The sequence below is a fragment of the Phascolarctos cinereus genome, unplaced genomic scaffold (genome assembly GCF_003287225.1).
Source record: "Phascolarctos cinereus isolate Bilbo 61053 unplaced genomic scaffold, phaCin_HiC Scaffold_5;HRSCAF=322, whole genome shotgun sequence".
Lineage (NCBI taxonomy): Eukaryota > Metazoa > Chordata > Mammalia > Diprotodontia > Phascolarctidae > Phascolarctos > Phascolarctos cinereus.
The window spans coordinates 445,390,548-445,637,254 of NW_027555958.1; the positions used below are offsets into that span (position 1 = coordinate 445,390,548).

The window sequence follows — 246,707 nt, forward strand, 5'->3', positions numbered from 1 at the left end:
GTCTTCGCATCTTCTCACTCTCCAGGCGGTACTCCCAGGCGTGATATGAGCTATTGCGCTGTTAAGTTGGTCTGGCTCTTTGCAGGGCACAGCCTCTCCACTGGACTGGTGGCTCAGCTGGGCCTTCTCCTCCTAGTGCGTAACGTCTGAGCTGTTGGAGCCAGTCTGTTGATGGACTGAGCTGGGCAGTCACTAGGCGGTGGCTGCCAGGCAAGGATGTGCAGGCTGCAGGATGAGAGGACAGGGCAGGCTGTTTCTGCCACTGGGCTCTTTTCAGAGTGTGGGGTATCTGTTGGATGGGTTGATAATAATAATAATAATAGCCAACATTTCCAGAAATATTTAAGGGTTACAAGGCACTTGGAGGATAGCGCTGTTGTCTCTTTTGATAATGAAGTGAGTTACCCAGGGTCACACAGCTATTAAGTATCTGAAGCTGGATTTGAGCTGAGGTCTTCCTGACTCTAGGTCCAGAGCTCTCTTTTCAATGGGCAATTACCATCTTTTCCCACTGGGGGTACTGCACTCTCTTATCCTTCTCTGGTCATTGACAAGCCTCTGGGACTGACGCTGTCGGGGTGGCAGTATTGGGGGGGGGAGGGATACGATAGGGGAATGGTGAGAATGGAGTGGTGTGTGGAGGTGGTTAGGCTAAGAGAGGGACGGTAGGGACATGTGGTATGATGGCAGAGGCGTGTGAGGTGTTGGGGGGGAGGGATGGGAAGGGGGTGGATTTAGACTCAAGAGGATGGCAATACCCCCCTCAGGGGTGTTCTACGGAAGCTGACTGCTTTGCTTTCTTTGTTTTGAATCTGCCTTTGCCCAACCTTAGGTGAGTTCTCCCCGGCTCTGGCAGATCATCTAGAAAGTGTTCATCTGGGGAAAAGGAGCCCAGGCAGATGGGTCCTGGGCTTTCTAAGAAAGAAAGGGCCCAGGGGCAGCTAGGGGCCACAGTGGATAGAGCACCAGCCCTGGAGTCAGGGGGACTGAGTTCAAATCTGCCCTAAGACACATAACACTTACTAGCTGTGTGACTCTGGGCAAGTCACTTAACCCCAATTGCCTCACCAAAAAAGAAAGAAAGAAACAAAGAAATGGCCCACCTTGAGTGAATCAGCTGCTGAGGTAGGGCACTGACCCCTCCCCCCCATTCTGAGAAAAGAGGAATGTGCAGAGGCAAGGAGAGGGGAGGTGAAGGAAAGAGACTTTGAACTGGCAGCCCTGCAGCAGTAGAAGGGAAGGGGTTTAGGCCTGTGGGGGGAAATCTTTGAACCCAAGGAGCTAAATCAGCCTGGGGTCTAAGAAAAAGGCAGGGCTTTGATTTCAGTCTGGGTCCTTGATGCCACCTGCGAGCCCTGGCTGAAGGGGAGGTCCCCAGGACTCCCTGCTAACAGAGGCAGCTCTGTTACAGGTGTTCTGTGAGGCCTGAGACCCAGGGCAATCAAGCAAGCAGGACTTTGGAGGGTGATGCCTGAAAATGGAAATCCCAGAAAGTGAAGTTATCAGGAAAGCAGCTGCTTCTAAGCAGTGCCCTCAACATCACTAAATCCTGGACCCCTACCTGAAATAGAAGTCCCTCCACAGCATCCCTGATAAGTGGGTATCCAGTCGCGGCTTAAAGACCTCCGAGGATGGGGAAATCACCACCTCCTGAGGCAGTTTGTCCCACTCTGTGACAGCTCCAGGTGTCAGGAAGCTTTTCCTGCTCTTTCTCCTGATTCAGCTCTTTGGGAATAACCAGAATAAGCCTAGTATTTCCTTCAATTACTTGAAGGAACAGCTACAATGTTCCCTCTGAGCCTTCTCTTCAGAGTTCCTGGATCAGACCCTATTTCAGAGAATGGATTTTGTTCTCCGTGAAGGGTCAGTGGCCAATAGCCTACAGAAGACTTGGAGAAACCAACCAATGGCATGATCAATTTGGGCATAGGAAGAGACTGGCACCAGGAGGATGCGGGTAGCAAACCTGGTTATTCCTTGCCAGGGAAGTGCCTTTTTGGTCTCCTTTGCTGCTGCAGCAGCCTTGACCTACACTTTGTGTAGGTGCTATCCCAGTTCCTCTTCCCCAGATGGCCCCTTCTGGACTCCTCTCCTTCATACTAGCTTGCACAGTAGCTCCTACACAGATGGTAGAACTTCTGCTAAATCTTTAAAAGGTTTTGACACATTGGGCAATGACAGTTTAACTGTTATTCATGAGAAATGAGAGAAATGAGGAGTCTGAGAGGAGATGGAAAGGTTTTGGTTTTGTTGGGTTTTTTTGCTGAGGCATTAGGGTAAAGTGACTTGCCCAGGCCCACAGCTAGTAAGTGTCAAGTGTCTGAGGACAGATTTGAACTCAGGTCTTCCTGAATCCAGGGCTGGTGCTCTATCCACTGTATCATCTAGCTGCCCTGGTTGTTTTTTTTTTTTAAATTATTATTTATTCTTCCCCATTACATGTAAAAACAATTTTAAAAATTCATTTTAAAAAATACCAAGTTCCAAATTCTCTCCTTCCCTCCCTTCCTTCCCCCCTCATTGAGAAGGCAAGCAATTTGACATCTACATGTGCAGTCATGCAAAATATATTTCCATATTAGTCATGTTAGGAAAGAAAATAGGTTTAAAAAAAGAAAAATAAACTTTAAAAAGCATGCTTTGATCTGCATTCAGACTCCATCAGTTCTTTCTCCGGAGGTGGATAGTATTTTTCATCATAAGTTCTTTGGAATTGTCTTGGATCTTGGATTGCTGAGAGTAGCCAAGTCATTCACAGTTGATTATTGTACAATATTGCTGTTACTGTGTACAATGTTCTCCTGGTTCTGCTCATTTCACTTCACATAAGTTCATGTAAGTCTTTCCAGGTTTTCCTGAGAGCATCCTGCTCATCATTTCTTAAAGCACAATAGTATTCCATCACAATCATATACCACAACTTTAGCCATTCCCCAACTGTTGGCATCCCTTCAATTCTGAATTCTTTGCCACCACTAAAAGAGCTTTTATAAATATTTTTATACATATAGGTTCTTTTCCTTTTTAAAAAATCTCTTTGGGATACTGACCTAGCTGTGGTATTGCTGAGCCAAACAGTGTGCATGGTTTTATAGCCGTTTGGATATAGTTCCAAATTGCTCTCCAGAATAGTCGAATCAGTTCACAACTCCATGAACAATGCATCAGTGTCTCAATTTTCCCACATCCTCTCCAACATTTGTCATTTTCCTTTTCTGCCATATTAGCAAATCTGATAAGTGAGGGGGAGTCCTCAGAGTTGTTTTAATTTGCATTTCTCTCATCAATAGTGATTTAGAGCATTTTTATACAATTATAGGTAGCTTTGATTACTTTGTCTGAAAAATGCCTGTTCATATCCTTTGATCATTTATCAATTAGAGAATGGCTCTTATTTTTATAAATTTGACTCAGTTCTCTATATATTTGAGAAATGATTATCAGAGACACTTGCTGTAAAATTTTTTTCACAGTTATGATTACTAACTGTATTTTCCTCCACCCTACTCCTCCCATTTATTCTACTCTCTCCTTTCATCCTATCTTCAAAAGTGTTTTGCTTCTGACCACCACCTCCCCAAATCTGTCCTCCCTTCTTGTCAGCTTCCCCCCACTTCTCTTATCCTCTTTCCCTCCTACTTTCCTGTAGAGTAACATACATTTCTATACCCAACTGAGTGTGTATATTATTCCCTCTTTGAGCCAATTCCAATCAAAGTAAGGTTCAAGTACTATCCCTTCCCCACATCTCCCATCTTCCCCTCTATTGTAAAAGCTCTTTCACACATCATATTAAACTTACACTCATGCTGTCTGTGTAAACTTCTTCTAACCACATTAATAATGAGAAAATTCTTAGGAGTTACAAGTATCGTCTTCTCACGTAGGAATATAATCAGTTTAACCTTATTAAGTCCTTTATGACTTCTCTTTCCAGTGTACCTTTTTGTGCTTCTCTTGAGTCTTATATATGAAAGTCAAATTTTCTATTCAGCTCCGGTTCTTTCATCAGGAATGCTTGTCAGTCCTCTGTTTCACTGAATGTTCATTTTTTCCCCCTGAAGGATTATACTCAGTTTTGCTGGGTAGGTGATTCTTGGTTGTAATCCTAACTCCTTTGCACTCAAGAATATTATATTCCAAGCCCACTGATCTTTTAATGTAGAAGTGGCTAAATCTTGTGTTATCCTGACTGTGACCCCATGATTTTTGAATTGTTTCTTTCTGGCTGCTTGCAATATTTTCTCCTTGACCTAGGACTCTGGAATTTGGTTGTAATTTTCCTGGCAGTTTTTATTTTGGGTTCTCTTTCAGGTGCTTGGTGGATTCTTTCCATTTCTGTTTTACTCTCTGGTTTTAGAAGATCAGGGCAGTTTTCCATGATAATTTCTTGAAAGATGATTCCTAGGCTCTTTTTTTGATCATGACTTTCAGGTAGTCCAGTAATTCTTAAATGATCTCTCTTGATCTATTTTCCAGGTCAGCTATTTTTCCAATGAGATATTTCACATTTTCTTCTATTTTTTCATTCTCTTGATTTTGTTTTATTGCTTCTTGCTGTCTCATGGAGTCATTAGCTTTTACTTGCCCAATTCTAATTTTTAAGGAATTCTTTTCTTTTTTTTTCTTTTCTTTTCTTTTTTGTAGGAATTATTTTTTTCAGTGAGCTTTTATACCTCCTTTTTCCATTTGGCTGGGTCTGCTTTTTAAAGTGTTCTTCCCGCCAGTGGATTTTTGTGCCTCTTTTACCATTGGGCCTAGTCTGTTTTTTAAGATGTTATTTTCTTCAGTATTTTTGGTGCCTCCTTTACCAAGCTGTTGACTCCTTTTTTCATAATTTTCTTGCATCATGTTCTTTCTTTTTCAATTTCTTTTCTCTACCTCTCTTATTTGATTTTCAAAATCCTTTTGGAGCGCTTCCAGGAATTCTTTTTGGGCCTGAGACCAATTCACATATTTCTTTGAGACTTTGGATGTAGCAGTTTTCATTTTGTTGTCTTCTGAGTTCGTTTTGGTCTTCCCTGTCACCATAGTAACTTTTTATGGTCTGGATCTTTTTTGTTGTTGTTGTTTCCTCATTTTTCCTGCCCTTTTCTTGACTTTTAACTTTATATTAAAGTTTATATTAAAGCTCTGCTACTGGGGTGGGGGGGCACTATCCCAAGCTTCAAGTTTTTTGTGCAGCTAGTTTTGGGGTCTGTAAATTTTCAGTTCTTCCAAGATGGTATGATCTAAGGAGAAGTGTGTTTACTACTCTCTTTGCCTGTGCTCTAGTCTGTGAGTGACTACAAGCACTATTTTCTGCTCAGGAACTGTGTCCCCCATTCTTCTGCAGCCTCAAGCTTTGGTGTGTTAATGTTCCTTCGCACCCTGGGACCACAACTCAGGACTGTAAACCAGATCCATAGATAGGCAATATAACAGAGTCCTGCATCCAGTGCCAGCAAAGGGACCCCTGTGATCTCCTTATGACCAGTTGTCTGATCCCCTTACCATCTGCGGGCTGAGAGCTCTGGAAACCATCACTGCTATCATTGATTCAGTTGCTCCCAAGGCATACTACTGGTTTGCTGGGGTGTGGCCTGCCAGCATTCCACTCTCATCCTGGTGCTATAGACTTTTTCTGTTGACCTTCCAAGTTGTCTTGGACTAGAAAATTATTTCACCTCATCCAGAATTTGTTGTAAGGCATTATTAAAGTTATTTGGAGGGGAATTTGGGAGAGCTCAGGTGAATTACTGCCTTTTCTCCACCATCTCAGCTCCAGCCGAGATGGAAGGTTTTGACTGCTATTTGTAAAGAGACTGAGTTGTAACTACTGGGAGAAATGTGAGAAGACAGAGGGAAAGGAGATGAAGAGAACTGTTTTCGCTCTTAATCTCATAGCAGTGCATGCTCGGAGGCAGCTCTCCCAAGTCCCACTCCCACTGATGAGTCCAATCCCCTGAGCATGGCTATTTCCTATCCCTCAGAGTCTAGAGTTATCCCTGAGGCATTGGTAGTGTCTTTCTTTCTAATGCTTTTGCCTCAAGCTTCCATGTCAGTGTGTTCTCCTCAATATCAATCACCAATGATTAGCACTCCTGTGTCTTCAACCAAAGGGGCAGCTAGGTGGTATAGTGGATAGAGTACCAGGCCTGGAGTCAAGAAGACTCCTTTTCTTGAGTTCAAAGTCAGTCTCAGACACTTCCTAGCTGTGTAACCCTCTGCAAGTCACTTGTCCTTGTTTGCCTCAGTTTCCTCATCTGTAAAATGAGCTAGAGAAGGAAATGACAAACGATTCAACCCTGGGCAAGTCACTTGATCCTGTTTGCCTCAGTTTCCTCATCTGTAAAATGAGCTGGAGAAGGAAATGGTAAACCAGTTCAGTATCATTGCCAAGAAAACCCCAAATGGGGTCACAAAAAGTCAGACGTGACTGAAAATGACTGAACAACAACAACAAAGTTTTCAACCAATTTGCATCAACTGACTTTTACAAAAGGATATTACTGAGAAGCGAGAGCAAGAAGAGAAGTACGCAGCAAGTCCCCTGGACTGGCGGGCCCTCTCCTCTGGGCCATTCTGGTCCCTGGAAAGAATGGGCCCAACCTTAAAGTAAGTTGCTATAATGCATTTATAGCCATCAAGCTCATTTCCAAAGCCAGTGGAGAATTGTTCCCTCACTTGTAGGACCTAGTGTTGAGCCACTGCTAGGCTGTGTCCTGGAGATCACTTGGGCCTCCAAATCGTTGGGTTTGGCTGCTCTGGTATGGAGTCCCATCACTGGACATCTGATCCCTTGCTCTTTTGACATTTCAAAACTCACAAGGTCACAGCTGGATCTATTCTATCCCCAGTGTTTCTTCATCGAAGACAGGAGAGAATACATAGAAGAGGGATAGAAGCAACAGCAGGGCCATGTAGTTATGGTTTCATGTCACACTGGGTGAAGAGCTCAGCTGGCACTGAGCTCTCTCTCTCTCTCTCTCTCGCTCTCTCTCTCTCTCTCTCTCTCTCTCTCTCTCTCTCTCTCTCTCTCTCCCTCTCCCCCTCTTCCTCTTCCTCTCCCTCTCTCTCTCCTTCTCCTTCTCCCTGGCCCTCTCCCTCTCTTCATCTTTCCCTTCCTGGAAGCTTGCAGCAGTTCCTGCCTCCCCATTTGAATGCAGCCAGACAGGAAGGACAGAGACCTCACTTTGGCTGGTTAGTGCCTTTGGAAATGCACACCCAGGTCCAACTGCCACCAATTAAAAGTCCTTTGCTTCACCACAAAGTACACGGACAGGAAACAGTTACCAAGTATCTGTACACACTCCAAACTCCAGGAAGAAGACTGCACCAGGCAACTGTGCTTCATGTGGTCGGAAAAAAAAAAGGATTCTTATTGGATCGTCCTCCATTGCATTGTGAAGAAACATTATAAAGAGAATTCTTGAGAGGTCTCAGCTGCACTTTTGAGGTGGTACTTTGTTTTCAGACTGAGAAGTCAGCAGTTAAAGGAATAGTTAGAGGTAACTTTGGCTGTGATCTTTCTCAGTTGAAACATTATAAATAATGATGTCTTTGTTTTATTATTTGTTACACTGTTAATAAATTATAGAGCCAGTAACTTTGATATTTAAGCCTGGAAGACTGGGCGTTTCGATGTGTTGTGACGGCTGAGCAACTGCTTATGGGAAAAGAGATTTCTCCAGCTCACTAAATAAATAATATTTATTAACCTGGGTTGGAGGCTTAGAGATAATCTTTAATTAACGAGAAAGCTGTAGCAACTTTAGTAATTAATAAGTGAATAACCAAACATACTCCTGAATGACTTTAGATCTCAAGATGACAACGATGAATGTGGTTACAAGAAAAGCAGCAGACAGGAATGATGGCTCTCCTACTGTTTCCTCAACTATAAAATGAAGAGTATAATAGCATCACAGGGTTATTGTGAGGTTCACATGAAATACTAATTGTAAAGTGCTTATCACAGTGCCTGGCACATAGTAGGTGCTTCATACATGCATGTTCCCTTCCTCTTCCCTTTCCTATGGTGTTAGGGGCTTTACAGATATCTCGTTTGAACCTCATAACAACCACGTCGAGTAGGTGTTATTGTGATCCCCATTCCACAGTTGAGTGAACTGAGACATATGGAGTTTACCTAGGGTCACACAGCTAGTACGTATCTGAGACTGAATTTGAACTCAGGTCTTCCTTCCTGACAACCCAATGCTCCATCCACCACATCACTTAGCTGCCTATAAAAATCTAACTACTTCTTATCAGGGAAGTACCTTCTCTGTCTCTGGCAGGATCATCATCATCCTACCCACTTTGGATGGGGGTCCCCCAAGGTTCTGCCATGGCCTCTTCTCTCTCTGTCTCTCTGTCTCTCTCTCACTGATTAGCCATGCGTCTGATTCCCAGACCTAAACGGTGAGTCATTATTTCTCTATTAAGCTCTAGTCTTACATCTCCAGCTGAATGTCCTACAGATGTCTTGCATTCAACTCAACCAAAATGGAAAGCATTAACTTCTCCTGAAACGTGTGGCCTTCCTAACTTGTTGTATCAGAGGCACCATAAGCCATTCTCTCAGTGGTTCAGGCCCACTACTTGTAAGCCATCCCAGCTCTCCTTTTCCCTGGCTCTAGCCCCTCAGTTGCCAGTTTTGTAATCTCTGCCTTTACAACATCTCTGGCATTAGACCCCTTCTCTCCAGTCACACTGCTACCACCCTAGTCCAGACCCACATCTCCTCTCCCCCAGACTATTCTGACAGCTTCCTAATTAGTGTCTCTGCCTCCAGCTTCTCCCCTCTCTAACCCATCCTCCAAACAGCTGTCAACATGATTTCTCTGCAAAGCTCACATCTGACTATGTCACTCCTTCGCTCAAGAAGATTCAGTGGTTCCCCATTGCCTCCAATACAAATGCCTTTCTTTGGCATTTAAAACCCTTCACAACCTGGCTCCAGCTGACCTTCTAGGGTTTACTGCATATTACTACACGTTACTATTTTTTTTTATGCACTCTTGGCCAAACTGGCCTGTTTGCTCTTGAATTCTGTCTATTGCCTCTGTTTCTTTGCATAGACTAACCCCCATGCCTGGAGTGCTCTTCCTCCTCACTTCTGCCTCCAAGGCTCAGCTCAGACACCTGTACCTTCAAAAGGCCTTTACTGACTCCTCCAGCTGTTACTGCTCCCCCCCACCCCCAATCACAGGCATCCAGACGGCTCAACGATTAGAGCACTGGACCGGGAGTCAGGAAGTCCTGAGTTTGAATCCTGCCTCAGACATTTAGTTAGTTGTGTAACCATGGACAAATTACTCAATCTGCCTGCCTCCGGTTCCTCACTTATAAAATGGGGAGCACAATAGCATCTACTTCCCAGGGTGGTTGTGAGGAATCTTTATAAAGTGCTTTGCAAACTTTCAAGTGCTAGCTATTATTATTCAATATATTATATATTCAAATGCTAGCTATTATTATTATTAATCTATATGTATCCCATATGTACTGTTGTTGTTCAGTCACTTTGTCAGTCATGTTTGACTCTTCTCAACCCTATTTGGGGTTTTCTTGCCAGAGATACTGGAGTGGTTTACCGTTTCCTTCTCTAGCTCATTTGACAGATGAGGAAACTGAGGCAAACAGGGATAAGTGACTTGCCCGGGGTCATATAGCTACTAAGCGTCTGAGGCCAGATTTGAACTCAGAAAGATGAGTCTTCCTGACTCCAGGTCCAGGGCTCTATCCACTGGGTCAGCTAGCTGCCCATCTCATATATACTGTCTGTAAACATATTATATCCTTCCAGCAGAATGGAAACTTGAAGACAAAACCTCTCTCACTTTTTTATTCCCCAACATTTTTTTTTTGGTGAGGCAATTAGGGTTAAGTGACTTGCCCAGAGTCACACAGCTAGTGAGTGTTATATATGTCTGAGGCTGGATTTGAGCTCAGCTCCTCCAAACTCTATCCACTATCCACTGCACCACCTAGCTGCCCCTATCTCTTTCACTTTTGTCTTTGTATCTCCAGGACCTAGAAAGGTGGCTGGCACACAATAGGTGCTTAATAAGTGCTTATTGATTGGCTGATTGGGATAAGGGCAGTTCCACATGCCATACAGAGCAGCGCACATTTCACAATGATGGTGTGTACTGTGTGTGCTTTGTCCTTCTGCACGGTCAAGTAGCTCCTCTCAACTTTCCAAGTGCAGGCTGAATTTCCTGAAAGATTAGCTCAATAGACTTGAGTAAAGCCTCTCAGCACTCCAGGTGATGAGGGACAAGGAAGCGTTCCTGAAAAAAATGCCACAGAAGTGGGGCTTCAGTGGAGAAGGGGAGGATCTAGGTGGACAAGGGTAAACTTGACCCTAGTCAGAAACTGGAAAGTAGAGGACTGTAACACAGAGGTGCAAGGGGAAGAAAGAAAGAGGGTAGAGTCATACTCAAGATGGGTTGGGGGTTCTTCTGTGCAGATGCAGAAAAACACTGGCTGAATTTTCTAGGGCTCTGACTTTTAAACTACAAGCAGTTGTAGTTTAAGGTTAATAGACTTTTGGGCTAATGTTAATGGAGGCTACAAATAGAATCTAAGTTTCCAAGCCTAGAGCCTTTTGTTGGCCATTAAAAATGCAGAAGGAGATACCAAACTGGTAGAAAGAATGCTGATGGAATGGTGTGGGCCAGCATTAGGGGTGGAGTTAGTACCAGAACTACTTCAGGGAGATGTTTCATACTCAGATGAAGCTGCAGACATATAGGGGAAGCTAGCTCCTTGATATGTCCCTGATTCCCAGCTCACCTCCCTGGAGTGTTTGGAGACTTTGCCTTTGGGTGGTACTGATGCGGTTTAGGAGTTCAGGGGTCCTGGGACCCCAAAATCACAACACGCGGGTCCTGTCTGCAGGAATTCGACCCAAGCCTTCTTTCAGCCAAAGACAAGGTTTATTAGAACATTGTCATATTGGGCAGACTCTTAAGGAGTCTGAACGTGGGTAAGCAGTGGCTAGATTATAAGAATCTGACCAGTGGCTAAATTACAAGAATCTAAGCAGTGGCTAGATTTTAGGAATTTGAGCTGTGGCTAGATTATAAGAATCTAAGCATCTTAATGGTGACAAAATGGACCTTATATACAGAAAGCCTGTGGGAGGGATCTAGGAGTGGCCAAGCAGTCTATGAGGTACTGGAGCCTAGATGGGACCAAGGGTGGGAAGTGGCCTGGGGCCTTAGAGAGGCAAGACAATGGAGGGGAGATTGGGTGTAGCCACCATGAAAGGCCAGTTGATGGGATTATAGCCTCAGGCCAATGCCAGAGATTTGGCCCTGTGGGAAAGTCGAGGGTTTTTCCTTTCTGGGGCTCAGATCCTAACCCCAGCAGTACAGGGGCCTATCTCTTACTTTGAATTGAGATATCTCTTTTTTGGAGGGGGTAGGGTGGGGCTAGGCAATGGGGTTAAGTGACTTGCCCAGGGTCACACAGCTAGTAAGTGTCAAGTGTCTGAGTTCAGATTTGAACTCAGGTCCTCTTGACTCCAGGGCCAGTGCTCGACCCATTGTGCCACCTAGCTGCCCCTGTTTGTCATTTCTTATAGCATAACAGTATTCCATCAGAATCATATACCACAACTTGTTCATTCCCCAGTTGATGGGAATCCTCTCAGTTTCCAATTCTTTGCCACCACAAAAAGAGCTGCTATAAATGTTTTTGTACATATAGGTCCTTTCTCATTTTCTTTGACCTCTTTGAAATACAGACCTCATAGTGGTATTGCTGGGTCTAGAACAAGGGTTCTTAACCTGGATCCTATCATCTGGGTTTCTTTTTTAATAATTATATTTCAATATAATTGGTTTCCTTTGCCATATTTTGTACTTTATTTTATGCATTTGCAAACCTAGTTTTGAGAAGGGGTCTATGAACGTCACTAGTAGCCAAAGGGACACAAGAAAGGTTAAGCAGCCCTTGAAAGCTGCTGGATGAATTGAAATATTGTTACATAGTATTTGTCACATCGTGTAAGTCGTCTAAGAAAATAGCCAATTAATTCAGAACCCAGAGGTCCAAGCGTCTAGTAGTGTAGGACAGAAGTTTTCCAGTCAAGCCCCTGAAAAGGAATCATTTGGTGGGAGGAGGAGAAGAACCCTGGCCCTGGCCATAGCCCTAGCCTACCGTGGCCTCAGTTTTCCTCCCTCTCCGTTCACTCTGAGCAAGCGAGAGGAGGACCTCTGGAGCTTTGTAAGAACGGGAGATTTGGAATTTCTCATCAGCATTTTAACAGTGACTCTAGGACAGCAATGGCTGCATCGGGAGCCAAGGACAGGTTAAACCCAGTAAGAAAAGCCACTTCCAAGCTCTTCAAAGAGCTTGTCAAAAAAGCTCCCTAAGGGGACATCTTGAGGACTCCCTCGAAAGGACTTCTGGGAGCCACATGACCTCTCGAACTTGGAACCCACTTTCCCCTGGATTTTGTATGTATTGGTGGGCAAGGATGTCACAGATCTCTGGGAGAAGGATGTTTTGCCCTAATTGCTCTTACTCTACTACCTTTTAAAAAGTTAACTTAAGTCTAGCTCACTAATTGCTAGAAACTGATGATAATAGAGGAAAGCACGCGAATGGGGCTCATGAGATAGAGCATTAGAAAAACAAAATCCTCCCCTCCAATCCTTCAGGACTAACCCTCTGAGGAGGGGAAGTGTGAGCAATAAGAGTTAAGTTTCCACATAAGTAGATAGATAGAAATCAGCAAACCACTTAAAAGAAATCACCAACAGGGACACCAGCATCATCTTTATAACAGGAGGAAATAAGGATTTATGTAGGGCCTGCTAGGTTCTAGGCACTAAGCGCTTTTACAAATATTTCATTTGATCCTCAGAATAATCCTGGGAGGTAGGTGCTCTTATTATACCCATTTTATAGTTGAGGCAGCTGGGACAAACAGGGGTTAAGTGACTTGCCCAAAGCATTTGAACTAACTTCTTTCCGACTCCAAGACCGGTGCTCTGTTGATTGAACTCAACCACCAGCTGCCTCTAAGGAGGATCTGACTTCTCAGTGTGCAGGTGAGTTGGGATGGTAACTCTAGAGCCAATGCTGCATGAAAAAGTGTTGACAAATGACCAGGTACAAAGAGACAGGCCTGTTGTCATCATTTACTGTCTTTTATGATTTGCTATTGCTAATTGAAGCTATATACTACTGACTGTCATGATCTAACCTAACAAATGCATTTTAAAACTATTTTTATTTATTTTTATATTCATTTTTTTAAATTTTGGATTCTAAATTTTCTCTTTCCTTTCAGCCCCTCTCCCACCCACTAAGAAGGCAAGCAATATAATATCAATTATGCATGAAATCATGCAAAGCATATTTCCATATGGTTTTTGTTTAGTTGTTTTCAGTCATGTCTGACTTTTTATGGCCCCATTTGGGGTTTTCTTGGCAAAGATAATGGAGTAGTTTGCCCCTTCCTTCTCCAGCTCATTTGATAGATGAGGAAACTGAAGCAAACAGGGTTAGGTGACTTGTCCAGCTTTACACAGCTAGTGTCTAAGGCCAGATTTTAACTCGGGTCTTCCTGACTCCAGGCCTGGCCTTGTATCCACTGTACCACCTAGTGGATCTATTTTCATATTGGCCATGTTGAAAAAAAAAAGGCATGAAAAATAAAGAAAGTGAAAAAATATGCTTCAATCTGTACTCAGAATTCATCAGTTTTCTCTCTGGAGATAGACAGCATTTTTCATCATGAGTCCTTTGGAAGTGTCTTGGATTATCATATTGATCAGAGTAGCTAAGTCTTTCACAGTTGATCATCATTATAATATTGCTATTACCGTGTACAATGATCTCCTGGCTCTGCTCACTTCACTTTGCATCAGTTCATGTAAGTCTTCCCAGGTTTTTCTGAGAGCATCCTGCTTATCATTTCTTATCACACAATAGTATTCCATCACAATCATATACAAGAACTTCTTCAGCCATTTCCTTTTTTTAATTAATTTATTTTGATTTATCAACAATCACTTCCATGTGCTTTTGAGTTTAAAATTTTTCTCCCCATCCCTCCCCACCACTCTCCCCAAGATGGAACACAATCTGATACAGGCTATACACATACATTCCTATTAAACCTATTTTCACATTAGTGATGTTAGAAGTAAGAATTAGAACCAATAGAAGGAACCACCAGAAAGAGGAAAGAAAACTCAACAGAAGAAAAAAAAACAACAGCAAATAGTATGCTTCAATCTGCATTCAAACCCCATAGTTCTTTCTTTGGATGTGGATAGGATTTTCTATCACGAGGCCTTTGGAGATGTCTTAGATCCTTTTATTGCTAGGAAGGGTTAAGTTGATCAATATTAGTCATTGCATAACGTGGCTGTTATTGTATACAGAGTCCTCTTGGTTCTGCTCACTTCTCTCAGCATCAAACCATACAAGTCTTTCCAGGTTTTTCTGAAGTCAGCTTGTTCATCATTTCTTACAGCACAATAGTATTCCATTACATTCATATACCACAGATTGTTCAGCCACTTCCCAGTGAGCATTGGGAACCCAACCCTCAATTTCCAATTCTTTACCACCAGAAAAGTATCTGTTATAAATATTTTTGTACATGCAAATCCCTTTCCTTTTTTGATCTGTTTGGGACATAGACCTAGTCATAGTATTTCTGGGTCAAAGGGTATAGAAAGTTTTATAGCTCTTTGGGCATAGTTCCAAATTGTTTTCTGGAATGGTTAGACTAGTTTACAACTCCACCAATAGTGCATTAGTGTCCCTACTTTTCCACATTCCCTTGGCATTTGTCATTTTCCTCTTCTGTCATGTTAGCCAATCTGATAGGTATGAGGTGATGCTTTAAAGTTGTTTTAATTTGCATTTCCCTAATCTATAGTGATTTAGAGCATTTTAAAAATATGACTATAGATAACTTTGATTTATTCTTCTCAAAATTGCCTCTGTTACCCTTTGATCATTTCTTATTTGGGGAATTTCTCTCTCTCTCTCTCTTTTTTTTTTTATAAATTTGACTAGTTCCTTATACATTTTAGAAATGAGACCTTTATTAGAGAAATTTATAGTAAAATTTCCCCCCAATTTCCTGTGGCTTCAAAAGCCAAGATCAATGGCCGCAGTTCAGGCAATAAGAAAAAGGAAATAAGGGTCCTGATGACCGGGGCTGGGGGAGAAGGGGGACTGGACCAGCTTGGTGGAATGAAACTCATGGCTGGACCACAGCTCTTGGCAGGTAGACTTCATTGAAAAGAAATAGGGGATGGTAAAGGGCAGTACTTATCAAGAAGATGTGCTCATCTGCAATAAAAATAAGAATGACAGAAAGGGATATATACACTTGAAACAATTCAATCCTGAACGACCTTAACAAATAATTAGCAACAAAACATGAGAAATAGAAGAAAAGACACCAATACTGACTCTAACAATTTTATAGAGAAGTTTAAATGATGTAGATCAATTATGACAACAGGGAGATCAAAAAGGTCTCAAAAGGCCTTCGGCAACAAACATCTGACTCGCCCAACAGAGAAAGCTGCCAAAGGTAACACCAGATTAGACTGTAAACTCGTCTATACAATCTTACAAAGAAGAATCATGGACGATTAGGAGAAGTATCATTTTGTACCATGGAGAGAAGCAGCATAGGGCAAAATCAGTTTAAAGAAAGCTTGGTAAGAGATCCAACCTTGAGTAATGTCATCACAAGGGCATTCAAAGATGAAAATGGTAAAAGGCCTCAAACAGAAAAACATGGAAAAGATCTGTAAAAATCTATTTAAAAAGGCAGGAGAACCACTACTCTTGGGTCCTCTGACCCCATAGTTCTACATATGCTTTTAGAAGAGGTGGAAATGACAGTAAATACAACAAAGGTGGGAAAAGTAGCTGGATTGGGCCAAGTATATACAGAGGCGATCCATGTTGGAGGTGACACAATTGTGAAAGCCTTGAGGGATTAATATAGAAGGAAGTGAAAATGACAAAAGCGTGGAAGGAAATCTCAAACCATGTAATTCATGATGAAATAAGATGGCTTAGAGAACAACAACAATTACTGACCTCTATGAGCTACTGACTTACTTTCCCATCTGTACAAAACATTTAGGAGAGCCAGCTGTACATGATTCATCCTTGGTATGGAGAGCAAGAGCGAACAAGCAGATCTCCTTAGATTGTGAGCTCCCCAAGGCCAGGGACTATCCCTTACCTTTCTTTATAGCCTCAGTGCTTAGCACAGGGCCTGTGTAGGTAGTAAGTAGTAGGCACTTAATAAATATTTATTGACTGATGGATATTCAGCAATGTATAGTGTGTAACTACATGTTCAAGTCACTCTTTAATGAGAAACATCAGGTGGGACATCAAATAGGGAGATATGTGTTCACTGGCAGCTAGAGGTCTCCAGTGGTGTGCCTTAGAGACCTTTGCTTGGTTCTGTGCTACTCGGAACATTTTTATCGTAGGTATGGAGGCTTATCAGATTTGTTGATGACACCTAGTTGGGAGAGAAGCCAATTAGCTAACAAGCACAGATGACAAGTAATAGGGTCAGGATCCAAAAGAGTCATGAGAAGCTAGAGAGAGCATTGGACTGAATCTAGTAAAAGGAAATTCATTAGGAATAGGTGTCATCTTATACTTGAGGTCAAAAAAATCCAGGATGGGGGAAGGAGAATGGTGGTGCTTGTTTTTCAGTCCCGTCCGACTCTTTGTAACCCCATTTGGGGTTTTCTTGACAAAGACACTGGAGTTGTTTCTCCTTTCCTTCTCCAGCTCATTTTACAGATAGGCAAACAGGGTTCGGTGACTTGCCCAAGGTCACACAGCTAGTAAGTGTCAAGTGTCTGAGACCAAATTTGAACTCAGGTCCTCCTGACTCCAAGACTGGAGCTCTATCCACTGTGTCACCTAGCTGCCCCAGGAAAGGAGATTCTTAAAGTGGGGGCAATACTTGTAGTTTCAGTGTATAATAGGGAGCATAAAAACAATAATCCTGGGGCAATTCATCCCTTTGATTCCCATCAGCACATTATACCTTACACAATGAGAGGGTCACAGCAGTCCAAATGAGATGCTGGCTAATAAAGGAGCCCACCTGGACACATACTGCCCCATTTCATTGCTGTGCTATACATTACAATGATTCTCTTGGGAACAGGAAAAAAAGGAGTCCTGGGTAGAGTACAGGGACTTCAGGTCCTCCAAACTGGTTCTTAGACCAAGGCTGCTGTGTTCCATTTGTGGGTTAGCCCTATCAATCAATCAACAAACATTAAGTGGCTACTATTTGCCAGGTACTGTGCGTGATGCTAGGGATACCAAGATGAAATCTGGGACAACCCCTGCACTTAGGAAGCTCACACACTAGCCAGAGTGGCCTCGTACTTAGAGGCATATATACAATACTACAAGGTGATAGGGGTAGGGATGGGGGTGGAGAAGGCATTAGCACCTGGAGGGATCAGGAAAGGCTTCAAGTAGAAGTGTGACACTTCTGTTGAGTCCCATAGGAAGTCAAGGAGTCAGAGAGACCAAGTTGGGGCAGGGACAGCCAGTGCAAAGGCTTGGAGATGGGATATGTAGGATCATGCATGAGGAAGAGTAAGTGGCTGGTTTGACTGCACCACATATCAGAAAGATAGGCAGAAGCCAGTTTGGGAAGGCCTTTAGATGCCTGACAGAGGGTTTTTTGTTTTGTTTTGTTTTTTGGGTTGGTTTTTTTTTTTTGCTTTTTAGCAAAGGTCACATAGCTAGTAAGTGTCATGTGTCTAAGGCTGGATTTGAACTCAGGTCCTTCTTTTTGAACTCAGGTCCTCCTGACTCCAAGGCTGGAGCTCTATCCGCTGCGCCACCTAGCTGCCCCCAGACAGAGGGGTTTTTATTTGATCCTAGAGGTACTTGCGGGGGGGAGCCGTTGGATAGGAGGGTGACACAGTGGACTTGAGAAAAATCCTTTTGTATGCAGAGTTTAGATAGGTGTGAGCATAACCATGACCCAAGAAGCTTGCTTAGGACACTGCTGCAATAGTCTAGGTGAGAGGTGTTGAGGGCTTGAAATGGGAGTGGTGGCTGTGTGGGTAGACAGAAGAGAACAGGTGTAAGAAATGTTGTGGAGGTGGAAATCACAAGATTTTGAAACTGTCTGTGCCCAAGAGCACCTGGTGCCAAGTATGTGTCCCCACTCCCTCTGTGAGTTTGTACATACTTCTTGTCCCTCGAGATTTCCACTCTCCCTCTATCTGGATGGAGAGAAGAAGAGATTGTGCCTTTCTTCAGGTTCAGACAGGGGTTCCCATAGATGCCAGGGACCTGCTCTTAGAGTGAGGGTCCAGGGACCCACAGGAGTTTGCTTGGACAGGCATCAGGAGCTTTCATGCTTCATTCTAGAAGCTGACTTTGCACACACCTCATCTCTTGAGAGATTCCTGCTCTTTGTTCGTTCCTCCCAGGATGGAGAGAAGAAACTGTCCTTTTTTTTTTTTTCAGTTCCAGACAGGGACTTCAACATTTCCAGGGGTTTGTAGGCACAAAGGATTTTCCAGCTGCTAGAATATGCTGATCTGTAGGGCTTCTGTACAGAGATGGGTACATGCAAAGTCAACACAAGGTGCCAGGGAAAAGGTGCTAATAGATGCCTAACAGACATGGGCACAGCCATTGTAAAGGTTTGGGGGTAGGAGGTGGAGTCTCATGTATGAAGAAGAATAAGGCCAGTCTGGCTAATGCATAATAGGGTATGTGTAATATGGTTGAAAAGAATGAAACCTGAGGGCAGATAGGTCACCCAGGAATGCCCTGGTATATCTGGCCACAAAAGTGGAGGGGGGTTCCTGTAGAGGGGTAAATGCCTCAGACATCCATGCTAATGCTACATTCTGGCATGAGGTTGAGGGTCAAGGAGCCTTTCCAGAGTTGGAACAAAGCTGTTCTCTCAGAGGCGGTCTTATATCCATAGCCATACAGAGTTAGGGTCACTTCTGGCCCAATAGACATGGGGTTAGGGTTAACCTCAACAAGTCCTGTCACCAGGGTGCTTCTCCAACTGTCTAGTGGACATCCCAGCTGGATGGCTTACAGACATCTTGAGCTTAACACATCCAAAACTTGAAGTCATTCTCTTTCTCCTCAAATCCTCTCTTTTTTGGGGGCTAGGCAATAGGGTTAAATGATTTGCCCAGGGTCACACAGCTAGTAAGTGTCAAGTGTCTGAGACCAAATTGGAACTCAGGTCCTCCTGACTCCAGAGCCAGTGCTCTATCCACTGTGCCACCTAACTGCAAATCCTCCCTTTTTCTTCTCTTTCCCATTACTGTGGAAGGCACCACCATCCTCCTAGCTGCTGAGGCTGTCGACCCAGGTGTCATGCTTGAGTCCTCGAATCCTTACTTGAACTCAGCCCACAGATCCAATCAGATACATAAAGTATTAATTTATGTATTTATTAAGCACTTACTATGTGCTGGGCACTATTACCCAATCTTGTCTTTTCCTAGTCCACAATATGTCTCATGTGTGTTCTCAGTTCTCATCATTGTCACCACTTTAGTCCTCATCACCTTTCACTCAGAACATTCCAGTAGCCTGCTGGGTTGGTCTCCGGGTCTCAAAACTCCTTCCCCAGGCCAGCCTTCACTCTGCTTCAAATCACCTTCCTACTCAAGCAAGCATTGCCTTAATGATCAGATACAAATGTCTCTTAATAGCCTGGCCTCTTCCTACCTTTTCTGTGTTCTTACATACCTTCCTCTCCTCCATGAACCACTCTGCTCTTCCTCAAGCTCAGCACTCCATCCCCTGGCTCCAGACTGCGAACTGGCAGCAGCCTATGCCTGGAATGTTCCTCCTTGCTTCATCTCTGCCTCATAGTCTACGTCTATTTTTTCACAACTCAGCTTAAGTGCCACCTTCGGCAGGCAGCCTTCTTTTGTGACCCTCCCTATTCCCAAAGCTGTTAGGGCTTTGCCTTCCAAGTCTCCTACTATGAGATCAGGAGTTGAAATGGAGAGAGAGACAGCCACTGAGAAAAAAGAGAATGTTCTGAGAACAACATTCAGTAGCAAACAACCACCAGGAATTGGATTGGGTCATAAATATGGATTGAATGAACCTCAAAGGAGTAAAGGTTAACTTCAGAGGGATAGTGGGAGAGAGAGTGGTGGACATGACGGTGGAGAGTGGATAGTACTCTGACTCTTCCGCCATGCCCGGGGAGTGGGAGGCATGAAAGAAGCTGTAACCAGTGCTAGAAAGGATGGCTAAGTATGCATTGTTATCTGAGGAGCCTGAAGACGGAAAGAGCAAGAGGTCTGAGGCAGCCAGGTGACACAGTGGAGTCAGGAGGATCTGAGTTCAAACGTGAAGTCACTTAACCCCAACTACCTAAAAAAATAAAATAAAATAAAAGGGAGGAGCAAGAAATCTAAAGGGAAGTGTGTGAAGCTAAATGTGAGAATCCCAAAGCCCACAGTGGAAGGGTAGAATTAATTTCATTTTTTCTGTGTGTGATTAATTTCAATACTTGGCCAAGTCCACCACTTCCTGGCTCTTTTGTCAAAGTATTTGTAATGTATTAACATGAGGCTCCTGTCATTGCCCAAAGCCTTCAGCCTCTCATCTCTTACTCTTGAACCAGTCAGTCAATGAACATTTTTTAAAAAAAATTTAAGATCTCATTTTATTGGTTTTTTAAAAATCATTTATTTTTAGTTTTCAACATTCACTTTTATAAGATTTTGAGTTCTAATTTTCTTCCCTTCCTTCCCCTTCCCCAAGGTACGCAAGCAGTCTGATATAGGCTATACATGTATAAGCACATTAAACATATTTCCGCATTAGTTATATTGTAAAAGAAGAATCAGAACAAAAGGGAAAAAACATGAAAAAGAAAAAAACAAACAAAAAAAGAGATAATAGTATGCTTGGATCTGCATTCAGACTCCATAGTTCTTTCTCTAGATGTGGATAGCATTTTCCATCACGAGACTTTTGGAGATGTCTTAGATCCTTGCATTGCTGAGAAGGGCAAAGTCTATCAAAGTTGGTCATTGCACAATGTTGCTGTTACTATGTACAACGTTCTCCTGGTTGATGAACATGTGTTAAATGGCTATTATGTGCTAAGCACTGGGGATACAAAGAAAGGCAGTCCTTGTCTTCACAGAGCTCAGTCTACAACTATATACAAAAGAGATAGACGGGATAAACTCTGACGGCAGGTATTAGCATTAAGGGGGACTGGGAAAGGCTCCCTGCAGAAAGCGGGATTCTAGCTGAGACTTGAAGGAAGTCAGGAGGCAGAGATGAGGAAGGAGAATGTTCCAGCAGTGAAAATGTCACGATGTGGGAGGTGCAGTGTCTTGTTGGAAGAACGGCCAGGAGGCCAGAGTCCCTTGATCGCAGAGCACGTTAGTGGCATGTGAGGAGTAAGAAGACTGGAAGGGTGCTGGTAGCGGGGTCAGGGGGGCTTGGTCATGAAGGACTTTGAATACCAAACTGAAGATTTTATCTTTGATCCTGGGGGTGATAGGGTGCCACTGGAGTTTACTGAGTAGAGGGAATGACATGATTATGCTTGTACTTTAAGGAAGATCACAAGGACACATTTTGACTGTTTTCTCACAGGATTTTCTCATCCTTCCCCTTTCATTAGCTTTGCCTCAAAACAGCCATTGATTGATTTTGGAGGCCTTCTTGAGGCAATCATTAAATTTTAATTCAACTGAATTGAATTCATTGGAATTTCATTGAACAATAATAATGACAGTTAATGTTTACATAGAGCCTACTATGTACCAGATCTCATTTTACCTTCACAACAACCCTGGGAGGTGGTGCTAGTATTATCTCCATTTTACAGTTGAGGAAACTGAGGCAGACAGAAGATAAGTGAATTACCTTAGACAGCTAGTGTCTAAAGCCAAAATTGAACTCAGGTCTTCCCGATTCCAGGTCCAGCATTTCTTTATTTGCACATTTAGCTGCCTCAAGAAAGAAAAGTAATTCTATTCCCTCCTCATTCTCTGCAACAGAAGTGGCACTCCAGCTACCATTCTTTTCATGGTGGACTTTTTGTTGAAGGGGGCCATGATTCACCCGCATCCACTTGAAGACCTCCAGTGATGAGGAGCTCACTACCTTTCAAAGAATCCTAGGGCAGCTCTCACGGCTCTAAGAAGTTTTTCCTAACCTAACTGCCTACCCTTGCCTCTTGTTAACTTTCTCCTGCTACTCCTGTTCTGTCTTCTGGGAACAAGCAGAACAAGTGTGATCCCTCCTCTACAAAGCAGCCCTTTAAATACCTGGAGCCAGCACCTGGGTCCCCCCCCCCCCAGCCTTCTCCAGGCTGACTGCATCCCATTCCTTCAAGCTGTCCTCACGTGGCTGGATTCCAAGCCCTTCAGCAGGCCCTTACCAAATGGTTGTTGAATTTGAATCCAGCTCCAAAGGGGTGGACATGGTGCTCTTGTGACTGTCCCCTACCAAAGGAGTGTCTCTCCACCGCCTCCTGACAGCTTGGGCTTGAGCGGCTGGGTGTTTTCACCTGAGCCTGGCAGGTCACCTGAGGAGGTCTCTGGACTCAAGTGCCCACTAACACTAGACCAAATGAACTCTTGGGATAAAGTAGAAGGGGACCATCTCTCAGAGGCCACGAGCAACCCCCCATACAGGGCAGGCCTTGGCCTCTGACACTTGCCGAATCTGGAGCAGCCAGGTCCATGCTGGGCACTTGCCCCATGATGCTGCTGTCCAGGAGACCTGCTGGAGCCCAGCCTCAGGCTTAGCTGACGGGTAGCAGGCACTGAGCCCAAATGAGCTTGGGGACTGGGATGCTGTAGAGAGAAGGAAACATCCTGAACTGGTTTCCTCAGTGGTTGGGGTGGGTGTTTGGAAGCCTTGACTCCCACAGGTCCTGACTGCCTCCAAGGCACAGAGAGGTCACTGTCCATGGAGGATTGTTCTCGGCCAGGCTGCTTCACAATGGGGGGTTGTTCCCAGCTGCTGGGGTTAGTGGGGGTGGCAGGCAAAGGGCCTGGCTGGAGCTGGTGCGGAGTATTTCAGAGGCGGGGTGGTGGCCTCATATGTGACCAAGACCTGGCATCCTCCCTGTCAGGCTGAGGGATGAGGGCGGTGAGCCAGCTGAGTAAAGGCAGCATCTACGGCTTGAGACAGGAGGAGGAAGCTGGAACAAAGGTCAATCCTGGGAAAGCTAGAAAGGTTGGGTAATGGGAGCGGTGCAGGCCAGAGGTAGGTGGGTGAAAGGCAGACATCTTGTCAAAGCTCAGGCCTAAGGAAGACACATAACCTGCAACCATGAGCTTCTTACCTGAAGGCCCAAATATGCTAGGCTGGGCAAACCTAATCTCTGCCCTGGGACTGCTCTGTTCCTATTCTCTTGCCCCCTCCGGGAAAGGAAAAAAGGGCCCTCACCTGCTACAAAACATCCCCTTGAAGGGCCAGGGGCCATGGCACCTCCCTGGTTCCTATTCATACAGTGTTTCCTCTAAAGGCAGCACAGCCCCAGGGAGTACCCAGGGAGCTGGACGCAAGCTTTTCGTTAGCAGATGCCTTTCCAAGTGGGTGTTTTCTTGAAGATAGCGGATTGCATGTCCAGCAGCACATGCCCTCAGAGTCCACCTAACCTAGGCCATCTCATAAGGAGTTTGCCACCCTGAGGCTGGTTTCCAGGTGCCAGGATCCTTACTTTACAGAAGAGCAAACCAAGCCTAGGAGAGGTGAAGGGCCTTGCCCAGGGCCTCATGGTAGCATCGCAGGTGAACTCTGAACCCAGGTGCTCCCGAATACTGGAGGTTCCCCAATCCTGATAGGAGAGCTCAGAGGTGGTTGGTGCATGGACACGTGGCCCCTGAATGTCTGACATTTAGCAGCATTCCTGGGAGTCCTGGAGGGGCCAGGAGTGCTTGGGGTCCCCAGGCCTCATGCATATTTCTCCAGTCTCAACAACGAAACGTGGGTTGGATGGGCAAGGCTCCAAGGCTGCCAGCCATTGAGAAATGCTTCTCTAGTCAAGTAGGAGAGAGGTCAGGCAGTGGCTAAACTGTTTGGAATGGGTGGCTGAGTATTTGAGGTGTTGGAGTCTCACAAATTCCACCACTGGAGAGGGGCACAGGAGCTTGGCTGGGCCAAGAGGTCACTCAGGCCATGGTTACCCCAGAGGCCTGCTGACAGGCCCATGCCAAGGCAGAAGAGGCAGAGGGCAGGAGAAAGCTGCAGGCCTCTCCAAAGAAAGCTGAGCGAGTACCATTGACAGAATCCAAGGGGGAAAACCTACCAGTGGCCCTGTGGCCTGTCCCCAGGCTGCAAGGTTCTGTACTAGACAGAGCTTAGCACCTGGAATCAAGGCCAGCATTCTAAACTAGCCTCAGACCCTTATTAGCTTTGTGACCCTGGGAAGGTCACTTTACCAATGTATTGGCAATTGGCAATGTCTGCCAATGTCATCTGAAAAACAGGGATAACACATACCTCCCAGGTCTGTGAAGATCAAGTGAAATAATGTTTGTAAAGAACTCTGCATACCAGAAAGTGCTATGGAAATGTTAGCTATTATAATTATTATTATCCGAAGCTCTGTTGAGATCTATGGAGACCAGGCTGCTCACAGTAAAACACTGACTCACGAATCACTTTAAAGCCTTTTTTATTGAGGATACATGAGGGATCCCTAAGAAATTCCTGTGGTATCAGCAACCAGATGCCTGCCCAAAGGGGCTGCCAAAGGAGGCGGAGGGAAGACCTGGAGAGCAGACAGTTGGAACTGTGGCCTCCCCCTGGAGCAGGCCTAGCATGGTGTGCAGGATGCCAGGCAGCTGGCGTAGCACACTCCTGGGCCCTCCTGCTGTCACTGCCCAAGAGTAGGCAGAGGTGGGGGGAGAACCTACAGCCCTCTCCCTCCCTGGGCACAGTTCTCATGGCAAAGGTGGAGCTGTTTGCCAAAGGCCCCAAGGCTGTCCCCTCCCTGGATGCTTGCTCAGGAAGCCCCTTTCCCAGAAAGCAGGAAAGCAAGCTTTTCTCTATTTAATGATGGGACAGCGCTGTTCTTCACACTGGCCTGTTCCATCAGCTCCCAGACTAAGATTGGGACCCACCCTCCCAACTTCCCTTAGCAGCTAAAATAACTGACTCTGTCCAAGGAGGCCTTCACAGGGTTCCAGGGCCTTAAGGGAAGGGAAGTGCTCCAAAGACCAGTGACTGGACAGGCCTTGAGGTTCACCGAGCCCAGCTTGTAGGGCCAAGGCTGCCTTCTAGGCAGAACAGGCTACCCAGATGCTCCCCAGAGCCACAGTGAGGCCTGAGCAGTCAGGAGTCCTGGGGGACCTGAAAGAGAGAGAAGGCCCAGGAAAGAGGTCTGATCTCTGAGATGGGGTGTGCCGGTGAGGTGCTCTGCTCACGGACCTCTGTCACTTCAAAAGCAGACCCAGGCGGAGGAGAGGGCGGTCCAAGCTGCTAAGGAGGCAGAGGAGTAGTGTCTGCGGTCGGTGGGCAGCTTACCGCTGGTAAGGGTGCATTGAAGCTGACTTGATGTTAGTTTTGATGCCACTTGGCATCTTACCTAAAGAGAGAAGTAGCAGTATGGAGTTGAGCAGGCCCCTGTCAGGCTCTGCCTAGAGAAGACTCTTTCTACCCCCATGGTTACCTCCAAGCTCTTCTGACCCTTGTCCCTGGGCTGGGGTGCAGGTGTTTCCCTTTCGTTACATGTCACACAGTGCCAGGACCACCAAGAATCCAGGTGCCAGGCCTTAAGATAAGCTCAGCATAGAGAAGCAGGGAGGGTGGAAGATTTGTGCATTCACACACACAGGGACACATACGTACCCTCAGACAGGTCCAGAAAGGTCTGCTAGGTCATCTTTCCTGACAGAAATTGTATCAGGCTTGTCAAGGGAAGGGCTGGCCCTGGCTGCCGGCCACAACCTGCAGCAGTGGGGCTCACTCACAGCCAATCACAGAGGCTTGTGACCCAGCCACCAGGAGGAGGGTCACAAGTAAACTATGAAATGAGCAGACTCTAGGTACTCCTGGGGCACGCTCTGGCCTCAAAGGAGCTCCAACACCCTTAACGCGTGGTTCCAATCTCCTATGGCCCTGGAGGTGACCCTCCTGAATCCGCCCAGCCACACATCATCAGGTTGGATTAGTGAACTCTTGAGATGAAGTGAAATGAGTGAAGAGGAAAGGGAGGAAGGGAAAACAGTGGAGAACGACAAGACATACCCTTCTCTGCTGCCAGAAAAAAATGCCATAGCTGGTGCCATGCCATCATGGGGCAGAGAGAAAACATGCTTTATCTCCTGGGCTGGATAACCTTGCCCAGGGGTGTGCCTTACACAAAATGCCTGCAGGAAAGAAGAGGGTGGTGGACTATGGAGGTGACCTAAAAATGCAGGGACCACTCCACTCAGTCCATAGCAGTCTGTCATAGGGAAGGAGGGGGCCCCATTGGGCACATGCTCGGTCTGAGATGACCAGGTTCCAGAAGGGTCAGACAAGGGGCTGGCACTGTTGCTTGGAGGAGATGGGAGCCTGCCAGCAGGAAGGGTCGTTGCGGTAAATGTATTTGAAACAGGGAGTCTGCACCATCTATAACCAAAAAAACCATTCCATAGCAACCAAGTGGTCAAAGGACATGGGCATCAGTGATCAAAGGAAGAAATTCAGCAGGCAACAGCCAGAGAGAGGATGGCTCTATTACTTGCCCACTAGACCTGCAAATATGACCTGAATGGTAAACGTGGGAGGGGCTGGAGGTAGGCGGGCAGACGATGGTACCAAGGAGAACACAAGAATGTGGCACAGCTCCGCAAGAACGGGGTCAGGAACGCCCAAACCCTGGCAGCTGAGGTGCGAGGGAAGAGAATGTGAGAAAAGGGGTTCTTTCAAGTCATACGAGCGCATGCTGGGGGAGCTGTGAAGTCCACCCAGGCTGGATTCAGTGATCCTCCTTCCAAGCCCATACCTAAGGACACCAAAGACCGTGGGGAAGAAGCCAATGCACACAAACATTCACAGTAGCTGTTTGTGGCAGCAAAGAGCTAGAAACAAGGGGGTGCCCACTGACTGAGAATGGTATAGGAATGTAATAGAATATAACTGTGCCATAAGATAGGATAAAGAGATGGATCCAAGAGGAAACTCTGAGCACCTCCAGTATTCTTATACTTTATCATCTACGATCCAGCTAGAATGGCCTCCTGGCTGGTTCTCAGATATAATACTCCACCTCCATCTCCAGGCCTTTGCCCTGGCTGTGCTCCATGCCTGGAATGCTCTTCCTTCTCATCTCCACCTCCAGGCCTCCTTCTCCTTCAAGACTCAGATCACTCTCAACTTTAATAAGAGGCTGTTCCTAGTCCCCTAGCTGCTAGTGTCCTCCCTCAAATGACCTTCATTCCATTTTCCCTGGGTATAGCTGGTATGTACACAGTCATTTCTATGTTATCTCCTCCATCAGACCATGAGCTTCTCGAGGGCAGGGATTGTGTTTTTGCCTTTCTCTGTACCTCCAGAGCTTAGCACAGTGCCTGGCACACTTAAATGCATGTTGACTGACTGTTGGAACTGACACAGAGTGAAGCGAGCAGAACTGGGAGAACGATGTACAACATTTCAAAGAAAAAATACTTTGAAAGACTGAAAAACTCTGATCGATGCAAATGACCAGCCACACTTCCAGAGGACTGCTGAGGAAGCCTGCTGCCCCCCTACTGACTCAAGAGAAGGACACAATGGTTTTCAGACAACAGCCAGTGGCTGGATTTGCTCTGCTTGACTCAGTCTGTTACAAGGGGAGGAAGCTTTTGGGGGTGGATTTGGGGTAGTAATAATGATGCCCCCCTGAAAAAGAAGAAAAGGGCGTCAATGAACTATTTAAAAACGAACAGATGAGAACAGATAATGAGGGCAGCTTGGAACAAAATGGCGAATTTGTTACATACTTAAAAAAACACAAGCCAGACATAACAGATCCTCAATTTCATAGACAATACCTTTTCTGTTCTTCATACATGGAAATGTCCATGTCCTCTGGAGTTTGTCAAATTCATAATAACAAAAAATCAAAATTAAAATCCTGAAAAAAGTTGGAGGGAGACGGAACGTCTAAGAAGGGATCGGACTGCTACTTTAGGTGGGCAGGACAAGGCTAACAAAACAAAATGACTAAACAGGAAACTAAGGCCCAAAAGAAGGAGACAGAAGGAGGGTCCTGAGTGGCCTTGGTTGAATTCAAGTCACCAAGCTTACCTGAACCACATTGCTGGGTCCTAACAAACCAGGAAGATGTGACTGCTGAGTGACTGGCAGTGACACCTGAAAGACTGGAGAGTGATACTGAAGGAATGGGAAAAAGGCAAATGTCCTGATGTTCAAAAAAGAGAACAGAGCAGTGAGGCCAGTGAGCTGCATAGATTCCTGGGAAAATTCCAGAAGGGTGCATTTAAGTAGACAGTGAGCATCTAAACAAGGATTTGGGGATTAGAAGAGCCAGGCTGGGGAAATTGAGAACAGGTTGTGCCAGATGAACCTCATTTCCTTCTTACAGAGGATTATTTAAGTGGTAGAGCAGGGAAGGCTGTAGACATAGTTACCCAGATTTTGGCAACGCGTTTGACTAAGTGTCTCATTACCCTAGAGAAAACAGGTGAGATGTGGCCTAGACCACAACAGGATCCTCAATTTAGAGTTGGGAGGAACCTGACAGTGCAATGGGCTGGTCTGCTTTGCCCAGGGACCTGAAGGATCACAGCACCTTTCTGTATGACTTGCAGTGGAACCCTGCTCTATGCACCGTCTCCCCAGGAGAGCGTGAACTCCCAGACAGCTGAGATGTTCCTTCCCTCAGTGTCTCCCTGGCCCTTGGCAGAGGGTGCTACTCATGGTTAGCTGAGGACACGGAGGCCCAGCGAGGGGATGGTGCCCTACCCAGGGTCACACGGCTAGGAAGATCTGGGAGGGGGTCAGTGCTCCGGTCCTCCTGGCTCCTTGGGGCCTCCCACTGATCTAATACCAGACTGATTCAGAACGAGCGGAAGGGATGCAGGTCGGCCCAGCAGGTCTCCAGTGGCGTGCCTGGGGATCTGGGCTCTGTCATGGGCTGTTTCCTTGTTTGATCAATGATTCACATGAAGGCAGCAAAACATTATGACCTGAGAGCTACACTTGACAGTCATCAAAGACACAGGCTCAAAGTTCTACCTCCAACTACAATTATATTTTAAAAAAAAAAGCTACAATTGTCCAGAATTTTTGTTCCCATTGGTGGTTCCTGTGGGGAGAGGTCCTGACCCCTGACCCCAGAGGTCTCCTTGCCTCCAGCCAGAAAGAATCACATTTTGGGTGTCCTGGATGGCTGGACGGCGTACTGAGGTTCTTCCCCAGGACAGAATACCCAGGCGGGATGAGAAGGAACGCTAATGGGGATGATACGCTTTCCAGACAACAGAATTTCAGAGCTGGAAGATCCATCTAGTCTGAGCCCACACCCAGAAGGAATCCCCCACTGTAACATCTCCCCTAAAGGGGCTGTGTGGTCTGCGCGAGAAGGGCTCCAAGAATGGAGAGCTGCCCCACCCCCAGTCACTGTGGGAGTTTTCATTATAAATCTGCAAGATTTTCCTGACATCAAAACCAAATCTCTCCCACTGCTCCTGGTCCTGCCCCCTAGGATCAAAGACAAGAAATCTAACCTGTCCTTCACAAGATAACCTTTCAGACACTTCCCCCATCCCGCTCTCCTGTACCATGACTGGAGGCCCCTCCCACCCTGGCTACCCTCCTCTGGAGGGGCTTAGACTTCCTGATACATCCTTCCTAAAATAAACTGCCCACACAAATTCAATGTTGATGAAGCTGTGAATTGGTCCAGCCATTTCTGAAAATAATTTGGAATTACTTGAGAAAGAACATCTAGAGCAGCAGCTCCCACTCGGGCAGGGAGGCACTTCCCCTATATCTGTAACCTCTTCAGATGCTTCCAGCAACTCGGGATCTTACAGGGGACTGGCCCATGGTCCCATGGCTTCTAAGGCAAGCTGTGACCCCAAGCTTTCCAGACTCCGAGTCCAAGCCTCACTCCACAACACTCATGAGAAAAGGCCCCAACCTGCTCATCCCTTCTGTCCCAAATACATTCCTACTGAGGACAAGGACAGAAAAAGGTCCCCTGAATAGCCCCGTGTCCACCTCCAGGCTCTCGGCAACAGGACACAGGCGCCCGTCAGCTCTGGAGCCCTGAGTAAGCCCTGGTGTATGACCGTATCAAATTCTTGTTCCGTAAGAACGAGAAAATATAAGAGAATCAGAGAACGTTAAAGACCCGGGGGGCCGACGCTGAACCAGGACCAGGTGGCAGAGCCATGGACAGAGATGACAAGAGAAAGCTGTGCTCTCAGCTTGACAGCAATGACCGCTCTCAGGCCCAGAGGGCAGATGATAAGGCACACTGTCCTTCTTCTTCCTTGTGACGTGGGGGACTCTGGCTACAGAATATGACACAAGCCATCCTACGGTCTTGGGTGATCTTGTCTTTGTTAGAAGGGAGGACTCAGTGGTGAGGCAGCATGCTGGGAGATGAATGAGGAAGAGAACAGCCAAAGCATCAACAACAAATAAAATGAGCTCAAGCTGTCCTCCTTGCCTTTTGGGCCTTCCCCTTCCTAAGCTGGGACCCAGACTGAGCACAGCGCTCCCAACCTTGAGCCCTGGATGCGAAAACTCAGCTTTCCCAGCAGCCTCCAAACAGCCTGGGCTCCTCTGGGAAAGGCCTTCTGTAGGCACTGCACTTGCCGGCCTCCGTGCGTTTGCTCGCTGCTCCCCTTACCTGGCTGGCCAGCTTGGGCCATCTGTACTCCACTGAGCAGAGGGCTCTGTTGCTGACTGGACGTGCCTGTCATCTGAACTTGCTGCACGCTCGATGCTCCAGCCAGGAGGGCCCCTGCTCCAGGCTGGCCTGGCTGGCCGGGGCCACTGGTGCCAGGAGGTCTCCAGTTGGACAGACCCTTACCAAAGGCAACTGCAGCCACCAGGGCATTGGTGTCTGTGGGGTTGAAGGTCTGCTTGTTCTGACGGAGACCTAGAAAGGAAGGCCGGGGCACTGAGCGGTGGGCCTCAGCAGGACCTGAGGAGGTTTGTGACCACTCCAGTACCCTAAGACACCCTGCAGCTCAGGCATGGGAGCAGCAGGCTCCTGTGGTTGCCTCAGACCAACACAAATGGGCTCCCGCGAAAGTCATTCGACAAACCTCCTCCCCTGTGGCTTTGCCATCAATCCACGGCCATTCTCCACATCTGCTTTCCTCCGTCCCTGTCTTTTCCTCTCCAGGATTTGCCGTCATGACCCCACTGTGCCCCCTATCCCTCCACTTTCCATGTTTATACCCCCTTCCCGATCTCTCCTCCCTGTGATGGCCACTTCCCATCTTGCTGGACATGTTCACCTCCACTTTCTGTGCCTACGCCCCCTCCCCTCCTTCCCGATCTCTCCTCCCCTGTGATGACCGGTTGCCACCCTGCTGGACACGCTCACCTCCACTTTCTGATTCTCGCTCCTCTTTGCTGATTTTCTCCAGCAGGTTCGAGCACATTTTATTCAAGGTCTGAATTTGCTTCTGTAAAACATCCAGGCACTGAGGTGAGCAGGGTCAGCCCTGAAGAGCAGACAGCACCCGTGCCTCCCGTGGGCCCCCAGGGCGGCACCCTGGTCTCCATTACCTGGGCAGCATCAGTGCCGACTCGAGCCGCATCTGTGGTCAGCTGCTTTTCCTGCTCCTCGACCTCTGGGTCTGGTTTGGTTCTCAGGTGGTCAGGGACCACTTCATGACTGAAGACAGGAACCCGGCCCTCTGTCTGCCGCTATCATAAGGACAAAAGGCATGCTGCATCACCAGAAGAAAGCGCCTTGGCCTATGGTCCATCTGTGCCCCAGAGCAAAGGGCCCCAGTGGCTGGCAGCAGGCAGAGGGTGAGCCTGGACAGAAGCGGGAGGGGATGTGTGCTCAGGGTGAGAGCGGCCCCGCTGCGGCCTCCCACCCGCCTCTCACCGTGAGCTCCTCGTCTCGGTCTGGGGATAGCACCAGAGGAATGATGACCTGGTTCCGGAGCAATGGGGTCTTCTCATGCTTGAGGACCTTGTTCAGGGTGTTCAGCTGTCCGGAAAGCAGAGCGAAGCTGTCCAGGACTGAAGGCCTAGTTGAGGTGGAGGAGATGGGAGTGAGGCCTGGCTGAAAATGTGGCTGGCCTCCAACCCGTAGGACCCCTCAGGGAAGCAGCAGACAGAAATGCAGATGGAGCCTTAGGATTCAGAGCCACAAGGACCCTTTACATGCAGGCCCACCCAGAACAGATGCACAATCTGGGACTGAGGCAGGGGTTTCCCAACATAGCTGTAGGAAAAGACAAGGCCCTTAAAGAAGGTAGCAGGGCCTGGCCCACAGCCAGGCTATACTAGGCCTCCTCAGGAGAGAAGCCCTATGGGTAGAAGACCTCTCTAGGCCAGGCCATCTCCAAAAGACCTCCTTCAATGTCTGGGCTAGCCTCTGCTTGCCAATGGAAACAGTGGGACTTCCCATGGACCGGTTTTCCCACAGCATCCAAAGTACGGAAGGCTCGGGAGAGGAGAACAGACGGCAAAGGAACAAGACGCATCCTCCTCGCCGTCTTGGTGACTCCCTTACCCTCCAATGCCGGCAGATTGACAGCTTCTGAGGACGTGGGGAGTTTGTGCTGCCCGGCCTCCCCCACCCCTTGTCTCAACCCTTCTGCAGCCCTGACCTGCACTAGATGGACAAGGAGCTCCAGCCCCACCGCAGCCCCTTCAGCAGCCCCGGCCCAGGAGCTGGAGGGAGAAGGAGAGTCACTCACTTCCCTTACAGGCCTCAGGGCCCAGAAGCTGGGAGGCTAAATTATGCGGCTGAGGAGGCTTCCAGCCTATGCTCAGCAGCGGCATGCCAGTCTCCTGCTGGGCGTCAGGCCCACTCCACCCGCCCGCCCTTCTGCCCTTACCAGGTAAGCCGGTCGTACTCGTTCTCCAGCTTGCAAATAAAACTTCCCAAGGAACTTTTCAGATCCGCCACTTGATTCAGCAGCGCATCTACTGACGTCTCCAGCTGCTTCTCTTCCCTCTGCACAGACAGGGGCCAGCTGGTCTGTCCGAGGTGGTCGGGGCCCAGGGTGTCAGACACAGCTCAGGACTTAGAGCCCACGGGGCCCCTGGCATTTGACAAGATGACTGAGACGCCCCAGGGAGGGGAGAGGAGGAGGGGCTGGCTGGCAGGGGCACAGTTCTCATCCCCATTGCACCAGGCTGCCTTTTCCTTCCAAGTCCTATTGAGGTCCTAATGGGCAAATCCTAGGGCAGAGCCCAGGGCCCTTGGCCCAGAGAGGACCTGCTGTAGAAAAGCCAGGAGGGAAGTGAAGGGGTGTCTGCCCCCCTCCCCCAAGGTTTCTGTGAGCCACCCTGGCTGCCCTAACTTGTACATGCTGCCTCTGGGCCATGCAGTAGGGCTTTTGGCACAAGAGGGTCCCCTGAGGGCCCTCAGGCAGGAACAAGTCTATGGCCAGAGGCTGTGTGGGCACCACACCCTGAGTCTCTGGTGACCAAGGGGAACTCAGGTGCTCTGACACAGAGACGGGTGAAGGCGGCCCATCCTCTACAGGGCAGGATGGTGGGATCACCCAGAGGTGTGGGTTAGGGGCCACCCTGGTGACTGGAAAGCTATACACTTCAGCCTGCTCCCCCGCCTGCATTCCTCCTGCCCCATTAGCTTATCAGAAGCACCTCATTCTTTCCAAGGCTTGACTCACGCATCCTTATCTCCCCTGTGGCATCTGCACCTACAAACTGTCTCTAGGCCCTGACCATGGGGGCTCCTCCCCCAACGGCTCCTGAGGCAGCCCATCAGGCCAGCCTGGATGCTCCTGCTCAATGACACAACCCAGGGACAACCTGCCCCCACTCTGGCCCCCACCCCCATTGCCTATCAGTTCCTGACCACTCCTTGATACCTCAATGTCCCTAACAATGAGAGTCTCCATCCCCTCCCACACCCAGGTTTGCTTTCTCTGTTTCTGCTTGTTTGTAGGTCACCTCTTTCTTTCTGTGCTTATAAACACACACACACACACGCAGCTGGGCCCCCTTCCCAGGCTCCCCACCTCAGAGGATCTTCATTCCTGCCATCCCCCACCTGCTTCTTGCTATTTCCACCTTCACGACGCCCTCACCCCCTCCTCTCCTCTTACTTGGGTCCTTATCACCTCCTGCCCGCACCACTGCAGCCTGCTGGGGAGCTCCTGCCGGCCCCTGTCAGCCCTGCTGCCAGCCCAGCCATCGTCACTGGCCCCTCAGGACCAGGGGACCCTCCCCCATCAGACTGGGAGCTCCTGGAGAGCAGGGACGTCTAGCCTGGTGCGTCCACAGGCCTTTGCACGCAGAAAACATTTAATAAATGCTCCACTCATTCATTCCATTTCTCTTCTGCTTAGCTTTCCATGGAACCCTCGTAAGCAGTTCTCACCCCCACTGCCTCAATGACCAAAGAGAAAATTCTCCGGACATATCTGCTGACCCGGTGCCTGACCTCAAGGGGGGCCCTTTGTGCTCGTCTGTCTTCCCCACAATGGTCTACACCTATTGCCATCACTCGGTGGGGGCCTCCCTCCACCCCCCCCCCCAAGATGACCCCGGGTATAGACACTCCTGGGGCTGGCGCTTAAAGCCCTTCCTGGCTGGGCTCCAACCTACTTTTCGAGGCTCATTATGGGTGATTTTACCCAGAGGCAGACGGTCCAGCCAGGCCAGCCTCAACAACGCATCTCCTGCCTCCACGCCTTTGCTTTGGGGGATCCTCCTGCCAGGAATGCCCTTCCCGCTGCAGGCTTCGGTAAACTCTTCTCCCCTCCCCCCCACTTACCCCAGAACACCCCCCCACCCCCACCCCGGTGCCCCCTCCTTCTCCACTTCCCGGGGCAAAGGCAGGCAGCGGTGAGACTCGCTGTCTTGTGGTGGGCCCTGGTTCACCGAGTGACCCTTCCTGGGCCTCAGTTTCTTTATACGCAAATTGGGGGCACGGTAGGGAATGTCGGGGCCCAAACCAGGGCGGCGGCTCCGCCCATATCGCAGGCGACTCTCATGTGTACGCGCTACTACGCCCCGGAGGTTCCCCCCAGTTCCGCGAGTTTCTGGGCCTGGCCTTCAAGGCCTCCTCCGCAGAGCTTCTTCCCTGCATCCTCGCTCCTGAGGCCGCCTCGCTCCCCCCACGACCCCCAGCCCAGCCCTTACCTGCATCTTGTAAGCAGTAGGAATTTCGCGTCCCCAGGGTGCCGCCCCCTAGCTTCCGCTTCCGGAAGCAACGTCTTCCAACCCCGCGACTTCGCAGGGAGCTTCCGGCGCTACGGCCGAGCGCTTCCGGGTCACGGCGGGTCAGAGGTCACCCCGGGATCTGACAGCCATGGCAGCGGAGCCGGCCGAGGTAAGGACGGGGTGGGTGGTCCGGGGAGGGGGCCTGGAATGCCGAGCTCAGGGAGCGGGGTGCGGGGCTCGGCCCAAGCCTGGGCTCGGCGCTCCAGGCCCCGGGGTCCTCGCTCGGGGAGCTGGACCCCGCGCTGCCGCCTTCGTCCGTCCGGCAGTCAGTCCGCAAACCTTGCCCTCCCCTGCCACGCCGTGAGACCCCCGGGGCGGCGGGTCTCTGAGCGCTGAGCTCCCTGTGCAGGTGGAGGAGGCCGCGCAGGTCTTCCTGCTCATGCGCAAAGGCCACCGCATCTCCCGCAACGTGCGCCTGGCCTGGTTCCTGAACCACCTCCGCCAGCCGGTCCGGGCGGCTTCCCCGGAGGAGCTGGTGAGTGCGGGCGGGGGGCGGGGCGGGGGGCCCGGGGCAGCTCCCCCCGCGGCGCCCTGACCCCCCCGCCCCGCCCCCCCCCCCCGCAGCTGCGCTTCGAGCCCGAGCTGGCCGTGCTCAGCGTCCTGCCGCCGGGCTGGCAGCCGGACGAGCCGCTGGGGCCGCCGGGCCGGGCCCTGCTGCTGGTGCCGTCCACGCGCGTCACCTTCCTGGCGTGGCGCTACCGCTTCGTCATCGAGCTGGACCTGAGCCCGTCCACGGGCATCGTGGTGAGGCGCCCCGGGCCCCGCCAGCCCCCCTTCCCCGCTCTCCGGGGAGGGGTACGCTGACATCCCACCTCCCCATGGGGTCTGCCAGCCCCCCTTCCCTGCCCTCCCGGAGGGGGTGGCGCTGACAACCCCTCTGCCCTCCCTCCCCATGGGGTCTGGCCAGCCCTTTTCTCTGATCTCTCCCCTACCCCCCAGGATGACTCCACAGGAGAGATTCTCTTTGATGAGGTGTTCAGGGCCCTTTCCCGATGCCTGGAGGGGCTGCTTCGGCCTTTCCGAGTCCCGGGCTCCTCCATCACCTTCCAGCCAGAGATCTATGTGACCATCCAGGCCTATTCTTCCATCATTGGCCTGCAGTCCCACCAGGTAGGGAAGGGCAGCCACATTACACTCCCCCTCAGCCTGACCATTAGTGCACAAGGCTCTTTTGTCAGCCCCGAAAGTCTGAGGTGGGATTTAAACTTAGAGTTTCCTGACTCCAGAGTCCATCATGTATCTAGGCATAGGGGTCGTAGTGCTGTCTTCACTATTGCCCCCCGCCCCCAGTCAAGCCCAGGGGACTGATGAGCTTGGAGTCAGGAGACTCTGAGTTCAAATCCCACCTCAGACACTTCTTAGCCCTGTGACCCTGGCAAGTAACTCACCCTCTCAGTCTCCTCGGCCTCACTGTTAGAAAGACCTTGGATAATAATGCCAGCTTCACAAGGTGGTTTTGAGGATCAAACGAGATAATATGTTTAAAGCGCCTTTAAGCACCATGTTCTAAATTCTTTGTTTTATTTATTTATTTTTAAAGTTTAAAAGCATTCTCAATCTGCATCAGGACTCCGTGAGTCCATAAGTTCTCTTGGGGTAGATACCATTTTTCATCATGAGTCGATCAGAATGGTCTTGGATTGTTCTGTTGTTGAGGATAGCTAAATCATGCGAAGTCGGTCATCCTAGGATATGGCTGTTACTGTGTGCAATGTTCTGGTTTTGTTCATTCCACCTTGCATCCGTTCATGTAAGTCTGTCTAGGTTTTTTCTGAAAGTATGCTGCCCATCATTTCTTATAGCACCCTAGTATTCCATCACGATCACATACCACAAACTGTTTAGTCATTCCTCAGTTGATGGATATCTTCTCAATTTCTAATTCTTTCCCACTACAAAATGAGTTGTTATAAATACTTTTGTAAATATAGGTCCTTTTTCTTTTAAAAAAATCTATTTGGGATACAGACCTAATAGTGATATTGCTGGGTCTGAATTCTATGTTCTAAAAACTAGCTATTGTGACATCTTGCTTTTGGCCTGGGCTTGTATATGTTATGGTCCACTGACTATAGCCAGAGGCCCTGGCATTCCCCTGCCCACGTGACCCCCTTCTTCGCACCCACTCTGTTCTGGCAAGCCCACTGTCCTTACCGCATGGTGGGACCCCATGCCCTGACTCATCCAGAATCAGGCACTCTGAAGCATCTGATCCAACCAAATCCGAACAAGACTTCCCTCAGCCTCCCAGATAAGTTACCATCCAGTGAAGGGGTGAGCACCTCCCCCCCCAGCAGGGGATCCAGCCAAGGGAGTCAGGAAAAGCTCCCTAAAAGAGATGGGATTTGAGCTGAGTCTTGAAGACAGGCAGGGTTCCAGAAGGCCCAGGTCAGAAATGAGAGCATGCTTCGGATGAGTCACAGCCTGTACAGAGGCATGGAGGTGGGACACAGAAGGTGAGTGGTTGTGTGTGGGTAACAGCAAGGAGGCCAGATGGGAAGTGATGTGAAATCAGTCCTGAAGCTGGGCTGTGAAGGGCTCTAAATGGCAAACGGGAGTTTGAGTTTTGTCATGAGGATCAGGAAGCTCCGGCAGGGGAGGTTAAGAGTGACTACTGAGGAGGATACCTTTGGCTGCAGTGACAGAAGTGGATGGAAACAGGCAAGGCTGGCGATGGAGCCCAAAGAGGAGGCTGCTGGGACGGGAGGTTTGCTCAGCTGGCTCTTGCAGTGCCTGTGACAAGGGGCCAGCGAGGGTGATGGCTGTGTGAGGGGAGACAAGGGGAACGGATGTGGGCAATGTGAAGGGTGAATTGACACAACCTGGCTGGCTTGGGGGAGTTGGCGAGGATGGCTGAGGACGTGAACCTGATCATCTGGGGAGAGGCTGGTGACCTGGGCAGGTCAGGAAGGATGGCTGGCAGCACAGATTGTGCTCAAGAGGCCTGCAGAAGGTCCAGACAGGGGTCTGGTGCTGGCGCTCCAAAGAGATGGAACCTGGGGGGTCATCAGTGTAGAAACAGTGAAATCGAGGGGCCTAGTGAGGCCAAGAAGGGCAGTGTAGGGAGCGAAGAGAAGAAGAGGATGCCTTGGGTCAAGCCGTGCTTTCCAGGTGAAGCAGAGCCTGAGAAGATGTGGTCAGACCCTCAACAAAGAGCCCTGAGAGCAGTGCCAGGACCCTGGGGAGGCAGAGGACTCAGCCAGTGTGTGAGGTGGCCAGGAACTGGGATTTGGCAGTTAGGAGATCAGCATGGCCCTTGGAAAGCCACATCATCTGAGGAGTGTGGATGAGAGCCAAGTGTTAGGAAGTTCTTCTTGACATCAAGCTAAATTCTGCTTCCTGCAAGTTTTGCTTCTCTCTTTGCTCTTGGGGGCTAACCAGAGCCAGTCTCCACTCTCCTGTGCCCACCCCCCTCTTCCCACCCCAGTGGCTTCAGGCTAAATGTGGCCCCTGGCTCCTTCCTGGGCCGAGGAGAGCATGTCTGCAGTCCAGTCCCTGCCTCGGTCCTGCTCTTCCTGCCACGGCCTTTCTCAGATACAGTGCCAGTCCTGAGTGCTGGCTGTGGCCACCTATCCTCTTAACTCAGACCAGCTTTGAGTTCGCTTTGGGTGCTTCTGTGGCAGACTGCTGACGGCCCACCAGGACCCCCCATGCTGTTCTGCTGCTTCTTTCTTCTCTTCTGCGATTGTGTTTTGAAAAGATAAGTAAGATTCTGGCCATGCTGATGCTGTGTGTGCCCCATTATTTGAGGGATCACTATCCTGCCTGTGGATGAGGGAGCAACTCTCACTGTTTGGCCTTTAAGGACAGAGCCAGGAACTTGGTGTTGTACAGACTCCCTCCCTGTGATTACTGTCCCACAGTGCACAAGGGTGAGCTCCCTGTCCTTGGAGGGCTGCAAGCAGAGGCGGGATGGCTGCTGGTCTGGGGCCATCGGGGCTGCTCTGGCTTTGTTGGTATCCTTTGTCCCATCCTCCTGTCTTTGCTGTGTCGTGCTGAACTTGTTTGGGGAAGCAGCTGCCTGTGGCCATGGAGCTGCAGCGAGCTCTTCGCGCTCTCCTCTGTTCATCCACATTGCGTTTTTTCTCTTTGTGTCTTGGAATTTCGTTCCTGAGATTCTCATCCCTCAGACTGGCTTTCTCTGTGGAATTTTCTCTTTGAAAGGGGTTCCCCTAAAATCTAGGGAGACGTCTGACTATTCCCGGGTGTCCATCCCTTCCTTTTCTTGCACAGATCCGAGTGGCCATTTGCTACAACTGCTTGTCATTCTGGATCTAGCTGGGAAGGACCTCAGAACTGAGGCCCGGATTGGGGCAGTGACTTGCCCCAGGTCACACAGGTGCATTTGTATTCAGGTCCTCTGACCCCAAACCCAGCTGTCAGGTGCGAATCAGACCCAGGATCTGATTCTCCCAGGTAGCAACTCCTCTACCTTCTGGGCAGGGTTTGCAGTTGTTTCCTTCTTCTGTCCCGGCGGTCTGTGGTCCCCTTCTGTGACCAGATCACTGCTCTCTCTGCCTGTGGTCTTTGCTGAAATATTCTCCTCTGGCTCCGAGCTCTCCTCACAGAAGTTTGCTTTCTTAGCATCTAATGCTCACTGATGCTCTTGCTCCCTCTCCTGCCCCTCCCCCAGCTACACTGCAGTCATGGACCTCCACTCCCAGGTCATGGCTGCTGCCCATCGTGGGGCACCCCAGGGCCCTCCGAGGCCATGTGTGCCAGGATCGGGGCTGGATCATCTCTCCTCATTGCCTTCATCATTGCTACTGTGGTTGGTGGATAAACAGAGCTTACCTGTTTCCTCCCTCTACTTTCCTTTTCACTTAAAAATGCTTTTGGCTGGATTTGTGAGGACCGGCCTTTTTGGGGCTCTCTCCCCCAGCAGGGAGGTATGCTTGTGAATTGAAGTCCCCACCTTAATCAGTTGCTCACTTCCCAAACCTGAATGCTTTGCCTCTTTGGGCTGCAATCACTCCACAGGTGTTTACGAAGGACCTTCTGGGTGCTAGGCACTGGGGAGACCAAGACCTGGTCCCATGGTCCTCATCCTTCGGGAGCTCCCCACTTGAAGGTGGATGCAGAATGTATCCCGGGCTCATTAGAGAATCACAGTTTCATGGACAACCCTCTTTCCCTTCTCCTTTGTGTATCTAAAGGCTCGCTGTATTTGGGGCCACATTCAGAATAAAAGACGATTTATTTTATACCTGTTAAATTGTGTGATAAACTTGGCTTTTATTGTGTCTGTGCCCAACATGAGGTAGTGGATGAGGAAGGAGGGGAAGGGTTGATGTCTCAGCCCCAGGGACCCTGAGCACACATACTGCCAGAGTGACTCTGATAACTGGCTAGGATTGAGTGATTTAGTGTGTATGGGTGATCTCCTGAGACTCACTGCCACCTTGTGAGGGAGGGACTCTAGGCATTATTGCCCCCTTTTTACCCTTGGGGAAACAGAGGCTTACAGAGGTGAAGACACTTGCCTGTGGTCCCCTCGGGGCCATCTGATGCTAGGAGATGTCCAGTCCAGGTCTCTGAGCATTCCCTCTACTCATCTCCTCTCCTCCCAGAGAGAATAAGAGGAATGAGCATTTATGTAGCACCTGCTGTGTGCCGGGCACTGTGTGTGCTGCTTTACAAATATCTTCTTTGATTCTTACAACCACCCTGGGAGGAGGCAGGGGCTGTTATGATTCCCATTTTATGGATGAGGAAACTGAGGAAAACAGATTAAGTGATTTGCCCAGGGTCACAAGTATCTGAGGCCAGATTTGAACTCGGGTCATCCTCACTCGACGTTCAACGCTCAATCCACTGCTGCCACTTTGTGGCCCTGGAGGCTAGTCTGACCTCATTTGGGTTCCATTTTAGTAAGGGTGTGAATGAGCTGGAGAGGGTCCAGAGGAAGGCGGCCAGCGTGGGGAAAGAAGGGACTGGAGTTCCTCATCATAGAAGGAGTGGTGGCCATAGCTGGGCATGTTTAGTGACGGTTTCTTGGGGACATCGCAGCTGTTCTCAAGGGGAGGGTTGCTCGGTGGAGAAAGCATCATCCCAAAGTCCTTCTGAGCCCCCTGCCTCCCTGCCAGGTGTTGGTTCAGGGCTATCTCTTGGAGCCTTCTCAGCGAGAGGCCTTCCTGCAGCAGGTTTATGCCCAGCTCTGTGTCTTCGAGAACAAGGTAGCTGCCACACTGCAGCAGCAGTATGAGCCCCGGAGGCAGGTACGTGGGTGGAAGCTGGCTACTTCTGTTGCTGCTCGGGCATAGACTGGGCTTCTGTGTCCCCAGGGTACAATTCAAACACATGGTCACAGACTGGGCACCTCCGCACCCCTGGGGTATGGTGTAGACATACTGGTGGTGGGGGTGGCATTCTGGGCTGTGGGCTTGATCAGGCAGGACTGAGCTGTCAGGTTGGGCTGCTGTGCATAGGCAAGGAGCAGTAATAGTGACTCTCGTTGGCTTGGGCTCAGGTGGACACGGCCCATTTGAGCCAGAACCGGCCCTCTGGCTCAGCAGGGGTCTCCATGGTGACAGCTGACGTCGGCCTCGTCAGTATGATCCGCCAAGGCGTTCTGGCTCTGCAGCTTCTGCCGTCTAACTCCAGTGCTGGTCAGCGGACCCCGGGGCGGGGATGGGAGCCCTGGGCTCTCAGGGACTTGGGGTGTGGGCACAGCCTGGGTACCTGTGGATCACTGGAGTGCTCTGAGGCTCTCTGGCTCTGGTGATGAGGGGTTCTCAGAGCCGAGCTTGACTTGGAGCCTCGGCCTAGCCACTCACAGGGGCTGACTCTACTGCCCCATCCCCAGGTATCATTGTGATCACTGATGGGGTGACCAGCGTCCCCGATGTCGCGGTCTGTGAGACGCTGCTCAATCAGCTACGAAGTGGCACTGTGGCATGTTCCTTTGTGCAGGTACATTGTGCAGGGGCACTGGAAGTGGCTTGGCCGGGGTGCCTTCTTAGGGCCCTCCTCCACCCTCCTGACCTGCCATCACTCTCTTGGGGCTCCCCTCTCTTATCCAGTCCCTTACCTGGGCCATCAATTCAATCCATGATATCCTGGCAGGTGGCCTCCAACCTCAAAATTGTTGCTTCCCAAAGCATCCTATTTCATCTGTGGAGGCTTGGGGTGGGCCTTGTGGCCCCTGCTCTCAGGCTCCTGCCCCCTCCAGCCTGACCCCTGCCTCTCCCCAGGTGGGGGGCGTGTACTCCTATGACTGCAGCTTTGGTCACGTGCCTAACGTGGAGCTGATGAAGTTCATGGCCATGGCAACCTTTGGGTCCTACCTCTCCACATGTCCCGAACCTGAGCCTGGCAACCTCGGATTGACTGTCTACCACCGGGCATTTCTGCTCTATTCTTTCCTGCACAGTGGAGAGGCCTTGAATCCTGAATATTATTGTGGTGAGGAGGAGACAGGCAGGGCTGAGGGGGGCCAGCCCAGGGGAAGCCCCAGCCCTGACTCCCTACCCTGCTCCTTTCCCAGGCTCCCAACACCGACTGTTTAATGAACATCTGGTGTCAGCAAGCAGCAACCCTGCCCTGGCGCTGCGGCGGAAGAAGCACGCGGAGAAGGAGGTGCCCGCTGACCTGGTCAGCACTGTTTCTGTGCGACTGAGGGAGGGCTACAGTGTCCGTGAGGTCACCCTGGCCAAAGGTGGGCATCCTGCCAGCTCTCCTGGCCAGGGGAGGTGTGGGTTGGTGAAGGGCTCCAGGCTGGGCTTGGGGCAGGGAGGGACTGAGCCCTCCCTTCCAGCTGACTCTGCTCCCCTCCCCCAAAGGGGGCTCCCACTTGGAAGTGAAGCTGGTGCTGCTGTGGAAGCACAACATGAGGATTGAGTATGTGGCCCTGGCCCCCTGGCCCCTGGAGTGTGCAGGTCCTCGGGGCACGTGGGTGGAGGTGACCATGGAGGGAGGCTATGACATCCTGCACGATGTGTCCTGTGCCCTGCGGCAGCCCATCCGCTCCCTCTACCGGACCCACGTCATCCGCCGCTTCTGGAACACACTACAGAGGTGAGCCCCCTGGGCTGCTGGGAAGCCCCTCCCAGGTCACGCCTCTCAGCCATCTGTCTGACCCGCCCCCCCAAGCAGCCTTATCTCATCCTGGCCTCTACCATCCAGCAGTCAGGAAACCGTTTTTAAGTGCCTGCTGTGTGCCAGGTACTGCACTGAGTGATTCAAAGACAGAGAGGCAGGAAGGCTCACAGTCTGACGGGGCAGACAGTATGCAGATAGCCATGGACAAACAGGGTCTCTACAGGATATGTAGACAGAAGGTGCTAGAATTAAGGGGGGGGCGGGGAAGGCTGCCTGAGCTGGGACTCAGAGGAAGCCTGGGAACCAGGAGGCAGAGGTCAGGAGGAAGGGCATTCCTGGCAGGGGGCACAGCCAGTGACAATGCCTGGTGTTGGAAGATGGAGGAGCAACAAGGAGGCCAGAGGAGTAAAGTGTAAGAAAACTGGAAAAGTGGGAAGCGGCCAGCTTGTGAAGGGCTTGGAATGCTACGTGTCCGATCTTATATTTGGTCCTGGAGTTGATAGGGAGCTGTTGGAATTTATGGAGGCATGTGGGAGGGCGACACATTAGGAAAGTGAATTTAGCAGTGGAGAGGGAGATGGACTGCACTGAGGGGGACCTTGAGGCAGGCGACCTTCCCCCCCCCCAGTCTATTGCGATAGTTCACGTGTGTGAGAGGTGAGGAGGGTCAGAGGAGAGAAGGGGCCAGGATGAGTGGGGTGGTGGGCTGGAGCATTAAGAGGATGGTTCTGGCTCTCTGGTAAGAGGGAAGCATGGCAGGGAGAAGATGAGGAGTTCTGTTTGGGACACAGTGAGCTTTGGTGTCTACTGGACATCCAGTTCGAGATGGCTGAAAGGCAGTTGGAGATGACAGACTGGAGGTCAGCAGAGAGGCCGAGGCAGGAGGGGTAGCTCTGAGAATCCTCAGCATGGAGGTGGCCATTAAATCTGTGGGAGCTGCTGAGATCACCCAGTGAAGTGGTGTCAAGGGAGCAGAGAAGGGGGCCCAGGCCAGAGCCCTGGGGGGCACTCAGAGTGAGAGGGCAGGGTGTGGAGGAGGAGACAGAGAAGGAGTGGTCAGAGAGGGAGGAGGAGAACCAGGGCTGGCGCGAGGGGGGGTGTCCGGAAAGAGTGACCCAGTGTCAGAGGCCGCAGAGAGGTCAAGGAGGATGAGGATGGAGAGACGGTCACTTCGGTTAAGGCATCATTGGTATCTTCACAGGGAGCTGTTTCAGTCAAGCAGAGTAATCTTGGGGTCTGCCTGGGCTCAGCTCGATTTTCTAGGGGAGAGACAAGGGATGTGAGGGTGAGATCAGGGTGGCACTTGGGAACTATCCCCCCCCTCTCCCCTCCCCCTGGGGCCGCATCTAGCCAGCCACCGCATCTGCTGTGCTGATGCCTTGGGTGGGGCCTGTTGTGTTTGGGGGAGAAACGGCCTCATTCTGTTGCCCCTTCTGTTGCAGCATTAACCAGACAGACCAGATGCTGGCGCACCTGCAGGCTTTCTCCTCTGTCCCGGAGCATTTCACACTTCCTGACAGCACCAAGAGTGGAGTTCCCCTCTTCTATATCCCACCTGGCTCCACCACTCCAGTAAGTTACCCGAGCCCTCAGTGCTGCCTCTAAGCCCGTCAGGCCCTTCCCCAAGGCTAACGTGTGACCCCCACTAGCCCCGGACCTAAGGGAAGGAAGCTCCTTGTTCTGAGCTGGGTGCCTTTGAAAACTGAGGAGAAACTGACCGAAGGACCCACCAGAGAGCGTGGCCAGCTCGGAATTGTTAGGGGCTCAGCTGGATCCCTCTAAAATCTAGGCCTGGGATTTGGTTTGCATCCCAGGGAGGGAGGCTCGAGCAGCCCCCTCCAGCCTTCCCATTGTGGTTTTCAAGCCCAGGTCAGCTTGGAGCCTGCTTTTCTCCTCAATCTGCAGAAACTGCCTGGGAAAACCCTTTTTCCCATCAGGGCAGTCTAGACAAGATGGGCACTTCTGGTAAAGAAAGCAGTTTTGCTGAGAAACTTGAGAACTAACCCACAGGCCTCCAAAGGAGGGTGTTACCCCAGCCTGGGCCTCGGATCTATACTTGACTCTCAGGTGACTGTAGTAGGCACTCCCGAAGCAGTTCAGTTCAATTCAGTTCAGTAAATGCTTATTAGCAGTCTGCTGTGGACCAGCCCTGTGCTGGCTTCTAGAGACCCCAAGGCTAGACAGACTGTCTCTTCTGCCAAGGAGCTGGTATTCTGCTGGGGCTTATCCAGTACTGCTCCCTGGAGGAAGAGGATGGCACCAATAGCTTAGGTCAGGACAGGGTCTGAGTAGGAGATGGCTGCTGTGAGGACTTTTGGGGGCTGCTTAGGACTGCCAGGCAGGACAGGGGCCATCTGGTACTGCCTGGATGGAGGTGAAGAGCAAGAAGGGGGGTGGGAGAGGGCAGCTAGTCTGGACTCCGGCTGGGGAAGGCTTTCAGAACCGAGAAGAGAAAGGCTTGTCCAGGGTGCTTTCTTGCCAGCTTAGATTTTTAAAACCTCTCTAGCAGGTGGAAGCAAGAGCCAGCCAGCACCAGGAGGAAGATGAGAGAGGAAGCCAGTCCTTCCAGGATGGAATCTGAATTTAGGACAGCCCGTAGGGCTCTTGGGAGGGGCTGGATGCTGCTCAGGCAGACAGGACAGAGAGAGGGCCAAGCCTCTCCTTACTGCCTGGGTGCTGACAGGGACTAGGGAGCCGAGTGGAGAGCCCCCTCTGCCCTGGCCCCGAAAGGCAGAGAACAGCTTCTCAGGACTAGAGAAAGGCGAGTGAGTGTCCCTGTTTTCCACAAAAAAGGAAAAGAAGGGATTTTGTCACCTGTAGACAGTGAGGTGGGTTCAGGTTGTGAAACTCTAGATAGCATCATTGGAGGGAGCCTATGCACATGGCAAAGGAGCCAGCCTGGCTTCACCAGGCAGGAATTGGCCGAGCAGATGGCGCTGGGCACAAAGCTTACTTGGGGCTTATGTCATTGTCCTGAGGAATGATTTTACTGAGTGAACGTTGTGGAAAGGCCCTTGGCCCCAAGTCAGCAGACGTGGACCGTGAGCTCTGAGCTTTGACCCTTCACCCTTGTGTCTGGGGCTGGGAGGGGCCGCAGCTCTTAGAAGTTACCGGGCATCTGAGGTCAGGCATGAAGGGATGGGCCCGAGGCCCAGTGTGAACAGAGGGCAGACGTTTAATATGTGGTTCACATTTTTGTCAGTGACACAGAGGGTAAAGGCGTAGATGTAGAGCAGCTCATCCCATCTGCAAGCAACCCCTCATGGGGAGGGGGAGCTATTGCAGTGGGGACAGAGTCAGGGTCCCAAAGGACTGTGACAGTGTGGACCATTGACTGGAACCTTGGAAGATGAGTTCAGTATTAGGTAAAGTTTTGCACTTGTGGACAAAAAGTCATCTTTACAAGTAGAGGATGGGAGAGGCATGGATAAAGAGCAGTTGCTTTGAAAAGAATCTGAGGGTTTGAGTGGACTGCAAGCTGAGCATGAGTTAGTAGCAGGGTGTTGCAGCCAAGAAAGTGCAGTCAGTCTGGGCCTGCACCAAGAGAGGCCAGGCCTCCAGGAGCGTGGAGGCGTGGTTGCTTGTGCAGCCCTGGGCCACGCGGTGATACAGTGTCCAGAGGGGGCAGTCAGTGTGGGTAAGGGCCTGGAGGGGAGAGGATTCTGGGAATGAGGGCTCAGCCTTGTTCTGCATGGTCCCAGGGAACAAATCAAGAGCCATAAGAGGAGAGCACAAATTGTCTGATTGTGACTCAGCACCAGGAGAAACTTCCTAACGATGAGTGCTGGAAATGAGCCTGGTCAGTGTCTGGAGGGAGTGAGCTCCCCATCCTGGGTGATGTTTTAGAGGGGATTCCTTTCTACAGTGGGTTGGACTAGGTGATGGCTAAGGGAAGCCTCTTCTAACTCAAAAATTTTCTGGTCGTGAATCTCCTCCCACTCCAGTCTACCCTCCACTCAGTGTCAAAGACATTTTCCTAAAATGCAGGGCTGACCTTGCTCACTGAACTTAGTGGCTCCCTACTACCTCTGTGGCCATGGCCTGACCCGAGGCTGCCTTTCCAGCTTTATAATGCATGACTCCCCTTCCTGCCTGTACAGTCCAGGCCACCTGGCCATCTCACAGCTGCTGCTTTGGCTGCTCAGAGCCCTCCTTCCTGGAGCATTCTTTTCCTCACCTTGCTTCTCTGCTTCCTAGAATCCCAGGTTTCTTCCTCGTCCTCCAACTGCCAGGAACTGTCCCCAGCAAGTTGCCGTGTGTACATTTTGCGTCTTCTCATACCCACGTGTTACAGTAGAGTGTAAAGTTTTTGAAGACTAGACCCGAGCAGGGCCTGCGTGGGCCGGGGTGTCGGAGTTTATGGGTTAGAAGGTTAATCACCTGAGCCCATGGTGACTTCTCCTTTGTAGAGAGGATTCTTGTTCATGTTTGGGCTGGGCCGAGGCCTCTGAGATTCTGGGGCTGCCAGCTGTATTTGTGCTCCAGACAAGAGAGAGACAAAGATGAATTTTGAGGTGGGGGGTGGTGTGAGATCTGTGTCTCAGGAATCTTAGTGAAGGATGGATTGGAGCGGGGAGAGCTATGGCCGTAGTCCGGGGAGAAGTGATGGGGACCTGGCCTTCTGAGTGGAGGGAAGGGGTTTCCGGCCCCACTGTTGTCACTTCTGATCACAGGCGGACTTGGCATAGCTGCCACCGCTCCCGTTCTTTCAGTGCGTGCTCTCTATGCCTGGGCTGAGACCTGCTTCTGCTCTGAAGCCCCTTATCCCTCCCACACCTTGCTGTGGCTCCCTGTCCTGGGCTGGGGCTGTAGTTCTGGAGATCCTGGGAGGTTGTCACAATTACGAAGGGCAGCCATGGGTAGAACAACAAGGAGGCACAGGGACACTGTGAGTTCAAGGGCGGGATGTCCCCCACCTTACAGAGACTGGGAGCTCCCTGTCTCCCTGGAGGGCCCCGGATCCTTGGCCAGAGCAGGGATGGGAGCAATTGAGGCCCCTTCGGGGAGACCACAGCAAGTTTTCTCACAAGCTCCTACCTTTCCTTCTTGGATGCAGGGGCCTTCATCATCTTGTCAGTGGTGAGGCCTTCATTGTTTGCCCTTCTTAGATGTCACAGCAGAGAGGAGAGCTAGGGTGGGACTTGGCCTCCCAGGACAGGGGCCTGAACCTGGCCTGGACCGGTGTCCAGAGGAGGCTGCACCCTCCAAACAGGATTACGGTTGCTGTCCTAGCAGGTCTTCCTCAATCATGGCACTAATTTCACGTTTAAAATGCTTCAAGAACACGTTGAGTAGTGACATGCCCCTCAGTAGGCCTAGAAGTTGTCCCTACATGAGGAGCTTCAGCTGCAAACAGGTCTGAAGCATTGGGTAATCTGCCAGCTCCCTGCCAGGGAAGGAAGTGTTGGAAACTTGGCCCTGGGAACCCTGTTGCTTGTGAATTGGCTTCCAGAGCCAGCACAAAAGTATGTCTCCCAGCCCCAGCTTACTGGGCAGCTCTGCCCTCAGCAAAGGCCACAAGGGCCTTTTCCCCATCATTCCCCACCCCCAATGGTGGGGTCACTTTGCCTTGGCCCTTGAAGGGCTGTGGGTGTATTTCTCAGCAGCATTGATGGGGCATGTCTGCAGGCCCTTTTGTGGCCCCAATTGGTCTTTGCCCCAGACCCTATCAGAGATCCTGTGACTTCAAGGCCAGTCCTGCAACTCAGCCATGGTGTGACTTATGGCAGGAACTTGCCCTGCCCAGGGCCTGGCTTCAGACACCTCAGATAAAAGATGGTGTTCCCCGCTGTGGAAGACCACAGCCTGCAAGTGTTGATGCCTGCTGCCTGCCAGGCACCGCTAAACATGGGGCATGCCATCTAGCAAAACACCACACACACGTACATATACCAAATATACATGTGCACGTGCGTGTAGGAAGTATGTACAGGCATAGAGGCGGGGACTGATGTCATTGGCATCTGGAGCTCCCAGGTGAGAAAACAGTCTCCACTCTTGCAAGTTGTTACCCTCTTAGTCTCAGAAAATCACAGGGTCACCCAGCCAGCAGGCCAGAGGTGGCACTTGAACCCAGGTGCTCCTGGCTCTGAGGCTGCCTCTCAGTAGCAGAGTTGAGTTTTTTCCCTGGCTTCTGGGGGATCCGGAAGGGCTTCCTGTAAGAAGGGCTTCATGCCTGGTCTGAGCTTTGAGCGGGGTGGGAGCAGGAGTGCAGGGGGATCACACAGACGCAGTAGACGTGGGCTACAGGACTTCTCCTCTTCCTTTTTTTTAATTTTAAAATGTTTTTATTGATGTCTTTTGTTTTTTGCATCAGTATTTTTCCCCTTCCAGAGAACCCTCCAATATAACAAATAATATTTTTTAATGACAAAAAGAAAAAAATGAGCACACCTATGCAGTATATCTTTTTTTTTAATTTTAATTTTTTTTTTAATTTTTAGGCAATTGGGGTTAAGTGACTTGCCCAGAGTCACACAGCTAGTAAGTGTCAAGTGTTTGATCTGAGGCCGGATTTGAACTTGGGTCCTTCTGACTTCAGGGCTGGTGCTCCGTCCACTGGGCCGCTTAGCTGCCCCTGACCTAGGCAGTATATCAACAGTTTTGGGGCTGTGTGGAATGCCACAGTGGGGCGGGGGTCTTCTCTTCTCTGTCAGGCCGTGCTTGATCTCTGTCGTTTGTCACACTCGCTTTCAATAGGATGACGGAGGTTATTGTTCTCATCACGGTGTCCATTGTCTTCTTGGCTCAGCTCTGTTCATCAGGCCACGCTTCCTGCCCTTCTCTGTGTGCGCCACTATGGAGTCAGCTGTTCCCCAGTGGATGAGCATCTGCTTTCTTCACAATTCTTTGCTGTCACAGAAAGTGCTGCCATAAAGACTTTGACATCTGTGAGAATTGTCTGTTTGTCCTTGGGACATAAGCCCAGTAGTGGAATTTCTGGATTGTTTTGTTTGTATGGTTCCAGATTGCTTTCCAGAATGGCTGTACTGAGTTGCAGCTCCACCAACAATGCACTGGGTGCCTCAGTTCCCACAACCCTTCCAGCATTGACTCTTCCCATCTTGTGTCATCTTTGCCAGTTTGCTGGGCGTGAGCTAAAACCTCAGGGTTGTTTTGATTTGCATTCCTCTTCTCATTAGTGATTTGGAGCATCCTTTTATGTGATTGTGAATAGTTTGCAGTTCTTTAGGGGTCTTGTTCATATCCTTTGACCACTTACTGTTGGGGAGCGGCTTTTGGTCCTATGTGTCCCATCTGTAGTTGTTGACATTGATGTCCTGTCCTGTTCCCCAGAAGCAGTTTCAAACCTTCTCTTCTCTTCTCCCCTTCACCCTTTCTCCCCGTTCTGATGCTGAAGACATCGGTCTGTTCCATCCATGACATTCCATCTCTGGTCTTCGTCCTTTGTCCCTCTGCCTTAAGCACAACCTTCTACCCAGAGCCTCCCCAGCTCTCCTCAACTCCATCTCTTATGCCTGTTCTGTATTGGCTTGTCTCTGTGGTATTTCACCTGATAGAACGGAGCCTCTTAGCCTCCCTGTTGCCGAGCCTGGTGCCGGGCACGCAGCAGGCACTTATTAATTAGATGCATGGATGACTTGCCTCAGTGATTTCCTCTTTCAAAAGTTAAAAAAACTAACAACAATCAGGAATTTTGTTTTGGATCTAGTGGCTGATAATAACAGCAAACATTTACATAGTACTTTAAGGTTTGCAAAGTGTGTTACAGGTGTTACCTCATGAGATCTTCACGACCACCCTGGGAGGCAGGTGCTGTTATTATTCCCATGTTACAGATAAGGAAACTGAGGCTGATGCAGGTGAATTGAGTTGCTCAGGGTCTCACAGTCAGTCAGTCAGCCTGATGCAGGCTTCACATTTAGGTGTGGCCTACTCCGAGGCCAGTGCTCAGCTGATCTGACTCATTACCAGGGACTGAAATGATGAGGACCTTGTGCATAAGTAACCACCCTTTCTCAGAGTTTGTGATATAGGAGAGGAAATCTGGGCATGGTGTGACCGGCACCTTAGATTTGGGGAGAGCAGATTTCTAAGGGTCCAGGGGAATTGATAGGCAGGACCCCATGGAGCAGAATGCTTCAGGGGCAGTCAGCCCAGGAGCAAGAAAAATGCCTCCGGAGCAGAGTCTGAAGACACAAAGTGAAACAGTTCTACAGGGAGGATCTGATGTGGGTGCCTAGGGAACACTCCCACCAACCTACAGAAAATGGAAAGAAGGGCAGGAAACAGGATGACAATGACAATGGATGAATGAATGAATGCATTGTGCTCACTGTGTGCAAAGTACCCTGATAACATGAGAGGAAGGCTAAAGCTCAGAAAGAGCTGAGGCTGGTGAGGGAAACAAAGCAGGACAAAAAAGATGCAGTCAGCTCCCATGGGCGTGGACGGGTGTTAGGGCAGATGCGACAGTGACTGATGGAGAGGGTGCTCAGAACATCAGGATCTGAACTCAGAGCTGCCGTGGAGGAATTCAGGTCGCCTGGCCCAGGGGAAAGACAATGTGGGGGGTGATGGCTGCATCCCATCATGGGAATCAGGAAAAGGGCAGCAGAAGGGAGGAGACACATCAGGAAAGAGAAGAGAGTTTGGAAACTGAGGCAGTGACTCAGCCTTTGATTCCTGGCAAAATTCCGGGATATAACGGGAGCTTAGGGGTTAATGCTGGTGTTGGGACAAGTCTCCCTCCCAGTGCACTGTCCACAGGCTGCATCAGCCAGCCTCGTTTCCTTCTGTGATGGGGTTACTGAGGGGAGAGCAGGGCAAGGCCAGGGGTAGAGCTTCCTGGGGCTCTAGCAAGTTCTCCCTTAACTATTCTTATAGAGATAGTGGGACAATGTGGACTCAGGACAGCGTGATGGGACGGGTTTACAGCTGGCTCAGTGGCCAGACTTTGAGTAGTCATTCATGAGTCAGTGGCAGAGATTCAAGCATTGCTTAAGCACCTGCTGTGTGCCAGGCCCTGTGCTCAGTGCTAGCGATACAAAAGCAAAAAGGTAAGGAGTCCAGAGCTTACACTGTTGAGGGAGACAGTGTGAACATGTACAGGGAAAGAGAAAATAGATACTCGGTTTTTGCCAAGACATTGGCAGGTTGAGTATATCAGGAAAGGAAAGAAAGACCTCATGTAGGGTCACTGAGCTCTCCTGAGCATTGAAGGAGGTCTCCAGTGGGATGTGTCCCAGATCTGTGTTTGACTCCCTGTTCTGTCACACATTGCTCAGTGACTTGGAAAAAGCTCTAGATGACATGCTTATCAAATTTACATGATGCTCATACAGAGCGAGACTCACAAAGATCCTGACGGGCATGAATCTAATAAGCTGAAAAATCAGTAGAGATAAATGTATCTTACCTCTGGGTTCAAAAAATCATCTTCCTAAAGGCCAGTGGCCTGGCTTCCAGAAATAAGGAGAATTGTACTCTGTCCTGGGCAGCTGGCTGGGATGGCAAAAGACTGCATCTCTGACACATGTGGATCATTTGAAGGAAAAATTGGGAGATTCCGTTGTTTTCCCACTATGTGCAGCTGTCCCGTGGAGGAAGGATCAGACTTTGTCTGCTTGGTCCCAGAGGTCAGAACCAGGAGAGATGGGGGAAATTGAAGCAGATTTAGGCTGAAGATAGGGAAAAACTCCATAAATATTGGTGCTATCTAAAGTAGAAGGGCAGCCTCACATCTAGTTTTTTATATGATACTCATTTCTCCTTGGGCTCCACCCTCACCATCTTGTACCCTTTCTTGTAATGAAGCAAAGCTGTTACACAAAACGAGCAGGTGAAGCGTTGACAACTGAGCACGCACCACATTGCACGTTCAGCGTCCCTCCTCGTTCTCCGGAGTGGGAGGTGTGTTTCACCATGGCTCTTGGGACCAAGGTGGTAGTTACAATTAATTAATTAGAGTACAATTGCTTTTATTACTTTCATTTGCTTTGGTCTGTGGCTGCTTTCCTTGCCTCGGCCAGGCTAATACAGGGAGACTTATCATCAGCAAGCCAGCCACCTGGAGGTGAATCATTTGGACCCATGAAACTAAGTAATGACAGTGTATTCAGACCACTTCTGAACTGTAATGTAGCCCTCAGTGTGAGGTAGGCTCTTGTTCAAGGCCAGCAAGGAGGCGGTACTGGAAGAACTGAATGCTCTCAATCTTGACCGTAATTGAAGTCAGAAGAAAATGGCAGCTCGTAAAGCCAAATACCACTTGGTTTTATTGTGCCTCCAGAGGCGAGAAGCATCGTTTCAGGGGGTGCTTACTCATCCCCCGTTGCGTTGCTCATGATAATTATTGGGAAATGGCCACCAGGAAGATCGTTTTAGTTTATGTGCCAACATCTGTTGCAGAGCATGAAGAGGTAGAGAATGATTGAGAAGAATTAAATGTTCTTTGATAACTTTGGTAACTTCAGTGCAAAGGTCAGCACAGGTGAGAACCACAGCAAATGACAGAAAATGGGGTTCAGGAACAAAGAACGAGAGGGGTTGGAGACTTGTCTACCCCACAGAAGCTTCCCGTCCTGTGGCTTGAGCAAAGGAGAGGTGAGCACACTATGTGACGAGCGCCAAGTTTGTTATTCTTTGCTTCAGCCTGTGAGAATAATACCAAATAGCACCATAAAAATGAAATTTATTGTATTTTACCACATATTCCTGACATGGAAGTCATTGCTGAGTCAGCTTTTTTATGTAGCTAGATAACTGACTTGTTAGAGCAGAGTTAAAAATTAATTGTTCAGTCATTTTAGACACATCCAACTCTTTGTGACTCCATTTGGGGTTTTCTTGGCAAAGATACTGGAGTGGCTTGCCATTTCTTCCTCCAGCTTTTTTTATAGATGAGAAAACTGAGGCAAACAGGGGTAAGTGACTTGCCCAGGGTCACACAGCTAGTAAATCTGAATCCAGGTTTGAACTCAGGTCTTCCTGACTCCAGGCCCAGCACTCTAGGTACTATAGTGCCACCTAGCTGCCCTTAAAAATTAGTGTGAAACTAGAGTAAGAAAAATGAAAAGTAAGGGAACAAAACAACTGTAATCTGACCTATAGGAATGAGGTTATTATCACTAAAAAATGGACTGAAGAAAGGACATTCCCCTAAGCTTAACAATGTTATGTGGTGTTTCACCCAATATGAAGCAGTGGCTATGACAGAAGACCAAAGGTGAGGGAGGATGGTGGCAGCAGGCTATCCCGACTCAGAATCTTATGGGAAGGATGTTGGTGAGTGATAATCAGTGGTGCTTCATAAGACACCACGAAGGCCGGGAAAAAACCAGTTTAAAGAAAGCTTGGCACAAGGCACAATTAAGCACACTCATCCTGAGGTCATTTCAGGGTGAGACCAAAGAAGAAAATCTGCAAAGATTTTCATAACAGATAGTACCAAGGAGCTGCCACATTGGGACTCAGGCTTATTGAGCAAGTAGAAATGGTCGTGAAAAATTAATCAGCCTTTACGAAGTACCCATTTTGTACCAGGCACCGTTTTAGGTGCTGAGGGCACAAAGGTAGTGAATAAAACAATCCCTGTTTGTGTGGCCACTATGAAGATACACATAGATATATACAGCATAAATATAGAGTGAATTAATACCAAGTTAAACACAAGCTAGTCTGGAAAAGAGGGCACCAGTGATGGAGACGATCAGGAAATGATTTCACATAGAAGGGGATACTTCAGGTAGGTGGGGCTAGAAGGAAGAGAGGGATTCGGTGAAGCAGCAACGAGGAGGGAGTGCATTCCAGGAATGGGGGTTCTCCGGGGCAAAGGAAGAGAGAGGAAGTAGAGTGTTGTTGGTGAGGAATATGGAGAAAGCCAGTTTGACTAGATCACTGAGGCCATGACAAGCAGTCAGTCAGGTGCAGCAGGGCTGGAAAGACAAGTCAGGGCAAGGTTCTGAAGGGATTTAAAAGCTAACCTAAACGTTCATATGTGATTCAAGAGGCTGTAGGGAGCCACTGGAGTGTGTTAAGTAGGAGAGTGACATAGTCAGATCTGTGCTTCTTTGGAAGCAACGTGGAGGAGTGGGGAAGATGAGTCAAGGAGACTAGTTAGGAGGCCATTGCAAAAATCTAGGCAAGAAATGAGGAGGGTCTGAACAAAGGTGGTAGTTAGCTCTGGGGCTGGAGAAAGGATTAAGAAAGAGGTGGTGGGAGAAAGATGATTTTTGGCAACTGAGTGGATCTGAGTGGTAAAAGAGTCCAAGATAAATGCCAAGAGATTTCCTAAGGATGGTAGTAATTTTTTCCCTCTATTTAGTGTTTTGTTATTTTTCTTAAGTACATGTAAAAACAGTCGTTAATAATCATTTTTTTAAATTTTGAGTTCCAAATTCTCTTCCTCCCTTTCCCCTTCATTGAGAAGGTAATTAATTTGATATAAATTATACACATGTAGTCATGCAAAACACGTTTCCATATTATGTTTTGAAAGAAAACAGACCAAACCACACTCCTCCCCCTCCCCCCAAGAAAAATAAAGAAAGTAGGCTTCAATCTGCATTCAGACTCCATCAGTTCTTTCTCTGGAAGGGGATAATATTTTTCGTCATGTCCTTCAGAATTGTCTTAGATCATTGTATTGTTGAGAATAATTAAGTTATTCACAGTTGATCCTCATATAATAATGGCTGTTACTATGCACAGTGTTCTGGTTCTGCTCACTTCATTTTGCATCAGTTCATGTAAATCTTTCCAAATTCTGAGACATCTTGCTCAATAGTATTCTGTAACATCCCCCAATTGATGGGCATCCCCTCAATTTCCTTTTTTTTTTTTTTGCTTCCATGGAAAGAGCTACTATAAATTTCCTATATATTTGCTATACATTTTTGTACATATATGTCTCTTTCCTTTTTGTTTTTTAATCTCTTTGGGATACAGACTTAGTAGTGTTCTTGCTAGGTCAAAAGGTATACATGGTTTTGTTTCTTTTTCTTTTTTTTTGGCTAGGCAACGGGGTTAAGTGACTTGCCCAGGGTCACACAGCTAGTGAGTGTTATGTGTCTGAGGCCAGATTTGAACTCAGGTCCTCCTGACTTCAGGGCCAGTGCTCTGTCCACTGCGGCATCTAGTTGCCTCTTACATGGTTTTGTAATAGCCCTTTGGGCATAGTTCCCAAATTGCTCTCCAGAATGTTTGAATCAGTTCCAACAGTGCATCAGTGATTCAGTTTTCCTAAATCTCCAACATTTGTCCTTTTCCTTTTTTGTCATATTAGCCACTCTGATAGGTGTGGGGTGGGACCTCAAAGTTGTTTTAATTTGCATTTCTCTAATCAATAGTGTTTTAGTACATTTTTCGTATGACTATAGATAGCTTTGATTATTTCATCTGAAAACTGCCTCTTCATATCTTTTGACCATTTGTTGATGGGGTAATTGGGTTTTTCTATAGTTGACTCAGTTTACTATATATGTTTGAGAAATGAGGCCTTTATCAGAGAAACTTGAAGCACAATTTTTTCACAGTTATGATTGCTATTTCCCTCCATCCTATTTTCCCTATTTATCCTGTTCTCTCTCTCCTTTCACCCTGTTCATCCTTGAAAGTGTTCTGCTTCTGACTGCCACCTCCCCTAATTGCCCTCTCTCCCTCCATCCCATTCCCCTCCTACTTTCCTGTAGGGTAAGATTGATTTCTATACCCAACTGAGTGTGTATGTTATCCCCTCTCTGAGCCAGTTCCAATAAGAGTAATATTCAAGTGCTCTCCACACCTCCCCCAACTTCCCCTCCACTGTAAAAGCTCTTTCACGCCTCTTCTTATGTGAAATAGTTTACCCTGTTCTATCTCTTCCTTTTTCCTTCTCCCAGTACATTCCTCTTTCTCATACCTTAATTTTATTTTTGTAGATAACATTCCATTATACTCAATTCATACCCATTCCCTTTGTTTATGTATACTCCTTCTAAGAACTTTATCATTATCAGGATAGTTAGGATTTAAAAGTTTCCCATGTAGGAATGTAAAAAATTTAACCTTATTGAATCCCTTATTTCTCTTTCATGTTTATGTTTCTATGCTGCTCTTGAGTCTCGTATTTGAAAGTTAAATTTTCTATTCAGCTCTGATCTTTTCATAAGAAATGCGTAAAAGTCTCCTATTTCACCGAATTGCCATTTTTCTCCCTGAAGGATTATACTTAGCTTTGCTGTGTAGGTGGTTCTTGGTTATAATTTTAGCTCCTTTGCCTTCTGGAATATCTTATTCCAAGCCCTCTGCTCCTTTAATGTAGAATATGCTAAATCTTGTGTTATCCTATGGCTCCATGGTAGTTGAACTGTTTCTTTCTGATTGCATGCAATATTTTCTTCTGGATCTGGGAGCTCTGGGAGCTCTGGAATTTGTCTATAGTATTCCAGGGAATTTTCATTTTTGAGAGCTCTTTCGGGAGGTGATCAGTGTATTCTTTCAATTTCTGTTTTACCCTCTGGTTCTAGAATATCAGGGCAGTTTTTTCATGACAATTTCAGGCTCTTTTTTTTTTTATCATGGCTTTCAGGTAGTCCAGTAATTCTTTTTGTATTGTTTTGTTTTGTTTGTTTTGTTTGTTTTTTGGTGAGGCAGTCAGGGTTAAGTGACTTGCCCAGGGTCACACAGCTAGTGTCAAGTGTCCGAGGCCAGACTTAAACTCGGGTCCTCCTGACTCCAGGGCTGGTGCTCTATCCACTGCACCACCTAGCTTCTCCATAGTCCAGTAATTCTTAAATTATCTCTACTAGATCTGTTTTCCAGGTCAGTTGTTTTTACAATGAGATATTTCACATTTTCTTCTACTTTTTTCACTATTTTGACTTTGTTTTATTGCTTATTGATGTCCCATGGAGTCACTAGCTTCCACTTGCCCAATTCTAATATTTAAGGAATTATTTTCTTCAGTGAACTTTTGTACCTCCTTTTCCGTTTGGCCAGTTCTCCTTTCTAAGGTGTTCTTTTCTTTCAGCGAATTCTGTACACATTTTTCCATTTGGCCAGTTCGGCTTATTAAGGCGTTCTTCTCTTAAGTGGATTTTTGTGCCTCTTTTACCATTTGGCCTATTCTGTTTTTTAAGGTGTTTTTTTGTTTTCTTTTTTTCAGTATTTATATTCAGTGTTTTTTGGTACCTCGTTTTACCAAGCTGTTGACTCTTTTTTCATGATTTTTTTCTTGCATCACTGTCCTTTCTTTTCCCAATTTTTCCTGTACCTCTCTTGTTTGATTTTTAAAAATCCTTTTGGAGCTTTTCCTGAACTTCTTTTTGAGCTTGAGACAGCTCCTTTTTTCTTTGAGGATTTGTGTGTAGGAGTTTTGACTTTGTTATCTTCTGAGTTTGCATTTTGATCTTCCCTGTCACCAACTTTCTGGAGTCAGGTTCTTTTTTGTTGTTTGCTCATTTTTCTAGCCTATTTCTTGGCTTTTAACCTGTGTTAAAGTTGGGTTCTACCCCCAGGGTGGAAGGGCCACTGTCCCAAGCTTCAGGTTTTTTGTGTAGCTGCTGTCAGTGCTAGTTCTAGGCGTCTGTAAATTCTCCAGGATGGTAGGATCTAAGGAGAGGTGTGTTTATTACTCTCCTGCCCTTTGCTCTCATCGGGTGTTTTCTGCCCTGGCACTGTGACCAGGGTCCCCTGTTCTCCTGCAGCCTCAAGGAGTGTGTGTGTGCTAGTGCTTCTTCTCACCCTGGGACTGCAACCCAGCACTGATCCAGATCAACCTATGGGGAAACCTGTCAACAGAGCCCTGCGCCCAGTGTCTGTGAAGGGACCCCTGTGATCTTCTTCTCACCAGTGCTGTGATCCTCTACCATATGTGGGCCAAGGGCTCCGGAAGCCACCATGCCGATTCGCTGGCCCCCGAGGTCTGGCTCGCCAGCTGTTGCCTGTGCTGGACTGTGCTCCACTCTCACCTCGGTGCCACAGACCTTTCCTGCTGACCTTCTACATTCTTTTGGGCTGGAAAATTGTTTCACTCCATCTTTTTGTGGGTTCTGCCACTCCAAAATTTGTTTTGAGGCATTATTGAAAGTTGTTTGGAGGGGAATTTGGGAGAGCTTAGGCAAGTCCCTCCCTTTTCTCCACCACTTTTGCTCCACCCCCCTCTTGTTTGGAGGAGGAGAGGGTTTTGGGGAAAAAATAGCTAGTTCTACCTCAGACATGTTGAATTGGAGATGTCTCCAGGAGACACTGGGACTCTGTGGCTCTTTCCCTCTGAGGTTGCCTTGTATTTCATTTGTACATACTGAGGGAATAGACGCCCTGCCTCCACTTGGAGAGAGCGGCCTGTGTCCCAGCCTCTGGCACGGCGCTTGGCATTGACTTGGTGTCAGCTGGTGGATGTGTCTCTGAATTCCTCACGTTGACCATTTCTTACGGCAGGTTCGCTTCCTGTGACGGTCTCGTGCTGCGCTTGGTCCAGTCATTCCCCTGTGCTGGGCACTTCTATCAGAAGGAGTTGCTTTTCGTATTTTCGGCATATGTAGGCTCAGGAGTGGGTTCCCTTGGTCAAGGGCTACGCCCAGTTTATTAGCTTTGGGGGCCAGGTGTGATCCACCAGCGCTCCTCTGTAAGTGTCTGTTGACTCTGTGGCTGTATGGAATATATTTATCCATAAATAAGTAGGTAGTGTCTTGTCATTCCCATGATGTGGGTGGAGGAGGTGAAATTTCAGAGTTGTTTTCATTTTGTTTTCTCCCAGTAATTTGGAGAGGGATCTAAGCCAGTCTAAAAAGAAAGCCTGTTGCTTCTCCTGGGGAAGTATCCTCTGTCTAGCATGGGCCCTGGGGGCCTGTAGAGTGGGGGTAATGGGAGGGGATCAGAAGTGAATTGAGGCCTATGTGAAGGCAGTTGGTGGTACAGTGGGTAGAGATCTGGTCCTGGAGCCAGTAGAGCTGCAGTTAACTCCTGCCTTGGTCCTGGGCAAGTCACTTTACCTTCGTTTGCCTCAACTTACCTTATCTGTAAAATGGGGTTAATAATGACCTCCCTTCCAGGGTTGTTGCGAGTATTCAGTGAGATAGTAATGATAAAGCTCTTTGCAAACCTTGAAGCTGTGTAAATGCTCATGCTTGTTCTGTCTTTGTGTGCAGCTGCCCTTCTGTTCCTGCAGATAGCTCTCAGGTCTGTCCTGGGCCTTCCTTGTATCTCTGAGCTCTCCTCATCCTGGTCATCCTCCAAGACGATTGCTCTCTGGCTCATGCCCATTTCTGTCCGGCAGGTGCTCTCCCTTCAGCACAGTGGCTCCGACTCCTCTCACTCTCAGTTTGCTGCCTACTGGAAGCCAGTCCTCTCCATGGATGCCAACTCCTGGCAGCGCTGGCTGCACATGCACCGGCTGGTGCTGGTCCTTGAGCATGACACGTAAGGGCGTGGGCCCACGAGCAGCTCAGTATTGGGGGAGGCCTGGGACAGGGCGTGAGATACAGAGGGCCACATCTGGGAGACACTGTTTCTTCTCACATCCAGGCATTCAGCAAGCAGGCCAGAAAGATAGGCTGGAGCCAGGTTGTGCAAAGCTTTCAGTGTTGAGAGGTGGACTTCATATTTTAACCTCAGTGTAGTGAGGAGCCCTGGAGTTTCTTGAACTGAGGAGTGACTTGGTCACACCTGAGGTTTAGGAAATCACATTGGCAGCTGGGTGGAGAGAAGAGTGGAGGTGTGGTGGAGGCTAGAGGGGATGAGGGACTACCCCAGAACAGATGGGAGAGATGGGGAGGAGGTAAAATCAGCAGATTTGGTGACTGATGGGATGTGGGAGGTGAGGGAGTCCTGAGGGAAGGAGGAGGGGAGTCCGACAGAAATGGGGAAGTTTGGAAGTGGGGTAGGCGTTGGGGGAGGACAGCTGATAGGTTGTGTTTTGCGCAGGGTGAGTCTGAGATGTCTCTAGGACATCCAGTTTGAAATGTCCAAGAGGCACTTAGAGATACAGGACTAGCCCTTGGGAGAGATGAGTTAGGTCCCTAATCTGGGACCAGTCTCTCAAGTCTATCCTAGGATGCCAAGGCTTTGGGTCTCTTCCTAGGCCAGTCCCCAAACACCTGCACACACCAGGGAGTAATGGCCGCTACAGCACCATCCAGTGCCGCATTTCCCACTCAGCACTGACTTCTCTTCTCCGGGACTGGAGTAGTTTCGTGCTCGTGGAGGGTTACTCGTATGTCAAACTGCTGCACAGGTATGTTGAGGACAAGGTACAGTGTGTGTGTGTGTGTGTGTGTGTGTGTGTGTGTGTGTGTGTGTGTGTGTGTGTGTGTGTGTGTGTGTGCATGTGTGTGTGTATGCATGTGTGTCCAAGGCAGTAGAGGCTGGAGTAAAGGACATAAAGTTGGGTAGCTGTCTTGGGAAAGGAGGCTGATATCGGGAGGCTAGGACAATATCTGGATCTTCTGAATCCACATTTTGGGGTCTAAATCTGGTTTTTGTCAAAAGAATAATAGGAGCTGACCAGGAGATCGAAAGGAGGTCATCCTGTAGGAGACTAGAGGGGTCTGGACTAGTGAAGCAGGACAGGGTTTGAATCTGGGAGGAGAAACTGATTGAAATCTTAAGGGGAACTGTCTCCAGGTCCAGACTTGACCTTTTGAAAGAGGACTAAGGTTAAGGACCACTAAGGAGGACATAGAATGTGGAGCCTGGAGAAGACGACTCGAGGGTGAAAAGGAGAAGGGAGCAGGTGACTCAAGGTATGGTGAGAAAGAAAAGTGAAGTAGGACCATTAGCAGGCACGGCACGTTGACAGCAGTTTGCTGGGTGAGGCCAATCGTAAAAAACAGCAAAGTAGCTGGGCCTGGAGGAAGTCTGATGTCCTAGAAAAGTTAGGGGGAGGCTGTCAAGTTTTAACCAGGTACTCAGGATCGAGTTGTAAACACCCACAGGTGATTCAGAGGAACAGGACTGGAAATAATAGGCAGCTCTGATGGAGTGTGTTAAGGTTTGTAAAGTGCTTCCCTATGTTATCTTATTAATCCTCACAACAACCCTAGAAAGTAGGTGCTCTTATTATCCCCACTTTACAGGGGAGGAAACTGAGGCAGGCAAAGGGAAAGTAACTTGCCCACAATCATATAGCTAGTAAGTGTCTGAGGCCAAATTTGAATTCAGATCTTCCTGACACCAAGTCCACCCGCTTCTCTATCCACTTGCCTCCTAGCTACCTGCAAATTTTCAGCCATCATAGGCAGTAGGTGAAGTAGTGCAGTGAGTTGTATCAGACATGTGGTGTTTGTATTTCTTCCTTAGTCGGGGGACTAAGAGACTTGGGCTCTAGGTAGATTGATCTCCCTCCTGGAGGAGAGGGTCACGAATCTCGGAGAAGCCTCTCCGTATTCCAGGTTGGTGAGGAGAATGAAGTGTTCCTAAAGAAAACTGAAGTGAGGCTTTGATGGGAAACAGAGTTGGGCATATGTGACTGTGGTCAGGATGTTGGGGAGTGGAGGAATATTACCTGGAGGAGGAAAGGAAGACAATTAGACTGTTTCTGAAGGGGAAAGAGCTGGCTGTTCTGAGGAGGAAGTAGCTGCTGGTTCGCCAGGCGTATACAGGAATGTAGCCTATCACCAGACATTCCCAGGTGAGAGCTCATCCATTAAAGGGGAGGCAGAGGCAGAAGAGACAGGCAGTGATAGTTAGTGACTCTCTTCCCAGGGTCACAAATAGGCAACTATTTGCTGACCTAGTCACAGCTTTCCCTCGGTTCAGGACTGAGACCCTCCAAGACTTATCCAAATGGATGACAAGCACCCAAGCCAGGTAGTTCACTTGGACACAGGTGACAATTCCAGGAGAAACTTACAAGCTGCTGCCAATGATTACGAGTCTTAGGCAAGAAAGCGAAGACTGTGGGGCCACAGATTGGGTTACCATCGCTGTTACTCATTGAAGGCATGGGATGAAAAAGGGAAAAAGTAATTTAGAAGGTGATCAGTTGGCTGAGAAGATGCTCTTCGTCAATGGGAACAGGCTGAACCACGGTTTAAAATGTGATGATGACAGACTCCTGGCCAGAAATACAGTGCATTTAACAAAGGCTAGTCAGAGTGCATTTGCCAGAGATCTGGCAAATCAAAAGGGATTTAAACCAAAAAGATGGGGAAGGAAAAGGCTGCCTGTGTATAAATCCCTCCCCCCTCAAGTTAAAGAATAACTGCAGTGAAAGAAGAAAGCAACTGAGAAGCCCAGAAATGCACAAGAGGACTTAGAGACCCTAACACAAGGAGAGGGATCAGACCTTGTTGGTATCATTGGAACCCATGCCTGGACTGTGTTTCTGGATGGGGTATTCCTTATTCAGACACTATTTGAGAAGAGAATTGTATATTAAGATGGTGCAAGAACTAGAGAAGAGAAGCATGATGGAAAAGAGTGTTTGAGGAAAGGCTAAAGGAGGGAGGAGCAGAAGTGACCTTGTCATTAGGGTAGATTACAGATCACCTGGCAGAACGGACATGGGAGTCTGGGGAACTTCCGGTCACAAGCCCGCCATCAGGGCATGATTGAGTCACAGTGGGAGATTTGCCACCTAGCCGTCTTCTACAGCTCTCTTCCTGACAGAAGCAGTTCAGCCAATCCGAAACAAGAAAGGAGAAAGTGGATTCTGGATCCGAGTCTCACTGAAAAGGAAGAATGGGCTGTGGGGGCAGAAGTGATGGGAACTTCTGGGAACTGACCACTCTTTCATAGGGTTTGTGATAGAGAAGGGGAGGAAAGCTGGGCTTCTTCTGACCCAGTCACCCTGTATTGAGGGCAAGGCAGATGTCAGGGGTTCTGAAGAAAGATAGTAGGGTCTCCTAAAGTAATATGCTTCAGGGAAGTCAGCCTAGGAAGGATAGGAAATGCTCAAGGAGGAAAGCCTGAAGACTCCAAGGGAAACCTTTCCAAAGAGGAAGAAAAGTGAGATTTGCCCCTGGACACCGATAGGTATGCCTGAGGACTCACCAACTCAGCTTTAATCTTTAAAAGAAGTGTGCAGAAGGTGCAAGCGAACCAGGGAACAGAAGATGAATCTGGGAATGTGGCGCGGTCCTGTGACAGTCGTGTCAGGAGAGCTGAGGACAGGAAGAAAGGTTCAAAGGAGTCTGGGAGAAAGAAGAGGGAAGGCCTTTCCTTGGGGTGGACGGGACAAGTTAACTGACAGCAGAGAGAAAAGCATCCCCACTCATTTCTTACATTGCTTCTTTTTTTTCTTCTTCTGTAAAGAAGGATCTTTTCGCTGGAAATGAAAAAACAGAGTTGGCCAACGGAGTTGCTACTCAAGATAAATAAGAGCATGTTAAGAGAATACCTCACTGCCCCAGATGAATTCAAATCATGGGCCCAATTAGCTGCATCTTTGATCCTGAAAGAACTGCTAGATGATGTTGATGAGCTTGCTGTCAGTAATACTTAAAAGACAGTGGAAAATTGGAGAGGCCTTCCAAGACTGGAAACGAGCAGATGTCCTGAGTTTTACAAAAGGGAAGAAGATGAGTGTGTGAACTATAGGTCAGTGAGTTTGATTCTTGGGAAGATTTTAGAATAGATCATGAAAGAGGTGAATGGTGAGGATCTAGAGAGGAAGGCTGTGATTACAAAAAGCCAGCAGGTTATCATCAAAAAGAGATCATGCCAGCCTAGCCTCATTTCATTTCTTAACTGAAATGATAGACTAATAGATGAAGAGGGTGCTGTGGTACCTGGATTTTAGCAAAGGTTTTGGTGAATTTTCTCATACTGTTCTTGTGGAGAAGATGATAATATAATCAGTGGTTTCAGAATTGGTTGGATGACCAGACTCAGATTGGTTTTAATGGTTCCTTGTGCACGTGGCCGAAGGTCTTCAGTGGAGCATCCCAGTGATCTTGTTTGACCCTTTCCTGCTTAACATTGTTATCAGAGCGTGGATGGCATGCTTATCAAATCTGTAGGTGACGCAAAGGGATCATTAACACATCGGAAGACAGAGTCAGGCTACTGACAGAGTAGACCAGTGGTTTGAATCTAATAAGGTGAATTTCAGTAGGGACAAATGTAAAGCCTCACACTCAGGTACAAAAGGAAATCAGCTTCACAGGGACAGGATGGGGAAGGCAGAGAGCACTTGTGACCAAATCCCCATGGAGATTCCAGTAGACTGCACTCTCAAGAGTGAGACATGTGATACAGCAGCCAAAAAAGATGTTGTGCTAGATCAGGAGAGACAGTGCTTCTGGGAACGGGGAGGCGGTGGTGCTGCAGTGCTCTCTCCTTCCAGGTTTTATCAGAAATATTGTGTCCAGGATTGGAGACCATAGTTTAAGAAGGATGTGATAAGCGAGAAGGTCCAGAGGTGGGTGACCAGGATAGCAGTGGGTCGTGAATAATTGATGTGTGAGGATCAGCTAAAAGACCTGGGCATGTTTAACCTGGAGAAGAGGAGGTTTTGGGGAGTTAAAATGGCCCAGTTATTGGAAGGGCTGTCATGGGAGGAGAGTTTAGACTTGTTATATTTGGCTCTTGGAGCAGAAGCATGAGCAGGGGGAGAAAGTAGCAAAGAGGCAAATTGAGGCTTCGTGTCAGGACAGACTTCTAGCAATAGGAACTGGACTGGGGACTGAGTTGGCTTCAGGGAGGGATGGCTCCTTCTCCTCAAGATTCTTCACAAACGAGCTGAAGGACAGTTCCTTTATTGTATGGGTTGGACTGTGTACATCATAAAATGTGACATCAATGATACGTTAGGTGTAAAAGACTTTTATTGTTGCAGGAGTTAGTTATCCCTGAGTCACCCAAGTGACTGCCATACTGAGTAAAGTATAAAAAGAAAGATAATAACAAGAACAAGGGACTATGTATAGCTGAAGCAGCCGAGCCATTGAAACGAGTAATTGAACATCAAAAATGAGAAATGGACAATAGAAATGATGCCAGCCACAGTACTTTCTTCCAGGAAGTAAACCGTTTAAAATCACCACAACAGGGCGGCCACAAAGGCCTCAGCCTGCAAGTATCCAACTTACTTGCCAAAAGGAAAGCTGGTTGCCAAGGGCAGCACTGTGTTTAGATGTAAACTCATTTTTAGACTCTTACAAGAAAGAGCGATGGATGATTACAAGCGGTGTCATCTCATAAAACATGGAGAGGCAGCGGAGGATAAAACCAGTCTAAAGAAAACCCGACAAGCTGTGTCCAACTAAGCAAAGTCAGTCCAAGGGCATTCAAAAATGAAAATGGAAGAAAGAATACAGAGAGAAGAAAAAATGGAAAAGATCTGCAAAAACATTTTAACCAGCCTCTTCTCCATGGAGGACGGTAGAGCCGCCACAGTTGGACCCGAGGCCTTTTAGAGAAGGCAGAGATGGCATTAGGGAAGAAAAGACAGGAAAAGCAGTTAAATTGGGCCAAGCGTATACACCGGGGAAATCTCTGTTGGAGATGGTTAATATACAAGGTATCTGAAGGAGGGGAAGGAAGTAAAGCCCTCAGATTTTTTTAGTATCATGTAAGTGACCAAGAGAACAAACAGATGTTCATATGGGTGGGTGGTAGGGGGAGGTTGGTGTGAAGAGGGTGAGGACAGTATGCCTTTGTGTGTATGTGTATGTGAGAGAGAAGTAGACTGAGTGCCGTTTGACACAGCATCGAGTTGTCTTGCTGTGTTGAGGGTGGGACCTAGCTACGTGACGGCTGCATGTCGCCCACTACCCTGCCCTTCTGCTGTTGAGGGCCTTCAAGTCTCTTATCCACAGCCTGAGTCTTCCATTTCCCTAAGCTTTCTTTCTCATGTGGGTTTTGGGTTTCTCCCACCTGCCCTACTGACTGACCCCCTATTTACCCCACCCCTGCTAACCTCCCATGTCTCCGCAGTGCCCCAGACCTGCCCCCTTCCTCCTTCTACATGGTCCGAATTATCTCCAAAGCTCCGTGCATGGTGCTCAGACTTGGCTTCCCCATTGGCACACCAGCCCAATTACGCAACAAGGTGAGGTCAGGAGGCCTGGGGGGTAGTTTGGGTTTGGAATGGAGTTAATCTGAATTCTTCCCTGGGAAGGCAGTGGCCTCGGGGGCCCAGGGAGGTAGGCAGGCATCGGACATAGAACACTTGTTCCTGTCTCCCTAACATTGCTTCCCCTCCACCCCACTCCACCTTAGGGTCTGGGTGAATTTACTCCCCCTCCCTCAGCTCCATGTGTCCAAGGTGGGTGGGACCTGCCACAGGATTTGGAGATAACAGAGCTGGGTTGGAATCCTGAATCTGTCACTTACTGCTCTTATTGCCTTATAGTAAGTCCTTTCTTCTTTCTGGCCTCAGTTTGTTTATCTGTAAAATGAAGGGCTTGGACTCTGACTTTCAGCCAGCTGTGGAACTGGAATTCCCTGATCCTTTGACCATCATTGAGGGAAAAGGGTATGACCTTTTGTTCCTGGGTTTGGGCCACCAGATTGTGGATGAGCTGCGAGAGGAGATCTTGAAGCTGCGTTTCCCCCACCGGGTGCAGAGCAAGGAGGCCACCCCCAAGGTGAAGCGGAAAGGGCTGGGGGCAGGCAGCTCCCCCTCCAAGTCTCCTCCACTCCTTGTGCCTCAGCCCACCCTGTCTGATCGACCCTGCCTGATAGTCCTGCAGAAGCCCCTGGACAAGCTGCTGATCAGGTCAGACAGGTCTGAGGGAGGTGTCTAGAGGAGACAGGGTGCTGAGGGGGTCTGGGGGTCATGATAGGCATCAGAAGGAGAGACTGAGGGGTCTGGAGGAGACAGGACTTTGAGTTGAGACTTGGAAATGTGAAGGAAGGTTTCAGGGGGCCGATGGGACTGAGTGGGAACTGAGGGGTTCTGGGGAGACAGGGGGGGTTGAAGGGAGGGATCTTACTGATGTCAGTCTCCAGTCTCTCAGGACCTTTGTACAGAGAATTGCAGTTAGATGGTGCTGCCTCCCCACCCCATGACTAGCAACCCACCTCTCCTTCCTTCTTTTTTTTTAAAATTATTTCTTGTTTTAATTTCCTTTTCAGTTTTTTCCTTTTTTTTTTTTTTTAAAAAAATTTTATTAATTTATTTTGATATATCAACGATCACTTCCATATGCTTTTGAGTTGAAAATTTTTCTCCCCCTTCCTACCCCCCACCCTCCCCAAGATGGCACACAATCTGATATAGGCTTTACATTTACATACCCATGAAACATATTTTCACATTAGTGAAGTTGTAAGTAAAAATTAAAACCAATAGGAGAGGAACCATCATAAAGATGAAACAAAACTCAACAGAAGGTAAAAATAAGTGAGAACGATTCGACTTCCATAGTTCTTTCTTTGGATGTGGACAGCATTTTCCATCCCGAGGCCTCTGGAGATGTCTTAGATCCTTGTATTGCTGAGAAGGGTTAGGTTTATCAATATTAGTCATCGCACAACATGGCTGTTATTGTGTACAGAGTCCTCTTGGTTCTGCTCACTTCACTCAGCATCAGACCATATAAGTCTTCCCAGGTTTTTCTGAAGTCAGCCTGTTCATCATTTCTTATAGCACAATAGTATTCCATTCCATTCATATACCCAGCTTGCTCACCCATTCCCCAATTGATGGGCATCCTCTCAATTTCCAATTCTTTGCCACCACAAAAAGAGCTGCTATGAATATTTTTGTACATGTGGGTCCTTTTCCCATTTGTTTGATCTCTTTCAGATATAGCCCTAGAAGTGCTATTGCTGGATCAAAGGGTATGCACATTTTTGTAGCCCTTTGGGCATAGTTCCATATTGTTCTCCAAAATGGTTGGATCATTTCACAACTCCACCAACAATGTATTAGCGTTCCAATTTTCCCACATCCTCTCCAACATTTATCATTTTCCTGTTTTGTCATGTTGGCCAATCTGATAGGTGTGGTGTGGTACCTCAGAGTTGCTTTGATTTGCATTTCTCTAATCAATAATGATTTCCTCTCCTTCCTTCTTAAAACACCTCTGACCCTGCCCTTCTCTCCCACCCCCTTCCATGAACCTTCCCACTTTCTCCTGAACAAAAGTTCCGTTCACATTAGAGCTCCTCCTGCCTCTCTCCTGGTAGCTGGCAGCTGAGGAGACCTGTTTGTCCCTAGAGGACTCTGGGGCTCTGGCCTCTCGATGCTGCATGTGCTGGGCCTTTGTTTCCCACTGTCTCTTCCTGCTGCCGCCATTGCTGGGCAGCCCTGCTCCTTCGTGTTTCTGCTGCCCTCTCCAAATGCTGGCTGTCCCCAGCTTCTAGGTTGTCTAGGTCATTTGTCCTCATGGAGATCTCTAGACATTCCTGTCTTGTCTTCCAGCCCACTGCCACTGCTTGGACCTCCCTGTTTTTCCTTTGGAGTCTTGACCCTGTACCCTGTACACTTCCCCTCTGTGCTTAAACACTGACCCCTGACTTTGTCCTGTTGCTTTTTTCTTGCCTTGCCAAACTGCAGCTTGGACAGCCTCTTCCTCGAACAATGCTGAAGGCTGCTGGAAGGAGGTCCCATTAGGGAGACTCTCGCTATTCACAGCAGCCCCATTGGCTCTCCTGGCCTCAGCAGAGCTTACGTTTCCTCAAGTCTCTCACCTCCACGTGTGCACGTGGTCTCCGCTAGTCGAATATGAGCTTGAGGGGGACACACTTTGTATCCCCCTGTGCTAGACATGGATCCTGACATAGTAGGTAGGGACTGATTAAACGCTTGCTGATTGATGAACTCTCCGATTCCTGCTGCTCTAAGTCCTTCCACTTCCTCTTCCTTGTGCTCCTCCTTAGCACCTGCCTTGGAAGAGGAGGAGGCCCTTGCCTTTGGCCAGGCCCACCCTCTACCCATGGACCTCCTCCAGGAAATGCCCTGGTGATCACTGATTCTCTTGATCGATGGGCTTCTGTGCTGCCTGTGATCATGCCCAGGTCTCATCTGTTCTCAAGAATGTCTTTACTTGTCCCTGCTATCCTCTCAGATCATCATCTTATATCTCTCTTCCCCTTCTTGGGTGACTTCCTGGGGAAAAAACCCCAGAAACAAAAACTGCCTGTGCTCCTGGCTTCTGCTGCCTTTCCTCTTCCTCGTTTTTCTAGTCCTTACAGTCTGGCCTCTTACCTCCTCACTAAGCAGCTACTGCTCTCTTCAGAGTTGCCAAAGATCTCATAGGGGCCAGATCTGTTCATCAGTCAGTCAACATTTGTTACTATGTACCAGGCTCTGTGTTACGCACTGGGGCTTCAAAGAAAGGTACAAGACAGTGCCTCCTCCCAAAGAGCTCAGCGTAATGGGCGTGATGACCTGAATACGCCCACATGAACACAGACAAGCTAGAGACAGGAGAACTGGAGACAGTTAGTAGAGGGAAGGCTTCCTGTAGCTGGAGCATGAAGGAAGCCAGGCAGCGGTGATGAGAAGGGGGAGCCATCCCTGCAAGGAGCCGGGCAGCGGTGGTGGACGGCCAGGAAACCAGGCTCCTCCTCCTCGACCTCTGGGCAGCTTTTGCTGTCGCTCCTCCCAATCTCTCTGTCTTGATCCCCTCACCCTCCTACTTGTTCAACTACTCCTTTACGCAGCCATCTTCCGTCCTGCCCACTGAGCAGGACTGAGAGAGCCCCAGGGCTCTCTCCAGGACCGTCTTCCCTTCTCTCTGTCAACTCTTCAGGTGATGTCATCACTTCCCATGAGTCGGTTCAGTCACTCGACAAACATTTATTATACACCTGTTGTGTGCCAGGCACTATACTGGGTGCTGGGGATATAAGACAGAAAAGAAACAGTCCCTGTCCTCAGGGAGTTTACGAGAGGACCAGTCTATATAAACAGAAATAAAAGACAAGGGAAATACAAAGTCGTTTGGGGACAGGGCTCTGGTAGCTGAGGGGATCAGGAAAGCCCTCACGTAGGCACTGGCATTTGACCTGAGCTTTGAAGGGAGCTAGGGATTCCAAGAGGCTGAAGTAATGAGGGAGGGCATTCCAGGCATCAGGGACAGCCTGGACAAAGGCCCAGAGGCAAGACCAAGAAAGTCATCTAGTAGGAATAGCAAGGCCAGTTGACTGTCCTATACAGCGTGCAAGTGAGAGTAACGTGTAATGAGTTGGAGAAGATAGAAAGGGGTTAGGTTGTGAAGAGCCTTAAATGCTCAACAGGGGTTTGAATTTTATTTTAGTGATATTAGGGAGCCTCTGGAGCTTTCTGATCTCTGGTAGAGTGACATGGTCAGATCTGTAATTGAGTAAATCCCTTTGGAAGTTGTGTGGAGGATCTCCAGAATGGGCAGAGATTGGAGGCGGAGGGAGCAGTTGGGAGACGGTTGCATCATTTAGGTGAAAGGTGCCGAGGTGGAGAACTAGAGTGAAGATGTTGGCCAGGTGAGTGGAGAGAAGGAACATATGTGAAAGGTGTTAGGAAGGTAGAATAAACAAGATTTGCTAACAGATTAGATATGGGGGATGAGTGGGAGGGAGGACGGCCCTGACAACAAGAGGAAGTCGTGGGATGGGGAGGTGGTGGGGGTAGAGAATGGGTTCAGTTGTGGACACATTGAAGATGAAATGTCCAGTAAGCAGGAGCGAGCTTTAGGATGGATTTCCAGATCTAGGAGTCATCTTTCTAGAGATAATAATTGAACCCATGGAAACGGATGAGAATTGAGAAAAGGCCATGAGATTATGCAATCTAGAGATCCCTGGTGACCTTGGAGAGCTGTGTCATTGAGTGGTGAGGCAGGGAGTGGATTGAGAGGCAGCCAGTGTGGACTTTTTCTAGGAGTTGACCTGTGAAAGAGAAGAGCAGATGCAGAACCATAGACTGAGAGGGTGGAGAGGCCCAGGGGGAGTTTTTTGGGATTGGGACGTTACGGACAGCAGGGACAGTATCAAGAGGGGGAGAGGCAGTGATGGTGCGGAAGGGGCTGGCAGTGGTGAGGGGCCGGAGGGGCCGTCTTCACGGGGACTGCGAGGAAAGAGGGCATAGCGAACAAGGCACAGGGGCACTAGAGAGAAGGACCACAGAGCTCTTCACCTTGGAAGGAGAACAGTTATTGGTGGGGGGAGATCAGAAGTTGATTGTCCCCATTCATGGCTCAGGCAGATCAAAGGTCACAGGAGTTGAACTGGCAGGCCAGGGTGTTGGAGGGCTGGCACCTTGAATGTTGAAATGAATGAAGGGGGCGGGGAGCGGCCTGTGAGTCAGACACTGGAACTGCAGAAGAGAGGAGACAATATGCGTTATCAAAAATATTTAAAATATTTCAGTGGCCCACTTTTTTTGTTTTATTTTGTTTTGTTTTTGGCTAGGCATTGGGGTTAAGTGACTTGCCCAGGACCACACAGCTAGTAAGTGTTATGTGTCTGAGGGCGGATTTGAATTCAGGTCCTCCTGACTCCAGGGCCGGTGCTGTATCCACTGCACCACCTGGCTGCCCCTGGCCCACTTTTTTTTTGTCATTCCCATTGCTCCCCTCCCCTATTCTAACAAGTATTGTCATGCAGGAGCAATCCCCTACTGGTCATATGATCTGCTGGACCTTGTGCCCATCACCCCCTGTCAGCAGGCAGGGAACGCGCTTCACCGTCAGTCATGACCTCGATTGGGGTTCTCAAGTCTTTCCACGATAGGTGTCTTTCCCATCTTGTCCTTGTGTCAACTTCCTTCACTCTGCAGCAGTTCAGATTGCCTGGGGCTCTCTGAAATCATTCTTTCCTCATTTCTTAGACCAGGGTAACATTCTGTGACATTCATCTGCCGTAATTTGTTAACCGTTCCCCAGCTGATGGGTATCCTCTTGGGTTCTAGTTATTTTTTCTTTTTTCCTTTTAAACCTCCTTTCAGAATTGGGAAGCACACTGCCTACGCAGTGAAGGTGCGTTTTTGGATTGGACTTGAGGGAAGATTGAGGGCTCTAAAGAGGCAGTGAGTTGTCCAGCAGGTCCAAGATGGGGCCTGTGGGGCCAGAGGCTGACATTTAGAGACAGTAGCCTTGATGGGTAGTAGCTGGCGGGGAGACCAAAGGCCTTATCTTGGAGACAGAAACCTTGGCCCGACGGGACCTTGAGAGAAAGCTGCACACGAGCATCGGGAGGTGCAGCTCTTGGGGAAATGGGGAGCGATTACTTGGGTCCCCTGATGCACAGGTATGAGAAGCTGCCCCTGGATTACCGCGCACCCTTCATGCTGACCCTGGAGCCTCCAGGACCGTTGCCTGTGGTATCTGGCCGCTCGGCCTCCTCCAGCCTGGCCTCCCTGTCACGCTACCTCTATCATCAGCGATGGGTCTGGACTGTCCAGCCTGCCCTCGCCCCCGTCCTGCCTCTTAGTGCTATTGCTCAGCTGCTTTCTACGCTTACCGAGTAAGTGGTGTGGCCTTTGCACGTTCCTTCCCAGCCCTGCAAAGGCAGTGGGGTGTGCAAGGGTTTTCCTGAACACTACTGACTCCTCCTTTCTAACTTAATCTCTTCTTGACTCAAGAGTCCGTTTGGCCGAAGGTTTCCATTTTGCCTCCAGTGGGGAAGGGATTATCACGATGGTCCTGGAGCTTCCAATCCAGGTATCTTCTCTTCTTCCCATCCCCGAGGAGCCACTACTACCTCCAGGCCCCTCCCTCCATCCCCCAAACGCACGAGTAATTTAAACCTCATAGTTCCTGAGTGATGCCCCTCCCAGCCTCAAGTAACTCCTCTGCCCCCAGTACCCAGGGAGACGCAGAAGTGTCTCTGAGCCTCTGGCACCTCCATCCCACTCTCCCATTGCTTCCATGCCGTGGCCTGTCCTGGGAGCTTTACTCTCCTAGTTCTGCCTAACTTCATCTTGGCTACCCCTTCCTTATCCTTTGATGCTGAGACCAAGGTTGGGTTTCTTAGTGGAGCATTAACAAATGACTAACTTGCAAAGCATGTGCCCAGTGCCCGAGCCTTGCCATCTCATGCTGATGTGCCAATGTCCTGGTACAGTTTCCGGGCCGGCCAGCCTGCTGGCTGTCCCCAGAGCCCCTGGGGCATATGGCTTCTGCCACAAGAAGGCTTCTGTAGGGCGAGCCCTGTCCAGTACAGACCAACTCTCCCTCTCCTTTGCTGCTAAGGCCTAGGCTTGGGATCTGCTGAGGCAGCCAGCCCCTTCTCTCTGGACCAGTTGATGGTGCAGCCACAGCTTTTGCCCTTTCCCCTGTCCTCAGGGCCTGCCATGTGATATAGGCCTATCCGGCAGATGTTGACCATAAACCTCTCCTCTCCAGTCCTCAGGCCCAGGATGGCACATGCAGCATTTCAGGCTTGGCCACGAGGACCCATCTCATATTTCCCAGCAGGAGCATTTCAGCCCTAAGCTGAGCTCCAGCAAGAGTGGGGTGGTAGGAGTGTGTGTTTGCATTTCTCATGTCCCTGTCCCTGCTGACAGAGCGAGTCTCCTGGAGTGGCAGGAGGAAATGAGATCCCCACATGCGTTGTCCAGTATCTCCTCTTTCCTCCTCATTCCACCTCCACCAAGGACAGGTGAGCCTGGAACCCAGGGATGCCCCAGCCTGACACCTGCCTGTGTGGCCAGAAGGTGCCCACGACGCCTAGGCAGACGCTCCCAGCAGGGGGTCAGGTGCCAGGCGGGCTGCCCAAGCCCTCTGTACCCTCCCCCTGTGGCTCCTGGGACCCATCCCCCTGCTGGGGCTGAGGGCTTTCCCTGGGCAGCTTTTCTACAGATGATGACAATGATGCCGAAGTGGAGGGCCTGGAGGGAGATTCCGAGCTGAACCTGGTCACTGAGGTCTGGGTGGAGCCCCAGTGTGGGCGCGTAGGTGCGGGCCCCGAGGGCTGCGGGCATCTTCACGGCCTGACCTACCCTGAGATTCCCCGTGCGGTGAGTCCAAGCCCCATTGCCTCGCAGCTGGCCTCTGGTGTGGGCGAGGGCAGGGCCCTGAATGCCACCTCTGTGCCCCCCTCTTTGCAGCTCTTTCCCAGGGATGCCGCCTGCGTCGGCTCGATGCTCAGCTTTGAGTACCTGAGCCATCTCTGCCAGAGCAAGGAGTGGAGTCCCCCGCCTCCTGAGCCCAAGGCTCCTGATGGTCAGTGCTGGCCAGCAAGGCTGGGAGGGAGCTCCCCGGTGCCCACACAGGGCTCAGGCTCTCTTAAGCCCTCCCCCATCCCCATCACAGGATGTGACATGGCGGGGGCCCTCTGTGTCCATGAGATCCCATTTCGTTTTGACCTGATGCAGCTGCTGCTGCGGTGCCAGCGGATGCAGACATCCTTTGTCCTGCTCACCAGAGGTGGCTCATCTGGGACCCTCCAGGCTGGCGAAGGGAGGGCAGAATGGGATGTAGGGCAGGGCCTCAGAAAGTCCTATGGGTGCCGAGAAGTAGGTCCTCAGGATGTCCTATGAGGAGGAAGTCATGTCCTCAGGGTGTCCAATGGGGCATGGGCAGGTCCTCAGGAGGTCCTGTGGGGAGGAAGGTGGGTCCTCAGGGTATCCTATGGTGGGGTGGGCATATCTTCAAGGGGTCCCCCCATAGGGAGAGGGCAGTTCTTTGGGGAGTCCTATGGGGGGGCAGGGCCTCAGGAGGTCCTGTAGGGGGAAAGGTAGGGTTTCAGGAGGTCATATGTGGGGGAGGGCAGGTTCTCAGGGGGTCCTGTGTGAGGGAGGGCAGGTTCTCAGGGGGTCCTGTGTGGGAGAGGGCAGGTTCTCAGGGCGTTCTATGGCAGGGGCTTGGCCGGGACCTCCAGGGCCAATGTTGGAGAGGACATGGGGGAGCAGGGGCTGGGTTTTGAGCAGAATCTGTGCCTGGCAGAGGCTGAAGGTCCCAGTTCTGAGGCCCACTCTCCTGCCAATGAGACGCTGCTGGGCCTGCTGCACCGCTGCTTGGGGCAGGAGCTGAGTGACCGTGAGCTCCCTCTTTCTGCTGCTGAGCAAAAGACCTTTCTGAGCCAGGTGTTACAGTGGGGATCCCTGGGCCCAGGTGAGAGAGCATCTTGACCCCCCCAGGTCCCCTCCCCACTTACTGTCCCTCTAACTGAAGCTCTGACCTGGCCTCCCACCAACACCATCATTGTCCTTCTCCCAGAGGCGCGTCCCTCGGGCAGCTCTGGGAGCCTGGAGCCTCAAGGCCGCATGGGCAGCTCTCAGGATGTGAGTAACTTTGTGGTCACACCTCTGGTCGGTCTGGATTCTCTTTCCTTGGCCTCCTTTTGAAGCTGGGTGGGGCGGAGCGGGGCAGAGGAGGGAGATATTGAGGGTGGAAGGCCTGGGGTCTGCCTTCTTGTAAGGGCCTGCTCCGTCGGCCTCCACACAGCCTCCCGCGGACACCTCGCCGCCTCAGTGGCGCTGCTATGGCCGGCTTGTGACACCACAGCACGTGCTGCTCACCTTCCTCCCGAGCGCCCTCACAGGTATGGCCTCGCTGTCTACCACAGCCGCTGATGGGAGCTCCTGGAACTGGGGAGCAGGGACATCCACGCACTCACTGGGCTGCCTTGGGAAGTGCTGAGCTCCCCGTCACTGGAGATCATGGAGCAGAAGCCGATCTGGAGTTTGCTCCAGGGCGGGCTAGAAGTCACAGGAGCCCCTTCCTGCACCACCTCAAAGTAGAGTCCCCAGGGCTTCCTCTTGAAGAAAATAATTTGTATTTGAGGAATCAGAACTTAATTCCATCTGGAGAGCGTGCCCTCCCTTTCAGCCACAACCATGAGCTCCCAGAGCCTCATCTTTCCCTGAAACCTTTGACTTCTGTTCTTGCCAAATCCTGTCAGGCTTCCAGGCTCGTCATTGTCCCCTCCTTTCCTCTCGGCCCTCAGACGGCCAGCGCTGTCTTGCTATGGCTCTTGTCGTGGACTCATCTTTCCCTCAGAAATCCTCAAGGGGACCGTAGGCAGTCCCTGTCCCCCTGAATTCTTTGACATTTCAGTTCTCCTTTCTCTCTGTGTGCTCCCAGATGTCCAACGACTAGTAGCTTGTGGTCTCGGCCAGCCCCTTCAGGAAGAGACGAGGCCTGCATTGGGAGAGTGGAATGGCATCTCTAGCCCTGAGGATTTAGGAGGAGTGAGTCAGAAGGATACCACAGCCCAGATCCCTGCCCTCAGCGTGACCCCTGCGAGTGGTAAGGCCTCTCTTGTGGGTTAGGGGACAGGGAAGTGGAGGGCCCAGTGAGACTCAGGCTGTGGACACTGGGACATGGAGATGGTCATCGTCATTCATTAAGCACCTGCTGTGTCCCAGGCCCTGTGCTAGGAGGCATATTTCCAAAGATTGAAGCAAACTTAAGAGTCTTAACAGGCACAGAAGAGAGCTAAAGGGATTTGGGGCAGGTGGTAAGGGTGGACTATAGTGATGATGCCTCTCCTCCTATTCCCCATAGACAAAGCCCAGGATCAGGAGGAGCTTTCTCTGCCTCCTGGAAAGGACCCACATGCCTGGCCTGCACGTCAGGCCTCCCAAACCGAGGGTGGGGAGGGGCCACGTTCCCGCTGCCCAGTCTTTGTCTACAGCTGCTCGCTGGATGCACTAAGAGAGCAGGTGGTCAACACACAGCCCTGCAGGGCTCCCCAAGACCTCAGCCTCATGTGAGTGGCTCCCAGCCTCCCCCCCAACTCTTTACTGACATTTGTGCAGGCTGCAGGATAGGGAGTATTGCATGCTGTCAAATGAACAAGTGATAGAGGAGTGAAGATGGATGGCATGGATGGATAGATAGATGGGATGGTTGGGTGGATGGGATGGTTGGGTGGATGGGATGGTTAGGTGGATGGATGGGATGGATAAATGGGATGGATGATATGGATAGGATGGATATATGGGATGAGTGAGTGGATGGATGGATGGCATGGATAGATGGGATGGTTCGGTGGATGGGATGGTTGGGTGGGTGGATGGTTAGGTGGATGGATGGATGGATGGTTGGGTGGGTGGATGGATGGGATGGATAAATGAGATGGATGATATGGATAGGATGGATATATGGGATGAGTGAGTGGATGGATGGATGGATGGATGGATAGATAGATAGTTGAATAGATGGACAGATGGGATGGGGTGGATGGTTGGACAAATGGTCTGGAAGTGTTTGCAGATGGAAGTCTAAGAGTAGGGATTGGGAGGAGCTGGACATGTCGCATGGATCTCTTGAGGCCCACACTTCTCCCCTCCAGGTCTCAGTTCCTTGAGCACCCCTCTCCTACATCTGCCTGGCTGGACCCCAAGTTTAAGGAAGTGGCCGATCATTGTGCGCTCCTGCAGGAGCATGCCCAACGTTGCTATGTCCGAGGTGAGCAGCTGGGCTGGGGCAGGCTTGACGTTGTGTCCCCTGGGGGAGGGACTGTGCCCACTTGCCATCTCATTCGCATGCCACCTCCCCACCCCACCCCCAGGCCTGTTCCGCAGCCTCCAGCAGGCCCAGGCCGTGAGCTCCCAGGACCTTCTGGTAGCTGTGGATGCCTGTGAGGAGCTGCTTCAGGAGGTCGATATCACGCCATTCCTGCTGGCGCTTTGTGGCCACGCTCATGGGCTACCCCAGGCACCCGGGAGCTGTAGTCTCGAGGATGGCTCTGAGCCCCGTGACAGGGCAGTCCTGGCCCCAGAGTCGAGGTGAGACCAACCCCCAGCCCCAGCTCAGGGTATTTCTATAATCATGTCTTGTAGTGGAAAGAGTTCCAGGGTGAATCCCAGCTCAGCTACTTCTACCCATGAGGCCTTGAGAAGGCCACTTCCCTCTCTGGCCCTGTTTCCTTCTCTTGTACAGTGAAGGAGTTGGGCTCGCTGACCTCCCAGTCTAGCCCTAAGTACACTGACCTCATGAACTGGTGACCTCTGCTTTGCATTCAGGACTTTGGGAGTCAGGGAGGGGCCTGAGATGAGGTCCTGCCCTTGAGACTTACTTTGGACTTAGCACCAGGTGGAATGGGCCAAGGATGGGGTAAGCTGGGGCCAGGGCTAGGGGGCGGAGCACAAGCTTCTACTGCTGTCATTCGTCAGGGTGTGAAGGGACTGCTGGGGTTGGGGGCGGGGGTTGCTCTGACCGCCTGGACCGGGGAGGCATAAGGGCACTTTGGCCATCAGCCAGGGAATGTCGCCTTGGGGAGAAGGTCTTGGCACATGCAGAGAATGAGTTAGTAGGAGCCAAGTCCAGCCTGGGCTATAGGAACTAGGAAGACTCACAGTTTGGATCAGCAGGCTGGAGGAGCTAGGAGGGCCTGGGCTCAAATCCTGCGTCAAAACTGTGATGCTGGGCAAGTCATATAACCTCCCTGGGCCTCACTTTCCTTATCTGTGAGGTGGGGATGATAGCAGCACCTACTTCCCAGGGTTGTCACGAAGATAAAATGAGATGCTTTGCAAATCCTAAAGTGCTATCCAAATGCTATCCACTACTGCTGTTGTTATTAGGACAGATGCAGTTTCTGTCCTTGGAGAATAGGGGCTGGGGAAGGGAGGACACATTTCCTTGTGATAGGAATAAAAGGAATTCCTTGTATTGCATGATCCAGATGGTGATGCTGCTTAGAACCTGAGGGAAGGACGTAGAACCTGCTTGGGGAGGCCTGAGTGGGGACAAGCGGCTTCTCAGGGGAATCACTGCCAGGCACTGTGCTGATTCCTGGTGACATAAAGAAAGGCAGAAGACCGTCCCTGACCCCAGGAGCCCCCAGTCTGCCGGAGGCGACAACCTGCAGACGGCTCTGTGCAGACAAGATCCATCCAGGACAAATAGGGCGCATCAGCAAAGGCTTCCTGTAGAAGGAAGCCGGGGAAGCCAGAGGCAGAGATGAGGAGGGAGGGCATCCCAGGCGGGAGGCACAGCTAGGGAAGAGGCCCGGAGCTGGGAGATGCAAGGCCCGTGTGGAGAACAAGCAGGAGGGCCTTGTCCCAAGATTGCAGTCTGTGAGTGGAGCAAAGGACCAGAAGGGTAGCACAGGGCGAGGTTACCAAGGCTTGGAACGCCAAACAGTGTTTTATGTGACCTACAAGTTTATTGTGTAGGGAAGTGTCATGGTTGCTCTTGCCCTGGAGGAAAATCCTCTCGGGAGCTGAGAGGAGAATGTTCTGGAGTGGGGAAAGACTCAAGGCTGGCAGACACCCCAGCAGCTACTGCAGGGGTCCTGGGGGAGTGATGGGCCCTCCCCCAGAGGAGGGATGGTAGAAATGAGGCACATTCAGAGGCCGTGGAGGCAAGAATGACATCTGGGCTGTGAGCCTGGGGGGCTGGGAGGACTCTGGTGCCCTCGGCAGGATGGAGGAGTGCTTAGGGAAGGGGGAGGAGGAGCGCAGTTTGGGGCATGTTGGGTTTGAGATATTTGTGGGTCAGTGAGTTCTAGATGTCCAGCAGGCAGGTGGAGATGCCAGACTGGATAATTAGATCTGAGAATCATCTGCTTAGAGCTGACTGTCAAGACCATGGGAGCTGATGAGGGCCTCGAGGAGAACTGTCTGGAGAAAAGAGAAGAGAGATTAAAGGTCATGATGTGGAGGATAGGGCAGCAAAGGAGGCCAAGGAGGAGAGCCAGGAGAGAGGGGCCTCCCAAAAACCCAGAGAAGGAGAAGAGGGTCGTGGGGCAGGGTGAGCCAGGCATGGCCAGCACACAGGCTTGTGCAGCCTCTGGGCCCCCTTGCTGAGGGCAAGCAGGTCTGGCCCCTGGCCAAAAGTGGCTGCCTGGTCTGACCTCTCATCCTTGACTGCAGTGCAGAGGCAGAGGATTCCAGCGAGCCCGAAGCCCAGCGCATCCAAGGCCCTGGAGCTCTGGGGCCTGAGCTCCTGCTTTCCGAGGTGTGCCAGCTCTCAGGTGGGACCCACGACCGGCTGCACAGCATCATTCAGGTGGGGCCCAGGGCTGGTGGGCGGGAGCGGAGGCAGCTGCCGAGGCCCCGTCTGGGGCCCTCATCCCTGTGTGTCCCTGCCCCCGCAGGAGAAGTTCTTGGAGATCAGTCGCCTACACTTCCGAGCTGTGCCCTCCAACCCCCACTATTTTTTCTACTGCCCACCCTCCAGCAAACGTGAGGTGAGGTGTGCACCCTGCCGTCCATACCTCCTCCTTGATTGTCCCACGCTTTCTGCCCTCCCCCCAGCATCCTCACTGACCTCCACGTTCTGTGTCCTCACTACGCTGCCCCTTCTTCCAGCAGGATGAGAGCGCTCAGGATGCCCTGGACAGGAAAGTCAGTGACCTGGAGCTCTCGGAGGCTGAGCCGATAGGTGATGAAGGTGAGCTCTTGGTGTGGGGTGCCTGGGCAGGGTTTGTGTGTCCTGCTGTCGTCTCCTGCCTCTGTCACAGACAGCCTGCCCCATGTCCCCAGGAGAAGTGTCCGGGGGCTGCATCGCCACAGAGAGTGATCCAGAGCTGGAGGTGGAATACCGAGACAGCCGGGACCCCGAGCTGGAGCCTCCGGACTCAACATCGCTGTCTGACGAGGACACCATGAACCCAGATGAGGACTCCTTTAGCGTCCTGGGGGATGATGCTGCCTTTGGCCCTGAGGGCACCGCCCACGATTTGCCCCCTCTCTTCCTGCACCTTACATGCTCCGTGCGCCTCCGAGGACAGCATGACTCCATGCCGGTGCATACGCTGCCCACTTGCTTGGGTGAGCTTCTCCACCACCCCTGTGACCTGTCGCGGTGTCCCTGCCCCCACCAAGGCCCTGAGCCTCCAGGGGCTCCAACCCTTTTCTTCCATCCCTCTCCAGGTCAGGTCTTGACTTCTCTGGAGAGCCTGCCGCTGGGGAGTCGCCTGGCCTTGCAGGACCTTAGCGTTACCCTGGATGTCTACATTCTCACCCTGCCTCTAGAGGTGGAGCTGCCTCCAGCCTCAGACCCCCAGCACCACAGGTCAGGCGAGCCTGAGGCTCCGAGGGGCTTCTGGAGCTCCCAGGCTCTCCATCAGCGCTCATTAGCTCCCTTTTCCCCAGGTCTGTCTCTGAGAGCAGCACCTCTTTCCCTCGGTCTCCTGGGCAACCTTCTTCCCTGCGCTCCGATGACAGCCTGGGGCCCCCACTACCCCCACCAGACATAGAGAGGTATGATTACCAGAGGCTCGGGCTCCCACCCCTTGTCTCCTGTGATCCACGCTGACCCTGGCCTCTTCCCCTATCCAGGCAACCCGGGCTGTCCAGCCTCCCCTTGCCCCACAGACAGGCGATCGAGACCACCATGAGTGAGGTAAGACTGTTGTGCTGGCCCTGGCTCAGGATCAGAGACCTCAGTGACCCTGAGGGGGGCTGGTGAGGCAGGATTCCCCTCCTGTACCCGTTCCAGGTTCTGCACCATTAATATCTGTCCTCCCTCCCCGTTCTGTCCCCAGATTCGCTGGCTGCTCGAGGATGAGATGGTGGGGGCCCTGCGTCGGGGCGGTGCCCCCAGCAGCCCTTCCCTCCAAAGAGTAGCAGCCCACATACATGCCTCCCCTGGACGCTCCACCTGCCTTCGGCAGACGCTGCCTCTCAGCTTTGTCTTTGGGCCAGAACGCTCCCTGGTTCGATTTAAAGAGGTTAGTCAGCAAGCATCTATTAAGCACCTACTGTGTCAGGCAGTGTGCACGTGCTGAGGGTACAGAGAAGGGCAGAAACGAGTCCCAGGCCTCCTGAACCTCCCAGGCTAGGTGGGGAGGCGACATGCAGACACCTCTGGAAAGGCGGGGAGGGCACTGGCAGTAAAGGGCCTTGGGGCTCACTCAGGCGAGGAGCGGCGCCCCCTCTTCTGTGAGACAGAGGTGAAGGAGGCTTCTGGAATGGGAGATGAGGAGGACACGAGAAGAGGGAGCTCTCTGCAGATGGCCTCAGTTTTTCCATGAAATATGAGGCAGAGTTTTCAGCAGAAAGTAGGGGGAGGGGAAGCCATGGGAAGCTTGAGGAGGGGTGCAGAGGTCAGTGGTACTACCTCAGGGAGCCCAGGCCTTCCCAAGACCCTGGTCTCCCTGTGCCTTTGGGCTTGGCTTTGATGATCCATGTGCTGGAGATACCCCCCCCCCCAACGCTGTCCATGGCCTGAACCAGGCCCCTCCCATCTCATCTCTGTCCCACCCAGGAGTTCTGTCGACTTCATCTCCCAGGCCACTCCCTGTGCCAGGACCCCAACAGTGGTTGCTTCTTTGTGTCTGTCAGCCCCAGCCCTTGTGAGGAGCCACCCACCTCCTGGGCCTGGCTCAGTCATGAGGACCAAGCAGCACGCTCCAGCCCTGCAGAGGTGAGTGCCTGGGGTCAGTGGGGCTTGGAGCCACCGACGGCCTTCCTCTCTGAGCTCTGTCTCTCTCCCCGCAGGCTCTGCCAACCAGTCCCCAAGTCCCTGAGTCCCCTGATGACATCGAGGGCTCCACTCTGAGTACCTTGTCCAGTGGGACGCCACTGGGGTCTCATGGAGCCTGTGATAAGGAAGGTGGGCACCAGCCTCACACAGGCCCTGTGCCTGTCTCTCCTCTGACCCTGCACTGGCTTCACGCCCCTCCACGGCCTGTGTTTGTCCCCTGCCCTAACTTTGTGGGAGCCATCTTTGCTGGGGTGAGATTGGGTTAGGGGAGAGAACAGTGTGTGGGATCCATGAAGGCCTCACTGCTCTCCCCTCCCTCATCCAGGGAACCATCCCAGGCCCAGCCGAGGACAGAGTGTCATGTCCAGCCAGGGCAGTGTGGACTCTGACCAGCTAGGTGAGCTGGGGTTACAGACTCTAGCTGAGGGGTGGCAGGAGGATCAGAAAAGCCAGAGTGGTGAGGGGAGGGGACAGCGAACGTGGATGAACGGGGAGGGAAGGCCCCGAGGGGGTCACGGGTTCAGTGAGCCAGGCTCTTGTCTCCTCAGGCTATGACGGAGGCAGCAGTAGTGGCTCAGAAAACGAGGGACCAGCAGTGACCCCAGGGGACAAGGCTGTCCCCACACTGGAGGAACCTTCAGGCCTTACGCTGTCCCCGGGGCCAACCCCACACCAGCAGCCCCCACCCACCCTCGCAGCACCGCGGCTGCCCGACTTCTGGCTCCTTGTGCGTGTGATGCAGGATCGAGTGGAGCTTTATGCCCATGCACGGTGAGGGCCAACCCAGGCGATCCCAACTTAGCCCCCCTGAGAACCCAGTGGCTTCTGGTTCTTGCCATCCACCCCAGGCCAGTGCCCATAACCCTCAGGGCCCCCTGTATCCCCTAATGAGGGTTTGTCTTTGACCAGCTCCCCTTACCCCCACCTCCCCCCGTCACGTGCCCCCATGTGGTCCCAGGACACCTCGGGTGAGTTTCCATACCCTCCCCCCAATGAATGCCCATAACCACAGTGAGTCCCTGTGGCGCCCTTTGAGAGCCCTCATCATCCCAGTGAGGGCGGGTCCTTCAGCTGTCGCTGCAGATGCAGGCCACCCCCTACGGCCCCGCCGCAGCGAGGACGGTCTTGTTCCCGTATGGGCGGGAACACGCTTGTGCGTGTTCCCTCGAACGACTGGATGGATGTGAGCTCTCTGGGGAGAGGAAGGGTCCTTAGTGGCCCCAGAGAGTGAGCGCAAATGCAAGGAAGGCCCAGCTTAAGGCCTCGATGGTGGCCGTGTCTTGAAGAGGCCAGCTGGAGGCAGTAGCTCAGGAGCCTCTTGTCCCTCAAGCTGGCCTGTGGGCTCTGCTCCGGATGCTCCTGAGCTGACTAGCTGCTCTTAGTGGCTGTGCTTTTGCTCTAACTCCTGCTAGTGAAGCCTGTCCCTGAGCCGATAGCTCCTTCCCCATGTTGGCCAGTCTGTGTGACTCAGTTCAGCCTTCCCCTGACTGCCGGTGTGTCTGCCCGTCCCTTACAGGAGCCTCAGTCGGGATGAGAGTGGACCGGGCGCTGAGTGCCGGCAGCTGCAGCAGCTTCTGGCAAAGAAGGTCGGAGAGATCTGTCGGGAGGTCAACCAGGTGAGGTGAGGGGGGGCGGGGAGAGAGGGGGGGAGAGAGAGAGGGGAGAGAGAGAGAGAGAGAGAGACAGAGAGACAGAGAGACAGAGAGAAAAGGAGAGAGAGAGGGAGAGAGAGAGAGAGAGAGACAGACAGAGAGGGAGGGAGAGGGGAGAGAGAGAGAGAGAGAGAGAGAGAGAGAGAGAGAGAGAGAGAGAGAGAGAGAGAGAGAGAGAGAGAGAGGGGGAGAGAGAGAGAGAGAGAGAGAGAGAGAGAGAGAGAGAGAGAGAGAGAGAGAGAGAGAGAGTGTGTATGTGTATGTGTGTGTGTGTGTGAGACCTCAAAGGTCATCTGGCCCGATCTATACCTGACCACAATTCCCTGTGCTTCAACCATCCCCAGTGAACTGGGCTTCCTGCCTTCATTTGTAGGTGTCTCTTAGGGGATCTTATGAGCTAACTCCAAAGGGCTTTAAACTAGAAATGAGCCCTGGAAGCCAGGATAGGATCCTTAACCTAAGAGGCGCGGAACATGGGCGCTGAGCAAGGTCTTACCACAAGGAGGCCAGTGGGACCTTCCAGATATTGCTGAGAAGGAGTGGAGAAGCGCGGGGTTCCTAGTTAAACATCCAAACAAACAGAAGAGATTGGTGCTTTAACTGGTTGTCCAAGTTGTAGAAGGGATGGTCAGTGAACACCTAGGAAGGGAGCCAGTGATCCCAGCCGGCTGGTGTGGCTTCCCAACAACAGGCTATGCCCGACTGACCAGATCTCTGTTTTTTGGACAGGGTCACTGAGGAGAATGCTCTGTGTAGGTCTCATTTCCCAGCCCATTCAGAGATAGGGATGAAGAGAACCCAGGCAGGTAGATTTGAGACTGGCGGAAGGGGCCATGTCTGCCCCCCGTGGGCTCTGCTAGGGGCAGACTTTCTGTCCAGGACTTGAATCAAGGCAGATGAGCACCACCGGACTGGTGGGTCCACAGGCAGGGAGGAACAGCCAGCAACCCGGACACCAGAGAGAGGAGGGCTGAGAAATCTCGACAGGCTCAAGCCTTTGGACCAAGTGTGATAAGATGGAATGCAGTAACCATTTGTTTGGGGTCAAAGGGTCAGGCCAGGGAAGGCCTGTGTCCCCTGAGAGTCTTCTGGCAGCCTGGGCAAGGGAGATCTCTGTCTTGGCCTCCCCTCTGGTCAGAGCCCTTCCCAAAGGTGTGAAGCTCTGGGTGCCAGGGCCAGGAGCCTGTGAGGGAGGCTTAGTGGGGTCCAAGGACCTGAGAGTCTGTCCTGGCTTTGTACTGCACCAGCTGTGTGACCTGTGGCAGGTCATGCGGCTGTCTGGGCTTCAGTTCCTTAATCATTTAAAAAAAAAGAAGGTGGACCTTCCAGCTCAAAATCCAGGACACTGTGTTTGGCCAGGGAGGCTCTGGGAGGGGACCTCAGCCTGGTTTTGCTCAGTCCAGACCAGAGGGCAGACGCAGGAGTGACGCGGAGGGCTGATCGTGACTGGGTGTCAGTGAGACCCTAGAGCAAGGGGCTGCCCCGTGAGGTCTTCAAGCGGGGCCTGAACGGTGGCTTGTCCAGGATGTTGTAAAGGGAATTTCTGTTTGGATCTGGGTGAGTGGGGCACTGCTAAGGTCTGGCAAAGGCCCCTGACTTCCCAGTGACCCAGAACGCCTCTTTGGCTGAATGGCCACAGGGCCCTCCATCTGATTCACAGAACCCTCAGGGACCATGGGTCCTTTTAGCTTTCTGACTGCTCACCTTCTCTTCTCCAGCGGCTACTTCTTCAAGACCTCCATGATAGCCATGTCTGTAACTCCCTGCTTGTGGCTGAGAGTGAGGAGGATCTGTGGCGGAGTGAGACCCCATTTCATCCCCGCCAGCGGACCCTGCTGCCCAGTGATGGTAAGGGCCTGACACCCCTTCCCCTGCCAGCAGGCCATGCTGCCCAGTGATGGTGAGGGCCAGACACCCCATTCCCCTTACCAACGAGTACTGCTGCCAAAGTGATGCTGAGAATCCAAGCCCAGAAGGCAGGTTATGGTGCTGTCCTGTGCATCCAAGGTGCTCCATGAATGGGGCCAGAAGGAGTCTGACTGTGTGTTAGGGATGAACTAGGGGTAACTCTGATCTGAAGTGTTTCCTGTCCACAGATTATGCAGCTGATGAGAGTTGTACCCCCCGTGGCTACCTGGCAGCCACAATGCAGTTTGTGCCCGGCCACTTCTCCTGCAATGTTGTTTGGGGAACCGTGATCCGTGTGCATTCCCGACTCAAGATGGGGCCCAGCATGGGAGTGTCCCGGGGTAGGAGGACCTGGCAAGGGAAGTCCCTAGGCAGATGAGCCAGGGTAGGGGGAGGGCTATGGCATCATGAGGTGGGTGGGCTTGGCATGGGGGTGCTTGGGGGGATGTCAACGGGCAGGTTGGGGTACTGATACCTCAGCCTCGCTTGGCCTTCATTTGTGGGTTCCTGGCTGCCTCACTGAGCCCTAGCTGTCCTGCAGCCATCCAGGCACTCCGTTCTGTGCTCAATGCCTTCTCGGTGGTGAACAGGAAGAACATGTTTGTGTACCAGGAACGAGCTACTCGAGCTGTCTACTACCTGCGGTAGGAGGAGCAGGGGGGAGCAGGCTGCCTTGGGGCAGCAGGCATAGGGTGTGGGGGAGCAGGCATGGGATGTGGGGAACGGCTTCAGTGGGTGTACACACACCTCTGGCCCACTCAGCCCTACTTCCCTTCTCCTTGCAGGCTTCTGGAGACATCATGCAGTGAGAAGCTTCTAGATGGGGATGCTCTGCCTCCCTCCCTGGCCCTCTCCAGAAGCCAGGAACCCATCTGTCCTGAGGAGGCCTCGGCAAGTCACTGCCTCCCCATTGCCCCCCCAGAATTACTGGTCATTGTGGCTTGTCTGAGAATTTGGGTTTGGAGCCAGGCAAATCTGGGCTTAAATCCTCCGTATCTCACTCACAGGGCTTTGTGACCCTGGACAAATCATTTAACTACTTTGAGTCTCACTTTTGTCATCTGTAAAATGGGGATGATAATGGTGCCATGGAAAGGGTGCTGGATTTGAAATCAGAGGGTCTGGGTTCAAATCCTGACTCTGCCACTTACTCCCTATGTAAGCTTGGACGAGATGCTCCATGGCCCCTGAGATAACACCCTCTGCTGAGGGCACTGCAGCTGCTGGGCAGGATGTTTAAGCTCTAGGGCAATACCACCATTCTTCTGATCCATCGCTGATTACCCTCCATCTCCCTGTGCTTCAGTTCCGTGTTGAATCTAGGCCCTTTGCCTGTTATGTCTCTCTCCCGTGTCCTCCTCCCCCTCTGATCCTCCTGTCCTCTCCTCGCACAGGGCCCTCGATCCCCACTGGAAGTGGCCTCCAGCCGGAGCTCTGAGACAGCCCGCCCCGTGGGTCAGGTTGACCGACACATTCAACTCCTAGTGCATGGTGTGGGACAGGCAGGTGAGACCTATGGATTGATCTGGGGCAGCCTTCAGTGCTAGGGACCAAGTTAGGAAAGACAGGCCCCTGGGAGCCTGTCCAGGGGATGACAGTTGTGTGCATTTGTTTGGCCTCAGGCAGAGATTGCTCGGGAGACCATAGTAGCTGTGTTCAGTATCTGCAGGGCCGTCCTGGGGACAGAAGGCAGGCACAGGGCTAGTGGAGGCTGGGCTAGGCGGGGTCTGGGAAGCTGCAGGAAGGTGTGCCTGTCTCTGGGTGAAGAAGGTTCTGATCACATGCACTCTCTGAGGTCTGTGAGCTCCTTGCCATAGGACCATTTAAGGTCGGGCCAAACCTTCTAGGCATGCATCTGTGCTTTTGAGAGTGGAGCTGGGCAGGGAGTGCCTCCCCCAGTCTGGGTAGCAGCCCCACCCCTTGCCCGCCTCTCTTTGCCATCTCTGAGACCCAGGCCACACCCTGATCCCATTCTCCCTCCTCTCTGCCTCCTGGCCTCTTCCATGGTCTCTCCCACATGCACGCCGAGGGCCAGCAGCAGCCCCCTCACCCCCAGCTCGTCTGCCTCCAGCAGCACTGACCCTGGCTCAGGCCACCAGTGCCGCTCTTGAAAGCAGCCTGCCCTGGCCCCCAGCTAGCTCTGCTTGTGCCTCAAGTGCTTTATATCTTACATAGCCTCACAACCCTGGGAGGTAGGGAATATCATTACCCACAGTGAGGAAACCAAAGCTCAGGAAGCTTCAGTGATTTTCCCAGGGTCACACAGCCAGGAAAAGCTGCAGGAGGCATCCAAGCCTGTGTCTTTCCTTCCCATTGCCACACAGCAGGCTGTGCCCCTCGAGCCAGTTCTCATTGCAAGCAGGTTTTCCTGACATCAAGTGGAAATGTGCTCGTGGACCCTTTTTCCACCAAGCCTCTCTCCACAGTCCACTTCTCCCCTCCCATGGCCCTCATCCTCCCTCTCCGGGACTTTGGCTGTGGCCTCCTCATGGTTGATCTCGAATCTTTCCTTTGCCTGCTACTAAAATATTCCCCCTAGGACTTAGGCCTGACTGTGTAGCCCCGCCTGATCAAGAATCCGCAGTGCTTCCCTAGTGCCTCTAAGACAAAACAGAAAGTCCTTAGCCTGGCCATTAAGGGCTCCTCTGTTAAAACTTTAAGCTCTGCAGAGTGCAGAGTCCAAACAAAAGGCTATCCCTGCTACCCTTCAGGGAGCTCATGTTCTCCTGGGGGAACCACCTCAGTGCCCAGAGGTGTAGACATGGAAGCTTAGACGTCTTCTAGTCTCACCCTGCCCTGATCTAAGAGGAGACGGGAGGACAAGGCACAGGGCCCGCATGGAGAGCTCAGGTCCATTTGAGGAGGGGGCCCTGAATGAACTGAGCTCAGCCTGCTTTTCTAGCCTTGGCTTTTTGTTTTTTTAATTTACCCTGATGGTGTGAGTGTGTGTCATGTGGCTCTAGGGTTTTTGTGTGCCCGTAGGCCCTGAGATCACGGAGGAGCTGGTCCGTGCCCTGCGTCGGCGCCTGGATGAAGCCACCTTGGATATCATCACAGTCATGCTTGTGCGCAACTGCAAACTCACGCCTGCCGATGTCGAGGTAACGGGCTGTGGACCCTTTCTGGTGCCCCCCAGCTTTCTCATCCTTGCCCCAGGCTCACCCCAGCTCTGCTCTCTCAGTTCATCCAGCCCCCGGGAAGCCCCCCCTCAGAGGTGCTACACCTGGTGCTGCCACCAGCCTGTCGGCCGTGGCTCCCGGCCTTGGCCTGGTACCTGCGGCAGAACCTGCTTATCTTCCTGCACTCGCCAAAATATACAGACAGCAACAGTCGCCACCACTTCCAGGTGAGGAGACAGCTGTCTGCTTGGCAGCCTGCTGTTATGTGTCCAGCAGGAGCCCCTCCCCTCTCCCATGTCCCTGCAGTAGAATGGCCTGCTTCTGCCCGAGGAAATCGCCTCCCAGCCCCTTCCATACTGGGACAGCTCTCACAGCCAAGGTCCTGATGTCCTGCCTCCTTTGGCTTTTTGGCAACTAACACCACCTCACATAGGTGACTTCCTGTACTAGAAGACAATGCTCACCCCACCCTCCCCGGGCAGTCTTCCCTCCAGTCAGCATGCCTCATTTTCTCTTGTGTCACACACTGAAGGCCCTTCCCCTTCCTGCTCACCCAACCCTGGCCCCTCTCCAGTTTATCTGTGTCCTTCCTAATCTGTGGTGCCCAGAACTGACCAATGAGGTGGTGTCTGACCAGGGCCTAGGGCAGCGGGACAGGCTCCCCTCTATTTTGAAAATGCAACCCCTCTCCAGGCAGCCCCAAATTTCATCACCCTGCTGACTTCAGCTGAGCTTGCAGTCCACCAAAGCTGCTGTGTCTTTTTCCAAACCACTGTTCTCTGACTGTGCCCTCTTCCCCATGCTGGACTCTTTTGATACCACGTGTAAGACTTGACACATATGTCTTTTATCTTTTTATGTAATATTTTATTTTTCCTTAACTGCATGGAAAAACAGTTTTTAACGTTCATTTCTTAAAACTTTGAGTTCCAAATTCTTGCCCCCTCCCCCCTCCACATTGATAAGGCAAACAATTCAGTACAGGTTACACATCAGCACACACTTCTAATGAACTTTATTTAACGAGATTCAGGCTGATGTTCTCTAGCCTGTCGAGATCCTTTTGGATTCTGACTCTGTCATTTCCTGTGTTCGCTCGATGTCACCTGCAAATCTGATGCACCTGCCACAGGTGCCTTTATCCAGGTCATTGATAAAAGTGAGGAACAGCTGCCTGACTGCTTTTGAATGTGTCTGATTCTTTTCTTGTCCAGTCCCCATCTCTCCATCTTCTCCACAAGCACTGCCTCTAGTACTTCATCCGCTGCTTGGCTAGAGTTGGAGTGAATGACAGCCACAGCCTTCCCTCATCTCCTTGTTGAGTGACTTCGTTCCCAGGAGATGAGCTCAGGCCGGCAGGGCGTGTCCTTGATGGAGCCAGGCTGGCGCTCGGGGGCTGTGCTCCCATTTGGGGTTCAGCTGCCTCTCAGAGCCACAAGCACACCTGTGAGATTTCGGGACCCAGGATGGTGTCCGTCTGGCCAGCTGACCTGAGTTCACCCAGAGTAGCTGGGCGCTTTCCTACCATCTCCTCGCTTACTTTGGACAGCAGCTCCCTTTTGGCCCCTTTCATTCTGTCTTTTCTAGAACGTGGTGCCTTCTTTGATGCCAGCCGTCACTGTCCCACCTGCCCCAAGCAGAAGTCTTCACCCCTCTCAGATCCTCCTCTTTCCCCAGCACGGCCTAAACAAAGGAACTTTTTTCCTTCTCCTTGGCCTCTTCCCTCACCAGCCTCAGCTCATTGCAGGCTTTAGCTTTTCTCCTCACGCTGTTTTTACAGGACTGTGGTGGGCCCTGTAGACATCCTCTGTGGCCTGGCCCTGCTTTCATCTTCTGTACGTTTCTTTTAAAAATCTAACTTGGAGGGGCAGCTAGACGGCACAGTGGATAGAGCACTGACCCTGAAGTAAGGAGGACCTGAGTTCAGATGCGGCCTCAGACCAAACACTTGACACTTAGTAGCTGTGTGACCCTGGGCAAGTCACTTAACCCCAATTGCCTAAAAAAAAAGGAAAAATCTAACTTGGCTGGTGAGTTCTCTATGCATCTACATCAGTCTTTTAAACAATTTTCAGTTTTCCTGCTCTTTGGCATTGCTTTTCTGTGTGTCTGTAGACTGTCTTTTTTCAGCATCTCCCTTCCTTCCTGGGCTAGCCTTCCCTAAAGCATTTGCCTCCATGGCCTCCTCCCCATCTTTCCTCCCAACCTTGAAGTCTGCTTTCCCCAGCTTTGGGGGCGTGTCAGACTGCTCTGTCACAGACTCTTGGAGGGAGTGGTCCCTTCTCAGGGCTCCCACCATTTCTACCAACTCTTCTCTGTTAGGGAGAATAATCTTCTTCACCTTTCAAAGGCTAAGTCATCACTAAGGCAAGTTAGGAAGTTCTGTCCTGCCCTGCATTTGTCAGGGAGCACGCCTCAGCAGAGGTCTGGACGCGAGTCCCCTGGTCACTGTCTGTTGTGCTCTTGGTCAGGCTTGGGATCCGTGTCCTCCTTCTGCCGAGGCAGTGTGTGTGTCTCTCTCCCCTCTTCCCTGTGTGCTCCCAGCTGTTTCTTTCTTTGTTCCTCCCCCTATCACATCCATGAATTAGGCAGTTACTGTGAGCCAGGCAGGGTGCTGAGAACATGGGGTACAGATCCAATCAAGCCAGACACGCCCTTCTGTCAAGGAGCTGCCATTCTCCTGGAGAGACCACTCCTCTGGGAGCTGCAGGGGCAGGATGGTTTGGCAGTGGCTCTGGGCAAGGGGAGGCAGAGGTCTGCCCCAGCGAGGCCTCCGCCCCGCTGCCCCTCTTGCGTGTCCGCCACCTCTCTTGAGTTGGAGGGATATCTTTGCATTGGGCAAATGCCCCTGGGTAGAGGGACTCAGAACCTGCCTTCCCAGGGTCAGCTTGACCTCATCTTGAGCTTTGTTCTTTCCCAGCACCCTTTTCACCCTCCTAGTGGCCTTCCTGACTCTGATATTTATCTCTACAACAAGCCTGGTGGCCAAGGCACTGGGGGAAAAGGTACTCACTCTCAAATAGCAGCCTTGGGGAGCCAGAGGGGGATGGCTGGGCTGGGGAGGGTCCTTGAAGTTGGGGGAGGGATAGTGGTGCAGGGCATTCCCTGGAGACCATGCCTACTTAAATCTTTTGGCATAGGGGTTGCCTGCATTGCACTGTCCTTCGTGGATGAGGGGGGAGCCCCCATCTCACTGGGGCTCTGGCCCCCTGCTTCCCCGGGCCTCTTGGACCTGCTGCAGGAAACTGAGTTTGAGAGTCTTACCAGGGTCACTTGCTGCCCCACCCCACTCAGCAGTGCTGCCGCAGGTAGGCCCAAAGAGGGCTGGCGGGAGGGGACACGGGGGTGGGCTTGGCTTCAGCTGATGATCCCAATTTTCCCTCCACCCAGGTCAGGGCCGGGACCTGCAGCTGCGGCTGGATATATGGGAGAAGGGGAACGTCAGCCGCCTGCAGCTGGAAGAGAAATTGCGTGGAGCTGCTCGACACGCGCTGGCGGATGCTGTCATGGAGCTCCGGCTACTGCCAGCCCCTCTGTGTGTGGAGGAGGCCCTGCCAGGTATGCACCTGCCCTGGGACCTGCCCTGGCCCACCCTGGGGGCAGAGACCTGAAGGCTCTCATGTCTGGTGTCCCCAGGGAGCCCAAGGAGTGTTTCGCTGGAGGCCAAGAGTCCAGGGGACCCAGCCAGCACCTCCCCTCTGCCCTTCCCACCAGCCCCAAGCCCGGGAGAGCCCGTCACTCCCCCAAGCAAAATGGGCCGGCGCAGCTTCTGGGATATGCTGGTAAGGGTGAGGGAAGGTGGACAGGAGAAGCTGTCCTCTCTCCTCTTTGTCCCTTCAGCATCCTTTCTCCCATCTTGCTTCATCTCTGTAAATGGGCCCACTTAGCTTCATGGGCAAGGAAGAGGGAGAAGAAGGATCTTTTGCCCCACCACCCCTCCTACTTTTCTCCCCTCATGACTGCTATTCCCTTCAGAGTAAAGCTGAATGTGGGGACCTTGGTTCCCCAAAGACAACAGATGACATTGTACTGGAAAGGTCAGAAGAGACCCGGGGACGGAGGCGTCACAAGACCGAGAGTGTCCGGCCCCCAGGGGGACCAGAGCGGACACCAGCCACAGAGCTGGGTGCCCAGGGTCACAGGTATGTGTAGGAGATGGGGAGCCTGGGGTCAGTAAGTCCCAAGGCCCTGCTTAGTGATTCCTAAAATCCAGTGCTCATCCCCTGGGAGTTATCTCCCAACCCCCCACCTCGGGGTCATCCTTAGAGCAATGGCAATACAGTGCCATAAGCATTCATTTAACACAAACTGTGGGCCAGGCCTGGGGTTACCTTGACCCATGGAAAGTGTCCCTGCCCTCCCGCAGCCAACATTTGACTAGCAGTGCATGGCTAAGAGAAGCCAGTATGATGTAGTCTGTGTAGAGAGTGTGCCTCAAGCAGGGAAGCCCTCTACTGAAGAGGCAGGAGGTAAGAGGAAGGGCATTCTAGAGGACAGCCAGGGCAGGAGAACCAAGGCAAGGGATGGCATCCTGAGCACTGGAAAGAACAAGGAGGCCAGAGACACCGACTTCACGAGAAGTGAAGAGAGCCCTGAAAATACAGGGATGACAAGATGCCTGTGTCTCAGGCCCAGAGGAGGTTCATGGTGGAAGTGGTGCCATTTTGAGGGCATTTAAGCGTTTTCAAGATATTGGAAAGAGGATAGGGTTCCAAATAGTTGAAAAACATCATGGTCCTTCATATCACCCCCCAAAAAACCAAACAAACAAAAGTAACTCAGAAAATACCTGTAGCTACTGACCCACACGACTACTTTCTCCTTTCTGTAACCTCTCTGAGAAGGCTCTTCACACACGTTGGGAGCAGCCTTGATGAACATGAAAAGAAAACAGGCGGGCTGTCACAAGCAGCAGACCACAGCTTTACAGTTAGTTCCCACTTGATGGAGAATTTGACTGTAAACAAGCCTCTGCCTCTGCCTCTGCAGAGTGTCAGGCCCTCCCCCTGCAGAGCATCTCTGAGTTATAAGTGGGACTTTGTCAAGGGTCTGTGAGAGGAAAGACCATGTTGTGTGACCCTTAGGCTACGGATATCATGTAAGGCATTAAGGTAACAGACGGTTGCCAACCAGTGGTGGTTACCCTGTCCCACCCAGAGTCAGCGTGGGTGTTGGTGGCTTTGTGTCCCCTAACTGGCATGGTCTACCATAGGCCATGAGCATAATTCCAGTGTCCCCTTTGGAAAAACCCTGTGGGCAGAGACACCTGTGGTGTCCAACTCTGATAGAAATGGGAGCCATGGATCGCTCAGAGGGATCCCTGTGGTCTGTGTATTGCCCTAGCTTTGGAAATATAAAGCTGTCTTTATTTTGTTGTATTCTTAATTGTTGGGCCATGTGCAGCCCACAGTCCATATGTTTGAGACCTCTGGTCTAGACCTTATGTTGCTGTTTGGTGGACAACCCTGGAAGTCACCCATCAGCTCATGAGTATGTCTGGAATGGACACTGTGACTGAGCCCATAAGTGAACAGATGGTAGAGGCTGGGGGCCGGCTGGGTGACCTTGGGAGCGTGTACAGTTTTACAATAGATATCCCACTAGAGATGTTCTATGGCTGTGAGTCATGAGAAGCCATGGTCTCCAGCAGATCAAAGTTTGGGGTTCCCCGAGGCAATGAGCAGGTACATAGTGGGATCCCACAGTGAACAGCAGTCTGAGGAAGGCCCCCAGTATGCTGGGCAGATTAGGCTAGGATGGATGGTGAGAGTCCAGTTCCTAAAGTCCTGGGGTGGCTGGACACCCCTGTGCTCTCTCTGACTGCTGCTGCTCATTGCCAGCTATTGTGCCCATCACACCAGCTGCCATGGGTTCCTCTGGAGCTTCCTTCCTACAGGCTCCTGTAGTCACAGATTCCAGCCTTCCAGGTTTACATTCTGCCACTGAGCAGCAGGTTTGACTCCATGGGCACCACCAGTCAGTGGGGATGGTCTCCCTATGAGCTCTGCTCTCCCCGCCTTGAGAGTGCCCCACTGGTGATCACCATTTACAGGCCTCTTCAAGTCCCTTTCCTCCCCCTCCGAGAGAGAGAGAGAGAGAGAGAGAGAGAGAGAGAGAGACAGAGAAAATGTTAAGGAGTTTGCCTGCTATTGAGGGCAAAAAGGAAAGACTGTTTGTGGGCATGGTAGGATGATGGAGTGCAGAGGCCCAGGGACCTCCTCCGAATGTCCTGCTCTTGGTGTGCAGTAAGTGATTGACTGAGCAGGGCCCTGCTCTCTTCTTCCCCAAAATAGGGGGCTTGCTTAATGTGGTGAGTGGGGCAGATGGTCACTCCACAGGTCCTTGGGGACCATCAAACCCATCGGCCCAGACATCGGCCTGGCCGTGCTGCCACTGGGCTCACAGCTGCTTCTCCTGTCCAGGCGCAGGGCTGCACAGCTGGAAGAAGGGGAGGTAGGCGTCCTGCATCCGGGCTTTGCACGAGTGGGTCAGCGCTGGATGGAGTTCATGGCCCAGATCGGTGAGGACGTTGAGGCTGTCTCTGGTGCTGCTTCATCCCCTGCCCCTAGACCCGAAAGTGATGCTTGGTTCACCCTGTCCCTGTACCTGCAGTACCCATCGTTGATGGGCTGCCATCATCTCCCCTGCTCTGCTGACCCCACTGACCTGTGCTCTCCCTTCCTTTCCTCAATCTGCCCTCCGCAGGTTGTCCCTCTGTCTCTGGAAGCTCTACCCACATGGTTTCCCGCTTCCTTCTTCCCTCTGTTCTTACTGAGACCATTTCACTTGTGGCCTCATTGGCGGGAGACACCAGTGTCCGCATGTTTGAGCAGCAGCCGTGAGTGGGGGCTTCATCCCATCGGTGGGGATCCATGGGGGAGGGGGGCGGGAAGGAAGGAAGGAAGGAGACGGGCAGCTGTTTATTGAGCACCTGCTGTCCTCCAGCCCCTGTGCTAAGGGATTTTTTACAAATATCACCTTCTTTAATCGGGGAGGTAGGTGCTGTTAGTGACCCAGCCGGTAAGAGGGTGAAGCTGGATTTGAACTCTGGTCTTCCTGACTCTGGGCCCAGGGCTCTCTTTACTGTGCCACCGTGACATCTCTGCCCAGTGAGAGGGGGGTCCTGGGGGTCCTGTCATATTGTTCAGCCGCCCTCAGAGCTGCTTGAGAGCTGAGCCTGAACTGCCTGATGTCCTTCCTTGTGACTCTCTAGGGGTCCAGACTCTGTAATCTTCACCCCTTGCTCCACTGCTCAGCTGCACCCCCCACCCCGCCCTGGAGCTGAGCGTCATTTGTTGCTTTTGGGACGGAACCTCTCCCAGTGGCGGAGACCAACCCAACAGGGTGAGGGTTAGATGGATGCTGATGGGCCAGGGGAACAGTGAGGCAAGGACAGACTCTGCCAGCAGAGGAGAGGGCTGATGCTTGTAAGAAGTGGGCTGAGCGTTGCTGGGGGCCAGAGCCAGCCAAGGAGATGGGGGCCGAGGGACACAGTCTGCAGAGGAAAGGAGAGGATGAGATGAACTCTGATGGAGGCGATGGGCACCAGTGGGAGGGGGGATGGGTGCCTCTGTAGGTGAAGGACAGAGCCAGCAGAGAAGATGGGGGCCGAGGGACACAGTTGGCAGGGGAAAGGAGCTGATGGAATGAACACTGATGGAGGCGATGGGCACCAGTGGGAGGGGGATGGGTGCCTCTGTAGGTGAAGGACAGAGCCAGCCGAGCAGGATGCTCCTAGGGCCAGGCTGCCTCACACCCTCTCTAACACTGCCCTTTCCCCTAGCTCCCAAGGCCATACAGCGCTTCGAGCCAGGAGTGGAAGGCTCTGGTCGGGATGCCCCCCGACAGCGGCTCCTCCTCCTCCGGGTTATGGACACCAAGGTAAAGGCTGGCAAGGGGGCCCAGCTGAGGAGGGACCACAAGGAGCTCTGCCCCCACTGACCTATGCCTCCCCCAACCTGTGCTTCCAGCTGCAGCTGCTGACCTATAACTGGGCCCCAGACCTCGGAGGGGCCCTCAACCGTGCCCTGGGCCGCCTCTTACAGTGGCAGAATGCTCGGGCCCACCTTGTCCACTGCCTTCTCAGCCAGAAGCTTGGCCTTTTCCACCACTACGGTCACCTAGACTGCCCTGGGCATGATGACAAGGTGACCCCCTCCACTCCCTCTTATACGTGCTCTCAAACCCTGGACAGCTGGGGGGGCAGGGACCAGGAGGGGATGTCTGGCTTCTAAGTCCAGCTTCTTTCAGGAGCCAAATCCGTTCCTGACACCATCTTTGGAGGCTGAGACCCTCATCCGGAGCCCTGGCCCCCCACCAAGCCGGGAACAGGGACGACTGAGTGGCTCCTCCCGGGGAGGGGCAGGCCTGGCCCCTGAAACGATGCCCTTTGATGAGGCCTTGAGGGATATTGCTGCTGCCCGCCCCGGCCCAGCCCCCCGCCCCCCTGACCCTGTTACTTATCATGGACAGCAGTTCCTGGAGATCAAGACTGCAGAACGAAGAGGTGGGGGCTATGTCTGGGGTTTGAGGGAACTGGGAGAGACCAGGAGCTGATAGAACTGGACAGACACCAGGGGCTGGGGGTCAAGGAAGCCGGGAGGGCCAGGACTGAGCAGGACCCAAGAGAACCTGGGAGGGTCAACACTGAGGGCCAGGGGCCTGGGCTGGGGGAGGGCAAAGACTGAGCTTAAGCGAGGAGCCACTGATGCGGGCATGGACGATGCTGCCAGAGGAATCTGGAGAGCGTTGCCTGTAATGATGAAGTTTTTCTTCACATCCCCAGTCCCTAGCACAGGCCCTGCCACTGAGAAGGCACTCACCCATGGAGAGCATTAGGGCCAGCTCACTCTTGCGACCAGGCCAAAGCCAGGGATTCCTTCGGAAGGAAGGGGCCGAGGCGATGAGCGAGCAGTCAGCTTAGTCGATGGTGTCCGAGAATGGGAGGGGCCTTTCTGGATCAAGCCTCGAGGTCCAGGGAGGGAAAGCCCCTGATCAGGGCTTGTAAATGCATCTGCCTTCTGAGGAGAGGGGCTTGGAAGGACAGTGTGGGCAGAAAGTGGCCTCTGCCTGCGTACAGGGGAGTGCGGCATTGGTGGCCGACGAGCTAGGATGTACGTACCCCACAGCAGCCCTGTGGTGACGGTGTTGACAGAGGCAGTGTTCCTCAGGAAATGGCAATGGAAAGAGATGGGGAAACGGGGGGAGCAGAGGAGAAGGGGAGAGCCCAGTGACCCCTGCCACCTAAAAGGACAGAGGGGGATGAGTGACAAGGCCTGGCGCAGGCCTCCACTGGCCCTGCTGCTGGTGACGGAGATGTGGCTGTGATGTCTTGAGTCAGAAGGTATCATAACGCTTTAGAAGGAGACCCAGCAGCAGCAGCAGAATCCAGAAAAAGAGCTGGGGGTCTGAAACCGTGGCCTCTGTGGTCTGTACAGAGCTGCCAGAAGAGCAGGCAGGGACAGGGCCAGGAGGCCAGATGGCTTCTTTGGGGTCCTCCTGGATGGCAGGGCCCTGGGGTGGCCAGGACACAACTGTGCTGGCCTTGGTGGGAACAGAAGAGACGGGAGGGCTGGGGGTCGTGTCCAGGAAGGAAGCCTGTCACCAGCTTGGTCAGCTCGGTAGACAGTGGTGCACCTGGACAGACAGGGAGCCCATGAGGAACCCAGCTCCCATTTGTGGTACCTTCACTTACTTGGACATCTGCTGACCCTTTCTGGCAAAATACTGACAATTGTGAGCAGCCTACTGTCTCATCCAAGCCTTGCAGTGACTGGAGACCTGATATGGACCCATTCGACAGATGAGGCAGAGGGACCTGCCTATGGTTTTATCACAAGTATCAGCGGCAGGACTTGAACCCTGGCCTTCCTTGGTGCCGTCCTGTGACACTGCACTCCCAAGGCATCAGAGCTCATAATTTCCTGCTTCGGTGATCATTTCAGTCTCAACACATGGAGTGACCAAAGATGGGAAATTCTGCTCTGGATCTGCTTCTCAGCAGCAGGGAGGAGCTAGCCATCAGGGTTGAAATGATGGGAACCCGGGGCACATGTGACCGGTTCTGTCTTAGAATCTGTAGCAGTGGTGAGCAGAGCACTCTGGCAGGGGGGAGCGCATGGACCTGAAGGCAGCAAGACAACCTCAAATCCTGCTGCAGACACTTGGGTCGGGCCATGACCTCTGAGCCTCACTTTGCTCTTTTGTAGAATGAGGGTCATGAGAACCTGCCTCCCAGGGTTGTTAGAAGGGGGTGTGGGATGTGAGTAAAGCACCTTGCGAACCTTAGGGCTGTAGGAATGTGAGCTCTTCTATCTATCTATCTGTTGTTCTTGTGGGAGAGCAGAGGTCCTAGGAAGGAAAGGTAGCACTTCAAGAACCATAGCTCTCCAAGGGAAGTGGGCCTGAGAAATGAAAATCAGACAGAGGGAAATGTTTCCAGGGAGGAAGGAAGAAGCTGAATTGTCTAAGGAGGCTTATGTTGGTACCACTGGTATTAATCTGACTGCCAGTGAAATGCTGCTCACAGGGCAGGTGAGGCAGCAGGGTGTCGCTGACCACTGTTCATGAGAGAGCAGCCCCAGACCCTGAGCCCACAGTCTGCAGCGCCGCCTGGTGCTGGGGATGCGGAGACAGCCTCACAGCAGCCCATGCCTTCAAGGATGTTCTTTCTGGGGAGACAGATGGACCTACAGAGGCGTACGCTGAGCATGTACAAATGGCTGAGGGGCCCAGGAAGGGACTCCAGCGGAAGGTGTGTGAGCTGTGCCTTGAGGGAAACCCCGAGGATGCCGGAAGGTGGCATTCTAAGCATGAGAGACAGCTGGCTTGGAGCCTTGGCAATAGGAGGTGGAGTGCTCTGAATGAGGAGCACAGTAAGAAGGCCAGATTGGCTGGATCACAGTGTGTGTAAAGAGATTAAAATGTAGTAAAGCTGGAAAGGTGGTTGGGGCTGGGTTGTGAAGGGCTTTGAATGCCAAGCGGAGGTGTTTGTATTTGATCCTAGAGGCAGTAGGGTGCCACCTGAATCTGTCGAGTTGGGAGCTGGCATGGCCACATCTTCTTTTAGGAGAATCGCTGGCAGTCTTGTGGCACGTAGATTTGAGTGGGGAGGCATTTGAGCCAGGGAGACCAGTGTGGATGTCCTGACAGTAGTCCGTGTGAGAAGTGATGGGGGTTCGGGAAGTGGCTACGTGGGAAGATTCTGTGGAGATAAAAAGAGCCAGATGTGGCAACAAATTGGCTTTAGGGGGTGAGTGAGAGTGAGGAGTAAGGGATGTCACCAGGTTTGTAAACCTGAGCATAAAGATAACCAAGGAGATCATAAGAGAGCACCTCCGTCAGTTACCGATCTCAAGCCAGACATCCTGGAGAATGAAGTCAAGTGGGCCTTAGGAAGCATTGCTAGCAGTAAGGCTAGTGGAGGTGATGGAATTCCAGCTGAGCTGTTTAAAATCCTAAAAGACGATTCTGTTAAAGTGCTGCAATCGGTACACTAGCTAATTTGGAAAACTCAGCAGTGGCCGCTGGACTGGAAAAGATCAGTTTATGTGTGAATCCTAAAGAAGGGCAATGCCAAGGAATGTTCAAATTACTGAACAGTTGTGCTATGTTTAAGATTCTGCATGCCAGGCTTCAGCAATATGTGAACTGAGAATTACCAGAAGAGCAGGCTGGTTTTTGAAGAGGCGGAACTAGAGACCAAATCGCCAATATTCGCTGAATTAGGGAGAAAGCAAGGGAGTTCCAGAAAAACGTCTACTTCTGCTTCATTGACTACGCTAAAGTCACTGACAGTGTGGATCACAACAAAATGTGGCAAGTCCTCAAAGAGATGGGAGTACCAGATCATCTCACTTGTGTTCCAGGGAACCTGTATGTGGGCCAAGAAGCAAGAGTTAGAACCGAATAGTGAACAACTGATTGGTTTAAGACTGGGCAAGAAGCTTGACAAGGCTGTAGATCTTCACCTTGTTTATTTAACTTATATGCAGAATACGTCATGCAAAGTGCCAGGCTGGATGCATCAAAAGCTGGAATTAAGGTTGCTAGGAGAAATCTCAACAGTCTCAGATATGCAGATGAAACCACTCTGATGACAGAAAGTGAAGAGGAATTAAGAAGCCTCTTGATGAGGGTGAAAGAAGAGAGTGTAAAAGCTGGCATGAAGCTTAACGTTTAAAAAAAAAAGCTAAGATCTTGGCAGCTGGTCCCATCCCTTCCTGGCACATACAGGGAGAAGAAATGGAAGCAATGTCAGATCTTATATTTTTGGGCTCAGAGATCACTGTAGACAGCGAATGTAGCCATGAAATTAAAAGAAGCTTGCTCCCTGGAAGGAAAGCTGTGGCACATCTGAACAGTATACTGAAAAGCAGAGACATCACCTTGCTAACAGAGGTCTGTATAGTAAAGCTATATTTTTTCCAGTAGCAGTGTATACCTGGAAGAGTTGGAACTATGAGGAAGGCTGAGCACTGCAGAATTGACACTTCTGAATGTGGTGCTGGAGAAGACGACTCCCTTGAACAGCAGGGAAGATCAAATCAGTCAATACAGAAATTCATTCAGGCTATTCACTGGAAGGTCAAGTACTGACGCTGAAACTTAACGACTTTAGCCACATTATGAGAAGATGGGACTCATTGGGAAAGACACTGATGTTGGGAAAGATTGGAGGCAAAAGGAAAAGGGGATGGCAGAGGGTGAGATGGCTAGATGGTGTGGAAGCAGTGAGCATGAGCTTGGACAAACTGTGGGTGATATCACAACAGAGGATGAAAGAGCCTGGTGCTATGGTAAATGGAGTCGCTAAGAGTCGGGCACCCCTGAACAAATGAATAACAGCAAAAGGAAGCACCTTGCTTCCCTCAGTCAAGTTCCAGTCCGTCCCCTAAGCCAGACGAATGCCGTCCTAAGTTCTGAGAAATGGGAGATGTGGCAGTTGAGCCCGTAGAAGATCATCGAGATTGAGTGAGGCTCTGTGAGACAAATGTCCCAATTTTCAAGAAAGAGGAGAGAGCAGTGTTTGGAAACCATAGGCCATTGACCTTGACTTTAACCTGGTAAAATTCTAGAAGGAATTATTAAAGGGATGAGCATCTAGAAAGGAAAATGGTGAGCCCAAAGAGTCAAAAGCTTAGATTCATGTTGTCCTAGATCCAGAGCCTAGGGACCATTGAACCCAATACCCTGACTTTACTGATGAGGAAACTAAGTCAGAAAGAGGTTCATTGACTTTCTCAGGGTTATACAGCTATAGATAGACTTTGAACCCATGTCTTCCTGGACTCTTGAGTCCAGTTTCCACGACACCATCATGCCACTTAATCCAGAACAAGACAGATAATGTACATAAAGTGCTTTGCAAACCTCAGGCGCTATAGAAACATGAGTGTTATCAGGTCAGTTCAGACTCATCTCAATTCCTTTTATTGACAGGGTTACCAAGTTTTGAAAACACTGTAGATCTAGATTTCAGCAGAGCACATGGTATTTCACACTGCTCTTGTGGACTCAGGAGGCACGTAGGCTGGGCACTTGTGTGCCTTCCAAACTAGCTGAAGGGCCAGACCCATCAAATGGTCATTATTGGTTTGCAGGCCACTTGGCAGGTCTCTAAGGGTGTGGTCCCAGGCCTTGGCATGTATTTTTCAGTGATTTGGATAAAGGCATGTTGGCAGACAGTGCCACACTGGCAGGGCAGATCCTTGTAGGACAGTCAGGATCAGAGGGTCTTGACAGACTAGAACATGAGGCTGAATCTTAGCAGATGAAATTTAATAGGGATCTACATCAAGTTGTTTGTTTCAGAAAGTCAACTTCATGAGTCCCAGGGTGGAGGAGCTGTGGCTCACAGTTTGTCTGCAGGAGAGCGGCATGTTTTTGTAGACTAAGATAAGTCACTGTTTCCTGGGCTGCTTGAAGAAGGGCTTCGGTTCCCAAGCTGCCCTCTTAAGGCCCCGTGTGGAGAGCTGTGTTCCATCCTCGGTGCTGCCTTCTAGAGCACACACTGGTCAGGTGGAGCATCTCCAGAAGAAGCCAGCCGGGCTCGGGAATGATGCAGTTCATTCAATTTAACAAGCATTTATTAAGCTATAAGCTAGAGCAAGGCCCCTTGCTAGGCTCTGGGTACACAGTGATGAATACAATAGTCCCTGCCCTCAAGGAACTTAACATTCTACTGGTTAGAAAACACCATGTATAACAGTAAATATTAAGTAACTTCATGTCATCAGAATGACCCGCTTTATCTTTTATGCCCTCCTCTTGTTTCTTAGGAATTCTCCCCAGTTATAGTTGTGAAAGGTACCTCATCTTGTTCTTTTCAGTTTTTAAAAATAGGCTAAGACCTTGTATATCCACTGTTCATATCCATTATGGGCTCATTGGAGTATATGGTGTAAGATGTTGGTCTAAACCCTCTTTCTGCCAGATTGCCTTTCAGTTTTCTAAGTGGTGCATGTCAGATAAGGAGTTCTTCTCCAGGTAGTTTATACTTTCAGGTTTATTTCTGATTCTTGCTTATCTAGTGTGTTTCATTGATCTGCTTTTCCATTGGGGGTGGGGGTGGGGATGGGACAGTACCAAACAAGTTAAATGATTACTGGGTCAGTTCTTTAAGTGTAGTTCTTTTATTCCTGCTTTTTCATGATTTTCCTTGAGATCCTAGCCTTTTGTCCATCTAAGTGAGCTTCGTTATTATTTTATTTATCTGTACAGAGGCCCATTGGTGGTTTACTTTTACATTTACATTTCACTGAGGCTTCTTGAGCAGGGTGGTCAGTCAGGCCTGTGGTCTGGCACTAGCAGTGTGGCAGCCATATAGAGGTTAGATGGGAAAGGGATGATACGAAGGGGGAATTGGCCTTGTTCTGTGTGGTCTCATAGGGTAGCACCAGTAAGCTGAAGAGTGGCCAGTGTCCAGAGTGAGTTGGGCTGCCTCTGGGTGTTGTGGGCTCCCCATGGCCCCTAGGAGGGGTGTGGTAGAAGGGAGAGGTTGGACTACTCGGACCCTGAGGCAGCTTTCACCTCCAAGATCTAGAGATTCTGTGAAAGAGACCAGGGGCTGATGTTTCTCCTTTTCCCCCAGAGCTGGAGCGTCAAATGAAGATGGAGAATCTCTTTGTGACTTGGCAGCAGAGGTCTGCCCAGTCCAACATGCCCATCAGTGTGAGCACCTCAGGGAATGGGGGTGAGAGGGCCTGAGGGCTCTGGCCATTTGTAAACTCCCGGATGTATCTGAGCCCCTTATGTCTCAGCTTCTCATTTCTACCCTCTTCCATGACTTCTGGGGACAGGCATCCTTGTCCCCATCTTCTTCTGACTTTACGGATGGCTCCCCTGTCCCATGGATGCCAGGGATGACTCCATTACCCCATTTCTCCTGGCGGGGTGGCTCAGGGATGGCACCCCCTACCATTTCCTGGAGCAGCTCCCCTGCCCCCTTTTCTGATGTTTTCTCCCAGTATTGCCTTTTCTTCTGGGCCCCTGCTGGGCAGGTTACTGGCTCTAGGCTTCTTCTGTCACATTCTGACCTGAGAAAACCCATAGGCCTTTGTGGGATTATAGTAGGAGGGAGACAAGCATGGTGTGGACACTGTGGGGAGTGTCCAGGCCTCCCTGGCCTCTCTGTCTGACTCAGTCCTCACTGGAATAGGAGGGGACAACTGCCTGACTCTTTACATAAGAATTCTCCCTGGTATTTTCCCAACAGTTCCCCTCCCCCCAGGGCTGGCTTCTGTTGGGAGACCTCAAGTGACTTTTATATCCCTCCTTAGGCTGGGGAGCTGGAGACCCTGAAGCAGTCCTCGCGCCTGGTCCACTACTGTGCTACTGCCCTGCTGTTTGACCCAGCCTCCTGGCAACATGGACCCCCTGAGCCCACAGCACCCACTGAGGGAAAGGTGATTCCTGCCTCACCCCCACACGCCTCTGGCAGGGGATGGAGCAGAGGATGGAGTCCTGAGATGGGCCCCAGCATGTGGAGCGGGAAGGGGGAAGGGTCTGGTCAGGGCCCAACAGGGGCTATGCCCTCTGTCCTTCCCCACAGCGCCGCCATCGCTCTAATGAGTCAGGGGGTGGAGGCCGGGAGCCAAGTCAGAGCTGTGAGGCTGGGGAGCTGCCCACCCCTGGGGCCCGAGAGGAGCCATGGCTCTGGGAGCTGAGCTCGACCTTCCTGCTGCAGTACGTCCAGTACCTCCAGAGCACAGGCTTTATTCTGGTGCATCTGCGGCCTCCCTCACCCACTCGTAGGTGAGCCCCCGACACTCACACACTGTCTGGAACGTCCACGCAGACTCCCAAAGGCGGGGCGGCCTCAGGCTCAGGGGACGCTTGCTTAGTCTCCTCATGTCTCCAAGCTTTTGTTTCCTCATCTTCATCCTTTCTCTGTCCTGAGCCTTAGATAAGCTGATATCCATAACACAAGTGGAGTTTAAAGGCTTCTGTAAATGCTGGCTCTTATTGCTCAGTCCCTGGTCCCCCAGTGTGAGGCAGTACACCCCTTCACACCATATCTGCATGTTTCCCATCTTCTTCCTGGGCCTCAAACCATCCTGCCTTGCCTGTCACTCACCTCCTCTTCCCTCAGTGAGTTTCTCTTTGGCTTCCGGCATGGAAGGTGGCTGTCCCCATTCATGACTTGTTTTTGCCTTGGCCTTCTACTCTGGCCATTCTGTGTCCTACCTCCTAGCTGGTTCTCAAGTGGCCAGGCCCTGAGACCTTTAATGCCAGGTCAATATGGGTTCTTCTTGAGCCTTTGAACTTTCTCATCTGAGGAGGAGGCAGTGGGCCCCCCCAGTCCCTGAGCCCCAGCTCATTTCTCAATTGAGAGTTAGCTCCCTCATTCATGCCCACTTATTACCCTGCATAAGAAGCTTTCTGCTTTTTTCTTTTTTTTTTTTTTTTTTGCTAGGCAATGGGGTTAAGCGACTTGCCCAGGGTCACATAGCTAGTAAGTATCAAGTGTCTGAGGCCAGATTTGAACTCAGGCCTTCCTGACTCCTAGGCTGGAACACTATCCATGGTGCCACCTAGCTGCCCCTGGTAAGAAGCTTTCTGCCCATGGCTCTGGGACCTTTCTGTGTCCCTCCCAGCAGCCCTTGCCCCTTCACTTGGCCCAAGATAGCATCCAAAGTCCACTGCTGCTAGGACAAGGTACACTAAGGGATTAAAACTATTTCTGTCCTAGATCTGGTTACCCTGGGCCCCCCTAGCCCAGCTCACACGTTTGACAGAGGAGGAAACCGACCCACAAAGAGAAGTGACATCCCCAGATCACACAGGGAGGTGGTAGCAGAGCCAAAATTCAAACCCAGTGTTTGTTCTCTGTCTTCCTGTTAGTTTCTTTGGCCCCAGGCGCTGACCCTCCCATTAGAGACCTTTTGCTGAAGTTTATACCACTTCTTTTCTCCAGTCCTGGGTCCAGCTCATGCCTTATTTAACCCCTGGAGCAGTGTGGGAGAACCAGCCAGACAAAATTTATTTATTTTGAGACAAAAATACATTTCTCTATTTTTTTTACTATGTTTTTCAATGATTTATTTGAGCAAAGAACCGATTGGCTTATTTCTGGTTTTCAAACATCACCACCCTAGTGACTCACTGAGCTGGCCACCCACCCACGTCCTCGGATCCTTTTCAGACACTACAATCTGTCCAGCCACGTCTCCACCATCTTCTACTTATGAAGTTGGTTTTTTGAACCCAAGTATAAGACATTTCTCTCTATTGCATAGCATCATTTCAGATTCAGCCTAATGTCTTGCCTTTCATGTTCTTTTTTTGATATTTTTTTTCCAATTACATGTAAAAACAATTTTTCACATTTGTTTTTTTAAATTTTTAAATTCCAGAATTCTCTCTCTCCCTGCCCTCCTCCCTCCCCTCCCCTTGTTTCCCATTCCCTCCCCACTCCCTGAAACAATAAGCAGTTTGATATAGGTTATATGCGTGCAATCATGCAAAACACAGTTCCATATTAGTCATGTTGTGAAAGAAAACACAGACCAAAAAAAAACCCACAAAAAAAAAGAAAGTAAAAAATAGTATACTTAGTCTGCATTCAGACTCCATCAGTTCTTTCTGTGGAGGTGGATAGCATTTTTTATCATGAGTCCTTTGGAGTAGTCTTGTATCATTGTATTACTGAGAATAGCTAAGTCATTCTCAATTGGTCATTATGTAATATTGCTGGTACTATGTACAGTCTTCTGCTTCTGCTCACTTCACTTTGCATCAGTTCGTGTTAGTCTTTCCAGGTTTTTCTGAAATCATCCTTGCTTGCCATTTCTTATAGCACAATAGTTTCCCATCACAATCACATGCCGCAGTTGTTCAGCCATTCCCCAGCGGATGGGCATCCCTCCAATTTCCAATTCTTTGCCACAACAAAAACAGCTGGTATGAGTATTTCTGTACAAATAGGTCCTTTTCCTTTTTTAAAAAAATCTCTTTGGGATATAGACCTAGTAGTAGTATTCTGGGCTCAAAGGGTATGAACATTTTTATAGCCCTTTGGGCATAGTTCCAGATTGCTCTCCAGAATGCTTGGTTCAGTTCCCAGTTCCACCAGCAGGGCATTGGTGTCCCAGTCTTACCGCATCCCCTCCAACATTTATCATTTTCTTTTTGTATCCTGTTAGCCAATCTGATGGGTGTGAGGTGGTACCTCAGAGTTTCTCTAATCAGTAGTGATTTAGAGCATTTTTTCATAAGACTATAGATAGCTTTGATTACTTCATCTGAAAACTTCCTGTTCATATCCTTTGACCTTTTATCAGTATTCTTATAAATTTGACTCCGTTCTCCATATATTTGAAAAATGAGACCTTTATCAGAAACACTGGCTGTAAAAATTGTTTCCCAGCTTTCTGCTTTCCTTCTAATTTTGGCTGCATTGGTTTTGTTTCTGCAAACCCTTTTTTATTTAATATAATCCGAATCTTGCATTTTGTATCTCGTCGTGATCTCTCTCTATCTCATTTGGTCATAAATTCTTCCCTTCTGCTGTCATATTCTTTTTGTATACAACTGTGTCATCCACGGTGCTAGCTGTCCCTCTCACCACTGTGTCAGATGCATGTTGGATGACTGCCATCTGTGCCTTCGTCCAAGTCATTGGACAGACACAGGGCCACGCACAGACCCCCGGGGCACACTCCACCAAAGACTTTCTGTCAAGGTGACGCTGAACACCCGTCTGGTCAAGCAGTTCTAAATGCATCTGATGTATTATCTTCTAGTCCATTTCTCACCCTCTTTTTTCATGAGAACAGTATGAGATACTTTATCAAAGCTTTGCCCAGATTTAGGAAAACTATAGCATTCCTCTGATCTATTAGCTTAGTTACCCTGTCAAGAAAGAAGATCATACTAGTCTGGTAGACTGTTCTTAGTGAAGGCAGTGTGGTGAAAAGAGGCCTAGATGTGTCTGTAGTCAGTGGCCCTGGGTTGGAATCCTAGTTCGCCTGTTTACTACCTGTTTGACCTCTGGTGAACCACTCAATCTCTCTGGGTCTAGGGAGACAACAAGGTGTTCTGGGTCCATATCCCTGAAACAAGTTCATGAGTTCCACTTCAGTAGTCAACCAGGGAACACAGATCAAAGAAAAGACATTTATGCAAACAGCATAGTGAAAAAACTAATGGCTACAAAGCTTCTCTCCTATAAGCCTAGGGTGCTTCTCCCACAAATGCCTGTGGCATCATTGGAAAGAATGGACACACTCCTAGAGCTCACAAGTGGAAGGCAGATGTGTAAGGGGACACGTGACCAACTCAGTCCTCCAGCACTGCCCTCCTGATCTGTGTCCTTGCTTTATTCCTTTTGGGCTTACGTATCTCTCTTCTTGGCCAAGTGTCTCTTACTGAAGAATTGCTCCACCGCAAGACGCCTTTGCCAGAAGAGGAAGGGATGGCATTAGAGACAAGACGAGTAATTCCCTTTGAAAAGCAGGGCCCTAGCCCTCTTCTCTACTGCTGGGGTGACTCTCAGCTTGCTCATGCTTTCTAATGCCCCCAGCCAGCCACCCGCTAATTCATGAGATCATTGAATCGGAGTGGCTTGGAGCTCAGAGGCCATCTGGAGGCCATCTAGGCCTAACTCTTGTTTACAAATGAAGCCAGAACCCAGGAGCCTGAGAGATCAATTAGTTTGCCCAGGGCCATAGAGTTATTCAGTGGGAGAACTGGGTTTCAAGCCCAGAGGCTCTGATTTAAGTATAACAGCTGCTTCCCTTCTGTCAAGTTGATTGGAAACACCTTTACATCAAAGAAGAGTGATGGGTCAGCTAGGTGTAATGGATAGAGCACCGGCCTTGGGAGTCAGGAGGACCTGAGTTACTAGCTATGTGACCCTGGGCAAGTCACTTAACCCCATTGCCTAGCCAAAAAAAAAAAAAAGAGCGTGATAAGTGTGTCTAGACCCCTCCGAACACTTGTTTAACAGGTCAGAAGAGTGGGCTTCTGCCGGCTTCCCATCCTTTACTGCTTGCACATAGATGAGGTCATCACCCACAGTTTTGGGGAGTGTGACCACTCAGAGTCTCAAAGGGGCAGAACCTCAGCAGCTCCTGGTCTCTTTTACCTCTACCTGAAATCCTGTGATTTCATCAAGTGAGTGAAGGAGACTGGAGGCAGCCACCCTTCCCTCAGACTTCACGCCTTAAACCTGAAAGCTGCAGCTCCCCTTCAGAGGGACCAGGACCCCTTCCCAGGTACATGACCTTACAGTAAGCTGAACATGTGGGTCAAGTCCACTACTGATCCATGCACACACTGGCATTCTTCTCCGTGCTGCCTTCCTCTACCTCTTGCCCATCCACACTGAGGTTCTCGCCATTCAGAGATGAAGTCAGTAGGTGTCTCACCCATCTCCCTAACCTCTGTCACCCCCTTCCCCTGCTCTGTTCCAGCACCAGCCGGCTCCGGGCCATGGCCATTCTGGGCACCGAGGGTCGAGGTTCTTTCTCCTGCCCCAAGACCAAGACAGATGGGAGCCCAAAGGTGAGTCTCCCCACCCCCACTCTCCCCCCATCCTCCAGAGAACTTGGGCTGCCTAGCTGAGAGCCTCATTCTTTCCTCCTCTTCCCTCAGAGTGCCAGCTCCCCCATCACCACCTACCATCTGCAGCGGGCTCTGCCTGGAGGCATCGTACTCATGGAGCTGGCTTTCCAGGTGAGTGCTGGGCACAGCTTGCTGTCCCCCACCCCCACTCTGCTTTGACCTGTCCTCAGACTGAAGGTGGGTTAGCGAAGGGCGGACACAACATGGAGCCTTACCCAGCCCTCCTGGGTGCACAGCTGTTGTGGACAACTCACACAGGTTGGAGCCTTTTGTCTTTGTACCCTATGTCCGCAGGACAGGGCCTGGTGTTGAGTAGTAAGTACCATGTGTGGGAGGGCACAGGTGAGCTCCAGCTGAGATGGGAGGAGAGAGCAGTCAGGGAAGGCTCCTTAGAGGAGGCATGCCTGAGCTCAGCTGCAGAAGATGAGGTGTGCAAGAGGTAGGCACTGGCTGTCGACAGCAGAAGATGAGGTGTGCAAGAGGTAGGCACTGGCCGTCGACAGCAGAAGATGAGGTGTGCAAGAGGTAGGCACTGGCCGTCGACAGCCACTTATGAAACACCTATTGTAGCCAGGCACTGTGTTCGGCGCAGGAGATAATGAGACAAAAATTAAACTTCTTGTTGTAAGCACCTTTGGGGCAGCTAGGTGGCACAGTGGGTAGAGCGTCAGCCCTGGAGTCAGGAAGACTCATCTTCGTGAGTTCAAATCTGGCCTCAGACACTTAGTATGACCCGTGGCAAGTCACTTAATGCTGTTTGCCTCAATTTCCTCATCTGTAAAATGAGCTGAAGAAGGAACCACGCCAGTATCTTTGCCAAGAATACCCCAGATAGGGTCACGAAGAGTCGGATGCGACTGAACACCACTACCACTGAGGACTTTACATTCTGCATATCTTCTTGTATGATTGTGTCCAACTCTTCATGACCCCATTTGGGACAGAGTTCCAGGAGTAGGGCACAGCCGGTGCAAGGCCGCAGAGATGGGAGATGGGGCATTGCGTGTGAGGAACAGTAAGGAAGTTAGTGTCACTGAGTCATAGGCTACATAGAGGAGAGTAAAGTGTAAGAAGAGTGGAAGGTTAGGGAAGGCGTTAAAAGGCAGAGGATTTTATACGTGCTCCTGAAGTTGATAGGGAGCCACGGGAGTTTACTGAGGAGGGGTGGCAGCGATCAGACCTGAGCTTTAGGAAAATTTCTTTGGTAGCTGAATGGAGGGTGGAGGGCAGTGGGGAGAGACTGAGGCAGCAGACCCCCCAGCAGCCATTGCCATGGCTCAGGCTTTTGAGGCATTGAAGGCCAGTACCAGGGTGAAGCTGTGTCAGAGGAGAGAAGGGGCAGAGGGTGGAGGTGGGAGATGGTGCGGAATCCAGGATGGCAAACCTGGGTGACTGAGAGAACGGTGTGGCCCTGGCTGGTAAGAGAAGTTGGGAAGAAGAACCTGGTTCTTGGACAAAGGAAGCGAGTTCAGTTTTGGGTGTGTTTAGCTCAAGATGTCTATGGAACATCCAGTTGGAGATGCCCAGTGCGCAGTTAGAGATTTGAGTCTGCAGATTTGGGGAGAGATTAGGCTTGGACAAGTAAATCTTCGGGTCATTGGCATAGAGATGATAAGTGAAGCCTTGGCAACTGATGACCTCACCAAGTGAAATAGTACAGAGGGGGAAAAAAGGGGCCCAGGATAGAACCCACAGTTAGCAGGTGTGACCTGGGTGAGGATCCAGGGGAGGAGAAAGAGGAGGAGAGAGCCGGGGCCTGAACACCTAGAGACAAGAGAGGCTCAAGAAGAGGGTCATCCACGGCTTCAGAGGCCCAGAGGGGAATGAGAGAGAAAAGGTCTCTGGGTTTGGTGGGTGGCTGGCAGGAATGTCAGAGGCAACCTGGGAGACAACGTGGCAGCAGCTGTCTAGGGGGAGTGTTGGAAGATCAGGGAGATCCTGGGGATGATGAGGTGGGTGACCTCCAGGATCACAGGGGCCACCTTTCCAGAGCTGGGGAGAGAATGGGGGATGGTGCCAGGGGGGTGGGGTTGTGAGCTGAGAGAGACAGGGGGAGGGGTGACATGGACTCAAAGAGAAGAGAGTGTAGCCTAGGAAGGGTAGCTGGCTGATGAAATGAATATAACATTGGAACTGGAGTCAGGAAGACCTGAGTTCAAATCCAGCCTCAGACATTTACTAGTTTTGTGACCCTGGACAGTTCACGTCAACACTCTGCCTCAGTTTCACCATCTATGAAGTGGGGCTAATAACATCCCAAGATCGATGTGAGGACCACTTGAGATAACACACATATAGCACTCTACAAACCTTGCAGCACTTGGGGATTGCCGACTGTTCCCAGCCCGAGGAGGAGGGACGGCCTGGGAAGGAGCTGAGGGCGGAGGGCTGAAGGGCCCAGGGAGGACAGAACAGCAGAGGGATAGAAGACTCATGCTGGCCCAGAGGGTGCTGTCGTGGCATGGCCGGAGACATGCAAGGGCATCGGGAGCTGGCCCTGAGTGCCTTGTGGGCTCCCGGGGGTGGGCTCTGTACTCTGCACCGGTGATGGACGCGCTCTCAGGAGGCAGCAGCGATGGGAGATGGCGGGAGGCAGGCTTGAGGCTGGGCGGCAGAAGTGGCCATGGGGAGTCCCTGCCCCAGCTTACTGTTAGAGGCACAACAAAGTGTGGAGAGAATGCCCGGGGACGCCTTGGCATCTGGGAGGAGCTGCCAGATGGAAGAGGTCAGAAATCAAGAGAAGTTTGTTCAGGACAGAGCAGGGTGAGCAGAGGCAGAGTGGAAGGAAACATGAGGAGGGGCTGGGCTTTAGCTGTGAGGATGGCTTGTGGTGGCAGAGAGACACCAATTCAGGGGAACAGAAATAGACCGCTTTGCCTGGGGTGGGGCATGAATGATGGGGCGTCATCGGAAATAAAGCTGGCAAGGGACCCTGAAGTCAGATTCTGGAGGGCAGTAAGTGCTAGGCCAGGGTTTGTGTTTGATAGGCAGCAGGGAAACAGCCTGGGCACACAATCCGGGCCTTAGAAAATAAGTATACAGCTGGGTTGGTTGGAAAGAGGGAATGCAATTGGGGTAAGTCAGGCAGGAGGTGAAGAGGACCTGAAATAAGGTCATAGCTGCGTGAGTGGGGGGAGGGGACATATGGAGAGGAAGAGTCCACCAGACTCAGACCAGTTGGATGGGGGGAGGGGTGAGGACGAGGGGAGAGTTGTGGAGGCAGAGAGACTGGAAGTCTAGAGACAGACATGGGGAGGGCACAGATGTGGTCCTCAACCCCTACCTTCTCGGCTCCTCCCAGGGCTGTTACTTCTGTGTGAAGCAGTATGCATTGGAGTGTTCCCGCATCCCCATGGGGCAGGCCGTCAATTCCCAGGTACAGTGGGCAGCAAGGGTGGGGGGAGGGAGAAGGGAAAGTTTCTTTTTTCTACCTGGTCCTGGAAGCAAGGTGTTTCAAGCAGAGAGCAAGCCAAGCTCCCTTCCTTTAACCCCCCAAAGATGGAGTGAGGGCCAGGGATAGGCAAGATGATGACCAGTTATTAGGCACTTCCTATGTGCCAAGCACTGTGCCAGGCACTGGGGAGACAGGAAGAGGGTGTATCTCCAGAGCTTATGTTCTAAGGTGTGCAGGAAAGGCCTTCTTCAGAGACCTCCATCCCTGGCCAGCCACCGGCTAGCCCAGCCACCATTCTCAGACACTTTTCTTAGCCAGCTATTCACACCCCAAGTCAGTTTTTTTTTTTAAATTTTCACATTAGTCATGTTGTAAGGAAGAGTTAGAACCAATAGAAGGAACCACAAGAAAGAAGAAACAAAACAAAATAGAAGGGAAAAAAAAGAGCAAATAGCATGCTTCAATCTGCATTCAAAAGCCGTAGTTCTTTCTCTGGATGTAGATGTCTTAGATACTTGCATTGCTGAGAAGAGCTAAGTCTATCAAAGTTAGTCGTCACACAACGTGGGCATTACTACGTACAACGTTCTCCTGGTTCTGCTCACTTCACTCAGCATCAGTCCATACAAGTCTTCCCAGTTTTTTCTGAAGTCTGCTTGCTCATCATTTCTTACAGCACAATAGTATTCCATTACATTCATCAGCCACAACTTGTTCAGCCATTCCCCAATTGATGGGCAGCCCCTCAATTTTCCAATTCTTTGCCACCAAAGAAAGAGCTGCCATAAATATTTTTGTACATGGCGGTCCTTTTCCCATTTGTATGATCTCTTTGGGGTACAGCCCTAGAAGATCTATTGCTGAGTCAAAGGGTATGCACATTTTTATTGCCCTTTGAGCATAGTTCTAAATTGCTCTCCAGAATGGTTGGATCATTTCACAACTCCACCAACAATGCATTAGTGTTCCAATTTTCCCACATCTTCTCCAACATTTATCATTTTCCTGTTTTGTCATGTTGGCCAATCTGATAGGTGTGATGTGGTACCTCAGAGCTGTTTTGATTTGCATTTCTCTAATCAATAACGATTTAGAGCATTTTTTCATATGACTAGAGATGGCTTTAGTTTCTTCATCTGATAACTGCCCACTTATATCTTTTGGCCATGTATCAGTTGGGGAACAATGCCAAGGCAGTTTTTTATCCCCCCACCCCACCCCCTCAGGAAGGGAGACTCACCTTGTACCTCATGCTCAAAACTTCCCAGGCTGGGGCAGGGGGACACTTTCTGAGCCCCTCCCACAGTATCATTTGGGCCCACAGGAGTCACCAGAAGTGGGTCCTGAGGCTCTGTCGTGACAAGTTGTGAAGGAGTTGTGAAGGTCCCCTGCCCCACCCCAGCAGGACAGGCCAACAGAGGCCGGTCTCAGTGCCCCCTGAGCAGGGCATGTCCAGCACCCTATTCTTCTCCCAATGACCTGCTCCTCAGGTGCCAGCTGCTCAGCCTAAAACCCTCTCCAAGGTCAGGTTTCCCCTCTTGTCATTCCAGCCCCTTCCTGCCCTCCCACTGAAGCCCTGATTCCATCAGAGTTTGCTTAGGAACCTTCCATCATGCCTGAATAACATGGAGGATGGTGAGGTTTCCCAGCGGAGGCAGGGAATGTGGTCAGTTGGCTGGACAGGAATTTGAGCATCACCTGCTCAGCACAACATGTTCCCTGCATTTGCCTGGCTCTCCATTGGCTTGACACTCCCCTCTGAGGCCTTGCGGTGAGGCCCGGTGATCTCCCGCCCCCACGCTTGATGGGGCTTCCTCTCTCCATGGCTTTTCACGGGTCCTACATCCCTTGCCAGTGACCTCTTGGAGGCCATGTGAGCCCACCTGCCCCCCCCCAAGTCACGGTCACTCAGTGCTCCCCAGGGTTCTCTCCCCTTGTCCCCTCCCCTTCCTTGCCATCAGCTGAGGGTCTCTCTCCTCCCACATCCACAGAAGCCAGAAATCCAATTAGGAGCAGGAGTCATCTAGTCCCCTCCCTTCACTTTACAGATTGGGACACTGAGGCCTGGCCATGCTGCAAGTCCTGGGAAACGAGCCAGTCTCTCTCCCTGACACTGGTCAAGTACTATCTTCGGCCCAGGCCCCTGCATGGGCAGCAGGATCACTGGCCTGTGCCTCCTTGCCCTCTGTCTCTCCTCAGCTCTCCATGCTATTCACTGAAGAGTGTGACAAGGTCCGGGACCTGATGCACGTGCATTCCTTTAGCTATGACTTTCATCTGCGGCTGGCGCACCAGCACGTGCTGGGCTCCCACCTGGCCTTGCGCCAGGGCTACCACCTCACCAGCTTCCTGCGCTGCTTCCTCACTCACCACCCCGATGGCCCCAACTTTGGCCGTAACCACATCTACCAGGGTAAGAGGGGGGTGGAGCCTGGGCTGCCTCTCCACTGCAGGGTCCCCGGCTGCAGCTGCCCACTCCCCTCGGTCCCCTCTGCTCTGCAGGGACCATGGAGCTCCCCACCCAGCTCATTGCTGCACACCAGCTCTACAATTATGTGGCCGACCATGCCAGCACCTACCATCTGAAGCCACTGCGCATGGCCCGCCCTGGCGGGGGCCCGGAACACAATGAATACGCCCTGGTGTCTGTGTGGAACAGGTGAGGCTGCCCGGCAAGTCCTACTCCCCAAGGCTCACCTGGCTCCGGTTTCCTGGAGCCCTCTCCATTGTGGCAGTGCCCTGGCCTAATGTGAGGCAGCTATGCCGTCTGCCCCTTACTACACTTGGCCCCTTCCCCCATATGTGGGGAGGCAGCCCTCCCCCCGCCCCCCATGCCTCCCGGGCCAGGGAGGGCAGCAGCCTAGCATGGACCCATCCTTATAGTCCAGGCGTCTACCAAGACTCGGAGGGCCTTCGCCACCAGGATGACTTTGACGTGTCCCTTCTGGTATGTCACTGTGCTGCACCCTTCGAGGAGCAGGGGGAGGCAGAGAGACACGTGCTCCGGTAAGCCTGTCTGGGAATCTGGGGGCTAGCCTGGGGATCAGGGAGCCCCCAGGCCAGGCCTCACTGTCTGCCTATGTCTGTGCCTCCCCCAGCCTACAGTTCTTTGTGGTGCTCACCAGCCAGCGGGAGCTCTTCCCCCGGCTCACGGCTGACATGCGCCGCTTCCGGAAGTCCCCTCGCCTTGCCCCTGAACCAGAAGGTCCCAGCGGGTCAAGAGGGAGCCCCAGTGAGGTGGGGGGAGGCCTGCAAGGGTCTGACCTCACCCCTGAGCCAGGCTCAGCAACCCCCCTCTTCCCGCCTCTTGCTGCTGAGGTGGGCGTGGCACGGGCACTATTGGCACAGCTGGTGCAGCAGGCCGGCGGTCACTGTCGCCGAGACACGCTCTGGAAGCGCCTCTTCCTGCTGGAGCCACCTGGGGCTGACCGGCTGCGGCTGGGCGGGCGGCTGGCCCTGGCAGAACTAGAGGAACTGCTGGGAGCCGTGCACGCCAAGTCCATTGGGGACATTGACCCTCAGCTGGTGAGGCCCAGGCAGGAGGGAGCAGGAGGGGAGGGAGGGAGGGGGCTGTGTTTGCACCGGCCAACCCAGCACAGACCGAGCACGTGGCTCCCTCTAGGACTGCTTCTTGTCCATGACGGTCTCCTGGTACCAGAGCCTTGTCAAAGTCCTCCTGAGCCGCTTCCCTCAGAGCTGCCGCCACTTCCAGAGCCCGGATTCAGGGACTCAGTACTTGGTGAGGGGTCCCCCATCTCAGAGGCCCTCCCTCATGTGATAGAGGCCGAGCCATTCTCTGGCAGTCCCTCCCATTCCCCTTCCAAGACCCGCCCCTGGGGCCAGTGAGCTGTTGTGCTGGGCTCAGGAGGTCCCGTGTGGCCTGGGTCAGGGGAAGTCTGCAGAGCCCAGGGGTGACCAGGAAGGGGAGGGGTGGACTAGGGGCTCAGGAAGTCTTCAAGCCAGCCCCTTCACCAGTGAGGACAGTGCTAGAGGCTACCGGGGGGAAAGTAGTCTCAGCATCTCCTGGCTCTTGACTAGGACATCATGGGCTACACCCTGGGTGCAAAGGTACAGTCAGACTCCTGGGAGCACCAGCCTGGGCCCCAGGCCTGCAGCTGTACGGGGGTAGGTCAGGGCTGAGTCCTGAGCAAAGCTGGGGCTTCTGAGAGGACGAGAGGAGGAACAGGTCGTGCATTCCAGGCTGGGCCCGAGTTCCAAGGAGCAGTGAGGAGGTCAGTGTGTCTGTCACAGGTTATGAAAGGTATGACATGAGCAAGGAGACAGGTTGGGGAGGGTTTGAAGTACTAAGCTCCTTCCTAGGGGCAATAGGGAGCCAGTGCGGATTCTTGATGAGTGACACAGTCAAAGGTGTGCTCATGTAGGAAGGTCATTTAGAATTATGTGGAGAGTGGATTAGGGGTGGGGACCACTAGGAGGCCACTACCCCACCCCTGAAAGAGAGAAGAGGACCAGCTGATCCATGAGAGGTGTGAAGAGGCGGTGAGGTGAGTGTAGCAGGTGAGGGAGTGTGAAGTTGGACGTGGCAGAGTGTGGCGATTGTGTGACATCATTGTTATGGCCTGCCAGTGCCACGGGAAGGAGGGAGCTTCACAAGGGGGCGAAGAAATCCAGGGGAGGCAGGAACCTGGTGTTGCCTCGAGGGCATCGAAAGAAATTTCCCCTAGGGTGCTGAGCTGCTTTCAGAGAAAATGTGGGATCTGATCTGATCCAGTCGGATGATGCTCAGTAGGGACAAATGTAAAGTCCTACATTTGGGCCCAAAAGGCAGCTTGCCAAATTCAAGATGAGAGATGTGGCTAGAAAAAAGTTTATCTGAAAAAGAAGTAGAGGTCCGAGTGGAGTGCAAGCTCAGTAGCCGAGTCAGCAGCCCAGACAGCCAGTGCTAGCTTGGCTGTATGGAGGTGGCCAAGCTGAGGCATGTGCCCTGGTCAGCCCGCAGCCCAAGGATCCTGTGCCTTTCTGGGCTCTGTCTTTGAAGGAGGACGTCGGGTCCCCGGATCTAGCTGCACTTGGCCAAGGAGGGCTTGTAGCCATTCCCAGGACACTCTTGGCCACCAGTCCTTGTAGGGAGCCACGCACATCAGATCCTCTGGGCTCAGTCTAGGCCTGTCCAGCCAGCCACTCCCTGGGGAGGGAGGAGCATTGAGCATTTGCTTCCTCTGAGCTGCCCTGAGGCCCAAGGGCTCCTGCCTGGGGAGCAGGAAATGGAGATAGAGCAGGTGGGCAAGCGCAGGGAGGACGGGCAGAGGAGTGGGGGCCGGGGGCAGCCAGGGGGACGAGGGGACGGCCTGGGCCTTGCTGTCACCCGCTGTGACCCTTGCCCCTTCCATTGCACAGGTGGTGTTAAACCAGAAGTTCACGGACTGCTTCGTGTTGGTGTTTCTTGATTCTCACTCAGGAAAGACGGTGAGCGGGCGCGGTGCCAGGGTGCCAGGGCTTGATGTCAAGGCTGCCGGTCTCTGCTTTGTTCACTCGCAGCCTCTCTTGTCTCCCCAGTCGCTCACGGTGGTTTTCCGAGAGCCATTCCCTGTACAGCCCCAGAACAGCGAGAGCCCTCCTGCCCAGCTGGTCTCTACCTACCACCACCTGGAGTCTGTCATCAACACAGCCTGCTTCACCCTGTGGACTCGCCTCCTCTGAGGAAGGGGCTGTGCTCCCCAGACCTACTGACCACCAGGAGTCCTTCCTGGAGCTGCCCCTATACCTGACGACCACTGGGAGCCCTCCCCTCAGGGTCCCAGACCTCCTGACCACCTGGACTGAGGGGTCCCCATACTGGTGACTGGCATGGGTCAGCCCCTGGTGGGATCAGGCCTAGTAACGAGGGGGTGGTACTCTGCTGGCCTCCAGGCTTCCACTTCTCAGGTGGGGGCTGAACCCCTTGAGTCCTTTCCACGCCCAACCTGGCAGGAGAGGACTGGGCCTGCCAGCCACCATGTGATGCCCCCCCCCCGACTCTTGGCTGGGCACTGTGGGAGATAGAAAAGAGAGGAAAGATTGACCAGAGCCCTGACAATAAAGGGCTTATCCTGCTGCTGTCCTTGTGGGGACCTGGGCCCCTTAGCCTCGGAGCTGCTCACACTGAGGGCTCAGCGTGGCCTGTCCCTTCTCCCTGCAGGCCCTCAGTTCTTTCTGGCCTCCAGGAGGTTTCCTGCATTTGTTAGATGGAAAGCCCCGTGTGCCCTTGGGGGCAGGCCCAGATGACAGCCAGTGATTGTGGCAGCCCTGGCCAAGCCACTGCCTCTCGGTCTCAGTTTATCCAGTAGTAAGATGGAGATCCACCTCATGGGACTCCTGTGGGGAAAAGTGGGAACTTTGGGGGGTCATGGCAAAGCTTCTCTGGTGCTCCCTGATTCCCAAATGGACGCCGGGGGCCAGGCTGCAGAATCTCCCAGGCCTGAGCTGCCTAGACTGTCCTGGGATTGGGGAGGCAGGCAGCAGGGATTGCCTGCCTTTGGGGTCCAGGCAGGGTGAGGCCTGACCAGGAAGGACATGAGCCTCCTCCTGCCTCCCCTGCCACACGCTACACGCTCACTTCCCATCTTTCCCTTCCCTGCCCCTTCTGTTCTTACTCTCCTCTCTGCCTTCTTTGTCTTCTTTTCTGCCTGGACAAGTTCGGTTCTGGACACTCCCAATAAAATACTGTGACCAAGGATAAGGCAGTTGTCTCTGGGCCTCAGTTTTCTCACTGATAACATAAAGCTGAATTCAATCAGGGGTTTCCTCCCCGAAGATCAGCCTCCTTGACCTTGGTGATTCTTTCAAGCTAACTGCCTTCCCCGCTGGGCCTCAGCACCCCTCCAGGCTGGTTTTTGATCCCTGCTTGCAGGGCTAAGCCCGCTGGACCTCATTTGTAAACCTCATCTGCCTCCATGGTGGAGTTGTTGTCCAGCCTCGAAAAGGTGGATGAGAGGGCCTCCCTAGCCCAGTGCTGCCAGTGTTCTGCACACCTTCCTCTCTGGTCCTGGGGTGGTGGCCAGCATTCCTCCCTTCTTCCTCCCTGGCCTCCCCTCCCCCCCAGTCTTGTCAGACACTCTGGAGTCAGGAGGGGGAGGCAGGCTGTCATTCAAAGCTCCTCTAAGGCATTCTACCTGGGGGGTGGGGAGCAGTACTCTGTTAAGAAACTCTTCCATGACTCACACAGATCTCTGACCTCACCACTATTGGTCCTTCCACCAGTGCTTCTTGCACCTCATCCTACCCTCCTGTCCGGGGTGAGTCGGCCAGGTCCCCTCCTGTTGGCCACAGGGGGCTCCAGACAGTGCAAGGATGGTGATGGAGTACAAGGGCTCCCTCCCTTGACCCCAGGAGCAGCCCAGTGTCTTAATTATTGAGGACAGCCTCTCTGTGGTCTTGTGGTCAGCCTATTATGTGCCAAGGTGTGGGCTTTCTCCCTTGTTAAACGCTGGGGACACACACAAAGCAAGGCAAAAGACAGGTCTCTGCCTCAGCGAGCTTACAGGCTAATGTGGCAGACAAGCTATGTAGAGGGTGATACAGGTGGTAATAGAGGAAAGTCACTAGCGTGGAGGGAGGGGGATCAGGAAAAGCTTCCTGTGGACAGTGGGGATTTTAGCTGGAACTTGAAGGAGGCCAGGAGATGGAGGTGAGGAGGGAGGGCATTCTAGGCAGGGGGCACCGCCAGTGAAAGTACCTAGAGTCTGGAAATGGAGTGTTCTTAGAGCAAGGCTCATGTCACTGGATCCCAGAGTATGGGGGGAGGGGGAGCAGGAAGTGGAAGGAGTGGAAAGGGCTTTGAATGCCAAGCAGGATTTTATACTTGACCCTGGAAGACACGTGGTCAGATCTGCACTGCAGGAAGATCACTTGGGTCACTGGGTGGAGGATGGACTGGAGCAGGGAGAGACTTAGGGAAGGAAGATTGTAACCTGCGGCTATTGCAAAAGCCCAGACATGATGAGCTCCAGGACCAGAGTGGAGGTGATGTTGGAGGAGACAAGGAAGCGAATGTGAGAGGCATTAGAAGGCAAATTTGACAGGCCTTGGCACCAGATTGGCTGGGAGGAGTCAAGGATGAGATCGAGGTCTGGAGCCTGGGAGGATGATGGTGCCCGTAACAGTGATAGGAAGGGAGGAGGGTTTAAGATAAGATTAGTTTTAGACATGTTGAGTTTAGGATTTCCAGATGTCCAATAGGACATCCAATTGGAGTCCAATTGGAGATTTGAGTCTGGAGGTCAGGAGGGAGATTAGGCCTGGACAAGTCGATGTAAGAGTCACCTGTATAGAGATGATCATTGAAACCATGGGAGTGATGAGATCACCAAGTGGAAAAAGTATAGAGGGAGAAGCTAAAAGGGCCCAGGAAAGAGCCTTGAGGGATGCCCACACTTTGTGGGTGTGACCTGGATAGAGATTGGCAAAGGTGACTGAGAAGCCAGATGGCAGACAGGAAAGAAAGGGAAGACACCTACTGGAGTTGGTGTTCATGAGTTTAGCCACAAGAGAGAGGAGAGATATGGGACGCTAGCTAGTGGGGATTGATCAAAAGTTTTTGGAGGATGGAGGAGACTGACATGTTTGTAGGTAGTAGGGAAGCAGCCGGTAGACATGGAAAGACAATATCAAAGTGAGGAAAAGGGTGGGGACAATCTGCAGGAGAAGATGGGATGGAAAGAGATCACTTGTGCATGTAGAGGGGTTGGCCTTGACAAAGAGAAGGGCCGCTTCTTTGTGGGAGACAGGGGTGATAGAGGAGACGGAATCACTGGAAGAATACTGGCATTAAAAACACACGCCTTTGCCTCCAGGAAGCTGCGGTCAGGCAAAGCACTGAACAATTTCCTCAGAGGCCACTCGTCCACTCACTACCTCCTTCCCACTCTGAGCCTGGCTCTTCAACCATCTGCCTGTACCTGCCCTAAAGATTTTGTCTGCTGTGGAATATTGTTTGCAAGATCCTGCCTCTGCCCCACTGGACCCATCCTCAAAGAGCCTGGATTCCTCTTTAGATTGTCCTCGAACATTTTGGATGGGTGGTAAAGTAGGCTCGCTTCATGGATTTTGGGTCTCTTACTATTCTAATTACCGATCTTTGACAGTATCTGGTGTAACCAGCACAGAGGCACTGTTGCCCCTTGGTTCCTGGGCACGTCCACTTCCCCTCTGTAATGCTTACCCTTAATGTGGGCTTGCTGATGGCTTAACTGTAGTCCAAGGTCCAACTGGCTTTCTCACCTGCCATATCACACTGCTGACTCAGCTTCATTTCAGACAAGCTGCCTTCTCCCCATTTCTCCTCTATCTTGGTTTTGTAAAGATGTTTTGTGAACCTGTCTCAGGCTTTACACTTAACGCTTCCTGAATGTCATTCAGTCTGGACCAAGGTCTTTTTCAGACTGTCATTCAGTGATCTCTCACCATGTCGTATCATCTGCAAATGTGTCAAGAATGCTACTTATGTGTCTTTATCAAAGTCACGGACAGGGCCATGCAGAGACCCCTGCAAACACTCAACAGGAGAAAAATCTTCCCAGATAACATTTAAATAATTACTGCTCTTTAGGTCTGGGAATGCAATCAGGTTGGAATCTATTTAAGTATCAATAACCAAGTATTATTTTCTATTCCACATTTCTCCATCTTTTCCAGAATCTTCATCCAGAGGCAGCTAGATAGCACCATAAGGTACACACATGCTAGGCCTAGAGTTAGGAAAACCCAAATTCAAATCCTGCTTCAAACACTTATTAGCTGTTTGACCCTGGCCAAGTCATTTAATCTCCCTAAGCCTCAAGGGTTGTGAGGATCAAGGGAGATGATATTTGTAAAAGGCTTTGCAAATCTTAAATTACTATATAAGTGCCATAGAAATTGTTATTTATTATTATTTTTAATAATTATTATTAAGACCCAAGTAAACTATATCCACGGCATTCCCATCTACCAGGTCAGCGAACCCCTTCAAAAAAGGAAACAAGCTTAGTCTGGTTGTGATCACTGCTTCTTTCTCCAGGTGATTACTGTCTCTTTAATAATATATTCTCAGATTTCCCCAGGAATCAAGTCAAACTCACTGTCCTATAGTTTGCAGACTCTCTTTTCTTCCTTTTTGGAAAATGAGGACATTTGCCCTTTTCCAGTCCTGTCTCCGTGACGTTTCCAGTATCACTCAGTGATCCTGTCTGCTGACTCTTGTGATGGAGGCCGGAGTTCCCCTGGGCCTGGTCAGCCAGGTGACTGGGCTCTCCTACTGTCTTCCTTATGTTAGGTATTAACTGCTATTAGTTACATTTGCTTTTGGCTTTCATCGTCCAAAGAGCATTTCCTTAGTAGAGTGAAATAAGACTGATGCAGCTCTGTCTTGTCGACTGGTTCCCAGTTTTGACCTTCTGCTTTCCTCCAATATTGCTAAAGTCCCTTTTGGCTTTGCTGGACAGCCTCAGCTCCCTCTGACCTTTTACCCTCCTGACACTGTTCTTACAGGGAGGGCCAGCCCTCCCTTCTGCAGCCATCCTGTTTTCTGCACTGGCTTGCTCTTCTGGAGGACTTTCTAAAAACCTGAGGTAGTTAGAGAGCTTCCTGTGTGTCCCTATCAATTCTCCCTTGTTTCCACAGAACTTTCTTCTTGAGAGCTCCAAGTCCACCCCCTTGTGCTGGATACAGTGGTAGTCCATGGAATCATACCTCTTAAAAGGCCAAAGTTTGGAAGTGAGAGGCCTTGTAACCAGGTCTTCTAAGTTGCTGCCGACCTGGCCTGATTCTGTTCTCTACTTAGCACTCTCAAGGAGCTCAGTCAGCCAGCCCTGCCTAGCTTGTCTTCCCCAGCAGGTACTGTTCCCTCTCTCTTCTACTCTGCTGCCTTAGGCCCCTGAAAAGTGACCCTAGAACTATTTCTTGCCGTTTTTCAGATCCTGGAATGCCCCAAACCTTGACATCTGAGCCACCCATATCTGGCTTTTAAAGGTCCCCTCTTTCCTTACTCCACCTCCAGCAGACCCCAAGGGAGAACACAAAGATGGGCTCCAGGGACATGTGTTAGTGAAGTAAGGGAAGACTGCCCAGGGAAGAGTCTGGTGGGCCAGGAGGGGGAAGACTGAGCTCAGTTTCCCTGGAGGCCTCACTCATTGTGACAGACTCTTCCTGGGGGCACCTGATAGTCAGGGGTTCAGCAGTGACTATGAAGGACTCCTCCATCCCTCCCACTGCTCCTTGTTCTCTATGTAATTCTGTCTTTCCACAGTCCCAGGGCAGAGCTCATTCTTGGCTGAGAGGAATCTCAATGAGAGATTAAAACCCTTCATTGGGGCTAGTCACCCTCTCAAATGACAACTGCCAGTTCTGCTTCTCTGAGCCACCCCGGCAGCAAAGCCACTGCTGGGGGTGATGTTTTTAGTTGGGGACCTAAGGAAGACAGAGGGGATCTAGATCTGGAGGTAGAGAAATGGCGAATTACATCTCCAAACTTAGGAGTCCCTTCATTAGAGCCCTGGGCCACTGGCACCAGGGGGACCTGCATTTGAGACAAGGTCACACCAGACACACCACGTTGGTTATTAGGGGATATGGAGGGGGTGCCCTTTACCCCAGTTCACAGAGGAGGGTCAGGCATTCCCAGATGTTTCCAAATCTGCCACTGAAGAATACCTACTATGGAAGTAGTGCTAGTAACTCCAAGATCCCAAGTTCGATGCTTCAAGCCCACCCCACCCTTACTTCCCTGCCTTGGCTTCAGGTGGGACCTATGGCCCCAGACTCCAGATCCCAACCAAGCCTAGAGGCAGCTGGGTGCTACCAGTCAGAGCTGTGGATTTGGACTGGAAGAACTGAGTGCAAATTTAGCCTCAGACTAGGCAAGTCACAGCCTTTTTGGTCTGCCTCTGCTTCATTATCAGCAAACTGGAGGCAATAATAACACTAACTTCTCAAGGTTCTTGTAAGGACAAAAATGGAAATCATATTTGCAAAGTGCTTGGAAAGCCCCACATAAATGCTAACTAGTAGTAATGGGGTAGTGGTGGGGAAGGGGGGAAGTTGGAGGAAGTTGACTCCAGGCCTTGGAGGTGGAAGGGGCAGGCCAGGAGACGTGGAGCTCCTCTACTCACTGGGGCTCCCACACCTGGGAGGTGAAGGGCTGGGCCTCCGGACCGAGGTCCTGCCACAGCAAGAGGAGTGTCTCGAGTTCTTCCCAAACCTCCCCAGATGTAGCTCCTGGGGCAGCCCCGCTTAGCCCCCTCCCACCCCAACACTACGGGTGAACCAAGCACACATCAGTTACCTCGCGCTAACTCCGAGGGGCGACACTTCCCGCCCCCACCCTGCCCCGCAGCCAGGGCGCAGCGCCTACGGTGCCCACACCGAACTTCATGTGCCCGCACCCGTGGCGTCCCCCTCCCCAACGCACGGGCGGATGTGTGGAACCACTCGCCCCCCACCCCGATGCAGCGCCTACTATGCTCACGCGTAGTCCAGCTCCACGGCCGCACTTTATGCGCTCGCACCCGCGGCCGTCGGCGTCTCCGGCGCACAGGTGCCCATGCCACCTGCGCCTCCGAGTAGCCCGCCGGACCGGCGCCCGTGGAGGTTCCTACGGGAGTTCGCGCTCGCGGGTCTCTCCAGCTCCAGCCCCTACTCCTGCACGGGCTCTGTCGTGGCCTCTCCACAGACACGAGAGGGCGCCCACGCTCCACCTGAGAATTCGAGACTCGTAACCTAACCGGAAATAAACTCCACGGGGATCCCCCTTCCCCCCCATCACCAAGTCTACTTTGGCGGCCTCCCTGAACTACTCCGCCCCTCTCCCCAGCAGCTTCAGGCCCAGGACCCCGACCCTTCCTACACACGCCCTTGGCCCAGGGAACAAGTGTCTCCAACTGGCTCCGGCCTGGCTGCAAGGACCGGCCCTAACACCCAAAGCAGACCCAGACATTCACACCCCACCCCCAGGCCTGCTTCCCACCTCTGCTTGGAGATTCCCCCACCCCCCCAAGGACAGGGAGCTCACCACATCTCCAGCTAGTCCCTTCCTCTCCGGGACAGCTCTCATCCTTAGGAAGTTATTCCTGACCTTAGACTTAAATCAGCCAGTCAATAAACATCTATTAAGTGCCTACTATGTGCCAGGGGCAGTGAAAAGCGCTGGGAATACAAAGAAAGGTAAAAGACAGTCCTTACTCTCAAGGAACCCTCAGTTCGTGAGGAAGACATGCAAACAGCCCTATGTCCCATTTCTGGAGGATCTGAGCTGAGTTTTGAAGGTAACCACAAGGGAAAGGTGAGAAGGGAGAGGATTCCAGGAATGGCCTGGAAGACCAGGAAAAGACACGAGCCAAAGCTGTGTTCTCTCCCCTTCCTCCTTTCCTCCTCCCCTCCTGAGTTGGGAGAGTGTGAGGACAGTATGTGCATCAGAATGAAGCAGGTGTGTGGGAGAGGATTGTGGGATTGTGCCCCCCCACTTCCTTGTAGCTACTTGGCATCTTCCTGTAAGATTGCCCGAAGGGCACAGATTGTCTCTGTGGCTCCCAGTAAGGACAATGTGACCAAATACTTAGAGAGCCAGCCTGGAAACAGGGAAAGCCTGGGATCAGGACCAGCCTCTGGCACCTACTGGCTCACTTCACCACTCAATGCCCCAAGTATCTCTCTAAGACTCTCCGGGGTGCAGAGAATGTGCTGGCCTGCACTGAAAAGGAGTCTCCTCTCCTGGCAGTTCCCTTCTAGCCTTGACATCTCAGCTTAGGCCCAATCCCAGCTTCCATCCTAGCCCCGGACCTAGCCCAGAGGAGGGGCTCGTGGATGGAGGAGGTAGAATTGTATAGGTGTGTGGGACCAGCCTCCACTTGCTCACCCTCAGTATCTACTGGGTTGTTTTTTTCTCACACTGGGCTCTCATCACCTCTGACCTCAGCTATTGTAAGAGTTTACTGCCTGCATCATTCCTCTCCAGATTTTATCTATCATGCCATTTTCCACTTCCTTTTATGTTAACTTCCCCCAAGAGAATGTAAGCTCTTTGAAGGCAAGGACTGTCTTTCTGCTGTTATTTTACTTAGCACAGTGCCTGGCACATAGTAAGCTCCTAATAAATGTTTGTTTCTTGACTGATGGAAGGCTTTCTTCATCTCCCACCTCCACGCTGCTAGTGCCTCGGCTGCCCCTCACCAGCTCACTATCCATTACCTTGCATCGATTTTCAATCAGAGGCAATTCTGACTGTGGGATAGGATATAAGCTGGGGGGAGGGGAGATGGGGAATATTTCTTTTTTTTTTCCTGTACCCTCAGTGCTTGGCACAGAGTAGGTGTTTAATAAATGTTCCTTGGTTGGTTAATCATTTATTTTAGTCCTAAAGCTGAAGGAATCAATCAGAGGAAATCCCTTCCTTCCTCTGATTCTCTGCTGGGGTGGGGGGGTAGGAGACTGGTAGGAGACTGATGGGAACCTTTGAGAGAAGTGACTCCTCCCTCCTAATGTGTGAAAGAGGAGAGGGAAATCTAGGCATCGGCTGGCCTGCGCACTAGGTTTGGAGAGATTGCAAGAGGGTCAGAGGAAGGACAAAAAGGACTCTTTAGTACTAGAGTTCCACAGGGAAGATCAGCCCAGGAGGGGATGGGAGAAACTCAAGAAAAGTCTGAGGGCACAAAGGCAACAAATTCCAGTGAGAAGGAAAAAAGGGATTTGTCTGAAGAAACCAATGTGGATACACAGGGAGCTCCCCGACAGCTAGCCGAGGGAAGATGGCAAGTACCGGGATCCAGCCTCGGCATAGCCCCATCAGAAGCAGCTAGCTGTGGGGCTGAACTGAAGCTGTTGGGGGAGGGGGGAGGTGAAGGACAACAAAAGGGGTGGGTTTGTTATTTTTTAAGAAGAGGCTCTGAGGAAGTCTGTCCCTGCTGCACGGAGGGGAGGGCACCGTGGTAACTGAAGGGTAACTAGGGAAGGACCGAGCTCCAAGCGCTCCCTTCCTTCTTGGCTTCTGGTTTCTTTGTCTGAAAACTCATCTTTGGACCATAAGGGAGAGGACGACAACGGATGCCCGGGATCTCTAAGGAGGCACTGAGAGAAAGCCGGGGCTGCGCGGGAGGAGGGCGAACACCTGGCCCAGGTGAACGACCCCGCCCCCTCCACGAGTCCGGAGCAAGGGGCGCCTGGGAGGGCAAGCCCTCCTTCTCCATCGCTGGGTGAGGTTCGAGGGAGCTCAGAGACCCGACTTTGGATCCGATCGCAGGAGAGGTAGGAAGGGCCCGCCTGGCCCCGGAGGGAAAGAGCCCTAGAGGCCAGGGCCTCGCCTTGGAGAGGCTCCGCGGACTTCCCGTGAGAGGTCTATCTCGGACCAGTCCAGCTCGGCGCCTGCAGGGAGACAGGTGGGGGCTCCCTCGGCCAGACCCCCAGTGCCCCCCAGGGTGGTCTAGGGAGGGGCTGGGGGGGACTGCGGGCGGAGGCGGCACCAGCCCCGGGCCCCCTCCCCGCCACAGGTCAGGCCCCGGTCGGCACGCAGGGGGGGAGGTCCCTGCCCGCGCCCAGTGCGCACATGCGGGGAACCCCGCGCGCACCGACCCCGCTCCCCGGGCCTCCGCCAGAGAGTGGAGGCGCGCGCGCGAGGGCGGGAGCGCGCACGGCGCTAGGGGGCGCGCACGGCCGCCGGGCACGCGGGCGAGGAGGCGGTGGCGGCAGCGGCGGCAGCTCGGCTCGCGGGCTGGGCTGGGCTGGGCTGGAGCTCCGGAGGCCGGACCGGCGGGTGGACGGGCACGGGACCCGGGGCGCGGGGAGCCCGAGGAGGGCGGCCATGCGGAGCTGGGGCGCGAGAGCTCGCGGCAGAAGGAGCAGCAGCGCGGGTGAGTACGGCACCCCGCGTCCGTGTCCCCCCGTGGGGGCCGTGGCCGTGGCCGCCGACGGGGGGAGGGGAGGGGAGGGAAAGAGAAGCGGGGGGGTGGAGGATCCTGGCCGGTCACTCCCCCCCACCCCCGCCGCCTCTGTGCGCCTCCCGCTAGCGCGCCCCCGGGCTCCGGCCCAGCCCCCCGCCGACTCCCCGCGTGTCCGCGCCGGCCCTGTGGCCGTAGTCGTGGCCAGGGCCCGGGCGGGGCCCGCGAGAGGCAAAGTCCTCGAGGCTCTCCCCCCCTCTTCGGGGCACGTGCGGCGGGGGGGCAGGGGCGCCCTGCCTCTCGGGGTGGGGGGGGGCGTCTCTAGGAGTCTCCGTCTCCGTTCCCCCTCCCCCCCAGCGCCCGCGCGCAGGAATGCCGCCCCTCCGGCTTTTCCAGCCCAGCCGGCCCCGCCCCCTGCCCCGCCCCACCGGCCTGGGCTACCTGAGGGGGGAGGGCACGGGGGCTGGGGGGGCTGGGGCGATCGGGGGGAGGGAGGAGGGGCTGGGGCAGGGGCGGCCCCTCCCGCCCTGGGCTAGCCTGCCCGTCCCCTCGCGGGGGGGAGGACTCGGCGTCGGATCTGGGAGCCACGGAGGCTTCTTGAGCTGGGGTGGGCCTGGGGCCGTGGGCAGAGCCGCACTGGAGCGGGGCGAGGCGCTGAGGGCCTGCACCTGGGACCCGCGGGGAGGAGAGGAGGGAGAAAGGAGCGCACTTGGCACTGGATGGGGGGTGGGGTGGGCACTGAGGCTGCAGCCTGGGGGGCTGACCAGCAGGAGGGAGGGGCTGGAGCCTGGTTTGGACAGTGTTCGGACAGAGGTGGGGAAGGAGATGGGCTCTCGAAGAGCTGCCCTCCCTTCCCGTCGGGGCTGGCGCTGGGTGGGCTGGGCTTGTGCCCAGGGGCTTAGCCTCCTTCCTGCTCCATTGGCCTCAGAATCACAGGAGCCGGTCTGTCCAGTGCCCAAAGTCACAGCCTCCCCAGGAAGGTTTGGAGCAAGCTGGTCTGTGTCCACGCGGTAGACCCTCCAGACTGGGCCTTTACGGGAAGCCCTCCAGGGTGGGGAGTTCAGTACCCTCTGAGGCAGCCCCATCTACTTCTAGATCTCCCTTTGCAACCCTCCTCACTATGGCTCTTCTGTCATCTGGGGACCAGGCAGAGCAAGCATCCTCCCTGTTCCACATGAGAACCTTATTTAAAAGGCCTGGAGACAAGGTCTGCTGCCCACTCTGAGCCTTCTGGTCTCAGAGCCCTTCACCCTTCCTGACACTCTCCATCTTCTCAGCGTCCTTAGTGAACCAGGTCCCTCCAGCCTCTAAGCCTGGGCCAGGGGCATTGCTCAAGTAGCCAGAGAACACAGGGACTTCTGAACTGTTGGTCTGTTTCTGTTCTGGGGACCAGCCCCACTCCCTTAGGCTTGCAAGGGAGGGAAGGGTCGGTTTTATTCAGCCCCCACGACTAAATGGATACATGCCACTTCTTGTTGTTGACTCACAGTGGCCACTGAGACCCCCAGATCTTTTCCATGTGAGCTGCTCTCTCTAGCCATGCATTATCCCTTGCCTCCTACTTTTCCCGTGGCTTTTTTTTTTCCAATCCAGGTGCAGGACTTTCCATTTTTAGTAGATGTATACACTCTTGGTGTGGCTACAGTATCTCCCAAAGCTGTTGCACACCTTTTCATTCAGTGCTACTCTTGTCCGCGTCCTTCTATCAGCCCCCCAGGAGAAGCAGCCCCAGGACTGTGTGGAGTAGTGGGCAGAGGGCAGGTCCTAGAGTCACCAACACCTGGCTGCGAATCCTTTCTCAGGCATTTTCTAGCTGTATGACCCTGGCAAGTCACCTCCCCTCTCTGGGCCTCAGTGACCTCATCTGGCCTTGGTGGGCTCCAAGGTCCTTTCTCATTCAGAATCTGTGCTCCAGTCCTTTTTTCTTGCCTCCGTTCCCAGTTCCTTTGGGGATCTTACTTTTTGCCCCTAGAGGGTTACCCATTCCTCCTGTTGCTGTTTCAGTTGGGATGCCTTCTGTGTCTCCATACGAGTCAGTATCAAACAGCAGTGGTCCCCAGGCTGTCCCAGGAAGGCTCTGTTGGAGCTCTCCATCCCTCTGACCATCCCCTCCCCCCGGGTACCATCATCTGCCTGTGTCTCTAAGCCTCATTTCTGCCATTTGCTCAGCTCTCCATAGCATCCTCCTGAGACGCACCTCCAGTGCGGTGACCTCATAAAAGGAAATAGTGTGGGTCAGTGGAGCCTATGCTGGCTCTCGATGTCCCTCCACATCCTTCCTGTGCTCATGAAGTTCCCGTGGCTCCCTAGTGCTGCCTCTAGGCTTGGCATTCCGGGCCAGGACTCCCACCTCCCTTTCCCAAGTGATTTCTGGTGACTTCCTTGCCTCTGGCTGTGTCCTCCCAGCTCCCTCCCTATTCCTTTCTGCCTGAATTGGACTCCGCCTCTGACACTTACTGGCTGCTGGGTGACCCTGGGCAAGGCTTAGCCTTGCTGAGTCTCATTGGCTTCATTTGCAAAACGAGACTAAAATTTTACCCTGGCAGCCCTGCTTCCTCAGAGGCTCAGCAGGCTTTTCAGTGGCAGTGGCGTTGGCTGTGACAGCTCTCGTCACCTTTAGGGGAAGCTTTCTCACCCTTTGGGGCCCAGCTCTGGCCCTCTCCTCCATGAAGTCCTCTGAGCTTCAGCTGCTTCTGTCCTCTCCTCTATGCCAGCTTTCTTGTGGACCCTCCATTGGAGTCAGAGCTTCTCGAGGGCAGGGCAAGGATTGGGCTGCAGAGCACAGGGTCTGGGAGCCAGTCTGGGGCTATGCCCACATACTACTGTGTGGGGTCTGAGGAGGGCAAGTGTGGCTGCCCAGTGGCCAGTCAGCTGGGGTGGGGTGGGGGGGCCCTACCACTGCGTTGGCCTGGCAGTTAAGGGCTGGCCTGAACCGGGGCTGGACCTGGGCTCTGGAGGATGAGATGGAGGATCGAGTCACGGAGGCAGGAAGGAGCCCGGTATATGCTAGAGATGGCCGGATGGACATTGGCCTGGCTGGGACAAGTGTTGGGTGTGTTGGGAAGGGAGGATCGTGAGAGCCTGTCTAAAACTTGATCCCGGGGCAGCTGGAGCCATGAGCAGTGACTTTGAGGGAAGGTGAATTGGGCCTTTCTGAGGGAGAGGTCAGGAGGGGGAAGTATACTCCTTGGGCTGTGAGAAAGCTCTGTCCTCAGTCAACGAGGAGCAGCCTCTGTTCAGTCTTGTCTGTAAATTGTAGGCAGCGGGCCTGGGGCTGCTCAGGTGCTGATGTCCAGCAGAGGAAGACAGATGCCTGCGGAAAGTAGAGCTTATGAGGGACGCGGGGGCAGTGGAAGCATCACAGAGACCCCTGAGGCTGTTGGTCTGTCCAGTCTGCCTGGCTGGTCATCCATCGTGACGCTGTGCTGGGGAGCGAGGGGGGGGGGCGGCGGCGGAGCTCTGTAGTTACACCCCTGGAGAGTGTGAGCTTGGATCGCTTGTTGGCTTGCCAGCACTCCCTCATCTGTGCTCCCTCTTGGTGCCCAGTGAAGGGGAGAATGGGGAGGGGGCCACTGCCAGATTTGGATCTCCCTCCGGCCCCCAGGATGGATGGAGTGTGGGCTCTGTGGCCTGGCATTCAGGGACCCCACATTCCAGGGCCTCCTTCTCCCATTCCTGAGCTGCCCCAGCTCTCTCATCTAGGTTGGGAACCTCGGGCTTCCTTGATTACCAGAGGCCTAACTCCTTGGTGACTTTCTGTCTCTGTAGGAATGAGCCAAGGACCCCCAGCTCCAGCCCAGGCCTCTCAGGCTTCTGTGCAGTAGAGGTGACAGATTGAGGACTCAGGTGAGTATGGCCGGCTGGGCTTTGGGCCCTGGCGGTGACAGATGCTCCTGTGGCATGGGAGGCTGTAGGGCCCAGGCCCCGGGCAGGGCGTGTTTGCTCTCTGCAGGTAGGAGGGAGCCACTGAAGTTTATTGAGTAGGAGAGTGATGTACGCTCTGGGCAGTTGCTCTGGTGGCCAAGTGAAATGAGCCGCTGCAGACCATAGGCCAGGGAGAGGTGATGAGTGGCAAGAAAAGGCTGTTGTCAAGCAGTGAGCATTTATTAAGTGCTTGCTGTGTGCTTGGCTTTGTGCTGAGTGCTAGGGAAGCAAACATAAGCAGAAAGACAGCTCTTGCCCTCAGAGAGCTTATGTTCCAGTGGTGGAAAGCAGTACTGGGTGTCCAGAAAATGAGGGAGGGACGGAGGAGGGTCTATGGCTGGGGCCTAACTCTGAGCAGGAGAGAAGGGGGGATGGCCACGCGCAGGGCTGCGTCACGGGCATGGAATGGTGGGGGGATCGGGGAGGAGGCACAGGTGGCTGAGAGGGACCTCTGAGGGCGTCAGATGAGGAAACTGAGGTCTAGAGAGGGACAGTAATCTACCATATGTCACATGAGGAAGGGAAGGAGAAGAGAATGAGCGTTTCTGTGGCATCTGCCATGTGCCAGATACTGGGCCAAGCCCTTTACAAATATCATTTAGTCTTCACGACAACCCCAGGAGGGAGGTGCTATTATAATTTCCGTTTTACAGTTGCGGAAACTGAGCAAACAGAGGTTCACTGATTTGCCCAGGGTCACGTAGCTAATAAGTGTTTGAGGCTGGATTTGAACTCAGATCTTCCTAATTCCAGCCCCAGTGCCCTTTCTGCTGTGCTGTGCAGCTGAGGCGCAAGTGCATTTCAGACCCAGGCCTCTCGCTGCAGACTTGGACCTCTTGCAGGGGGGCAGGAGACCTCTGGTGAGGGGCACATGTGTAGAAGCTCAGGGTTGGAAGGGACCCCAGAGGCTGAGTCCAAACCCCACCTACCTAAGAAATCCCTTCTTCAGTACCCCAGCCTCGGCGCGAAGACCTCCAGACTCGCCCTCTCCCAAAGCAGCCCAGGGTATTGAGGGCCCACCATCGTTTTCCTGACTTCAGCCTCTGTTTGTCTCATGAGGGCTCTGCCCGCTGCTGGGGCCAGTCAGAAAAGGACCTCTGCTTCTTTCCTCAGGTCTTCCACAACACCGCCCCCCACTACCTGCTCAGCCGAGCCCCTCGCCTCCTCCCTGCCAGGAAGGCTCTTCACCATGCACCACCTTTTTTCTCCATCTAACCCCCTCTGCCCTGGCATCGTCCCCTCCTTTGCTCTCGTCTTGGAGGAGGATCTGGGGGCAGCTTCTCCCCCAGGCTCGTGACCCTGCCCTCTGCCTCAGTCAGCCGCTCTGCCCAGTCCCTCCTTCCCTGATGCCTTCTCCCCGTACTGGACAAACCCTTCCTGGACCCCGCCATCCTCCAGCTGTTGGCCAGCCCTCTTTGGCCACTATGCTCAGGAAAGCCGTGTCTGTGCCCCTCCAGAGGTGGCTTCTGAGCCTGGCCCTCAGCTCTCCTCCCTGGGCTGCCAGTCGTCTCTTGATTTTTGAAGTTTTACTGCTGCCTTTTGTCTGGGTGGCTTATAGACCGGGGGCTGTTCCTGCCTCGAACCCAAGCCTTCTCTAGCACTGAAGACTTTTTAAAAATGCCTTTGTTTTGGTGTTGGTGGTGGTGGTGGTGGTTTTTTTGGTGAGGCAGTGGGGTTAAGTGACTTGCCCAGGGTCACACAGCTAGAACGTGTCAAGTGTCTGAGGTCATATTTGAACTCAGGTCCTCCTGATTCCAAAGTTGGCGCTCTATGCACTGCGCCACCTAGCTGCTCCTAAATGCATTTGTTTCTGACGGCAACGTATGCAGCTCGGCATCCCCGGAGTCTCTCGTGTCTCTGTTGTGAGGAAGAAGCCTGGTTGTTTTGATTACCCACCCCAATCATCACTTAAGTGGGTAGCCTTTTGTCTCTCCTCCTCCCTCTGACGACCTCCCCTGCCCTGTCCCTCCCTCCTCCTCTTCAGTTGCCGCCTCTGGCTCATCGTGTGGGGCCTTCTGTACCTGGGCCTTCTCCTCTTCCCCCTCCACTTGCCCGCGTTCTGTTGACGTCCCTCGGTACGGAAGATTCCCGGGGCTGCTCATCTTAGGAGTCCGAGGACTTTCAGGGCGGAAGGCATCTGGCAGCACTGAGTCCAGCCCCAGGCTAAACAGGAAGCCTCTTTCCAGTCTCCTCGACCAGTGGGCATCCAGCTTCTGCTTGGGGACCTCCAAGGGCAGGGACCATGCTGGGACAGTCATGGGGAGGGAAGTGTGCCTGACACGCAGTTTGAATTGGCCTTCCTGGGACTTGTGACGTCCCCCGTTGCTCCTGGTTCTACCTGTGGGGTGGCCAAGCAGAACAGAGCTCATGCCTCCTCCCTGTGACACAGTCCCTTCATTTACTCGAGCCTTCCTGAGCCTTCTCTGCTCCCAGCTCCTTCAGCTGATTCGTGGACGTCACGCCGAGCCAGGCCTCCCCTCCGAGTGCCGTCCAGCTCACCAAGGCCCTGCCTAAATGGTGGCGCCCGGGCCTAAGCGCCGGCCTCCGGGCAGAGGGGTGTGCCCCTCTCTCCTGGGAGCCAGTTGAACCGCCTAGATTCCCGTTTGCTTGCTGGACTGCCCCATCCCACTGATGACTCACTGAGCTTGTGGTCGTTTCAGACCCCAGAGAGTTTTCAGGCATGCTGTTGCTTAGCTAGACCTCTCCCCCATCCCCCATACTTGTGCATTGATTCCTTGAACCCGGGCCTTAGACTTTACATTTGACCTTATTAAGTTCTGACTCCTTAGATCCAGTCCAGCATTCCAGCTGGCATTGTGTCAGCTCCCCAGCTTTGTGCTGTCTGTGAATTGGTGAGCCTGCTGTGGACACCATTATCCAGGTCACTGAGAAGAACATGAAACAGCACAGGCTCGGCCCACGTCCTTGGGGTCCTCCGCCACAGACTTCTCCCCAAGCTGACATTGTTCTGTTAATGGCCGTTCTTTAGGGAGAGGCCGTTCGACTTGGTCCAGATCCACCTGATTTGCTCTTGTGGCTGATGTCTCCATGTTGTTTGTTCATAAGAATTGTGTGAGAGTCACTAAAGTTGAGGCAGACAGCACCGCCAGCCTTCCCTCCTGACCCAGGGACCCTCAGTCACAGAAGGAAATGAGGTTGGTCCGGTATGACCTGTTGGATGAAGCCAGGCTGATTCTCTGTGGTCGCTGCTTCCTTTTCTAGACAGTCATTGGCCATCCCTTTATGCTTTGTTCTGGAATTTTCCCAGGAATCAGAGTTGAGAACACTGACCTATTATTTTCAGATTCAGGTCAGCTTTTGCTCTTCTCCAGGCCTATGGGGCCTTTCTTATCCTTATCAGCCCTGATCTTTCTGAGGTCCCTGACAGAGGTCCAGCCGGATATCCCATCACCTAGTTTTTTTTTCCCAGGTCCAGAGATCTAGCTTGAATTCCTAGGGTCCTGCTTGGGGACATAGGCTCAGATCAGAAGAAAAGATTGCTTCTGCTTATCTGGGGGAATGGGGGGATGCGTTCTTGGCTTTGACTGGGTCTGCCTCAGGTAAAGCCCTGGCTGATGGAAACAGCTAATGAAGTAGATGCTTCTCCCTCTCCTCGTACATCCTGGCTGGGCAGCCTGGGGTCGGCTTCTGAGCCCCAGACTCCCGCAAGCCCAGATCCAGGCTCAACTGGTGGTCTTTTAGCCTTGTCCACGTGGCAGATTAGAAACATACCATTCAGTTGAGTTCTGCCTCCCCCATATCAGAACCCTGACCCTGAGTAAAGGAGTGAGTGAGGGGGGATTGAGTGCAGCCCCTAGGCAGTATGCATGTAGGGGGCATGGCAATAGGCCTGGGCTGTGCTCAGGGACTTGCCTGCAGGGAGCTCCCCATCAGGCCTGAAAAAAATCAAATGAGGAGATATGCAATGTGGCATAGGGCTGTGTTGGGGCAGGGTGGCTGGAAAGGGATCACAGGCCTGTGGTCTAGGGTCTGGAAGTCTGGGTCTGGTGGTGGGAGAGTGAGGAGTAGGGTGAGGGCCACGGTCACCAAAGCCGAGGGCTGCCCTGATGATGCTGGAGGATGTGATGTCCAGGCTGGTTCTTAGCTGGTCAGGAATTCCAGCCCCAGCCAGCTGCTCCTTGAAGATGTCAGTGAGGGGAGGAGGAGAAGAAAGGCAGGGATGATGGGTGGGAGCCAGAGGAAAGCAGAGTGCAGGGGGTCATGGGAATGGCTCATGTTTGGGGCGGGGGGACACAGATGAGAAGTGAAGCAGGGGAAGCCAGGGCCTGGGGACCAGGGGGTGGGGCTGGGATTGATATTGGAGGAGGGACTGAAGAAAAATGGAAGGGAGGGTTTGTGGGTGTCTCCAGGGCCATGATCTGGGCCCTCCCCCAATTGGTGACCTCACTGTCCCAGGGCTTTAGCTATCATCTCCAAACAGTTGATTTTCTGATCTGTTTATCCAGCCCTAACCTCTCTCTTGACCTCCAGTCCCAAATCCTAGCTGCCTTTTGGATATCTGGAATTGGTTTTTGTTTGGTTGGTTTTTTGCTAGGCAGTGGGTCTTGCCCAGGGTCACATAGCTAGTAAGTGTTATGTGTCTCAGGCTGGATTTGAACTCAGGTCCTCCTGACTTCAAGGCTGGAGCTTTATCCAGTGCACCACCTAGCTGCCCCTGGATGTCTGGAATTGGACTTTTCATAAACATCTAAATCTTAACATGTCCAGAGTCAGCCTTGTCATCTTCTTCCCCGGTCCCCTCCCATTCCAACTTCCCTGTTATTTGGAGGACCCCACCATCCTCTCGCTCCCCCAGGTTCCAAACCTTCATGTCCTCCCTTGCCTCCTTCCTCGCCCACCCCTCCACACACAGTCTCGCTAAGCCCTGCTGATTTGTCCCTGCACAGCCCCTGCCCAGGCCCAGCTCCCTCACCCACTGCCTTGACTCCTCATTGGAGCCTCTGCTTCCACCAACACTGACCTCACTGTGTCACTCCCGTGCTCCGGAAGCTTCACTGGCTCCCTCTTGCTGCCGATGCAGACTCTGCTTTTGTGCAGTGAAAGCCCTTCCCAGACTGATTTCCTAGTTCTTGCTCACATGTTTTGTGCCACCCAGTACCTGACTTGCTGCTCCTTGTATGTGACATTCATTTGAAATAGTAAGCATTTATTAAGCACCTACTCTGTGACAGGTGCTGTGCTAAGCTATAGGGATAGCAAAAACAGCCCCTGCCCTCAATGAGCTTACAGAATAACAGGGGAGAAAACAAGCAAGCAAGCATGTACAAACAGCTCCATACAGGATAAATGGGGGACATGAACAGAGAGAAGGCGCTGGAAGTAAGAGGCTTCCAAGAGAAGACGGGCTTCTAGCAGGGCCTGAAAGGAGGCCAGGGGTCACTAGTCAGAGTGGAGGACGGAGAGTGTTCCGGGCAGGGGCACAACCAGAGGGAATGCCAGGGCTCCGGGGGCCGGGTCACTGGATGGAGGAGGACACGGTGGGTTGAGGTTAGGAAGGGCTTTGAAGGCCAGGGAATTTTGTGTTTGATCTGGGAGGTGACAGGGAGCCCCTGGAGTTTATTGAGGAGGGGGGTGACGTGGTCAGACCTGAGCTTTAGGAAGATCACTGGGGGCTGAGTGGAGTGGGGAGAGACTGAGGCAGGCAGACCCCTACCCCTCAGCAGCCACTGCAGTAGTCCAGGTGTGAGGTGATGACAGTCTGCGGGGGGTGGGGGGGCTCATCGGAGAGACGGGCAGAGGTGAGATGGATCTGGTGGGTCAGAGAGGGGAGGGCTTGGCTGAGCTCAGGGGTCTCGAGAGGCTGCTGCCCTTCATGGCCTTGGAGGGTTTAGAGGGAAGATGAGTTCTGTTTTGGCCACGTCTGTAGGCCTTCAGGTGTGCCAGATGGAAGGTGGGGGGAGGTCAGGGCGGGAGGGTAGATCTGAGGATCCTCAGCCTAGAGGCCCAGGCTGTTGTCCTGCACTCCTGGGGCGTCGTCCCTTCTCCCTCCCCTTTCAGACCCCCTCATGTTGGTCAGGACTCCGCACAGCACCACCTTCACCCCCATTTTATGGCTGGTCTGTGTTCCTGTAGAACGGAAGCTCCTTGAGGCCAGGGGCTCTTCTGCTGTTGCCTTCGTAGCCTTGTGCCCAGCACAGAGCCTGGCACTCAGGAGCTGCTGGGAAATGGTTTTTTTTTAAGAAGAGAATTGATTTGAACTGGTGTGGCAAGAGGAAAGGTCTCCCTTGGGCTCCCCCCACGGGGCACAAGCAGGCAGTGCATAGAGGGTCAGCTGAGATGGGGGCTGGCCGCCCACCGTCCACTCGTGGGGCCAGAGAACAGAACAGGGCAGGGGACAAGGAAGCAGAGTCAGCCAAGTCCGGCTTCTTAGTTAGAAAGAGCTGCCTGAAAAGAAAAAAAGTAAAATTAAAAAAATAAAAATAAATTAAAAAAAAGAAGAAAATAAAAAAGAGCTGCCTTGGCAGGTAGTGACCTCCCTGTCAGAACAGCGTTAGCAGAGGCCCCACGGCCATTTGTTAGATTGATTTCCACAGGCTAGTCCAGCTATTCTGGGCTCTTAGGAGGCTTTGGCCCTGAGCCACACCTGGACTTGAATTTGTTTTGGGGGTGGCCCCAGGGGGTCCAGCCATTGCAGTTTGGGGCTTTCAGAGGTCAGGAGTTCGAGCGTTCCTGCAGTGAACTGGAGGTTGAGTTATTGGGGGGAGGAGTACTGCTAATTTAATGAGGGAGAAGAGCCAAGCTTAGGATTCCCCCCTTCCCCCACTTCCTGCCAGCGAAGCTACCTCCCCCAGGCTTGTCCAGGGCCTGACAGCTCCGTGTTCCTGGGATAATGACACAGTGGCTTTGCCGACAGCAGAAAATTTGCTGGTTTTTTCCCCGGGTGAGCAGTGAGCCCAGCATGTCTTCTCTGTGAGCCCCCACCCCCCAGCTTCCTGCTCCAGCAGGAGAAAGGACTTCATTAAAATACCAGGGGAGAGAAAGGGCACGTCCGTCATCATGAGTCCTCACTGGGCTCTGGCTCCATAATTCTGCTAATGAAGGGACATGAGGCTCCCCAGGCCCCCGCCTCCTGGGCCCTCAGCTCTGGCCCCTGCCAGTGCAGGTGAGGGAGGAGGCCATCAGCTGCCGGCCCGTCCTCCAGAGCCTCCAAGGCTGGGGACAAGGGCGGGGGGTGGGAGGCAGAGCTTGGGCCTTAAACACACTTGTCCTGAAGATGAATCGAGGCCTGGGGCTGAGGATGGGGGCAGGAGTGTGCCCCTGGGGGTGGAGCCCCGGCAGAGATCAGTGGACATAAGGTGGATCCCTGGCAAAGGCGGAGAGGGGCTCGTTGAAGGGTGCAGTCAGGACAACACTCCTGGCACCCAGCTCCTTCTCCCTTCCTTCCCACCGCTGCAGCCAGCTGGGGCAGAGGGCAAAGCTCCTGGGTTCGAGTCCTGGCTCTGATAGCTGTAAGTCTGTTCCCCTTGCTGGGTCTGTAAAAGGAGAACCAGAGGGCCTTCAAGGCCCTTAGATCTGTGATCTGATAGACCTGGCCTTGGACAGTGGCTGGCTGTGTGATCCTAGGAGAGTCACTTCCCCTCTGAGCCTGTTTACAAACTAGACACCCTCTGTGGTTCCTTCCAGCTCTCAGTCTGTGCCGTCCTCTTACGCACTGTGGCTTTGCAGGTCATCAGCTTCCTCTGCTGTACCCCCTGCTCCTCAAACGCCCCCAGGGGCAGTAACAGACATGAGGTCACTACCGTGGTCCAGAAGCCTCTTGTCCTTCCATCCCACTCTTTCCTAAACCTGTTCCCCACCTTCATCCTGTTCCATGGTCCTCATCTTGTAGACCCATTAGCATCCTTTCTTGGGGCATTCAGGCCATCCCACACCTTAGCCCTGGGTTACCCCTACCCCCCATCTACCTTTTCTGTGCCCTATCTTGTGCTGTTGAGAAGGCTGGAGGAAGCCACACCAGCTTGCTGACTGTGCCAAAGACAGAGCTTCAGCTCAGTGAGCATTTATGAAAGTCCTACTATGTGCTGGGTGTGGAGGGTGCCAGTACAGAAAAGAAACTATTGCTTTTCCTCTTAGGGCTGGCATTCTACCAGGGTGAGGAGGGGGGAAGTGGAAAGAAACTAGGTCACTTCACGTTTGAGGAGCGGTCAAATCTGATAATTTAGGGGGTCAGCAAAGTAGGTGGCCAAGGAGCTGCACCTTGCAGAGAGCTGGAAAATGAGGCAGGTGAGCACTTCAGCAGTGGAGGATAGGAGATGAAGGGCCATGTGGAAGGGGCCAGACTGGGAGGGCTTTGGGGGTCCCCAGGACCTGCAGGAAAGGCAGTCACAGCAGACTTGAAGATTGCTTTGGGCTATGGGGAAGAGGGACAGGAAGGCTGGGAAGCCATGGCAGTGAGCTTAAGAGGGAGAGCCTGCGTTAGAGGCCCGTCTGCGGCCTGCCAGTACTCCAGCTCTGCCCTGATCACCCTGGGAGGGTCTGCCGAGCCCCTCCCTGACCCTCATGCTTCTGTAAGTGATGGTCTTAGAGAGTCACTCAGGGCACTGAAGAGTGCACAGCCAGGACAGGTCGCAGGCCCTGGTCTTCCTAACTTTGAGGCCAGCCTTGTAGTCTCTAGGCCACACTGCCTCTTGCTTGGCAGTAGTAGGTGTCTGATGAATGGTGAGTTGAATTGAACCAGATTCTCTTCTCATGACTCCCTCCTCCCCATGACATCATCCTGTACTACCTCTTCTCCCCACACCTGCCCTATCTCTGATGACAAGGCGGCAGGCCTCAGTATTTCTCCCTTGATGACATCCGGCAGATTGCCACCTCTGTCATCCATCCCTCTCTCTCTCTTATCTTCAGTCTCTCCCTGTCTGCTGGCTGCTTCCTTCCTGCCTGCAGGCAAACCCGTATCTCTCCCCTCAGGACCATCTGGATATCTCCCCTCCTTGCTATCTGACTTCTAGCCTCATGACTTGACTGAGACTGTCTTCTCCAACCTTGGCGATGATCTCTCTTCTTGAAAAGTAGATTGTTAATGATATCATTTGGTTTTGAGTTTCCGCCGTATCCCCCTCCTTTGGAGCCAGGCTTGGTCTTTATCTTTTCGCCCCATTTCGGTGGCTTTCCATTTCCATTGTGAGAGCCCTTTGCAGATTGCTTTCTGGGTTCTGCTTCCTTCACTCTGCACCAGTTCAAGCGAGTCTTCACACGCTTCTTGTATTCATCAAGTTCATTGTTCAGACAGTACGAGATTCCATTTCATTCACAGACCTCAGCATGTTCTGCCATTCCCCAGTCTGTGGGCATCTGTTTGTTTTCCGGTTCTTTGCTATCACAAGAAAAGTGCTGAGTACTTTAAGGTTTATGGAACCTTTCTTTTTGTCAGTGACCACTTCAGAGTTAATGCACAGAAGTGGAATCTCAGATTCAAAGGGCACAGACTTTTTAGTCAGTTGCTTTGCGTGATTCCACATTGTTTTCCAGGACAGCTGGACTAATTCCCAGCCCCACCAACAGTGCGTTAGTGTGCCTGTCTTCTTACAGCCCCTCCGACACTGACTGTGCCCATCTTTGGTCATTTTGCAGGGTTCAAGGTAAAACTGCACGGTTGTTTGACTTGCATTTCTCTGATCGTGAGTGATTTGGAGCATTCTCTTGTGTGCTTGTGAATAGTTTGTGCTTTTTTTAGAGAATCATTTGCATCTATCCTTTGGCCACTGTCTACTGAGGAATGACTTCGGGTTCTATATATTTTGGGTAAGAGATATTCGATACCAAGATTTCTTCTCTATCCAACAGCTTCCCTAGATATGTTAATTTTGTTAGTGGAAAAGCTTTTCAACTTCAAGTAATCAAAACTATATTATCTTTTGTATCAATGATCTCTTAAATTGCCAGATCTAATGGCCTCTTCTTAATCTTAATGGTTTTTTTCTTCTTTCTCTGAAGCCTTTGACGCTGTTGATTTTTTAAAAATATTACGTCTTAATTTTCCCTGATCTCTAACTGAAATTCAACATTCCCTTCAGTTTAAAAATGTGATTCTGAGAAGGGCTCCACAGGCTTCAGCGGACTGCCTGCTAGGGTGGTCCAGAATACAGGCAAGGTTAAGAATCTTTGTCCTGGGTGCAGGGATCTCCTCAGCACCCGTGGGTTCATTGTCTTTATGCGAAGGATCTGTGGGTGTCCTGTAGGCATCCTAAGCTCAGCAAGGTCACAGCTGAACTCCATCTTTTCCCCCAAAGCCTTCTCTCTCTTCCTGACTTCCTTGTTCCTGTCAAGGGACACACACATACGTGTGCGCACTTGTCTCTTTCCGGATCTCTTCCATTTTATTTTTTGTAACATCTCTCCAATCCACACCCTCCCCTTCATTCATCTGATTCAGGCTCTCCGCCTCTCCTGGATTATTGCACAGGCCTCTGGTTTGGTCTCCCTGCCTCCAGCCTTGCTTCTCTCCAAAGGGCGGGTCTGACCACGTTCACTCCAGAGGCTGCTGAGTGCTTCTGGGACAAAGACCAGCCCCCTTTGTTAGGCCTTTGAAGCATGTGCCAGGTTGGCTGCAGCCTCCCTTGGGACCTCCCTCTGTGCCTTCTGCGGGCCCTTCCCGTGGGCCTTGCTCCTTACTCTGAAGCCTCTGCCTCTGCACGAGCTGGCTGTGCAGCCTGGAATTCTCTTCTTGCCTCCAGCGGCCCCTGGAAGCTTTGCGTTTCTTTTACAACAGCTCAGGTCCCACCTTTGGCAGGAGGCTGCTCCCCGTCCCCCCTCCCCTCACTGTCAGATGACTTTCCATCTCTGGCATTGCTCACAGGTCCCCAGTGATGTGCGCGTTGTCTGCCCCATCTGAATATGAGCTCCTCGGAGGCAGAAGTTGTTTCTGTCTCCAGTACCTAGTACAGTACCTGACACACAGTAGGCTCTTAATAAATGCTTGTCAGTGAGCTGCTTCTTTGGAGTCAAGCTTGATAAGATTCAGTGCAACAGGGATAAATGTAAAGCACGCCACGTGGGTTCCAAAGTAAATCTTGTGAGCATGAGATGGGAGGAGGCCTGGAAGACAGCAGACCCTGGCAAGGAGTCAGCTTGGTGAAGGGCCTTGATCCTGCACTTTGAGGATGACTTATTTGAAGCGCACAGATGAGCTCTGCGATCCTGCGGGCCCTAAAAATACAAGTCTGTGGCGTCAGCATGTTGAGACCCCAGAGCATGGGCGAATGGCCTTTAAGGACCCGAAGGGCGGGCCGGGCCTGGCCAAGCCTGAGCCGAGGAGGGGCACCCAGGGCCCGGGTGCTAGCCTCTCTCCTCCAGTAACCTGATGGAGGATTTGTCTGCTCCATGACGGCAGAGGCCTCTTTCTGCTTGAGGACCCCTCCTGGCTGCCCACTGTGTTTCAGGGCTTCCCCTCCCTCGGGATCTTGCATCCCCTCAATTTCACCACAGCAGCCCCCACCCCCTCTTCCTCACCATCACGCCCAGCCCCCTCATGCAGATCTTCCTTCCTCCAGTTCAGATGGATGTGTCAGTGTCCGGGCTGCATCGCTGTCAGCTCGGAGGCCTTCACTGGCTTTCTAGTGCTTCTGAGGCCCCTGCCAGTGTGGTTTTGTGCTTCTGTTGACTCCCCTGCCTGGAAGGCTCATTCCCTTTCTCCTCCAGGAAGTCCCTCCCCCTTTTCTGATGGTCCCAGGTCCACCCCCACCCCCCAAGGCCTCACCAGACACACTGTGCTTGTCTCCCATGCCTGTTCCATGGGAAGGCAGGGGCATGTGACTAAGCCCAGCCTCCGTTCTCCCCTGTCGCCTCCATAGCCCAGGACTGAAGGCTCTGCACCCGCGGGTACTGTCATTGATGTTTCCAAGACTCATTTGGTTGTTGACTTGGGCCTGAGAGATGGGGGTGGCCGCAGGAGGTCAGTGACCACAGCCCTGAGGCCGGGCAGAAGACGAGGGCTGGTGATGGCCAGAGGCACACGTGCACGGGGGCCCCCCCTGTGGTGTGGCCTGCTCCACTTCTAGGCATCTCTGAGGCTCCAGTGGAGCTTTGGGCACTGCTCTCCTGTCCCTGGCAGCTCTTCCATCTGCTCCTGCAGAGACTCCAGGCCTTTCCCATCCTAGTTCATAGGACCCTGCATCTAGAGCTGGGAGGGCCCTTGGAGGCCCTGGAGTCCAACCTTCATTTTAGAGATGGGGAGGCTGAAGCCCAGAGGGGTGAAGAGATTTCCCCAAGGTCACACAGGTGGCAGAGGTCCCCCGGACACTCCCCAACTTATCCATTTCCCTCATAAACCACAGCACAAAGAACCAGGGCACAATTCCCCAAAAATGCTCCTAGCAAGGCTGGCCGTGACTGTGACATCAACAGGGGAAGCATCCGGTCTCCCCCCAGCTCCCTAAATCCAGGCCAGGAGCTGCCTGGCTTTGCCCCTCTGACTGCTCCGTGTCTTAGAGCCTGGTGCAGACAGCACTAAGTTGGGAGGGAGCGTAGGCACCCCTGGTGATGGAGCCACGATCGTGGTGGGCTGGAGCACTGGCCTGTCTGAGAAGATGAGTTCAGAAGGAGCCAATGCAAAGTCTGATGCTTGGGTTCAAGAACTCAGCTTCCCAAGTACAAGGTGGAGGTGGTATGATTAGACTAAAGACTGAAAAAGATCCGGGGGTCTTTGTGGCCTGCCAGCATGCTCAGGATGGGTCAGCAGGACAGTGCCACAACCACAGCGGGCTAATGGGATGACATGAGTCTGCATGAAGAAAATCCAGAGGAGGGAGGGCAAGATGAGGAGGCCCAGAGAGGAGAAGACTGAGGGCATGAAACAGCTGGGTTTGGTTTCCTCAGGGCTGTCCAATGGAGAAGGAATTAGCCTGGGTCTGCTCAGCTCCCGAACCAGGGAGCAGAGCTGCAGAGAGGCAGCTGTTCCAGGGCGAGGGGGGCTACAGGAGAGGCAGGGCAGGCCCCCTTTATTAGAGGAGGGCTCTCAGCAGCAGCTGGACAGCCACCGGTCAGCCCTGTTGGGGCGGAGAGTCCTTCAGGGTCTGGGTTAGACTGGACGCTGCCGAGGCCCCTTCCAGCTTTGACCCCCATTGCTCTGTAATGTATCTCTTGCTTTTTCTGGCTTTCTGTGCCTGTCTGGTTCTCTCTGACTCTGGGGTTTTGACTTTCTCTGTGTCTGACTCAGTTTACCACTGGCTTTGTGCCTGTGTTTCTGAGATTGTCTTGTTCTCAGGGCCGCTGGCCTGGCCGCAGAAAGGCATATCCATCTCTGGCAGGTGTCCAATCATAGAGAGGAGACCAGGGTCCAGGCCCTGCCCTCTGAGAGTGCTGTTTTTCACGTCAGTGTGAGTGGGCTGAAATCTGCAGGGGCCAGGGGATCTTTTGGAAGAAGGAGACGTACCCTGGGATTCCCTGTGAGGAATGGAGAAAGGTCAGGGCAGCAGGAGCCTCTGGTGCAGCTCCCGTGCCTGGAGCCTGGGAGGACGGATGAGGCTTCAGAGATGAGGGGCGGGGGTGGGGAGGGAGGATGGAGGGGAGCTCAGGGGGGTGGGTGGGCGGGCGGATAGCATTAACAGCTCGACCTAATGAGAGGGAAGAGGCTAGAGCAGTGGCAAGCCGGGAAATGCATTTCAGCCGCCAAGTAGAAGCCGGGCTGCTGGCCCAACATCCTCAGGAAGTAATTAAGGCTCCGATTGGCCACAGGCCGGGGCGTCTGGAGCTCATTCATCCGCTGCAGGCCCCAGCTGGGAGAGTCGCAGGGAGTCCCTGAGAGTATTCAGAGAGCAGGTGGAGGGGAGTGAGGACCCAAGCAGCCGTCCCAGACCCTGCCCTCGGGGGACTGTCAGTTTGGGGAGCCAGAGGAGGGGAGCAGCCCTAGGCTCTCTACCTTTAGGGGTCTCATGGTCTAGGGGGGATGGAGGGGGGACAGCCCTGGCCCTTCCCCCAGTGACCCAGATATGGGTGCAGACAGGGCTCAGATCTGAGGGTCCTGGAATGCCAGGCTCAGGTCTTTGAACCTGACCTCCTAGGCAGTAGGGAGCCACCGTGGTCAGATCTCGGCATGCAGGGGATCAGTGTGGCTCCTTATAATAGGCTATTTTGGCAGTACCCCAGCCTCTTGGGCTGGGCCACCACTCCCTGAGACTGAGTCAGGTCTTTTCACCCCCAGGATCCAGTGAATCCTTGGGGAGGTTTGGTCTAGACAGTCAGGCATTTAGGAGGGCCCACTCTGTGCCAGGTACTGGTTTGGGCACTGGGGGTATGGATGCAGATGTTGGAATCCCTGCCTTCAAGGAGTTTCCATTTTCAGGAGGTGAAGGGGAGAACGTACACAATGTATGAACACAGATGCGCATACAAAACAAAAATCAAAGCTGTCTGAGGGTGGGGAGTGTCGGGCAGAAAAGGCCGGCCTTGGGAGGAAACAATAGGCTGACCGTAAGAGGCGAAGGTGGGGAGGGGGTTCATTCCAGGCATGAAGTACAGCCTGTGCAAAGACATGGACTCTGGAGATGGCTTGATGGCGTGTCTGGGTAACAGCAAGGCCAGTTTGACTGGGCTCTGGCCTGAGTTCCCTCGGGACAGAAGGCAGGGCAGCTTCAGCGCAAGCCCCCTCCCCCTCTGATCAGGGCTAGCAGAGGAGCCAGGATGGCTGATGTCTTGAGGGCACTTTTAGGGCTACAGGGTGCTTTGCTTTCATTATCTCCTTTGGTCCCCACAGGGACCTGTGAGGGAGGTGCTGTTATCAGCCCTGTTTTACAGATGAGGCCACTGAGGTGCAGAGAATCTGCCAGGATTGCCCAACTCGTGTGTGTGGAACAGGGGGACTAGAGAGGAGCCTGTGTGGAGGGGGGGACCAGAAGTGGCCTATCTCAGGGTAGATGGGCCCCATGATGTGGGCAGACTGCCTTAGCCTGGCAGACGTGGCCTCAGGTGGTTTCACTGGGGGTGGAGGGTGCCGTCATGGGAATTGGGTGGGACGACAGTATCTGGGCTGGGGCTCTCTGCCACCAACTTGTTGGGAACAAGTCCTGGGGAGCCCAGGCTGGTCTCCCCCTGGCCCTAAGCCCAGGCTTCAAGCTGTTTGGAGCACCCTCTGCAGAGAGGCTACCCCAGGGGTGGCCAGGCTCCTTTCCTCATGGGGTGCTATGGGCAGGACGGTAGGGGCCTGGGGGAGGGGCTTAGAGCCCCCTCTGGTGGGCCTGGACTTTTGCACCCTGTGTCCTCCCAGTCTGGACTGCATCTGTAGGGCAGGAAATTCTCAGAGTGAGGAGGACAGGCCTCTGAGGGCCCCTTTGACAAGCCTCTCAGGGGGCCTCTGCCCCTGCTAGAACACTTCTCCTTACAAGGAGCTCACTTCAGCCACATGTGCCCAGAATAACACCCCCCCCCCCCCACAGCTCTCAGTGACTTTCTCAGTGACCTCTGGCCCCAGTTGGCCTCTTGGTACTCCTGGCTCTGCCCTTGGGCCAGGCTGAGTCTCCCCTCCCCATGACCCAGCCCTTTGTGTATCCTTCTGTCCTGTGGTTCCTTCCTGTGTCACAGGCTCCAGGCCCTTCCCCATCTCAGTGCCCAGAGCACGACTTCGGCCCTCTGGATGTGGTCTGAGCAGGGCTCTCAGCTCCCTGGACCTTCCCAGGAGCCCCTATCTCACAGGCTGTGCCTCTCTCCACTGTAGGTCTGCTGCTCGTCTTGGCCATGGCCCTGGAGGCTGCCCCTCGGTGGGTGATGGTCCCACTGCTGCCCACTCTTGTGTTCTTTGGATTCGCAGTGGGCGCCTTGGCAGACAGTAAGTCCCCTCTCACTTCCTATGATCCCCATTAGGCGTCTGCTTGCGTGCAGGGAGGAAGAAGCCCATCTGCTAAGCTTGGAGGGAGGCCCCTGGGAAGAGGGAGAGTCTATACAAAGGTGAGAGAGAGAAGGTCAGGTTTGGTTGGGGGGACAGAAGAAGGCTGGTTTAGATGAGCAATGTGAAATGAGATGACGGGTAGCTGGGGGCCCCCGAGGCCTGAGGAAGCTCCCGGTCAGGCTGGAGCAGCCGCTGTGGGAGTCCAGGTGTGAGAGGAGGGGGCGAATTCTAGAGATGCTGCAGAGGGGAAATCTACAGTGCTTGGGATGGCTTGGATATGGGGGGGAGGGGGAGATGAGAGAGAGGGGAGTTTAGGGGGATACCTGGCTGGGCCAGAATGAGAGCAGAGAGGAAGGAGAGGCTCTGGGCAGGGCTGGGCCTTGGCAGCTCACGTTCTGACAGTGGCTGACCTGTGGTTGGCTGGGCAGGGCTGGGGAGGCTGCTAGACTTTGGCCTGGGCTCTGGGCGTTGGTCTAGAAGGGAGGAGGGGCTGAGCACAGGGGCTCAAGGCCTTGGGATCCTGGAGGGGGCTGGAGGAAACTGAGGCAGCCCAGAGTTGGGAGGGGCAGGCCCTAGGCTCATTGCTCCTGGCTCTGCTCCAAGGGCTGGACCCCCGAACCCTGCCCCTAAATGCCCATGGGAAGAGCTGGCTGTTCCCTTCCCCTCCCCGCCTGCACTCTGCTCTGTGGGGGTGGGGCCTGGCTGCTGGTCTGACGGGTTTGCAGGCTGAGGCTGGCTGGGAGTTGGAGTGGGGGTGGGGCTTCTCCAGCAGGCCCTCTGGGCCCTCCTGCCTGCTCAGCCCTGCCCCCTCCTTATGGGTACACAGGTGCCTATGAGGAGGGGAAGCAACCTGCTGCTGGGGAACGTACCGGGGTGGGGGGCCAGGCCTGGAGCCAGGGGAAGGCCCTGATTGAAGCTCTGCTGTTGGGCTCCATCTTCTTCCCTGGCACCTGGCCCCCGCCTTCCCTTCCCTTTGCCCCAGGCCCTGGGGACTTGCTGAGGGAGTGGGTTCTGGCTGAAAGGCCCCCTTCCCTAATGTTCTACCCAGAGTCAAGGCTGCCTTCAGGGAGCTCCCAGGACAGGGAGACCCAAGGAGAGGCCCAGACCCAGAGCTCTGAGAATCAGCACCAGGGCCCATCTTGTGATGACAATATAGTGGGTGTGGCCCAGACCTGAGGTCAGCGTAGGCCCCTTTCAAGCCCCTGTCTTACCACCAAGGTCATCGGTATCTGGTCCAGGCTTGCTCCCCCAGCCAAACTGGCCTTTATGAAACTCCGCAGACACATAGATGACACCCCATCTCCTGCCTCCTTGTCTTTGCCCAGGTAATCCCCTCACACCTGCAATGCCCTCCCTTCTTTCATGGCTCCACTGGAGCTGCAGCCTTGCTTCCATCGCTGCTGGGGCCGCTCCCTTCTCATCATCTTGAGTTGGTTGTTTTATCAACTTTGACACGCACCTGTTGCCTCCCCTAGAGAATGTAAACCCTGTGAGGGCAGAGGCCATTTCACTTTTGTACCCAGCACAGAGAAGATGCTCAGCTGATTATGAACCCACATCTCCAGGGAGCGGAGGTGCCTGAGGCCAGGCACTTGGTCGGTGGTGACCATCCCCTCTGCCCCCTTTGCTCTAGGTAAGCCCACTTTTGTGAAGGCTCCTGAGGACCAGACAGGCCTGTCTGGGGGTGTGGCCTCCTTTGTGTGCCAGGCCACGGGCGAGCCCAAGCCCCGAATCACCTGGATGAAGAAGGGCAAAAAAGTCAGCTCCCAGCGATTTGAGGTGAGGCTGCCTGAGGGGAATATGGGATGGGGAGGGGAGGATGAAGCCTGAGCTGGGAGGCTAGGCCTTGGGACCCAGAGGAAGGATGGAAATAAGCCTGGGAGGATGAGGGCAGAGCAGTCCCCCGGGGCTGGGAGGCCAGGCCGTGGGCCCCAAAGGAGGGGGGGCGGGGACAGGCCTGGGTAGATGAGGGAAGGGAAGCCCCCGAGGGGGAGAGGAATAGGACTGGTTTAGGGGGAAGAGAGGAGACTGGGAGGAGGTTCGATGGGGTGGGGAAAGGCAGGCCTGAGTATCCTGAAGGCTTAGTCCAAGGGTACAGGGGTGGGGAAAGAGGGGGATAGTCGGCAAGATCCTTCTCTCAGCACTTGGAGCTGAGAGTCTGGCAGGACCTGCATCTCCTGGGGGCTTAGACATGGGCTTTCCGGGTAGGGGGTATGGATCCCAGCCAAAGGTCAGGGCCTGGCCTTTGGGATGAGTTTGAAGCAAGATGTTGGGGGGATCAGCAAGAGGGTGGGGGAGCAGGAGGCCTGTGGGGTCATCCCTATCCTCCAGACACTAGGAGCTTTTCCGGCCCTCTCCTGACTCTGGCAGCATGCCTCACTGCCAGTGCCTCCATGTAGAAACAGCTAGGAAGGGGGGGACCCATGGAGCTCCTTTGGGTCTACGGCGTCCCTCCCTGACAGCCCCTCCTGTGCTGCTCTCCTGCAGGTGATTGAGTTTGATGACGGGGCTGGCTCTGTGCTCCGGATCCAGCCGCTGCGGGTGCACCGGGACGAGGCCATTTACGAATGCACGGCCACAAACAGTGTGGGCGAGATCAACATCAGTGCCAAGCTCACCGTGCTGGACGGTACGTGCAGCGCGTGGGGGCTCGGGGATCGCTGCAGCCAGCAGCGAGTGTAGCAGAGAGGCTGGGGAGGCCCAGCAGCCCTGCTCTGGCTTGTGTGCCCTCTGACCTCAGACCTGCACGGTGGTCACTGAGGCAGGAAGTCCCTTGGCGTGACATCTGTGGGATATCTGGTGTGGCCGAGTCATCCCTGGTGGTGGGATGGTCAGTGAGTTTGGGGCTCCGCCCGTGGTCTCGGTGTTGCAGTCAGCCAGAAGTCTCTTTATGGTCACTGTGTGATGGTCAGTGAGGCCGGACATCCCCTTCGTGCTCCCTTGGGTAAAGGTCAGTGGGGCTGGCTGTCTCCCTGTGGTCTCCGTGCGATGGTCAGTGAGGTCTGGTCTCTCTGTGATGATGAGGGAGGACAGTGGAGTTGGCCAGGAGGAGGGAGATGTCAGGAAAGGGCCCCTGGGCTCTGGGCAGGCGCCACCTTGTCCCTGTGTTCGCTGGCATTTGGTCCTGGGCTGGGAGGCTGGCAGGGAGATTTCGGGATGGGAATGAGGGTGGGGTGAGGGCCTAGCCACAGAGGGGCAGGAGGGAAGAGACCTTCCTAGGGGGCTCTTGGGAGGTGTGGGAGGGGAGGCCAGCAGTGTAGACATCTTCAGAAGTGGAGCAGGACGAGTCAGAGCCCGCTGTCAAGCCTTGTTGGCTGGGGGCCCTTGGACAGGTCCCTTGGCCTCATGAAAGGATTGGGGCAAGTCTGGACGACCTCGGAGGTTCCTTCTGGCTCTTAGTCTATGATTCAGCCATGGAATTACCAAGACCTGGGGCCCAGGAGCCAGCTGTGTTTGCTGACTGAGCAGTGCCTTCCCTTCCTCACGTCAGCCCCAGATTGTAGATGGCCTTGAATGCCAGGATAAATGGTAAGCAGTGGAGAGCCATTGCAGGCTTTTTGAGCCAAGAGTGAGGTAAGAAGAGCCTGGAGGCTCTGGTGGGGCTGCTTTGCAGTGCCCAGCCTAGTCGTCTGTTCTGCTCTGGCTGGCGTCAGTCAGGTCCTTGCCTCCCCTTCTGTGCTGAGAGCCGTGGTTGGGCGTCCTAGTGGACCAAGCCCCACCTGGGCACAGCCTTGACCTGAGGCCACTGCAGGGAGGCCGCCTTGGGATGACATCTGCAGTATTTCCGGGGGGGGGGCACTTCCTGAAGGAGGTTGAACTTGCTGAGTCTGAAGGATGCATAGGAATTCAGCAGGGAGAGAATTAGAGGGAGGGCGTTCCAGGCAAAGGGAATGACCTGAGCAAAGACCTGGAGGGAAGGAAGCACCAGGCCTGATGCAGGGCCCAGAGAGGCAAGGTGGCAGTTCACCACGAAGGGACAAACCAGTCTGCCCAGGGCCAAGGGCAGCCCCACCTCCCCGGGGAGCTGTCCAGCACAGCTCAGGGCCAGGCGGCCCTCAGGTCACCAGCGTCTCCACCCACCTACTTTGCCCTGATTGGGAAGCAGGCTGCCTTAGGTGAGTCAGGGGTGCCCGTGTGCTTGACTGGGCCTCTGCACTTATGTAGCTGTGGAAGTGTGACTTCTTTTCTCTGGACCTAGTGCGGGAAGAGCTGAGTTCAAATCCAGCCTCAGACAGCTCATTTAAATGCGTTCTATGCTTCAGTTTCCCCATCTGTGAAATGTGGCTGATAATGGCACCCATCTCTTAGAGTTTTCTTGAGGGGTCCAATGAAATAAGGTTTATAAAGTGCTTTGAAGCCTTAAAATGCTACAGAATGCTAGTGGCTGTTTGCAGTTTGTCCATCCAGTTCCCCTGGTGGCCTTCAGCCTGCTGACCCTGCTCCTTGGCTTCAGCCTCCTGGTAACAGGATCTTCCTGGACTTGGAGCTGTTGGGAAGCCCCTCCCCCTCCTCCCTTGTCTTTCTGTTTGTGCCTCTGGCTCCTTCCCTCCCTCCCACCCACCTGCCCAGGCCTCCTCCTCTGCTTGGCTCCGCTGAGCCTGACAGGCTGGCAGTCCTTGGTCCTGGCCCCACCTCCTCCAGTGTCCCCATCCGACCACCCAGGGTTGCTATGGAAACCTTGGCTGTCCAGGGGCAGGAGTGGGTGGAGCCAGAGCTACAGAATGCTACATTGCTACGCGAGCTGCCCTCTGGGGTCATCATCCTGCTCTCTGGGGCTGGCGACTGATGGCCGATGACCACGGAGGGTGGGCCCAGGAGCCACCCGGAGCCCCGAACATGTGCTGCCCCGCCCCCCTGGGAGTACCCAGCTCTGTGTTTAGACCAGGTAGCAAGCAAGCACCTGCCTTGAACCAGCTGCTGGCTCAGGGTATGAAGACCTCTCCTACCCTCAGGTGGAATCCCAGGGTCCGTCCTGATTGGGCGTTAAGGGTCAAACCGTATTTATTAAAGCCAACAGAACTAGGGTCGTCTGTGGCACATGGCACTGCTTTGCCTGTGAAGAGTTTATACTCAAGACAGGCTCAGCAGATGTATCCCCTCTGTCTCCCTTGCGCCCTAGGAGGCACTCCCAAGACAAAACTCGAACTTTACAACTGGATAATAATTACTTGTTTCCATGGGGGGGAGGTGTTTGTTTTTGTTTTTGTCATTTGTCAAAAAGAAGAAAAAATCTGATATAGGCTATACGTATACATTCCTATTAAACATATTTTCGCATTAGTGATGTTGTAAGGAAGAATTAGAGCCAATAGGAGGAACCACCAGAAAGAGGAAACAAAACTCAACAGAAGAAAAACAAAATAGCAAATAGTATGCTTCCATCTGCAGTCAGACTCCATAGTTCTTTCTTTGGATGTGGACAGCATTTTCCCTCATGAGACCTTTGGAGATGTCTTAGATCCTTGCATCACTGAAAGGGCTAAGTCTATCAATATTAATCATCGCACAACATGGATGTTACTGTGTACGACGTTTTCTCTTGGTTCTGCTCACTTCACTCAGCATCAAACCATACAAGTCTTTCCAGGCTTTTCTGAAGTCAGCCTGCTCATCATTTCTTATAGCACAATAGATTTCCATCACATTCATATTCCACAACTTGCTCAGCCATTCCTCAATTGATGGGCATCCCCTCAATTTCTAATTCTTTGCCACCACAGAAAGAGCTGCTATGAATATTTTTGTACATGTGGGTCCTTTTCCCATTTGTATGATCTCTTTGGGATGCAGACCTAGAAGGGCTATTGCTGGGTCAAAGGGTATAAACATTTTTATAGCCCTTTGGGCATAGTTCCAAATTGCTCTCCAAAATGGTTGGATCAGGGGCAGCTAGGTGGCGCAGTGGATAGAACACTGGCCCTGAGGTCAGGAGGACCGGAGTTCAAATCCGGCCTTGGACCAGACATTTGACGCTTACTAGCTGTGTGACCCTGGGCAAGTCACTTAACCCCAATTACCTAAAAATAAAATAAATTTTTTAAAAAATGGTTGGATAATTTCACAAGTCCACCAGTAATGCATTAGTATTCCAATTTTCCCACATCTTCTCCAACATTTATCATTTTCCTGTTTTGTCATGTTGATCATTCTGGTAGGTATGATGTTTAGTAGGAATATATATATGTATAGCCTATATCAGATTTCGTGCTGTGTTGGGGAGAGAGTAGGGAAGGGAGAGGGAGAAAAATGTAAAACTCAAAAGCTTATGGAAGTGATGTTTGATAAATCAAAATAAATTTTTAAAATTTTTTTAAAAAGTAGAAGAAAAAAAGATGCTCAGTGATGTAGGTATTGGGAGCCTGCATTCAGAGTCAGTGCTGGGTAGTTAGGGAGGGAAGTCTTGGCCACCCTGGGGTCAGGCGGGTTGTGTGTGTGTAGCCCAGCCCTGCCTCTTCATGGTGGTTGGATCTTACTCTGGTCACTTCCAGCCTTGGGCCTCAGAAGACTGAAGACCTTCCTCCAGGTCACGTTCACTAACTGCAGGTGTCACCATGGGCTCTGTGTCCCATGTCACCTTGTCTTCTCCTTCAACCCTCTGCCTCTGGAAGATCTACTGCATCAGCTCCCATAGGCTTCTGTTATCCTTTCTAAGCATCGATAGATCTAGCTCTCTCCTGAGCATGTCCTGTATCACCGACTGGCTGAAGAGAAGGGATCAAGGGATCATAGCCATAGCCAACGCCTTCATTGTACAGACAAGGAAACTGAGGCACAGACAGATGTTATTTGGCCAAAGTCACACAGCTAACAAGTGTCTTAAGGGGGATTTGAATCCAGGTCTTCCTGACTTCCATTCCAGCACTGAAATGTGAGATGCTCTGGAGGTGGAAATGACAAGATTGAGCAAATGGTTGAATCTGGGTGTTGAGCTGGATCTTGGGGCTGGGAAGCAGAGAAGATGACGGCTCCACTTCCCCCTGTGGTCCAGGCTGCCTGCTGGTGGCTCTCCTTGTCTCTGGTCTGTTCCCTCGTTCAACAGCCAAAATGACCTTCCTAAAATACAGCCACGATCTTGTTACTACCCTGCTTGAGAAACTTCTGTGGCTCCCCATTACCTTTTAGATAAAATACATATTCCTATGTTGGCATTTACAAGCCTTCACAATCCCCGTGAACCTGCCGTCTCAGGCGGATTATATATTTTTCCCCTAACACAGTCCACAGTCCAGTCAAACGTGTCCTCTTCCACCACTAGGCCTTTGCTCAGGCTGAGCCGCATAACTGGAATGCTCTACCTCTTTACTCGCTTCCTAAGAGCTATTTCCTGCAAGAGGCCTTTCTTGGTTCTCCTGTTTTAAGCGTTCCCTCTCACCCCCTGGCACAAGTCTGTTTGTGTTGTAGCTGTCTATATCAACTTATCAGCAGTGCCCCGCATAGACTGTAAGATCCTTGAGGTCAGGCAGGGACTGTCTTGCCCTTGCGTTCCTCTCTCTGGTGTCTAGCTCAGTGCCTGGTGCTCACTGAGTGCTCAAGGCTTGCTTAAGGATTGAGCTGTAAAGGGACGGAGCAGTCGGGACGAGCCTTCAGCTCCAGTGTTCCTGGCTCAGTCAAGGGCACGTGGCCCAGCTCCCAAAGCCCCTGGAGCCAGCCTCTGCCCTTCCCCTGTCTTCCGTGTTCTCTGCCTCTCACGGTCTTCCTCTCTCTCTCTCTCTCCCTCCTTTCTTCCCTCCTCTGTGCCCTGGGCTGGCTTTATCTCATCATTGCCCAGGCTTGTCTTGAGCCACTGAGACAGAAGCACATAACATCAGGCCTGGGACGGTCCTTGGGGGCATCTAATCCAATCTGGTCCTGAACAGGCACACACACACCCCTGAAACACACCAAAGGAGAAACGAGCCTTCGGCTCCCTGCACAGAGGCAGGCTGTCCCATTCTGGCAGCAAGCCATCCTCATTGACTGGAGCTGACCTCTTCTCCTGAATCCAGGGGCGTTTGCTGGGCAGAGGGCTCTGGCTGCCTCTTCCACATGGGCATTTCTGGAGCTCACATCTCAGATCCTGAGCTGTGAGGACCATGGCGGGGGTAACAGGGAATAGGGACATTCCTGAAAGTCTGAGTGGGGAGATGGGGAGAGGAAAGGGAGAGGAGAGGAGAGGTAGAAAGAGGGATGAAAAGAGATGGAGAGAGGAGAGGGAGAGTCCAGGCCTGTGGCGCCAATCAGGGACTGAGGTGGCCGCCCAGGGGGCCAGAGCTGAAGGAGTCCCAGGGGCATCCCCAGAGAGAGGAGAGAGTCCAGTTCTGAGCAGGAATGGCAGAGTGCCGGGTGGACAGCCAGGGTGCACGGGTGATGTTGGGAGAAAGCAGGGAAGGTGTCCAGCATGTTGGGGGCCCTGCTGTGGGGGCCTCATGGGAAGCCGTGGAAGAGGAGGCACGGTTGGTGGAGGGACCGTCCATCTCCAAGCCAGCGGCATTGGGGAAGAAAGGGGCCACGGGCCGGAGGCAGGTGGAAATTGTCCTGGTTTTTAGAAAAGTGTGTTCTGGGCATTGAGGTGGTGCCCTTGTTAAGTCGACCCTGGACAAAATTTCAGCTGGGGTCATTAAAGGGATGGTCTCGTGAGGCCTCTGAAGGGGAAGGAGCCGAGAGAGGCTCTCGGGAGAAGTGGCCGCGTCTCTTCGCCGGGTACGGGCACTGTGCTCTGGAAGCTGGCGTCCTCCTGAATTTCTGGTTGCCAGTGGTGTGGGTGCAGTTCCTGAGTTCCTCAGGGGAAACTGGCCTGTGTTGGACCCTCCCTGAGGCCAGCTTTGCCCCCCCGTGACAAGAGCCGCGGGGTGCCCAGAGTGCGGCTCTTCAGGGGCCAGGCCAGCTAAGCCCGTTGAAGCTGCTCTAGGTGCGCTTTGGGGCTGGGGCGACCACCTTTGCCAGCTCCAGCCCCCCTGCACCTTCCTGTCCAGTTGGGCGGGCCATCCCCCAGGCCAGGAGGGCAGCCTCGTAGATCCCGTGGCTTCTGCCGGGTCTCAGCTCTGTCTGTGAATTGCCCGCGTCCCCTCCCTCCCCTCCTCGGTGGTGTTTTCTCCTGAGGAGCCTCCACTTTTTGTTGCCAGTGCCTTGCGAGTAGTAGGCACTTAATAAATAAATGTTGATTTGGACTAAGCAGGTCTCACTTGACAGAATCCAAATTGAAGACTAATCCACGGGCTGGGTCACGGGGTTGACGCTAACTAGGTGAAATTCAGCAAAGAGAAATGTCGTATCTTACATCCAGGTTCAAAAGACTGGTGTTCCCAAGAAGAATGGGCCACGCACGGGTGGGGAGCCTGGTTAGGAAGGGGTTTGTCTGAAAAAGATTTGGGGGTTTGAGTGCACCACTAGCTCAACATCGGTGAGTTAGTGGTGCCTCCCCCAAATGGGAGCTACTCAGGCTGGTGGGGTAGTGGGCTGCAGAAAGGGCATGGTGTCCAGAGCTAGGGAGCTAGGGTCTTGGGGGGGAGCAGAGCCTGAGAGGCCTCAACTTCCTTATCTGTAAAAAGGGGGATAATCTTAGCACCAAGTCTCCATGGCCATTGGTGAGAGGCAAGTGTGAACTGGAGGGGAGGTTGGAATCAGCACAGACCCAGAGGGAGAGAAGAGGCCTTAAATGCCAGGCAGCACGTGGGGGCTGCGGCAAGGGCCCTCCCCCTCACCTCGCCATTCATCTTCAGACCGATCCCAGCAGCTCCCAGATGAAAAAACAAAACAGGATTTTAAGGTGGCAGGTTTGACGAGTGGAAGAATGGGGAGCTGCTGCCTGAGTGGTGGAGAGGAGGGGGAGGCGGCTGGCAGGAGAGGGAGGGGGCTCCTGCGCCTGCTTACAGGCCTGCCCGGGCGGGGGGGCTCCAGCCCATGGTGTCGGCGCGCGTGTGTGGGTGCGGGCGTGCACGTACAGCTCAGGCGGCTGGTAAACATGCAGGTGAGGAGGTCACCCCAGCAGACGCTGCCACGGCCTCCGCTCTGCCGGGGTGTCTGGCCATGGGGACTCTCCATCTGTTTGCTTGCGTGAGCTCAGCCTCCTCTCTGAGCCCCATCTGCCAGGGCCCAGCGGGAGGGGCCCAGACTCCCAGTTTGCTGGCCCCACCCCTTTCCAGGGTTGAACAGCTGGGGGTGGAGAGTCTGAGCTAGCGAGCTCCCCACTGGGGATTCCTTTCAGGGGTGAGCTGGATGGGAGGTGTCGAGGGCCCCCCCGGCTCCCAGGGTCTTCGCTCCTGGCATCGTTCTCTGCCGGTGAACAGAGCTCCAGGTGCGCCCCCCCCCCCCAGAGCAGGAGGGCGTTCAGCTGGACCGAATTGGGGGGGCATTGCAAAGATTCCAGGGGAGGGCAGGGACCAGGCACGAGGCCAGTCAACCACTCCTCGGTGCCAGGCACAGGTGGGTTCCAAGAAGGGGGAAGGATGGGGGGGGTTTCCCTCTGCCTCCGTCTTCCCCATATCTACCTACCTGTGGAAGCCAGTCCTCTGGGGGAGAGGTTAACTTTCTTCTGCTGGGGCTTAAACACATAAGCCCCTTTAAGTCTCTGAGTCCCACGCCCCCTTTCCCAGTGCCAGTCTCCCCCCTCCCTGTGCATGGAGCTGGCCTCCTTTTGTCATCCCTGTTCCACTGGCCCTCCAAAATGGAAGCCTCCTGAGGGCAAGGTCTAGAGGAGATGTCTTGAGGCAGGCAGCTGCTGGGATCCTGCAGCATCCCTGGGGGGAACGGAAGACCCTTCAGGGTCAGGGCTCTGCTGGACACTCAGACCGCGTCAGTCACTGTGGCTGGTGCGGGGGAACCTTGCACACCCCATCCCCCTGCTGGGAGGTTTGCTTGGCTTTCCTCTGGAGCTCAGGTCCGCCTGCCCTCCCAGGGCAGTGGGCAGGACCTGGGCCTCAGCCGTAGCAGGGCAAGCAGCTCACTCTAAGTTGCAGACACAGGGGGCCTGCCAGTCATTATAGTTCAGCTCTGTGGCAAACACTGAGTGAGTGCCAGCTGTGTGCAGAGTTTGAGTGACACGGGTCCCGCCCTGCACAGGCCTCCCACTCTCCACCCCAGGCCACAGTTGTGGGGGACAGTTGTCCCACACCTCGATGAATATAGGTGAGAGGCAAACCCTGTGCTCTGGGAGGACAATCAAGGAAGGCTGCCTGATGGAGGCGGTCTGGGAAGAGGTCAGCAGGGCAGGGGCAGTATAGAGGTTGAAGCTAGGATAGGGGATTGGGTAGGGCCTCTAATGCTGGCCCTGACTTTCCCCTTTGAGGACTCCTGCTCTTTTCTTTCTTCTCTCCCCCTCCCCCTATCTCCATGGTAACCAGATGGGCCTGAGCTGGGCAGTGGGAAAGCCTGGAGAAGAATGGGAAGACGGCCCTGGTGGAGGCCAGACCCGCCTTCCTGGGTACCTGGGTGGTCTAGACAGGCCCCGCCTGGCCCAGATGCCAGATGGCTGGTGTAAGCCTCAGGGCCAGGCCTTGGGCCCTCTGCTGGCCTGACACTTGTCCTCGCACCATATGGAATTGTTTTCCAGGTTCCTGACACCTCTCATCCCCTGTGCCCGCCCACCTGCCCATCTGCTGCCAGATCCCTGCACATCAGGGAGGGGGCTGCATGGAACAGCACCACTTATCTTGGCTCTGGCTTCCAGAGGGAGCCGAGTTCAGATTCCAGCTCTGTGTGACCTTGCGCACGTTCCTTTCTTCTTTCTGCGACTTCCGTTTCCTGTCTGTGGATGGGGGTGAACACGGGACCCTCATGATGATGACGGCCAGCATTTGTGCAGCGTCTGCTTCCCGTGTGCTAGGCATGCCCTGGGCTAAGTGATCTACACATATCTCATGTGATCCTCACCATAGCCCTGGGAGGAGGTGCTGGGATTATCCCAATTTTTCAGTTGAGGAAACTGAGGCAAACAGGTTAAGTGAGTATCTGAGGTCAGAGAACTTGGGCAGTGGGCCTAGAGGTCAGGCAGCAGGCCTGAGCTTGGAGCTGGTTTACAGATAAATGAAAGAACCCCCACCCCCACCCCCAATTCCTTCCCCTTAGTTCTTGGTGTAGCCTGAGCTACAGCTCACTATGTGACTGGGGGCCGCTCCCCTTTATTGTTCTGTGCCTCGGTTTCCCTGTGTGAAGTTCCAGGATGAGGCTAGATGGGCCCAGGAGCTAAAGGCTGGACAGATGGGCGGCTAGGCGTGGCTGGGTCAGGCCAGTGGGCGGCTGCCATCCCTGATACTCATTCTGAATTTTGCATGAACGGGGGCCATGTGACTGAAGGACAGGCAAAGGCCTGGCTGGCCAGGGATTTCTGTTTACGAGGCTCAGTGTCTTAATGAGATTGAGAGAGGCAGCTAATTGCCAGAGGATTGAATTACAAGAGCAGATGGCTGGGTTGGGCTGCTTCCTTCTCTTCTACCATGTGCTAGGAATACCCCAGAGGGAGCCTTCCTGAAGCTGTAGGTATGGGGCTGTCCTGCACGCCCTTCTCCCCAGAGCACTCCCCCTCCCCTGGGCTCAGAGAGAGCTGGCCTGGCCACCCCCTTGGGGTGACTCAAGGGTGGGGCCCAGCATCTATAGACAGCTTGCAGCCTTGGCGTGTTCAGCCCCTGCCCACAGGATGACCCGAGGTATGGGCATGGAGGGAAGAGCAGCCTGGTGTGGGGCCTCGGTGAGGCTGGTCCTCTTCCTGGCAGCTGGGGTGGGGGTGTGCCGAAAAGGATGGCCCCCAGGCTGGACCTGAGCCTTCGGGCCCGCCGTCCTTGGTCCTAGTCAGACCAGCTGGAGGCATGTTCAGTTCTGGGCTCCATGGGTCAGGATGGATACGTGGGTGGGCTGTAGAGTGCCCAGAGGAAGGCAGCCATAGCTTGGAGGACCAGTGGAAGGAACCAGCCTAGAGGGCCCCAGGGAAGAGGGGCACCTGGGACAGGAGGCTGTCTTCAAGTAGCTGAAGGGATGGCCTTGTTTTGCTGGGCCCCAGAGGGCAGGGCTAGGGTGTAGGGTCTGGGAAAGGCGGGGTGTGGTATACAAGCCTTTGGAGGCTGGGTGTTAACAAAAAAAACCCTTCACATTGAACATTGTCCCAGAATGGAATAGGGGGCCCCAAGAGGTAGTGAGTTTCCCCATCCTGAAAGGACTCCAAGCAGAGGCTGGCCAGTCACTGTTTGAGGGGAGCCTGGGGGAACTCTGGTTCAGGTCTGGGTTGGACTAGCTGTGAGGTCACGTGGTCACATGATAACGTCAGTCGGAGTGAATTTGGAATCAGAAAATCTAGGTTAGAATCCTCCACTGCTACCTGGTAACCATATAACTTGGCCAGGTAGTAGCTAATGACATAATAGTCAGCATTTGTGTAGCACTCTCAGATTGGCAAAGCGCTTTACAGCTATCTCACTTTGTCAACCCTGGAGGCTAGGAGCTATTATAATCCCTATTTTACAGGTGAGGACACTGAGGCAAAGGGGCTACGTGACTTGCCTGGGTTCATATAGCTAGTAAATGTTTGAGACTGGATTTGAACTCATCTTCCTGGTTCCTAGACCAGTGATCTATCCACTATCCCACTGAATTGTCATAGTCCCTTAACTTGTCTTAACCTGCCTTGATTTCTCTCTCTCTCTGTCTCTCTTTCTCTCTCTCTCTCTCTCTCTCTCTCTCTCTCTCTCCTCCCCTCCTCCTCTCTCTCCTTCTCACCTCCCCCCTTCTCCATCCTTGGGTGCCCTAAGGCTCTCCTACAGGCCTCACAATGCAGGGGGACCTTGGGTCTCTTGCCTGCTCTCATGGATCTGCTCCTGGGCCCCTTTGGCCAATGGTGCCCTGCTGAGGGAGGCTCAGGGGCTCTGGCTCAGTGAGTAACTTAGCAGGCACCTTCCCCTGCTGCGTGTAGCTACGTGGCCAGTGCAGAAGGGCTCTGCATGTACAGTTACAGAGCTTGGGTTGGATGCTGCCTGCTGCTTAGTTGTCCTTGGACAAGCCTCTGAGCCTCTGGCCTCACTGGTCTTAGAGACCCCTTCCAAGTATAGAGCTGTGATAGCATGTTCCCAAGTCACTGCTCCTCACTTTCCTTGTCTGTAAAACGGCCCTGGTACTTCTCCTGCCTCCCAGGGTTTAGCAGCCTTAGAGATGCAGGTATGGGAACTGTCCTTCATTTATCCTTCCTCCTCCTCCACAGGGTCTGTACTCTCTCCTGTAGCAGCCGTGTGGCCACAGCCCTCTGCTCCTCCCTGGTCTCCATGTACCAGTCTGAGGAGCCTGAGGTGGCGGGCTGCACACACTTGGGATTCCCGCTCAGGAAGGGCTGATGCCCCAGAGCCAAGTGTCTTGGCAGAGCCAGCCTGGGGGCTTCCCTCTGCCTGGCCCTCCCTCAGGGACAGTGGGGGGCTGCCTGACCTGGCAGCTCACTTCAGCACCTCCTGAAGGAGGAGGTGGGGACCTGCCGCTGTGTGTGTGATTCTCGTCGCCATGGTGCCCGCACTCCAGCAGCTTCATTAGGCTGGTTTCAGTGCCTGCTTTGCCAGGGAGAGCCCATGGGCAGTGGGGGAGCAGGCAAGCTCTTTGCTGCACGACGGGGCCTGCCCGTCTGAGCTCTGGAGTGGATGACCAGGGAGGGGCCACAGAGGCCTCCTCCTCCCCCCTTCCTCTTCTCCCTCAGCTGCTTCTTCCAGGATGATGATCAGAGAGTCAGAAAGAGGCTGTCCTGACCAACCCCCCTCATAGACCAAGGAGGAAACTGAGGCCCAGTTCACCCTACTCAGAAGTAACTGAGCCAGCACCCTAGGCCCACCATGTGCAGGCCACCCCTTCTAGGGATGGGCAGAAGGCCCTGCCCTCAGGGAGTTCCCAGAACAATGTTGGGAGCCTCCTGCTTCAGATGTGCTGTGAGGATGGTGTAGGCAGAGGGTCTGAGACCAGGAGAGAGAGAAGCTTCAGACAGCCATGGCGTGGGGCTTGGATGGGAGCTGGGGAGCCCCCTGTCCTGCCTGGGTGGAGCATCCCATCTGAGGGCATGAGCATCCCCTGCACACGGGCCTGGCAATGAGGAGGCTGCTCAGCCTGGGACTTGAGTGGCCCCAGATGAATGTGGGACAGACTCCTGTGACCTTCTGCCTGTCTGTTGCACCCTTCCCTGCACCCAGCCCATGCTCTCGGGGAATACCCTGCTTCATAGGGCCCGGCTCTAAACAATGCTAACTTTGGCCATTAGGGATTTTGAGTGGACCCTGCTGCAGAAGAGCAGCAACGATGCTACGTCCCTTGCGGGTGGGGCTCAGTCCCCTCTCTGGAGCTCCTGGCCCGTCCTCCAGGAGGCCAGGCTGACCCTGCTCTGCTCACAGCCTGGCCTGGACCATGGAGTCAGAGGCACCTTGGGGCTTATCGGTCCAGACACCTCATGGTGAGAAGTGCCAGTATTCATAGCCAGATTCTACACTCGTGACTCCTCATTGTAGAGAAGGGAAACTGAGGCCCAGGACCTGCCCGAGGTCATGGGATAGTGGGGGAGTCCAAACAAAAAGTCAGGCTGGGAATAGCCTTGTCATCTCCCTGGCAGATGGGGGGCTGCTGAACTACTTTGGGAGCCAGGGTTTCAGGGGGCAGTGGCACAGGGCCAGGGCAAGGCTTAGGCTCGGAGGAGTGTGGGGATGGCTCCAAGAGGAGAAGGGCCCTTTTTTCTTTTTCCAAATTATTTATTTATTTATTTTTAGTTTTCAGCGTTCACTTCCATAAGATTTTGCATTTTAAATTTTCTCCCCTCCCCAAGATGGCGTGTAATCTGATATAGGCTCTACTTATACATTCTAAGCGTAGTTTGACATTAGTCATTATGTGTGGAAGAATTAGAACTAATGGGAGGAACCATGAGAAAGAAGAAATAAAACAGAACAACAGAGGAAAAGGAGAGCAAACAGTATGCTTCGATCTGCATTCAGACTCCATGGTTCTTTCTCTGGATGTGGATAGCATTGTCTATCATGAGTCTTTTGGAGTTGTCTTAGATCATTGTATTGCTGAGAAGAGCCAAGTCCGTCAAAGCTAGTCATTGCACATTGTTGCTGTTACTACGTACAGTGTTCTCCTGGTTCTGCTCGTTTCATTCAGTATCACTTCATGTAAGTCTTTTCAGGTTTTTCTGAAATCTGCCTGCTCATCATTTCTTACAGCACAATAGTATTCCATTACATTCATACACCACAGCTTGTTCAGCCATTCCGCCATTGTTGGGCATCCCCTCAGTTTCCAGTTCTTTGCCACCACAATAAGAGCTGCTATAAACATTTTTGTACGTGGCGGTCCTTTTCACATTTGTGTGATCTCTTTGGGATACAGACCTAGTAGTGGAATTGATGGATCAAAGTATATGGACAGTTTTATAGCCCTTTGGGCATAGTTCCAAATTGCTCTCTAGAATGGTTGGATCAGTTCACAACTCCACCACCAATGCATTAGTGGTCTGGTTTTCCCACATCTTCTCCAACATTTACCATTTTCTTGTTTTGTCATGTTGGCCAATCTGATAGGTGTGATGTCATGCCTCAGAGTCATTTTGATTTGCATTTCTTTAGTCAATCGTGATTTAGGGCATTTTTTCGTATGACTAGAGATGGCTTTAATTGAAAACTGCGTATTCGTATCCTGTGACCGTTTATCAATTGGGGAATGACTTGTATTCTTATAAATTCGACTCAGTTCTCTACATATTTTAGAAATGAGGCCTTTATCAGAACATTGGTTGTAAAAAATTGTTCCCCAGCTTTCTGCTTTCTTTCTAATCTTGGTTGCAGTGGCTTTGTTTGTACAAAAACTTTTCATTTTAATGTAATCAGAGTCATCCATTTTGCATTCTGTAATGTTCTCTATCTCTTGTTTGGTCATAAATTCTTCCCTTCTCCATAGATCTGAAAAGTAAACTATTCCTTGCTCTTCTGATTTGCTTGCAGTATCAGCCTTTATATCTATATGTATTATATGGTACGAGATTTTGGTCTATGCCTAGTTTCTGCCATCCTCTTTTCCAGTCTTCCCAGCAGTTTTTGTCAGATACTGAGTTCTTATCCCAGATCCTGGGGTCTTTGGGTTTATCAAACAGTAGATTACTATAGTCATTGACTGTTGTGTCTTGCATACCTAACCTAATTCCACTGATCCACCACTCCATTTCTTAGCCAGTACCAAATAGTTTTGATGATTGCTGCTTTATAATACCATTTAAGATCTGGTACAGCAAGGCCACCTTCGCTTGCATTTCTTTTCATTAGTTTCTGAGAAGGGCCTTTCTTAGAGCCTAGATCAGGTCCGCTGACCTGTCCACTCTGCCGGGCTCCCACCTCCCTCTTGGGAGAAAAGGCAATGGCCCTTGTTCTGGCTAGTGAGTTAAAGATGTCTCAGGAGCAGGGGCCCAGACTCTTGGCAAGTCAAGCCAGTCAGTAAGCATTTATTAAGCACCTACTGTGTGTCAGGCGCTGTGCTGAGCACTGGAGATACAGAGAAAGGTCGACGACAGTCCCAGCCCTCTGGGAGCTCGCAGTCTAATGGGAATGTGTACAGGGCTCTGTGTGAACAAGCCATATGCAAGATAAATAGGGAATAGTCGACAGAGGGTTACCCTGGGATCAGGAGAGGTTGAGAGGGCTTTCCTGTAGGAGGCAGCATCTTGGCAGAAACTGAAGGAAGCCAGGGTCTGCCGTGGTCTCCATGGGGAGGAAGTAGCCCCCCGAGGCTCCTGCACACCAGCTCTGCCTCTGTCTCAGTCTGACCCTTCTGATGCTGCCGACCCCCGGGGCTCTTCCTCCGGGGGCCTGCTCTCCCACCCCAGAACAGGCCCCGCAGCAGGGGGACGATGAGGAGGGAGAGACTCTGGCTGGGTTATGAGCATCCAGAGTTTACCGGCTCCTCCTCATCCAGAGAGGCTGCCAGGCCAGCCCGGCTCTGACTGTGTCCCCTCTATGATATCCTAATGAAGGCTTGTCCATCAACCATTAGCTGCGCTCCAAGCTACCGTCTGTGTATTTTTGAATTTGTGAATAGATGTTGCTTGGATGCCTACCCCTGTTCTGGCTAGACAGCGTGTGAGTGTGTACCCCAAGCCTCCCATCTGCATTGTTGGGGCAGTCAGTGTTGCCTTTGTGGATGGCGCATCAGCCAGCTCGAGGCTCCCTCCCTTGCTTGAGGCTGCCCCATGTGGAAGGCATTAAGAGCGGGATGGGGGCTGGCAAGGACATTCCCCAACTGGTGTACTAGAAAGGATTCTGGACTTGGAGTCCAAGGACCTGACTTGGAGTCCTGGCTCTGACTCCAGCTGTGTGACTCTGGGCAGGTCACTTCCCCCTTGTGGGCCTCAGGTATGAACAAAGTACCAGTCCTCGGGCCCTTGTCCTGGTCATCGTCAGGGATGTTAATGAAGATAGTTGAAGAGGAGGATTTCTCACGGGTGCCTGAGATCCTGGCCCCAGCCACCCCAGGCCAGAGAGGGCTTGAGGCCTGAGGTCAGTGGCATGCAGGGGAAGGAATTCTGGGTTTATCATCAAGAGACCTGGATTCAAATCCTAGTATTGCTATTTTCTCCATGTATAATCTCACTGGGCCTCAGTTTCCTTCTCTGTATATCCAGGGTGGTAGATGAGATAACCCCAGGCCTGGGTGGTAAGGGAGGGCCAGAGCATAGTGGCTGGGAGGTGTGGGACCCCCGTCTCCCTCAGGCCTGAAGTGAGCCTTCTTCCCCACATGTCCCAGGCGGAGTGGGGTGGTGAGGCTGTGACTCATCCAACCTAGGCATTTCTGCCAGCTCTGGAAGGATCTTGGCAGTGGAATCGTTGGGAGGGGCCAGAATGGTGCCAGCTTTGTGGGGAACCAGGCCCATGGGCTGTGTGCAGGGCTAGCTGGCAGCCCCTTGAAGCTGTACAAATTTCCGAGGCTACCAAGATCCCAAAGTTGGGGTCTCTGAGCTGGGAATGCTTCCCCATTCCACCCCCAGCAACCAGCCTGACCTGCTCCAAGTCATGAGCTCCCTTCCCCACAGCATCCCTGGCGTGTGGCTGTGCCCCCTCTGAGTGAAGGGGGGTCAAGGGCCCTGAGGGCAGCCACGACCAGGCTGTAAGTCTAGATTTAGGGTGGCTGTACCCAGCTGCAGAAGAGCGAGGCTGGGACCAAGCTGGCAGCGGTGAGGGACCAGGCGCTGGGCAGCTGGAGAGTCTGGGGGCTAGGGAAGGGGCTCAGTTCCTGTTCCCGCCTCTGCTCATGCACTTTCACTTCCCTTAGTAGATGGAGGGAGCTGAAAGGCTAAGCTTCCCTGAAGTTCCTAAGTATTTGGGACCTTCCCGGACACAGACACGGGCCAAGAGTGCTAGGTCCAGGTGCCAGGGTGCTGTCCTTCCTTGACGCCAGGGCCCTCTGGTCTTCTCATTAATGCCTTTGTGGGCACGGGCTGTGGGTGTTGACCATGTCCACAACACACAGGGGGCAGCAGGAGGGTTATTGTTTCTAATTCATAGATGAGGAAACCGTAGGCTCCTGTGCCGCGCCTGGGCCCCCATGAGGACAGGATGGGGTGGGGGGTCCAGTTAATTCTTGACAAAGTGGCTGGGGGTTCATGGCTGCCATTTTGCTAAGTCTTTCATCGATGCCGGCGTTCAGCCACCATTGGAATATTGACCCGTTGAATCTGTGTTCTCGGCTCCCATAAGTGCTGATGCTGTCAGTCTGGAAGTCTTCCGTTCTCAGGGATATGTGGCTCCAGGGGAACTTTCCATGCCCGGGGGCAGGGCATCTCAGGGACTCCTAGGCCATTCCCTGGCCCAGGAATCCTGTGGGCAGCCAGGAGGCTTGGCATGGGCTCTGATCAGGCCCCCTGTATGTGCAGGGTCCTGCATCGGGCGTTGAGGGGAAAGGGAATACAGTTTAGAGAACTGACTTCCCAGGGTGCTCAGTGAGATGAAATAACCTGGGGAAGGAGTGGGGGGGTCTGATAGGAAACAGTGCCTTGGTGTGGAGGTCAGGGCTTCCTGGAGGGGAAGGTGTTGACTTGGGCATTAAAGCAGAAGGAAGACTTGTGCAGGTAAAGGGATGGGATGGGGGCCCCAGCCAGGTCACCTGGAACTGATGATTTATCAGGAAGGAGTAGAGGAGGCAAGGCAGGTGGTGCCTTAGTCTCCTCATCTGTCAGAGGGTGAGGCTGAGGACAGGGAGGACTTTTTTTGTGTCAGTCATTGAGGGTGGGCTAGAAGATAAACAAGAAACAACAGATGTAACAGAGAGGGCAAAGGAAAAGAGAGTGACGTGAGGTCGGAGCCAGCTTGGGGAGCTCTGGGTGTCTGTATTCAGTGGGGGAATGGAAGGGGAGACAGACAGGCCAGTGAGGGGCACCCAGGGCTCTGAGATGGGGGTGGGGATTATAGGCTGCCAGCCTAGCTAGCCCTCGGCCACCCGGCAGTGGTGTCTCCAGCCCCGGTAAAGCCAGTGATTTCCCCCAGTCTGGGCCCCCTGAGGCAGGATGGGCTTTCCAGGATCCAAATGGGGAAAGCGAACCCAGGCAGCCTGAGGCTGCTAGAAGGGAGCGATGGGGCTCTCCCTGCCCTCTGGTGCTCTGGGGAACTCCGGATGGGCTTTTGGATGGAGGAGTCAGAGGGAGAGGGAACATGCTGCTGACTCCTGTTTGCTCAGATTTCTGGTCTGAAACCCTAGCCCCGCCATTGGTGACAGCTTTCTCAGCCCTGCCATGGAGCCAGGCTGGGGCCCTGTCCTCCCCCACAGACATAAGCTCCTTGAGAGCAGGGGCCAGGGTCCCAGATACAGGTCTCTGCGTGCACCAGGCACCTTGCAGGGCCGGGTGCTCACAAATGCCTCTGTTCTTTGTCCCCACAGAGGATCAGCTGCCTCATGGCTTCCCCACCATTGACATGGGGCCCCAGCTGAAGGTGGTGGAAAAGGCCAGGACAGCCACCATGCTGTGTGCTGCTGGCGGCAACCCTGACCCTGAAATCTCCTGGTTCAAGGACTTCCTGCCTGTGGACCCAGCTGCTAGCAATGGCCGCATCAAACAGCTCCGCTCAGGTACGTGTGTCCCCAGCGCCATCTCCCTAGGTCCCAGAGGGCTGCTCTGGGCAGTCTCTTCTCACAAGCTCTTGTAGGTCATATGTGTGCATCCCTGGTGCCAGGCCCCCTTCCCTGGGCAGATCCCTGGTGCCAGCCTCCCCCCACCAGCCTCATCTTATTCCTGGGTAGAAACCCACCCCAGAAAGGACAGTGACAGGCTGGCTGGGGCCAACGAGTGTCTCTGTGCCCCCCAGCTGGAGGTGAGGTGCTTGGGCCATCCTTTGGAAGGAGCCCAGGCCCCACCTAGCTCTAAAACCCAAAGCTGGCATGGAACCCCAAGACCTCGTCATACTGCACCAGGACCATGCTGCGTCCACAGCCAGGGGTCGCGCTGTCTGGGTGCCGTGGGCACTCACTGCAGGACTGGCTGGTGGTCCTGGAGTGGGACACAGAGCCAGCTTTGCTTCGTCTTCCTTGTTTATGAGAACGCACGTTGGGTGCTAACCTTCCCCCACCGTCCTGGACCCCAGTATCCCTTTCTTCTTCTCTGAGACCAGAGCCTCTGTCCCTGAGCTGAGTCTGTCTACTGCCTTGTGATACTGTGGTCTCAGTGGAGGAAGTGAGGAAGGGGGTGGCCTGCCACATCCATGCCCCACAGGCCCACAGGGTGTGTTGGGCCAGAGGAAGCGTGGGCTGGCATCAGAGCCTCCACCTCCACCCAGTGGCTGAGTCGGAGCCCGGTGGAGCGCTGCCCCCTGCAGCTTTACGGAGGAGCAAGGCAGCAGGACCATCGGACCACCCACCTGGTCCAAGAGAAGCATTGGCCTTCCCCTGCTTTCCCCACGTGGCCAAGCCAAGAGCAGCGTAGGCAGCCCCCTCTGTAGCCCTGGGTGTCCAGGCCAGACCGAGGCAGGAGAGGCATCAGCCTTGAGTGAGCAGAGGTCTGCAAACAAGTGTCCAGGATTGCCCCCACACTCCTCCTGGCCCTGAGGGGCTACCACCGCTGCCTCTCTGGGGCCTGAGAGGAAGAGAGACAAAGGGCTGTGGATCCTGGGGGCCAGCCTGGAGGAAGGGGACTCAGAAGGCCCCACCATCCTTGCTGCATAAGGGCCCCATCTCTTTTCCTGTCTCCAGTACATATGCAGGGACTTGAATGCCCTCGTGGCCGGTGTCTCTGGGCCTGGCTCCTCAGAGCAGGCCTCCCCATCCCAGAGGACATTCTCATCATTCTGGGAAGGGCCGAGGAGCGGCAGCTGTTGTCCAGCCTTCCAGCAGCTCTGTGTGGGTGGGCACTGACCAGGACTGCGAGCCTCAGGGGCCCCCCTCGCTGGGGAGCGGGGCTCACTTGGTCCTCTCACCCTGCGAAGGGGGCTAGGTGGGGTACGTTCTTTCCCTCCCTCCGTGGAAGGCTGTGGAGGCAGAGCAGGCCCCTGAGGCTGCCGGAGGGGGGAGGAGACCAGCTGGGACTATGCGCCAGCCAGTGTCTGGGCCGCGGGGAAGGAATCTGCTCATTTAATTTAATTAAAACTCAACAAGATGGAGGCAGCTGTAATGCAGTTAATTAAGGCACCCGCAATAAAGCCCGTGGGTGTGGAGGTGCCTGCTGATCGCTTGGCTTTGTGTGTGTTGCCTGGCCAGGCCCCACCGACCACTGGAGACACCGACCACCCTCTGTGCTCACTCCGAGCCTCACGTGTGGTGTCCAGTGACACCCCCAAGGGCTTGCAGAGCACCAGTGATGGGGAGCTCACACACTGACGAGGCAGCTCCCTCCCACCCCAGGCCAGCTCTCATTCCTGCCATCCTGCCCAAATCGGCCTCGTTGCCACTCTGCTCCCGTGCCCCGTTCTGCCCTCTGAGGCCAAGCAGATTGCCTTTTAGACACTCGGGCCCCCTGAGCCTTCTTTCCCTCAGATCTTCCTCCCTCCCCTCCTCAGGGGCCTTCCCAAGCCCAGCCACCCTCATCCATGTCTGCTGTAAAATGTGGTGCTCAGGGCTGCCCCGGTCTTCCCAGTGGGCTCTGACTTTGGCTTGGTCAGTGAGTCTGGGCCCGCTGACCTTTACACTGGGCCTCAGCTGGCTACAGAGTCTAGGCTGTCTTCCCTCTGGGCTCCATGGCTGGCTTGGCCCGGGAGTAGCAAGAGGAGCTGGAGGACAGCAGGGGTTCTTAGGCCCCAGATGGGCCATCTGGTCCAAGCTCAAAGCCAGTATTCAGCAGACCCCAAGTTCAAAACCAGGCCTTTGCCTTCAGCTGCTCAGCTCCTTCCACTTTGCCACCCCCTCCAGCCTCTTGATGCCTAGGGTAGGTTTCCAGGCCTGGGATTTGTGCAGTCATCCCAGGCGGGGACAGGAATGATGAGGCCCCAGTCAGGGCCTGTACCCCTAGGTCTTCGGTCCTACCTGGCCCCTGCTCCTGCCCACGCTGGGATCATCAGAGTCCAGGGGGCAAAGCAGAAGTGGCTGTGGCTGTTCATAGGAACCGATGTCTAGAGAGTGCAAGGAATTTGCCCAGGGTCACAGTGGGATCCAGTGGTCCAGTCGGAATTTGAACTCAGGCCTCCTAACTTCAGATGCAGGGTGCTCTTCCCCTGTGCCACACTACCTCTACCACTTGTCCAGAATTGTAGAATTTCAGAGCTGGAGGAGCCCTCCGAGGCATCTAGTCAGAACAAATCTGCCTTTGTGCAAAAGTGGCCAGCTGGTCTGTGTTTGGGGACCTGCAGTGATGGACGGCAGCCCAGGCCACCATGGGACACCTCTGACTGTCGGGAAGTCCTTCTTGTCAGCCAGCCTGTCTTTGGCGATTTTCAATGACAGGGAGCTCACCACCTCCCAGTGCAGTCCAGGCCTCTGTGCGTCTCCTTTGGAGGCTAGGTCTGTCTTTGCCCTGTTGCAGGCTGGGTGGCCACAGAGGGCCCCAGGTCAGGTCAGCCCTCGTTGCTGGCACTGCCTCCACGTTCCGTGGGATCTTGTCTGCAGTCTCTGCAGCAGTTGCTTCCTCTTGGCGACGCGCCCCCCCCCCCCCCGGTACCTGTACTGTAGACCTGGCCAGTCAGGGCTTACCTTGGCTCTCAGGAGCTAGGACAGTGGGTGGGAAGTGGGGGCCTGTTTGAAACTTTTCTTAGGAGCCCCCTTTCACCTGGATCCTAAAAAGGGGCTACAGGAGATGTAACCCCAAGACAGCCCTGGGGCATGGCTGGTAGGAGCCAGAGAGTCAGCTCCTATCCCTCGGAGCATGCCCAGCAAGGTTCAGGGAGCTGCCCTGGGCCACAGAGACGTTAGTAGAAGAGCTGCAGCCGGAACCCTGTTCTTCTGTTTCCTTCTCCGTCCCCAGCCCTCCCACCTCCGCCCTTTGGATGTGTTTTATACAGTTCGTTAAAAATGGGAAACCCTCAAGTCGATCTTTGAAGGAACTTAAACCAATACCTCATGTCAGTCAGTCACTGTACATCTTCACCCATAACACACTCCTCCAGGGAGTAGGGGACCAGCAAACTTGGGGTGGGGAGCCCCATTCCAGCCTTTCCTGGGGCTCCGAGCAGCACCTGCCTCCCTCTCCTCTCTCCCTCTCCCCCTTTCTTTCTCTTCTTTTTCTCCTTCCTTTCCTCCCTCCGTCTCTCCCCACCCCCTTGTCTCTCTCTGTCTGCCGTGGGCACATCTGTGATGTGGGAAGCTGAGGTGTGGTCAGCAGTGGTGAAAGACTGAGTAGGTCTTGGTCAGTTCTGGTGGGTGGAAGGCTGGAGAAGGTAGTGCCAGACTGAGGCCATGCAGAACCTTCTGGCAGGTTGTCCCCCTCCCCGGTGTCCTATGCCTCACCCCCACCCTTCCCAATACAATGCCAGCCTTGCCCAGGCCACCTCTTATCTGACTGCCTTTTTGAGGGGCCGGGGCTTGCTCCTGCCTCAGTGACCCTGGTTCCTTTCTGTACTAACGCTTCTCTCTGATCTTATTTGCATCCACATAACCTGGCCAGGGGGCTCACCAATCAGAGGTAAGAGTGCGGACTGTGGCCCCTGTGCCATGCCACACCACGCCATGCCACGCCCCCCACGCTACGCCGCCTCGCCTGTGTGTCACTCCATTTACTGTCCACTTCATCCCCGGCATCTACTGCAGCCCCGGGTCTGCACTCACTCACCCATTTGTGTTAACTTCTTCCTGCCTCCTAACTCCTGTGGACTCCCCCACTGCAAGTATGAATAGCCAAGGGGTTGGGGGGTTTGGGTTAGGCCAGGCCAGGCTAGCGAAGGAGGCAGAGGACTGGGCTGGCAGTTCAGGAGCCGACCCTACAGAAGGGACCCTCACAGGCTCCAAGGCTAGCCTATCCTGCAGCCCCCGGGGGAGGCAGCTAACACAGCAGTATTGCCCCATTCCACAAAGAGGAGGCCAGGAAGGGAAAAGGGGCTGTCCAGGGTCCCATGGTTAAGAGAGTGATTGGCAGAGCCCCAATAACTGACCTTAGTTCTGGCCTGAACAAGGTCCAGGGGCTTAGTTCAGCCTTCCCCAGGACTCGCCCTTCCCTCTGTCCCCCAGGTGCAGACCTCCCATCCCTATCGAGCTGACCCTGGGCTTAACAGGCTGCCTGGCCCCAGGCCTCTGCCTGCCCACCCCCTTCAGTGAACATCATTCTGTGGGGCTGGGTTTGTCTGTCGAGAGACAAGGAGTCCAGGGCCTGGCCTGTTGGGGGCTGGGCTCGTGGCCCCCAGTAACCGGTGACTGGAGCTGTCAGCCCTAGGTGGAATGTCCACACTTGTCATCTCAGCTCAGCTGTCCCCATCCCACTCCCCACCTGGAACACCACATTTCTGTCCCACAGTTCATTGTCCATGTCATGGGGAAGGAGGGAGGGGTTGGTGTGTCTGTGCCAGCCGGCCCCTCCAGAGCCTCGGCAGCCCCTTTGTCCCTGCCTGTGCTGGTCTGAGCCCAGGCCTCCCCAGAGTGCCTGCTGGTATGGTAAGTCAGCTGTGGTGCCCGGCAGGAGGAGGGAAGGCTGCCGGCCCAAGGGCCTGCAGGCTGAAGCGAGGACTGCAGTGTGTTATGGTATGGTTTGGGGTGGGGCCAGAGGCCTGGCCGTGAGGAGCTGGGCCAGGAAGGAAGGCGGCTGGGGAGGCAGATGCAGAGTCCTTGCAGCCTTGTTCCCCCAAGCACCAGCCCTTTGCCGTCAGGCCCTGGGCCCTCAGAGTGGGCTTCCAGGGTCCCCGCCTGCTCCGGACCATCTCCCACAAGTCCTCCTTTCAGTCTTCATCTCGACTGTGGGTCCCAATTGTGTGCGGGGTGGCCTGGCTAATGCTGCGCGGGGGGTCAGGATCCCAAAGAGCTTGTCAGGCCAGAGCCTGACAGCACAAGTGAGGCTGAAGTCCATGGAGAGTCTTGTGTTTGGGTTCAGAAATTCCTGCCAGAGGAGGAGGAGTTGAAGGAAGTGGAGCAGGAAGAGGTGCCCTGTGGCTGAGAAGGGAGGAAGGGGAGCAGTCAGGCGAGGAGGGAAGGAAGCAGGCTTTATGAAGATCTGCTGAGTGCTTCAGAATGTTATCTCGTCTGTTCCTCACGACAGCCTCGTGAGGCAGGTCCTATTATTATTTCTGTTTTACAGTCAAGGAAACTGAGGTTAAGTGACTTGCCCAGGGTCACACAGCTAGGACGTATCTGAACTGGATTTTAACTGTGTGCTGTGGTGCCCCCTAATGGCCACTTCCCCCAACTGAAACTGCCCTGACTGGGTCCCCTGAAGTCTCCTGGGCTGATCTCAGGCCTCATCCTCTGCTCTGCGCTATTGTTGATGCTGGCAATGCTGCTTCCACCTGGGCGCGCGCCCTTCTTAGCTACTTCTGGGCTCCTCCTCGGATTGCACATCCTCATCACAAACCCTGGTGTAGGGGCACTCAGAGGTCTGGCTTCTGCTTTCCTCCTTTGGCATTCCCCTTAACTTTCAAGTGCCCCTGTGGGGAGGCCTCCCCTAGTCTAGGGGTCCAGCCCTGACCTCTCTTCTAGAAACCCAGCCGCTTTCTATGTTCCCCAACCTAAGCTGGTTCTTTTTCCTGTTCTGCTCCTTTCTGCTTCATTGTTCCCTTCAGGGTTTTTCTGGGTCTTCTGGCCCCTCTTCTACCCTGGTCTGTTACTAAGCGGCTGCCTTGGCTTCACGCAGGCCATCCTGTCCTCTGGCCCTGCCCTGATGATGTGACTCGTGCTCACAAGTCTTCTGTTGCTTCCTGTTGCCAAGGGTAAAGTGCCCGGTCTTCTCCTGTTTGCCTTTGTTCTGGCACCCTGTACCTAAGGTGCCCTCCGTCCCTGGCTGGTCACCTGCCTGTCTTGCAAAGCCGGGAGGCCTTCCACGCTGCTTTGGGGTGGTGTCTTGGTGTCTAAGCGCTCTTGTAATGGGAAGCTCCAGGGACACAAGGTAAACCAGCCGGCACACAAGACACGCAGCCAGTCGCGGGCCAGCTAGTGCCCTGAGTGCCCCCTCTCCTGGGAGCTGTGCTCAGGGCCTCTCTAGGGAAGTCGGGTTCCCCCCCCCCATCCCAGGCAGGGTTCTCTCTCCTTCCTCCCCCCTCCAGTCCCTGGACATTCTTGTCACTTGTAAGCACTGTGAGGAAACCAGCAACTTTGCCCGGCCAGGAAAAGAAACAGTCCCTTTCAGTCCAAACCACCCACACCTTTAGAGCGCCTTAGTGCAGGGCCAGGGAGATGGCCTAGGAACACCCGAGGCAGAGTTAGCAGGGATCCTGCCTGTAGGACTCTATACCCCCAGCCTCCTCTCTGAGATGGAGATGGCCTGGGGGAGAGGGGCTGAATCGAAATCAGCGGCTTCTGGTCTGACAGAGACCTGAGGAAGAATCCTCGTGACAGCACCCAGTCAGCCTTTGCTTGAAACTGCCCAAGGCTGGGGGCAGCTTACCACTTCCAGAGGCAACCTGTCCCACCCAGGGAGGAAGTTCTGGCCTCTGTCCAATCTTCCCTCTTTGCTCCTGGCTTCTCCGATGTCAGTCCACAAGCGTGTAGTGGTCCAGGCATTGTCCCAGGGGCTGAAGGTACTAAGAAGGAAGAGCACCATCCCTGCCCTCAAGAAGCTGCCAGTGGGATGGGGAAGACCACACACTGACAAGTCCCAGTGGAGACCAACTCCCGGCAGGCTGTGGTGGGGAGGAGCCAGGGTAGAATGCTCAGGAGGGCTGTCTGTCCTGTGGCAGCCCATTTCCATTTGGACTGAACATCTTCAGTAGGTGGATGAGGATACCATCCCTGGATCCTCATCTCCTCTACACCTACCCCACTTCTCTCTTCACCCTCATGGTCCCAGAGCTGGTGACAGCAGTGGAGATGACGTTGGGGCAGGATGGGCAGAGGGGGCAGCAAGGGAAGTGGTCCTGGAGGATGAAGATGAAGAAACAACTGGTCAGGCCCTGCAAGAGCAGACCCGGCACCTGGGGAGGCTTAGAGGCAGAGGTGGTTGTGAGGACCCCAGCTGCCTCTTCCTCCCTAGCACCCTTGAGTTCATATGAGGAGAGATGCTTTTGTAGGAGGGCATCCCCAAGAATGGCTGAACAAGCTGTTATATGTGACTGTGATGGAATACTATTGTGTCATAAGAAATGACGAGTAGGATGCTCCCAGAAATCTGGAAAGACTTACATGAACTGATGCAAAGTGAAATGAGCAGAACCAGGAGAATGTTGTATACAGTAACGGCAACATTGTACGGTAATCTGCTGTGAACAACTTAGCTCTTCTCAGCAATGCAAGGATCCAAGACAATTCTGAAGGACTTCTGATAGAAGGTGCTGTCTGTTTTCAGAGAAAGAACTGGTGGAGCCTGAATGCAGATCAAAGCAGGCTTTTTAAATTTTATTTATTTTTCTTGTTTGTTTTTTTTCATTTCAGTCTGTGTTTTGTTTTACAACCTGACTAATATGGAAATATGTTTTGCATGACTACACATGTACAACCTATGTCAGATTGCCTTCTCGGTGAGGGGGTGGGGAATGAGGGAGAGAATTGGAAACTCAGTTTTAAAAGCAAATTTTGAAAATTGTTTTTACATGCAATTGGGGGGAAATAAAATACAAATTTTTTTTTTAAGGAAAAAAGGAAGGCATCCCTGAGGCAGGCAGGGTGACCTGGGCCAGAGCAGGCCTGAAGTTTCTGGACAACTGATACTGACAAACCTAGAACCAGGACGGATTCTAGGTCTGAAGAGCTTTAAAGGGAAAACAAAGCAAGGGGAACCCCGGCTGGGGTCGAAATACAGGAAGCAGGTCTCCCGTCAGGCCTAGAGGATCACAAGAGGGAGATCTCTGCACGAGCCGGCCTCAACATCTGTGCATCAAGAGTCTCCCCTGGGTAGGAGGAGGCTGAAGCACTGGGCTTTGTCCCCACAGGCTGTCACAGTGTGGAGGGTGCCGAGGACTCTGAAAAAGCTTCTGAGTGGGGAACGGCATTGGCACAAGGAAGCAACCGGAAGGGCGTGTGTTCCCCACCCTGCCCCTGCCCCCTGGCAGCAGCCCCAGCCTGGGCACTGTAGGGGGAAGGCATGGCTAGGCAAGTTGAGGCTTGATGTCAGCTAGCACATCCTCACCATTGGCTGTCCCGGAGGGCGTGGACTTCCTTGGGAGGTGGTAGCTCCACGTGTTGGGTGTCTTCAGGCAGAGGCATCGTTGTTGAGGCAGGGGGTGATATGCGGCCCCTGCCATTCTGGGATATTTCTGCTCTTCTTCATCCTCATCTCTGCTTCCTCCCCTCTCTCTCATCCTCCGCCCTGCGTCTCCAGGCCAGCCGGCCTTCCTTGGTCCTGCCTGTGGCTCCCTGACACTTGGGCTTCTGTCCCAAGGGAGCTGGCTGGGCCCGACTGCCTCTCATGGCCCTTTTCCTCCCCCTGAGGTGAGCAGCAGGTCTCTGGCTTGGGGAGTTCCTCATTGCTTCTGGGGGCCTGGGGTTCGAGAGGAAGGAGCAGCCCAGCACTGTACCTTGGAGTTGCAGGGTGGAGGGGGCAGAAGCTGTCTTCTTTCTTTTCCTGGGCATCTGTGGGCTCCTCCTCCCCCGAACTGCAGAACCCCGGAGCCAGACCATCATGTCATCTTTATTGCATGAGAGCAGTGATCGAGTCCATTTCTCCCCCTTCCTAGCCCTGCCCTGCCCTTCCCAGGAGACCCAGACTCAAGCTAGAGCCTCCATTTGGCCTCCTGAATTATGTAGGGGGTCATGGTCGAAGCCCATTAGTCGCTGCTGAGGTCGAAGAGGAGGGGGGCTGGGGGAGCAGGGGCCTAGGAGAGTGAACGAAGCCTGGCCCTCCCCAACCCCCTGGTCCCAGCCTCTCTCCTCTCCCTGAGGGGCAGGGGTGCAGCAGGGGCCCTGGGCCACTCATCTCCTCTGGTGGTCCTCGGCCCAGCCCGCTGCCCTCTCGGGATGCGTGCTGGCCCTCAGTCAGCAGTAGCACCCAGATCCTTGCCCCCATTTTACTGGTGTTGGACCTGACTCAGGGACAGGAAGGGACCGCCCAGGGTCACACATCTAGTGAGGATCAGAGGCAGAATCTGAAGCCTGCTGATGCAGGGCAGTGACCCCTCTCTCCTGCCCTGGAAGGACCTAGCCCCACCGTCTCAGGGGAGCCTGCAAGTCACTCGGTTTGCCTCCCCTCTGGGATCCAGGGGCTGCCAGGCCTAGGCTCCATGGGTGGTATGCAGTGACCTTAGGGGTGGGCCTCCCCTGCGATGCTCCCAGCCCTGCCCTGGGTGACTCTCACGCCCTGCCCTGTCTTTTCTCTGCATGCAGGAGCTCTGCAGATCGAAAACAGCGAGGAGTCGGACCAGGGCAAGTACGAGTGTGTGGCGACCAACTCTGCAGGGACGCGCTATTCAGCCCCCGCGAATCTCTACGTGCGAGGTAAGGAGCCCAGGCAGGCCCCTGTGGAGGACTCCGATGGCCACCATGATTCCCCCTCCTCTGATGCAGCTGTGCTGTCCGGGCTGGCAAGGTGGTGCCGTGGCCTTGGGCCCCCATCCTCCTGGTCATCCCTTGTCCCTCACACGTGTGTTTCTGCCCCTCAGGGCTCACGTGCGTGAGTGTGGCCTGGATGGGCCTCGGGGTGGGCAGGACTGCCCCTGCTCAAGGCTGGGGCACCTGGGGGCTGCCTTCTGTGCAGGATTTGAGGCAAGGACATTCCCCGGAGTGCAGTCTGTGGTGGGACCCAGGTCCAAGCAGCCCAGTGCTCGGGTCTCCTTACCACACCCTGCTTTGTGGCCACTCCCCGGCCTCCCCTCGACGGTGCGCCCCTCAGTCCTCCCTCCCCAAAGTGTTCTCTGCCTGTGAAGACAGTTACCTTCTGCTTCCAAACCAAGCTCAGTGAACAGACGCATAGTAAGCAGGTCCCCCCGGACTGTGTTCAGAAACTGTGACAAGCACAGAGTGCCGGCTGTGGGCGAAGTGGCCTCTGTGTCCGGGGCCCCCGTGGCGAGGGCCAGCTGTCTGCTTGGTGTCTCAGCTCGCCATCCTGCTCTCCTCACTATCAGGTTCTCTTGAATACACTCCCTTCTCTTCTGTGACTCTGCCACCTCCACGCAGGCCCTCCTCACCTGGGCCATTGCACGAGCTGCCTGCAGGCCAGCCTCCACTCAGCCCCCAAAGGAATTTTTGAAAAGCTCAGGTCCAGCCTTGTTACCCGCTACTTAGTAAAGTCCAGGGGCTCCATGTCACCTTCAGGAGCAAATCCGGAATGCTCATCTTGGCATTTGGAGCCCTCCCATTGAACATGTCTCCCGTGGGAGTGAGAGCTCCCTGCGGGCAGGGCCTGAGCAGTGCCTCCTGGACCAGCGTCTGCTCGAGGGTTGCCTCATTCCTCTTGTGGCTCACCTTGGGCCGATAGTTGTGCGTCTCTCTGTTGCAGCCTCTCCTATAGAGATGTCTTGAGCGGGTGGGCTGGGGGCCGTCTGGGAGCGGCTTGCCTCTCCCCGTCCCTGCCCCCTGCCCCCTCCACGCAGCCAAGTGGGGACAGAGGGGCTCGGGCACTGCGCTGTGATCAGAGGATGAATGGCAGTACCAGGCCACTCTAGTCACAAGAAGGAAGCCATAAAAGGAACAAGGTCTGCCCCCCTTCCACCAGAGGGGCAGCTTTCTCAGCATCCCACAGTACATCATTCCTACCTATGCCTGCTGTGTCCCCAACAAGTGGGCATCCCATCTCTGTTTGAACACCTACAAGGATGAGGAGCTCAACAGTTGCTAGGCCGCTGCACTCTGTCTCTCAGCTCTTAATCTGTCTTGTCCCTCCCCATCCTTCTTGGAGAGTTCTACTTTGTCTTTCTCCTTGAAGGGGCCCAACCTGGCCACATGTGCCTGTCAGCCACGCTTGCCTGTGGACGGAGCTCACCTTGGAGCCGCATCTTACAGCTGGGGCCCTGGGGAAGATGGCCTTCCTGAGTGGAAAGCAGGCTGGTCACAGCTAGCTGGTGTACTCCCTGCTGCCCCTCACTCAGGGCCCTCCCCCTGCCATGGAAGCCTCAGACCTGGGTGAGCCTCCTCTCAGTGATGCACAGGCTTCACAGGACCATGGACTGGCCACAGAATGCCCTCTCTCTGGTGACTTCAGTGATTGGACTCATGGCTGGGCCAGAAGCATCTTTGTCCCCGGTGCTCCCAGGGCCTGCTGAGGCCCCAGTCCCTTCTCTGCCCTTTTCTCTGGATTTTGTCTCTGCGCTGGGATTCCTTCCAGATGGCCCAGCTCCCTGGAACAGTGACAGCTCATGTTCTCTTATCCCGAGGGCATCCCTCCAGCAGCCCAGGGCCAGATCCTCCCTAGAGCGGCTTAGCCCACATGGGCAGGGCTGCTGAGCTCAGTGGTGCATAGGAGTCTTCTTCCTGCCCCCCCTTACATACTGAGCAAAGTCCAGGCTTGTGAGCCTGGCATTCAAGGCCCTCTGCAATCATCTGCCTCCAGGTCATGCCAGGCCACTTCTCAACAGGGTAGCTTGTCCTGGCTTTGGGGCCTCAGAGACGTGGCTCACACTGTGTGTCTCTGTCGCTGCCAGCTTCAATCCTCCCCTGCAGAAGCCCAGAATCACAGGGTCTCAGAGTGAAAGACCAAGGCCAAATCAAAATCTCAGGAGTCAAGACTTTGTTAGCATCCAGTGCAACCTGCATCTGAAAGGAATGTTCACTGTAGCATCCCCTCAGTCTCTGTGTGAAGGCCTACCCGCGAGGCAGTCTTCCTCCTGGTTCTGCCCTCTGGGGCCAAGTGGACCACGGTGAGTCCCTCTACCATAGGATAGCCCTTCACATACTTGAAGACATGGCGCCCGAGCCTTTGCTTCCTTCATTTGCTTCTCCCAAGATGCAGACTCCAGGCTCTCCTCCAGCCTGGCTGCCCTCCTCAGGATACTCTCCCACCTGAAGATTTGTGTCCTTGCTCGGGAACCTTGGTACCCAGAGTCACTCAGATGAGCTTTTCCGGCTGCCTCATTGGTCACGCTGTTGACTGACTGAGTTTGCGGGCCACTGGAACCTCCTGATCTTTGTCAGAGAGGCTGGTGTCTGACCCCTCCCCTGTGCTTAGGAAGTTGCTTTTTTGTCTTTATCCCTGGTGAATTTGATCTTCTTCGAGTCGGCGCCTCTCCAGTCTGTCAGGAGCCCTTTGGATGCCGACTTGGCGTCTCGTGTGTTTTCCAACCCTCCCACCTCGTGCCCTCTGCAGAGCCACTCCAGTCGTCTAGGAAGGCTCTTTTCCACCTCTTTTTTTCTCCTAGGCCTTTGTCCCTCCTTGGCCTCCTTATCCTCCTCACCACTTTCTCCCTGCTCTCATCCTCCTTGGCCTTGTGCTGCATGCAGGAGATATGGGATCAGTATTTGTGAGTCTGGCTGAGTGGAGCCCCCCAGAGCCTGCCTTCCTTTCGATATTCTGCTTAAACCTTATTCCTGATTGGTAGATTGCTGAGGCAGGCTCCAGGACTGCTGGGGGAGCCACCCTGTTGCCCCTGGTCCTTGCCTGCTTTCTTTGTAGAGGAGGCTTTCCAGGCGTGGGGCTGGCCCAACTCAGATCTGCTTGTCACCCCGGGGCTGGCCTGTGGCAGAAATGGGTCTCAGGGCTCAGGCATCAGGTTATTGGGCACAGGCAGACAAGGACTGGAGGAGGGAGGGGGCTAAGCCTGACAAAAGCCAAGACCAGGAAAAGGAGGAGATGGCCTTGGAAGAAAGGCTTTCCGAAGGGAGCTGGGGCTCTGAAGAGCGTGACTGGAAGAAGGCCTCAGCAAATGGCCCTAGTCAAGGCCTGCAGTCGGGAGACGGTGCGGAGGGACTAACAAGGCGGCCCTCCAGCCCTCTGGGTGCCTCCCTCCCAGGCCCACATTTGGCAGTTGGCTTACGGTCTGGGGGACAGTGCAGAAACCTTGGCCTTGATTTTGCCTGCCGGCCTCCTACTGCCCTGCTGTGGCACATTGGAGCCTGGGACGCGGACGGTAGGGAGTTCGCCTGCCCTGGGGCCTTCCCGGTAGTTGGGTTGTTCTCTCTGACTCGAGTCTGAGAGGCCTCCAGGGCAGCCCTCTCCACCATCCCCTGGTCCCAAGGCCGCCTCCCTTCCTCTCGGGAAACGTGGGGGCCCCGAGTCAGACTTCACCTCCAGATGTGGCCTGCCTAGGTCTATCCATTCCTGTCTCCCCGTGCCGACAGCCAGCTCCCTGACTCCCTCCCTCCCCTTGGGCAGGCCCAGCCAGGATCCGGTTACAAGCTGGGGTGAGGTCACTACCACCAAAGCCCTCGGGGCCCACGTCGAACATGATGACCTCTCTCTTCTTCTTTTGCACAGGCATGGAGGGGAGGGGGCTGGGCCTGAGCTGTCCACACTCCCCTCCTGGGGTTGGTGGTGGGGAGTTGGGCATCATCACCAGTCTTGGGCTCCACAGGCTCAGAGGGAGGCTGGCCAAGGTCCCTGGGGGCTCTTCTTCAGTGCTTGTTCTCAGGGGCAGAGGAATGGGGGGACGGCCTCAGGGTCCAGCCCTTGTGCTTGGAGGGAAGGCCCATTAGGAAGGGCCCCTTCCTCCCTCCCTCCCTCCTCATTGCTGCCACTCTGGCCATGCTCACACGGGTGTCTGCCTTCCCAGCTCCTGCCGCGAGTGTCCGTAGGGGCCTCAGCCCCGTCCACCTCGTTCTCCATGAGTCTCCAGTCTGTGTGTGAGAGGTGCAGGCCGGCCTGTGTGCGTGTGCGTGATCATGTGGGGCGGGGGCGGGGCAGAAGGCCGTCTCGTCTGTCTTGTCTCGTGGTGTGTGGACAGCTGAAGCTTGGTCTGTTTTTACTCTCTCTGTGTTTCTCCTTGTCTTTTTTTATTCCCTCTTCATCCTCATCGCACTCTGCCATCAACCCAAACTCTCATCTCTCAGATCAGCGAGAAGGTTGGTCTCTTTCACTTCTTATCTCTCCATCGACAGCCCTGCAGGTCAGATGGGACGTGGCCACAGGGACAGGGGAGCCGGGCTGGCCTGGCTCTTGGGGCCGTGCTCCTTCTGGCTGGCCCCTGGGCTGCCCCACTGCCCACCTGAATTCTGCCTGTTGGCCTGGGGCTGAGGATCAGCCGGGCTGGGCCAAGCCCATTGGGAGGGCTGAGGGGGCCGTTAGTTCCTCACCTGCCCCCCCCCACACCCTGCATGTTGTTATTGCCTGAAGGCCCCACCCCCGTCCTGCACCTCCTCTGCCTACGCATGCCCATATGTGTAGGTATATACATGTGCACTCATATGCGTGACATCTGCATGCACCTAGATTAGCCTTAGTACTGTGCATGCTCTGGGCTGGGCCTCATAAGGTCAACTTCCTGTTAAAATACCAAGCCAGCTCTGGCTCTGGACATAGCTTGCCGGGCTGGCCCTGCCCTCTGCCCCCACTGTTGAAGCCGGGGCCCAGGGAGAAGCAGCAGCCCCCTGCAGAGTTAGGCACCTACCCAGCAGAACCTCAGGGCTCCTCTCCTAGTGCAGACATCCCTGGGGAGCTGGCTTCGTTCTGGCCCTGAGAACTCGGCCATAGGGCACCCTGGGAACCTGGTCTCTTCATCTCCAAGCCCCATCTGTTCCTCTTGGACTCGGGAAGGCACTTTCTCTTGGGCCCTGGGCTGGGCGGTTTTTCTCACCGTTCTCTGGGGACTGAGTTGCTGAAGCTAGATGGAGCCTGTCCAGGAAAGGGAGAGGGGGAGAGATCTCCCCGCTCAGCTCAGATTTCAGGATGAGCGCCTCTGGCCAGGCCTTCCTGGGCCCTGGAGCCGTTCACTTGCTCGGTTTTGCTGACTGGGCTTAGCAGAGAGTTCAGAAAGCACTCATCAGCAGGGAGGCAGGAGCTCTGGGCCTGGCCCCCCCAGCCAGCCTCAGAGGCTGCTAGAGACAACGTGTAAATACTCAGTGGGCAGCAGAGTGGAGTTTCTAAATAGTGGGGGGCTGCCCCAGGTTTGTTTGGCCCGGGTAATTATATCTTATGTCTCCTGGCTTTGCCCAGCCCAGGAGTTTAATTGCTTGCCAGTGGTGACTGCTGCTACAAGGTTATTTATCAGAGGTATTTTGTCCTGGGGCAGCAGATCCCTCCCCTCCCCCAGCCTTAATGTTGTGGTATTTTCATCACAGAAATTTCGGGGAGTGAATGCAAACTGCCAGCAGGGCAGACTACCCCCACCCCTCTCCATTAGCCTGTCACTCTGTGAATGCTGATGTCTCCCAGCCCCCCTCTCCTTTATAGGGGGTTGTCAGCACAGAAATTAGACTTCAGAAGTTGTAGTTGAAATCTAATCCCAAAACGGCAAGGCCCTATTTGGGAAATTGTCTGAGGTCTCAGCAGCACACATGAGAAGTGTTGGGAGTAGAGAAGTCTGGGAGAACCTTGGCTTTCCCAGGCCGGGTGTCCTCTTCCCTCCCCTGTTCTAGGTCCTGGCTAGGGAGCGAGTGCTTTAGTGGCCAGGCCACTGTGGAAGGAAGGAAGGTGGAAGGAGGCCTTTGGCAGCCTGGCCTAGGCTCTGACCACCACTCAGCCTGGACCAAGGCCCGGACCCAACAGCTTGATAGCAGCCCCTGAGGGGAAGCAGGCACAGAGACAGAGGAGTGCAGGAAGGCACCATGAAAATACAGTCACCTCCTCTACCTCTCTTGGAGCCCAGAGCAGGGCCAGACCTAGAGAGGCCTGAGTTTCCAGATGGGATTTGGCCCATGGGGGTGGCAGGAAGCTTGGTGGGGTGTGAGCCGAGGGGAAGGGGGTGGAGACCATCTGGAGTGGGGGGGTGGCACGTCGGTGGAACTGAAGATCCAGAAGACTAGACTCCCTTGGGGTTATCAGTTAGCCCTGCTGGACAGCCCAGCCAAGCCTAGTGGGGAGTAACCCTCCCAGCAGAAAAAGCAGAGCCAGCCTGATAGGGTTCATGATTGCGGGGGACCCCAAGACAAAGGATGGACTCAGCCTCAGGTGACAGCACCAGGAGCTGTGGGGAGGGGGAATCACGGAGATAGACTAAGGCTTAGGGTCAGAAAAACCTCATACTCCTGTCCCAGTATGAGAGGGACTGCCGCAGTCCCAAGGGGCATCCTCGTTCTGGGCCTGGGGATAGAGTTTGTGGCAGCCCTGTTCCTGTGTCCCTAACCTTGGTGACCTCTACTGGGAACTAAGCATTGGGAGGCACTGCAAGGTCAAACTGATCCCCAGCCTGGCCATGACCTTGGCTTCCGGAAAAATTGTCTTCATCCCGGCAGGAAGCACTATAAGTTTAAAGGGGGAACATGGAGAGAAGCAGGTCAGACAGGCGTGGGCCCTGACAGCAGGGGAGACCAGAGGGATTTGAACCCAGGCCCCCTTGCTTCTGAGCCCCCAACCAGATGGTCAGGATCATCATGCATTGAGAAGGCCCCTCTGTGCCAGCCCTGGGCTGGCTTCTGGCGTTACAGAGACAGGAAACTGTCCTCTGCGTCGCAGGTTCCTCTCAGCCCAGGTGAACATTGCAAAGGAAAGGGTAGTTCAGGATCCCAGCAGAGCTGCAGGGCGACCAGGAGGGCCCTGTCCCCACTGAGAGTTCCCAGTTCCCAGAGCTGGCAGGGCTGTCAGAAACACCCAGTCCTGGGGCAGCTAGGTGGTGCAGAGGATAGAGCATCAGCCCTGAAGTCAGGAGGACCTGAGTTCAAATCCGGCCTCAGACACCTAATGCTTCCTAGCTACATGACTCTGGGCAAGTCACTTAGTCCCAATTGCCTCACTTAAAAAAAAAAATAATGAAACAGTCCAGCCCATATAGAGCAAGCTGTCCCTGTCTGGCATTTTGGACCTGTGGTTGTCCAGCGTCTGCTGGCGGAGCTCTCGGGTCCAGAAGTTTACTGACTGCCTCCGTGGGGACAACTCTGAGGGCTGACAAGTCAAGGGAAAGGCATTTCAGGCCTGGGCAACAGGCTGAGGCATGGCGTGGAAAGCGACTTGGCTCCTAAGACCATGGAGAGCCAGGTGTCAGTACAGCAGGCTGGGGCACCCAGGTGTAGGGCTGCCAAGCCAGGTCTACCAGGAGAGAGAGGAGAGACATGGGCAGGTCTGTTCCAGCGGCCTTGAGGAGGCAAGTGTGAGTGCACCATCCAAGAAAGAGTCCACAGGGATGGACAGGTGTGTTCTGGGCCCAGAGAGGGTACGCACAGAACAAGTGGCAAACCTGTGGCCTGCCTCTGCCTCCCAACCAGGAGTTGACATGGGCTCTAGGCTGAGCTGGGCACCATGTTCTAGGTTCTGGGCCAACTGAGCTCCATATTCTGGGCTCTAGGCCAAGCTGGGTGCCATATTCTAGGTTCTGGGCCAAGCTGGGCACCATATTCTGGCTTCTAGGCCGAGCGGGGCACCCTATTCTAGGTCCTGGGCCAAGCTGGGCACCATATTCTGGGTTCTAAGATGGACTGGGCTCTGGGCTAGGCAAGACAGGTCGTAAACTGTCCTCAAGGAGTCCTAGGGGCCAGAAGAGAAGGAAGAAAGGCCATTCAACCATACTGGGGAAGGAATGGACTCCGTGAGCCTATCTTTCTAGTCTTGTACTCTAGTGTTAAACCAGACTAATCGGCTAGCTGCTCCCCATAGATGAAATGCCAGGCTGTTTCTGCCTAGTAGTATCTTTGACTTCCTTTAGGATCCTTCTTAGAGCCTCTGTAGACACTACTGCCATCCTCCAATACCCCCCTCCCCAGTCATTAGCACTGTCATCTGGTAATTAGCACTTCCTTTAGGTAGATTTTGTATTTATTTAAATGTATAAGTATCCTTCCCCCCACTTCCCCATCCTGTCTCCCATCATCCTATAGAACATATAAGCTTCTTGAGGACAAGAGCTTACTGTTGTAAATCATATACATAGCAGATGCTTAACAAACATTTGGGTTGAAAGGCATAAGCTGGGAGAAGGCCAGTGTGGTATCCACACCAGTGAGGGAGGTGCTGTGGGCTGGGGCCTCCAGGCCTCAAGTCTCTGTCTCACTCAGGAAGTGGATAGGTTTGGATGCTGTAGGACAGAGGGCCTGAGCCGTTTCCGTTCTCAGGGCCAGGAGGGCCTGGAGTTTGGGACCCGGGGCAGGGAGGGGCAGCCTTTCATTGTAGCTCTGGGAGTTCCCTCTGCATGCCTGCTTGTGTGCCTGTGCATGGCTTCTTCCAGACCAGGCTAAGTGTGGCTCTCTGGTCCTGTCTCCTGCCTGCCAGTCGACTTGCTCAGCCGTCATCAAGGCTGTGTCTGTGGGCTGCTCCCCGTCCTGCCGGTCCGGCCTAGACCTCCTGCATGCCAAGGGTGTGGCATATGTCGTACTGGCTTTGGAGACAGGGAGGGGGGGATGTTAGGGTCATGTCCCTGGGCCGAGCACCTCAGGACACCTTTGATCCAAGAAATCTTTTCCCGATTTTAAGCCTAAGCCCTGCTCCCTGAGAGGCTCAGGGTGTGCCCCCCATGCCTGGAACCACCCCTCCATCATGTTAAACCCATCGTCATGCCCATTGAGCCCGCCCCCTCCCGTGGACGTATGGTTCCCATCACTTCCTGCAGCCTGTGGGCTAGGTTCATGTAGGGTCCCCACCAGGGTACCCCGAGACCCATTCAGCCTTCCCTTCCACTTCCCCCCTTGCCACTGCATATCCTCTTGACCCACACCCCTGGCCAGGCCATTGGCCCCCAGGAGGTCAGGGTATTGGGCCCCTGGAGCTGCAGGTATCCTCCATCTGGCCAGTCGCCTGGTTCTTTTGAATGAGGCTACAGGATTGTCTCTGCCCAGGGCTTCTCTCTTGCTCTGGGGAGGCAGTTGGCACAGACCCTGGCTCTGTTCCTTACCAGCTGTGGGACTCAGTGGTATCTTCAGATCTTGGGGTCTTGCTCTCCTGACTCCAGATCCCTGGGTGGGTCCTGCAGGACATGGAGGTCCACTGACCCCACCCCTCCAAATGAGGGACCCCTTCCTTACCTCTAAGCACGAGACCCGAGGAGGGCCCTCCAGGCCTGAGAATGTTGAGGCTGGTCCCAAGAAGGAGATGACTTGGAATGGGCTGGGAGGCCGAGGCTGCCCTGGGAGCACAGGTTGGCCCACAGCTGCCGGGGCAATGAGGGGCATTCGGGGGAAAGACGGGCAGCCTGGTGGCCTTTCCCAGCCTGGCCCACAAGTCTATTGGGCCCCTCTCTTCCTGCAGTGCGCCGGGTGGCTCCCCGTTTCTCCATCCCCCCCAGTAACCATGAGGTGATGCCCGGGGGCAGCGTGAACCTAACCTGTGTAGCAGTGGGCGCTCCCATGCCCTATGTCAAGTGGATGGCTGGAGCTGAGGAGCTCACCCGGGAGGATGAGATGCCTGTTGGCCGGAATGTTCTGGAACTCACCAACATCGTTCAGTCGGCCAACTACACTTGTGTGGCTATCTCCTCCCTGGGTCTGATTGAAGCCACCGCCCAGATCACTGTCAAAGGTCAGCTGGGCTGGGCCAGGGGCAGTGGGACAGAATGGGATGGGGCAAGAAGGGGCTGGAAAGTGATGAGAAGGGGAGGGAGATTAGGACCTACCTTTCTTCTCCTTGGACATCCGTGGGTGTGGGTGTGGAGAGAGAAAAAGATAATGTCTAGGAGACGTTATTAGTTAACTGATATTAGCCTGGAAGGTTTATGGGGGAGAGCCCCAAGGCTGTATTCTGTTTAACGTTTTCCTCAATGACCTGGCTTAATGCCCTGCACAGCAAGATAACCTCTCATCAGGTGTGAGGATGCAGAATGAAGGTGGGAGGGAGAGCTAAGGCAATGGATGACTCTTGGTGGGTTAGAAGGTTAGGCAAATGTAAACTGGAATGGAATAGGGTGAACATAAAGTATTAGGCTTGGGTCCCAAAAGTCACCCTCAGAAGCCACAGATAGATTGGTGCAGAGCCTAACTGAGGGTTTTGCCTGACTTTTCATCCCTAGGATGCATAAACTAGCCCCTGGCCAGGTGTGGAGGAAGAGATCAGGGAGAGGCAGCAGAGACGGGGTGTGTAGGGGCATCAGGCAGCTTCCCAGAGTGAGAGCGCCGTCACCCCCAGTCCCATGTTCCCACACACCCCCTCCCACTTCTCTCCTAGGCCATTTGTCCATCCTCATCTTCCTGGGTCTCTGACACTGCTCTCCTCTGCTTGTCTGACCCCCTTCAGTCTCCTTCACTCTCTTCCTGCAGGTCACACCCTTTCACTGAGGCTGGCCCCCAAAGCTGTGTCCTGGGCTCTTTTCTACCTCCACACTCTCTTAGTAGCTCCTTACCCCCAGGGATCAGTTAGCATCCCCATGCAAATGATTCTCAGATCACACTGTCAGCGCCCGCCTTTCTGCTGAGTCCAGTCCCTCGTGGCCAGCTGCCTGTTGGACGTCTCAGATCGGAATGTCACGGGTGTCTCAAACTCAGCACGTCCAAAATCAGTTCATTCTCTCCGCTCTTCCTTTTTTCCCAACTTCTCCTGTGACTGTCCAGGGTACTGCCCTCCCAGTTACCCAGGCTCCCCTTTGGTTCTCACCTGTGCTCATCAGATGCAGCTAGGTGATGCGATGGAGAGAGCCCTGGGCCTGGAGTAAGGAAGACCTGGATGAGTCACTGAACCGCTGTCTGCCTCAGTTTCCTCATCTATAAAATGGGGATAATAATAGCACTTACTTCCCAGGGTTTTCGTGAGGCTCAAATAAAATCATATTTCTAGATCACTTAGAACAGTGCCTGGCACATAGTAGACACTATGTAGATGCTTACTGTTATTGTCGTAAGCCATAATGTGCTAGCATTTGTCACCAGCCCGGTGCATAGCACAGACCTCAGCAGATAGCTCTGTGATGTGCACAGTCCAAATGTTTTGTCTTGTTTATTCATTGGATGAAGAACCTAAAGCTGAGAGAGGGAAAATAATCAGGGTCCTACAGATGGAAAGTGCTGGAGCAGGACTTGAACCCGACTCTCTCCAGGCTGCAGGCCCCGTGCTGCCTCTCCCCTGCTAGGCTGCCTAGGGCTCAGAGGAGGCTCTTGGGGCAGGGTTGGCCGTGTTGGGTGGTGCTGACGCACTCCTCTGTCCTCAGCACTGCCAAGGCCTCCCATTGAGCTGGTGGTGACAGAGACCACGGCTACAAGTGTGACCCTGACCTGGGACTCGGGGAATGCAGAGCCCGTGTCCTACTATGGCATCCAGTACCGGCCGACAGCCGGGGACAGCACATTCCAGGAGGTGGATGGTGTGGCCACCACGCGCTACAGCATCGGCGGCCTCAGCCCATTTTCGGAGTACGAGTTCCGTGTGCTAGCTGTGAACAACATAGGGCGTGGGCCTCCCAGTGAGCTGGTGACAGCCCGCACAGGAGAACAGGCACCTTCTAGCCCGCCACTGCGCGTGCAAGCCCGCATGCTGAGTGCAAGCACCATGCTTGTACAGTGGGAGCCCCCAGATGAGCCCAACGGTCTGGTGCGTGGCTACCGCGTCTACTACACTCCAGATGCCCTGCTGCCCCTCAGCTCCTGGCACAAACACAACACGGACGACAGCCACCTCACCACCGTGGGCAGCCTGGTAACCGGCATCACCTACAGCATCCGCGTGTTGGCATTCACTGCTGTCGGCGACGGGCCACCCTCTCCCCCCATTCAGGTCAAGACACAGCAGGGAGGTGTGTGATGTGACCAGCAGGCTTTCTGTAGGATGGGACGCTTTCCCCTCTCCCTCCGGTCCAGTGGGCTCACTAAGTCTTCAGCCCCCAGGGTGGGGGGGGGGTGGCTTCTCCTGGTTGGGGCACATGTAAAATGACAGCCCTGGCTCAGGCGGGGTAGTGTTCAGTCGGCTAAAGCTCACAAGATAAAATCAAATGTAAGGGATCCCAAAAGTCAGCTGCCAAGTATGAGGTGTAGCAGGTGTGGCTAGACAGCAGCTCATCTGAAGAAGATCTGAGGGGGTTAGTGGACTGCAAGTTCAGTCTGAGTCTGCGGGATAGTGTAATGTAGTGGCCTAGGAAGCTTATGCATTCTTAGTCTTAAGTCTCAGACTGGGGAGGTGATGATCCGTCCTACTGTATTATGCCTAGTCTGTCCCCCTCCAGAGAACATCATAGCGGGCCTCGAATCTACTCCATGTGATATTGGTTGAAGGACCTAGGATGCCCAGTGTAGAGAAGAGAAGATGGGGGAGGGGGTCAGGCGAGCTGGTCATGAGGAGGGGGCGCTCAGCTCTGTTCTTCTTGGCTCCAGAGGGCAGAACAATGAAGAGGAGGGGAGGGAGGATGTTGCAGAAGCAGATTGAGGCTGGATGTCTGGAGAAATGTCTCGCTAGGTAGGCCTGTCCCAGAGTGGCAGGGAGCTCCCCTCCCTGGACATCTTTCAGGTAGCAGTGATCTCTTGTCAAGGGTGCAGTTGATGGGTCCTGGCCTGGCTTCAGGCCTGGGTTGGACTGGAAGCCTCACTCAGAGTTACTGCTAGCTCTGCTAGGGTGATGGGGTTGGCAGGGAGTGGCCAGGTGCTACTTCAGTGGGGAGCTGACTGTCTCCTGGGACCCTTTTCAGTGCCGGCCCAGCCCGCAGACTTCCAGGCCGAGGCCGAGTCAGACACCAGGGTCCTGCTATCTTGGCTTCTGCCCCCTCAGGAGAGAATCACCAAGTATGAGCTACTGTACTGGGAAGGAGAAGATGGACCCCAGGTGAGCAGGGCCAAGGGTTGGGGCAGAGGAGAGACTCAGGGCACCTTGGTTGTTTGGTGTACCCACCAAATGGACTGTCATCAAGGAGGCAGGATCACTACTGAAACCCCCAGAAGTATATTGAATGCCAAATCCAAGAAAGGAGTGGGTTCAGGTTGGCAAAGGTCATAAGCAAGAGAGCCGAGAGGTCTCCATTCCAAGCAGCGTCCCAGAGGCCTGGGGGAGGTCCTGTGGCCCCCCTGGTTCTCAAGGTGGAGGGGTAAATCAAAGAGTGAGAGGTAGGGTGTGGAGGAGTCAGCATTGTGGATTAAGAGAGATATCCTGGGCAGCAAGGTGGTGCAGTGGATAGAGCACTGGCCCTGGAGTCAGGAGGACCGAGTTCAAATCTGGCTTCAGACACATAACACTCACTAGCTGTTGCCTAGCCCCAAAAAAGCAAGAGAGAGAGAGAGACAGAGACAGAGAGAGAGATCCTTAGATGAGGAAGTCCAGGAGCCAGAGCAGTTTTGGCCTGGTTGCAGGCCTCATGGAAGCATGGGGGTGGGCCCCTCCTTCACTGGTGTCCTCAGGCAGGGCTTGGATGACCACTTGTTAGGGATTTGGGGCCTCAGTTAAATGCCTCTCAGGTCCTCTCTGACTCTCAGACCTGTAATCCATCGAGATGATAGCAATGGAAAGGTCCTGCTAGATCAGGCATGCCCTCAGGGGTCTGCCAATCTGAAGGGAGAGATGGGGAACAGGAGAATCAGACCCAAAGAGAGACAATCGTTTTGTTGAGTAACTGGTTCCTTCTGCTCTTCTAGCAAAAAGTGACCTTTGACCCCACTTCATCCTACATCCTGGAGGACCTGAAGCCAGATACCCTATACCGCTTCCAGCTGGCTGCCCGTTCAGACCTGGGGGTTGGGGTGTTCACACCCCCCGTCGAGACACGCACACAGCAGTCCAGTAAGTGTCCTGAGCCAGTCACCTCCTGTCCTGGCCCTGCTAGGGCTTTCCCAAGGCCTGGGGGCACACACTGCCTCCCCCAGCTTGCAGCTTCTTCGAGGCTGCTGAGACCTGGGCTTAGGGCTCCTTCAGAGATAAGGAGAAAACCTGGTAAGTGGCCTCAAGTCTGAGAAGGAGCTCGAAGGCCCCCAGCCCTTCTCCTCATCTCCTCCCCCTCTCCTCTCCTCCCCTCCCCCAGCTCTCCTCCCTGTCTCTCTCCTTCCTGCCATTCCTCTGTGGGATAGCTTTAGAGTTAAGGGGTATCATCCAGCCTCCTCTGGCCCCTTCGGGTCTTGCTGCTCACCTCCTACCCCCGCACCGCCCCCCATCGTTCTTGGCTCTGCCTGCAGGGCTGAGCAGAACAGGTCTGATCCTTGTGGCAGGCGCTTCAGACCCTCAAGGGCAGCTGTCACGTCCCTCCTCCGTCCTTTTAATGGCTCCTCCTCTGACGGGGTGTACCCATTAGACCCCATCTGTAGCCGTGGGAGCCCCGAAAATGTATAGGGGCAGGAAGGCCCACCGCATTCACCGAAGCCTTTCCTCTTGGTGACAGCTGTATTGCTAGTGAGTTTCCCATGGTCTTTCGTGGGCCCGAGCAGAACAAGGCTGATCAGGCTCCTTCCTCCACGTGTCGGAAGCCAGCCACTGTGTCCCCCCAGATGTTCTCTGGGCTGCACATCCTGCTTGCATCGGTGGTTTCTCGAGGGACATGATGTCCATTTCTCCCCACATCTGCTCGTCCTCTCTGAGTGTTCTATCGCTTGTGAATGACTTCCTCTAAAATGGTCACCAACACCCCCCCCACACCAGAACCGGACCCAGTCTTTCTAAGGTGGTCCGACCAGGGTGGAGGACAATGGGCCTGTCGCCTCCGTGTTCTAGAAGCCCTGCATCTCTCTTAGTGCAGCCCAACAGCATGTTTGCTTTCTTGGCTCTCATTCCTTTCATGCTGCTTATTCAGTGGGCTTTTGGTCCACTACAACCCCCCAGTCCTTGTTATGGCCATCGCCCCTCTTTGAAAAGCTCTTTCCGGACCTAGGGGTCCTGGAAACGTTTTCAGGACCTCTGACATGTCATGTAGGAGCTTAAATGTTTGATAACCCCAAGGGTGGCCATCAGCTCCCCCTTACAAGTGTTTAGACCCACAAGGCTTAAAAACACACGTTTTATTTATACAATAAAGGGCACAAATCTGAGCCTGTGGTACATCAAGAGACTTCCTTCCTCTTTTAGGGAGCTCCTGCCTTCTCTCAGGGACCAATGCAGTACTGGGCCTCCCAACAAGTAAAAAGGGTTTAATTTGCTAAAGGGTCAGGGGAACCCACTTCTCAGTCCTGCGGCCTTAGGGACCCAAACATGAGGCCACCCCCTGACTTCCCTGGAGTGTGGCCCCCAGCGCAGGCCAGGATTTGATTCTCCCCATCAGGGTCTGTGCCACATTCTCCTGTCATCCTCTTCTCTGCTGCCATGCAGATGTTCTCCACCTAGTCTGTCCATCACTGGCCCATCCTCTGTTTCTGGCAAGCACTCGAGGCCCTTCTTGCCACAAGGCATCCTCATTCCAGAGATGTTCCGATGCCCACTTGTCTCAGCACTACATTGGAGCTCTTGGTTCCGGTCCCGGTCCCTGAGGGGTCTCTGCCCCTGGCCGGGTGATGGGACTGGCTTTTGAGGCTGACCTCCTGCCTCTTCCTCTTGAGGATCCCACAGCCCCTACCTGCTCGTTAGGAAGGCACCTCTTAAGGCACTGGGTCTGTGGAGTGCTGCTTGCTTCTAGCCCCTGGATGATGGATCACCAGCACCAGCAGCCCTGTCACGGATGCAGATTCGCGTCCCACTACACAGCTGACTGCGTAGGACTGCACATTTGTCCCTAAGAAGCTGCATCGTTTTAGATTTGGCCCTACTCTAACCTGTTGAGGATCCCGACTCTGTGGTTCTGGCTGCCGGCTCTTCCTCCCAGTTTGGTACCAGCTGCAGGGGTGACACGTGTGCCCCATCTGCCTCTGTTTGGACGAAGGCAGGGGGAACCATGCCAGACACCACAGACCTCTGGGGCACCTCACCGGACAGACTTGCTTCAGGACATCGGACCCCCAGGACTGCTCTTTAAGGCCAGTCCTTCAGGCCATTCTGAATCTGACTTGTCTGGCTCCCTTCCTCAAGGAAAAAGAGACTTTGTCAAATGCTGCCTCTAGCGTACTGGCTCAGTAACCCTTTCATAAAGGGAAGGATGGGTGGTTTGACTTGCCCGGTTCTTAGAGAGTTGACTCCCAGAAACCAGTTCACTGACTTCAGAAAAGCCATCGGCAAGAAGAGGCCAAACCACGACTGCCTGATGAGCCTACAGAAAGGCCCAGCTGCCCAACCTCCACCCACATGGCAAGGGCAAGGCCCTTCCCAGCTCCCTACCACCTTCCTGCACTAGGCCCATGCCCTGAAAATGAGGCCTAATCTGCCTTGGCAGGGTTAATTCTCACAGAAGCACCTTTGCATCCACCTCTGGGGAAGGACACAAAATGAATGCTTTGGCTTCAAAGCTAGAGTCCGGAGCTTGGGCGTCCCAGTCTGGCCACATGCCCCTTCCCTGCCTATCTCTCCTCCCCTGTCCCCGTCTCTGCCCTCCACAAGTCACTGTTTATCTGCCCTAACCCCAACCTGACCCTTGCTCAGGTAAGTCTGCATGTGGGATCTACCCCTCTTCTCCTCTTTTCCTTCCACCCCCCCCATCTCATCCATGTCTCCATCTCTTCCATCGGGGAGGCTCCCAGCCAGGCCGTTCCAGGTGCATTCACACCATTCTGAGGGTCAGAAGTCACACAGCTGACCGGGGGCATTGTCTGATGTCCACGTGCTACTGAGGCAGGGGTGGGGGCAGTGACCCTCCTGTGGTGGTGTCCGGAGTGGCCAGGGAAGGGAGTTAAGAAAGATGTCCCCTGAGAGGACAGAGGTGTGAGTGTGTGTGTGTGAGCATATGTGGGTGTCAGCATGAGTATGGGTCTTTATGTGTGAGGGTATGAGTGTATACATGCAGAGAGGAACATGTTGCAGTCCGTGTGAATGCATGTGTGTGTTGTGTGTGTGAAGCTTGAGACAGCCTATGACATCCAAAGACAGGATGGTAGATTTAGAACTCGATACATGCTTGGAAGCCATGCAGATGACTCCTGACATTACAGGGAAGGAAACTGAGACCCAGAAAAGGGAAGTGACTTGTCCAGGGTCGCAAAGCCAGTATGTGGCAGAGCTGGGCTTCAGATGCAGGGCCTTTCTGACCGGCTTTCTGTGTCTATGTGTGTCTAAGTGTGAAGGGGCCAGCTGAGTCAGAGCGCAGGGCCAGGGGAAGAGGTGGCCTGGGGGTGGGTTGGCCTGGGCTCCCTGCTGCTCCCCAGAAGCAGTTGCCTGGCTGGGTCTGAGACTCCCCCCAGTGCACCCAGCCCTGCCTGCTGACCCCTTCATGCTTCACCCCCCTCCATCTCGCCACTTCCTCCATTTCTGTCCCGCCAGCCCCCTCTGCCCCTCCCCAGGATGTTCGGTGCGTCAGTACCAGCTCCACCACGGTCTGGGTAAGTTGGGTCCCGCCTCCGGCTGCCAGCCGCAATGGCGTCATCACCCAGTACTCCATCGCCTACCAGGCAGTGGATGGCGAGGATACTGCCCGGCACGTGGTGGACGGCATCGGACCGGACAGCTCCAGCCGGGAGATCCAGGACCTGGAGAAGTGGACAGAATACAGGGTGTGGGTGCGGGCCCACACGGACGTAGGGCCAGGCCCCGAGAGCTCCCCGGTGCTGGTGCGCACCGATGAGGACGGTAGGTGCTGCCTTTGAGCGGGGGGGGGGGGGGTGCAGCTGATTTTTCTCTCCCTCTCTCTCTGTCCCTCCCTCTCCCTCCCTCTCTATCTCCCTCCCCTTGCCCCATCCCCTCTGATGCCCACGGGAGCTTCCCCCCTGGGAGCAGTCACCCTCTTCACTCCTCCATCTTTCCTGCTCTCCTCCTACCTCCCACTTGTCCTGCTCAGTCCCTCCCTTGCCCTCTCAGCTCTGCGTTTCCAGCTGCCTACAGGCCACGGAACAGCACACCCCTCTTCTGCTCCCCCACTCCTTCCCGGCTCGCCGTGTCCTCTCCGGCCGAGTGAATCCACAGCCGAACCTGCCTCTCCATCCCAATCTCTCCCGTCTCCCTGATCGTCCCGTGCACCTGGAGACGCTGCCTTTCCTGTGTCTTGGCGGCTGTGATAGTGTGCTTGTGGGTGGTCACCCTGCCCCCTTCAGGCCGTGTGGCTCTGGACCATTGAAGGTGGTCTGAAGGCAGGAAGCCTGGGCCCTGACTGTGGTGTCAAAGGACCCGGCTTCAGATCCCAGCTCTGAGCTTGCTAAGTGACCTTGGGCCGGTCACTTAATTTCCTCAGGTGTATAATGGGGTGGCTGGACTCCCGGACTTGATGTTTCTTCCAGTTCTAAAGCTGTGCTCCCAAGTCCTCAGCCGCCCCCCAGCCTCAGTTTCCTTCTCTGTAAAACGAGAGGTTGGACTGGTGGCCGCCGAGGTCCCTTCCAGCTCTCTCTCGGGCCTCCTTGCTGGGGTGAGGAGTCCCACATTGTCCTATCTGCCGGCTGGGGAGGGGAGGCAAGGCTTCCTGGAGGCTCTTTGTCATCCACAAATGCTTTTGTCAGTGACTCCGACTGAGACGGGGCAGGCAAGCTGGCAACTGCTAGCGGAGCCAAAAGCCAGCAGAATCTTGGCAGACAGAAGCCTTGGGGCGACAAGGGACGCGTGAAAAGTCTTGTGCTTAGGTCCAGAAACGCCACTTTCCAAACCCAGGATAGGGAAGGAAGGCATCTGCTGTGTACCAAGCACAGTGCTAGGGGCTTTGTAGATATCCTTTCACTCGACCCTCACAAAAGCCTAGGAAGTAGGTGTTATTATTATCCCCGCTTTACAGATGAAGAAACTGAGGCAGACAGAGGTGAAATCACTTGCCCGGGGTCACAAAGCTAGTAAGTGTCTGAGGCCAGAGGTGAACTCTGGTCTTTCTGAATCCAGGTTCCGGCACTCTACTATCCCTAGCACCACTCCACTGAGGAAGATCTGGGGGTTTTAGTGGGTCGCAAGCTCAGTGTGATGGGATGCCCAGGAAGCTCGTGGGATTGTGGGCTCCATTAAGGGGGTATAGCTTCGAGAAATAAGGAGGTGAATGACATCAGTGTGCGCTGCCTGGGGCCCCTGGCCTCCGGGAGGTCAGGGTCTGATAGGTACCAGCTACCTCTGAACCCTGAGCCCTGGCCTCAGCCCCACTGGTCAGCAAGCACATTGAGGAGAGTGGGAGAGCTTTCAGAGCAGGGAAGCCGGCTTGGGGAAGGAGCCAGAGAGGAGGCCTGGGGTAAGAATGAGGGCTGAAAGAAGGCCCCAGGGTGGGGGGAGGGGGAGACACAAGGGCCGGTTTCAAGCGTCTGAGGGGTTCCCGGGGCCCTGTTCTGCTTGGCCCCCAGGGCACAGCTGGGAATGGTGGGGAAGGCTATCGAGAGGCACACTGGGCTCGGTGTCAGGAAGAGCAAGCCGAGGCCGGCCCAGAGTGGATCTGGGCCGGGAGGTCCATGAGCAAAGGTTCTGTGGCACATCCAGGGAATCATGGGTGCTCCACGCTGGCCAAGGCTGAGCGTATGGGAGGGAAAACAGAGAAAAATGTAGGTATGGCAAGCCGAGAAATTTGTATGTCCTTCTAGAAGCTGGGGAGCAGGGGAGGGGTGTAGTCAGACCTTTGTATTTGGCAGTTGTGTGGAGGACAGACTGGGGAGGGGACCCAGGACACCCAGTTTGGAGGCTCTTAAAGTGGTCCTGAGTGGTGGACAAGGGTCTGGACTGGCCATGAGGAGAGAAGGGAAGAGAGATGAGAGATGCTGATGAGGCAGAAAGGACCAGGCTTGGCCGGCGGGGCCTGGGGGGCTCATCCTCTGCTCGTTCCCCCCTCCAGGGGCTTGGCCCCCAGGGAGGCTGTGCCAGCAGCCCTTTCTGGTGCCAGCCCTGAGGCAGAGGCGTCTGTGGAGCCCGGGTACTCGGTCTTGGGACATTTAGGGAGAGAGTTGTTCCTTCTGTCCGGGTTTCTGCATCAGCCGGTGGTGTTGGCCATCCTCAGCCCCTGCCCTGTGGCAGCCGGGGCATGGTGGTCAGTCCATCAGCAAGTGTTTGTTAAGCGCCTACTGTGTGCAGGCAACTGGCTACCCCTCCATGTCTAGGGAGAACCTGGTGACCATGAGACCAGACTTGAAGGTTTGCCCAGTGCCAGAGGATGTGGGCTGGGTTGTGGGGTCCTGGGCTCTGCAGCCGCCCAGTGGCCAGGCTTTAGTCCTCCCTGGAGCTGAGTGGGCAGTGAGGGCCTCAGAGCGTCAGTGGGCTGAGGCTTAAGGGGGAGAATCTTAATCTTAAGGGGACGTGACTCCTCCAGGGGCCAAGCTGACCCGGGAGGCGCATCCTGTGAGGCTGCCCCAGCCCCAACGTGCCTTGTTCCCCTCCGTCTGCAGTGCCCAGCGCACCCCCGAGGAAGGTGGAGGTGGAGTCGGTGAATTCAACGGCCGTGCACGTGTCCTGGAAGCTGCCCGTGTCCAGCAAACAGCATGGCCAGATCCGCGGCTACCAGGTCACCTACGTGCGGCTCGAGAACAGTGAGCCCCGTGGGCAGCCGGTCATCAAGGATGTGATGCTCGCCGAAGCCCAGGTAGCCAGCTGGCAGAGTGCAGGCAGGCTGGGGACAGGGAGAGGGGACCGTCAGGACCAGGGGCTAGGGACTGGCTAGGAACAGGAAGACAGAGCACCAAGTGGGGTGGGACAGGAGGGCCGTGGCAGAGGCTGGGTGCAGTCCGCTTGGGACCAGGGAGGTTTGGGGGGGAGGGGATAGAGCCAAGAGTTGGAACGGGCCCTGCCCTGGGACTTGGCCAGACCCAGGAGGAGATGTGGGACAGGAGAGAAGCCAGCCTCTCTCTGGGGTTTCCAGCTCCAGAACTCGCACCCCAGATCCCATGCATGGGGAGGCCTTTGTCCCCGCATTGCACCTCAGGCCTCTCTCTGAGCAGAGCCGGGACTTTGTGAGACTCCCCAGCCAGACAGCTGAAGTGGGGGGGTGCCCCAGAGGGCAGATGGTTAGGACCAGCAGCAGCCCCTTGATGTCAGGGCCCCGGCACAGAGGGAGGGAGGCTTGTGGCAGCAGATGAGAGGGTCATCTCGTCACCATGAGGCAAACTGAGGGCTTGCTGAGCACCCCCAGGCAAGTCCCTGTACAGACTCCGGGGCACGGACCCCAAAGAGACACCACTTCAGGCGAGATCCCTGACCCTCACAGAGACCTCTAAGTCTCCTGCTTAGAGCTCTCCACTGATAGGAAGCTCACCCCCTGCCCCTGCTCCTGCTCCTGCTCCACTCGGGCAGCTGAGGCCCGTCAGAGGTAGCTCTGACTGCTGAGAAGCGTGTCCTGAGATCCAGCCTGGGGGGGGGGGCCCTACACCTTGAACCCCTTGCCCGTGGGTGGAGCAGAACCAAGCCAGTCTTTCCTGTTCTATCGTTAGAAGGTCACAAAGACCTTTTTTACTGGTACCCTTTCCTAGGCCTACCTCACCCACCCCCGCCCCACTCCACATTCTCTTATAACAACAGCTTGCCTCCCTAGCAGGTCTGGCAGAGAATGCTTGATTCCACACCTGCAGGCCCCCACCTTTTAGGCCCAGGAGCTGAGCTGGGTGCTGGGGCCCATCTTTTGTGTCCCATCCCTGTTCTCTGGGTCCTGTATCCTCATCTTCTCCCTGGCCATCCCTCAGCCTGCTCTTCCCAAGCTAAACATGCTCGTTGTTCTTTTCTTCTGCCCCTAGTGAGTGATGGAGTACTGAGGGCACTAAGCATCCCTGTCCCCAGGCCAGGCCTGGCTGAGCGCACCCCCTCCCCCCACGTTCCAGGGCCATTCCTGGAATGCCCGCAGGCGTCTGTCTCTCCCTCCCCTCACCGGCCCCTTTGGGGCAGAGGGAGAAGCCCAGTAAGCCATCTCATAGTGGCAGAAGAGGCAGGGGAAGAAACAGAGTAGCCCCAGAAACCTTCCTGGCAGTGGCCAGGGCTAGGACTCCTTCCTCCCTAGGAGCCCCTGAATGCCCACCTTTCACTCCAGGCATCCCAGGGATAGACGGCAGCCACTTGCCATGGGCCTTGCCAGTGTCTCGTTGCTCACCCACAGTCCAGCAGCCCATTGATGGGACCTCAGAAGCTGAGCCGGAACATCTGACGGGGCCTTTGTGGGCTGAGTGATTGCTAGGGCGAGGGCCAGCTGTCTGGGCAGGGCATCTCAAGGACGCCTGTCCTGGGCCTCTCTCCCACCTGCTCCCAGCCCGGCCCGGGCAGCCCCATCTGCTGGGCTCGGCGGAAGCCAGAGGCCATTTCAGGGGAAGCATATGGAGCTGCTGTGAGGCCAGATGGAAGCCTCTGAGGCTGGCCCCAGAAGGCAGGGCATCCGTGTTCCCCCTTTCTGTCAGAGCCGTGTCTTGCACCCCAGGCACCATGTGATCCTGAGAGCTGAAGGATGTTAGCAGTCACCCCACCCGCATCCTCCCTCGGCAGGACTCCTTACCACAGTATACCCTGCTGTCCCTTACATGGACATTCAGTCTCTGCTCGCTGACCTCCAGAGACAGGGAGCTCACTACCTTTCCAGCAGCCTGTTCCACTTTTGAACAGCCCTTGTGGCTAGGAAGCTGTTGGCCATCAGACAGAAGTCTTCCTCTCAGTGGCTCAGCTCCACTTGCTCCAAAGAGAACAAGTCTGGCCACTCTCTCGCATGACAAGACAGCTTTTGTGAGCCCTTCTCACCATCTTGAAACCTTTCCCAGTCCTGCTTCTTGGACCCTTTCCTAAAACCCAGGACAGGCCTGCAGGTGGACCTGAGGGAGCTGTCCCTGTGAGGGCCCCAGGCCCCACCCATCCCTTTCCTCACTTCTCAGCCCGTCCCACATATTCCACCATATTTGGGCAGCCCCTCCACCCCCACCTTTCAGTGCTCATGTGGGCATTCTCGCTCTTTCTTGGATTTCTTTGGGGTGCAGACCAATTGCAGGGGCATTTGGTCAGAGCAGGGCACAGCCCCTAGATGCTTCCCAGGATGGATGGACTGCCAGCACTTAGGCCCACACTCTTCACGTTGGTATTCAGGGCCTCCCCACCCTGGTGCCAACATGCCCCATCAGACTAGTTCAGGGGTGGGGAACCTGCAGCCTCAAGGCCACATGTGGCCTACGTCCTCGGCTGCGGCCTTTTGATCCAGTCCAAGTTTTGCAGAACAAATCCTTTTATGAAGGGGATTTGTTCTGTGAAGTTTGGATTCAGTCAAAGGGCTGCACTTGAGGGTCTAGAGGGCCTGTGTGGCCTCAAGGCTGCAAGGTCTGACCCCCACCTGAGCTGGTTGCCGTCCTGCATGTACCCTCTGCCCAGACAGTGTGTTCATTCCCTTGCTGTTGTCCCATCCCTCATTTCTTGCTTCTGCCTACATCATTCCTTTCACCTGGAATGCCTGCTACCCACCTTGTAGCTGTCAGAATCCTTCCTTCATCCATGGGTCTCCATGAGCCCACTTGCATCCCCCTTTGCGCTGTGGGGAGTCTTAGGCCCCCTCAGGCAGCATCTCTTCTGTCTGGCCCACCGTGAGTACCTGCTTGTCTGGCATACGCCATGTGCAGGGCAAGCAGGTTTGAGCCTGGGCTCTGTGGGCCTGGTCAGCCGGGCCTGCTATGCAGGCTGGCCCCTCTGGGCCTTGCCTCACCCCCTGGGCCTTGCTCTGGTTCTGCTCGACCTGCCCATAGCTGAGTTCCCTAGGGAGCTGTCTCAAAGCCCTGAGCCCCCTCCCTCTGGCCAGACGTAGCTCTCCCTCACAAATGTCTGTCTCCATCTCTCTCTCTCCCTCCCGTGGTCAGTGGCAGCCAGAGGAGTCAGAGGACTATGTAAGTAAAGGCATGAGTAGCTCACTGGGGAAAATCTGGTATGGGGGGGGGACAGGCCAAGGAGACCCAGGGCTGTCGGGGCACCCTTTGCCCAGACTCTTTGTCGGCCTGTTGGGGGGCCGTTGACTGCCGCCTCCCAGGTTCCTAAGCCCCATCGAGATGAGTGGAAGCAAATCCCAGACTTCATTCCCCTAGAGCGAGGGGCTGAAGGACCCAGGAGGCAGGCACCTAAGCCCCCATGGCTGGGAAAGGTTTGGTGACAGCCCCAAGTCTATGGGTCCTCAAGAGACCCTCCCCCCCACCCGGGGTCGGTGGCGTGGTGTGGTGTGGTGTGGTGTGGTGTGGTGTGGTGTGGTATGGTATGGCATGTGTCTGAGTCAAGGTGCCCTGCATGGGACTGCAAAGGCAGGGACCATCATGGGGAGCCTAAGGCGACGGGGACACTAGTGTAGACACCAGCACTCTGGCTTCCTCACTGGAACAGGGTGGGGATCTCTGGATTCTCTCTCTCTTTCTCTCTGGTGGGCTCTGAGGGAAGTGGGGTCCATCTGGGCACCTGTCCCTTCCTCCCCTTCCGCTGTCCCCTGGATCTTGGGTCCTCGGATTTCTATGGTGGTGGTAGGAATGGAGGCGCTAGACCACTATGGGAGTAGATCTGTCCCCAGGGCCCTAGGCTGTCTCTTCCAGCCCCACCCAACCCTCCTTAACTCAACAGAAGGGGAAACAGGCTTATCGAGGGAGAAGGGGCTTTCCCGGGCCATGCAGCTGCTCTGCTGGGCTTGAACCTGGTGTGAAACTGTTCCCAGCTGCATGTGGGACCCTGAGCCAGCCACATCCCCTTCTCTGGGCCTGTTTCTTCATCTGTAGAATGAAGGGCTGAGATGAGACGGTCCTGAAGGCCCGGCTAGGGGCAGCCCTCTGGATCCCCACGGCCACCTCCTGCTCTGGCCTCCAGGCCTCAAAGAGAGGCTCTGGACTGCTAGAAAAGCCCGTGACTCTTTGTTCATGGGCTGAATGGAGCGCTGAGCTGTTTGCCATCCAGAGCCGAGGCAGGGACCTCTGAGCTCAGTATCCTGCGAGCTACAGGCCTCCCAGATCCCACATGACATGAAGGAGTCTCTGCTTCCTGGGCCCCACGACCTTCCCAGGACCCTGCCAGACTCTTCTTTCCCACTCTTTAGGAGACCACCATCGGAGGCCTGACCCCAGAGACCACCTACTCTATCACAGTTGCTGCCTATACTACCAAAGGAGATGGAGCCCGCAGCAAGCCCAAGATCGTCACCACCACGGGGGCAGGTGAGTTGGACTGGGGGCAGAAGTCCGGGGGGGGAGGCACCCAAATCCCTGGGAGAGCTGCCCCCGGGGCCTCTCCAAGCCAGAGAGGACCACGAGCTAGGCAGCTCACGCAGCCACGGGGGGCCCTCTTGTTCAGTCCCAGGCCGGCCTACCATGATGGTCAGCACCACAGCCATGAACACCGCCCTCCTCCAGTGGCACCCGCCCAAGGACGTGCCGGGCGAGCTGCTGGGGCTACCGGCTACAGTACCAGCGGGCGGACGAGGAGAAGCCCACCACGGTGGCCTTTGGCCAGGAGGACCACCACTTCACTGTGACCGGCCTGCACAAGGGTGCCACGTACATCTTCCGCCTGTCGGCCAAGAACCGAGCAGGTCCCGGTGAGGCATCTGAAAAGGAAGTCACCACCCCAGAAGACGCACCCAGTGGCTTTCCGCAGAACCTGCAGGTGGTTGGGCTGACCACGTCGACCACAGAGCTGCAGTGGGACCCACCCGTGCTGGCTGAGCGGAACGGGCGCATCACCAACTACACCGTGGTGTATCGAGACATCAACAGCCAGCAGGAGCAGCAGAGCGTCACTGGCAGCACGCACCTCACCCTCGCCGGCCTCCTGCCCGACACCACCTACGACGTCAAGGTCCGCGCCCACACCAGCCGCGGCCCGGGGCCTCTCAGCCCCAGCATCCAGTCGCGGACCATGCCGGTGGAGCAAGGTGTGTGAGCCACGCCCATGCCAACGGGACCAGCCGCCACAGGGAGGGCGGGCAGCAGGTGGGAGGCCTTGGTGGCAGTCCGTGGATTCTGGCCTTCTTGGGCATTCGAGGCCCTTCACAGTCTGGCATCACCCACCTTTGCAACCTTGTCTCCTGTCACCTTCTGTGCTCTCCGTGCCGGCCAGGCTCTACTCTCCATCCTCACAATTTGCCCTTGGCTCTCCTGCCTCCAGAACTGTCTAGGGCCCTTTCCTTGGCCCCGCTTCACCTTCTGAATCCCCTTTCTGATTTTCCTCCTCCAGGAAGGCATCCCTGATGCCCTGGCCTTCCCAGAACCCTTTGTTTAAGCAGGGGCCCTTTCTTCTCAGGAGCACACTGGAGAGACTTAATAAATGTTTGGTGAATGAAATGAATGGTTTCTTCAGGGAATTTCCCAGTGACTTCTGGTGGTGGGTCTTAATGCCCTCCTGGAATGGCCTTCTGACCTCTGGTGGTGGTGGCCCAGTGACCTCTCGTGGTGGTGGCCCTCTAGCCTTGGTGGCGGCCTTCAGTTGCATTTACCTGGTGGCTGCTGGCAGCTTAGTGGTTAGGGGAGGCCGGTCCCAGCCCCCTGTTGACTTGGGGCACACCGTCTTGCTGCCGTGGACCCCCAGGGGCCCACTCCTGAAAATTTCCTTCACCATACCTAGCGTTCAAGGACCCCCTACCCCTACAGACAGAAAACACTCCTGTGACCTTTGTTGATTTAAATTCCAGTGTTTGCCAAGAACTTCCGGGTCAGTGCCGTGATGAAGACATCAGTGCTGCTTAGCTGGGAAGTCCCTGACTCCTACAAGTCTTCGGTACCATTCAAGGTATGCCAGGAGTTGGGGCTGAGGGCATCCAGGAGGGCTTTCAGGAGGAGGAGGCGCCAGATGGGCCCAGAGCCTGTCCCAGGCCCAGGGGATGGCCTGCAGCGCCCATAGAAGTGGGAGAGGACAGGAGGGGCCCAGCTGGGTTGGACCAAGGCTGGATGCCTAGATGAGGGGTTTCATCCTAGAGGCTTGGGGTGACACAGGCACACCTTTGTTTGAGGACGTTCACTTTAGTGGCTGAGTAGAGGATGGCCCAGAGAGGGCAGAGGCGTGAGGCAACGAGGGCCTGCACCAGGGTGGGGCAGGGTCAGAGGAGAGCAAGGGACGTATTTGAGAGATGTTGAGGTGGAATGGCATGGCTTACTAAAGACCAGGCGGACGTGGGAGAAGGAAGATCCGCCACGGGAGCTCGGGGCTGGTGGGGAGCTCGTCTGGTCCAACCTGACCCCAGCCAGGGAAGCACTCTGCAGTGTACCTGACCAGTGGCACCCTGCCTCTGCTCACAGACCTCCAAGGACAGGGAGCTCACTACCTCCCTCGAAGGGCTGTTCCGCTTTGGGCCAGCTCTCAAGGCTCAGAAGGTTCTGCTCCTGGTTCTGCTCTCTGGGGCCAAGGCAAACCAGGTTGCTCCCTGCCATTCTTGGGGTCATCCTGGCACCTGTCCTGGCCTCTGTCTTCTGCGCTCAGTAGGCTGGAGAGGCCTCCCCGTGTGTGGCAGTCTTGTCAGTCAGACAGACCCTTTTTTTGCTCCTGGCTGGAGTCCTCAGGCTTTCCTCCTTGAGTCTCCCCCTTGCCCTGGGCCGACCCCGCCCTGTGACCCTGCTGTGGTCTCTCCCCACACCTGGGTGCAGGCCAGCTGAGGGCCAGAGCCACTTCTCTCTTCGCAAACAAGTCTTCCCCCGTTCTTCTGTCAGAGAGAACCAGGTGCAGCAGAGGATTTCTCCTGGGTGGTCTCACCACCTCTTGACGGATGAGTTATCACTAAAGCTCTCTGCTGCTATTTTGGGGGGAGAGCCCCCAGCAGATTTCTGGGTAATTGAAGTTCCCCGTCACTCTACTGAGCTGCCTCCTGGCCTTCTCGTCTCTTTCCTCTTTCTTCCAGGTGGTCTGTAGTCTGCTCCAATAGCGAAGCCTCCCCTCCCCTCTAATTTGACCCTCTCTCACACAGTCCTCCTTGGCTCCCCCCTCTTGTTCCTTGGTTTCCTCACTTGACTGTCTTTTCTCCCTGTGGAACACCACCCCGCCATCTTGGTTCTTTCGAGAAGGCCCACACCATTCAGAGCTCTGGCCCAGTCGCGGGTTCCCTCTCAGCAAGGTTCAGTGGGAGCCGGGAGGACCAATTAGTCTCTAGTTCTGTGGATTGTTACCTACAGTTTGGGTGTTTGCGTGCAGACCTCGAAGGCCGAGGCTTTGTCTCTGGCATGTTGCCGGGTGTCTCAGCTGCTCTTCCTTTTCCTTCACTGAGGCCTCTATCTAGCATCTGGAGCATGGGATACACGTGGGCCGACTTCCCCTCCCCAGCATGGGCTGGTGATCCAGGAGCCCCTTCCCAGCTTAAGATTCTCTGAACCCACCAGAAGCATTCTCGAGAGCAAGGCTCCTTCGTAGAGCTTGCCCTCCCCATCCTTGGCTTGACTTGGAGGATGGGCTCTGAGCGGCCAGGGAATCGAGAGCGGCGCTTGGCTGACCTGGGCCTGGGTCTGGGGACCCAGAGGATTATGCACGGGGTCTGACTTGGCAGCACAGCCTGAAGGCTCATAACCTGGAGAGATGGCAGGGAGCACGGTAGCGGGGCTAGGCCTTAGTGCCACATCCCCGGGTCCCAGGCCAGCAGCAGAGGACGAGCGCACTTGCTGGGCTGAGACCACAGCTGCTGACTTCCATGTGGTGGGCTCAGGCGGGGCCAGTCAGGCAGAAGCTCAAAGAATGGTCTTTTGATCTCGCTACCCCTGCTGGCTGTGGAGAGCTTGGCACAGCCTCACCAGTGGTGCCAGGGTGGACCCCCCCTTCTCCCCCAAGTGACACCAGGTCACTGAACAGATGCTGGCAGTGGCCTTGGGGTACCTTCCTGGGGCAGAATCTGCCATGCACACTGGTCTAAGGTCTGTAATGCTGGGAAGACCAGGGCCCTTAGAACGGACGAGACTAGGTCTTTGGTGAGGATGGACAGGGCTTTTGGTGTGGTTGGACCAGGCCTTCCTTTGGGGCAGATGAGGCCAGGTCTTTGGTGTCATGGGTTTGGGGCTTAGTGTGGACAAAACTGGAGAGGCCTTCTGGGTGAGCAGGCCCCGTTCTGGCCAAGCCTGAGATAGACCCCCGGCCCTGAGTTAGGAGCTGAGGTAGGTCCCCGTGCTGCTGTGAAGCGTCGGCCTCCTGCCCCGCAGATCCTTTATAACGGACAGAGTGTGGAGGTGGACGGCCACTCCATGAAGAAGCTGATCCGGGACTTGCAGCCCAACACCGAGTACTCATTTGTGCTGACGAGCCGCGGGAGCAGTGCTGGCGGCCTGCAGCACCTGGTGTCCGTCCGCACGGCCCCTGACCTCCTGCTGCAGAAGCCCCTGCCCATGGCCAAGTACATGGAGGATGGCCGTTTTACCCTCACGCTCCCCAGAGTAGAGACCAAGTCAGCCATCAGGTGAGTGCCTCCCACTAACTGGGTGGTGATGCCCCGAATCACACATCATCCTTCCTCCCCGGCCCTCCCTGAAAGGTCTTGTCTAAGTGTGTCTGAGCAGCGTTGGGCTTCCTGTCCGTCCCAGGTGGTTCTACATCGTGGTGGTGCCCATTGACCGCCTGGCTAGCGGACCTCTCAGCCCGCGTTGGCAGACGCCAGACGGACTCGAGCTGGATCAGGTAGGACCAAGGCCTCTGCGTCCTGGGGGCAGTCGGCTCTTGGCCTCTGACCCAGCCCTTAAGGGCTCCCTTCCTGGGCTGGCAGCCTTTGAAGGTCTCAGGGTCAGTGGCTTCAGTGTGACTTTACTGGTTCCAAGGAGGCAGCTCAGGGAGGGTATCTGAGAGGGTGCCTTGGGGCCTGGCATCCTCTCAAGCCCTGTGTCCCGCCTCCAGCTGCTGGAGGCCATTGGCCAGGGAGGCGCAGCTGTGCGGCGACGGCGGCAGATAGAGCGGCTGAAGCCCTATGTCGCAGCTCAGGTGGAAGAGCTGCCTGAGACCTTCACCCTCGGAGACAAGAAGAATTACAACGGCTTCTACAACCGGCCTCTGTCCCCAGACCTCAGCTACCACTGCTTTGTGCTGGCTGCGCTGGAGGCGGGGGACACGGTGAGAGCAAGCGCCCGGAGGTGTGATGGAGCAGCGGGGTGTGAGCTGTGGGGCCCCGGAGCTTCCTCCCCCGCCGTAGCGAAGGGCCGCTGGTTCCCCTGATGCCCTCAGCAGGCAGCTGATGTTCTGCTGTAATGAGCAGATCGTGACCGTTTTTAATTGGAAAGTTGGTAGCGCCTATGTGACGTGTAGGTTGCAGGGGCTCAGCGGGGCTCCCGCCAGGCTCCCACCAGGCATCTTGGCCAGGGGAGGCAGCTAAGGTTGACAGGGACTATGTCCCGACTCCAGGCTTCAACTGTCTCTTTGCACCTTTCGCCCCCTCGTTCCTGTTCTGCCCTCTGAGGCCGAGCAGAATTCAAGTCTACACCTTCCTCCCTATTGATAGAGCCTCTCAGATACATGAGGACAGCTCTCATGTCCTCCCTCCCAAGGTCAGCATTCCCAGTTTTTTCCACCAATCCCCACATTCCCCAGCCTGGCTGCCCTCCTGTAGACACTGAGCTCCTTAAACCCTGGGGCATCACTGCACTGTGGATGCCAGATGGAGATATGAGCAGGACCAAGGACAGGGGCAGTGTCTGTCTAGTTTTGTACTCGGCCCCTGCACGCGTCCCCGGGTTGCCCCTCACTCTGGCAGTTGCTGTCCAGTGAGGCCCCCATTCAGAGGTGTAAGATGTGGTCCCTGCCCCCCGCTGTCTGCATGCCCTGTGCAGAGCCAGCGTCCAGGATGCTTCCTGGAGGCCCACAAGACCCAGGAAGGTGCAGAGGAGGAGAGAAGAGGGGAGCCCCTGAGCAGGGGCTTTCTGGGAACAAAGGAAGCCAGGCTGGCTGGAGTGCAGTGTGTGGGGTGGGTGGGGCAGGCTTGTGGGAGCCCAGCGAGGGCCTGAGGCCGACCTTCCACCTTGGCTGCAATTCTCGTCAGAGGCAGCTGGCGGCCACCCAAGAGCCCAGACCTGTCCTTCAGGCCATGTGTGCAGGGTGCAGTGAAGGAGGAAGCGGGAGGGTGGTGGGAGGGGCCGGAGGCACTGTGTGAGTGACAGCTGGGATCTTCCTCTCTGCTCCCAGGAGGCCCCAGTGTGCCAGCCTGCCCGGTCCCTCACCCCCTTGTCCCCACTTCGGTCCAGTCCCGTGGTGTCTCCTTGGGCGTATCTTTAGTTCTTCCCACTTCCTCTCTCTTGTGGCCGTGTCTCAGTGTTTCTGGTCTCCAGCCACTCCCCCTGCACTATCCCACCAGGTCTGCCACCAGAGCCCCTGGTCCCATTCCTCCTTCAGCTCCTATGGCTGCCCCTTAGCTCCTTCCCCACTGTCCAGCTGGACCAGCCTCCTGTCCTACCTGCATCACCCCCTGCCACCCCAGACTGCTCTCCCTTTGAGGTCAAGCTGTATTCTTCCTTCTTCCAAGAGGCCACCCCTCTCTCTCCTCACCCCCCACCCCCATGTTTCTTCTGACCCTCTTCCTGCACCCTGCGGGCCTCCGCTGGTGTTCACACACACAAATGTAGCCCAGCCCTCACAGTTGTGCCCCCCCCCACCCCTGTGTATGTCCCCAGCGGCAGTACGCGGCCAGCCCCTACTCTGACGAGATCCTCGTGGAAGTATCCTCGGCTAAGCAGCAGGATGAGCCCGAGATGCTGTGGGTCATGGGCCCTGTGCTGGCCGTCATCCTCATCATCCTCATCGTCATCGCCATCCTCCTCTTCAAGAGGTGAGCGGCGAAGTGGGTGGCCCCGGAACGAAATGGCGCCTAGCAAAGCAAAGCAGACGCGGGGGTGGGGGGACACGGGGGTTTGTGGGGGTAGGGTGTGTGTGTAGGTGTGGCTGTTTTCACTCCTGTGTACAGCAGGCCTGGCTTACTTGCTGTGTGACCTTGACCCTTCTACTCTCGATCCAACCCTACAATGAGGGGTAGCTCCAGATGGCTCCCAGGGCCACTCTGGGCTCCCATATTCTTTGCCCTTTAAGCTCCAACTGTGTGCAGAGCCACATGCTGGACCTAGGGAAGAAAGACAGATGAGATGTTTCACGATCCTTGCTCTCAGGGTGTCCACGTCCGTCTGTCCACATGTGTGTCTTCGTGCATGTGCACATCTGTGTATGTGGGAGCTCATGCCTCATTGCTGACCACCAGGGCCCTCTGCTGCACTGTTTGGGGCCGAGGTGGAAGGGGCTGGCCCAATGCAGACACCCTGCAAGGGTCTTCCCGGGCTCCCTGCTGGGTGTCATGCATGTCCCCTGGGGCCCTGGGCTCTGGAATAACACTGACCGCGCCTCTCTTCTGTCCTTGCTTGTCTCTGGATCTAGTAAACAAGAAAGGTAGGAACCCATTTTGTCTTCTTGCCCCCTCACCCTGCCTTGAGCCTCCAGAACGCAGACCCCTGCTCTGTGCTCCCAGCTTCCCACGCTACTTCACGCCCCTACAGCCTCATCCTGGGCCCTCGCTGGCGCAGATAGACACAGCCCTGGCTGGGTTGCCCAGGGGCCAGCAGGGCAGACTTCCTCCCTTGCTGATTCACATCTCCCTAGCATTCCCTCATGGCCCAGCAGAGCTCATCCTCATTGCTTGCTGGTTCACACACACTCCCATGATCCTTGAGGCCAAGTAGAGACATGCTTTGTGACCAGAGACTTAAGGGCCTTGACCAGCAAATGCTAATTTCTCAGACCCCTGGCCCATTTCTAGCCAGGGCGTCCTAGCATCTGCAAGCAGAGGGGCCACCCATAGGCAGCATGTCTTCCCTAAAGGGAGCAGGACCCCAGCCTAAGAGTCAGGTAGCTGGAAGCCAGTCTCTGCCCTGCCTCTACCAACTTTGATGAACTTGTGTTTCTTCATCTGTGAAACCAAGATGGGCAGACATGCAGATTGTGAACCTTGAGGCATATATCCATTCAGCAGACCTTGACCAAGCATCTGCTGTGTAGCACAGGAGATGGGGGGAGGTGGGAAGAGAGTCCAGAGCTGCCCTCATGGGACCAGTGGCCGGTCTGCAGGCCCACGAGCCACCAGCACAGCTGTCAAGACACAGTGATCGGGGAGGCTTTCTGGAAGAGGCAGCCCTTGGGCTGAACGCAAAGGAATAGGAGTGAGTGAATGAGACGAGTGCTACAGCTCATGATGTAGAGTGGCCAGAGCAGTGTGGCAGCCGGAGCCTTCTACAGGTTCAGGGGCTGGTGGAGGCCAGCAGTGTGAGAGCAGGTTGCAGGGGGCCTCGTGGGCCAGCCAGAGTCGTTTGAATTTCACTTCGCGGGCAGTTCATTGATTGGGGGAGTCACACCTGCAATCAGGAAAATCACTTTGGTGGCTGAGTGGGGCTGGACTGGAGTGGGGAAAGATGTGAGGTGGGCAGACCCACCAGCAGCTCCTGCAGTGAGCTGGGTGTGAAGTGATAGGGCCTGTATTGAGGTGGGAGCCGTGTCGGAGTAGAGAAGGGGATGTATCAGAGAGACGCAGCAAAGGTGAAATGACTGGGCCTTGGCAACGGCTTGGATGTGGGGGGGTGAGAGAATGAGGCAGCCAGGATGACTCTTGGGTTTGGAGCCTGGGCATGGCCCTGGGAAAGGCAGGTGAGGGTAGAAGCACAGGCGTACGCTTGACAGCTGCCCACGTGGGCATTTGAGGAAGAAGGCGAGAAGCAGTCACAGATGCACAAGACCGTGCAGGACACTGATGTATCTGACTCTGAGGGATGAGAGAGGGGCCAGAGAGATGGCTGCGCTGAGGTCACAGGGGCACGGAGGGGAGATGGTGCTGGCTTGGGGGCTTAGTGTTGACAGAGCATAGTGTAAGGGAGCCAGGATGGGAAGGGCACGCCCAGGGGCCGTCGTCGAGGCTCAGCAGTCAAGGGCCAGCCTTTGGATGTGGGGTGAAGCAAAACCAAAGGGAGACATAGGCAGTTCAGTGCCCTGGCCCCCCTGGGCAGGCAGGCGGGGCCCTTCCCTGGCTCTTCTCATCTCCTGGATCTCTGCCATCCCACTCAGCTGTCTGAGACCAGAAAGGGTCTTGTCTGTGCTCAGCATGGCACCGCAAGCCAGGCTGGGCTCTCTCCTCCCCTGCAAAGGAGGGGCTGATGTGAGTCTTCTCAGGGAGCCCCCCACCCCACCCCAGGCTTGGTGTGCTTGTCCCCGTGCTAGTCATGTCATCTGCATGCTGTCCGTGTCATGTCTTCAGTGCTCCAAGGTCCGGCCAGGACTCTGGCTGCCCTTCCCCTCTCTCTGCTCTGACTTCCTCCCACTGCCAGATCCCAGGCCACCCCACCTAGAGGCCCTATCTCTGTTCTCTTAGGAAAAGGACCAACTCTCCTTCAGCCAAGGATGAGCAGTCTGTGGGGCTGAAGGACTCGCTGCTGGCCCACTCCTCAGACCCTGTGGAGATGAGAAGGCTCAACTACCAGACCCCAGGTAGGAGCTTTGTGAGCTGCTGGGGTGGGGTGTGGGGGCGCTGATCTGGGCTCAGCCTCAAGGCTGCCAGGCCTTGTTTGGGGCATCCCTGGCCATCCCCAGACCGGGAAGATGCTGTGAGCCTGGGCTGCTCTGCTCAGCCTCAGAAGCACTTGGGGGGAAGTTACAACACGATCAGGTGGGTCCCGATGGCAGAGCTGTCCATCATCCTGAGTAGAGGTAGTGAGCTACCTGTCCCTGGAGGGCTCCAAGCCCTGGTTGGATGTCCATGATCAGTCCTGCCGTCGAGGGCCTTCTTCGGCAGGTTAGACTTGCCCTTGATGCCTTTGAGGACCCTGCCTGCTCCCCAAGAAGGGCTAAGCTCAGACTGTGTCATTCCTGGCCCTATGCCTCCCTCCCCTCACCACGTTATCCCTCCTTCCTGCTTCAGTCTGAGGTCTGCTCTGGCCCCGGCCTCCCTGCCTCCTGATTCTCTGACCATTCCTGCAGCGCTGGTCTGGGCCCTGCCCCAGGGACTACGAGCAGCCCACGGGGTGAGGCCAGCATGTGCCCTCGTTCGCGCCCCGAGTTCTGTCTGTCTTTTCTCCGCAGGTTCCAGTGTCCCCAGTTGCCCGAACATCTCAAGTTAGTTTCTGAGCTTCCTGCGTCTCTGTATTCTTGTGTCTCATCTTCTCTGTGTCCCGTCCTTCCAGCCTTGGCCATCCACTCCCTTTCCTCTTTGGGGCTCCTTCTCCTCCTCCCTTTCCCGCTCAGTCCTTCCTGTCTCCTCTCCGTGTCACTGTGTCTCCGTCTCTGTGATTCTCTCACACCATCAGTGTGGATGAGGGCTGGCCCGTAGGGCAAGAAGGCAGGCCTAAAATGGGGGGACCCACAGAGAGACCGGTGTCCGCCGGGTGCCATAGAACATCTCTGTGCTGAGTCACTTGGGTTTAGCTACATCTGGGCCCTGAATCAGCAGCCCCAGACATCTGGATGATACTTGACTACGTGGGCAGCTCTGATGAGATGTCATTTAATATAGGGATCGATAGAAAGTCTTACATTTGGGTTCAAAGGAAAAAGGTAGAGGCATCTGGGAGGCATCAGGGTGTCCCAGTGGAGCGTGTGCTGGACCTGGAGGCCAGAAGGCCCGAGGCTGAATTCTGCCTCAGCTACTTCCTAGCTGTGTGACCCTGGGGGTCTCTGGTCCTCCTCTGTTAGTGGGAGTCCTTTCCAGACCTGGGACTCATTATAATCCTGCCAGCCCTGCCTTGGACACTGGCTGGGCTGGGCTTCCCTGTCCCTCAGTGTTCTCAGCTGTAAAGTGAGGGGGGTGGACCCCATGGCCTGCAGCTGTGGATCTGTAACCCTCTGACCCTGCCAGCTGAGGGAGGCTCCCGGCAAGCTGAGAAAGACTAGGGGGTCCCAGAGCTGAGGACTGGCGTCTTTGTCTCCCTTCAGGGCTCAGGGTTTAGGTCACCTCCTAGAGGACGTCTTTCATGACAGCCCCAGTGGTTGATGAGTTTTCTCTTCAAATTCTCATGTTGAATTTTTCCACGCTTTCACCACCAAGCCCCTTGAAGCAGAGCCTGTTTCCTTTTAGCTTCTGTCCCTCTCCCCAGTGCCCAGTGCCCAGTGCAGGGCCAAACATACTCTGGTCTTTCTGTGAACCTGTGATTTCATTCAGGTGGGGCATTTCCTGGTGAGGAGATGCCAGGGCCCATGGACAGCCTTGAGAGGCCACTGAGCATGTGAGGCCTGGCCTCAGAGGCCAGACTTGAGTGCCAGTTGCCTGAATCCCCAAGGCCAGCTTGCTCCCCACTTAGCCACAACTCCGCCCTTTCTTCTCGTCCCCTATTTGTGGAGCGCTGTGAATCGGATGGGTGATGTCTCGGGATTTGGGTTCACGTGGAGAGGGGCACAGCTGCCCGGCTTAGGCCTCCTTTGGAGTGCAGGTCTGTTAGGTGAAGACCCTAAGGAAGGGAGAGGAATCGGCCGGGGCAGTCACTGCATGGTGGCAGGGCCCAGAGTGCAGAGAGGCAGGGGCAGCACCAGGGTGTCGGGGAAGGGCCGCTCGCTGGGGACGTGTGCAGGCAGCTTCTGGACGCGGTGTCTCAGGTCCCCGACTCCTGTCAGGATGGTCAGCTCCCTCTCTGGTCTGTTCCCCAACACACACACCTGCCCTACATACATGCACAGACACATGTGGGCACGCGTGCACATACCACACCTGCCCTCCTTTCTACTCTCTATTCTCTCACATGCTCTACCCATCCGTGTCGTCGCATGTGCTGCCGTGTCCATCATCACACCACCATGTGCTGGCTCACCCATGGTCACACGTGTTCACATGTGTGCGCACACATGCATTGTGGCTATCCCCCAGACCCTGCCCTGCCCCCCACTGATCTGTATATTCTTATGTGATCCTCAGGCATGCGGGACCACCCACCCATTCCCATAACAGACCTGGCCGACAACATTGAGCGGCTCAAGGCCAATGACGGCCTGAAGTTCTCCCAGGAGTATGAGGTGAGGGGGCTGTTAGGGGTCTGACACCATCTGGTGGGAGGGTTGGGGTGGCCGATCCCCCAGGATGTGGAGGTGACCACCCTGCTGAGCTCAGCATTGATTAGACAGACACCTCCTAGAGGTCCTAGGGACACTGGGAACAGACGGACCTGGGCCCTGCCCTCAAGGAGCTCCCCATCCGAGGGGACATCAGGGCAGGGCAGCTCTGAGCCCATAGGCAGAAGAGGGGGAGGCTCACCTCACTGCAGAATAATGTTTTCCCCCAAGCTGAGTCGTCCTGGTGGACGAGCCAAGAGAGGTCTCTGGGGGCCCCGCTACCCCCGCCCCCCAATCTGTCCTGCTCAGCCCAGCCACGAGACTTCTCTTTCCCTTCTCCCCACATCTCCTCACTTGCCAAGTCCTGCCTGACTGCCCACACATGCAGCCTCTCACATCTCTCTTCCCACTCCCTAGGCCTCCGGCTCAGCCCCAGCCCTTTTCTCTCCCTTTGTTCTCACCTTCAGTAAACCCCTGGGTATCTTCAGGAAGCCCACTGCCTCCAGGCATGTGCCCAGCCTGGCAGTAATTCAGGGCTCAGGAGAGCACGAACCACATGCCTGCCTAGGGATGCCTCTACTTCTACCCCTGGAGTTCAAGGCCTTGTGTTCCAGCCCAGCCTCCACACCTTTATCTATGCTGTTCTCCCCACCTAGAATGCCCAAATCAAATCCTAATTTAGATTCCTCTTCCTCCAGGAGGCCCTGACCTGCACAGGTTCCTTTCCCTTACCTGGTTGACAACGTTTGATCTGATGCCCCGAAGGGGCCCTCCTGTGGCTGCTAGCACTTCCCGTGGCTGGCAGACCCAGGCTGCCTGTCTGGGGAAGGGAGGGTCTGAATCAGGGTGGGCTTCCCAGAAGGGGCAGCATTGGAGTTCAGCTGCAAGGAGCAGGTGTGGGTGCAGAGCCTGAGCTAGAAGCCCCTCCCTGACATGAGCGCCCCATGCCTCCCTCTGAGGCTTTGCCTGCTTCTGTGCTCTCCTGCAGTCCATTGACCCAGGGCAGCAGTTCACCTGGGAGAACTCAAACTTGGAGGTCAACAAACCCAAGAACCGCTATGCCAACGTGATCGCCTATGACCACTCCCGGGTCATCCTCACGTCTGTCGATGGTGAGCTCTTTGGACTCTCGATGCATTTTACAGAAGGGAAAAACGTGTCCAAGAGAGGGGAAGTGACTTGGCCATCACGCACGCTGGGTGGGAGCAGAGCCTGGGGCAGGGGGGTTGCCCAGAGGCCAGCTCCCCCACTCCCTCCCCAGCACCTCTCACACTCTTGTATGTGCCCCTGGCTCCCGTAGGGGTCCCTGGCAGCGACTACATCAATGCCAACTACATTGATGGTTACCGCAAGCAGAATGCCTACATCGCCACCCAGGGACCCCTGCCCGAGACCCTCGGCGACTTCTGGCGCATGGTGTGGGAGCAGCGGACAGCCACCATTGTCATGATGACACGGCTGGAGGAGAAGTCCCGGGTGAGTTGTTCCGCAGGGAGCAGGTGTGGGCTCAGCAGCTCAGCATGGAGAGCCAGAGGTGAGGGGGTGAGGGAGGAGATAAGCCCCTGCAGAGCGAGGCTTGGAGGAGCCAGGCACGAAGTAGTATGGTGGAGAGGAGAGCTGCTTCTGCTGGACCCTGAAGCAGGAGGAGGAAGGGTCAGAGGCTGAGAAAAACGTGCAGGCAGCGAGAGTTGGAGTGGGCTGCTGTGGGAGGTGATGAGCTCCCCATCACTGGAAGCCTCCAAGCAGTGGTGGAGTAACACTTGTCAAGGACAGTGTTATGGGGGTTCTTGGTCAGGTGCAGGCCGAGGCCCCTGAGAATCTGTTGTGTGCCACTGAGCGGGGAGGGTGGGGCACCTGAAAATGGCTTGTAAACACGGTGAAGAAAAGTGGCAGCAAATGGGCCTGGCCAGCTCTGGCCGTGACTGCGTAGTGGGCAGCCCGTAGGTGAGGCCAGTGACCATTCCATGAACACCCCAGACAAGGAGTGCTGTCTCAGAGGCCAGACCCCTGGGACCTCCAGCCCATCCGCCCAGGCTCCCTGCACTTATGTCCAGCCCTGCCTGTCCTCGCCGCAGGTGAAGTGTGATCAGTATTGGCCGAGCCGGGGCACCGAGACCTATGGGTTCGTCCAGGTGACGCTGCTGGACACTGTGGAGCTGGCCACCTACACTGTCCGCACCTTCGCCCTCTACAAGGTGCCAGGGGCCCCAGGGGGGTTCCCGGGGCTCGGTAGGGAGAGATGGGAAGCCTGGCCCAGAGAGGGACACAGGAGAGGGTGTGGAGGAAGGGGCAAGTTGGCTGGGGGGGGGATAAAGAGCTGGCAGTCGGGTGGGGTAGGGGGTTCATCATGGGCAGCCCACAATGACACCCAACCCTGGCCCACGCTTCTCCTGCCAGACTGGCTCCAGTGAGAAGCGGGAGCTTCGTCAGTTCCAGTTCCTGGCCTGGCCTGACCACGGAGTCCCTGAGTACCCAACCCCCACCTTGGCCTTCCTGCGCAGGGTCAAGGCCTGCAACCCCCTGGATGCTGGGCCCATGGTGGTACACTGCAGGTGAGGGCACGTGGAGGGGCTCTAATTTACCCTCCCCAAACTTCACAATGGATCAGGCCAGGTCTAACGAGGGCTGGTTCCCATGAGAGAAACGCTGAATCTGACCCTTGGGTTCGACAAATCCACTTCCCAGTTGGAGGCTTAGGGAGGCTTGGCTAGAATAGCAGTTTGGCTGAAAGAGATCTAGGGGTTTGAGTGGACTGCAGGCTAGACGTGAAGCAGCCTGAAATAGCTGGTGTGATCTTGGGTTGCATTGAGGGAGGAGGCATTGTGTCCAGGACTGGGGGAGGTGACCCTCTTCCTGACTTCTGCCTGGTCAGACTTCATCTAGAGCACTGTGGTCAGTCTGGATGCTACAGTCTAGCTGACCCACCCAGAGGGGCACAGCCAGGCTGATGAAGGGCCTGGAGTGCATGGGCTATGGGAGGATCAGGGGAAGGAGGTTCAGCCTGGGAAAGACTCAGCAGTCAAGAGAGCCTGGTCCAAGGTACTGTGTAAGGGAGAAGTTATTAACAATTAACTTGTAAGAGCTTAATTAACTTAATTAACACGACAAGAGCTGTCCCAAAGTGGCATGAGTGCCCCCTCGGGAGGTAGTGAGTTCCCCATCCTGGAGATCTTCAGGCAGAGGGTGGCGAGCACTCAGCAGGATTGTCGCTGGGCTTGTTCTCTGTGCCTCGCTTTACTCTGTGGCCGTTCTTAGAGGGCTTCCCAGGTTTCTTAAAATTCTTCATATGGTTTCTTCTGCTGCCATCAGACAATAAGCATTTATTAAGCACCTACTGTGTGCAAGGCAATAAGCCTGGGGATACAAAGAAAGGCAAAAACCACTCCTGGCCCCAGGAGACCTTACATTCTGTTTGGGGGGTGATGGGGGTAAAAACCTGTGTACCTCTGAGGTGAAGACAGAAGGTCGGGGCGCCAACAGCTGGCACCAGGAAGTCTACTGGAGAGAGCGGGGTTGAACTGAGTCTCGAGGGAAGTCAGGAAGTATTCTGTTACCTCCCTATACCAGAGTTTGTTAAAGCCCTTTCCCAGTTGGTGGACACTCTTTGTTTCCAGTTTTTTTTGCTGCCACAAAAAAAAAAAAAGCCTGCCATGAATATCTTGTTATGTAGACTTCTTTCTGTCATTTACCTCCTTGGGGTCTGTGCCTAGCAACTCACTGAGTCAAAAGTTATGGACAGTTCACTGACTTTTCTTACATAATTCCATGTTTTCCAGAATATCTGGAGCAGTTCACAATTCCACCAACAATGTATTAGTGTCTCGCTTGCCATACCTTTTGCAACGTGGGTTATTTCCTTTTTTTTTTTTCATCTTTGCCATTCTGATGAGTGTGAGAGATGGAACACTAGAGTTGTTTTAATTTGCATTTCCCTATTAGTGATGTGGAGCATTTTTGGTGTTTTTCATCTTTGTAATTTATCTTTTCAAAGCTATTTGCTCATGGCCCCTTGACCACTTAATCAGTTGGGGGAACTCCTCTTGGACTTGGGTATTTGTGTCGGTTTCCTGTGTAACCTGGATATGACTTTTGTCAATGGTATATTGTGTCATGCCAAGATTTTTCTCACTCAGCATTTTCTCTTCTTACTCTACTCTATCCACATTGATTTTGCTCAGGCAGCAACACTTTAAAATTTTATGTAATTGAAATAGTCTCTTTATTGGCATGGCACAATGGGAAAAGCACTAGGTTTAGAATCAGGACTTGAGTTCAAATCTCACCTGCTAGCTGTGTGATTCTAGGCAAGTCACTTAACCTCTCTAGGCCTCAGTTTCCCCATCTGTAAAATAAGAGGATTGGGTTAATGAATCTCTAAACCTCCTTCCATCTATAAATCCATGAATTTTTACAATTTCCTATACCTTTGGTTCAGAATTCTTCCCTCATCATAGTTGTGGAAGCTACCTGCTGCTTTGGTTTTCTAATTTTTTAAAGATGTGACCTTGTGTATATTTTATAGTCCATGTGGAGATTATTATAGTATATGGTGCGAGATGCTTTTCTAAACCTAGTTTGTGCCAAACTGCTTTGTAGTTTTGCCAGTGGTTCTTGTCAAAAAAAGGGAAATCCACCTTTCTCCCCTCCCTCCCATAGTTTGTGTTTTTGAGTTTCCTGAATGCTGGGTGATGGTATTCCTATACTTCTGTGCTTACCACAGCTTAGCCTAGTTCCTGACACTGTTTGCTGATTGTTTAATGTTTAACCTGTGCCACCGAGATCTCCTTTTCTATTTTTTAACTAAATAGTTCTGCAGATTACTTCTTCGTAATATGATTTCAAATCAGGTAATGCTACGTTCCTTTCTTTTCTGCCTTTCCTCATTGTTTTCTTTAAATTATTGACCTTTCGTTCCTCTATGTGAAGTCTGATGCCGTTGTCAGACTCTGTCAAGCGGCCTCTTAGTACTTTGGTAGATATGGCCCCAGATCCTTTAATTAGGTAGTGTACAGTCATTGTTGTTCACGTTGGTGCAGACTAACCATGAACAAGGACTTTCCAGGTATTCAGCTTTCTTCATTTCAGAAAAGGGCTGCTATGAAGCCCCTTCTCTGTGCCAGGCCCCTGTCCTTGGTGCTAGAAAGGTAAAGATGAAAACAAACCCAATCCTGTTGTCAGGGAGCTTGCCTTCTGCGGGGGGATTCAGCATGATTCAGACAGATAAGTTGGACAGTCAGCAAACGTTTATTAAACCCTCACTATGTGCCGGGCATCATACTAAGTGCTGGGGACTCAAAGAGTGGCAAAAGCTAGTCCTTGCCCTTAAGGAGCTCACAGTCTAACAACAAGAAAACAAGTATGTAGCAAATAAGCTACGTACAGGAAAACTAGAGAATAATTTAAAAAGGAGCAGCACTAGAATTAAGAGGGGCAGGGCAGCCAGGTGGTGCAGTGGATAGAGCTTCAGCCTTGGAGTCAGGAGGACCTGAGTTCAAATCTGGCCTCAGACACTTGATACTTACTAGCTGTGTGACCCTGGGCAAGTCACTTGACCCCAACTGCCTCACCAAAAAGCAAAAAAGTAAAAATAGAATTAAGAGGGGATAGGAAAGGCTTTCAGCAAAAGGCAGGATTTTAGTTAGGACTTAGAAAGAAGCCAAGGAGGTCAGCAGTCAGAGCAGAGGAGGGGAGAGCATTCTAGGCCGGGAGCTGAGAGATGGAACAGCCAGGAGGCCAGGGTCACCGGGTCCAGGAGTACTTGTGGAGGAATGAGATATAGGAAGACTGGGACCCCTAGGTTGGAAAGGGCTTTGAGTGTCAAACAGAATGCTTTATCTTTGATCCTGGAAGCAGTAAGGAGCCCCTGGCATTTATTGAGTAGTGGGAGGCGACGTGACCTCACTTTGATGGCTGCATGGAGGATGGGCTGGAGTGGGGAGAGGCTCAGCAGGCAGATACCCGCCCCAGCAGCTACTGAGATAGTCAAGGTATGAGCCACCAGTCAGCAGAGAGAAGGGGGCATCCTAGAGAGCCCTTGGATGGGATGAAGAGTGAGGCAGGTGCTGAGACCCATCTCAGGGAGAGGGTCAAGGGAGGTCTGACCTCTGCAGGAAGTGATAATGCCCACGCTTGGAGAAGACAGTGTGAGCAGACAGAGACGGGGGAGCAGGATGGGAGCTGCTCAAGAATTGTCCAGTATGAGTAGGCTGGGAAGTGAGGCAGGCCAACTGGTTTTTGAGAAGGGGGTCCCTAGGAGCAGGCATGCACTTTAGAGTGGACTGGATGGATAGCCTAGCACCCAGGACAGTGAGGAGGCTGTGACTGGCACTGTCAGCTCGAGAGCCCCCCTCACGTTCTGTGGGGCTGGGGTCCATGTTACAGATGAGAAAACCATCAGGCTGCACAGCTGGTAAGGGGCAGAGGTAGCATTCGAACTCAGGTGTCTGGTACCCAGTCCAGTGTCCCCGAGCTCCCAGATAGAAGGGGCTTCAGTCTAGTTATTCCATCCTCTACCTGGACACGCTCTCCCGAAAGAGGCTGGAAGACATGTAGTGTTGGGGAGCTAGGGGAGCTCATCACCTCTTAAAGCAGTCCAACCCACACCAGGATGGCTGTCCCTCATTGCCCTCTGTGGTCTGTCCTCTGGGATGAGACGGGATGAAGCTGAGCCCTCCTGCACACAACGGTCCTTCGACAACCTGCAGGCGGCACTTCTGTCTCTCCTGAATCTTCTCTCTGGGCTACACATCCTCAGTTCCTTTAACAGATTCTCCTACAACATGGAGTCTGGCCCCTTCCCCATTCTGGTTGCCCTCCTCTGGACACTCCAGCTTAGCAATTACCTTCCTGAACCCAGGGCCTGGGCAGAGGGACCATCACCTGCTCAGGGCTGGAAGCTCTGGCTCTCTGTTAACGAGTCCGAGGCTCGTGAGTTTTCTTGGCAGCCCCATCACACTGCTGTTTCATTGGTCTTGCATCCCACTAATACCCCCAGATCTTCTTTCAGACAGTACTTTCCAGCCCCGCCTCCCTCTGTGTTGTATTGAGTTGACTTTCTTTATCCCAAGTATAGGACTTTACATCTCTCCTATAACATTTCATCTGAATCGATTCTGCCCAGAACCCAGGTCCATTGAGACCTGTCTGGGCTTAAATCCACGGATTTAGGCCCAGGCTGAGGGCCCGGGATCAGAGGAGTTACATTTCCAAGCCGGAGCCTAATCCTTGTGTGTCCCCTAGTGCTGGTGTGGGCCGCACGGGCTGCTTCATCGTCACAGACGCCATGCTGGAGCGCATGAAGCATGAGAAGACCGTGGACATCTATGGGCATGTGACATGCATGCGCTCACAGCGCAACTACATGGTACAGACGGAGGACCAGTACGTCTTCATCCACGAGGCCCTCCTGGAAGCAGCCACATGTGGCCACACAGAGGTGCCAGCCCGAAGCCTCTACGCCCACATCCAGAAGCTGGGCCAGGTGCCGCCTGGGGAAAGTGTGACTGCCATGGAGCTGGAGTTCAAGGTGGGTGGAACGCCAGGGCGAGGCCAGCGCCCTGGCGCTGCTGTCTGTTCCCCCTCAGAGTCTCCGAGCTGTCAGGGACCCCGGAGGCAGGCATCTGGTCCCGCAGCTCCCCAGATGGTGCCCCCACCTGCTCCTGGCTCTGCCTTCAGGGTTCAAACAGGAGGAGTCTCATCTTTTCCCTGCAGAGGCTTGAACACGGCTCCCATGTCTCACCCCCTTCCCCCCCTCCCCCAGCTTTATCTTCTCCAGGCTAAACACCCTCAGTCCACCTCTATGACAGGCCCTTCCCCAACCTGGCCTCCATCTTCTGGACACTCTACTTCACCACCCAGCAGTCCCCCAGACGTGGGCTGAGAACTGTGGGATGGGACCCTGGCCTCCTGCTTCTCCCTCCCATTAAATACCAAGGCCTAGGCTTCCTTAGTGGCTGGGTCCCCATGCTGCTGACTCAGAAAGCCAGCAGCCCCTCAAAAGCCTCCTAACCACGCCTTCCCAAGTGTAAGACTTTACATTTGTGCCTCTTGGATTTCATCTTCTGAGAGTCAAGCTAATAGTCTGGTCAGACATGATCTTTTGGCATCCTTACTTCCTTTGTCCAAGTCATTGATAACCCCGAGCACAGAGCCCTAGGGCCCTCCACCAGAGACCTCCTTCGTCCTAGACCCTAGAGGGTCCCCTTGAAGCACCAGCTCTGCTCTTGAGGGGCTCCGTCTCACTCTGCTGGGGCCTGGCCCAGGCCCATCTCTGCTTCCAAGGGGCAGAGAGCCCCCTGACTGAACCCTCTCGGGCCCACAGCTGTTGGCAAGCTCCAAGGCCCACACTTCACGATTCATCAGCGCCAACCTTCCCTGCAACAAATTCAAGAACCGGCTGGTGAATATCATGCCATACGAGCTGACCCGTGTGTGCCTGCAGCCCATTCGGGGTGTGGAGGGCTCAGACTACATCAATGCCAGCTTCATCGATGGATACAGGTCAGTGGGGCTGGGCCACTACCTTCATGGGGGCACCAGGGCCTGCCTGGCCTGTAGGGATGGCCTGCAGAAGGAGGAAGCAGCTGTGTACAGGAGGCTTTGAATGCCAGGAAGAAAAACTTGGATTCTCGCTCTCAGACCTCAATAGGGAGGAATTGGGAGAGAACTGAACAAGACACTGCTTGGGTTTTTTTAGTGGGGAGGATTGGGGGGCATGAGTCCGAGTCAAAAAGGCAAAGCCCAGGTACAGACCTTGGACACCAGGTGCCAGTGCACGTGACGCCCCTTTCCCTGTCCCAGGCAGCAGAAAGCCTACATCGCCACGCAGGGGCCGCTGGCTGAGAGCACGGAGGACTTCTGGCGGATGCTCTGGGAACACAACTCCACTATTGTGGTGATGCTGACCAAGCTTCGGGAGATGGGGCGGGTGAGACTCATGTTCTCTCCCTCCCCACACTGGACCCTTCTTGGTCCCCTAGGGTGCTCTGGCTGAGCCCTGGCCTGTCTCTGCCCCAACTCACTCGGCTGTTATGGCTGAGCCCCGGCCCCCTCTCTGCCCCCCTGCTGTTATGGCTGAGCCCCGGCCCCCTCTCTGCCCCCCTGCTGTTATGACTGAGTCCCTGGGCCCCATCTCTGCCCCCCTGCTGTTATGGCTGAGCCCTGGGCCCCATCTCTGCCCCCGGGGCTGCTCTGCCTCTGCCCTGGGCCCTGATTCTTTCTCTGACCCCTACCCTCCCCCAGGAAAAGTGCCATCAGTACTGGCCAGCTGAACGCTCTGCTCGCTACCAGTATTTTGTGGTGGATCCAATGGCTGAGTACAACATGCCCCAGTACATCCTACGAGAGTTCAAGGTCACGGATGCCAGGGTATGTGCCTGGCCCAGGGTGGCACCTCCCAGTGCCAGCTGTGCAGCTCACCCTCCTTCCCCTGGTAGTCCCAGGCTTCCCGTCCTTCCCTGCTGGGCCTGGGGGCTGCTCCCTGGGGGGCCCCGAGTACGTCAGTCCCTGGCTCCCCGTCTCCCTCCCCGCCCCATTGTTTTCATTCACTCACCGAGGCCTCGCAGGACTCACGCTGTCCTTGCCCTCAGCCACGCGCAGACATCAAGGCAAGTTCACAAGCGTTTATTAATGTGCCAGGCTCTGTGCTGGGGAGACAGAGAGAGGTAAAGGACAGCTCCTGCCCTCAGGGAGCTTCCAGTCCAATGGGGAAGGTGACATGCAAACGACACAGAGACAGGACCCATGGGAGAGAATCGCAGAGGGGAATCAGGGAGGCTTCCTGTACAAGGGGCATTTGAGCCGAGAGGTGCAGATGAGGAGGGAGAGCGTTCCAGGGTTCCTGGGCATGAGACAGAACTCTGGAATTCCTCTGCTTCCCCCTCCCATCACCCATCTGTCTTTGGGCCTCCCCTGTCCTGCCTCCCCTCCTCCCTTGGATATCTCACCCCCTTGTCCCATCAGGACCAGTCCTGTCTCAGTCTGCGCCAGCCCCTCCCACGCTGCTCCCAGTCTGGACTCTGCCCATGCTCACCCATGCCCTCTCGGCTGAGGCCATCCTCTCCCGGTGGGTGGCTGGAGAGGAGGGGGTGACTCAGGGAGGTGTTACGGAGGCAGAAGTGACTAAGCTTTCTTCCTTCACTCTTGTCGCAGGAAGAGATGGCACTTCTTGCCTCTCACGTGTGCCATGGGCTCACCCCCTCCTCCTGCACATCACCCTCTCTGCCGTCCCCTCTCCCTCTGTAATCTTCACCTTCTCCCTAGACATGCCCAGGTCTCCCCATTGGTGAAAACCCTCACGTCCCCACCAGCTGCCCCCAAGGTCTGGCTTCTGACCTCATCCTTCCACCAAACCCACCCTCTCCAGTAATCTCCTAGTTGCCAGATCCCATGACCTCTTCTCCATCCTCGTTCTCCGGGGCACCTCTGCAGCCTCTGACACTGCCCATCACCTTCCCCTGGTTGTCTGCGACACAGCTCCCTGGCTCTGACCTCCTCTTCTCCGTCCCTCCCTCCCTGGGTGTCCTTCTCTGAGATTGACAAGCCATCTCATCAGCTCGCCCGGATCCAAGTTCTGTCACTTGGCCAACGAGTCCCCTCATCTCTGTCCTCCCTGACCTCCTGAGCTCCAGGGCTTTATCACCAGCTGCTGCTTGACTTGCCCTGGGCAGCTCCCACTCCCCATGTCCAGAACAGGACCCCCACCCCCTCCCCTCTGGGACATCCCAAGCTTCCCCAGCGTGGTGCCAGGCTGACCCCTAGACCAGTGGTCAGTTCTGCCAGGTTGTATCGGGCTACACAGAACGTGCCAGGGGGAGCCAGGCCCCGGCTCTCGTCCCTGCTCTGACCCTCACTGACAGGCTGCCCCCGAGGCCTGGTGAGTCTGATGGCGGCTGGGGTGCCTCGCTCTGTGGGCCTGCCAGATCACCCCCACACCCCTGCCATCTGCTCTTGGGAGTCCCGGCGTGTGATGGTCACGTCAGCACGAGCATCAGCTGTTCCCCACTGCACAGGCACAGAAAATGAGGCCCAGCCACCAGAAGCTGTCCCTCCTCACATTTCCTTTAGGCTCTAATTTTCTTTGCGGTCTCAGCTCTCTCATCTGTACAGTGGGTGTGAGTGCCCGATGGCCCAGAGCTGAGGTCCGGCCAGTGCCAGGCCCTGCAGCCTGTGGGGTGACGAAGATTTGAGCCCCCTCCTCAGCCTGCTGGGCCTTGGTTGTTTTCCCCAATCACGTACATGGGTTCCCATGTGCCCCCCAGCCTGGGGGGAGAACGAGATGCCCAGGGACAGCCACTGGGAGGGCTTTCTGTCACACCTGCCCTCGTTGCCCTCAGGACGGCCAGTCGAGGACGATCCGCCAGTTCCAGTTCACAGACTGGCCAGAGCAGGGGGTGCCCAAGACCGGCGAGGGCTTCATCGACTTCATTGGCCAGGTTCACAAGACCAAGGAGCAGTTTGGCCAGGACGGGCCCATCACCGTGCACTGCAGGTGGGCCCTGGGCGGGGGGACCAGGCTGGGGTGAGGGGGGAAGGGCCAGGCTTGGGAGGAGGACGCCTGAGCCTGGAGCTGCCCCCCTTGCAGCGCTGGGGTTGGCCGCACCGGTGTCTTTATCACGCTGAGCATCGTCCTGGAGCGCATGCGTTACGAGGGTGTGGTGGACATGTTCCAGACCGTGAAGACCCTGCGCACACAGAGACCCGCCATGGTGCAGACAGAGGTACAGGCGCCTGGGCAGGTGGGGTCCCTTGGGGAGGGTGGCGGGATCCACCAAGATGAAGTTCTGTACGGATCGACGTCAAGTCTGATGTGAGCATGGAGATCCGCAAAGGAGCATGCTTAAAAAAAGATCCAGGGGTCCTAATGGCCTGTGAGCTCAGTAGGACAGTAGTAGCAAGGGGAGCAGTGGCCCCCAGAAAGACCAGGGGTATCTTAGGCCACACCAAGAGGCAGAGATTCCAGGAGTGAGGGGCCCTCTGTCCTCTGCCCACGTCAGACCTTGCCTGGAGGCTGGGGGTCAGCTCTGGGTATTAGGGATCAGCTGCAGAGGCAGCCAGGGTGGGAAGGGACCTTTATATTATGTGATGACCAGTTGAAAGACCTAGGAGTGTTTACCCTGAGGAAGAGGAGACTGGCTTTGCCAGGCTCCGGAGGGCAGCGGCAGCATCAGTTGGATTGGGGGAGGTGAGGGGCTGCCTGGGGCCATGGTGAGCTCCCCTTGCTGGGGGGCCAGCTCCTGGTGGGGGGGGGTCTGCCTGCCTCAGAGGACCCTCTGAGCAGGGCCGTAACCACTCCTCATCTCCTTCCTCCTGCACCCCCAGGACCAGTACCAACTGTGCTACCGAGCGGCGCTGGAGTACCTGGGCAGCTTCGATCACTATGCAACGTAACCGCCGCTTGCTCACTCAGTCGTCCTCGTCCTCACCCTCATCCCCATCCTGTCCCGGGGCCCGCAGGGGTGTCAGGAGCCGCTCTCTGAGCCATAGAGACCATCACCCTGCCCTCCTATGTGGCGGCAGCGGCCCAGGCTCAGACCACAGCGTCCCAGGACCTTACCCCCAAACCCCAGAGCCAAACGTGTCTGGGGGGGGGGCGTCTGGCGCCCCCACAGTTCCTCATGCTGCTTCTCCCTGGGTGGGCGGGTGGGCAGAGCCACCTTTTTGTACTCAGTTCAGTAGGGGTAGCCGGGTGGGTTTTGTAACCTCTTCTGATTTCCCTTCTTCGTGGACGGTGAAAGGGTCCACGCTCTGGGCTTGGCTGGGGACTTTCACTTTCTGATCCTTTTCTTTGTGTTTACTCTTGTTGATACAAATAAACAGAAGATGCCTTTCCTCCTGGGGAGTCACCCCCTCCGGGGAGCAGCCCCACACCCAGGGTCCGCTGGGGGCGGGCAGGCAGGGGCTGCTACCGCTCTGGGAGAAGCTCTGGTTCCCTGCAGCTGCAGGGAACCACCACTAATTTTATTCTGTTTTGTCTTTGGTTTTCCTTGAAGGCCTTTTTTTAGGTGCCACAGCTGTTGGGGGGAGGGGAGGGGGGCAGGAGGGGGGGACCTGGGGAGAAGGGAAATAGCTCCAATCATCTATTCCAATGTGTGTTTAAAAATTACAGCCTGGTACTGATGAAGCATCTGGGGAGACCCTGAGAGGGCGTTTCCCATCACCCCCGTGTTTGCAGAGATTAAAAATACCATTCCTCCCTGATCGCAGCCAGAGGCAGGTAGGGCAGGAGCTAGGGTGCCTCCTCTCGCTGCCCTCTGCTTGGCGGGCAGTGGAGCCAGGCCTGGGCAGGGCCCTCTCTGAGTGCCCCAAACATACAGGGAAGAGCACAATCCAGAGCCCAGCCCCCACACTGGTCAGCATCCCAGGGCTGCCCTGGGGAAGCACACTTTCACCACACAGGACGAGGCAGCCTCTCAGCGACCCCGGCATCCTGCACCCACCTGTAGCTGTTTTGTAGGAATTCATCATCACAGCCAGTGTTCAATTTCAGGGTGTCTTCATGAACCAATGTGGCCAGACTACTGGACTTGGTGTACCTAGTCGCATCCCCCTTCCTCTCCTCCTCCTCACTCAGGGGAGCACCCTGGGCCTGCCCGGTCAGTGGAGGGGGTGGGCAGAGTCCCACCCCCTGACCCCGCACTCAGGGTCACTCTGTCGGAGGAGCCCAGTGTTCATTTCTGCCTTGTGGGTGTTGTGCTGTTGGGTGGGTGCGCGCTGTATGCCACGCGTCTGTTTTCTACTTGTTATGAGACTGCAGCGTCATTGCATAATTCTGGATGTTAATAAATTTGAATAATTGGGTTTCATACACACGAGGCTCCCGACTCTTCTTTCCCATAGCTATTCACTAGCTAGCCATGCCCATGTAACACACCCCACCAACTGCCCACCTCCTCAGTGTCTCCACCTCCACACCATGCTGCCTGTTCCCAGACAAGGGGAGTTAGCCCAGTACATTGTCCACCCTGAACCCTGAAAATCCTGGGGGGAAAGGGCAGCCTGAGAGCCTGTCTGCATCTCCTCAGACCCCTGCTGGGAACTCCTGGATCGCACTTAGCTCCAAGAGTTTTGCACACTCCCACGTGACCCTCTGAGGGCCAGAAACCAACTCTGCAGCCCAGCTCCCTGCACTGTGAGGAGAGTCCAGCCTACCACAGGCTCTGAGGAAAAATCCCAGCTCTTCTTGGGAAGACCCAAGTCAAAACTTGGACCCAGTCAAAACTTCCAAGTGTCTTTCCCCATCTGCAAACAGTAACTTTGGAGGGAGATGAAGGGGACCCAGAGAATTTGCAGTAATGGGCAGGAAGGCCAGTTGGATAGGTTTGGAAGTAGGTGAATGTTTGGGCCCAAAGGGTCATTCGTCTTCAGACATCGGTGCTGGTTTGGCGGCGAGCCTCACGGAGTACCCCGGGGATGTGTGTGACCTTGGTTCTTTTAACATGGTCAGTGGCTTGGAAAAAAGCATAGGATTTGTGCTCGCTCACCAGATGTGCAGATGCCCCAGAGCTGGGAGGGATGGCCAGCTCAGTGAATGACCGCCTAGAATAATGAGCTAAACAGAGTAAGATGAAATTCTAGACGGGCTGGGCTCAAGCCTGAGGCTGCCAGATCCCTGGAGCCCCAGAGTCGTGGCCTCCAGCCGACCAAGCCTAGTGTCTACACTAAATCAGAAGCTAATTTGGTGAGCCCCAGTTCCATGGGGTAGAGATGTGGGAGGAGGTGGAAACCAGGCTGCCTGAAAGGGCGAAGCCAAGATTGGCCTATGAGGAATGGGCTTTCCTGGGAAGTGTCTTCAAGCACAGGTTGGGCAATAGAGGGATGGAAGAGGGGTCAATAGGCAGGTACGTGCAGGGCTGAAGAACCGGTGACACCTCTCCTGACTTGGGGACTGGGGATCTTCCCACAGCTTCTAACTCTAAGCTTTCATCACCCTTGGTGAATGAATTTGAGAACATAGGCCCCCAGGCTCTGGGGGTAGGGAGTCAGGGAGAGGAGGAGGTATCAGGATCAGGCATCAGCCGTCGGGGGTGGCACCATGGAGTGTCCCATTTAAGACAAGCATTCATTAAGCACCTACTGTGTGGCCCAGAGAACCCAAGTGCTCAGTTTAATGGGGATGGGGGCAGGAACCACATACAAATGGCTGGTCAGAGACAGACTGGGATGAGTGAGACAGAGGGAGAGGCCCAGGCACAAGGCGGCTCTGGTGTTATTGTTCCTCTCACACGATGTTGCATCTCCAGACTCCAGTCATTTTCTGTGGCTGTGCCCCTGCCCGATGTGCCCTCCCTCCTCATGTCTGCCTTCTGGCTTCCTTCAGGTCCCAGCTCAAATCCTGCCTTCTACAGGAAGGATTCCCTCTATTGATTATGTCCTTGTTTATCCTGTCTGTGGCTTGTTCAGACATAGCTGTTTGAGACTGCCCCCTCACTGTTCTTTGTATCCCTAGCACTTGGCACAGTGCCTGGTACACAGTAGGTGCTTAATAAATGTTGGGGCAGCTAGGTGGCGTGGATAGAGCACTGGCCCTGAAGTCAGGAGGATCTGAGCCCAAATCCAGCCTCAGACCAAACACATGACACTTCCCATCTGCGTGACCCTGGGCAAGTCACTTAACCCCAATTGCCTAAAAAAAAAATAAAATAAAAAATAAATGTTTGTTGTTGTTGACAGTCATAACTTCAAATCCTATCTCAGATAATCACTAAGTGGGTGACCTCAAAAAGTAACCTGTCTGCTCCTAGCCTCAGTCTCCTCATATGTAAAGTAGGGGTTCAATTCAACAAGCATTTATTAAGTACCTGCTGTGTTCTTGGCCCGGGGGGAAACAAATACAAATGAGACAGTCCTTGCCCTCAAGGACCTTACATTATACTGTAGGAAAACCACGTGTACACAAATGAGTGTAGGCACACGTACACACACACACACACACACACACACACACACACACACACACACACACACACACACACACACAGAGACGGCTGAACTACCAACTTGGAGGGCAATATCTCGGCATCAACCACCAGGTGGCACTCCAACCCTAAGATACATCTCAGTCCCTTTTTGCAGGTGTTTTTTGCTCGCTTCTGTTTTCCTGAAATCCCTCCTCACCCCACCCTTGTGAGATGCCTCTTTCTTTCCCAACTTTACACGACCCAAAAGGATGACATTCTCATGTTATTTCTTAGCACCACAGAATAGAAGCAAAAGTAAAAAATATCACCCCCCTAGCAGCTGAGCCTAGCCTCTCCTAGGAAGGTCTGAAACCTCAGCTTCTACAGGAGAGGTGTTCTGTATTCCAATACCACTTTCTTTCACCCAGAAAACACGTGGACCCAGGGGCCATTTTTAGAAGGCTTTCTAGCACCCTTCCAGTCCCAAAGGCAGAAAGGCACATGAGGGAAATGTCTCAGCATGAGCTGGGAGTGCCTCCCCAGCCCCACTCTTGGGGAGACAGCCTTCACTTCCCACTTGATCCCCAGACAAAAGTTCTGTGCTCCTGACGATTCTCTACACCTCCCTTCATGTCTATAGTTCTGGGCAATTTGACTCCCCAACTAACCTACACTTCTCCATTTCTCTGGCACCTAGAGAGAGCAGGAAAAAGAAGAGGGGAAATGCTGAGCACCCATGGCTTCAAAAGAATCTAAATATTCTAGATGAGAAAATTCACGTGACACAGGTACATGGTGCAGGTGCCTTTTTTTCAGGTGACTCTTAACATATACCCCATAACACTTGGGGCGCTGCTGTAATATAAGCACCCTGAATTGACACCTGTACTGCTGTTAAGCCTATAGAGTCACCAAAAAAAAAATCTTTCAGGGTAGCTAGGTGGCTCAGTGGATAGAGCACCGGCCCTGCAGTCAGGAGGACCTGAGCTCAAATTCGGTCTCAGACCGGACACTTGACACTTATTAGCTGTGTGACCTTGGGCAAGTCACTTAACCCCAATTGCCTCACCCCCAAAAAAAGCCTATAGGAGGATATGTGATGACTGTTAATTATGGGTGGGGGGCTCCCAAGATGGAGAGAAGGATGTGTGTTTAGGGTCCCAGCTCTGGACTTTGGGGCTGATCCAGAAGAGGAGGGCAGGTTAGAGATGGTCTCTAGATTTTGTGATGAATGAATGAAGCATACAGTAAGTGCTTACTGTGTGCACTGTCCTAAGGGCTAGAGAAACAAATAGGAAAGACAGTCCTACTTTCAAGTTCATAAGCTAATAGAGACAACACATATGGAAAATAATCATCTCTGGTTCTCTAGATTGCCTTTTTAAATCAAGTCAATATGCATTAATTAAGTATCTATTATACGCCAGAAAAAACATTTGGTCTCTGCTTCCGCTCCTAGGCTAGCCCCTTCTGCCATGTTGATCCTAGCACTGGCCCAGATCACAGCAGGTAGAAGCAACTTTTTAAACACCAAATGGGAGTTTCTATTTTGCCCAGCGATACTAGAAAGCCAGTTGGCATTTCAAGAAGAGTGGTCTGGCTGGCCTGTATTGGCATGGCCACTGCCACCTATAAGTTGGTCTCAGCTCTTTTGAGAGCACTACCAGTCCCAGCAGACTGATATAGTTGGAGACCACCCTCCAAAAGCCAGCTGCCTTGGTGTGGCAGGGAGGCTCAGTCTCACCACATCAAGTCTGTCACCTGCCCCTAAATGGCTGATAGGAAGTCCTCCCCCACCTCCCAGGACAAAGGGAAGAAGCAGAGATCTCTGGAAGTCCATGCAGTCTTAACATCCATTCCAGCTCAAGGCTCACCACATTTCTCTCAAGTCTGGCTAGGCTCCATCCTTCCCCCTGGAATCTCCACCCTGCCCTGGCACACCATCTCTGCCTTCTCCTCTGCCTTAGTTCCGAAGCTCTCTTCACTGTCAGCCTCAGTGACACTTCGGTATCACACATGAGAGATCATGACCTGGGGAAATGTTTTTTCTTCCCATGTTCCTTCTTTTGAACTGAATTTTAAGTTTTACTGTTTCTGGATTTTTTTCCCCCTTTATGATTCTAATTGTACCCCTATTAGTTCTGGGAGTCCATATATCCACTCCTACTTTTCCAGATGAGGTAAGTCCCCAAGCAGGACTAAACCTCCTCATCAGAATTCTAGAATTGTCCCAATGTCGTTGGCTCAAGCCCCCATTTTGGTGTGTTCTCCCTAATAGCAATCACTTGAAATTAGTGACTCAGTATCACTTAACCAATTCACATCAATTACGTTCCACAAAGGGACGTTTACTGAGAAGATATGGTAAGGACAAAAGTGCAGGGGCAGAGTGAAAGCAGTGACTTGCTTGAGCTCTCCCCAAAGCCCTCCAAATACCTATAAAAAATGGCTCTAAACAAATTCTAGAGCAGCAGGACCCACAAAAAGACAGAGTGAAGCAAATTTCCAGCCCAAGACAGCCTGGATGGTTGATCGGAAAGGTATATTGTGCTAGGCTGAGAGAGGAGCGCAGTGCAGAGTGGGTGCGCAGGACACAGCAAACCTGGAGCAGGCATCAGAGGACTGAATCGTGGGCAGCTGTGGCGGATTCCAGACTTCTCAACCCAGGAATGCCAAAGACAACTTAGAAGGTCAGAGGGAAAAGTCTCTTTCTGCTGTGAGAGAGGAGCTAGGTCTCAGAACCAGTTCCAGAGTGCAGACTGCAGACTGCAGACTGCAGAAGGTGAGCCCTGGGGAGGAGGCTGCAGGGGAATCGGGTGGCTGATCAGAGGGGGATTGCAGGGATCTCTTTGCCAGTGCTGAGGCAGGAATCTCTTGCTTTGCCCATGCTTGGATCTGGGTCACTGTTCTGGGTGGCGGTGCTGGAGTGAGAAGGAACACTGGTGTGGTAGAGCTTGTAGTGGCTGTGGAGAGAAAACCTTCCTCACAGTTCCAAGACAGAAGAGACTGCTTGTGGTCACTCATAGACCAGGAAAGGAGTAAACACCTCGCCCCTTATCATACCACCTTGGAAGATCTGAAAATTTAGAGGTCCCTGCAGGTATCTCTGAAAACAGCTGTACAAACCCCCAAAACTTGGGACAGTATATTCTCCACATTGGAAGCAGACTCTTGCCTTAACAAAGACTTTAAAACTCAAATAATTGGCTGGGATCATGAGCAAACCTCACAAGAAGAGTCAGACTATATTATCTTACTTTGGTGACAAAGAAGATCAAAATAGCCAACCAGAAGACAACAAAGTCAAAACTCCCACATCCAAAGCCTCCAAGAAAAATATGAATCAGTCCCAGGCCTTGGAAGAGCTCAAAAGGGATTTTGAGAAGCAACTAAGAGAAGTAGAGGAAAAACTGGGAAGAGAAATGACAGTGATGCAAGAAAACCATGAAAAACAAGTCAGAGACAAAGGAGACCCAAAAATATACTGAAGAAAATAACACCTTAAAAAATAGCCTAACCCAAATGGCAAAAGAGGTCCAAAAAGCCAATGAGGACAAGAATGCCCTAAAAAGCAAATGGCCACATGGAAAAGGATGTCCAAAAGATTACTGAAGAAAATACTTCCTTAAAAATTAGAATAGAGCAATTGGAAGCTAATGACTTAATGAGAAATCAAGACACTGTAAAACAAATCCAAAAGAATGAAAAATTAGAAAACAATGTGAAATATCCCATTGGAAAAACAACACTGACCTGGAAAATAGATCCAGGAGAGAGAATTTAAAAATTATTGGACTATCTGAAAGTCATGATCAAAAAAAGAGCCTAGACATCATCTTTCAAGAAATTATCAAGGAAAACTGCCCTGATATTTTAGAACCAGAGGGCAAAATAGAAATTGAAAGAATCCATAGATCTCCTCCTGAAAGAGATCCCCAAAGGAAAACTCCTAGGAATGTTGTAGCCAAATTCCAGAGTTCCCAGGTCAGGAAGAAAATATTGCAAGTAGCCAGAAGGAAACAATTCAAGTGTTGTGGAAACACAATCAGGATAACACAAGATTTAGCAGCTTCTACATTAAAGGACCACAAGGCATGGAATATAATACTCCAGAGTGCAAAGGAGATGGGATAACCACCAAGAGTCACCTACCCAGCAAAACTGAGTATAATCCTTCAGGGGAAAAAATGGTCATTCAGTGAAACAGAGGACTTTCAAGCATTCCTGATGAAAAGATCAGAGCTGAATAGAAAATTTGACTTTCAAATACAGGACTCAAGAGGAACATGAAGAGATAAACAGGAAAGAGAAATCATAAGAGACTTATTAAGGTTGAACTGTTTACATTCCTGCATGAAAAGATGATATTTATAACTCATGAGAGCTTTGTTAGTACTAGGGTAGTTGGAGAGAAAAAAATTATATGTATGGATGGATAGATAGATAGATAGATAATAGTTAGACAGAGGGCACAGGGTGAGTTGACGATGAGGGGGTCATATCTGGAGAATAGAATTAAGGGATGAGAGAGGATTACACTAGGAGAAGGAGAAAGGGAGAAGTAGAATGGAGTAAATTATCTCACAAAAAACAGAAAAGAAAAGGCTCTTACAGTGGAGAGGAAGCAGGGGAAGGTGACAGGGAATAAGTGAATCTTATTCTCATAGGATTTGGCTTAAGGAGGGAATAACATACACATTCAATTGGATATGGAAATCTGTTTTACCCTACAGGAAAATAGGGGGGAGAAGGGGACAAGAGAGCAGGAGGATGATAGAGAGGAGGGAAGATTGGGAAAGGGGGTAATCAGAAGCAAATACTTCTGAGGAGGGACAGGGTCAAAAGAAAGAATAAAATAAATGAGAGGGCAGGATAGGATTAAGGGAAACAGAGTTAGTTTTTCACAACGTGTCTACTATGGAAGTGTTTTGCATAACTGTACATGTTTAACCTATATTGAGTTGCTTGCCTTTTCAATAAGGGTGGGTGGGGAGGGAGGAAGGGAGAAAATTTGGAACTCAAAGTTTTAAAAACACATGTTAAAAATTGTTTTCACATGCAACTAGGAAATAAGAAATACAGGAGATGGGGTATAGAAGTCTATCCTGCCCTACAGGAAAACAGAAGGGGAAGGGGATAAGAGAAGGGAGGGAGATATAGAAGAGAGGACAGACTAGGGGAAGGGATATTCAGAATGCATGCCATCTTGGGGTGGGGGGAGGGGCAAGATGGGGTGAAAATTTGGAACTCAAAATCTTGTGGAAGTAAATGCTGAAAACTAAAATAAATACATTTATTAAAAAAAAAAGAAAAGAAAAGAAACAGTGGAAAAGAGGAAATCTATGAGGCTAATTCCATAAGGCAGAGGCAAAAACCAACTAAAGTCAAGAGCCTAGAATGGATACTTTGTAAACCTTGATAGTGTGAGAAATCCAGTGTAAAGAGAAAGACTAGATAATTATAAGGGTCATGCATCAGAGGATCAGGGTCTAAAGTAGACAGAAAGAAAGGATGGAGAATGAGAGAAATCCTTTTCTGGAAAAGGGTGCAAAAAATAAATTTTTTTGGAGGCAATTGGTGTTAGGGGACTTTCCCAACATCACACAGCTACTAAGTGTCTGAAGACAGATTTTGAACTCAGGTCCTCCTAACTCCAGGGCTGGTGTTCTCTCCACTAGCCACCTAGCTGTCCCTCAGAAAAAGAAATTAAAAAAAAAAAACCTAATGAACAGGACTTGTTGAAGAGGAGCAAAGGAAGGCAGAATCTATTTGAGTGAGAGGAGGGGAAAGGGGTGGAAAAATTATGTAACCAGATAAAAACAGGGGGGGAAAGGAATCAATAAGCAAAACCCTAAAGGGAAAGGGTAACAAATGAAAGGAACAGATCAGGGGTGAGGGAAACACAGCCAACTGAAACAGAGCCACCTTGAAAAAGATTTAAGCAAAGTAACTGAAGTACTGTGTTTCAGCAAAAGCAGAAAAAAATCACAACTTGAAAAATATTAGAGTTAGATGGAGGAAAATATAAACCTAACTTTCATTACTTTAAATATGAATGGGTTAGGGGCAGCTAGGTGGCGCAGTGGGTAGAGCACCGGCCCTGAAGTCAGGAAGGACCTGAGTTCAAATCCGGCCTCAGACCAAACACTTGACACTTACTAGCTGTGTGACCCTGGGCAAGTCACTTAACCCCAACTGCCTAAAAAACAAACAAATAAATAAATGTGAATGGGTTAAACAATCCAATAAAATGAAAAAGAGTAACAGATTGTATAAGTAAACAAAACCCTACAGTCTTTTGCTTACAAAACACACATTTACAAAACAAAATAGACCTGAAATAAAATTAAGGGGATGGAAAAATTTTGCATCAAATGAATCCAAAAAAGTAGGAGTTGCAATCATGCTATCTGACAAAGCTAAAACAAACATTCTAAAAATAAAAAGCGATAAATAAGGAAATCATATTATGCTGAAAACAACCATAAACAACAAACCAACATCAGTAATAAACTTACATTCTCCAAATGCCTTCTCTAAGTTTGTAAAGAAAACATCTAGGCTACAAGAGAACAAAAATAGTAACATGATAGTGATAGGAGACTTCAATATCCCTCTCTCAGTTTTGGATAAGTCCAGTAGAAAGAGAAACAAAAAGGAAAATAGTGAACCGAACAAATTGCTGGAGAAACTAGGGTTTTAAAAATCTTATGGGGGCAGCTAGGTGGTGCAGCGGATAGAGCACCGGCCCTGAAGTCAGGAGGACCTGAGTTCAAATCCGGCCTCAGACCAAACACTTGACACTTACTAGCTGTGTGACCCTGGGCAAGTCACTTAACCCCAATTGCCTAAAAGCAAAAAAAAAAAAGTCTTATGGCATCTTCTAAATGGGACAGGCGTCAAACTTGTCAGTCAGTTAGGGGACGTCTGCTCCTAACATATGAAGACGTCCCCTGGCAGAATGGGTGGATGAAAAGAATTCATTCCAATGACCATGAAGGCAGATAAAGCAGGTGCTGTGGAGTGCTTAGAGCTTGGTCAGGCATAGAAGGCACCAAGGTCATCCACTGCATCCCGGGTCATTGCCAGTCATCTTGACTGGACATCTGCCATTGGACTTCGATGACTCTGGAAGAGAGAATAAGGCTGATGACTTTGTGCAACTCTGCCTCACTTAAACCCAATTCATGTTTGAGTCAAGACATCACCCCATGATGTCACTGGTCCTCTTCGAAAAGAAGGATGAACAACCAGTGGAACAGCAAAAGAACATCCGTGCTTCTTAGCATCACCCAGAACTTTTACAAAAATTGACCAGGTACTACAGCGCAGAGATATTGGTGGTTGGTTATTGGCTATTGTTCCTCATTCTCGAAGATGACCAAAACGACATCCTCACGCTCGAGTCGAGTTTCAGGGCGTCCAACTGTGGCCGATCAGACCGCCACGAGCTCGGAGCTTGGAACGCTCTACCACAGGTCAGGCACTGTAAAAAGCATGAAAAGGCAGAAATAGTTAATGCATGCTCTGTAGACTATAACACAATGCTCCACCTGCTCAAATCTATGCTTCGGCTAACCCAGCCTCTCTGTCCTCCTCAGCTGTGCATGATGCACATTTGGTAATGCAGCCAGCTGTGCATATCCAAGGGCCAGAGCCTTTAACTGCATCCAGCCCAGCAACAGAAGCAGATGCTTGGTACGTGCACAGCTCTTGCCTGCTAGTGTTCGGAGTAATTCCGGCCTGAGTCTGAGCCTGAGTGGGAAACTTGCCTTGATATTAGTGTAAAAACCTTTCGCTTCTGGACGCAAGTTAGCACCATGGGATTTAGAAGCCATATGCTTGGACTTGAATCCCTGTTACTTGTTACCTGGACACCCTTGAGCAGCTTTCTTCTCTAGACCTCAGATCCCTCAGCTATAAAACAAGGGAGTTGAATTATATTATTTCTACAGTCCCTTCTAGCTCAAACCTCCTAGACCTCCTACATTCTCCCACTTGCATTTTGAGCAGCAGTATTTTAGTGATTGTAATGGTGGATGCTTCTCCTTGTGCCCTGTCACTATCTCAGCAGTTTGGTGTAGCAAGAAGGACATTGGGCACTGCGTGATGCTAAGGCGGATCACTTTTCTCAGTTTTCCCATCTGTAAGAGGAGATGCTATTGATACCGGTGGGTGTGCCTGTCACAATTCTCTCCCTAATCTAATCTATCCTCCATTCAGCTCCGAGTGATTTTCCTAAAGCTCAGGTCTGACCATGTCACCCCCCACCCCCAATCAGTAAACTCTAGCCATTCCCTGTCACCTCTAGGATCAAAAACGAACCTCCTGCATTTGGCATTCAAAGCCCTTCATAACCTACCTCCTGCCTTCCTACTCCCAGCCAGCCTTCAGTCTTCTTACACCTTACTCCCCTACAGGTACCGCGTGGACATACTCTTCCATCCAGCAATGCTGGCCTCCTTGCTGCTCCATGAACAAGACAGTCCATCTCTAGGCTCTGGGCATTTTCTCTGGCTCTTCCCCCAGCCTAGAACACTCTTTCTACTTGTGTCCGCCTCCCTGAGGGCAGGGATTAAATTTGGCTTTTTTAAAAAATTCCTAGCACTTAGTACAGCGCCTGGCACATAGAACATGCTTAATAAATGTGTTTTTTTGGGGGGAGGGGGGGAATCAACAGAATTTCTATACAACAATATCTGGGGATCAACCTACCAAAACACACAAAAGACTTATATGGATGCAGCAGCTAGGTGGCACAGTGGATAGAGCTCTGGCTTTGGAGGCAGGAGGACCTGAGTTCAAATCCAGCCTCAGACGCTTGACACTTACTAATTGTGTGACCCTGGGCAAGTCATTTAACCCCAAATGCCTCACCAAAAAAAAAAAAGAGAGAGAGAGACTTATAGGAATCCAATTACGAAATGCTCCTTAAAGATATAAAGAACAACTCAAATAGCTGAAGGAATATTCAGTGTTCATGGCTAGGCTGTGACAACATAAAATTAATTTACATGACTGGGCTTATGCCCCAAGGTAGTCATCAGTAAGAAGACAGTCCCTATATAAACCAAAATATTTATAGCAGCACTTTATGTGACAGCTAAGAATTAGAAACAAAGTAAAATGCCCATCAACTGGGGAGTCGATAAGCAAATAATAATAGATGTATGTAATGGAATATTACTGAATAAATGGTAAGTATGATTTTAAACCAAAAAATCAAAAGTAAATGTAGCAAAATTATGAAGATCCAACAGGACTCAAATGAAGAGATATAAGAAGACATTCCTAATTCACCCCTTTGTAAGCTCCACAGTTATCACACATTGCACATGTTTTTGGACTTTTTCAATGCATTGATCAGTTGTGCTGATTTTTTTTTCCTCTCTAAAATGTACTATTTATTGTATGGGATGGCCCTCTGGGGTGGGGAGAGGGAGGGATAGTTGGGATAACTATTATGATGTAAGAAACAGAAGATCTCAAAATTTATTTTAAAAAATAAAATAAATAAATTAGAGGAGAAAGGAAGAAATTACCTTTCAAATATATGGACAAGGGAAGAGTCCATAACTAAATAAGCGATGAAGAGGATCACACAAGCTAAAAGTGGACAGTTTTGATGATATAAAAATTAGAAGGGAAGCACTATAGGCTTGTAGACCCCTGAGATATCCCTGGGATAATGAAATAACCCAACACTCACTACCTCAAGAAAGCAGCAGCACAAGCAGCCCAGATGTTCCCTCCAAAAGAGCTTGAAATATATGATATTCAGAAGGCAATAAATATAGGCTTATAGCCAAGGATAAATTATCCAGTAAAACTGAGGGGGAAATGGAACTTTAATGAAATAAAGGACTTCCAAGCATTCCTGATGAAAAAACCAAAGCTGTGGAGAAACTCTGAAATGCAAACACAAGAGTCAAACTTAAGAAGCAATAACACATGTCTCCTCTGAACCCTATTATCATTAGGGGTCATGGAGTCTAATTAGACAGCAGGACTAGGAGTGGCTCTGTTATATTCTTATGATCTTAAAGTAAGAATGGAAACAGAAGGAAAAGAGTAATACACTGTGGGGGTGAAGAAAGAGAAAGCTTAAGGAAAACTATCTCACATTATTAGAGTATGCAAGTCTATACAAATAAGGAAAGGGTTGGATTGAGTGACACATGAATACCACTCTCATCTGAGCTGGTCAAAGGAGGGAAGAATACACATACACACACACACATACACACACACACACAGAGTTGGGTACAAAATTCATTTCACTCAATAGGGAAATAGGAGGGAAAAGGGAGAAAGAAGAAGGGGAAGAAGAGGGAGAGTAGATTAAAGAAGGGATTAGTCCTAAGCAAAACAAAATTCCAAGGATGTACAAACATATTTTATAGCTGTTCTATTTCTGGTGACAAAGAATTGGAAACTGAGGGGGTGCCCATCAATTGGGGGATGGCTGATTAAGTTATGGTATAGAAACATATAAACATTAAGTTATGGTATATAAACAATATATACGGAATGTATACTGTAAGAAATGGTGAAAGGGATGGTTTTAGAGAAATCTGGGAAGACCTGCATGAACTGATACAGAGTCAAATGAACAGAACCAGAAGAATTTATACAGTGACAACAATATGGTAAAGACAAGCAACTTTGAAAGACTTAGAAACTCTGAGCAGCATAATGATTCCAGATGATTAATGATGAAATATGCTGCCCACAGCGACAGAACAAAGTGAATGACTCAAAGTGCAGAATTTTACATATTTATGTGTGTATATATAATACATACATACATATATATATATATACACATGTAGAAGACACATGTGTACATTATAAACACGTATGCGTATAAACAAACACATATGGTCAACGCAAAATTTATTTTGTTTGGCTATACATGTTTGTAGCAAGGATTCTTTTTTTCCCTCAGTGGGGGTGATGGGAGAGAGAGAAGGTAAAAAAATAAAATTTAATTAAAAAAAAAAAGAACTGATTCAAATGTATAAGACTAAGAGCCATTCCCCAATTGGTAAATGGTCAAAAGAGATAAAAAGGCAGTTTTGAAAGGAAGAAATCCAGTCTATCAACAATCATATGAAAAAAATGTTCTAAATGACTAATAACTAGAGAAAAACAAATTAAAACCTCAGAGCTCTCAGAGATAACAAAATAGGAAAAACTAACTCGTCAACCTATTTTCTAGGTTGCTAGAAGATACATTGCCTCTACAGGGCAAAGGCTTTTCTCCACTGAGCTAGCTTAATAAGGTTATTAAATATTAACTAACACACCCTGAGGGCAGAGATAGCTGCCATTTTTGAACATGGGACCCATGAAGTGGGAGGAGTTAATAGAACATGGAAGAACATGCGATGCGCTGTCCAGGAAGAGTGTAACTCAGATGAACTAGACCAATTCTAGCCTTGGTGGGTGGAGTATGGATCTTATTAACTATTTAAAAGTTGATTCTACCACTGAAGCAGTGCCCATGTGCCCACTTCTCTTGCCAGAAGCGTAATAAAGACTTTCCTTCACTCACTCCTGTAGTAGATTTTTGTTTCAGATTTTTCTAACAACCCCAAATGGGGTCACCTAGAGTCACATAACTAAGAGGGCGGAGCCAAGATGGCGGAGTGAAAGCAGTGACTTGCTTGAGCTCTCCCCCAAACCCCTCCAAATACTCATAAAAATGGCTCTAAACAAATTCTGGAGCAGCAGAACCCACAAAAAGACAGAGTGAAACAAATTTCCAGCCCAAGACAACCTGGATGATTGATCAGAAAGGTGTATCACTCAGGGCTGGGAGCGCAGCGCAGCGCCATGCGCAGGCCACAGCAAACCTGGAGCAGGCCTCAGAGGACTGAATCGTGGGCAGCTGTGGTGGTTTCCAGACTCCTCAATCCACGAATGCCAAAGACCAACTTAGAAGGTCAGTGGGAAATGTCTTTCTGCGGTGCTCAGAGAGAAAGGTGGGGTTTTAGATCCATTCCCCAACAGCATGGCCCTGGGGGCGGCAGCTGCTTCCCAAGCTTCAGGTCCATAGACTGAAGGGGAATCCAGTGGCTGATCAGAGAGGAACTGCAGGGATCTCTTTGCCAGTGCTAAGGCAGGAATCTCTTGCTTTGCCCATGTTTGGATCTGGGTCACAGTTCTGGGCCGAGGTGCTGGGGTGAAGAGGAGTGCTGGCGTGGAGGAACTTGTAGTGGCTGTGGAGAGGAGCCCCTCCTCACAGTTACAGGACAGAAAGGAATACTTGTGGTCACAGGCCAGGAAAGGAGCAAACACCTCGCCCCTT

The 246,707-nt window shown here is 53.2% G+C and overlaps 3 protein-coding genes across 14 annotated transcripts; 2 read left to right on the forward strand and 1 right to left on the reverse strand.

Annotated features, from left to right (window-relative positions):
* Positions 1 to 24,662: 24,662 nt before the first annotated feature.
* Positions 24,663 to 35,420, reverse strand: MED8 (mediator complex subunit 8). 2 transcript variants are annotated; one of them, XM_020975461.2, is made up of 7 exons: positions 35,314 to 35,420; positions 33,036 to 33,154; positions 32,075 to 32,219; positions 31,747 to 31,887; positions 31,562 to 31,643; positions 30,857 to 31,108; positions 24,663 to 25,356 (listed from the first exon to the last, which is right to left on the reverse strand). In XM_020975461.2, exons 1-7 carry the CDS (start codon positions 35,317 to 35,319, stop codon positions 25,298 to 25,300), a joined length of 804 nt encoding a protein of 267 aa, XP_020831120.1. In that variant the 5' UTR covers positions 35,320 to 35,420; the 3' UTR covers positions 24,663 to 25,297. The 2 variants fall into 2 exon arrangements, with proteins under 2 accessions (XP_020831120.1, XP_020831118.1); XM_020975459.2 differs by having other exon boundaries at positions 24,663 to 25,591; positions 35,314 to 35,419.
* Positions 35,421 to 35,441: 21 nt separating this feature from the next.
* Positions 35,442 to 121,388, forward strand: SZT2 (SZT2 subunit of KICSTOR complex). 11 transcript variants are annotated; one of them, XM_020975458.2, is made up of 72 exons: positions 35,442 to 35,503; positions 35,744 to 35,869; positions 35,959 to 36,138; positions 36,334 to 36,504; positions 41,481 to 41,612; positions 41,864 to 42,002; positions 42,200 to 42,306; positions 42,588 to 42,798; positions 42,881 to 43,051; positions 43,176 to 43,410; positions 44,877 to 45,006; positions 60,653 to 60,795; positions 61,457 to 61,609; positions 67,255 to 67,369; positions 67,830 to 68,038; positions 73,495 to 73,710; positions 73,829 to 73,907; positions 74,753 to 74,847; positions 75,037 to 75,205; positions 75,296 to 75,410; positions 75,501 to 75,614; positions 76,134 to 76,301; positions 76,407 to 76,471; positions 76,635 to 76,731; positions 77,274 to 77,438; positions 77,697 to 77,901; positions 78,487 to 78,602; positions 78,706 to 78,922; positions 81,014 to 81,149; positions 81,238 to 81,330; positions 81,452 to 81,533; positions 81,626 to 81,913; positions 82,016 to 82,157; positions 82,238 to 82,345; positions 82,424 to 82,487; positions 82,630 to 82,815; positions 83,352 to 83,510; positions 83,585 to 83,699; positions 83,896 to 83,967; positions 84,119 to 84,341; positions 85,087 to 85,186; positions 86,941 to 87,070; positions 87,319 to 87,471; positions 87,672 to 87,774; positions 87,916 to 88,021; positions 88,525 to 88,636; positions 90,113 to 90,231; positions 90,312 to 90,476; positions 93,170 to 93,254; positions 93,390 to 93,557; positions 93,640 to 93,807; positions 93,886 to 94,031; positions 94,225 to 94,391; positions 96,672 to 96,769; positions 96,955 to 97,087; positions 97,463 to 97,593; positions 98,033 to 98,130; positions 98,220 to 98,396; positions 98,500 to 98,755; positions 105,341 to 105,420; positions 106,029 to 106,154; positions 106,301 to 106,503; positions 111,165 to 111,255; positions 111,346 to 111,426; positions 114,617 to 114,691; positions 116,909 to 117,122; positions 117,212 to 117,368; positions 117,593 to 117,715; positions 117,808 to 118,234; positions 118,332 to 118,448; positions 120,068 to 120,136; positions 120,227 to 121,388. In XM_020975458.2, the coding sequence occupies exons 1-72, from the start codon at positions 35,483 to 35,485 to the stop codon at positions 120,368 to 120,370; spliced, it is 10,254 nt and encodes a 3,417-aa protein (XP_020831117.2). In that variant the 5' UTR covers positions 35,442 to 35,482; the 3' UTR covers positions 120,371 to 121,388. The 11 variants fall into 11 exon arrangements, 6 of the variants coding, with proteins under 6 accessions (XP_020831117.2, XP_078012715.1, XP_078012716.1 ...); XM_078156589.1 differs by having other exon boundaries at positions 81,455 to 81,533; XR_013487410.1 differs by lacking the exons at positions 118,332 to 118,448; positions 120,068 to 120,136; positions 120,227 to 121,388 and having other exon boundaries at positions 117,598 to 117,715; positions 117,808 to 117,898.
* An 8,955-nt stretch (positions 121,389 to 130,343) lies between these two features.
* On the forward strand, positions 130,344 to 231,458 carry PTPRF (protein tyrosine phosphatase receptor type F). The gene is given in 36 exon segments (XM_078156594.1): positions 130,344 to 130,524; positions 134,320 to 134,397; positions 150,146 to 150,256; positions 151,950 to 152,095; positions 152,804 to 152,945; positions 171,161 to 171,349; positions 181,094 to 181,204; positions 190,965 to 191,234; positions 192,853 to 193,434; positions 194,320 to 194,453; positions 195,257 to 195,401; positions 198,948 to 199,253; positions 201,959 to 202,152; positions 205,379 to 205,405; positions 206,587 to 206,704; positions 206,841 to 206,935; positions 206,937 to 207,420; positions 208,177 to 208,274; positions 210,659 to 210,912; positions 211,037 to 211,130; positions 211,344 to 211,556; positions 213,107 to 213,261; positions 215,836 to 215,951; positions 216,543 to 216,575; positions 218,365 to 218,462; positions 219,487 to 219,610; positions 219,799 to 219,974; positions 220,574 to 220,693; positions 220,896 to 221,050; positions 225,738 to 226,023; positions 226,819 to 226,997; positions 227,298 to 227,424; positions 227,739 to 227,864; positions 229,832 to 229,986; positions 230,080 to 230,215; positions 230,817 to 231,458. Coding segments are annotated over 34 exon segments (5,748 nt in total). The 5' UTR covers positions 130,344 to 130,524; positions 134,320 to 134,397; positions 150,146 to 150,165; the 3' UTR covers positions 230,886 to 231,458.
* Positions 231,459 to 246,707: the final 15,249 nt, after the last annotated feature.

Bases quoted from the DNA above. Each gene is read 5' to 3' on its own strand.
- MED8 (XM_020975459.2), bottom strand. The intron at 32,220-33,035 runs GTAAGGGCAGAA...CACCTCAACTAG, and splicing joins GAGTACGACCGGCTTACCTG to GCCTTCAGTCCTGGACAGCT. The intron at 31,888-32,074 runs GTGAGAGGCGGG...TCCTTATGATAG, and splicing joins ACCGAGACGAGGAGCTCACG to CGGCAGACAGAGGGCCGGGT.
- SZT2 (XM_020975458.2), top strand. From the start codon at position 35,483: ATGGCAGCGGAGCCGGCCGAG. The intron at 42,307-42,587 runs GTACATTGTGCA...GCCTCTCCCCAG, and splicing joins TGGCATGTTCCTTTGTGCAG to GTGGGGGGCGTGTACTCCTA. The intron at 106,504-111,164 runs GTGAGCCCCCGA...GCTCTGTTCCAG, and splicing joins CCTCCCTCACCCACTCGTAG to CACCAGCCGGCTCCGGGCCA.